At 39.1% G+C, this 281,450-nt stretch overlaps 2 protein-coding genes, 1 non-coding gene and 1 pseudogene across 5 annotated transcripts; 3 read left to right on the forward strand and 1 right to left on the reverse strand.

Moving 5' to 3' along the window:
• Positions 1–24,511: 24,511 nt before the first annotated feature.
• Positions 24,512–219,105, forward strand: PDS5B (PDS5 cohesin associated factor B). Of its 3 annotated transcripts, none has more exons than XM_049778744.1 (35): positions 24,512–24,606; positions 82,870–82,996; positions 86,167–86,370; positions 90,407–90,493; positions 90,598–90,695; positions 92,243–92,369; positions 95,553–95,633; positions 105,810–105,950; positions 108,834–108,949; positions 111,201–111,295; positions 124,142–124,287; positions 130,707–130,858; positions 132,925–133,038; positions 137,001–137,082; positions 143,417–143,465; positions 144,700–144,839; positions 147,236–147,351; positions 154,253–154,358; positions 157,512–157,672; positions 167,883–168,006; positions 169,952–170,110; positions 172,548–172,616; positions 178,440–178,576; positions 182,189–182,312; positions 189,619–189,823; positions 191,787–191,901; positions 194,236–194,368; positions 194,598–194,717; positions 195,399–195,461; positions 196,036–196,181; positions 200,759–200,867; positions 211,258–211,697; positions 211,789–211,896; positions 214,501–214,639; positions 216,170–219,105. In XM_049778744.1, exons 2-35 carry the CDS (start codon positions 82,889–82,891, stop codon positions 216,203–216,205), a joined length of 4,350 nt encoding a protein of 1,449 aa, XP_049634701.1. In that variant the 5' UTR covers positions 24,512–24,606; positions 82,870–82,888; the 3' UTR covers positions 216,206–219,105. The 3 variants fall into 3 exon arrangements, with proteins under 3 accessions (XP_049634701.1, XP_049634702.1, XP_049634703.1); XM_049778745.1 differs by having other exon boundaries at positions 200,759–200,861; XM_049778746.1 differs by lacking the exon at positions 211,789–211,896.
• On the forward strand, positions 42,095–42,510 carry LOC126016300 (60S ribosomal protein L35a-like). Its single transcript, XM_049778870.1, has one exon. The coding sequence runs from the start codon at positions 42,130–42,132 to the stop codon at positions 42,460–42,462; it is 333 nt and encodes a 110-aa protein (XP_049634827.1). The 5' UTR covers positions 42,095–42,129; the 3' UTR covers positions 42,463–42,510.
• LOC126016297 (60S ribosomal protein L34-like) lies at positions 47,476–47,831 on the reverse strand (annotated as a pseudogene).
• Positions 141,647–141,753, forward strand: LOC126016927 (U6 spliceosomal RNA). Its single transcript, XR_007498611.1, has one exon. It is a non-coding gene; the product is annotated as a U6 spliceosomal RNA (small nuclear RNA).
• Positions 219,106–281,450: the final 62,345 nt, after the last annotated feature.

Here is a 281,450-nt window from a genome sequence, read left to right on the forward strand (position 1 = left end):
ATCAAAGCAGAAGTAAGCATTTGTTACACCAAGACTCTCATTGGGACCCGGAAGTGTAGCTTCTGGATGAACTGTTGTCTTGCAAGTGTGGAAACTGGTTTTCTGGCAGCACAAGAAAAACTAAAATTAAAGCAAGATATCAGTAATTCTAGATTCATGTTCTATCAAAGTGGATAATCACTTCCAGAAAGATTTTTCTATTTCTGCCACCTACTCCTTTGTAGATCTACTCCTTTATTCACTACCAAGTTTTTCTCTTTCTGCCGCCTACTCCATTGTAGACCTACTCCTTTCCCTGTGTTCCTTCTTCTGTCTTCAAGGGAAACGGCTTATTGCTATTTAAATAAAATTTTGGTGCAATACTGTCATAAGTTGTAAACACAAAAAAATTTCATTTTGAATCTTTGTGTTTAATAACAGATTTAAGTCTAGAGAACTCATTGAAGCAATCTATTCACTCCCTACAAAGGAACCTGAACCATAGGGCTGAACCATAGGGCTCTTGCCTTGCACGTTATAGACCTGGACGACCAGGGACCCGTATTCAATTCCTGGCTTACCATATGGTCCCCCAAGCCTGCCAGAAGAGATTTCTAAGGACAGAGCCAGGTGTGAACCCCTGAACGAACCCTTGAACGCTGCCAGGTGTGGGACCCAAGCCCCCCTCACCCCCAATAGGAACATTTATCTTTCATCTCTATTTTTTGCACTATTTTCTCTCAACTTAAGTGTGTTAATTGTTTTTATTTCCATGTAGAAGTTTTTGGTTTGAGTCCATATCCATTGATGCTCAGGGCTTACTCCTAGAGGAGCTCCAAGGCCCATATATGGTGTTGGTTATTGAACCCAAGTTGGTTCTTTGCAAGGCAAGTGCCCTGCCTTCTTTACTATCTCTCTGGATCCTCCCTAAAAAAGGTTTTTTAACTTAAAAATTTTTATGGAATGCATCTTTTTTTGTTTGTTTGTTTGTTTGTTTTGGGGCCACACCCAGTGAAGCTCAGGGGTTACTGCTGGCTCTGCACTCAGAAATCACTCCTGGCAGGCACAGCACTCAGAAATCACTCCTGGCAGGACGGGGGTGTGGGTCACATAGGATGCCAAAATTCGAATCATTGTCTGTCCTGGGTCAGCTACATGCAAGGCAAACGTCCTACCATTGTGCTACCATTCCAGCCCCATCATTATTTTTTTATTGACCTGTTTTGTTTTGGGCCACACCTAACAGTCAGGTGCTGAGCTCTTGAACATAACTGGGCTCAAACTGGGTTCTTGACTTTCACTCCCAGAGTGCTCAGGGGCATGCAGTTCTGGGCTTTGAACCAGACCTCCAGCATGCAAAGATGCATCACAGACCTTCAAACATCACTCGAGCCCTGCATCTGGACATTTAAGCCATATCCAGAAAACCTTTATATACACACAGTTTAGAAAGAATTCATTTATGCTTTCTAGATTGTCAATATATTTTTATTTTATTTATTTTTTGGGGTCACACTCAGATTGCTCAGGTCTCTCTCCTGGTTACTTTTTTTTTTTTTTTTTTTGGTTTATTTTTGTTTTTTGGGTCACACCCAGCAGCGCTCAAAGGTTACTCCTGGCTCTGGGCTCAGAAATCGCCCCTGGCAGGCATGGGGAACCATATGGGATGCCAGATTCAAACCACCGTCCTTCTGAATATAAGGCAAATGCCCTACCTCCATGCTATCTCTCCGGCCCCCTCCTGGTTACTTCTGGGTCAGGAATATTTAATAGTTTCCTTCTCATATGTTTGAACATTTGTTATTAAGCTTTGTTACTATTATAAATGAGACTTTTCCAGAGGCTGGAGTGATAGAACAGCGGTAGGGTATTTGCCTTGCATGAGATCGACCCAGGAAGGACCTGGGTTCAATTCCCAGCATCCCATATAGTCTTCTGAGCCTGCCAGGGGTGATTTCTGAGTATAGAGCCAGGAGTGTAACCGCTGAGAATTGCCAGGCATGGTCCAAAACCCATAAACAAACAAATAAATAGGACTTCTCCCCCTTGATCTCTTCTAATTGGTGATTATTTCTATAAGTTAAACTTTTATTAAAATATTAGTTTCAGGGGCCAGAGAGATAGCATAGAGATGGGGTGTTTGCCTTGCATGCAGAAGGATGGTGGTTCGAATTTCGGCATCCCATATGGTCCCCCGAGCCTTCCAGGAGTGATTTCTGAGCATAGAGCCAGGAGTAACCCCTGAGCGCTGCCGGGTGTGACACCCCCCCCAAAATATTAGTTTTATATCCTGCTACCTTAGTGAATGAATATGGATTAATTGTAGCATTGACTCTCCAGGGATTAGCAAATGGATCATCCTTGTTTGGTTTCTGGCTTTAGTGGCAATGTCTTTACTGTCCTCCGTTAAATATGTTTCTGGAGTCAGAGACATAATACAAGAAATAAGGAGCTTGCCATGTATGCCAAATCCAAATCAAATTCCTGGCACCACGTTTAGTCCCCTGCGAACCATCAGGGGTTACTCCTGAGCACAGAGGTAGGAACAACCCCTGAGTACCTAAAAGTCCAAATCCCCACCATTCTGGTTTCAGAAAATATATAATTGTCAGGCTAGGGTGATAATACAGTGGGTAGGGCATTTGCTATGCATGTGGCCAACCCAAGTTTGATCCCCAGCCTCCCATATGGTCTCCCAAGACTGCCAAGAGTGACCCCTGAATTCAGAGCCAAAAGTAACTCTTAACCATCATCAGTGTGAACACACCCCCCCCCCAAAAAAAAAGCACCTGAATTTTTGCTACGTGTGAATTTTGAATTGTTTAAAAGTGTTGTTAGCGGGCCAGAGAGATAGCACAGAGGTAGGGTGTTTGCCTTGCACGCCGCCAATTCAGGATGGACGGTGGTGAATCCCAGTATCCCTTATGATCCCCTGAGCCAGCCAGGAGCAATTTCTGAGTGCAGAGCCAGGAGTAATCCCTGTGTACTGCTGAGTATGACCCAAAAACAATAAAGTGTTTTAAGCAAGTAGCCATATTAATCATATTAATATTAACCATATTAATATTAATGTTTCCAAATACCAGACCATCTGTTCATATTTAATATAAGCCATATTTAAACATAATACATTATTATTATTATTATTATTATTATTTTGTTTTGTTTTTTGGATCACACCCGGCAGCACTCAGGGGTTACTCCTGGCTCTATGCTCAGAAATCGTTCCTGACAGGCTCAGGGGACCAGTTGGGATGTCAGGATTTGAACCACTGTCCTCTGCATGCAAGGCAAATGCCTTATCTCCATGCTATCTCTCTGGCCCTGTAATAATACATTATTTTTCAATGCAGTGCTTTAAACTCTATTATAACATGTCTAGGACTTCTACATTAATTTTTGGGGTGTCACACCTCCCAAAAATTACACAGTGGTAAAGAAATTAGAAACAAAATAGTTGAGAAGTTTCATTATTTCAGTCTCCTTTGAGCTTTCTCTGAACATCCCTTAATAAGTGGTATTTTGTTGTTTTCACATTTATTTTTTGTCATGTAGGACTTTACTTTAAGTTTTCTATTTCATAATCTTCTTTGGAAGGAGCTTTGTTTCGTTTTGGAGCCATACCTGGTTCTGCTTATCCATGTTTCTGTGCTCAGAGATGACTCTTGGTGGGGTAAGGAAGACCATATGCGGTGTTGGGAAATAGAACCCAGGTCAGACATGTACAAGGCAATTGTGCTACCCACTATACTATCTCTCTAAATCCCTCATTTTATATATATATTGGTTTTTGGGTCACACAGCAGTGCTCAGGGGTTACTCCTGGCTCTATGCTCAGAAATCGCTCCTGGCAGGCTCAGGGGAACCATATGGGATGCAGGGATTCAAACCACCATCCATCCTAGGTCAGCTGTGTGCAAGGCAAACACCTTACCACTGTGCTATCCCTCCAGCCCCTAAACAATATATATATGTATATATATATATATATGTTTTTGGGTCACACCCGGCAGTTCTCAGGGGTCACTGCTGGCTCTACGCTCAGAAATTGCTCCTGGCACACTCAGGGGACCATATGGGGTGCCGTGATTTGAACCACCAACCTTCTGCATGCAAGGCAAATGACTTACCTCCATGCTATCTCTCCAGCCCTTAAACACAATATTTTAAAGAAAATATTATGTTCCTTCAAGGATACCTTATTAAGTTAAGAGTGAGTATTGTGTGTATATTATTATGTATCAACACACCTCCCTTTCTATATATCCATCTTGGACATCATTTATTTGATCAACAAAATCCATTTCAGAACCAGAGAAGTAGTGTAATGGATAAGGCACTTGCCTTGTACACAGCCAACCCAGGTTCAATCCCTAGCACTGTATATGCTTCCTTGAGTCTTATCAGAATTGGCCCTTGAATTTGGAGCCAGGAATAAGCTCTGAGTACATCCAAAGATGGCCCAAACTCCATTCTCTGCAATCTACTTATTTGCTCCCTCCCTCTCCCTCCTTTTCTCCCTCCTTCCCTCCCTCCCTCCCTCCCTCCCTCCTTTCCTTCCTTCCTTCCTTCCTTCCTTCCTTCCTTCCTTCCTTCCTTCCTTCCTTCCTTCCTTCCTTCCTTCCTTCCTTTCTCTTTATCTTTCTTACTGAAAGTTACTAAGGAAGGAGAGGGAGAAATGGAGCAACTGGAGATTCTGTGGTATATACAACCCAGCATGAAAGTAGGAAAGTACACATCTCAAGAAGGGAGATGCAGGTGACATGCACATAGGCACCGTGTGCTTGAGTCCAAGGCACACATATGCCACACAATTCATTTCTAGGATTAAGTATCAAGTAAAAAACTTGTTTGTATCAGATAAAGAGTTGATATTGATATCAAGGATATACAATATACTCAGAAGAGTAACATCCCCAAATCTTAAAACCCCATCAAAAATGGGAGAGGAGGGGCCAAAGAGATAGCACAGAGATTTGCCTTGCACGCACCAGATCCAGGACGGACGGTGGTTCAAATCCCGGCATCCCATATGGTCCCCTGAGCCTGCCAGGAGCTATTTCTGAGCATAGAGTCAGGAGTAACCCCTGAGCGCTGCCGGGTGTGACCCAAAAATCAAAACAAAACAAACAAAAAAAACAGCATGATATCCGTAATATGTGATATTTAGAATAACACATATAGAAGTGCAATGGTTTAGGTTTTATAAACACTTGGCCCCAGGGTATAGTAAGAAGGAAAGAAATTGGGTGGAGGAGAAAGACAAATGTAAAATGACTCGAACAAGAACCAAGGGGACTCAGCTGCATTCGTGGTGTTAAGGAAGGACAGAACTAAATATCCAAACCGCATAGTTAACAACATTGAAATTATAAACCAAAACTTTAGCAACCAAACTTAAAAATGTTATGATAGCAAGATAGGGCAGTGGGACGGTAGGTATGAGATGGATTCTGGAAACATTGGGAAGGAAGGTTGACACTGATTGGTGCTGAAACATTGTATGTCTAAAAATTAATTATGAACAACTTTGCAAATCACAATGTTTTAAATTAAAAATATTTAATAAAAATTTGTTAATGAGGGCCCGGATAGCACAGCGGCATTTGCCTTGCAAGCAGCCGATCCAGGACCAAAGGTGGTGGGTTCGAATCCCGGTGTCCCATATGGTCCCCCGTGCCTGCCAGGAGCTATTTCTTTCTTTCTTTTTTCTTTTTCTTTTTTTCTTTTTTTGTGGTTTTTGGGTCACACCTGGCAGTGCTCAGGGGTTTTTCCTGGCTCCGTGCTCAGAAATTGCTCCTGGCAGGCATGGGGGACCATATGGGATGCCGGGATTTGAATCGATGATCTTCTGCATGAAAGGTAAACGCCTTACCTCCATGCTATCTCTCTGGCCCCTATTTCTGAGCTATTTCTGAGCAGACAGCCAGGAGTACCCCCTGAGCACTGCCGGGTGTGGCCCAAAAAATTGTTAATGAGAGAAATAGACTAAAATTGATGTAGTAATCATCACTGGAATTAAGCCTTTATATGTATTAATCATCTTTGAAATATATATTAATGGGTCAGAGAGATAGTTGGATAGTAACGACATTGCCTTGCATGTGAGTCGTGCTGGTTGTAAAAAAAATGTTTTGTACTGTGAAAGAAATGAGTTAGGGCCAGAGAGATAGTGCAGACAGTAAAGCACTTGCCTTGCACATAGCCACCCAGGGTTGATCTCTGGTAGCCTGTACTAATCACCATAAGCACACAAAGTTTTATTTTATTTATTTTTTTAAACTTTATTTATTGATTGATTCGTTGATTCATTGATTGTTTTCTGGGCCACACCCAAATGAGCTCAGGGGTCACTCCTGACTGCACTCAGAAATGTCTCCTGGCAGGCTTGGGGACCATCTGGGATATCAGGAATCAAACTGTCTCCCTCCAGGGTAGGCTGAATGCAAGAAATGCCTCACCACAGCACTATCTCTCTGGCACCACACACTCTGTTTTAATATCCAGAACACCCTGCTTTTCCTAATCTGCTTACCTGGTCTTCTCTAAACAAAGAGTATACACCTGTTGTAATCCCCTTTCACATTATTTTCCCTTAATATTAATGTCCATTTTCCACCTACAATAAACTAAGTTACTGTATATACTCGAGTATAAGCTGATCAGAGTATAAGCCGACCCCCCCCCCCCAATTTTACCCTAACAACAGGGAAAACTTAGTGACTCGAGTATAAGCAGAGGTAGAAAATGCTGCAGCCGGGGTCGGAGTTGGTTCAAATCCTGACATTCCATATGGTCGTGTCCCCCCCTCCCCCCCTCTCCCCTCCCCCCCCCCCCCCCCCCCCCCGTGCCTACCAGAGCTATTTCTGAGCAGATAGCCAGGAGTAACACCTGAGCACCTCTGGGTGTGGCCCCCACCAAAAAAAAAAAAAAAAGATGCATCAGCCACTGGCAAATTTCAAAAATAAAAATATATACCCAAAGCAATTACAATAATCGAGGAATCAGTAGGTTAAATATTTTTAACATTTATTTCAAAAGAAAAACTGTAAACTAGCAACAATAACTTTAAAACTTTAAATAAAGTGCAGAAAACCGTAGCTTCACAGGTAATCAAGCTAAATCACAAAGGTTGGGGGCTAGAGAGATAGCCTGGAGGTAGGGTATTTGCCTTTCATGCAGAAGGTCATTGGTTCAAATCCCAGCATCCGATATGGTCACCTGTGCCTGCCAGGAGCGATTTCTGAGTATGGAGCCAGGAGTAACCCCTGAGCACTGCCAGGTGTGACCCAAAAACAAACAAACAAAAAAATCACAAAGGTTAAAATCCTTCAAAACTGAATTCCTCTTCCTCATCATATCTATATGTCCAAACAGAGCTTCAGCTGTATCTGATGTGAGGGTATCAGCATGTACTTGTCATCATCACTGAGTTTGCAGGTATCATCATCACTACTGTCAGTCTCATACAAAACCCAGAATATTGTGGGTTAAATAGTTCAGTGGCATACAGTTCAGTTCAGCCTTCTAACTCTTCAGCTCAGCCATGACTCGTGGACTGTGCTGAGGCACTAACCCCTCGAGTAGATAGCAGAAGACGAGTGGAGACTAAGTGCATTTGACCTGGTGTGCATGCATAACCTGTATGACCAGAGTATAAGGCAAGTTTGGGGTTTTCCAGCATAACTCGGGGCTTATACTTGAGTATATAGGTACTCTCCTGAAGAGGCTGGTGGATGCTTCTTTTTTGTTCTTTGTTTTGGGACCACACCTGGCAGTGCTCAGGGGTTCCTCCTGGCTCTGTGCTATAGAAGTCACTGGTGAGGTCGCATCTCCGGCGAGTAGAGCACTCACAAAAAAGCATCCATCAGGAGCCAGAGCCATAGCACAATGGCAGAGTATTTACCTTGCACTTGGCCAACCTGGGAAAGACCAGGTTCGGTTGCCAGCATCCCATATGGTTCCCCGAGTCTGCCAGGAGCAATGTCTGAGTGCAAGAGCCAGGAGTAATGCCTGAGCACCGCCAGATATGGCCCCAAAACAAAAACAAAAAATGAAGAGAGGGAGCCAGTAGGTATGGAGTTTACTTTGCAAGCGACTGACTGGAGGGTTCAGTCTGTAGCATCCCATAAGGTCTACTGAGCACAGCCAGGGGTAATTCTGAGTGCAGATCCAGGAGTTATCCCTGAGTACTGCCATATATGGCCCAAAACAAAACAAAACGAAAATGTTGAGAGGATAGGTCAGGCAAATGCTTTTATAGTTGAGTACATACTCTGTGCAGGATCTATGGTTTGATCCTTGACAGCACATGGTATCTTGAGTACCATCACCCAGAAGCAAACCTTAAGCACCCAGCTGGGAGTAGTAGCCACTAAAAACCACTGAGTATGATCTCAAATAAAAAACAGTTGGGTGAAGTGGACCTCAAAAGATACACTCGCAAGGAGACATATAAATGGAACCGGAGAGATAGCACAGCAGTAGGGCGTTTGCCTTGCACACAGCTGATTCGAACAGAGGTGGTTCAAATCCGGCCATCCCATATAGTCTCCCATGCCTGCCAGGAATGACTTCTGAGCACAAAGCCAGGAGTAACCCCTGAGCACTGTCAGTTGTAACCACCCCAAAAAGACATATAAATGACCAGCAGGTTTATGAAACGATAACGTATATAAAAGAATTATTTATTATCAGGGAAATGCTAATAGAAACAACAATGGGCCTGCCCAGTAGTTCCCAACTGTGAGAAACTGTGAGTGTTGCCTGTGCCTGTTTTTCTACTGTCCTGTCTCCTGAACCTCTCATGAGTGGGTCGAAAAGGGTCCAGCAAAATTGCTCCCCTAGAAATATTCAGGCTGGCCCAGAATGCCAAGAAAGACTGCGTTCAAATGTGAAAACCGGATTAGCAGTACCGTATTTTCCAGCGTATAAGACGACTTTTGAAACAAACAAACAAAAAAGTCAACCGAAAATCGGGGGTCGTCTTATACGCTGAGTATATCCCAAAAAATATTTCAATATGCCGCTAAACAAAAATTGTCTGAATATTGCCACAAAACGAATTTTCCATCGATCCTGCAACAATCACTGCAAGGCTGCTCGAACCGCCCCTCTAACTAAGCCAATCCAAGCAGGCTTTTTATGCATGCAAATTAGACAATGTTCTGGTCCCGAATCTACACTGTAAAAAGCCTGCTCAGATTGGCCAGAGTCAGAGAGGAAGTCTATTACAGTATAACCTTTGAACCTTTGCTTGTTGTGATTGGCTCACTGTGGTACAAACAGTTGCAGCACAGGAACATTCTGTCTGATACAGCGAATATAGGCCTAAACCTATGTTTTAACTGCAAAATTAGGGGGTCATCTTATATGCCCAGTTGTCTTATACGCCAGAAAATACGGTAAATTGCAGAAAAGCAGGTCCCCTGTCTGAAACGTCCGCTGGGAAAATCTGCGCCTGCCCAGTGGTTCCCAACTGTGAGAAACTGTGAGTGTTGCCTGTGTGTGTTTTTCTACTGTCCTGCTCCTGAACCTCAAATGAGTGGGCTGAAAAGGGCCCAGAAAAATCGCTCTCCTAGAAGCTCCAGAATGGCTGTGTGCTCTTTCTAATGAAAGAAAGCCACTGCAACACACAGAAAAAATCACACTAGGAACTGTGCTGGATCTCTGAAGCCCAGCATATCTCTCTGGACTGTATTCTCTGTGTGTGCTTGGGCCTAAGATTTGATCCTCTGTGTGGCTTCATCGACGAAGGGCTCCCCTTCCTTGGAGGCAAGTCGACTCACCCAGAAAGGGTAGAGCCAGAGGAGCATAGCCGCGCACATCATTTAGCCAATGAATACCACCACAACACGTAGAAAAACCCACAAAACAAGTGTGACTATGGGGAAACAACGCAGGCCAGCACCAGGCATAGAGAATGAAGATGGCAACTCTGATGACTGGAAACGGCCAACCAACTAGTTAATTTCTTAGATATGGAATTTAGACAAGAAATATGGAGGATTTTCACAGAACTCAAAGAAAGCATAGATTGAGTTGAACAGAACACTAATAAGAACCAAGAAAATATGAAGACAGAAATCAGAAAACTCCAAACTGAAATACAGGTCAAATAACAGGTCTGAAAAACTCAGTAAACGAATTGAATGACAAAATGAATAACCTCTCCATCAGGGTAACAGAAGCTGAGGATAGAATTAGTGCTCTGGAAGATGAGATACATAACAACCCCATACAGCAGAAGAGATTAGAAAAAAGCCTTAAAGCAAATGAATAGACAATGAAAAAATTAATCAAAGAATGTGAACAGATGAAAACAGAAGTCTATAATAAGCTCAACAGAAACAACTAAAGAATCATTGGATCCCAGAGACCTCGGAAGAAAATCTCCAGGAAGAATCAACAGTAAAAAACATCATTAAAAAGAAACTACCAGGGCCGGGAAGGTGGCGCTGGAGATAAGGTGTCTGCCCTGTAAGCGCTACCAAGGAACGGACCGCGGTTCGATCCCCCGGCGTCCCATATGGTCCCCCCAAGCCAGGGGCGATTTCTGAGCACATAGCCAGGAGTAACCCCTGAGCGTCAAATGGGTGTGGCCCAAAAACCAAAAAAAAAAAAAAAAAAAAAAAAAAAAGAAACTACCAGAGCTAAAGAATACATGCAATCAAATTCTGCATGCCCAAAGAGTACCAACTTAAAGAGACCCCAGAAAAAACACCCCAAGACACATCCTAGTCACAATGATGAATCCCACAGATAGAATTCTGAAAGCAGCAAGATCAAAAAGGGAAATTACATCCAAGGGAACATCCTTAAGATTTACTGCAGACCTATCACAAGAAACACTCAAGGCCATAAGGTAGTGGTGGGACCTGTCACCAGAAAAACTCAAGGCCAGAAAGCAGTGGTGGGGCATAGTGACAAAACTCAATGAAATAAATGCTTCGCCTAGAATACTGCACCCAGCCAAACTCACTTTCAGGTTTGATGGAAGAATACATGGTTTTACAGACAGACAACAGCTCAGAAACTTTACAGACTCAAAACCAGTCTTAAGAGAAAAACTGAAAGACCTACTTTAAAACAAGACTGACCAACAGATACACCAAACTTCGACACAAAGATGGTACTAAATCTCATGACAATTCTTTCTCTCAATGTCAATGGACTAAATGCACCAGTTAAGACACACAGAGTGGCTAAATGAATCAAAAAACCCAATCCAACCTTCTGTTGCCTACAAGAAACGCACATAGACAGAACAAACATAGACTCAAAATAAAAGGCTGGAGGAAAATCATCCAAGCAAACAACACCCATAAAAAAAAACTAGAGTGGCCATACTAATATCAGATGATGCAAACTTTATACTCAGGAAAGTTGTAAGGGACAAAGATGGACATTTTGTATTAAACAAGGAATATGTACAGCAGGAAGAAATCACTCTCCTAAACATATATGCACCGAATGAGGGGCCAGCAAAATATTTAATATAATTGTTGACAAATCAGAAAAATAATGTCAATAACAACACAATAATTGTTGGAGACCTCAACAGGGTATTATTAACACTTGATAGGTCAACCAGACTGAAAGCCAACAAGAATATACTAGACCCAGGGGCTGTAGAGATAGCATGGAGGTAAGGCCTTTGCCTTTCTGCAGAAGGTCATCGGTTCGTATCCCGGCATCCCATATGGTCCCCCATGCCTGCCAGGAGCAATTTCTGAGCATGGAGCCAGGAGTAACCCCTGAGCACTGCCAGGTGTGACCTAAAAACCACACACACACACACACACACACACACACACACACACACACACACACACACACACACACAGAATATACTAGACCTGAGAACAGAAATGGAAGAAAGAGGCCTAGTAGATATATATAGGGCGGGCACTCCACCCCCAGAAACCTGGATACACATTTTTCTCCAATGTACATGGGACATTCTCCAGGATAGACTACATGCTGGCACATAAAACATACCTCCATAATATCAAGAGGATAGAAGTTTTGCAGGCTACCTTTGCTGACCATAAGGCTCTGAAATTATATGTGAATTCCAAAGGGACACAGAAGAAAAACTTTAACACCTGGAAGTTAAACAGCCTCATACTGAATAAACAGTGGGTCAGAGATGAAATCAAAGAGGAAATAAAAACTTTCCTGAAAACAAATCATAATAAAGACACAAACTATCAGAACCTCGGGACACAGCAAAAGCAGTCCTGAGAGGAAAATTTATAGCTTTGCAAGCACACATCAGGAAAGAAGAAGGGGCCTACCTGAATAGCTTAATGACGCAGCTCATAGAATAAGAAAGTGATCAACAAAAGGAACCAAAAATAGGGAGAGAGAAGGAAATAACAAAACTGAGAGTAGAAATCAACGAAGTGGAAATCCAAAAAACAATCCGAAAGATCAACGAAAGCAGAAGTTGGTTCTTCGAAAAAATAAACAAGATTGATAGGCCATTAGCAAAACTAACAAAGAAAGAGAGAGATACTTGATAACTCATATTAGAAATGAAAAAGGGGAGATCACTACTGATATTGCAGAGATTCAAAGGGTAATCAGAAACTAACTACTTTGAGAAACTCTATGCCACTAAAAATGAGAACCTGAAAGAAATGGATAAATTCTTGGACTCTTATAATCTTCCACGGTTGAATAAAGAGAGTGTAGCATAATATCTAAACACCCCCATCACTATTGATGAAATTAAAATGGTAATCAAATGTCTGCCCAAAAACAAAAGCCCAGGCCAAAATGGATTCACTAATGAATTCTTTCAAACCTTTCAAGAGGAACTACTACCAATCCTCACAAGACTTTCATGAAATCAAAAAACAGGAACACTTCCAAATAGCTTTTATGAAGCCAACATTACCTTGATACCTACACCAGACAGAGATGCTACGAAAAAAGAAAATTACAGACCAATATCCCGGATGAACACAGATGCAAAGATCCTCAACAAAATCCTGGCAAATAGGATTCAATGCATCATCAAGATCATGAATTATGATCAAGTAAGTTTCATCCCAGGAATGCGAAGATGGTTTAAGTCCGTAAGTCTATCAACATAATATACAACATCAACAACAAGAAAAATAAAAATCACATGATCATATCAATAGATGCAGAGAAAGCATTTGATAAGGTCCAACACCCATTCTTGATCAAAACTCTCAGCAATATGGGAATGAAAGGAACCTTTCTCATTATAGTTACTGCCATCTACCACAAGCCAGTGGAGAAAAACCAAAAGCCTTCCCTCTTAATTCTGGCACAAGGCAAGACTGTCCTCTCTCACCACTCCTATTCAACATAGCACTGGAAGTACTTGCTATAGCGATTAGGCAAGAAAAATATATCAAGAGAATCCAGATAGGAAAGGAAGAAGCAAGCTTTCACTGTATGCAGATGACATTATACTCTACTTAGAAAACCCCAAAGGCTCTACCAAAAAGCTTCTAGAAACAATAGACTCATATAGCAAGGTGGCAGGCTACAAAATTAACACACAAAAATCAATGGCCTTTCTATACACCAATAATAATAGGGAAGAAATGGACATTAAGAGAACAACCCCATTCACAACAGTGCCACACAAACTCAAATATCTTGAAGTCAACTTGACTAAAGATGTGAAGGACCTATACAAAGAAAACTATAAAACTCTGCTCCAAGAAATAAGAGAGGACACACGGAAATGGAAACACATACCCTGCTTATGGATTGGCAGGATTAACATAATTAAAATGGCAATATTCCCCAAAGCATTGTACAGATTTAATGCGATCCCTCTAAAGATACCCATGACATTCTTCAAAGAAGTGGATCAGGCACTTTTGAAATTCATTTGGAACAATAAACACCCTCGAATAGCCAAAGCAATCATTGGGGAAAAGAATATGGGAGGCATTACTTTCCCCAACTTTAAACTGTATTACAAAGCAATATTTATCAAAACAGCATGGTATTGGAATAAACACAGACTCTCAGATCAGTGGACTAGGCTTGAGTACTCAGAGAATGTTCCCCAGACAACAATCACCTAATCTTTGATAAAGGAGCAAGAAATCCTAAATGGAGCAAAGAAAGCCTCTTCAACAAATGGTGTTGGCACAACTGGTTAGCCACTTGCAAAAAAGCGAACTTAGACCCCCCAGCTAACATCAAGTACAAAGGTAAAATCCAATTGGATTAAATGCTACGATATCAGACCTGAAACCATAAGATATATAGAACAACACGTAGGTAAAACAATCCATGACATTGAGACTAAAGGCATCTTCAAGGAAGAAACTGCACTCTCCAAGCAAGTGAAAGCAGAGATTAACAGATGTGAAAATATTAAGCTGAGAAGCTTCTGCACCTGGAAGGAAATAGTGCCCAGGATACAAGAGCCACCCACTTACTGGGAGAAACTATTCACCGAATACCCATCAGATAAGGGGCTAATCTCCCAAATATACAAGGCACTGACAATTTTACAAGAAAAAAACATCCAATCCTATCAAAAAATGGGGAGAAGAAATGGACACTTTGATAAAGAAGAAATACAAATGGCCAAAAGGCACATGAAAAAAATGCTCCACATCACTAATCATCAGGGAGATGCATATCAAAACAACTATGAGGTACCACCTCACACCACAGAGATTGGCACACATCACAAAGAATGAGAACAAGCAGTGTTGGTGGGGATGCGGAGTCAAAGAAACTCTTATCCACTGCTGGTGGGCATGCCGTCTAGTTCAACCTTTCTGGAAAGCTATATGGAGATTCCTCCAAAAACTGGAAATTGAGCTCTCATACAATCCATCTATACCACTCCTGGGAATAAACCCTAGGAACACAAAAATACAATACAAAAATCCCTTCCTTACACCTATATTTATTGCAGCACTATTTATCATAGCAAGACTCTGGAAACAACCAAGATGCCCTTCAACAGATGAATGGCTGCACGGCATCATAAACTTTTAGGGGAGCTCAGCCCACCAGATGTATCCTCAGATTTTCCTGGTGGGGAGAACTGAGATAACCCCCACGGGGTTCCTCAAAAGGCCCACTTGTGGAAGCCTTTTTCCCCTGCGTGGATGGTTGAGGAATTTCCGAAGAGATGTTTGGCATTACATTTCCGGCCATTATTTGGCTATTTCTCTTTTGTAAATTTCAGGCAAAATTGTGGCCTCTATCAAATAATTTGGCTCAGAAATTCTAGCAGGAAAGATTACTAAGAAAACCCCTTTTCTGGATATATATGCCCCTAAAAGCAAAGACAATGTTTTTCTCTTTTTCAAATATGTCCTTGCAGCTGAAGTTTCTGGTAAACAAGGGCAGACCCTAGGCTATTGACTCTGCTCAGAAAATAGGAGAACACATTTTAGGAGATTTGATTTCTTCCTGTGCTTGACCCCAAAAACAATGGAGCCTATCTCAGGAAGATCAAATTTCTAGATATTTCTTACCTCCTCCTAACTTTTGTTTTGCAATTGAGGTTGGTTGTTAAAAGCTGCCCTGAGTGTTACTTTTTCTTTTGCAATTAACCTTGCCTTGTTATTATAAATATCCTTCTCTGCACCTGTGACTGGCTTACCCCTATAAAAACCCGTTTGAAAAATAAACTTGACGCACTCCTGCCAGAAGACGTGTTGACCCCACATACTCTGTGTGGTTTCATTTATTTCATATTTCATATTTTTCCGTACGCCAGCCAGGGCAGCCAACTCTCTCTGAAGTGAATTCATCGAAATCCCACTGGCGCTGCAAGACAGAAGCAACTTGCAGCAAATAGCTAAAAAAATTGTGGTACATATACACAATGGAATATTATGCAGCCTTTAGGAGAGATGAAGTCATGAAATTTTCCTATACATGAATGCACATGGAATCTATTATGCTGAGTGAAATAAGTCAGAGAGAGAGAGAGAGAGAGAGAGAGAGGAGAGAGGAAGAGAGAGAGAGAGAGAGAGAGAGAGAGAGAGAGAGAGAGAGAGAGAGAGAGAGAGAGAGAGAGAGAGACACGCAGAATGGTCTCACTCATTTATGGGTTTTAAGAAAAATGAAAAACATTCTTGCAATAATTTTCAGAGACAAAAGAGCAGAGGGCTGGAAGTTACAGCCCATTTCATGAAGCTCACCACAAAGAGTAATGAGTTTAGTTAGAGAAATAACTACATTGCGAACTATCCTAACAATGAGAATGTATGAGGGAAATAGAAAGCCTGTCTAGAGTACAGGTGGGGGTGGGGTGGGCAGGAGGGATATTTGGGACATTGGTGGTGGGAATGTAGCATTGGTGATTGGGGGGGTGTCCTCTTAATATGACTGAAACCCAACCACAATCATGTTTGTAACCAAGGTGTTTAAATAAAAAATATTAAAAAAATATATGAAGCTCACCACAAAGAGTGGTGAGTGCAGTTAGAGAAATAACTATGCTGAGAATTATCATAACAATGTCAATGAGTGAGGGATGTATAAAGCCTGTCTCAAATACAGGCTGGGGGTAGGGAGGGAAGAGATGGGGGCAGAAAAAAAAAAAAGAAACAACAATGATCTATCATCTCACACACTCTCCACCACTAACCCTGTGGTCCACTCTTCTCTATCCTAGATCCCTTTCCGTTACCCCCTACTCTATCCTCTGGTTATTAATAAATTTTATGATATAAGGTCAACAGGTTATCATTGTTCAATAATGTCTGTTTCCTTATTTTGTCTCTATACTAGTTTTATTTTATAAGCTAAAAAACATTTTTTAATGTCAACATTCTTCAATAGCACCATCTGCTGGTTGCTGAATAAACTGCCTTTTAAATAATTACCTTTTTCTTCCTCCAGTCAGAAGAAACAAACCTTGAGTTAAAACTCTGGATGCTTCCGAATCGGGATATCACTCAATGCCAAAAACACCTACCTTGCAAAAGTGAGTTCAAATTCTAGTCCTGCTCACACATACCAGTAGGCTCTACTGTTTGGGACCCTCAGTGTCACTGAGTTTCAGAAGCAATACAGGCATATGAGCACAACCCTTAGTGAACACCAATTTGATGTGAATATGACAATCAGGCATGTCAATACAATAACAGAAAAAGGAAGTGTTTGTGTGTTTGTGTGCATGCATGTATGTGTAAGTAATAGCACAATGAGTTGGATTCTTGTCATGCATGAGACCAACCAGGGTTCAGTCCCCTATATGCCATATGGTTCTTCAAGTCCCTCCAGGAATGATGAACTCTGGGTGCAGAGCCCTGAACACCACTGGTGTGATTCCCCCCTCAAAGAAAAATTAAACAAAAAAATCTTCCTAGTAGTATTTTAGTTAATTGACACTGACTTTTCAATTTTATCAGTTTACTTACATATATGAATGCTTTAAAAATGGTTTAAAAATATGGTTTGAAGGCTGGAGAGATAGCATGGAGGTAAGGCGTTTGTTTTGCATGCAAGGAGAGACCTGGGATTCATTCCCAACATTTCACTGTCCCCTGAGCTCTGCTAGGAGTGACCTCCAAGCACAGAGCCAGATGTTGGGCAAAACTGCACATTGCTAAACTGGGTTCAAAACAAAGCACTTCATATAGTCCCCTGAATCCTACCAGGATTTATACCCAAGAACAAAGCCAGGAGTAAGTTCGAGCTCTGTGGGGTATACCCCCCACAACTAAAATCAATAATAAAACCAAATCATATTCCATCTCACAGGCATTCAATTTCAGGGTGTGGGAGAAGACAGCACAATACGATTTTGCTCAAAGACTAAGACATCATAAAGTTAATTTCAACTTCATGTAGTCTCTGCTAATAGATTCTGATGGATTCGTGGGCAATATCCTTCAAATAACACAACTATATTCCAACGTATTTTTTGAAACCAGTGCTTTAACTAGAAGAATTAGTCTGGTAGAATGGAAGGGTTTATCTTTTTCATCTTGACTGGCCTTTAGGAGATTTTTCTTTTGAGGTCACACCCAGTGATGCTGGCTTGGAGGACCATATGTGAGGCCCCGGGATCAAACTGCGTTCTGTCCTAAGTTAGTGTGTGCAAGGCAAATGCCCTACTGTTTATGCCCACTGCTCTCGCCGCTGGCCTTTAGGAATTTAAAGTAATGCCACTATCTCAGTAGAAGAGTCTCCTCATTCACTAACAAGATGCCTAGCATGCTTTAATATATATAAGTATTCTGCTTTTTGTAGCAATAAAAAAATAAGACAAAAGTGATATATATATATATATTTTAGTTTTGAGGCCACACCCAACAGTACTAAGAGATTACTTACTGTGGACATGTTGCATCTCAGCAATTCTCATGGGTCATAGTACTTTCACGAGAGGAAAACGTGTTCACGAGCGGACGAATATGAAACATGAAATAATTGAGACCACACAAAATGCATTGTATGGAGACCCATGTCTATGAGACGAGAGACAAACTTTACTTTTCAGCTGATGACATCTTAAACACAACTCTGGTATGCAAGGTATTTTCAGGGAAACAAAGGGCAGAGGATCATTAGGAGGGACAACACAATGGTACCAGACCCTAGAATCTACATATCATATAACTACTGGATGTAGGTGAGAAAGAGCCCTGCTAGAGGTAAGGCAAAACATGAGACGGAGGTGTTCTGGTTTGCAAAAAGTTCGCAGCCTCCGGAAAATAGAATTCAAGAAAGGCAGGAGCTATTGTATAGCACCATGAAGCATAGAGCAGGAAAAAAGCAAATTGCTGGGAACTGGCTTGACTCAACCTTTGAGCTGCAAATATACTAGCCAGCGGGAATTTAGCAGTCTTGGTGTTGAAAATTTCTATAAGATTGCAGGATAACTGAGGCCGAATATCTGTAGTTTAGCAAGGGAGGCAAAGCCAAATAAATAAAAGTAAAGAGATATATAATGTCACAGCCATGTCAGAAATATAGCCAGTTATCCACACAGGGGTTCTGATTGACTTCCACCGACGGGCCGTCTGACTGAAATATTTCTTGGAGAAAATTAGGCACTTCACCAGGAAAGACAGTAGACACATCTGGAATGTGCTATCCCTTTATAATGGAGATATCCATGTTACGTACAGTGACAGTCACTCCTGGCTCTGTACTCAAGAATCATTTCTGACCATATGGGATGCTGGGGATGGAACCCGAGTTGACTGAGTGCAAGACAAACACCCTCCCCACTGTGCTATCACTTCAGTCCCCCCCAAAACATATTCTTTTTTTTTTTTTTGGGTCACACCCAGCGGTGCTCAGGGGTTACTCCTGGCTGTCTGCTCAGAAGTAGCTCCTGGCAGGCACGGGGGACCATATGGGACAACGGGATTCGAACCAACCACCTTTGGTCCTGGATTGGCTGCTTGCAAGGCAAACACCACTGTGCTATCTCTCCGGGCCCAAAACATATTCTTATGGCTTTTCAGAAAACCCTTTGTTTTTAAATATAGTCATGTACCATTTGTTATAAACACATCCACTCATCTTACTTCCATAGACATTGGAAAGCAATTTTGATATTCACACATATGAATGCTGTATTTCTTGAGAAGCAATTAATATACACTTGATTTTATTTGACTATTTTGTGGGATGAGCTTGGGCCATGTTTTGCAGACACTCTTTTCTTGCTCTGGGCTCTAGGGTTACTTATAGTGATGCTTTTGAGCCTCTATTGCAGGGGTCTCAAACTCAATTTACCTGGGGACCGCAGGAGGCAAAGTCGAGGTGAGGCAGGGCCACATGAGGGATTTCACAAAAAAATGTCCTCAAACGTCATTATTAACAGTTTTAATTATTTCTTCTGAACATGAATAGAACATTGAGTGAAGATCATGAACAGCTGTTCTGAACATGTTATCTTTTGCCTATTCCTTGCTGCCAGAGACTTGACAGCGCTTCTTCTCACAAACCTGAACCACATTTGGCTTTAAAGAGGAAGCAGTTGAGACCCTCAGTATGGCTCGAAGATGATCGTCATTAAGTCTAGACCTGTACTTTGACTTATGGAAGTTCAATGTGGAGAATAACTTTTCACACAAATATGCGCTCCCAAAAAGGCACATGGAGCGCTTGAACATTCAGGAAAGCTCAGGGAAGCTGGGGGGCAATTCTCTCAAAAATTGCCCATGCATGTCTGCTTTTCCACTAATCTTCCTGAACTTGGCTTTGAGATCAGAGTTACATTGTAGGTCAATGAGCTCCATTTGAAGCACAGGAGGGGTATCTTGCACATCAAAGGAAAAGGGGCCCACAAAAATTTGGAAAGTGGCTCTGTGCTTTTTGAAGTCTGAAAATCTGTGATCAAATTCCTTCTCTAGCTTAAAAATAGCATCAATATATTTCTCACCACTGAATGATATGCCTGCATCCACAAGTTCCTTGCATGCTGGGAAATGGCAAAGGCTTGTCTGAGAGAGCTGGGATTTCCATAACACAAGTTTTGTGGAGAATGCTCTCATGTTGTTATAGGCAGCACTGATAAGCTGCCCCGAGCCTTGTAACATCTTGTTTAGTACATTCAGCTTATGTGTGATGTCAAGAAGAAAAGCTAAGTCCATGAGCCATTTGTGATCACTCAACTCAGCAACAGCATTTCCATCCTTCTCCATGAAGGCTTTCACTTCTTCTCTCAACTCAAAAAATCTTTTCAGGACATTTCCCCTGCTGAGCTAATGTACCACCATGAAATAAAGCCCATCTCCATATTCTGACTCCATTTCCTCTAAAAAAGCATGGAACCTCCTGTGCTTTAAGCCCCTGGATCTGATTTGGTTGATGCATTTCACAACAACAGACATCACATTCTCACACGGCAGGCATTTACTGCAAAGGGCCTGCTGATGGATAATGCAGTGAAGAGCAGTGGCCTTCTCTACAACCTCCTCTTCAGCTTTTTTTTTTTTTTTTGAACAAGTGCCACAGTCCATTTCTCCTCCCTGTCATCGATGGTGCTCCATTGGTTATTATTCCAACAAACCTCTTCCATGGCAAACCTGCATTCACAATGGCATCACAGAGATGCCAAAATATCTCATTAGCGGTGGTCTGGCCATGCATTGGAATTATTGTGAGCAGCTCCTCTGTCAATTCAAAATTGCAATCAATACCACAGACATAAATTGTGAGCTGCATGTGCAGTGTCTGTTATATCTGTGCCCTCGTCAAGAGCCACTGACTATGCATCAAAACATTTGGCTTTCTCACACAGTTGATGATAAATGTCACTTGACATGTCAGAAATGTGCTCTGCCACAGTGCTAGCAGAAAGCCTGATTTTGCTAAATTGACCTTTCTTTTTCGGACAGATAATACTTGCAGCCTGTAACATGCATTTTTTTTTTAACAAACTCTCCTTCTGTGAATGGTTTCCCTGCCTTAGCAATCATCTCACTAACCATGTAACTAGCTTTGACTGATGCAACATTCTCTTTGGTTGCTTTCTTGAAGAAATCTTGTTGCCTCATTAGACATGCTTTAAGACTGGCAACCTGCTTGGTTCTCTCATTTCCTTGATATTTTGCACATTCCTTAGCATGTTTAGTTGAATAATGGCGTTTCAAGTTGTATTCTTTGTGCACTGCAACTTTCTGTGAGCAAATAAGACATGTGAGGATGCCCCTGTGCTCAACAAAGAAATACTGCATCTCCCACTTTTCCTGACATTGTCTGTGCTTGTCATCAATCTTTCTCTTCACTGCAGGCTTTGATGAAGTCATGATGAAGGTATGACAAAATCTAATTCTGTAATAAACTTCTCTCTTCTCTCCCTTAGGCCTCTGATAATGCAAAGGACAGCGGGCAGGAGCAGCGGAAATGACGTCTGCGCTAGGCGCAAAGTATTCACAATTATTCACTTACCAAATATTTGCAATAAAAAATCGCATTAGTAAGAAAAATTTGCAAAAAATCGCATTAAACATTTGCATACCCCAATGGAACTTCTCGGGGTATGCGAATGTTTAATTTGATTTTTTTCTTACTAATGCGATTTTTTTTTTGTTTTTGGGCCACACCCGGCGGTGCTCAGGGGTTACTCCTGGCTGTCTGCTCAGAAATAGCTCCTGGCAGGCACGGAGGACCATATGGGACACCGGGATTCGAACCAACCACCTTTGGTCCTGGATCGGCTGCTTGCAAGGCAAACGCCGCTGTGCTATCTCTCTGGGCCCACTAATGCGATTTTTATTGCGATTATTTAGTAAGCGAATAATCGCAAATACTCTGATATTTGAAGGCCAGCCGCAGGCCACAAAATGTTATACGAAGGGCTGCAAACACGTGGGCCACGAGTTTGAGACCCCTGTTCTATGGGGTGTCCGGGAACAGATAGATGGGTTCATCTGCATGCAAGAAAAGCTCACGAATCCCTGTGCTAACTTCCTAACTTCCTTCCTTCCTTCCTTCCTTCCTTCCTTCCTTCCTTCCTTCCTTCCTTCCTTCCTTCCTTCCTTCCTTCCTTCCTTCCTTCCTTCCATTTTTTGGTCACACCTGGTAAGCACCGAGTGGTTACTCCTGGCTCTGCACTCAGAAGTCGCTCCAGGCAGACTCAGGGGACCATATAGCATGCTGGGGTCCATCCCAGGTTGTCTGCGTGCAAGACAAACATCCTCCAGCTGTGCTATAACTTTGGACCATCTGTGCTAACTTTCTGACTATTTTTTTTAAGTCCTAAACAAAAAAAAAAATTTTTTTTGCCCCACCCAGTTGTGCTCTGGTATTACTCCTATCCCTGCAGTCAGGAGTTATTACTGGCGGTGCTCAGGGGACCATATGGGTTGCTGGTGATCAAACCCGGTTGGTTGCGTGTAAGGCAAAAGCCCTACCCATTGTACTATCTATTGCTCCAGCCCCTACCCTTGGGTCATTTTCACCAGATCTTGTCTTTAAATGAATATTTAAAAAAAAATCACTATTATATTTTGGGTCACATTAGGCTGTGCTCAGGAATCACACCAAACAAAGCTTGGGGGGGACCACGTGGGATGTGAGGGATCGAAGCCATGCAAAGTAAGCAAAGGATGAAGGCATGCAAAGCCCTCACCCCTGTATATATAGCTTCCATCCCTTAAATAAAGGGATGTAATACTACTGTAAATCTATTTGCCTCTGTATAAAAGTTTTCGTTAGAAGTCTTCTTTATTTTGGCCTTAACCCTCCCCTTTCTCCACTGGGTAAATTGAATTTGAGATCTTAATGAACTTCACATTAAGGGGTTGGGTTGGGGGTAGGTGAGATACAGGGAGGGATACTCCCTGGAAGTGAACCCCAACCCTAGGGAGGGCATGAACCCTGTGATGTTCAGATTATTTATCCTTCCTGGAAGGATAACTGTGTGAATGAAATGAACGGAATGCTTTGTTGCAGGTTGAATCACTTGGCCATTTTATCTTTGGCCGCTTGAAAGATTCCTCCATTGAGGGAAAACCGTAGAATCAAGTACAGCGTAGAAAAAACTATCAGCTCATTTTAAGACCAGAGTGGTCACCAAATCTGGAAAGTAAAGCAATGAATGACACCCATCTTTGGTCTACGAGACATCAGGACTCGATGCTTTTTAAACCTGTCGTCATGCCAAGAAAAAAAAAAAGTCCATAATCATAGTCCATAATCACTTGTGGCTTTGACATAGGAGTCCAAGAAACCACACACAGGGGGCAAAAAAACAAAACAAAACAAAACAAAACAAAACAAAACAAAACAAAACAAACCATTGGAAGGGCCGGAGCGGTGGCGAATGGGGGAAGGCAGAGTCTAGACTAGAGTCTGCCTTGCCTGCGCTAGCGAAGGCCAGACGGACCGCGGTTCGATTCCCGGGGCGTCCCATAGGGTACCCCACAAGCCAGGAGCGATTTCTGAGCGCATAGCTAGGAGGAAACCCTGAGCATCAAATGAAACCCACCCCCTAAAATAACAAAAAACCAGAAACCAATCTATTGGGCCGGAGAGATAGCATGGAGGTAGGGCATTTTGCCTTGCATGTACAATATGGTCCCTCGAGCCTGCCAGGAGCCTGAGAGTAGGGCCAGGAGTAACTTTTGAGCGCCGCCGGGTGTGACCCCAAAACCAAACAAACCCCAAAGCATTGACAGCTCGGTAGCCAGCCGCGCCTTGGCCCGCCAGGGTAGGGTGGCGGTGAGCGCGTTCGCGCAGGCGCGCGGGGCGGGGCGGGGCGGGGCGGAGCGGAGCGGGGCGCGGGAGAGCAGCGCGCGCGCGCGTGCGTGCACGGCGCCGTCCGTCCGGCAGGGGGCGCTGCGCCCTCACGCACGCGGCGCTGTGCCCGGCCCCTCCGTCCTTCCCTCCCTCCGTCCGTCCGTCCGTCCCTCCCTCCCTCCCTCCCTCCGCCCGGCGGGGCGGGTGCGCCGGCGGCGGCGGCGGCGGTTCGATTGGAGCGGCGGCCGAGGAGGGCTTGGCGCCATTTTGAAGCGGCGAGGAGGCGGAGGCGGAGGCGGAGGCGGGGGGAGCGGGGGGCGGCGCGGCTTGGCGCGGGGCGGCCGGGCTGGCTGCGGAAGGGGAGGGGGAGGCGGCGATTGGATGCAGCGGCGGCGGCGGCGGCTCCGGGAGCGCGGCGGAGCGAGCGGCGCGGCGAGCCCGGCGGCGGACGAGGTAGGTGGGCAGGGGCCGCGCCCGGCTAACGGCGCCTCGGGCTCCGCCGCGCCCGCTGCCTTTTCTCCTCCCGGGGCGCCGCGCTCGCTGCATTTGCCGCGGGTGGCGGGTCGCGCTCGGCCCCGCGGAGGCGCCTCGCCCGCCCGGCCGGCCGGCCCTGCACGCCGGATCCCGGGCCGGGCCGCGCGGCGGTGGGGGCGGGGAGGCCGCCGCGGGAGCGAAATCAAACTTGCCGCCGGCCGCTCGGGCGGGCAGTGACCTTGTGCACCAGGGGCCGGACGGGGGCTCCGCTCGGCTGCCCCGCCGCCCGCCTGCCGCCCGGGAAACAGCCCTGCAGCCGCGCGCCGCCCTCCGCTCCCTCCGCGCCCTCCCCTCCCCCGCGCGCCGGCGGCGGCGCCGGGCTGTTTCCCGGGCGGCAGGCGGGCGGCGCGGTTGCTCCGGTCTAGCTGAGCCTCGCTCCTCCCGCGGGCGCCTTTCCGCGCGGGGCCCGCCCGGGCCTCTCGCGGCGCTCGGGGCGGCGGCGGCTGACGTTTGCTCCGGGTGCCGAGCCGGGGGGGGGGGAGTGGGGGGCCGGGCCCCGGAGGAGGCTTTGCGGCAGCGGCGCGCGGCTCGGGTTCGAGGGGCTCCTCCCACCCCCAATGGAAAGGGGAGCGAGCGCCTCTGCCTGTCTGCCGCCGATCCCCCCTGCTCGCTGGCACCGCCGCCGGGCCGAGTGACACTTGCAAAGTTTGGGAAGGCGGGAGCGGCCCCTCCGCCGCTTCCACGCGTGTCTCGCACGGGCGGCCGTCTCTCCTTCTCTCTCTTTCACCCGGACCCCGGGTCCGGCTGGGCGGCGACGCTGCTTCTTGCTGGGCCCCGCGCGGGGTTCGAACTCCCCGCCGCCGGGCCCCACGCGCGCGCGCGCGACCCTGATGTTCCTTCCCTCCCTCCTCTCGCTACTTGGCCCAAACTTTCACTCTCTGGCAAGTCTCCTTTTGGAAAGTTGCTCCCAAGTCGTCCTCGTAGAACTACTAGTACTTAGGGCCGTCTTGTCTTGGCGCTGTCTTCAGGCGTGCACCACCGTGATGAACAAACAGGTCGTGTGTGTCTTGAGCGAAACTCGTAGCGAGGAAATCGTGGTTCTGTCTTTGCAGCGGGGACAGCGGAGGACCATTGTTCTTCCCGCCCCGCACATCTACATGGAACTCGTAGCCTTTTCCATCTGGAGGGAGTCCTGAATAGCAGTTCAGAACAGAAGTGCTGTGAAGTAGAAGAAGGAAGGGCAGAGGAAGGACTGTTATTCTACAGATCATATATCGGAGGTGTTAGCATTTTTAGGACAGGAAGGCTCACATTCTTACTGAGTCTGGAGGGAGCAAGCAGCTGAGCTTTTAGCACCTGCGGTAGCAGGAAGGAACCCTAATTCGAATGTATTTGTATTGTGCCCAATAGTGCAGATGAAAGTCTCTTTAGGGACTAAGATACTTCCCCCTCCCCCTTTTTTTGGGTTTTGGGCCACATCCCATGGCGCTCAGGGATTGCTCCTAGTTCTGTGCCCAGAAATCACTCCTGGCAAGGTTGAGGGACCATATGGGTGCTGGGGATCAACCCGGGTGCAAGGCGAACACCCTACTGCTGTGCTATCATGGGGGTCCTTTAAGATTCATTTTTATTTAAAAAAAAACACAAAACAAAACAAAAACACAACACTTGGGCCGGTAGAGATAGCACAGCGGCGTTTGCCTTGCAAGCAGCCAATCCAGGACCAAAGGTGGTTGGTTCGAATCTCGGTGTCCCATATGATCCCCCGTGCCTGCCAGGAGCTATTTCTGAGCAGACAGCCAGGAGTAACCCCTGTTCACCGCCGGGTGTGGCCCAAAAACAAAACAAAAAAAACAAAACAAAACAAAAACACTTTAAAAGTCAAAGTGCTTTTGCTTAGAATATTCTTTTGTAGTACATTTACAAATGTACGTAGTCAAGGAGTGCATTGAATGTTTAATGTTTAAATTTCTTTAAATTAAAAAACATTTTTTTTAAAAGCTTTTGGGTCTCTGTTCTTTGGGTGCCCAGGGTTTATTTCTCGTACTGCTCTCAGGAATCACTTGGTGAGTCTTGGAGGATCTAAAGGAGTGCCTGGGATGGAACCCAGGTCCAGTGAGTGCAAGTAAACACCCTAATTGTTGTATTTTCACTCAGTTTTAATTTTAATTTTTTTATTTTTTGGCCACATCCAGCGGTGTTCAGGGGTTACTCCTGGCTCTGAGCTCAGAAATCACTCCTGACACCCTTGGAGGTGGGATCGTATGGATGCTGGGGATTGAACCCGGGTTGGCCTTTTGCAAGGCAAACACATTACCCGCTGTTCTGTCTTTAGGGCCCCTGTATTTTCACTCTTGCCCTTTGAATAAGTAGCTTAAATGTTAAACATTTATTTGGCAATTCTAACAGTCCCAGAGAAATATTTTGAGAACTAGATTTTGTTAGTAATTTATTTAACTTAAAAATACTGTTTTGGGGCCGGAGTGATAACACGGAGGCAAGGCGTTTGCCTTGCGTGCAGAAGGATGGTGGTTCAAATCCCGGCATCCCATATGGTCCCCCGAGTCTGCCAGGTGCGATTTCTGAGCATAGAGCCAGGAGTAACCCCTGAGCGTTGCTGGGTGTGACCCAACCCCCCCACCAAATATGTTGTTTTGTTTTTTGGGCACAATCAGTTCTTACTCCTGGGTTTGTATTCCAGGGTCATTCCTGGTGGGCTCTGGAGTCCATATGGGGTGCTGGGTATTGAACCTGCGTCTGGCATATGCCAAGAAAGCTTCTTACCTACTGTGCTACTACTGGACTAATGGCTCTGCTCCTTCCCCACTTTATCAGTAATTGAAGCCTAAAATGTAGCAATGCTCTGTTATCTAGGTAAGGGTTGCCTTGTTGAATGAAGAGTTGATAGGATATACCCAAAACTTCATTAGGAGAGGAATATTTTGGGCCATTATGTTCTCTCTAGTTCCCTTTTTTGTCCCTCTCTTTCTCAGTGCTCCTTTTTTTTTTGTTTGCTTTTTTTTGGTTTTTGGGTCACTCCTGTCTCTATGCTCAGAAATCATTCCTGGCAGGAGCTGGGGACCATATGGGATGCCGGGAATCAAACCACCTTTCTTACTCATGCAAGGCGAATGCTCTACCTCTGTGCTATCTCTCCGGCCCTCCTTTTTATTATTTTTTTTTTTATTTTTTATTTTTATTTTTTTTTGGTTTTTGGGCCACACCCGGTGACGCTCAGGGGTTACTCCTGGCTATGCGCTCAGAAGTCGCTCCTGGCTTGGGGGACCATATGGGACGCCGGGGGATCGAACCGCGGTCCGTCTCCTAGGCTAGCGCAGGTAAGGCAGGCACCTTACCTCGAGCGCCACCGCCCGGCCCCCCTCCTTTTTATTTTTAATCTAAACACCATCATTTCAGATTGTTCATAATACAGTTTTTTTCCCCCACAGATAAAGTTGTTCATGATTGAGTTGCAGTTACACAATGTACAACAACCTTCACCAGTGCGCATTTCCTGCCACCATTTTCACCAGTTTCCCTCTCATCTTCCCTGATGCCCTCTTCCCTCCCCCCACTCCTCCCCTCCACAGTATTCTGGGGCGCTCTCTCTCTCTCTCTCTCTCTCTCTCTCTCTCTCTCTCTCTCTCTCTCTCTCTCTCTCTCTCTCTCTCTCTCTCTCAGGCATTCTCTCTCCCTCCTCCCCTCTCCACCCCACTTTTTTTGACACTGATTTGCAATACTGTTGATGAAGGGGTGCCATTCATGTCACTTTCATAGTAGACCCTTCTCTACTCTAATTGTACTCTCTGCTCTTTGTGGCAATATTCCTATCATGGACTGGTCCTCCTGACCTTCATCTCTATTGTCTTTGGATATCATCCTTACACTTTTAATTTTCCTTATATCCCACAGATGAGTGAGATTATTCTATGTTTATCCCTCTCCCTCTGACTCACTTCACTGCATAATCTCCATGTCCATCCATGTATAAGCATATTTTATAACTTCATTTTTCCTAACAGCTGCATAGTATTCTATTGTGTAGATATACTCCAGAATTTTTAGCCACTCATCTGTTGTCATGCACCAGGGTTGCTTCGAGATTCTTGCTCTTGTAAATAGTGCTGCGATGAACATAGGAGTGCAAGGGCATTTTTGTATTGTGTTTTGTGTTCCTACGGTTTATTCCTAGGAGTATCATAAAGTTTATTTTTTTTCTTTCCCTTATGTGTGTTTCAGACTTAGAGTTTACTGCAGTTTGGTTTAAATGGCATATATATGTTAGAAAAGAATAACTGTTTTCTTTGTTAGTATTACCTAGGAGTATCATAAAGTTTATTTTTTTTCTTTCCCTTATGTGTGTTTCAGACTTAGAGTTTACTGCAGTTTGGTTTAAATGGCATATATATGTTAGAAAAGAATAACTGTTTTCTTTGTTAGTATTAGGGAGCTACAAGGAAACTTAAAAAGATTATTTCACTTTATATACATAAAAATTTTCGCATTATAATTTATCAGAGTCATAGTCATTTTATGTGGTAGAGCTGGGGCAACAGATCTAGAACCTGGGCATGGGAATTTCCCCATGGTATGAATTGTTTTTTTTGTTTTTTTAGATTTTAAGCATTATTTAAAATTATTGCCAGGTAACTGATATTCTCCAGTCCCTCCACTTTTTTTTTTCCCCCCACATTGGTTCTACCAAGAAATAAAGTTCCAGGGCCAACCATGTATTTTCAAAGTCTGGTTTTAATGATTTCTCTCCATGAATCAACCCACTTTAAGTTATCTCAGAAGATAACTTCTTGGTGTCTCCTTTCTTGGAAACACCACCTCCTCATTCTTTCATTGTATAAATATACTTGACAGTAATTTTGAAAAGTTAGTATTTAACTTTTTTTAGTTTGGTTTTTGGGTCACACCTGGCAATCAGGGGTTACTCCTGGCTCTACACTCAGAAATTGCTCCTGGCAGGCTCAGGGGACCATATGGGATGCCGGGATTTGAATCATAGTCTTTCTGCGTGCAAGGCAAATGTCCTACCTCCATGCTATCTCTCCAGCCCCAGTATTTAACTTTTTGTTGATGTGTGGTCTGTATTTAAAATTTTGTTTTGGATCACACTCTCTGGGCAATGCTAGGGGTTTACTTCTACCTCCGCAATGCTAGGGGTTTACTTCTACCTCCGTGCTCAGAAATTTCTCCTTATGGTGTTTGGGTATCAGAGCTAGGTCAGCTGAGTACAGGGTACTGCCTACCTGCTGTACTATTTATCAGTGTGTTTTTCAGTTTTATTATTTAAATTTTTTTGTTATTTTGGGTCACTTCCTGCTGTGCTTAGAGTTTACTTCTGCCTCTGAGCTTTTTATTTTTTTTTTAATTCTATAAAATATTTAAGCACCATGATTACAAGCATGATTGTTGTTGGGTTTCAGTCATAAACAACACCCCACTTGGCACTGAACCTAAGTATCACTCTTGGTGGACCTCTGGGAACTAAATGTGGTGCTGGGGATTGAACCCCAGCCAGCTGTGGGCAAGGCAAGTGCCTTACCTGCTTTAGTCTCATTCTGACTCTGTATTTTTTCATGCTTATTATTATTTTTTTTTTTTTTTGCGGTTTTTGGGTCACACCCAGCAGTGCTCAGGGGTTATTCCTGGCTCCATGCTCAGAAATTGCTCCTGGCAGGCACGGGGGACCATATGGGACGCTGGGATTCGAACCGATGACCTTCTGCATGAAAGGCAAGCGCCTTACCTCCATGCTATCTCTCCAGCCCCCCCCTTTTTTTTTTTTTTTGTGGTTTTTTTTTTTTTGGGTCACACCCGGCAGTGCTCAGGGGTTACTCCTGGCTCCATGCTCAGAAATTGCTCCTGGCAGGCACAGGGGACCATATGGGACGCTGGGATTCGAACCGATGACCTCTTGCATGAAAGGCAAATGCTTTACCTCCATGCTATCTCTCCAGCCGCTTATTATTATTTTTGACTTTAAATTTTATTTTTTTTGGTCTTTGGATTGCTCCAAGAGGTGTTCTGGTTACTCTTGACTCTGCACTCAGGAATTAACCCTGGCGGTTCTTGGGAGGATCATATAGGACCCTGGGGATTGGAACCCAGGTCAGTTGCATGCGAGGCAAGCACCTTACCTACTGTACTATCTCTCTGGCTCTCCCACTTTTTTTAAAATTTTGAATAGTATGGTAATAATACCCAAGGACAAGTAAGATGAGGACCAGGAGGACCATCTATGATAGGAAGCTTGCCACAAAGAGTAGGGATTAGTTAGTGTAGAGAAGGGACCATTATGACAATGATAGTTGGAAATGATCACTCTGGACTAGACCTGGGTGCTGAAAGAAAGTAAAATGTTATATTCATGATACCCCTTTCAGTAGCTATATTGCAAACCAGTGTGTAGAAGGGAAAAATGGGTAGAGAGATATAGGAGTAGCGGAAAGGGGAGTGGAAAGAGAGGGGGGAGAGAGAGGGACTGTGCAAGGAGGGGAGGGGGGAGAGAGAGACAGAGGGACAGAGAGAGAAGTGAGAGCAGGGGAGGGGGGAGGATTTAGAAGAGGGGAGATGAGTAAAGTGAAGTGTTTGCCTTAGCTTAGACTCAAAGGCTTAGAGGCATGCAGTGGGGAGGCCAGAGGGAGGGCCAGAAGCAATGTGGGGACATTCATGGAAGGAAATGCCTGCTGCTAAAGAGAAGGGTGTTGGGCATTGTATAACTGAAACTCAATCATGAACAACTTTGTAACTATTTCACTGTGATTCAAAATAAAATAAAACACAAAATTTATTTGCTCATGACTAATTTATAATTTTTTGTTTTGGGGCCACACTCAGCAGCGTTCAGGGGTTACTCCTGGCTCTGTGCTCAGAAATCACTCCTGGCAGGCTGGGAGACTAAATGGGATGCTGGAAATCAAACCCAGGTTCCTCCTGGGTCTGAGGCGTGTAAGGCAAATGCCCTACCGCTGTGCTGTCTCTCTGGCCCCCCACTAATTTAATATGGGAAAATTACAAGAGATTGGAGAAAATTTCACTTAGTTTGAATATTCTTGGTTAGGACTATAAAAAATTCCAAAAAATGGGGGTTAGAGTGATAGCATAGCAGGTGGGTTGTTTGCCTTGCATGTACTGGACAGAGCCAGGAGTAATCCTTGAGCACTGCAGGGTGTGACCTCAAAACAAAACAAACAACAACCAACCCTCCCCCCCCCCAATCCTCTCAAAAATACTTAGCTTAAAAATAATCTAGTGATTATTTTGAGTATATATTACTTTTTTGTTTGTTTGTTTTTGGGTCACACCTGACTGTGCTCAGAGGTTACTCCTGGGTCTGTGCTCAGAAATTGTTCCTAGCAGGCTCGGGGGACCATATGGGATGCTGGGAATCGATCCAGGGTTTGTCCTGTGTTGGCCATGTGCAAGGCAAACACCCTTCTAGTCATCTCTTTATTCTTTAATTAATCACCTGATAGTAACAGGTTCCCTTGTACTGGAAAGGATCTTATTACTAGTTTAATTAAAAATCAAGAATGCAGAAAAAAAAATGGGCCTGAGCGATGGCACAAGTGGTAAGGCGTCTGCTTTGCCCCCACTAGCCTAGGACGAACCGTGGTTTGATCCCCCGGCAACCCATATAGCCCCTCAAGCCAGGAGTGATTTCTGATTGACATCAGGTGTGGCTGAGAAACCAAAAATAAAAAAAAATAAATAAAAATCAAGAATGTTTGCTGTTTTGAAACCTGTTTTTTTTTTAATTTAACCAACTTTATTACATACATGATTGTGTTTGGGTTTCAGTCATGTAAAGAACACCACCCATCACCAGTGCAACATTCCCATCACCAATGTCCCAAATTTCCCTCCTCCCCACCCAACCCCCGCCTGTACTCCAAGACAGGCTTTCTATTTCCCTCGTACATTCTCATTATTAGGATAATTCAAAACGTAGTTATTTCTCTAACTAAACTCATCCCTGTTTGCGGTGAGCTTCATGAGGTGAGCTGTAACTTCCAGCTCTTTTCCTTTCGTGTCTGAAAGTTGTTATTGCAAGAATGTCTTTCATTTTTCTTAAAACCCATAGATGAGTGAGACCATTCTGCGTCTTTCTCTCTCTCCCTCTGACTTATTTCACTCAGCTTAATAGATTCCATGTACATCCAAGTATAGGAAAATTTCATGACTTCATCTCTCCTGACAGCTGCATAATATTCCATTGTGTATATGTACCACAGTTTCTTTAGCCATTCATCTGTTTCTTGTATCATCTGTTTCTGTATCTTGGCTGTTTCCAGAGTCTTGCTATGGTAAATAGTGCTGCAATGAATATAGGTGTAAAGAAGTGATTTTTGTATTATATTTTTGTGAGACCTGTTTTAGTTGAAAGCATGATCATGTGGTGAGAAAACCATCAAGCTAAAAGTCAGATGAATGAAATTTAATTGTTTAAATTTTATTTTATTTGGTTTTTGGTCCACAACCTGCAATTCTCAGGAGTTACTCCTGGCTCTGTGCTCAGAAATCACTTCTGGGATGGCTTAGGTGACCATAGGATGCCAGGGATCAAACCCAGGTTGGCCGTGTGCAAGGCAAATGTCCCTGACTCATTGCGCTATTGCTCCGGCCTTGTTTAAATCTTAAATTTTAAATCATTAATTTGAGTATTTAAAAATACTCATAGTAGTTTTTGGATTCTAATAATTAGGTGTTAAAAATAAGAACTAATTAGAAATACTTGGTTTAAGATGTGAAACTTTAAAGCAAACTTAGAAATGGAGGCAAGACTAAATAAGTAGGAAGACTAAATAAGTAGGTAGATACCTAAAAGGTATCTTTAAAGAGGCAAGACTTAGAAATACTTCTTTAAATTGCTTCTTTTTTTATTATTTGTTTTTGGGTCACACCTGGCAACCCTCAGGGGTTATTCTTGACTCTGCACTCAAAAATTGCTCCTGGCAGGCTTGGGGACCATATGGGATGCCGGGAATTGAACCCAGGTTCCTTCGGGGTTGGCCATGTGCAAGGCAAATGCCTTACCGCTGTGCTATTGCTCTAGCCCTGTATTGCCTTTCTTTTTGACAGACTATGTTTAATCAGATTTCATTAAAATGAACAAATATAAACTATTAAATACGTGAAATACTAAGGATGTTGTAGAAAACAGAATGAAGTTGAGTAGTGGCTATCTGACCAAGGTGTTGAGTGCTGAGAAAAACCAGAGTGTAGGATTCTTGAGCGGTTTATTCTCTATGGGCTAGAGATTTTCCTTCTTCATTGACACTTTTTTTGGGGAGGGTGGGGGACACACTTGGTGATGCTCCGGGGTTATTCCTGGCTCTGCATTTGGGAATTGCTCCTGGAGGGTTCTGGGGACCATATGGGATGCTGCAATTGAACCTGGTCAGTCTTGTGCAAACCAAGCTCTCACTGAAGCTGTTCTTCAGTTAATAATAATGCTTTCTACATATAAGAAAATAGCCTAGACTAGATATTAACTGGAGAGTATATTATAATCCTAACAATTGTCTCTGGTTGGAAATTGTCTCTAGGTGGGGGGGGGCCTGAAAGGAAAGAGTTTATGGTTTCCTGTGGCAGTATATATATCCCTTTTTTTTTATCCCATTTTATTCTTTTTATTCTTTTTTTTTTTTTAAGCCACACCCTGTGTCACCCAGGGATTACTCTTGGCTCTGCTCTCAGAAATCGCCCCTGGCAGACTTGGGACCATATGGGATGCTGGGAATCGAATCATGGTTCGTCCTGGGTTGGCCACATGCAAGGTGAACACCCTACTGCTTTACTCTCTCCGGCCCCTCTCTTCTTCCTTTTTACAGGTGGTTAGAGCAGTGAAAAGATTTAAAGCCAAAGCTCTAGATAGAAATTTAAAATGTAGAGTATAGAGGCCGGAGCCATAGCGCAGCAGTTAGGGTTGTTTGCCTTGTACAAGGCCAACCTGGGTTCGATTCGTGTCAACTCATATGGTTCCTTGTGCCTAACATGAGTAATTTCTGAGTACTGAGCTAGGTGTAAAGCCTGAGTACCATTGGGTATGACCCCAAAAGAAAAAAAAAAGAATAGTGTATAACCAAAATAAATTCTTCTTTTGGGGGGGGGCCACACCTGGTGTTGCTCTGGAGTTACTCCTGTCCCTGTGCTCAAAAATTGTTCGTGGCTGGCTTGTGGGACCATATGGGATGCCAGAAATCGAATTGGAGTCCGTCCTGTGTTGGCTGCGTGCAAGGCAAATGCTCTACCACTGCGCTATTGCTCAGGGCCCCCAAATATATATATATATATTTTTTTTTTTTTTTTGGTTTTTGGGCCACACCCGGTGAGCTCAGGGGTTACTCTTGGCTGTATGCTCAGAAATAGCTCCTGGCAGGCACGGGGGACCATATGGGACACCGGGATTCGAATCAACCACCTTTGGTCCTGGATCGGCTGCTTGCAAGGCAAAAGTGGGCGGTGGTGTTGAAGATCTGGTGATGAGAACTAAGGTTGGGGTGGGTAATGTGTATTGTATATGTATTTTTCTATTTTTTTTGACGGGGGGGGGGGGAGTGTTTACCTGGCTGTGTTCAGAGCTCACTCCTGGTGGGGTTTAGCAGGTACCAGGGATTGAACCTCTGTTGGTCATGTGCAAGGGAAGCACCCTACACACTGTACTTTCTTTGACTCCACTGTTGTACAGTAAGCTAAAAATTATTATAATGTAAACCATAGGCTAAAAATATACACATATATGGAAAATTCTGATGGAATGGAAAGTTAAAAATAAGAGCTGCCTTTTCTCTTTATCCCAGAAGGTTCCAGAAAGTTGATTTTTTATTTGTATAAATAGTACTTATTGTTTATTTTGAATATTTTTAAAACTTTATTTATTGATTGATTGATTTTGGGGCCACATCTGGTGGTGCTCAGGGGTCACTCCAGCCTCTGCACTGAGAAATCGCTCCAGCCGGCTGGGGGACCACATGGGATGCCGGGAATCCAACTGGGCCCCTTTTGGGCCAGCACATGCAACGCAAATGCCCCACCGCTGTGCCATCTCTCCGTTTGATGCTCAGGGGTTATTCCTGGCTTCACGCTCAGAAATTGCCCCTGGCTTGGGGGGGACCATATGGGATGCCGGAGGGAGGGATTGAACCGTGGTCCTTTCCTTGGCTAGTGCTTGCAAGGCAGACACCTTACCTCTAGTGCCACCTCGCCGGCCCCCACCTTTTCTTCTTAATTAGACTTTTTTTTTTGTTTGTTTTTGGGCCACACCTGGTGATGATCAGGGGTTACTCCTGGCTCTTCGCTCAGAAATTGCTCCTGGCTTGGGGGATCATGTAGGATGCCAGGGGATCAAACTGCATTCGTCCTAGGTTAGTGCTTGCTAGCACCATTGCTCTGGCCCTAAAATTAGACTTTTTTTTTTGTAGATTTGGGGTTGTGATTGGTTTAACATTTTTTTTTTTTTTTAGTTTTTGGGTCACACCCAGCAATGCTCAGGGGTTATTCCTGGCTCTATGCTCAGAAATCGCTCCTGGCAGGCTTGGGGGACCATCTGGGACGCCGGGATTCAAACCAATGACCTTCTGCATGAAAGGCAAAAGCCTTACCTTCATGCTATCTAGCTGGCCCCTGGTTTAAATTTTTTTTTTTTTTTTTGATTTTTGGGCCACACCCGGCGTTGCTCAGGGGTTACTCCTGGCAGGCATGGGGGACCATATGGGACACCTTTGGTCCTGGATCGGCTGCTTGCAAGGCAAACACCGCTGTGCTATCTCTCCGGGCCCCTGGTTTAAATTCTTACCTGTTTCACATTCCCATGGTAATTATGTGGAAGTGACATTAACTTATCTTTGTTTCCAAGCATGTGTATGTCAAAACATCAGTGTATGCCTTAAAATATATACTTTAGTGTCAAAGGGGTCTTAATAAACTATTTGAGAAAAGGTCTTGTCTATTTTCAGCTATGACATATACTAGCTAATATCACATTCTGGCACATTTTCTTTTCTTTTTTTTTCTTCACATTTTCTTATATACTTAATCCTAGTATAGACATGACTTCTCAAATGGGTATGATAATGGACATTCCCTTTTCCCCCTTTCATTTGGTAGTGTCTAGAGCAGGGGTCCTCAAACTTTTTAAACAGGGGGGGCCAGTTCACTGTCCTTCAGACTGTTGGAGGGCCATATTATAGTAAAAACAAAAATTATGAACAAATTTCTATGCACACTGCATATATCTTATTTAGAAGTGAAGAAACAAAATGGGAATAAATATAATATGTGGCCCGCGGGCCGTAGTTTGAAGACCCCTGGTCTAGAGAGATGTTTGGTGGTCATACTGGGAGGTGGGGGTTAAGGGAAGAACTAGTAAATAGAAGACAGGTATGTTTGTAAAATTTCCTTTGGTCTTCTATTTTAAGATGCGTTGTAGACATATAATTTCTAAACCATTGTAATCTGGCTAGATTCAAACTTTAGACTTAAATTTCCTCTGTGTTGGGCAGTAACTGAAATTATTGTTGAATTCTTTCAATTTACAGTTGTTTTATTAGACTCCTTGGATTCTATTTTATTTGTTTGATTTTGGGCCACTCCTGGTGGTGCTCAGGGGTTCCTCCTGGCTCTGTGCTCAGAAATCGCTCCTGGCAGGCTCAGGGGACCATATGGGATGCTGGGATTCGAACCGAAGACCTGCATATAAGGCAAACGCCTTACCTCCAGGCTATCTCTCCAGCCCCCTTGGATTCTTTTTTGGGGGAAGGGTCACAACAGCGATGTTCAGGGGTTACTTCTAATTGCCCTCAGGAATCACTCTTAGTGCTCTGGGGACTATCTGGGATACCAGGGATATTGAACCTGCCTTATCTACTGTACTATTCTTGGGCTGTGCAAGTCCTTGGACTCATTTTTTTTTTTTTTTTTTTGGTTCACACTCAATGACGCTCAGGGGTTACTCCTGGCTATGTGCTCAGAAATCGCTCCTGGCTTGGGGGACCATATGGGACGCTGGGGGATTGAACCACGGTCTGGCCTAGGCTAGTACCTAGACTAGTGCGTGCAAGGCAGGTGCCTTATGCCCTGCGCCACCACTTCGGCCCCTGGACTGGTTTTTTTTTGGGGGAGGGGGTCACACCTGTCACCTGTTGATGTTTAGGCTTTACTCCTGGCTCTGCACTCAGAAATTATTCCTGGCAGGCTCAGGGTACAGGACCATATAAGATGCCTAGGATGAAATCCAAGTTGGACTCATGGAAGACCAAGGCCCTGCCCTATCTGCTGTGCTATTGCTCTGGCCCCCAGACATTATTATGATCATAATGCAGGAAACAGTGAGGAATTTAAAGTTTACTTAGTTTTTCTGTCTTTGATGTATTATACTTCCTCCTAAGTCTCTTCTCCCACCTACATTTCCAACCACTTGACAAGGACTCCAACAAAATGGCAGCACATCTTTCTGCTTGAAGTCTGTTATTTCTGTCCTGTTGCAGATTATGTCACTTATTTCTAGTCTACTACTTTTTTTTTTTTCCTTGCCACTCAGACTGCATCCTCTTTCCCTACCCCCTTCCACAGGAAAGGAAGAATGATCATCAATGGCAAGGGGCAGTTAGTTTACTACTACTTTCCCCCTCTTCTCATTGGCAAAATTTAAGAGATTATTTTTTATTGAATACTGTCCATTCCCTTGATTTTCTTTTCTTTATATTCCACTCATGAGAGATCACCTGGTATTCTTCCCTTGTATGCAGTTGACCCATATTTTATCCCCAACATTACATATGGTCCCCCAGCCCAGAGAACAGAATTTGGAGAACTGTAATTGCAGTTTGGCTAAAATCACAATAAAAAACTATCACAATCCATGTCTTGTCACCAAGGCATTTATATATATGCAGCCCCCCTTTTTGGGACGTGTTTGAGCCACATCTGGTAGTGCTCGGGTTATTCCTGGCAGTTCTGCACTCAGAAATCGCTCCTGGCAGGCTCACGGGACCATATGGGATGCCAGGGATCAAATCCAGTTTGGTCCCAGATCGACTGCCTGCAAGGCAAATGCCCTACTGCTGTGATATTGCTCCTGCCCTATATATTCCTGTAAATCATAGTTACAAAGACAATTGTGAAGCCATATTTTTGCTGAACAGAATGCACATGTTTTTGTTCATCTGATAACATACAAACCCTTTTTTTTTGAGAAGGTGCAACATATCTTTATTTATAATTGGACTCATTCAGTAACTTGATTACTGAAATAAGTTATGAGATTATTACTACTATTTTTAGATAGTTATAAAAAGGGAGATATAAAAACAAATTAGCTAATTATATATTTAACATTTTTTAAATCAAGAATATTAATTAGAGGGGCTGGAGAGATAGCATGGAGGTAAGGCATTTGCCTTTCATGCAGGAGGTCATCGGTTCAAATCCTGGTGTCCCATATGGTCCCCCGTGCCTGCCAGGAGCAATTTCTGAGCCTGGAGCCAGGAATAACCCCCTGAGCACTGCCGGGTGTGACCCAAAAACCACACACACACACACACACACACACAAAAAAAAAAAAGAGAGAGAATATTAATTAGAGATTTCATTCTGTAACTAGTTAACATGGCCATAAGTGGTACTTATAATTGCTTTCTCTTGCTGTTATTATGCCTTTCCTTTGCTATTGGCAAGTGTCTCATCTGGTTGTGGTTTTTCTTTTTTTCCCAAGTGGAGTTACCCAAATGTTCATTCCTTTAGTGTCTGGGTTATAAGCAGCAGTGCCTGGATTGTTTCCATTGACTTAAAAGTGAGTGGTCTGCCAGAAGAATTTCTGTGTTCCAGTCATACTTTTTCCTAGACCCCTTTGTGTAATGGTAACCTACTTTACTTCTTTTTTTTTTTTTTTTTTTTTCGGTTTTTGGGCCACTCCCGGCGGTACTCAGGGGTTACTCCTGGCTGTCTGCTCAGCTATAGCTCCTGGCAGGCACCTGGGACCATATGGGACACTGGGATTCGAACCAACCACCTTTGGTCCTGGATCAGCTGCTTGCAAGGCAAACGCCGCTGTGCTATCTCTCCGCCACCCCCCCTCTTTTTTTGTTTTTAGTTTACTTCTATCAGTGGTCCTCAGACTTTTTTTTAATATATTTTTAATTTAAGTAACATGATTATAGTCGGTTTACAGTCAAAAACAGAATACCCCCCCTTCACCAGTAACATTCCCCTCTCCCAGTACCCCCCTCCCCTTCCCATCCCCTGCCTGTATTCAAGGCAGGCATTCTACTACAGTTATTTGTAAGTTCAGTAAATTTATATTTTTTCTTAAAGGATAAGGGTTTAAAAAAATAGTAAAGGTGTGACAGTGGCAATCACTGTTGTTTGCATAGGCCCAGAAAAATATGGGGAAAATGGAAAAAATCCTTGGCCTGATTACAAGAAGGCCTCACCCCCGAAGTTTATTGGCATAAGACCGACTCTGGGCTCCAGGCATTCCAGTCTGTCCAACCCGAGTCATTCTTCGTGGTCCCGGTGAAACTTTTTCGTACTTTAGCTGTTGTTGATATCAGGTTCCTATATTTAAAGATTCTGGATTCTATGCATTTCTTTCATTGAAGTCAGGCTGATGTGGAGCATCCTCTAGTTTCAGCACACCGTTAGATGCAGAGCAATCTGCCCTGCAAGCAGGCTGTTGCTGAGTCGCCTGGGTGTTGAGAGCACTCTTTGGAGTAAGTCAATGCCAGAGCAGTGGTAGGTCTTCCCTGGTAGAGGAGTGGATCCTGGTAATATTATAGACAATTGTAGTTGTTTCCATAGATGGTATTCATTGTTCAGGGGTGTATGGGCAATGCCCATTCTTCTGAGACCTAAGCCAAATCCTTATGCCAATATTCAGGGTATAAGGCCTACCTGCATTACCAAATTTGTGTTCCCATCTCTATTAGATAAGAACTTGTTTGCATATGTATTATTTTCCCATTTTAATGTGCCTATGCAAAAGAGAAACAATGCCACAACATTTTCTGTAACTTGGTTCAAACACGAATTCTATACAGAGATACTCTTCTACCAGTATTGCTTATAAAACAGGTCTCAGGGGGAAAAGCAAACAAACAAATCAAATAAATAAACCAGTGGGCAAAGTTGTCACTATATAAGAGGATATTTGAAAAGAGTTATAGATGTTAAGGGAATACATCTGAGATATACAAAGGAGATATATGTGTCCCTTTTATGTTTTAGAAATAGTCAAGAGGGAGGGTGTTGTTTCCAAGACACCACTTTGGTTTGTGATTTGGCCAAGCGAAGAGCGCATGGAGCCATGTCATCCCCGGGTTGCCTGCTGAAGTTCTGACTCCCCAGAGGCGTTTGCTTCCTAATTGCTGGAAGCCAGAAGTTCACCAGTCCCCTCCCTGCCCCCTGGGGACTCGGAGGAAGGAGAGAGAAGGCTGTGGGGGGCAGCTGAGACTGCATCTTCCCCTAAGCTTGGCCAAAAAGCAAGGAGCCATGTCGTCCCGTGTTGCCTGCTTGAAGCTTCGAGAGGCGTTTGCTTCCTAATTGCTGGAGGCTGGAAGTTCAACAGTCCCCTCCCCGCCCCCTGCAGGAATAGGGAAGATTGGGGTCTTCTTTAAACTGCTCCTCGTGGGAACCCACTTGCTGGGACCCTGAGCAGGCGGCCAGGGGTAACCCTGGGGACCAGGAGGAAGGAGAGAGAAGGCTGTGGGGGGGCAGCTGAGATTGCATCTTCCCTAAGCTTGGCCAAAAAGGCTACCGCATGGAGCCATGTCGTCCCTGTGTTGCCTGCAGAAGCTTCCGACTCCCAGAGAGAGGCATTTGCTTCCTAATTGCTGGAAGCCTAAGCTCACCAGTCCCCTACCCGCCCCCTGCAGGAGCAGGGAAGATTGGGGTCTCCTTTAAACTGCTCCTCGCAGGAACCCACTTGCTGGGACACTGGGATCCTCGGACTTTTTAAACGGGGCCAGTTCACTGTCCCTCAGATCGCTGGAGGGACAATAGTAAAAACAAAAACTGAACAAATTCCTGTGCACACTGCATCTATCTTATTTTGAAGTGAAGAAACAAAACAAATACAATTTGTGTCCCGCAGGCCATAGTTTGAGGACCACTGCTTTAGATAGAAGGATTAAATATCCCAGTCAGTTCTATAATCTCCTTTGGTTTGTTGATCCATTCACAGGAAAAGCTCAAAGCTCTTTGGCTACTCCCTAGTGTTCAGGTAACCATGTGGTACTGCGGGTCAAATCAGGGGCTCCTATGTCCAAAGATTGTGCTCCAGCCTTTTGAATCATATGACCCCTCTTCCAATGTCTTAGAATCACTGTTGAATCTCTTGGTGGGAACTGAGATCCATGAAGGGAATTATAGGATAGATGCATATATATGTTGATGATTTGTGTTATGCATAAAGTAAGTCAATTAAGAGTGAGAATGAGGCTCTTTCCGCCATCTTGGACTCCTGTGGAGGCCCGGACTAATTAGGAGACAGACATGGCTGGAAGGCTGTGGTCTAAAGCCATTTTTGCTGGCTATAAACGGGGTCTCCGAAACCAGAGGGAACACACAGCTCTTCTTAAAATTGAAGGTGTTTATGCTCGGGATGAAACTGAATTCTATCTGGGCAAGCGATGTGCTTATGTGTACAAAGCAAAGAACAACACTGTAACTCCTGGTGGCAAACCTAACAAAACCAGAGTGATCTGGGGAAAGGTAACTCGTGCCCATGGAAACAGTGGCATGGTTCGAGCCAAATTCCGAAGCAACCTTCCTGCTAAGGCAATTGGTCATAGAATCCATGTGATGCTGTACCCCTCAAGGATTTAAGCTTACTGAAAAGTAAATAAATAAAATGTAGATACTTTTCTTGGTTTTTCTTAATGTCTTCAAAAAAAAAAAAAGAGTGAGAATGAGGGGCCAGTATGATAGCACAGTGGGTAGGGTGGTCGACCTGGGTTCGATCCCTGGCATCTCATATGGTCCTTGAGCCTGCAGAAGTAATTCCAGAAGTAACCCGAGTGCCACCGGTGTGCCCCCCAAACAAACAAACATAAAACAAAAAGTAAGAATTAATTAAGACATTGATATAGCTATCTACATTAGGATTGCTTTACACATATACTTAGTAAAGTGGGCCAAAATGCATGCAGGTTTGTCTGTTGTGCAATAATTATGGGGCTAGAGACATAGTTCATTGGGTAAGGTATTTACCATGCATGTGGATGACCTAGGCTTGATTCCTTGCACCTCTGAACTCTACCAGAAATAAACTGAACACAGCTAAAAACAAATCAAAGTCAAAACAATACCTAATAATACACAATTGGTTAGTTAGTAATTGAGCTTCTATTCTAGGTTTGATATTTTTTTGTTTTTGTGCCACCTCAGGGGTTACTTTCTGGCTCTGCACCCAGGAATTACTCCTAGCCTGGGATGTTATGGGATGCTGGAGATCAAACCCAGGTTAACTTGTGCAAGGCAAACACCCTACCCTCTGTGCACAGCCTTGTCATATTCACCTTCCTAATTACTGTATCATATAACTTCAATTTTAGAGTAGATATGATAATACTACTGCAGTATTTAGTTTGTGAAAAAGAGCCTTTTAACATTTATAAAAAAGATGGGGCCTGAGAGATGGTATGGCAAGTAGTGCTTGCCATAGATACAGCTAATTTGGATTCAATGTCTGGTACCTCATACGGTACCCTGAGCCTGCCAGGGGTGATTTCTGAGCACAAGGGTATGCCCTGTGCACCAAGGTATGTCTCAATCTCCCTTTAGCCTCAATAAAAAAATATTTGTTCTTTTTATTTTATTTTATTTTGGAGTCACACTAAGCAGTGCTCAAGGCTTGTTTCTGACTCTACACTCTGGATCATTCCTGGTGGATTCAGGGTTACTTATTATTTGAGGTGCTGGAGATAAAACTCAAATTGGCTGTGAGCAAGCACTTAACTGCTGTATATCTCTTTGATCCCTCTGTTTGTATTGCTTTGATTTGCCCTCGGGGGATTAAACACTTCGAAGAAATTATTACTCTTTTAAAAAAGTATTTTTTTATTAAAGCCCTATGATTTACAAGGTTGTGTTTTAGACATACTGTATTCCAGCACTAGTCCCACCACCAGTGTCATCTTCCCTCTGGGTTCCCAGATTCTTTCCCTTCCCTGCAATTCCCCGCTTGCCACCTTTTAAGTTTGGTTGTTGAAATCTGAATCTCTTGTTTTCAGTGTTTTTGACTTTGTAGTTTGGATAGTTAATATCATTATACCATTGATGTACTTGACCCCCTTGACCCCTACTCCCCATTGGTTCTTGTCTGTCCCTTCTTGCTCCCTTGATTATTACCTTCTCTGCCTTTCTCCTCCCTGTACTCTGGGTCTTACTCCTGCATTTATTTTATATACTAATATATAAAATATATAAGTGAGATCATCCTGTGTTTGTACTTCTCAGTCACTGCTGGTGGGAATGCCTAGTTCAGCCTTCTGGAAAAAAAAGGTATGTACTTAATCTCAGTAAGCTAAGAAGTGAGCTGCCATATAACTCAGCAGGTTATATGGGGTATCTACCTTCAGGACACAAAAACATTCATTAAATAGACATATGTACACCATTATTCAGCACTTGTACAATAACTAAGATATGGAATTTACCCAGATGGTCAGTGATAGGCAATTGAATCATGAAACTGGAATACTACACAGCTATAAGGAAATACTACAAAGGAATACTATAATGGAATACTATACAGCTATAAGGAAAGAAAATTTGTGTTGGCTACATTATGGATGGAACTGAAATATATGATAAATGAAGTAGTACTACGCTTGAAAAAAGGTGAGAGTTTTATATGGTCTGAAAAGAAACCAGAATATATTACTACTATTGAATCTGGATTACATTGAGGTTTTGTTCATGAGGCTAGATTTGTCTCATTTAGCATCACTCAGATACACAGGTTTGCGTCTGGCTGTTGTTAGTTTCTCACATTTCTTATTCTTGTTTGTTCTTTTTATTGGTTTTCGGGCCACATCTGTTGATGCTCAAGTTACTTCTAGCTATGTGCTCAGAAATTTCTCCTGGCTTGGGGGACTATATGGGACGCCGGGTCCTTCCTGGGTCAATTGTGTGCAAGGCAAATGCTCTACTGCTGCGCTATTGCTCTGGCCCTGGTTTCTCACATTTTAGTTTGACTGGTTCTGTGTTATGTGATTGAGTCTGACCGAGCTATGTATGTGTCTTGTCATTCATAAATAGGCAAATATGTATGTTCACATGGTTGTGGCAGAATTTTGAGAGGTGGTGGAAATATCACTTGAGATCTAAGGTTGAAGCTTGGAGGTGTTACTACTACCAGGTTCAGTGTACCAAAGGATAATCCGAGACTAGACAGAATTCAAGATGTAAGGTCCTTAATCTGTTTCTTGATCAGAGGAACTGTGTTGTCAGATTACAGTGGGATCGGATAATAGAAGGTCAGACTATTGGGACTGATATACAATTATTCTATCATATAGAGCCATCTTGCCAAGTTTTCATCTTTCTGAGTCTGTTTCCTAATCTATAATAATGATTAGGAGAACTGATGACTTTGAAGATAAAATAATCTTTTATTTTTCAGGTTTTTTTTGGGGGGGGGGGTGGTCACACCCGGCGGTGCTCAGGAATTACTAATGGCTTTGCGCTCAGAAATCGCTCCTGGCTGGCACGGGGGACCATATGGGATGCTGGGATTCCTGGATTGGCTGCGTGCAAGGTTACCCCTCTGATATCTCTTCGGCCTCAAAATAATCTTTTTGTTGTTGTTGGTTTGGTTTTGGGCTATATCCTGAAGTGCTCAGGATTTACTCTTGGCTCTAAACTCAAGGATCACTCCTGGTGGTTGTTGGGAGAGCATATGAGGGACTGGGGATTGAACCTCTATCAGCTGCGAGCAAGGCAAACACCAAACATGCTGCTGTTGCTCCAGCCCTAAATAAATTAATCTTTGTAAATGTTTATGGTAGTACCTTCACACACACACAACACAAACAACACACATACACACAACCCGTATTTTTTGCTCTATAAGACGCACATGACCAAAAGACGCATGTACTTTATAGATGAAGAAAACAAGGAAAAAGCAGCAGCGATCAAATAATCTTAAACAAAAGCTCTATACATGATAGCGAAAGTGCGTTACCTGATTGCTTTTACTATGTGTTATGTGTGTACAATAAGGATGGGGCGTAATACTTTCCCCCAATTTTTTTGGGGGGGAAAGTGAAAGTGCGTCCTTATGAAAAATATGGTATGTGTGTATCTCTTTCTCGCTCTCTATATATAACATTGTTAGTATTACTTCATAATATTACTTGTGTATTTTTAATATAAGCTACTTTATTTAAAGATTATGTATCACATAATAGTTGACATAGTTGATCACAATACATTTGTTTCCAGGCAAATGGGAGTTAAAAAAATAGTACAGCAACATGAAAATTTGTGAAAACTGTTGTATCTCACAATGAGGTCATTAAGTAACTGTCAGAAGGTTTAGTATGCTTTTGTTGCTAGCTGATCATTCTCTTTTTTCTGAACATTAGGTGGCTTCAGATCCACATTGGTGTCTAAATTGGTGTGTTCCTGTGGGGATGTCAGTATTAAAAAATGTGAGCTATCTTGTGGTCCAGGATTTCCAAGCACTGTTGCTTATACTGTGGCTTTCATGGCATGTGTTTCAGCTACCAGGACTTCCTGAAGTACAAGGAGGGTGTGTGTGTGTGTGTGTGTGTGTGTGTGTGTGTGTGTGTGTGTGTGTGTGCGCGCGCGCGCGCGCGTGTGTGCGCTGCTTCTGCACGCTGTGTGTGTGTACACATACGTGGCTGGCTGCCTCTGCACACTCACTCCATAAAAGAGTCTTGGTGCTGTCAGCCCAAATACTGGCATACCTAGAATTTTGGTCAGATTGGTGTCTGCAGAGAGCTGTAGATGAGTGGTGAAATAGGACCATGTCAAAGAAGCAGTTGTGGGTGTTGGGCACAGCAGGTGTGGCTTCAACAGGGTGAGGACTTGGCCTCCCTTCTTTCCTCCTGAGATTGTCAGCTTTTAGCTGTGTGGCTAATGATGATGATGATGATGATGCCTGGAGAGATAGCACAGCGGCGTTTGCCTTGCAAGCAGCCAATCCAGGACCAAAGGTGGTTGGTTCGAATCCCGGAGTCCCATATGGTCCCCCGTGCCTGCCAGGAGCTATTTCTGAGCAGACAGCCAGGAGTCACCCCTGAGCACCGCCGGGTGTGGCCCAAAAACAAACAAACAAAAAAAAACAAAACAAAAATTTTCACAGCTTGTTTTTTATTCTTTCTTTATTTTATTTTTTTTGGGCCACACCCAGTGATGCTCAGTGGTTACTCTTGGCTATGAGCTCAGAAATTGCTCCTGGCTTGGGGGACCATGTGGGACACTGGGATTGGGGATCAAACCCAGGTCTGTCTGGGTCGGCTGCGTGCAAGGCAAATACTCTACCGCATACTCTACCGCGGTGCTATCACTCCAGCCCTTATTTTTTTATTTCTTTTGAGAACAGAATGAGTCTATGGAGTTGACTGAATGCAGACATGGCAACTGTACTATCTCTAGTTCAGGATTGTGTTTTTTAATTATAGCCGGCCAAAGTGAGGAAACTTTGATCTTATTTATCTTACTTATTCTAGCATCTTCCCCTAATTCTTCTTAATTGGAGCAATTACTGAGTTCAAGTATTTGTGTTGACTATCAGCACTGTTATCAATCTTGTGATTTCTTTTTAAACAGATCAAGCCTTTAATTTTATTATTCAGAAAGTTCCATTTTTTTATTTTGCTTTCTAACTCTGTGCTTATGCCTCAACACTTTCACAATGATTTTCTGTTCCTCAATATGGAAAGCACACTTACTCCTGTCTCGGACACACTTAGCACACATGGAACCGCCATAGGACTGGCTGACATGTTTCTTTGTTTTAGATAGTCTTTTTAGAACTGTAGATCTCATAGCACAGACTTCTCGAAGTTGGCCAGGGCACACACCACATGCAGACTTGGGCGCCTTCCCAACCTTTTTGGTATAAAGGTAAACAATTCTATTCCCAGGGGTCTGGACAGCCTAGTTTTGTTGGAGGCTCTATTGTAGGAGAGCCTACGATGATATGTCAAACACTGGACCATTCTGAAGGCCTCTAAAACACTGTCTTGGAAGAGGCCAATTTTGTGATTTCTAAAATTGCTTAGTTTACTTTATTTCTTTGGTCATTTTAATAAAAATTGGAGAAAGAGACAAATAATGCAATTGACCATTGTAAAATTAGGTATTCTATTTAAAAGCAAGACAGATTCTTTTATCTGCTTGAAAATTATTTTGGCGAGGTAAGATTTTGTTGATTTAAAAATTATTGTAGTGGAGCTGGAGAGATAGCATGGAGGTAAGGAAAAACCAAAAAAAAATTATTGTGGAATTTGGTGATTAAAAAAATTACTCTGAGGCCAGAGAGATAGCACAGCAGTAGGGCATTTACCTTGCAGCATTTACCTTGTAGCTGATCCAGGATGGATGGTGGTTCAAATCCTGGCATCCTATACGGTCCCCATGCCCGCCAAGAGGGATTCTGAGCACAGAGCCAGGAGTAACTAACCCCTGAGTGCCACCAGGTGTGACCCCAAAACAAAAATAAAACAAAATAAAAAATACTCTGGCGAAAAGGGCATGCTAGGGATTGAACTCAGGGCCTTGTACATAAAATACTTGTTGTGCTCTGCCACTTAGCCACTCTTCTGGTGCTTGTGGTTTTATTTCTGATACTTTCCTCTTCAAAAAATTTTAAACATTTTATTTGTTTTTAATAAAATTCTTTTTTTGAATCACCCTGAGAAGCACAAAGTTGTTCATGATTAGTTCTAATTTTCTTATATTTTCTGATTTATGAAGATTTCTTTATCTCTCCTTCCCTCTTAAAGAAGAAACACATTTTTAGGAACTGAGAGATAGTCTAGTACAGTGAAGGCTAACCTTTTTGAGCCCGAGTGCCCAAACTGCTGCACAAAACCAAAGAATTTCCACTAAGTGCCAGCATGTCAATTAAACCTTAATAGCAAGATTATAGTATCTAAAAACTCTTTATAAATTTTATATTTATTAGTTGCGGACCTTCCCACGTGCCACAGCTGGCACGTGTGCCATAGGTTCGCCATCTCGGGTTTAGTAGATATTGTGCTTCCCTCATGTGTGATGTACCTTAGGTTTGATAACCCAGTGCTACATATGTCTCCTGAGCCTTACCAGGAGTGATCCCTGCACACAACCAAGTATGGCCCAAATACCAAACCAACAATTTTAAAAATAATGGTTGTGGGGCCAGAGAGATAGTGAGTAGGTCTTCTTGCCTTGCATGTGACTGAACTGAGTTCTATCCCTGACATCCCATATGATCCCCTGAGACTGCCAGGAAAAATTTCTGAGCTCTGCCAGGTCTGCCCTAAAAAGCAAAAAAAAAACAAAAAACAAAAAACAAAAAAACCAAAAATTCCAAAAAAAAACTTTGAGGGGCTGGCGAGGGTTCTGTAGAATACATAGCCTTGCATAGAACTGACCTGGCTTCATTTTTAGCGTTTCTGTGGTTCCTGAGCTCAGTCAGGAATAATCTCTCAGTGCAAAACGAGGAGTAAGCCCTGAGCACAGACAATTCCTTCCCCCCTCAAAAAAAATCGAATAGATTTTATTTATTATACTGTGAAAATTAATTGGTTTTTCTATTTCAAAATAGGAAATTTATTACTACCTTTCTCTTCCACTTTTAAGAAATTATTATTTTGAGAGGTCACTGGTTACTTTTTTTGGTGGGGGGCTTTGGGTCACACCTGGCAGCTCTTCAGAGGTTACTCCTGGCTCTGCTCAGAAATCGCTCCTGGCAGGCTCAGGGGACCATATGGGATGCCAGGATTTGAACCACTGACCTTCTGCATGAAAGGCAAAAGCCCTTACCTCCATGCTATCTCTCCGCCCCCCCCCCTCCTTTTTGTGGGTTTTTGGGTCACACCTGGTAGCGTTCAGGGGTTACTCCTGGATCTATGCTCAGAAATTGCTCCTGGTAGGCTCAGGGGGGACCATATGGGATGCCAGGATTCGAACCACTGACCTGCATGAAAGGCAGACGACTTTACCTCCATGCTATCTCTCTGGCCCCACTAAGTGATTTCTTAAACTAGACTTCATAAATCATATTCAGTTAGAACAGAAAATTTCAGAATGACTTATGAGAAGAATAATATTATTGAGTTTTAAAATAAAATTAAACTACTAAATTGTATTGCATTTTAAACAAGGTTTTCAAGTGTCCTAGCTTTAGGCATTTGTGGTAGAGTCTCTGCAAAGAATCTTGTCCTCTGTCAAAATCTTTGATGCTGAAGACCATAATAGAATATCTGGGGCAATTTCCATGCATCACTGGTGTTTAAACATTTTGAAAATTTAAGTCTTATGGTCAAGTGAATACTATTAATAGGTGTAGAAGTGATAGACTGGATTGCAGTTCTTTGGTTTTCCCTCAACATACAAATGGTATTTTCTGCTAGTTAGATAATTTGTAATTTAACTTTAGACTTTGGTGGGACTTAGTTTTGAAAGGAAACAGCTGTTAATTTTTTGAAAACTGTTTGAAAACCGTAGTTTTCAATAACCAAAGCTTAATATAAACTTCTGTAATAATAGGAAAAACATTTTGTGTTGTGTTTTTGTTTTTGTGTCACACCCGGTGGCTCTGTGCTTAGAAGTTGCTACTGGCAGGCTCGGATGGGATGCTCGGATTTGAACCTGTGTTGGCCGCGTGCAATATAGGAAAATTTTAAGTAGTTATTCCATAACTTATTGTTTTCAGTCTTATATTTTGTCTCATTTTAGAATGTAAGTGTTGTGACTCTGTGATATGTTTTTGCTTTTCACAGTTTTTTAGTTTTCTGCCCTGTCACCAGTGAAGATGGGGTAAAGATACGCAGTTTAACAAGTGTCTGAGAATTCCTTTTAAGCACAATGAGAGGTTCCCCCTATGTTTCTTAGTTCGTGGTGTATTGGTTGTCATTATTTTTTTTTCATAGATCCAAAGGAATACATGTAGTCCCTATTTTTTTTGAGAACATATAGCTTATTAATAAGGATCTGTGGTCTAAGAATTTACATAGATTGAAGTAAATATATACTTTTCAAATGCTAAAATAATGACATTTGGTGATGAAATATTTGTAAACGTTTGGTTTTATATTTAGGAGTCAGATTGGACAACCCTTATTTTAATTCACATCAACTTTATTGAAATGCCTTTTTCATCACAACTACCCTTCAGATTCTATTTCAGAAAGAACATAGAAGGTATTTCTTATGTTAGAGTAAAATTACCTTGAAATTAAGATCTGATAGATCTTGGGAATTGACAGAAATATCTCACAATGCTTACAAAATTTCCACAGTGTTCAGGATGCTTTGAGATGTCTTCGTAGAGTTTGCTAACTGCAGTTTTAGGGCTTATAGTTTATACAGTGATCAGTAGATGATATTGTGTACATTTTATAGAAGAGAAAATGGAGCCTATGTGGGATTAAACTTAGAGGTGTAAAATTAGCAGAGTATGGGGCTTGAGAGAAAGCATGGAGATGGGGCGTTTGCCTTGCATGCAGAAGGACGGTGGTTTGAATCCTGGCATCCCATATGGTCCCCTAAGCCTACCAGGAGTGATTTCTGAGCGTAGAGCCAGGAGTAACCCCTGAGTGCAGCCGGGTGTGACCCAAAAGCCAAACCACCAATATATATATAACACAGTAAATATAATAAACTAAATTTAATAAAAAATAGGGATCTACTTCATGATCTTGGACTTGGTGGCAATTTCTTCAATATGCTATCAGCTTCCTAGGTAATAAAAGAAGAAATGGTTAAATTTATTATGAGAATTAAAAGTTACCTACTTTTTGATCTTAAAGCCCTGCTGGGTGTGACCCCCCTCCCCCAAATACGTACATTAAAACACATTTTCCGGGCTGGAGAGATAGCATGGAGGTAAGGCATTTGCCTTGCTTGCATGCAGAAGGTCGGTGGTTCAAATCCTGGCATCCCATATGGTCCCCTGAGCCTGCCAGGAGGGATTTCTGAGCATAGAGCCAGGAGTAACCCCTGAGCGCTGCTGGGTGTGATCCAAAAATCAAAAACAGAAAAAAACAAAACAAAAAAAACAAAACAAAAACAACAACAACAACAACAACAAAAAAGCCCCCCACATTTTCAGGAAGGCGAAAACACAGTCTGCAAAATAGGAGAAAATGAAAATGATACCTGATAAGAATTTAATATTCATCATGATAATAATTCAAGGATTACTGCAGAGAAAATGAAAATGATACCTGATAAGAATTTAATATTCATCATGATAATAATTCAAGGATTACTGCAGTTGAAATAATAAGTAACTTAAAAAATGGGTAGAGGTTCAGAATAAACATTTTTAGAAAGGATCAAATTATACCCCAAAGAATTTAAATCAGGGTCTAAAAGAGATATTTATAATTAATGTTTATTGCCACATTATTCACAATAGCTATTTGGAGAAAAAAAAACTAATTGTCCATTAGCAAATGAATGGAAAAAATGTTTATATGTCATATAGTAGAAAATTAACATAAAGAATGAAGTTCAGGGCCCGGAGAGATAGCACAGTGGCGTTTGCCTTGCAAGCAGCCAATCCAGGACCAAAGGTGGTTGGTTCGAATCCCGGTGTCCCATCTGGTCCCCCGTGCCTGCCAGGAGCTATTTCTGAGTAGACAGCCAGGAGTAACCCCTGAGCACCGCCCGGTGTGGCCCAAAAAGAAAAGAGAAAAAAAAAAAAAAAGAAAGAATGAAGTTCAGACATGAGCTGGTTCATGTTTGTATAACTGACAGGAATAGATTGGAAATGATGAGGATTAGGGAGATGATCGAATGGGTCAGAGTAGGGTTATTGCTTGATGATTGAAATTTCTCTTTGGGATCATAATTGCACGATTTTCGGACTGTAATTAATACTACTGGTATAGTTCATTTAAAATGGGTGGGGCTGATTTGGTACTGCCTTGTATGCAGCAGACCTGGGTTTGATCCCTGGCACCCTAAATAGCCCCCACCAGGAGTGATTCCTGAGAGCAGAGTCACAAGTAAGCCCCAAGCATTGTGGGGTGTGGCCTAAAAACTTGTTGGTGCTCAGAGCTTACTCCTGACTGCCCTCAGGGATCATTCCTGGTGGGTTTTGGAAATTATATGGGGTGCCAGGTTAGCCACATGCAAAGCAAGTGCTCTACCTGTTGTACTATATTGCTCCTGTCCCAAGGATTGCTTTTAGTGATTTTGGTTATGGTTATTTTTTTGGTGGGGGTGTGTGTGGCTGCACCTAAGGGTGCAGGGACTTTGTTGCCAGGAGTTGCCCCAGGCATCCTGCATAAAAAATAGACCTTCCAGCCCTTTGGGTTCTCTCCTTGGTGCAGTTTTTTTCAATTAATTTTTCAGCTTTTTAAATGCTGAAAAGAAAGTTTCCAGTGTTCTTGGGGGTTGCATGTATGATGAATATACAGAGAAGAGGGAAGGAAGAGGATCGATGTTGGGGGGAAGTTGCTTAGAACATCATCAACATGACTTTGAGAATACTGAAACAGAAATGAAACAGAATGTTAACAGAAATGTTAAATGGGCTGAAGTTCCAAAGAAACCACTCAGTGGGCTTATGTTTGCTGTTTGAATCTTTGAAGTAGCTTTATGATAGCCTAGCCAGTGGTCCTCAAACTATGGCCCGAGGGCCACATATTGTATCTTTTTTGTTTCTTCATTGCAAAATAAGATATATGCAGTGTGCATAAGAATTCGTTCATAAGTTTTGTTTTTACTATAGTCAGACCCTCCAATGGTCTGAGTACAGTGAACTGGCCCCCTGTTTAAAAAGTTTGAGGCCCCCTGGTAGGCAGAGCCTTGTGGAAAAAAAATGAATGGGTTAAAAGTGAGTAAAGTATCCAGAATTGAACTTTGGTGAACTACTGGTATTTTGAGGTTAAATAGAGGTAAAGGAAACAGGAATTAGGAGGAAAAGAGAAAATGAGAGAAATGTGGAAAAAATAATTTGGAAAACAGTGAAGGATTTTGGATAGGTTGTGGTCAATTGTGTTATATACAATTACTTTCTGTTTTTTTTTTTTTTTTGGGGGTGGTGGTGGCCCACACGCGGTGACGCTCAGGGGTTACTCCTGGCTATGTGCTCAGAAATCACTCCTGGCTTATGACACACTGGGGGATTGAACCTCGGTCTGTCCTAGGTCAGCAGCATGCAAGGCAAACGCCCTACCATTGCGCCACCACTCTGGGCCCCAATTGTTTTATACTATTAAGATAGATAAAATAAGGATTAGAGAAGGAAGGGTTCATGGATTTGATAAATGGTCAGTGATAACTTTATTAGCTTTTACTTTAACACAAGTGAATTCTTGTATGTTTGCAACTTGAATTTAGCTTAGCTAGTAGAATCTTAACTGATCTCACCTGGGCTTGCTCATGCACATATAAGTGTTTTTGTGGTCACCTGGTGGATTGACTGGGAACAGTTTCTAGTTTGATTATGATGGTTATATCTGGATTAATTGGGGCCTCTTCACATAACTTGTCATTTTTTAGTGGTCAAGTGTTAAGAGCAAGATTCTGAGAATAGGTCATTTAGTCAACCTAAAAGCACAAAGAGTTACTAAGTTTGCCAACCACCAATATTAGATTGGCTGCCGCTATAGCGTCATAGACCGTTTATGATGTAAGGTGAAAAAAACTGGTCAGAGAGATAGTATAGTGGGCCTGCCTGTCTTGCAATGACTGAACTGGACTCAATCCCCTGCACCCCATATGGTTCCCTAGTAGTGATTCTTGAGTGCAGAGCCAGTGAGCACCACTGAAGGTGGTGTGCACCCCACCTTCACCCCAATAAATAGAAAAAAACCACGATAAACCTTGATGGGAGGAGAAACAAACTGATATTGCAAGGCTATAGATAGGAGGAGGGGAAAAAATCACATTCTGTTACAGATGTAACTGCTGCAAACGGCAGATATTATTTCTGGTGATGGGTTGAGGGTTGGATACAAGATTGGATTAACATGAAAAAACGAATGGGGGGGCCGGAGAGATAGCATGGAGGTAGGGTGTTTGCCTTCCATGCAGAAGGACGGTGGTTTGAGTTTCTCGGCATCCCATATCTCCCCCCCCCCCCCCCCCGTGCCTGCCAGGGGTGATTTCTGAGCACTGCCGGGTGTGACCCCCCCAAAAAAAAAACCCAAAAAGAAAAGTGAATGGGAAAAGAAGATGTGATGGTAGAAAGTATAAATTATTTTTGTGAGAAAGTTAAAAGTAATTTGAGATAAGTTGGCAGCTGGGAGAGAGAGTTATCATTTAACTAAGCAAGTCTATTTTCTTCACCCTAGCTCTCCCCCCAAGAGAGACTCTTTCTTCTATTCAAAAGCGCTATGTAGAACATTGGAAGAATGATCTGGTAGCTAGAGAGGATGCTGGTGCAGAGGAAGGGGAGAGATAACTAATGAAGTGAAAATCTTTTAGAAACTTCTAGAAGATGACATTTTTGTGTACCTAGGAAGGGATTAGACTTTGAAATGGAGGACTACTTTTTGATGACTGGAAAGCAGGAGGGAATTGGATATAAATTAGTGATGAAAAGCTGAGAAAGTTCCTATTTGACATAGAACTTTTTCCCTCTAATGAAACTGTCTAGTGAGAATGGGAAATAGTGCAACACTGGGCTTGAGGTTTGATGTGAATAAAGAATTATTTGATTTTATTTTGCCACTGCATGGGGTGCTGTCCTTATTAAAATAAAAGGCATTATTTTAAAAGGCATTTTACTGAACACCTTTTCTGTTAAGAGCTGAGATATTCTATGGTCTGGATGGGAGTCCTTTCTGTTTGAACTCTAACTTTACTCTCTTCTGTTACATTGGTGGTTTTTTTTTTTAAAAAAATATAGACAAGGGATGGGGGCTGAAGAAATAGCACAGCAATAGGGCATTTGCCTTGCACACGGATGACCGGCTTGTCCCAGGTTTGATCCCCAGAGTCCCGCATGGTCCCCCGAGCTTGCTAGGAGCGATTTCTGAGCTCAGAGCCAAGAAGAAGTATCCCCCAAGTGCTGCTGGGTGTGGCCCCCCAAGATTATAGACAAGGGAGCATCAGATATGTTAACTTTATAAATAAGCATTATTTTTATTTCTCTCTCCCCCATAAATAAACATTATTAAGTATAGCAATTGGTACATTTTTGAAAAGTACTTCCCGGAACTTTTTTTTTGGTTGTTCGTTTTGTTTTGTTTTTGGTCTCACTGACTCTGTCCTTAGTAATCAGTCATTCCTGGTGGTGCTCAGAGAAGCATATGGAATGGTGGGAATCAACCAGGGTTGACTGCATGTAAGGCATGTGCTTTTCCCACTGTATGATTGCTCTGGCTCTTTCCAGAGTATTTAAAATTACTATTTTTTAGAAGATACACTTAATTTAGTAAAGACTAATTTGAGATGAATAATGAGTTGGCTAGTGGTAATACTGTGTATAGAAAAACAGCAAGACCATTTGTCTTGAGTAGTTGGAAATTTTGTAAATGTGGCCATAAGGTCATATACTTTGGGAAATGGCACATTTTCTCATTTTTCTCTTAGAAAAGTCTCCAGTTGTCCCTGGCCAAGTAGAGTTTACCTTGCCCTGTTAGGAAGGACTATTTACTGGAAGGGTTGTCTTTATGGAGGGCACCATCTGCTGGTTGTAAGAGGTACTGGAATGGGAAGCCAATTTTGTAGTTACAGATTCCTCACAAAATCCTGTTTTCCCTTAATTCCAAACCTGAAATAAGTCTCAGGAGGAAAACTAGCTTTTACTAAACATTGCCAGTAGAGATTCTGTATATGGTTTGATTTTATTTTACTTTTGTAAAATCATAATGAAATGGCAGGTGCCTTCTAAGATTAATTAAAAAAGCAAGTTAAAAATATGATTATTGCCATTGCTCTTTTGTTACTATTTGCTCTTCAGTCTAATTAGGGCTAATTTTTAGTCATTGAATGTATTTTAAATTTTACTGCAAATGCAGGAACAATTTTTACATATGATATAGAATGAATAGTTAAGTATGATTTTTTTAAAGATTAACAATACTAATGTTTTCCTTAATTAGTGACTATATTATTTGAATTTTAATAAAGTCTTTAGTGTTAGAATATTTCTCATTTGTTTGCCAAAGTGTGGGGGAAGGGGTGGTCCCCAAGGAAGCTCAGGGGACTGGACGGGCAACCCCACATGTTAATTTTCAACCTTTCTTTGGGTAGCTCAGTGGTAGGGTTTCCTTGTAATGCTTAGGGGCCTTCAGGCCCACATCCTGAGATGTTTTGAGGTTTTCGTGGCTATACTGAGCAGTTCATGGGAGGTCCATGTGGTACTGGGGATTGAAATCTTTACTCCTTGACACTAGAATATTTTCTATATTTCACTTAATGTTTACACTGGAAATAAGGTAAACAATGCAGTAATTTTTAAAATTTATTCTGAAAGTAATTCAGACTGATTTAGAAATCAGAGAAACTCTAGGTTAACATAGTTTTATTGTAAATTATCAAAAAGTTAAAAAGGTTTTATTTTTTGGTTTTTATTTATGGGTGCTCAGTTTTAGCTCCTAGCTCTGTGCTCAGTGATCAGAGTAGGTGGGGCTCTGGGTACTGACTATATCTAGTATAGGGCAGTGTTCGGCAACCTGCGGCTCGAAAGCCACATGTGGCTCTTGACACTTTTAATTTGGCTCTTCTGTGTGCCGGGTGGTTGCTCCAGGAGTCAGGACTCTGCTCCTAGCCTCTGTCAGTGCGTGCCCTGTGTGGCTCTCAAAATAAATTTCAATCGTGGTTTTGGCAAGATTTGGCTCAGTTGAAAAAAAAGGTTGCCGACCACTGGATAGGGGATTGAATCTGGTTTTGTTGTGTGTAATGCAAGCAACTTACCCACAGTATTTATCATTTGTAAGGCCCTGAAAATTTGTATTTTTTTTTTTTGGGCCACACCCGTTTGATGCTCAGGGGTTATTCCTGGCTACGCGCTCAGAAATCACCCCTGGCTTGGGGGGACCATATGGGACGGGGTGGGGGGGAATCGAACCTGGGTGGGGGGGAATCGAACCGCGGTTCGTTCTTTGGCTAGCGCTTGCAAGGCAGACACCTTGCCTCTAGCGCCACCTCGCTGGCCCCGAAAATTTGTATTTTTAAAATAGAAAACTTATTCTAATATGTGAACATATTAAATGAATCATCATACAATTCAATTTTATATAAATTACTTTTTGTGTAAGTCATTAGCTTTTTATTTCCAGTATATCTTTTTGCCCTGTCTTAAAGGTGTATAAAAGAAATGATGTCAAATGATTTGACACTGTTATAGAGTAGCTCCTTTAGAGGAGGTACTCCAGTAAATGTCCTTTTTATAGGTAAATGTCATCTTTTTTTCCCACTGATTTTTGTTTTGGGTTTTGGGTTTTTTGTTTGTTTTGTTTTTGTGTTTTTGGGTCACACCCGGTGGCGCTCAGAAGTCGCTCCTGGCAGGCTCAGGGGACCATATGGGATGCTGGAATTCGAACTGGGGTCCGTCTTGTGTTGACCATTGAAACCTTGTTTCAGGGGCTGGAATGATAGTGCAGCGGGTCAGGTGTGGGTCAGGCTTTTGCCTGTGAGCAGCCAATCCATGTTCGATCCTCATTATACCACATGGTCCCCCGAGCCTGCCAAGAGTAATTTCTGAGTGCAGAGCCAGCAGTAACACCTGAGTATCGCCAAGTGAGGCCCAAAAAGGGAAAAGAAAAGAAATCCTTGTTTTGTATATCCTTCTGAATTTCTCCCTTTTCCCTTCTCTTTCTATTTTTTTCTTGTTATTTTTGGGAGATCACCTTACCCGGGGGTGGTGAACAAGTTCAACACAAAATGCCAAAAATTTTTTTTTGGTTTTTGGATCACACCCGACAGTGCTCAGGGGTTACTCCTGGCTATCTGCTCAGAACTAGTTCCTGGCAGGCATGGGGGACCATATGGGACACCGGGATTCGAACCAACCACCTTAGGTCCTGGGTCGGCTGATTACAAGGCAATTGCCGCTGTACTATCTCTCCGGCCCCACAAAGAGCCAAAATTTTAAACTGAGAGTCAGAGAGCCACACCACGCAGTGACCTGCCAAAACAGACAGACACACAAAAGCATATCATTTTAACAATAATCTGTTAAACACACATTGCATTTTGCCATTTTGAGTGAGGGTCAAAATCCTGCAGTAATGGTGAGGGTGTGCTGCATCCTCCACATTAAGAACTCACGGCCAGATGTGACCCAACATGTGACACATGGGTCCCCCGCTCGCTGGCCCGTGCAGTTGTTTCCGAGGGATGGGAGATGGGAGGGACGCAGCCTGGGGCGGGACTAGCTCAGAGATCTCTCCTCAGAGGTCCCTCCTCAGAAGCAGCAGAACAAAATCCAAACTTGGCAAAGAGCCACAGTATACAAAATCATGATAAGAGGCAAAGAGCTGCTTGTTCGCCACCCCTGCCATACCCCATTAAAGGAGAGTTTTTGAGGTCATTTTCTATGTTTTAGTGTGTGCATTTTGGAAGGAATTGGCACTGTATTTTTCTTTTTTTTTTTTTTTTTTCATATTTTTTTATTTTAATTATGACAACAAAGATGTAAAGAGAGGACAGGGGGTAAAGTTACAGTGGAGCCCAATCACCCATAAAACAGCATTCTCGGTAGTCCCATCGATGATGTCCCAGCCTTGTAACTTTTCAGCCAAAGACGATTTAGAAAAACAAAACTGAACCCATGTACAGTACAATTACTTGTCCCTCAGATCCCCAGTTGTAGTACATACTATTCTTAGCAGCACACAATATAATCTAAAGACATTATACTTATGTAGCTCCTTAAACATTGAGGGCAAAGTACATTTTCTCTAGTTCCATGTACACTACTACCTAGTTTAAGTTAACCTCAAAAGTTTTAGTGGCTTGTTTTTCTTAAGGGTTGGAGTCAAGGGAACATAGTAAAAAATGGTATTCAAGTGGCATATTGTTTGCATAGGCCCACCAAAACATAAGGGACATGGAAAGACAAATTATGGTTTAAATATAAGGAGACCCTAACCCTGAAGTTTCCTGGCACAGGATTAGACTCTAGGCTCCCAGGCAAATTAGTTTGTTCAATTCAAGTCATCCTCTGTAGTGGCAATACACCTCCATTCCTCACATAGTCTCTGTTGTTGGTATCATGCTTCTGTATTAAAGATCCTGGGTCTGCAATGTCCCATATTGCAGTCAGGATGGTGCATAGCATCCTCTCGTTTCACCTCCCACTTAAGGGGCTACTAGAGAGAACCATGTCCTGTAGAGCAGGTCGTTGTTGCTATCAAGTCTTCCGGTGAAACAGAAGTCTCTTTATAAGAGGTCGATGTCAGACCCCTTGGTAGTGTCTTTCCTGGTAGAGGACTGCTTCCCGCTGGTTGTTCTAAAAGACCTTGGATGTTTCGTAGATAGCTTGCCTGGTTCGGCGTGTATGGAGGAAGCCCATTCTTCTGAGACCTGTGCCAGTTCATTATATCAATGTTCAGGTGTAAGGGTACATTGTACCTGAGATTTATAGATAAGAACTTATCTGTATGTATTTTTTTTCCCATTTTAATGTGTCTATGCAAACAAGGATCAATGCCATGGGGCATTATTGGTGCATCTAAAGGCAATAGGGACAAGGACAGAAATTTCCATGACATAGTTCAATCATAGGCACTCAAACTGAGGGACAGGTTCCATCAACAATCCTTACTTAACAGCTTACAAAGAAAAGATAAGATGAAAAGTGAATAGAAACATCATGTAGAAAGAATATATACCAGAGTTACATCAGTTAAAGAAAATACCACATAAAATATTCAAAAGATATGTGTTCAATTTGTGTCCTTCTAAATAGTTCTGGATTTGTTAGTATACTGTATGTCTTAGATTAGAGATAAGAACTATTGTTTATCTGAAGTTAAAGAAGGGGTAAATCGGGGGTACTGAAGGTTGGAAGGAGCAATTGTAGCGCCCCCCGCGCGGTTTGCAAAATGTAGACTGGTATGAGATTACCAGTGACAAACTGATATAGCTGAGCCCCTCTCTGCACCCACCAGATCCAGCTCCACCCCCTAAGCCCAACCCTAGGCCAGTGTCCCGGTCCGGCCTGGGGGTGGGGAAAAACCCAGAGTGCCCCGTCAGCTCCTCCCAGAAACCCACCTGGAGATCCGGAGGAATGGGGGAGAGGGAGGTCGTGTGACCCAATTGCGGACCCCCCTGACCCTGGGCTGGACTTAAAGGCCGCTGGCCCATGAGGGGTCTGCCAGCTGGCCATCCATGCCGGCTAAAATCTTGCTCCGGGAAGGGAGAGAGACCTCCCAAGCCCGAAGTTCAGGGACTGGAGCCCCCCCCCCCCGCCCCCCCCCGCCAGTGTCCCGGTCCGGCCTGGGGGTGGGGAAAAACCCAGAGGCACTGTATTTTTCAAGCATTAAAAAATATTTACTATTTTTGAGGCAGTGTGATAGTACATTGGGTAAGGCACTTACCTTGCATGTGGCTGACCCAGGATCTATCTCCAGCATCCCTTATGTTTCCCCCAGTACGGCCAGGAGTAATTGCTGAGTGCAGAGCCAGAAGTAACTTTCTGAGCATTGATGGGTGTGGTTCAAGATTACCACCAGCATTACTATACTATTCTCTCCCTTCTTCCTTTATTCCTCCCCTCCCTACCCCACCTGGCACTGATTCCTTGCTGTCTTGAGGGAGCATCTGGGATACTGGGGATTGAACCCCAGGTTGGTTGTGTGTAAGACAAGCACCCTACGTGTTACACTATCTTTCAGGCCTTCTTTGTTGTTTTTCATCCTGCCATCCCTAGTGTCTCTCAGTTTTAAAAAATTTTATTATTGTTTTTATTTTTTTGGCCACACCTGGTGGTGTTCAGGGTTATCCCTGTTTTGCATTCAGAAATTACTACCAGCAGGATGAGGGGGGGGGGGCTGCCTATTAACTTCATGTAATGCAAACGCCCTACCCTCTCTGCAATCTATCGCTCCTACCCATCAGTCTCTTAAAAACTTTTTTGTAAATTAAATCGCCACTAAATCATAATTGAAAAGTTGAGTTTTAGTTATACCAGCACCGATATATTCCAGTTATATTCCAGCACTGATCCCTTCACCTGAGTTCATTTCCCACCTCCAGTCAGTTTCCCCAGTTTTCTTCCTTTTTCTCCCCCCCCACCTCCTCCAGCCTGCGTCTATTGGCCGATACCTCCCTCCCCCCCCCCCCTTTTTTTACAGTGTTTTGCAATACTGGTACTGAAGGAGTATTGCACATTATCACTTTATTTCCCCATATTTCCCAGGTTGGTTTTTTTTGGTTTACATGTGGATTTAATAATGTTTTGTAATTTTGGCTTTTTTCTTGAACTTGAATTCTGCATCTCCAGTTTCTTTCAGAACAAACCTTTTCATCTCTTTTTTGTTTACTATTCATAATGATGAGGTTAGAGATAATAAATGTTTTACTTTTAATTTCATTCCTAACGCTTAGATAGTACACTTATATATTATTGACTTTTTGGAAACAGACTTCGGTTTTTGGGTGGTTCTTCTATGGATGCTCAGAGAGCCCTATTAGAGATTCTCAGCCAGATAGAAGTTTCAAACAGTGCAAGGGCCTGAGGATGCTTTGTCTTTTTTGATGCCAGGGATACCTGGGGTACTTCTGTGCTGGGGGCCTTCAGGGCCTCACCTTGCAGTGCTCAGGCCATTTAGTGCTTCAGTCAGGTGTATGCTGGTCCTTTTCCCTAACCACTGTACAGTGTCCTAACATCAAAAATAAATTTTTGTTTTTGAATCACCCACCTGATGATGCTCAGGGGTTACTCCTAGTTCTGTGCTCGGGAATTACTTACTATTGGCAGTGCTCAGGAGACAATAAGGAATGCCAGGGATTGGTTTCCAGACCATCAAGGCATTCTACCCACTATACTTATCTAGATCTCTGGCTCCCACATTACAAATCTTGGCAACATTTGTTACTTGTTTTTCAATCACGCATATGCCTTTGAATCACTTCTTACCACTTCTTGCCTAGACCCATTTCATCACTTCTTAGAGTTTTGTTGAAGTTTCTTCACTAGTTTTGCTCTTTGAATTTGTTCAAGTCTCTATTGTCCTTGGTAACCCCAAGGAGTCACTTAAAATAATAATTAAAAATAGTAATGATCATTAATCAGCAATAGTTTTTTGAGCATCTACATATTAGGCTTTATATTATATATAATAGATGCACAAAATGATGCACCTCGTTTTCCTTTAAGGCACTTATTCTCTGGTAGGAGATGTTGATACAGAAATAAAAATCTTGGTAAATGTGTGATAAATGCTAATTAGGATATGTTCAAAACCTCTGCTATAGAAGGAGGAGCATGGAGAGGACAGAAAATTTGAACATAACTTGAGAGTTTAAAGTATATAGATTTGTTTAGTACACATAAATCAGTGTGTCTGGGGAAGCAGCTGCACATAAAAATACAGTGGTATTTTAAGCATCTGCTTGCAAACTGAAGAGCAGGTGACTGGTCCCTTTGTTGATTCTCATCTTTTACCCTTGTTTCTTTAATTCCTCTATCTTTTACTTAGTCCACATTTAGAAGCCAGTAACAAAATCTGAACTTTCTTCTGTTGTCTGACTTTATTCAGATTATTCCCTCTGTCCTTTTCTTTGAGTTCCTGTCCTTTACTCCATTTAAAGAAGTGGGCTTTCTGTTTTATTATTGAACACTTGTTATTTCTATTAGGATACTTTTAGAATATGTTCTCATTTTATTATTTTGGGAGAACATCTGGTAGACATATTTTACACATTCTGTTAGTCACAACTTCTACAAGTAACAGACTTGTTATTGTTACGTTTTTGACTGTATGGGTAAATGTATCCTTGAGGCCCCATGCCTACTTTGTAATGTTCAGGAGTTACTCCAGGCTTTACACTCAGGAATTACTCCTGGCAGTGCTCAGGAAAGCATTATAGGATGCTGGAATTCGAATCCAGGTCAGCTGCCTGCAAGATAGGCGTCCTACATGTACTATGGCCCCCTCTAGGTCAGCATTATTTAGTTGCACTCTGAATCACATTGTACGTCTTGTGATAGATGGACAGTTTCTCTTCTATTGAAGCTCATAGCAACACTTTCTGCCACCCATCCTAGGATCTGTGGAAAACTACAATTCTTGGGAGTTGGTTTGATCTCTGGCACTTCCTGGTTCTTTTCTCTACCTCCATACCACAAGGAATGACCCCTAAGTACTGAACCAGGAGTAGCCCCTGAGCATCAATAGGTGTGACTCAAAAGCTTCAAAAAGAAGAAAAGTAGAATCCTGTCTTGTCATCTCCAAGAGTAGATACCTTCTCTTGGAGTAGTTTGTCCTAGGCATTTGCTGAAAGATCTTTGGTTGAAGTAATGCAGCCTTAGCTTGGTTTCTGCTAGCTTATGCTTGTTTATGACTTTTTTTGCTTGCTTATAATTGATTTTTGTTTGTTTTTTGGGCCACACCAAGCTTGCTCTGGGCTTACTCCTCGCTATACATGCGCTCAAATATTACTACTTCTGGCACTGCTAAAGTGCCCTACTTCTGAATCCTGCCCGTATAGTTCCTGTTTTTCCTAACTTGAAGTCATGATATGTGTGTGTATGTGTGTATTACTTAGTTTTTTTGGTTTAAATTTATTGCTGCTTAGGGGTGACTCCAGCTTTGGATTTTGGGGATTGCTCCTGTGGTGAATGGGGGATCAGACAGTACTGGGGATGGAATCTAAGCCTCCTATATATATAAAATGTGTACTCCAGACCACCATTGAGCTGTCTATGATTCATTCTCTTTCTTTCTTTTCTTTTTTTTTGGCCACACCCAGCAGTGCTCAGGACTTGGCTCTGCACTTGGATCATTCCTGGAGCTTCTGGGCGATTATATGGGGTACCATGGATCAGACCATGATTAGATATGTGCAAGGCAAGGGCCTTACCTGTTGTGTCATCTCTCTGGCACCTCTGATGCATATTTTTAAAATGTATATGTTTTGGGGGCAGGGAAGCAAAAATATGTATATTGCTTAACATTTTGGTCATTAAATACCTGAAGTTATTTGGCGTTTAGTGATAACCTCGTGGTGGTTTTGATTTGATTTGTATTTATCAGTGGTAATGGAAGCTTTTTCTTTAAGATCAGGAACAAGACTTGGATGCCTCCCGACAACCTAGGAAATTCTGGCCAGATCAGTTAGACAAAAAGAGAAAAAATAGATGGGTTAATTAGAAAGGAGGGTAGTATAATTAATTACCTTCTTGTAGGTTTCATGATTTTGTGTAGAAAACCCTAAAAACCCTACCAAAAAGCTTTTAGTATTAATAAATTGAAGTTGAATTAATCAGAATCAGTTAGAATTAATAAATTCAATAAAAGAGTCAAGTTTCAATATATAAATTAACATGCAAAATATCAGATTTTGGAATGTTAACTGAACTCTCTGAAAGGAAAATTTATAGTAAAATTAAAGACAAAGAATTACTTAGTTCTGGGGCAGGAGTGATAGCACAGCAGTAGGTTGTTTGCCTTGCACGTGTGGCCGACCTGGACGCACATGGGTTTGATCCCCGGCATTTCATATAGACCCCAGAGCCTGCCAGGAGTGATTTCTGAGTGCAGAGACAGTAATAACTAGAATGCTGCTGGGTGTGGCCCCCAAACAAAACAAAAAATAAAAGAGGAAAAAAATTACTTCAACTTTTCTAAGAATGTGATAAACTTGAAAAGTGCAATACAGTAATGAAAGAAATAAAAAATGAAAAAAATTTATGGGGAGACTGTTTTATTAGTCTGAAGGTACATTTGTGGAACAGTATTCAAAACAGTTTCTTTTTATCTTATTTTTCTTAATTGATATGTAACTACTTCTCATTTTTAAGTTTTTTTTGGGGGGGGAACGGGGCTTTTGGGCCACACCTGGAAATGCCTAGAGGTAATTCCTGGCTCTGCAACTGAGGAATTACTCCCAGTAGACTGGTGGACCAAAATGGGATACAGGAGATTGAATCTGGCTTAGTCACATGCAAGGCAAGCACCCCACTATTGCTCTAGGTACTGTTTCTATTTTTAGTTTATTTTATTTCATGTGTGGGTTTGTTTGTAGGCTGTCCAACACTTCCTATAAAGTGCTTTTTCTACATCAATACCACATCATTAATTTACTTCAATTTTATTGTGGAATTTTAACATCTGACTGAGCAGATTTATTCAGTATTTTTCATCTTTAGTTGTCTTGCTGTTCTCTTGCATTTCTTTTTTTTTTCTTTTTTTTTAATTTTTAATTATGAGAACAATGATGCAAAGAGGACAAGGTAAAGTTACAATAAAACGACAATCGGCCATAAACAGAGTTCTCAGAAGAAATCCCCTTGCTGACGCCTAAATATTGAACTTACAGTCAAAGAACATTAAGAAAAATAAGGCAGAACCCATGTACAATTACTTTGTCCACAAGTCCTCAGATTGTAGTACATTATAACATTTCTTAGCAGTACACAAAGCAACCTAAAGCCATGAGATTTATGTGACTCCTTAAACATTGAAGGTATAGTATTTTTTTTATATTTTCATGCACATATATTAGTTTAAGTTAACATCAAAAGTTTAAGAGTTTTTTTTAAGGGTTAATTAAAAGGGCACAGTAAAAACGGTGTTAGAGTGGCAAATATTATTTGCATGGGCCCACCAAAATATGGGGGACATGGAAAGGAAAAGCCTTGGTCTAAATACAAGGAGACCCCTACCCCTGAAGTTTCCTGGCATAAGACCAACTCTAGGCTCCAGGCAAACTAGTTTATTCAATCCAAGTCATTGTCTGTAGTGCCAATACAGTTTTATTTTTCACGCAGTCCTATTGTTGGCATCAGGTTTCTGTATTAAAGATCCTGGAATCTGCACATCCTACATTGAAGTCAGGCTGGTGTGGAGTATCCTCTAGTTTCACCTCACAATTAAGGGGCAATACAGAAAGCCCTGTCCAGTAAGCAGGTCATTATTGTTGTTAAGTCTTCTCAGTGTTAAGGGAAGTCTCTTTTGAGTAGGTCGAAGTCAGAGCAGCGGTAGGATCTTCCCTGGTAGAGGATTGCCTCCAATTGATGTTATAGAAAACCTTGGATGTTTCGTAGATGTCTTCTCTAGATCAGGGGTGAATGGAGAATGCCCATTCTTCTGAGGCCTGTGCCAGGTCTTTATGTCAATGTTCAGGGTGTAAGGTCCCATTGCACTACAAGATTTGTGTGTTCCCATCTCTATTAGATAAGAACTTATTTGTATGTATAGTATTTTCCCGTTTTAGTGTGCCTACGCAAACAAGAAATAAAGTCACGTGGCGTTATCAGAGTATATGGGGGCGTAAGAACACGTCCAACAATACCCATGACTTGGTTCAAACATAAGCATTAAACTGAGGGATTCTTTCACACCAAATTCCATATTGAACAGTTCACAAAGAGAAGATAAAAAAGGGGGGGGGAAATCGTCACTGTATAAGAAAATATTCAGCAAAAGTTATAGCCGTCAAAGAAAACACACATAAAATATTGAAAAGACATACGTGTCCTTTTTATGTCTTTTGGAATAGTTGGGTGGGTGATAACTCCAGGGCACCACTTTGGTCTGTGACTTAGGACTCTACAGTACTTAATTTAAAAAGGGTAAATGAGGAGTAATGATGATAGGGGTTAAGAGAGTTAAAGAGAAAAATGATCTTTTGCAGGGGTGTGCGAAAGGGCAGAGTACAAAATGGACATTCTGCATACATAAAAACATAATTCAATGATAGTGAGTAGCGCCCCTGCGCAATTTTGAAAATATAGACTGGAAAGAGATTACCAGTGACTGCCTGTCAAGAAGCAGGGAGGCCGAAAGTTCAGAGCCCCACCTAGACCCTCCCTAAGGAGCAAATGGGGAATGAGGGAAAGCCTAGGGTACCTTCAAGCTCCGCCAAGGGACCCAACTCGCAGGCCCAGGCATGTGGCGCAGGGAAGCCCTGGAGATCTGGAGCAAGGCGGTAGAGGGGTGCTGGGGTTACCCATGTCCCGCACCCTCCCCCCCCCCCCCCAGGCCTGGTTAAGAAGGCCTCTGGCATGGCGGAGGCCTGCGGAACCCCATGCTGCTAGACTTCGGCTCCCAGGAAGGAAAGAGATCCTTCAAGAAGCTGGGAGGCCGGAAGTTCAGAGCCCCACCTAGCTCTTTTGCATTTATACCTGCATATATATTAAGTTAAATTTCAATGATTTTAAGGAAAGACTTTTTGCATTGTATTTTAGGTAATGTGGTTAGAGTAGTGATAGCTTTTATGGTTTTGTTTTTGTAAGATTATTACACCTTCACCACCAACAAAGTACCAAGAATCTTGTGTCACTACCCGCCTTTTCTTTCTACTGAACCCACTGATTAGTAATTTTAGCTTTCTGCTTAAAAGCCAAGAAGTTTGTCAACATTAACTATTATCCATTCTCTTGCTGTGTTTCTATATATATATATATAGCACAGAGGAGAGACAGCATCTGGTATTTGCTTTTCACCCTGACTTTTTACACTGAACATGATGCCCTTCATCTCCATCCAAGTTGCTGTAGATTGCAACTTTTTTTTTTCAGTTTTTCTTACAGCTGCATAATATTCCACATTGTTGTATACCACTTTATTCATTCATCTGTTGTTTGAAAATGATTTAAATTATTTCTTAAGCACCATGGTTTCAAACATGTTCATAATTGGGTTTGAGCCATAAACTGCACAACCCCCTTTACCAGTGCAACTTTCCCACCAATATTGTTCCCCCACTTCCCTCTTTCTCCCATACTCTGCCTGCCTTAGAGACAGGCATTGGATTTCTCTGTCATTGTCGTGTAGGTAGTTATTTCTTTAACTGCACTTATTACTCTTTGTGATAAGCTGCTTTTCTTGACCTGGTCATTCCAGCTCTCATCTTTATTGTCTCTGGGTGTTGTTATTATACTGTCTTTTATTTTTCTTAAATCCCACATCTGAGAATCTGAGTATTCTGTGCTAATCTCTCTCCCTCTGACTTATTTCACTCAATGTAATAGTCTCCATATCCATCCATGTATAAGCAAAATTTTTTACTTCGTGTTTTCTAAGACCTGCAAAGTATTCCATTGTAAAGAGTATCACCATTTCTTTAGCCACTTCCCTGTTTTGGGGCATCTGGGTTGTTTCCAGATTCTGGTTATTATAAATTGCACTGCAATGAACATAGTGCAGAATGCATTATTGTATTGTACTTTTGTATTTCTAGGTTATATCCATAGGAGTGGAATTGCTGGATCACATGTGATCTCAGTATCTTGGTTTTTTGGGGGGTGGGGGAGTCCACACCTGGCAGCACTGAGGAATTACTCCTGGCTCTAAGCTCAGAAATTGCCCTTAGTAGGCTTGGGGATCATATGGGATGCTGGGGATTGAACCCAGGTCAGGCATATGCAGGGTAAACACCCTAAAGCTGTGCTATCACTCCAGCCCAATTTCCAGTTTTTGAGGAATCTCCACATAGTTTTCCAGAAAGGCTGGACTAGACGCCATTCCCACCAGCAGTGAATGAGAGTTCCTTTCTCTCCACATCCATGCCAGCAGTGGTGGTTCTTGTTCTTTGTGATGTGTGCCATTCTCTGTGGCATACGATAATTCATTGCTGTTTTGATTTGCATCTCTGTTGATTAGTGATGTAGAACATTTTTTTTTTCATGTGCCTTTAGGCCATCTGTATTGCTTCTTAAAAGAAATATTTTTTTCCATTTTTTGATGGGGTTTGATGTTTTTTTCTTGTTAAGGTTTTACAGTACCTTGTATATCATAGATACTAATATGCCCTTTATCTGATGGGTTTTGTGTAAATAGTTTGTCCCATTCCGTGGGTGACCTTTTTACCCTAGTTGCTGTTTTCATTGAAGTGCAGAAACCTCTCAGTCTCCCCCCTCCCCCTTTTTGAATCACACTCAGGCTCAGGGGGTTACTCCTGGCTATGTGCTCAGAAATAGGTCCGTCCTGGATTGGCCTCGTGCAAGACAAAAACACCCTACTGCTGTGCTATTGTTCTGGCCCTGGAAACCTCTCAGTTTAATGTAATCCCATTTGTTTATCTCTGCATTCACTTGTTTGGACAGTGGTGTTTTCTCCTTGAAGATGCTTTTAGTTTCAATGTCATGGAGTATTTTGCCTACATTTTCTTCTATATACTGTATAGTTTCAGATCTGATATCAAGGTCTTTTTTTTCTCACCCCACTGATACCAGGGTTTTTAATTCATTTTGATTTGACCATTGTGCATGGTGTTAGAGGTTTGAGTTTCTTTTTTTTTTTTTTTTTTTTTGCATATGGCTGACCAGTTGTTCCAGCACCACTTGTTTTTTTTTTGTTTTTTGTTTTTGGGTCACACTCAGCAGCACTCAGGGGTGTTACTCCTGGTTGTACACTCAGAAATGGCTCCTGGCAGGCTTGAGGGACCATATGGGATGCCAGGATTTGAACCACCATCCTTCTGCATGCAAGGCCTTGCCTCCATGCTGTTTCTCCGGCCCCTCCAGCAACAAGCCCCCCTGGTTAAAGAGGCTATTTTTTTTTCTCCTTTGTCAAAGATTAATTGTATATCTGAGGGTTGTTCTCTGAATATTCAAGTCTGTTCCATTGATCTTTATTCCAGTACCATGCTGTTTTAATGTGTATTGCTTTGTTTGTAGTACAATTTAAAATTTGGGAATTTTCCTCACTTTTGCTTTAGCTATTCTTGAGCATTTATTGGTCCAGATGAATTTCTGGAGTGTTTGATCCACTTTTTTTGTTTTGTTTTGTTTTGTTTGTTTTGTTTTATTTTGGGGCCACATCCGGCGATGCTCAGGGGTTACTCCTGGCTGTGCACTCAGAAATTGCTCCTGGCTTGGGGGACCATATGAGACGCCAGGGGATAGAACCATGGTTCATTCTAGTTAGCTGCTTGCAAGGCAAACACTCTACTGCTGCACCATCATTCTGACCCCATTGATCCACTTTGAAGAATGTCTTTGGTATCCTTAGAGGGATTGCATTGATCTATACACAATGCTTTGGGGAGTATTGCCATTTTAATGATGTTAATCCTCCCAAACCATTTTCTTGTGTTCTCTTTTATTTCTTGAAGCAATGCTTTATAGTTTTCTTTGTATATGTCCTTCACTTCTTTAAATAAGTTGATTTTAAGGTATTTTAATTTCTATGGTGCTATTGTGAATAGGATTGTTTTTTAAATGTCTGTTCTCTATCATTATTTGCATATAAAAAGGCTATTAAATTTTGTGCATTAATTTTTTAACCTGCCACTTTGATATATGAATCTATTGTTTCTAGGAACCTTTTGAAAGAATCTAAGTATCTTATCGTGTCATCTGCAAACAGTGAGAGCTGGACTTCTTCCTTTCCTATGTGGATGCCCTTGATACCTTTTTCTTGCCTAACAGCTATTGTAAATACTTCCAGTACTATATTGAATAGGAGTGGGGCGAGGGGGCCAGCCTTAGCTTGTGCCAGATCTTAGGGGAAAGGCTTCAAGTTTTCCCCCATTGAGTATAGTATTTGCCATAGGCTTGTGATAAATGGCCTTGACTGTATTGAGAAAAGTTCCCATCTTGGTTTTTTTCTTTCAATTTTTAATTTTTTTTCCTTTTGGTTTTTGGGTCACACCTGGCAGTGCTCAGGGGTTACTCCTGGCTATCTGCTCAGAAATCGCCCCTGGCAGGCACAGGGGACCATATGGGATGCTGGGATTCAAACCGATGACCTTCTGCATGAAAGGCAAATGCCTTTCCTCATTGCTATCTCTCCAGCCCTATTGTTTTTACCTTGTTTTATCATGAATGTGTGTTGGAACTTATCAAATGCTTTCTCTGCATCTATTGATATGATCATATGGTTTTTAATTTTCCTTTTGTTGATATAATACATTGATTGACTTGCGTATGTTGAACCATCCTTGCATCTCCCAGATGAATCCTACTTGGTTATGGTGTATGGCTGGGGTGGCGAACAAGTTCGACACAAAGAGCCAAAATTTTAAACTGTGATAGTCAAAGAGCCACACCATGCAACGCAGTGACCTGCCAAAACAGACGAACACTCCCACAAAAGCATATCATTTTAACAATAATCGATGAAACACATATTTCATTTTGCCATTTTGAGTGAGGGTCAAAATCCTGCAGTGATGGTGAGGGTGTTCTGCGTCCTTCACACCAAGAACTAACGGCAAGATGTGATCCAACATGTGACACACGGGTCCCCCGCTTGCTTGTCCCTGCAGCTGTTTCCAAGGGATGGGAGATGGGATGACGCAGCCTGGGGGCGGGACTATCTCAGAGATCTCTCCTCAGAGGTCCCTCCTCAGAAGCAGCAGAACAAAATTCAAACTTGGCAAAGAGCCGCAGTATACAAAATCATGATAAGAGGCAAAGAGCCGCATTCATTTTGGCCGGGAGCCTCGTGTTCACCACCCCTGGTGTATGGCTTTCTTGTTGAGGTATTGGATCCTATTTTCTACAATTTTTGGAGGGGGGGGGTTGCTTTTTGGGTCGTACCTGGTGGTCCTCAGGGGTTACTCTTGGCTCTGCTCAGAAATCTCTTCTGACAGGCTCGGGAGACCATATGAAATGCCAGGAATCGAAATGGGGTCTGGAGTCTGTTCGGTGTTGACCGCATACAAGGCAAATGCCCTACCGCTGTGCTATAGCTCACCCCAACGTTAGGATTTTGTTAAGGATCTTTGCATCTTGTGTTCATCAGGGATATTGGTCTGTTGCTATCTTTTTTTTTTTTTTTTTTTTGGGTCACACCCTGCGGCGCTCAGGGGTTACTCCTGGCTATCTGCTCAGAAATAACTCCTGGCAGGCACGGGGGACCATATGGGATGCCAGGATTCGAACCAACCACCTTAGATTCTGGATTGGCTGCTTGCAAGACAAACACCGCTGTGCTATCTCTCTGGCCCCAATACTGCTGTCTTTTTTGGTGGCTTCTCTGTCTGGTTTTAGTATCAGGGTGATGTTAGCTTCATAAAAACTAGTTGGGAGTGTTTCTGTTTTTTTTTTTTTTTTTCAGTTTCCTGGAAAAGCCTGAAAAGTATAGCCAGTAGATCATTTTGAAAGGTTTGAAAGAATTCGTTGGTGAATTGATGAATCCATCTGGGCCAGGTGTTTCTTTTAAGAAGACTTTGATTATCATTTTAATTTCTTCAGTAGTGATGGCTCTCTGTTGAGATATGCCAGATCATCCTGGTTCAACCTTGGAAGTTCTCATGTTTTATGGCCTAGAGTTTCTCAAAGGAGTCTTTGACTACCCTTTGAATTTCTGTAGTATATATAGTAATCTGCCAGTTTTCATTTCTGATTCTTTTTATTAAGTTTCTCTTTGTGAGTTTTGATAGTGGTTTATCTATCTTGTTTATCTTTTTAAAGAACTAACCCTTGCTTTTATTGATCTTTTGGATTGGTTTTTTTGGATTTCCCATCCATTGATTTCTGCTCAAAGCTTCATTATGTTTTTCTGTTTTCTTATTTTTGGTTCATTTTGTTGATCACTTTCCAGTTTTGTAAGCTGTGACACTAATTTATTTATGCAGACCCCTTCTTCCTTCCTGATGGATGCTTGCAAAGCTATAAATTTTTCTCTTAGTACAGATGTTGCTGTGCCCCACAGATTCTTATAATTTGTGTCTTGGTTCTCATTTGTTTCCAGGAAACTTTTGATCTCCTCTTTGCTTTCTTCTCTGACCCACTGGCTGTTCAGTAGTGAGCTGTTTAATTTCCAGGTGTTAAAATTTTCCTCTCTCTCTGCTTGTTATTTACTTATAATTTCAGTGCATCATGATATGAGAAGCTTGTTTGTACAATGTCTATTGTCTTTATTTTATGTAGGTATGTTTTATGGGAGAGCATGTGGTATATTTTGGAGAACGAACCATGTGTGTTGGAGAAGAATGTGTATCCAGTTTTCTGGGGATAGAGAGTCCTATATATATTTATAGTTTCTTCCATTACTCTTTCAGTGCTCTTATATTCTTGTTAGGTTTTGGCTTGGTTTACCTTCAAGTGCTGACAATGCAATGTTGACGTCTCCCACTATTACTATTACTGTTATCTTTCTTCAAGTCCTCAAGTTCATCAGCAATTGTTTTAAATATTTTTCTGGTCCCTCATATGTTTAGGGGTGTGATTTCTTTCTGTTGTACATATCCCTTAATAGGAAATGTTCATTCTTGTCCCTTATAACTTTTTTAAATCTAAAGTCTGTGTAATCTGAAATTAGTATGGTCACTCTAGCCTTGTTAAGGGAGTTGTTTGCTTGAAAGATTGTTCTCCAACCTTTGAGTTTGAGTCTGTGTTTATTCTGGATATTCCGAATTGTTTCTTGTAGGCAACAAAACGTTGGATTCAGTTTTTGATCCATGTTGTCACTCTGTGTATCTTATTAGGTGTATTTAAATTCATAGATGTTGAGAGAGATAATTGTGATGGGATTTAGTGTCATCTTTATGTCAGTGTTTCAGTGTGTCACTTGGTCTGTCTTATCGTTTTTTTTTTTTTTTTTTTTTGGTTTTTGGGACAAAACCCGTCATTGCTCAGGGATTACTCCTGGCTGTCTGCTCAGAAGTAGCTCCTGGCAGGCACGGGGGACCATATGGGACACCGGGATTTGAACCAACCACCTTAGGTCCTGGATCGGCTGCTTGCAAGGCAAACGGCCCGCTGTGCTATCTCTCCCAGCCTGGTCTGTCTTAAAGTTTTTTTTTTTAACCTGGTTTTGAGTCTGTAAAGTTTATGAGCTGTTGTTTATCTGTGAAGCTGTGTATCCTTCATTTAAACCTGAATGTAAACCAGGCTGGGTGGGTGAAATACTTTTGGCATGATGCATTAATTTAGTTGAGTTTTGTCACTATCCCACCACTGTCTTCAGGCCTTGAGGGTTTCTTATGACAAGTCTGCATCTTAGGGATGTTTCATATATGTTTCATATAGGATGTTTCATATAATTTCCCTTTTTAATCTTGCTGCTGTCATTATGTCATTCCTATCTTTGGGGTTTGTGATTGTGACTAGGTGCTTTCTGTGAATCTTTTAGCTGGTATTCTTTAGGCATACACTCTTTAGCTCTGGGAGTTACTCTGCAATGATGTCCTTGATTGTTGATACTTCATGTGGGTTTTCTTCTTGTGTCTTTGGGACTGCAATGATTTTTGGGGGGGGGGTTTGGACCACACCCATTTGATGCTCAGGGGTTACTCCTGGCTATGTGCTCAGAAATCGCCCCTGGCTTTGGGGGACCATTTGGGGCGCTGGGGGATCAAGGCAGACACCTTAACTCTAGCGCCGCCTTCCCGGCCCCAGGGACTGCAATGATTTTTATGTTTTTTTTTTTTTTTTCTTTTTTTTTATTCTATTAGGTTTATCAAATACTTCCATTTTTGTCTGTTCCCATTCTTAGAGGACTTTTCCCTTTCTCTGATCTTGTGTTTTGGGGCTCTTTTCCAGCTTCCTCTGTTGTATGGAGTTATATACCTCACTGATTCTGTCTTCCACTGTTGTTACTCTGTTGGAGAGGCTTTCATGAGGTTTCTTTTCGCCTAACAAGTTTTTCAGCCCTGTTATTTCAGTTTGAAATTTTCTACTCTCAGGTTCTCTTGATTCTTATTTTTGGCACATTCAGTTTGATCCATGCTTTCTTTGAGTTCTACGAACATCTTCCATATTTCTTTCTAAAGTCCTTATCTGAGAAGTTAAATAGGTGGTTGGTATTTTCAGGCATCAGATCTACCATCTTCATTCTCTTAAGCATGATGGGGCCCTGGGTTGTTTTCCTAGTCTTGATTGTATTGTGATATTTACAATGTCCCTAGTTGGTGTTCTTTGACTAGGAGTAGTGTGTAGCCAAGTGTTCCGTTGGCTCTTTGTCTTTGACTTGATTCTGTTTCTCACCTGGGTGCTGCCTAAGAGTCTTCTTGGTCCTAAAGCCTCTGGCTCTGCCTCTCATGGCCTGTTGTCTCTGATGCCTGTTCAGGTTCATCTGCTCTCTGTTGTTTTCCATTTGATTTTTTTTTTAACCATAGCCTAGATCTATTGCTTGGTGCTGCCATAAACATAAATATGCATATATATTTTCAGCTAATACTTTGTGTTCTTGGGGTAGATACTGAGAAATAGAATTGTTGGGTCATATGGAATTTGTGTTATATATATACATATATATATATATTATTTTTTCCCCCTTACCCTGCAATGCTTAGGGGTTACTTAGGGTTTGGTGCTCAGGGATCACTTCCGGTGTTGCTCTGGACCATATGAGTTATTGAGGATTGATTGAATCAGAGTTAGCCGTGTGCAAGGCAAGTGCCTTACTTATTCTTCTATGATTATAGCCCTGGAAGCTTTATTTTATTATTAGGTGGAACTCTGTACTGTTCAGGCTGAATCGGACAACATTTCCACCAAGAGAGAATGAAAGTTCCTTTTTCATCATATCCTTTTTCATCATATCCCTGTTACTGTGGTACTCCTAGCCTACTTCTGATAGGACATGGGGACCATAGCTAGTGCTGAGGATTGAATTTGGGTCAGCCACATTCAAGGCAAATGTTCTACCTTATTTACTATCATATCAGTCTGGCCCCTGGGGCTCTCTCTCTCTCTTTTTTAATTGATTATCCTTAGTTTTGTTTCCTTTTAAAATGCTTTTAAAAATGTATTTATTTGGGGCCGGAGAGATAGCATGGAGGTAAGGAATTTGCCTTTCATGCAGAAGGTTGTTGTTTCGAATCCCTGCATCCCATATGGTCCCCTGAGCCTGCCAGGAGAGATTTCTGAGCATTGAGCCAGAAGTAACCCCTGAGCGCTGCCGGGTGTGACCCCAAAACAAAACAAAATGTATTTATTTATTTATTTATTTATTTAAATTTTTATAGTTTTGGGGCCACACCTGGTGGTACTCGGTTTACTGCTGGCTCTGTGCTCAGAAATCGCTCCTGGCAGGTTGGGGCTCTGTATGGAATATCAGGGATCAAACCCAGGTCCTTCCCAAGCCAGCGCGTGCCAGACAAATGCCCTACTGCTGTGCTGTTGCTCCAGCTTCCTAAAACTTTTAATTTTTTGATTTTTGGGCCACATCTGCCAGTGCTTAGGATTTACTCTTGGCTATGCTAAAGGATCACTCCTGATGTTGTTTTGGAGACCTTATGGGGTGTTGGGGATTGAACCTGGTTGGCTTTATGCAAGGCAAGTGCCCTATTCTATGTACTGTTTCTTTGGCGCCAAAACGTTAAAACAAAATAAAGACAAATAAATAAAGATAAAACAAAATAAAGAAAAAAGTTACAAAATCAGTACATAGAATTCTCTGAAATCCTTTAACAGTCATTTGCCAGTGGGGGAATTATTGTACAATATTAAAATTAGGAAGTGGATCTTGGTATGACATAGCTAATTTACAGATGTAATCAATTTTCTTTGTCTTATTTGCATGACATTGTTAATGTGTGTATAAGTATGTATGCAGAATTCTTTGTAGTTTGATATCATATAGAGATTTGTGGTACCATAAACACAGTTCAGATACTGTACTGTACAAGAGATTTCTTACACCATCATGCCTCCTGGCAACAGTTAATCTGTTCTCCATTTTTATAGTTTTATCATTTTGCCAATGTTTAAATGCTTGGAGTCATGCAGCAGGAACCTCTTCCAATAATCATAACAGAGTATAAGTTATTACACATATCAATGATTCAATTATTTTTATTGCCCAGTAGTATTTCATTATATGGTTCTCTCTGAGTTCATTCACCCTTTGAAGGGCATTTGGATTGCTTCCAGTTTTGGGTTTTATGAATAAAGATGCTATAAACATTCCTATACAGATTTGTCTGAACATAGCCTTTAATTTCTCTGGCATAAATGCCCAAGAGTGCAGTTGCTGGTTTGTATGGTGAGTGACTATTTAGTTTATGAGAAATTGGCAAACTGTTTTCAAGTATGCTTACACTATTTTACATTTCTAGTAGCAATGCGTGATGTTTCTTTTCATTCTTGCCTACATTTGATGTTTCCATAAGGAAACAAGCCTTACCGCTTGTGCCACTCCTTCGGCCCCATTTTTCCACTTTTTTTTTTTTTTTGGTTTTGGGTCATACCCATTGATGCTCAGGGGTTGTTATTCCTGGCTGTGTGCTCAGAAATCGCTCCTGGCTTGGGGGAACCATATCGACCTCGGTCTGTCCTAAGCTAGTGCTTGCAAGGCAAACGTCTTACCTTTAGTGCCACCACTTTGGCCCCCATGTTTCCACTTTTTATTGTATTTATTTTAATATTATATAGTGATGTTATAGTTGTTTTTTTTTGGTTTTTGGGCCACACCCGGCAGTGCTCAGGGGTTACTCCTGGCTCTGCTCAGAAATAGCTCCTGGCAGGCACGGGGGACCATATGGGACACCAGGATTCGAACCAACCACCTTTGGTCCTGGATCGGCTGCTTGCAAGGCAAATGCTGCTGTGCTATCTCTCTGGGTGTGTTGTTATAGTTTTAATTTGCATTTCCTTAATGATTAATGTCATTGAACAGCTTTTCATATAATTATTTGTTATCTGAGTATTCTCTTCAAATGTCTGTCCATTTTATGTATTTTTGTTTATTTGTTTTGTTTTTAGATTACACATGGTGATGTTCAGGGGTTACTCCTGGCTATGTGCTCAGAAATTGATCCTGGCTCAGGGGGATCATATGGGACGCCAGGGATTGAACCCAGGTCCTTTCTGGGTCAGATGCGTGCAAGGCAAATGTCCTACTGCTGTGCTATCGCTCCGGCTCTGTTTGCTTATTTTATTTTTTTATTTGTGTGTGTGTGTGTGTGTGTGTGTGTGTGTGTGTGTGTTGTGGTGTTTTTGGGTCACACCCAGCAGTGCTCAGGGGTTATTCCTGGCTCAAGGCTCAGAAATTGCTCCTGGAAGTCACGGGGGACCATATGGGATGCCGGGATTTGAACCAATGACCTCCTCCTGCATGAAAGGCAAACGCCATACCTCCATGCTATCTCTCCGGCCCCCTCTGTTTGCTTATTTTAATACTGTTTTTTATATTGTTGAATTTATGAGGTGAGGGTAGACTTCTCTTGTTTCTGATCTACTGTTTAATATTGTGTTACTTATAGACATTATATATTTGATATTTGTATATTGATTTTTCTACTTTAAATTCATACTAACTCAGTCTTATTTTGTTCTATCTGTAAATCTTTTGGGAAATTTTGCATGCATAATTTTATCATTTGCAAATAATGACTTTTGTTCTTTGTTTTTATCATTATATTTTTTACTATTTAAAAGTCATAAGAATATCTGAGTGGGAAAGAAGGGTTTTATTGGCAGAAAGGTAACTTATAAGCTAGAAAGTACTAGCAAGCTTTAGCTAGTGATTTATTTTATGTCCAGTAGAGTTGGAGTTAAGGTAATAGTCTTTGCGTATTTAGTTTTTCTGAAAAATCTTGTATATTTATATGAGATGGAATAGTGAGCTCCTACAATTGAGAGAGGCATTGTAACAAATGTAATTATGATCACATGTACAGAAAGTGGAGAAAAGCTGGAGGTAGGAATGAGGGTTTTGTTTTCCTTTTTTTTTTTTTTTTTTGTGGTTTTTGGGTCACACCCGGCAGTGCTCAGGAGTTATTCCTGGCTCCAGGCTCAGAAATTGCTCCTGGCAGGCACGGGAGGACCATATATGGGACGCCGGGATTCGAACCGATGACCTCCTGCATGAGAGGCAAACGCCTTACCTCCATGCTATCTCTCCGGCCCCTTGTTTTCCATTTTTGAGGCACACATGGAAGTGCTCAGGGCTTACTCCTGGTGGTGCTCAGATAGATCAGATGTGATGTGGGGATCAGTCTTGCGTCAGCTTCATGAAAGGCAAGTAGTGTCCTTCCGATTGTATTGTCTCCAGCCTACGGATGTGTTTTTAAATATGATGCTCAGGTGACTTAGTCTGGAAAGATTCCTTTGAATGCTTACCACTGACCTATCCTACTAAAAATATAGAGACTTTATTAAGTCTAAGGTTTTCTTTTAAATTTTTTTATTTTTAGTACAGTCAACAGCAAAAGAAGCTTATAATGGCACAATTGAGTGTAGAACACTTGAGGCTTTTAGTTTGATTCCTGGTACCCCAAGATCCCAGGAACATCACCTCGTGTAGCCCTGGTGGTTCCCAGCATACTACTTGGTCTACTGAACCTTGGGACTTCGTACTACTGGGCTAATTGCACGAGGCAAATTGGGAATTGAACTAATTTCTTCATGCGTCTAAGACAAGTGCTTTATCACAGTGCCACATCCACAGACTTCTTTCTGTTTCTTCTCTGTTGTGCATAAATTCTTCTAAACATTAATTCTAGTACATGTTCTTATTAGATGATTAAAAGATATTTCGGGGCCCGCAGAGATAGCACAGCGGCGTTTGCCTTGCAAGCAGCCGATCCAGGACCAAATGTGGTTGGTTCGAATCCCCCGTGCCTGCCAGGAGCTATTTCTGAGCAGACAGCTAGGAGTAAACCCTGAGCACCGCCGGGTGTGACCCAAAAACCGAAAAAAAAAAAAACCAAAAAACAAAAAACAAAAGATATTTCAGTGACTAGATTCAGTCACTGAATTTTTTTTTATTGTGGGCAAAGTGAATTACAAATCTTTCACAGTAATATTTAAAGCACATAGTAGAAATGAATGAGGGGCATTCCCATCATCAGTGTTCCCTCCATCTCTATTCCCAGCATGCATCCCACTTTCTCCTCCTCTATCCCCCGTAATGCTAGTGCAACTGTTCTCCCTCATGTACAGCTTGATGTAGATTGGGTATCATTTCTGTTGTTGTTGACTTTGGATTTTGTATTCAAGTCTGATCATTTTTTATATCCACCAAATGGACATATGACTGTCTGGTCTTGGTACCATCCATTTTTCTCCCTCCGATTATGATGTTGATCAGGGTGATTCCAGTAATGTGGCTTTATTGGAGATATAAGAAGGGATATGGGAGGAGTCCGTCTAGGGATTCAGTTACGGAAAGTTTTTAAATTTCATTTTTTTTTGGGTCACACCCAGCAGCGTTCAGGGATTACTCCTGGCTCTACGCTCAGAAATTGCTCCTGGCAGGCTCTCCTGGCCGGAATTCGAACCACAGACCTTCTGCATGCAAGGCAAATGCTTTACCTCCATGCTATCTCTCCGGCCCCTAAATTTCATTTTTAATAATTTGTTTTTAATTTATTTTTGTTTTGGCGCTACATCTAGCAGAGCTGGTTATTCCTAGCTTTGCACTCAGAAATCAGTCCACTGGTGCTCAGTGGACCATAAAGGATGCCAGGAGTTGAACCCAGGTTGACTGTGTGCAAGGCAAGCTCCTTACCTTCTGTATTATCAGTCTACATGATTTTTAATAGTTTAAACTTTAAAAGTTTAACTTTTTTGTTTATGTCTTTTAGTTTATTCTATGATTTATTACTTTAGGGAGGTGATCTTGACTGGTTTTTATTCTTTTAGAAATATAAATAATTTTATAAGCAGTTTCATAATTTTGTGGGTCTGGAGTCCAGAGCTATAGTGCAGTGGTATAGCGTTTGCCTTGTAAACAGACCTCGGTTTGACCTGGGTTTGACCCCCGGCTTCCCATATGGTCCCCCGAGCTGGAGCGATTTCTGAGTGCATAGTCAGTAGTAACCCATGAGTGTCACTGGGTGTGGCCCCAAAACAAAAAAAAAATTTTGGGGGGTCTTTTTATGTATGGTATTTCTGATGATACTTACTCATACATAGTTCGTTCCCTTTATGGGGTCAGGTTTGCAAGGAGATAACTTATGTAAGTGGTGTTGAGGGGGCCCAGGGATTCTTGACAGTGATTCTTGGCTAATTTGGCCAAAGGTTCAGTGCTAGGGCTTGAGGATGCAGCACTGACCAGGCCAGGCCCAGTGGTACTGGGAATTAATAGGGCTACTCTGACAGTGCTTAGAGGGACTTAAGGACCACACTCAGAGAAGTTCAGGAAAACATGCTGTTACCAGGAACTGAACTTGGATTGATTAGTGATGCTCATTATCCTAGAAATTCAGTGAGGTGAGGTTTATTTGAAGTGTAGGTGCTCTCCCCCCAGATTAGACTTAACTTACTTAGGTTTGTTGCTTGGGAATCCTATTGTTTGGGGGTCACTGAGACTACATGTTAAGGTTATCTGGATCACTAAGGTAATATGAAACATTGCCTAAGCACTCAGCAAATCTGTAACTTAGTTTTTCCTTCTTGACTCTCAAGTATGGAGGCAGACTTTGCTATTTTCCGTGAGTGTTGATGGTGAAATAGTAACTGGACATTGTTTTCTTTTTTACTTACAGGTAATATATAATGTAGTTCAGTATAAAGTCAAGTTTTATTTAATGTTCTATTGTGACAGTCTCAGTACTTCCTTGCCTATTAAGACCACAAAAATGAAACCTAGATTTTCAGGGTTGGTAAGAGCTGCCAGGGCATAAATGGGTATAATGTTACAGTGTTCCATTTACTTATACTGTATTTTGACTTAAGTGATTTGTGATAATTTAAAAAAATACCTGATAAGAGTTCCCTATTATCATTTTTTTCTTTGTGTCACACCTGGCAGCGCTCAGGGGTTACTCCTGGCTCTGTGCTCAGAAATCGCCCCTGGCAGGCACAGGGGACCATATGGGATGCCAGGATTCGAACCACCTTCCTTCTGCATGAAAGGCCTTACCTCCATGCTATCTTCCCGGCCCCTTATTATCATTTTTTAATTGTAGTAGGAATAATGCTAGCGGAAAACGAATAAAAAGTGATTTTTATTATGTTAAGTGGATCTCTGTGATAAGAGAAATTTTGAATAATTGGGGGCAGGCTTTGTTTTATATTATAAATGCTGTTTATTCCTAATTTTGGTTTAATTCTAGTAAATTTTCTTGTTTTAGGGATAAAAATAACTCCATCATGGCACATTCAAAGACAAGGACCAATGATGGAAAAATTACTTATCCTCCTGGTGTAAAGGAAATCTCAGATAAAATATCAAAGGAGGAAATGGTGAGACGGCTAAAGGTGAGTAGATTTGGGTTATGTATTTTATTTGTTTATGGTGGGAGGTCATGATGGAACTGGTATAGATATTTTTTGGGGGGCAGGGTGCCACACTCGGTGGAGCTCACCAGTTGATTCTTGGCTCTGCACTCAAGGATTGCTATTGCAGAGCTCCTGAGACCTTTATGGGTGTAAGGATGAAACCTAGGTTTGCTGTATGCGAGGCAAGTATCCTGCCCATGGTACTATCAGTCCATATCCCTAGGTATGTATCTTATGAGGACAACTTTAGGATTTTCTACATTTGTGTTTGAGAAAAAAAATTCAATATGCTTTATTTTGTGGAGGACACAGTAATGCTTTGGCTTATTGATGGTCAAAGGCCACAATGGCTACTTTGGGTGTTGGTGCTGGGAATCAAACAAGCCCATGCATGGCTTGTGTTTGACCACCTGAACCACATCTGTGGACCTTTAATTCATTTTTATTTATAGTAGGTTTTGTCCTTTTTCTCCTCTTTTATTTTGCAAAGCAGCCATTTAATTTGAGGAAGGTAGTTTTGTATTCAGTTTTTTTTTTTTTTTTTTTGTGACACTGGGATTCGAACCAACCACCTTTGGTCCTGGATCAGCTGCTTGCAAGGCAAACGCTGCTGTGCTATCTCTCTGGGCCCTGTATTCAGGTTTTATTTTGAACACTTAGAGTTATTCTGAAGATAAGTTCAAGATTTATACTTTTAAAATTTCTCACCTTCTGAGAAATGCCACACTGGTATAGATTTGATGGTGAATTGCCTTTGGTTTGTTTGTTTTGGCCATACCCAATAGTGTTTAGATTTTATTCTTGGCTTTGTTCTCAGAGACCACTCTGGTTGGCTCACAGGAGCATATGGGATGCCAGGGATTGAACCTGGTTCTGCCATATTCAAGGCAAACACCCTACCTTCCTACCTGCTACCTCTGGCTCCAGAAGGCAAATTGTTTTAGATGAGGCTGTCTCATTGTATGACTGCATCTCTATTTGTATTTTTAATGTTACACCTTAAAAAAAAATGGAATCACTATAAACTACAAAGTTACCAAGATATTCATGGTTGAGTTTCAGGCATTCAGTGTTCCAGCACCAGTCCCTTCATCATTGGACATACTTTCCACTATAGCCCCCAGTTATTCTCCCACCTCCAGTGGACTCTATGGGGCAGGGGAGGGAGGCTATTGCTCCTGTCTGCACTTGATCACTTCTCAGGGGATTGAACCAGAGTCAGCTGTGTGCAGAGCAAGCTTTATCTGCTGTGCTATCTCTGGCTCCAGTTCTGTTCTCTCCCTCTCCCTCCTCTTCTTCCCCTCTCACACCTCCCTCTTCCCACCCTCTCCCATCCCTCTCCTTTCCCCCTCCTCTCTCCTCCCTTCTCTTTCTTCCTCCTCTCCTCCCCCTCATTCTCCCTCCTCTTTTCTTCTCTTTTATTTTCTCTCTTTCCTCATTTGAGAGCGTTCCTAGTCTAAGAAAGCAAGTTATCTAAAAAGTAAATAAAAATTTACTACTTGAAATAATGACTCGACAGGAAGAGGACATTCTTGTAATATATATTAAAAACCCAGGCAGAGACTCTGGTACTTGGTGACTATTCTAGATTACTAGTATTTGCAGCACCACCTAGTGGATGCCAGATGGTCCACCTTCTTATCACAGTTTTCTTTAGATCTTTAATCCTGTCATTTTGGGGATTGAAGTAGGAAAATACAAACAGAGGGTTCATTGTTAGTCTAATGCTGAAATTAGGGAAAGCTTTTCACAGAATTCAAGCTATACCATCTTTCACCTGCTTTCCTCTGCTTATCCTATAAATGCCATTGCGTTTTGTCAGTGAATTATCTCTATCGTTTTTATTATGGCTTAAAATATATTTTGAATTTGCATATTATAATATATGGAATAGTTTGATGTTTTGATGAAAAAGTAAATTGTAATTTGAGGTTTATATTTACGGCATACTTTTTCTCTTAATATCATTTTAGAAAGGGGTATTATTTTTGGCGGGGGGTTGGGTCATACGCAACAGTGCTCAGGGGTTACTCCTGGCTCTGCACTCAGAAATTACTCTTGACAGGATCGGGGTACCATATGGGATCCGGGAATTGAATTGGGGCCCTTCTGGGGTTGGCCGAGTGCAAGGCAAAGGGCCTACCGCTGTCTATCTGTCGGGGTACTATCTTTTCCAAGGGCAAACTAAGTTTGGTTGTAAAAGTGAAACCAGCAGCACTCTATGAAGCCAATCTTAATCTAAAAAAATATCTGGCTAGCTGGTTTGATGGATAAATGAAAAGTGTTTACTTAGTCTTCCTTTTTTTCTGTTACACTCAATGGGATAATGGGAGCTCAAGGGTGTTGGGGTTAAACCCTGTGGTTCCTGCATGCTAAGCATATGTATGTTCAGGCCTTGGCTGTGAACCATCTCTAAGTACATATTAGTTGCTTTATTGTTTGTTTGTTTTTGGGCCACACCTGGCGTTGCTCAGGGCTGGCTCTGCTTAGTGATCAAGCCTAGTGGGCTTGGTATATAAGATGCCAAGGATCGAACCTGGGTTGATTTTTTTTTTTTTTTTTAAAGCTATTTATCCTGTCATTTTTTGGGTTTTTTTTTTGTTTTGTTTTGTTTTGTTTTGTTTTGTTTTGTTTTGGGGCCATACCTAGCCAAGCTCAAGGCTCATTCTAGGCTCTGTGCTCAGGGATCACACAAGGCAGGTTTGGGTACCCTGTGGAATGCTAGGGATTAAATCTGGATAGGTCTATTTTTCTCTTCGCGCGCACGTGTGTGTGTGTGTGTGTGTGTGTGTGTGTGTCTGTCTGTCTCTCTCGTTTGTGTGTGTGTGTGTGTGTGTGTGTGTGTGTGTGTTGGGCCATACCTGGCAGTGCTCAGGGATCACTCTTTGTGGCTCTTGGATGGAAAGGTGGTGGTGATATTTTGGGGTTTTGGGAATTGAACGTGGGTAAAACTGTGTGCAAGGCAAGTGCTGTACCTGCTGTAATCTATCCCTATCATAATAGTTCAGATGGGTTTTATTTTTTCAGAGAAGCACTTTCAGGGGAATACAGTATATTTATTGCAAGTTAATCTTTATATGTTATATGATTTATATTTCCAATGACTGTACTTATGTAGGGAATTTATTTTTTGTTTTCTTTTTGAACAGATGGTTGTAAAAACTTTCATGGATATGGACCAGGACTCTGAAGAAGAAAAGGAACTTTATTTAAACCTAGCTTTACATCTGGCTTCTGATTTTTTTCTAAAACATCCTGATAAAGATGTTCGTTTACTGGTAGCTTGCTGCCTTGCTGATATTTTCAGGATTTATGCTCCTGAAGCTCCTTACACATCTCCAGATAAACTAAAAGTAAGCACTAATTTAAAAAATGTCATGATTTATACTAAAATTATCAATCTAACTAAAATGGGAGTTCAAGTATCTATGTCATTTCTAGGGATCCATTGACATTAGATGAAATAATCTTTTGGTAAATTTTTGTTTCCTTGAGCACTTTTGTAAGACAATTTTTGATCTTTAAGATGAAGTAGCTTGGGGGACAGAGAAAAATTATAGTTGGTAAGGAGCTTATGTCACTGACCTGCATACTGTCCTAGTCACCACTGGTCCCCCATTACTGCCAGAAGTGATCATTGAGCATGGATCAGCTCTGTGCACTGTTGGGTGTGGCTCAAAACAAAAACAAATACTAAAAAGCAAACCAGAAAATACAAGTAGCTTAGTTCAGTGTATTCTAGCCTTTTAATATCAGTCATTTAATGTTAATATTAATTTATATTCTATTTTATTGTCATTTGAAGTTTGTTTTTACTTTATGAAAATTCACATTGAAGAGTATGTTTAAAATAATGCTAATGGCAATTTAAATATATAGTGTAAATCTAGATTATAAAATGAAAACTATAATGTGAGTTTCTTTGAAGAAAAGTAATGAATAAAATTTTAATGAAAATGTAGATGTACTCCTAAGCACACTGTTACTATAGTGGTAGTAAAGCTGTGTGAATGTGTAGAGTCTTTAAATAATGAAATGAAGTAATTTATGTGGAAAATGCTAGTAGAAAGCAAAAAAATCTTTAGAGCTCTTTGAAAGAAAGCAATATGGCAGAATAAGAATAAAATTAGAAATATTGACATTACTCAAAGATAATTATTAAGCTACGTATTAGAAAATGAGTACATAGGAAGATTATTAATACTCAATATGGAATATGGCAGATGGTTTAGGTTGATTTCGCGTAATACATTGATGTTAAGTTCTATGAAGTGATTTACAGTGGTTTAAAAGCAAACTAAAACAAAACAAAACAAAAAGAACCAAGACTGCAACCAGCTCAGGCTTGGTTCTTATAGTGATGGTTCTTGTAGTGATGGAATTTCTTTTTGATAATTGAAGCCAGAAACCTGCTTATTGATCAAGTGTGCCAGAATTCCAGCCTGGAATATTTGTTTTAGGCCTGTTTGTTTTATGTTTTGACTTTGTTTAATAAGAGTCTGGAAATAGTTTATCTTTTAGGGCACATACCTACATGGAGTTTGACCCTGGTTTGCTTCCCCAGGCGCTCTTGTTTTTTTTTTTTTTTTTTTGGGTAGGGGGAGAAGGGCATACCCATTGCGCATGGGCGTTACTCCTGGCTCTGTGCTCAGAAATTGCTCCTGGCCAGGGAAGGTTTATATGAACATCCTGATGACGAAGAAATAGCAACAATCTTGATCTAAGGGCAGATTGCCCTTCCTCATCACCTAACAGTGAGATGAAATCAGAAGACCCTCCTTGGATCTGTGCAAAAACAAGATCACTAATTTCAGAAGACTGACTACAACAGCCGTCACTAAGCAGAACTTTTTCTTATGACGATAAAAAAGCGACTTCTGAGCACAGAGCCAGGAGTAACCCCCTGAGTGCCACCAGGTGTGACCCAAAAAGTAAAAAAACCAGAAAAACCCCCCACCAAATTGAGTGCTTGCTTTGGCAGCACATGTACTAAAAGTAGAAATTAATTTAAAATTTTGAGACAATTAAAGATGTTTATCAACTGTCCCCATGGGAATTGTGCTTATGTTTTTGTCTTTTTTTTTTTTCTTAAAAACAACAAAAATATTTGGGTCACTCCAACTAAGCAGTGAGGTAGAATCAGGGTTGTGTAAAATGCTGGGCAGGTGCTCCAGCTCTTTTCGCTGTCTCGTGGTTATGGACTTGTAAACTTTCCGCCTAGAGGTAGTTGATGGTTTTAAAAAGTGGTGGTTTTGGTTGACTTTAGGTTTTCCATCTTCCTTATGAGGTATGTACATGGTCAGCATTCTGAAGCAGATGAAAGTCAGTCTTTTGCTTTTCATGGATTCTCAGTTTGCATAATCAGTGCTTTCTCTCAGGGCATTAGGATAATGAAAAGTCCTTCCCCCAAAAGGTAAGGGGCAGTGGCTGGAGTGATTGTGTAGTGGGGTTGGATGCTTGCTTTCTCTGAGGCTGACCTAGGTTTGATCCTCTATGTCTCATCTGGTCCTCTGGGCACATCCAGGAATTCCTGAGTGCAAAGACAATAGTAATTCCTGAACATTGCCAGATTTGGGACCCTCTCTCAAACCAAACAAATGAAGACACCAAAAGAGTAGCTACAGATCTTTTTAAAATAGAACAAGATAATGAAAAGAAAGTCAAAGAGTTGAGATTAGTTTCTTTAGATTATTCAGTTAAAGATTTTTTGTTTTTGGGCCATACCCAGTGACGCTCAGGGGTTACTCCTGGCTCTGTGCTCAGAAATCGCTCCTGGCTCCGGGGGCCGTATGGGACGCCAGGAGAGAAAACCTTTTAAAAACCTTTTTAAAAACAACCTTATTTTTTTATTTTTAGGGGAACATTTTTTTCCTTGGGGAGGTGGGTTCCTCCAAGTGATTTGCTGGGCGCCTGGGCACCACTCCTGGTCACCACACTCCGCTGGTTCAATGGCAGGGCTGTTGATGAACTTTTGCTGTGCTGGAGCCACTAGGACAAACCCAGTGGTGCTTTGGGAGCTTAGATGTTGGAAGGCTGTTGGTGCTTAACTGCTGTACTATTTATCTCCTGCTACAATTTAAGATTTAAATGTTAATTCAGAATTAACATTTTATATTTTTGGATTTTGGGTGATGTTCTGGGGTTACTACTACTGGTTCTATACTTAGGAATTATGCCTGGCAGTGCTTGGGGGACAGGGACATATGGGGTGCTAGGATTGAAACTGGGTTGATCATATACAAACAAGTACTTTATCCACTGTATATCATGCTGGCCCAACATTTATAAATTAAAGATTTTCAGGGCTGGCGAGGTGGCGCTAGAGATAAGGTGTCTGCCTTGCAAGCGCTAGCCAATGAAGGACCAAGGTTCAATCCCCCCGCATCCCATATGGTCCCCCCAAGCCAGGGGCAATTTCTGAGCGCTTAGCTAGGAGTAACCCCTGAGCATCAAACGGGTGTGGCCTGAAAAACCAAAAAAAAAAAAAAAAAAAGATTTTCGAACTCTTCAAAAAATCTCTCGCTAAACATATAATTACTAATTGACTCTGGATTCAAGTCCAGGTATATGAGGAGAACAGTAAAAAAGTCAGAAGCAAGAGATGGCAGTAGACAGAGGAATAATAGGGAAAATCTTGTAAATAGATTTACTGAATAGGAAGCCTGACAATTTTTCTAAGTCTCTGCAACTTACTGTTCTTTTCCTTGATTTTTATGTTGTAATTCCAAGTTTCCTGAACTGAATGGTTGCTGCATAATTACCATTTATTTATAGTGCTCTTCTCGCAAACGTGATCTGCTCTCAGCTTTGTAACCTTTATAATTTTTTCTAATTATGGCATAAAGTTTAGTTTTATTTAGTTCTCAAGTCTTTATTTTTGTGATGATGAGGGATTGAATTCAGAACCTCTTGTATACAAGGCTGGTGCTCTGCAGTTGAAATACATCACTAAACCTGTCTATATCAACTTGCTTTAAGATGAAGTTTATATTTTTCTACTTTAAGATAATACAGATGATTTACTGTTACCTTGAAAGGGTGATTAAGATATTTAGTGCTTTGTGATGTGATGATGCACTTAAAATTTTTGACCCAATATAACTTTTTAAACTGGTCTTTTTACAATTTATCATACTAGATACACAGTAGTGCAGAACTTTGTTTGAGGGTTTTAGTAGTCTCCCTACACTCCTCCACTTCCCACCCTCCGGCTCTGCTAGGAATCATTCCTGGTGGTATTTGGGAAGCATGTGGGATGCTGGGATGGAATACAGGTCATCTGCATGGAAGCCAAGAGACCTACCTGCTGTACTTGCTCCAGCCCTTTTAGTGATTATTTTTATGTAGTATTCATAACCTACAAATACTTTTTGTCTTTTCTTTTTCAAGGATATATTTATGTTTATAACAAGGCAGTTGAAAGGACTGGAGGATACTAAAAGCCCACAATTCAATAGATATTTTTATTTACTTGAGGTAAGTAATATACCTAACATGAAATTTTAGATTTTTTTTTTGATGCTGGTATAGTCTTATTAATTAAAATGTTTTTTTTTTTTTTTTTTTTGTCCTATTTTTAGAACATTGCTTGGGTCAAGTCTTATAACATATGCTTTGAGTTGGAAGATAGCAATGAAATTTTTACTCAATTATACAGAACTTTATTCTCAGTTATAAAGTAAGTATTTTATTATTACTATAAATTTCTGAAATACAAAAAATTATTTTGTCACTTATATTTTATTTTAGTTCTGGACCACACTAGTGGTGCTCAGAGCTTACGCCTGGTTCTGTGCTCAGGTATCTTTTGTGGAGGTGCTTGTGGGACTGCATGGGGTGCCAGGGATCAAACCCAGGTCAGCCACATGCAAGGCAATCACCCTGTCTGCTGTACTATTGCTAGGGCCCCAAGAATCTTAGCAAACACACATGCACACAATAATTTAAAAGAATAATAAAAAAAAAATAATCCAAATATCTTTACAGTGACTACGGATTGTTTTTGGCTATTCTTTTTTTTTATTCATTTTTTTTTTTCCTTTTTTGGTTTTTGGGTCACACCCGGTGACGCTCAGGGGTTACTCCTGGCTATGTACTCAGAAATTGCTCCTGGCTTGGGGGGCCATCTGGGACACTGGGATAGAACCGTGCTCTGTCCTAGGCTAGTGAGGGCAAGTCAGAAGCCTTACCGATTGTACCACTGCTCTGGCCCCTGGTTGTTATTATTGTTTACAAGATGCAAGTTTTTAAGTTTTATGCTTTTGTTTTGGGACCATATCTGGCAATGCTCAGGGGTTACACCTAGCATTGCTCAGGGGTTACTCCTGCCTCTGCACCTAGGAAGCATTTTTTGGTCTCAGGGACCATCTGGGATGTGAAGGGCCTTATCTACTGTACTATTTCTCTGGCCCCAAATTTATGCATTTTTAAAGCCTCTATAATAATATTAAATGAATTCTTGAGTCTTTTTTTTCTATATCATAACAACACACATTACATACTTTTTCTTTTGGGTATTTAAAAAATAATCTCTCAAAGGGCCAGAGCCATAGTACACCAGATAAGGTGCTTGCCTTATGCACAGCATACTTCTGTTTGATTCCTAGGACCCTATATCATTCCCTGAGGACAGAGTAGGAGTGAATGCTGAGTACCACTGGGTGTGGCATAAAAACCAAAAAGCAAATGAGATAAAATATAAAATTTTCTTTAAAATAAATTTCACCAAAGCAATTAATTTGATTTTTCTGAATTTAAGGCAAAATTAAAGTAGCATTTGCTTACTATATTGTGAGAGTGGTTAAAATTAGGGAAAAGTAATCCAAGAAATGTAGTTAAAAAAATTTTTTTTTATTTTATTGTTACGACACAGGAGAGGGCCGTTAGTGATATTTGGAGAGATAATACAGTGGGGTGAGAAACTGGTCATGTGTCTTACCCAGGTTCAATTCCTGGCAGCACATGTATATATGTATATATGTATACATCTATATATTTCTTTGAGCCCTACTAGGAGTGACCCCTGAGTACAGTGCTAGGAGTAAGCCCTGACTGTTGCTGGGCGGTGGAAATGCAGACAAAGATAAAGGAAAGAAAACTTTGTGAATGTACAGAATTTGAATTTTTATTTTGTTATTTCAAAATAGTATAATGTTTTTTAGTACCGTGTTATGAGTATTATGCATTTAAGTTATATTTAAATAAATTACTAATTTTGAATTGCAGTAATGGCCACAATCAGAAGGTTCATATGCACATGGTAGATCTCATGAGTTCTATTATTTGTGAAGGTGATACAGTATCTCAAGAACTTTTGGATACAGTCTTGGTAAATCTTGTACCTGCCCATAAGGTAAGTAAATTACATAGAGAAATGTTTAAGATCTATCAATGCTGAAGTCTAGAGACTGCTTCTGATGTTCTTAATAAAAGTCTTTTGGGTTTCATTTTAGTTCCTTTAATATTTCATTGATTAAAATGAATATTGTGTTTAATGTCTGGTAAAATAGTATATTTTAATATAAATGAGAATAGGTTTGGTTCATGTAAAGTATATAATAATTTGGTTTCGCATATTTTAAGGAGTAGGTTAATTAGTAATAACTACTAAGTTGCTATATATTGGACAATATAAAAAGAAAGCAATAATGTAGATGTTCAGAGGGTGAAATTATTACTTTGTATGCAAAGGATATTGAGAGCTTTTCTCATTTGTGTATTGAGTGTGTTCTGTTCTGTTTGTTGAATTACTAATTCTTCATAAAGCAGTTAGAAGTATAATTATGTGATGCGCAGTATGTTAGAAGGCACAAAACTGATTCTATGATTTGCCCCATAAGAATCTGTATAAACCTAAATGTTTGAAGGGAGAGAGGAGGAAGGGAGGGAAGGGAGGAAGTTGACAATTAAGAAATATACTTGGGGCCGGGCGGTGGCGCTAAAGGTAAGGTGCCTGATTGCCTGCGCTAGCCTTGGACGGACCGGACCGCGGTTCGATCCCCCGGTGTCCCATATGGTCCCCCAAGCCAGGAGCAACTTCTGAGCACATAGCCAGGAGTAACCCCTGAGCGTTACCGGGTGTGGCCCAAAAACCAAAAAAAAAAAAAAAAAAAAAAAAGAAAAAAAAGAAAAAAAAAAGAAATATACTAAGAGGCCAGAGAAATAGTACAGTGGGTAGGGTGTTTGTCTTAATGTGGCTGACCTGGGTTCAGTCCTTGGCATCCCATATGGTCCCCTGGGCATCACCAGGAGTGATTCATGAGCACTGCCAAGTGTTCCTCAAGAAGCAAATGTATGAAATAGGCAAACCATGGAAAATTGAAATAGAAAAAGTAAGATGCTATCAATGTATAATTTAAATGTAAAATGAGCATAATAAATGACATCAGATTGCATTTCTAAAAACTTCATTTTATGCCAATATACTTGAGATTAGACAAAACAAGTTCCTCAAAAAGAAGCTTAAAATTTAGAAAAAAATTAAGAAAATATTCAAACTAGCTACAAAAAAGCCTAAAGTTCAACAAATTGCTATTTGTAAATAGTGTAATTTTCAAGTAGATCTTCTCAGGTTATAAAAATGAAAATGCAGTTTCTTTAGTGGAGAAGATATTTTCACAGGGAAGCTAGGCAAAATAAGCAATAAAGAGAATCTTAGGTTAATTTTTAAAACCATTGAATACAATATAAGATATAATAGACAGTAATCAGAAGGTTATAAAGTAGTGTTTACTTGATAACTGAACACACTGTTAGGAATATAAAGATGTTAGAAAGTATGAATTATAACAAAAAACTCCAATGGATAAGAAAAAGAGAAATCACAAGAACAGGACAAAAGGACCCATTGGAATTATAGTTATGTTTTGTAGCATAAGAAAGTATGTACACATTTAATGTTAATGATTGGGAGAATATTTACTCATTCTCATTCATGCTATAGCATATTACATGGTAAATCACTAAACAGCAATTAGAAACAATGGAAGTAATATAATGTAGATAAATCTGAAAGTACTCTGGAGGCCAGAGAGAGAATACAAAGCTTAAGGGTGCTTTTCTTGCATGCAGCTGAGTGCATTATGTATTGTTCCCTAGCAAAGAGCCTTGAGCGCAGTTGGTTGTAGTCTCAAAACAAGGAAACAAACAAAAATAAACATGAGAATTATGTTGAATTCATTTAAAAGTGTATAGTTCTTTGTAATATATATATTTAACAAGAATAGAGATTTTTCGTGAGGTTTTTTTTTTTTTTTTTTTTTAAGCCACATCTGGTTACACCTTGCTCTGGGGACCATATAGGATGCAAGAGAATTGAACCTGGGTCAGCTGTGTGCAAGGCAAACACCTGACCTCTGCTGTAGTATTGCACTGGCCGTGAGAATAGTGATCTCATTTTGTTTTAATGTTAGTCTTTCCATCGTCAGTCTTTAGAAGTACATTAAAATTTTTTTTCGTTTGTTTTTGGACCACACCTGGTGGTTCTCGGGTTACTTCTGGCTCCATGCTCAGGAACTACTCTTGGAGGGTTTGGGACCCTTTGGGATGTTAGAGATTGAATCATGGTCAGCTGTGTTTAAGAAAAGCTTGCACAAGCGCTGCACTACTGATCCAGCCACCCTTCATCTTGATTCCACATTTGTCCCTACCTGCACTCCCTACATCTTTAATTGCTGGGGATTGGAGGATGGGGTTGTATATGGTGCTGGAAATTAAATGGCTTTACATGTGCTAGGAGTGTGCTTGATCTCCTTGTTCTAAACATTATTTTATAAGTAATGATTTTTGTTTCCCGTTGTATCTATAGATATTTTTTTCTTTGTTGAGATGTGCTTGAATAATTCTGCTTTTCTTCAGCTGACCTAAACTCCCACGTCGACCCCACTCCCACATTCCAGTGTGTTTCATAACCTCAGTTCATCCTTTTAGGATGATTTTGTTTCTTCTGAACCTAAAGTAAAAGAGCTTGTATTTGTACTTACTTGAATTGATAAAGCTTTGGAGTTAGATTTAGAATTATTTTTTAACCTAATAAGCGTCTCTTAATTTTTTTCTCAGTATTTTACCGTATACTATGAATAAAACATAAAAAGGAGGGGACGGAGAGATAGCACAGTGGTAGGGTGTTTTGCCTGGCAAGCACTGATCCAGGATGGACGGTGATTCGAATTCTGGCATCCCATATGATCCCTTGAGCCTGCCAGGAATGATTTCTGAGCGCAGAGCCAGGAGTAACCCTGAGCACCGCCTGGTGTGACCCAAAAACAAAACAAAATATATATAAAGAATATTTTCTTGGGCCGAAATGATAGCACAGTGATCGGACGTTGGCCTTGCATGTGGCTGATCCTTGGTGTCCATATAGTCTCCCAAGCCAAGAGTGATTTCTGAGCACATAGCCTGGAGTAACCCCTGAGCATCACCAGGTGTGTCCCCCCCAATAAGATATATTCTTGAAAGGGATCTTACTGTTTAGTTAACTGTATTTTAATGGGATCTCATTAGAATTTATACTGCAAACATTTATGTTTTTCAGAATTTAAACAAGCAAGCATATGATTTGGCAAAGGCATTATTGAAGAGGACAGCTCAAGCTATTGAACCATATATTACCAATGTAAGTCTCAGTTAAAATTGGTTGTTTGAGGGATTAGCCAAAAACTTTAAATTGCCATAGAAAAAACATTTTGTATTGTGTAAATTATTAATGCGTTTTTTTCTCATTCTTAATATTTTCTCGGAGGTTAACTCATCTTGCATTCTTTTTTATTTTCTTTCACATTTTCTTGGAATTGTTCAGCTTAAATGTTAAAAAGTAAAATTTTTATTGAGCTTATACTATATTAACATTGGCTTCTACTATATTAGTATCAGTTGTTCAGCCTTGTAGGAAGATTGTCTATTATTATCACCACACTTGTCTTTACCTGTTTTCACCTATGCTGCAATCTTTTTTCCCTTTGGTAATAGGCAGCCTGCTATCTGTATCTGTTTGTTCTTATAAAAAAATAGTTACTATTCTGGCTAGCAAAATGCATTTTTAGATATTAGAAATAGCATTAAATTAGATAAAGCATAGGGAACTTTTCAGAAAATTATTTATAAATTTTGGATCCTAAGTTGATTTGTGTAAGCAGATAGGATTATCAGACCTTGAAATTGAAGGGATGTATGACTGACAACACTTTGGTTGAAGCTTTCTCCCTAACTTCCTATCCTGAAGTTGATTTCTATAAATCAGGAACAAAGGTGAAGAGTTTCAGAGAAAACTGGACCTTTCAGTATCATCCCAAATTTACTTTGTGAATTTGACTTTTCTGTATTGATTCTCAAAAGACATGTATTTTAGCTGTAGAAGCTTGTACTAATTTATTTCTAAAGTTGATTATTTTTGTATAACTCTAGTTGACCTCAATTAGAGCAGTAGTTGTCCATCTACTTTTAAGTTTTTTTTTTTTTTTACTAGAAGTTGTTTTTTAACCCATTTTGAAACCTGTAGACTAGGATATAAGTAAGATTATTGAAAAATGTAATAAAAAAAAGAAAAATGTATTGAAGACCTATACTATCTTATGTGTATTTATATTTGATTTATGTGGTTTATTGAAGAAAATTTTACTTGCATATAAAAATTAAAGTATATAAAATAGATCGTGAAAAGGTACTCTGACCTTTTACCTAATTATGTAATAACTTGGAGAATGTATTGTATAAGCATGTTTGTTGTTTTGGGGAGGGTGAACTTTCAGAAACTTGGAGAGTCAAATTATGTGACTTGTTTAATTAACTAAGATTGTTAGGGATCTCCTATTACTGATATGTATACATTTTATAAACCTTGGGTATTGTCTGAAGTCATTTTGTAAATAGTTTTTTCTAATGCTCACTATGGCACTTGAAGTAGCTATACAGATATAAGCATTCTTACAACCCTTCCCTTTTCCTTTGCTTCACAGTGCCTGAGAATAGCTCCTTGGCCCATTAAATACACTAGGTGAGCTCCTCCTGGTGGTCATTTACTTAAATTGATATTGCCAAGCCAGATGTGTTTTAGGGGGAACACAACTTTTTTTGTTAATGCTTTCTGTCATAAAAATAAGAACGTAACACTAGCCAACATCTTTTTTTAGAATTGGAGAAAATATTTCATTAAAAATCATAAAATAAAGTTTTCATGTAATGTTATTTGTGTTGGTTATTTGCTAGGTAAATAGGTTCAGTATTAAATTTGTGTGTGTTTGAAAACATATTAAAAGTTAAAAGACCAAAGATCTAAGGACATATTTTTGACAAACTTAGAAAAGTCAAGTAGGAACATTTATCACATATCTTTTTTTTTTTTTTAAGTCTTCATGTGATATTTAAAGGGGCTCTGGAGCCATTTCTGGCTATATTCAGCCTATCAGGCCAAGAGTTAAATGCTAGGGCTGGGAGTCTTAGGATGTCAGTGCCAGGACTTTTAAGGCCACTCTGTTATCGGTGTAGGCTTCTTTAGTCACATATGGTGATACTTGGGGACTTGCAGGACTGCATCTGGGAATGCTCAGGAGGCCACTTGGTGCCAGGGATCAAACCAGATCAGGCTCTTGTGTGCTAAAGTGTTGTGCTGTCTTCTTTTCACTTATGTTCATTTCCTACCCTTTGCCACAGAAATAAAACCCTTTCTTGCTTGTTATCTTTAATTGTCATTGTAAAAATTTTTATAGGGCCTTTCTGGGAGGTACTTGATTTGGCAGTACAGACCTGAAGGTTTGATGATCAGGCCTAGCAATGTTTGGGGTTTGGTAGAGAGGAGCTAGTAAGCTTCCGATCTAATTCATGCAGGCATCTCCTCCATTACTCTGGGTTATCTCCTGTCTGTTAAATTTTCATCTGAACTGGGGAGAACAAGAGGCATATGATCAGTAGTTTCAGTTAATATTTATTAATTTTAGTTTCAGTTAATATTTACTCTGGTACTTTTTTCATTTTCTCATTTTTTTGTTCCTGCTTTATTTGATGATAATTATAAAATATTATGGTTTATTTTCATTCTTTAATAAGTCTTATATTTCCTAGTATATTTCTGTATTAAAAGATTGCAAAATTTTTACTTTTATATTTATATTTACTTTTATATTTATTAGTTTTAGTTGCCTAAGCAGTACTCATTATTTGTCTTTGAGATACTGAATTAGTAAGTAAAAATAGAATAATAGAAATAATAATAGAAAAAGTAGAGTACTGTGAAATATACTTTTATCTCTTTTACTGACTTTTTTAAATCATGTATATAGCTATACTTAATTCATTTTAGAAAATAATTGTTATGTAGTACTTATGTAGTGATTCTTACCTGACAAATATCAGTTTATAGTAGATTATATATTAGATTGTGTAATAAAATTTGAATTTGATGTAATATGATAACTCAGTATCTTTTAAAATGTATGTATTTTTTGGGGGGGCTGGAGAGATAGCATGAAGGTAAGGTGTTTGTCTTGCATGCAGAAGGACGGTTGTTTGAATCCCGGCATCCCATATGGTCCCCTGAGCCTGCTTGGAGTGATTTCTGAGTGTAGAGCCAGGAGTAACCCCTGAGCTCTTCCAGGTGTGACCCCCCCCAAAAAAAAGTATATATATTTAAGTTAAAGATAATATCAAAGACAAAAATATACAGTGACTATTGAGAAAATTTACTGTGTGCATTATTTCTTAGTTATTTTATTTTTCACCACATATTTTATTGGTTGGCTTTTTTTTATTGGTTGGTTTTATTTATTTGTTTTTAATTGTTTTTGATTTCTGTACTATACTCTGTGGTGCTAAGGGTACTCCTACTCCTGGCAGGCCTCAAGGGGACCATATGTGGTGCCAGGGATTGAGCTTGATTCAGCTGTGAGCAATACATGTACCCTACCCCTCTAAACTGTTACTTTGGTTCCTAACTAGTATTTTATTCGTAAGTTTAATAAGATTGCACAAAATTGTGTTGGATCAAAAAACTATCTTGATATAAGTAAAATTCGGTCAAGTAGCTTAATCTTACTCAGTTTCCATATTTACATCTATGAATTGAAATCAATAATGCTGTAATGTACTAACAGAAATGTTGACGTTGGGGCCCGGAGAGATAGCACAGTGGTGTTTACCTTGCAAGCAGCCGATCCAGGACCTAAGTTGGTTCGAATCCCGGTGTCCCATATGGTCCCCTGTGTCTGCCAGGAGCTGTTTCTGAGCAGACAGCCAGGAGTAACCCCTGAGCACCACCAGGTGTGGCCCAAAAACCAAAAAAAAAAAAAAAAAAAGAAATGTTGACATTGGCGGCGGGAAATGTGTATTGTTGAAGGTTATTGTACATTGTATGCCTGTTAACTCAATCATGAACAACTTTATTTAAAAAGAACCTGTAGTGAACAACTTTGTAACCATGATGTTTAAATAAAAAATTAAAATAAAAGAACTAGAAATAAAAGTAGCAATTTAAGTATCAGGGATTGTGAGCATGTGGCCTGGAACAAGTTCACTACTTGTTCTTATTTACAACAGCCCGAACAGGAATCTGTCCCACATAGAAAAAGAATATGTCTGTTTGAATTTACTATCACAAAATATAAAAATTGTGCCACTGTCACTACAATTTTTCACTTTAATTGCAAAGTAATTTTTTTTTAGAAAAACTTCAGAACTATGATGTACAGCCTCTGTATGATAATCTTTCATAGCAATGCAGAAATCTATGGCAACAGAACGATAACTGAATTTGAGAAGTCCAAGGATATAAAGAAAATAGAAAATTGTATGCGTGTTTACTCTGTTCCCTCCTAATGCCATGTTCCACCTTGCTAATGAAACATTGCTGCTTCCCCATGCTCTCATCTTTACAACTGCAATGTTTTGGTGGTTTATGGTTCTCTCAGAGAGTGCCTTTCCATTTTCCTAATTCTCATTCTACTTGGTGATCCTCACTCACATCGTTCATACCTGTGCTCGGATGTATCTTATTCCCTTCACCAATGTTCTGGAATACTTCCTACTTCACTTGTTTAATCCTTTCCACTTTTTCCACTCAAAAATAATGGTGTCATTGTAAGTCCTACTTTTTTAATGGAACTTGGAAGGAGCACATCTTCTCTTACCTACCTTCACTAGACTGGAAGATTACATATGGAGGGCATGAATTGTCTTTCTTATATTTGTGTATAGTAACTGTTCCAAATTCACTCATTTAACTACTCTTTAAGGCACTGTGCTAATCTCTTGCGATTGATAATTATCTTTTTGGATATTATAAATGTTAATATTTTTGATAGCATTTCTTAGGACATTAGATCAAGGAATGATATTTTTGATTGGAATATGGGAAACTGATGTTGGGCTATACATTTAATCATATCAGTGATGCTCAGGGCTTAATTCCTGACTCTGCACTCAGGGATTACTCCTGGCAGACTGGAACCACCTAGGATGCTGAGGATCGAATCCTCAGGTTGGTTGGCTTAATTCAAGGCAAATGCTTCACCTGCTACTTTGACCTTGAGATTTACCTTCTTTTGCGGTGAGGGAACGGGCCCACTGAGCGATGTTCTGGGGCTATTCCTGGTTCTGTGCTCAGAAATTATTCCTTACAGGCTCTGGGTTGGGATGCCAGGGATCAAACCCATGCAAGGTGCTACCCTACCCAATGTGCTATTGTTCTGGCTCTGAGATTTACTTTTTTTGTTTGTTTGTTTGTTTGTTTATTTTTGGTTTTTCGGGCCACACCCGTTTGCTCAGGGGTCACTCCTGGCTAAGCGCTCAGAAATTGCCCCTGGCTTGGGGGGAACATATGGGACGCCGGGGGATCGAACCGTGGTCCTTCCTTGGCTAGCGCTTGCAAGGCAGACACCTTACCTCTAGCACCACCTCGCTCCGAGACTTACTTTTTTTTTTTTTTTTTTTGATTTTTGGGCCACACCCGGTAACACTCAGGGATTACTCCTGGCTATGCGCTCAGAAGTTGCTCCTGGCTTGGGGGACCATATGGGACACTGGGGGATAGAACCGTGGTTCGTCCAAGGCTAGTGTAGGCAAGGCAGGCATCTTACCTCTAGTGCCACTGCCCGGTCCCGAGATTTACTATTTTTAAACAGGAGAAAATTTGTTAATATAAAAATAAAGTCATTTCAGCTAGCCATAGCCCCCCTGGGCTGACCACTTAGTCCAGGGGACTGAGATCCCCCAACCAGATTGGTCTTCAGGGCCATGCCTGGTTACTCAAGCACTGGGGTGTGTGTGAGGGAGAGAAATTCCTCCCCTATGCATACACAAACTACAGAGGCAGGGGCTGGGTTCAGAAGACTCAACATGCCAGGAGTTCTGGGTGTCTTTGACTGGTATGTTGGGGGCTCTGGGCAAGACAGCTAGACATAGGCCCCCTGGACTGACTTACTTAGTCCAGGGGACTGAGATCCCTCCATGCCAGGCGGGTCTTCAGGGCCATGCCTGGTTAATAGGGCACTGAGGGGAGGGTGGGGGAGCGAAATTCCTCCCCTATGCATATTGGACCCCATTTAGGATTCTTTTCTTTCTAGTATTCATTTTCAAAAGCGCATTTGTGCCCGTGCGACATATATACTTTTTAACAACACCCCAAAATATTCTTAATTCTCGTCTGTTTTTAGGAAAAAAATGGAATTCCCTAGATTTGGAGGATAATATTCAATTAGGTCTCTAAAATCAGTGTATATGTAGACGTGACTTTCTATACAGTGGTCCTCTCTGACTACCAAGCCTAATCCATAAACAATTTATCTATACAATGTATATATCCCCTCTGATATATTTCCCCTCCTGCACACAAAGCCCCTTCTACTCCCTCATCTCCCAATTCAGATTCGTTATCTTCCCCATAATTATCCCTCTTTACCATCAGTTCTTTAATTTGTTAGTCACCAAGACGGACTTCCTGCCCCAACAGATTCTGCCCTTTCGCACACCCCTACAGAGCTTGTTATTATTCCCTAACTCTCCCACCCCCAACCATCAGTACCTCACATTTACCCTTTTTTTTTTTTTTTTTTTTTTTGGTTTTTCGGGCCACACCCATTAGATGCTCAGGGGTTACTCCTGGCTACGCACTCAGAAATTGCCCCTGGCTTGGGAGGACCATATGGGACGCCGGGGGATCGAACCGCGGTCCTTTCCTTGGCTAGCGCTTGCAAGGCAGACACCTTACCTGTAGCGCCACCTTGCCGGCCCCACATTTACCCTTTTTTAACTTCAGTACTACTCAGTTCTAATCACAGACCAAAGTCTTGCATTGGATTTACCAACCCCCAACTATTTCAAAAGACATAAAATGGACCCATATGTCTTTTGAATATTTTATGTGTATTTAACAGCTGTAACTCTTTATAAATATTCTTTTACCATGACAATTCTACCCACTGTTTATCTTGTCTTCTCTTTGTGAGCTGTTCAATAAGGAATTTTGGTGGAAGAGTCCCTCAGTTTAATGCTTATGATTGAACCATGTCATGGGGATTGTTGGACTTGTTCTTATGGCCCCCATATGCGCCGATAACGCCACGTGGCATTGTTCCTGGTTTGCATAGGCACATTAAAATGGGAAAATACTATACATACAAATAAGTTCTTATCTAATAGAGATTGGAACACACAAATCTTGTAGTGCAATGGGACCTTACACCCTGAACATTGATATAAAGACCTGACACAGGCCTCAGAAGAATGGGCATCCTCCATTCACCCCTGAACCAGGGAAGCTATCTATGAAACATCCAAGTTTTTTTTATAACAACACCTGGAAGCAATCCTCTACCAGAGAAGATGCTACCATGGCTCTGACATTGACCTGCTCAAAAGAGACTTCCCTTAACACTCAGAAGACTTGACAACAACAATGACCTGCTTACAGGATAGGGTTCTCTGCATTGCCCTTTAATTGTGAGGTGAAACGAGAGGACACTCTGCACCATCCTGTCTGCAATATAGGATATGCAGATTCCAGGATCTTTAATACAGAAACATGATACCAACAACAGAGACTGTGTGAAAAATAAAAGTGTATTGGCACTAGAGACAATGACCTGGATTGGACAAACTGGTTTGCCTGGAGCCTAGAGTTTGTCTTTTGCCAGGAAACTTCAGGGGTAGGGTCTCCTTGTATTTAGGTCAAGGCTTTTCCTTTCCATGTCCCCCATATTTTGGTGGGCCTATGCAAACAATAATTGCCACTCTAACACCGTTTTTACTGTGTACCTTTGACTCTAATCCTTAAGAAAAACAACCCACTTAAACTTGAGGTTAACTTAAAGTAATATGCATGTGCATGGAAATGTAAAAAAGTACTTTGCCTTCAATGTTTAAGGCATTACATAAGTTTTATGTCTTTAGATTGCTTTGTGTGCTGCTAACAAATATTATGTACTACAATCTGGGAACTTGAGGGACAAAGTAATTGTACATGGGTTCTGTTTTATTTTTCTTAATGTTCTTTGGCTGAAAGTTCAAAGTTAAGATATCAGCAATGGCTACTGAGAATTCTGTTTATGGGTGATCGTAACTTTACCTTGTCCTCTTTCTTTGTATTTTTGTTCTCATAATTAAAAATAAAAAATTAAAAAAAATAAAGTCATTTTACTTTTAGCCTGGAAAGAATTTGTACATGAAATTCTTTTCCAACGAAAAATTTATAGAGGATAGGAAGCTATTTTTAAAAGAGCAAAGAATTAGTAGCAAAATAGATTTTGTTTTCATCTTACTTACTCGTGTATAGATATTTGTATAGTTCTATAGAACTAAGCTTTAGTTTAATGTTATGATGCTGCCAATGGTGTTCATGTTGGGCACCACATGTTGCTGGTGGTGTTGGATCCTGGGTGAGTTTGGGAACACACTGGGTGGGGAGCAATGGCTCAGGGTGGGGTGGGAAAGCGGAGGACAAGTGTGAAGTGCAGAGTGCAAGAAGTTGAAAAACCACCAGCAACATGTGGTGCCCAACATGAACACCATTGGCAGCATCATAACATTAAACCATCTGGGAGCAACTTCAGGGAGAAGGTTCTTTTATTGTAGGTGAAGATAGGGTATTAAACAAAAGTCTGTTCAATAGGATGCATGGTTTTGCCAATGAACACCTTTAAACAAAGGGAGGTGAAGTCATTACTGGTCACAAGACCATCAAATGACATTTGTGAATGTGCAGTGTTAAGTGGCTTAGGGGAAATTAGGGTGTGGACTCTGCTTTCTGCAGGCCAACTGCCATTCCTATAAGCACTCATTTACCCCATCTGGGGGTGGCCTCTCCTACAGGGTTGAGGCTCCTTTCAGGGGCCTGGCAAGAATCAACTTCATGGGGGCCTTTTCTGGTCTCCTTAGGTAAGAGCCTTGTTCTACTTTGATAAGCCTAGCCACAGTATTAAGAAAAGCCCAAGAGATGGAGTGCTAGCACAGTGGGTAAGGCCTTTAAACAAGCCTTGCACATAGCTAACGTCATTTTTTGTGTCATTTTCAAAAAGAAGAGATTAGGGACCACAGCAGTGTAGGGCATTTGCCTTGTACGCGGCCAACCCTGGGTGGACCCCGGTTTGATTCCCGGCATCTCTTATGGTCCCCCAAATCTGCCAGGAGTGACTTCTGAGCACAGAGTCAGGAGTAACCAACCCTTGACCGCTGCCTGGTGTGCTCTCCCCCAAACAAAAAACAAAACAATAAAAGATATTAGGTAGTTAATGTGGTATATGTAATGAGTCGATAACTCCTTCAAGAAGACAGGATATTGTGAAAAATATGTAGCATTTGCTCTAAGTTAATTTTTTACATGTTTTGAAAGACTAAATAAAAAACTTAACCTCTACAAGTTTTGATAATAAGGTGAGGGATCTGAGTCTAGAAACTACTTAGAGCTGGCAGCTTGTTGAAAAAATAATTTCAATTTGCACTTTATTTTTGTGCGTACAGATTTTAATCAAGACATAACTATGTACACTTATCAGAAAGTAAAAGATAAAAGGGATTATAAAGGTAGTTTTGTATTAAAGATACAAAATTTTAAGATTTTGGGATTAGGGATATTAGCTGAAAGGCTGGAGTGCATGCTGTGCATGTAGGACGCCCAGTTTCTTTCCCCTGCATCACATGGTACTCTGAGAATTGATGGGAGTGAACCCTGACTACCACTGGTTGTGGCCCCAAAGTTCAAAGCACTCATCAGAACCTCCCTAAATTATGTATTAAAAGGTGTAACTGACCCCTTTTATGAAGGCGCAAAATTTTGCCTTAGTTGCTTTCCATACATGCTGAAGTGAACAAAATTTATTCAATCCCTTAGGGAAATTAAAACTTGTAAACAAATATGAGGCAAAATTTGGTAAGTACCATAAGGGGGAATCAGTGTATTTGTTAGGTTAAGTATTTATTGCTTTCTTCATTGTTGAGTCATTACAAACCACCTATTACTGTGCACAAGGTGGATCCCATTTTTATATCTCCAGTGGTCTATAATGTTTTCTCATCTATTCCTTTTTTTGTGTGGGGGAGCACAATTGGCAGCCCTCAGGGCTACTCCTGGTGTTGCATACAGTGATCACTCTGAGGGGTTAGGGGATTCTAGGGAGTCAGAGATTGAATCCTGGGTCAGTTAAATGCAAAGTAAATGCCCTACCCCTGCACTGTTGTTTCTGCCTCGGGTTCTCATCTACATTTTGAAAATGTTTTAAAGTGCCTTCCTATTTGATTTTAAAGTATTAATGATTACAGTTACAGAAAATTTATATAGTGTTTCTATTAATATATTTTCTTTTCCTTAAAGTTTTTTAATCAGGTGCTGATGCTTGGAAAAACATCTATTAGTGACTTGTCAGAGCATGTCTTTGACTTAATTTTGGAGCTCTACAATATTGATAGTCATTTGCTGCTCTCGGTTTTACCCCAGCTTGAATTTAAATTAAAGGTAACTAAAGTTAATATGATTATGTCAACAGACTAGTAAATAGCTTTAGTGTGGATTTAAAGTTCCTAACTGATTTTAAACTAATGTTACAGGTGTGTGTGTGTGTATGTGTTAATTAAAACACAGCTAAGTGTGAGCCACTGGTGACATGTATCAGTATGTTAAAGAGGTTTCTGAAACTCCTTGATTGGGTCATAAAAGAGCTGAGGATCAGAGCTCTTCAAACAGTGAAATATTTTTCCTTTTTTTCATCATTTTCACTTGTCTATGTTGAAAACCCATTGACTTGTCATAGGCCTCTTTTTTGTTTGTTTTTGTTTTTGGGCCACATCTAGCGACGCTCAGGGGTTGTTACTCCTAGTTATGCGCTCAGAAATCGCTACTGGCTTGGGGGACCATATGGGACATGGAATCTAACCAAGGTTCATATTGGGTCATGCACGTGCAAGGCAAATGCCCTACCACTATGCTACTGCTCCAGCCTGTCATAGACCTCTTGAATCTTTTGATAGTACTCCCCCTCTTGCCTTGACTTTAAATATGTGATAAAATTGAGCTTCAATTTCAGTTTTGGAATATGTGCTTTTTCAAATTATTTCAGGAAAATCAAAGCAGGTATAATTACTAATCTTCAGTTAAACCCAGAACAGTTCTTTAATTGTACTGTAATCTTTTTTTTTTTCTTTTTGGTTTTTGGGCCACACCTGGCGATGCTCAGAGGTTACTCCTGGCTGTCTGCTCAGAAATAGCTCCTGGCAGGCACGGGGGACCACATGGGACACCGGGATTCAAACCAACCACCTTTGGTCCTGGATCAGCTGCTTGCAAGGCAAATGCCACTGTGCTATCTCTCCGGGCCCGTACTGTAATTCTTGTTTCTGAAAATGTTTGATTTTTGTCCTTTAAAAACTACAAAATTAACAATACATATTACTAATGTAATTCCTCCCCCAAATCATTAGAAGTAATTATTCATACTTTGTTTGAAGTGTGTTTATGTTTTGTCAAGTAAGCCATTGGCTATTTAATGAAGCAGGAGGCCGTTATTTCTTGTTGATAAGATTTTCTCTAATAAAAACATTGAATAATACTTGCTATGTACATTTCCTCCCACACTATAAGAAATACATAAATAAGGAATTATCCCTGCTTTTAGTAAACTTAACATCTAGTTTGGGAGGAAAAGGAAAAAAATGCCCACCTATGAGTGGTCTCCATCTATGAGACCATATGAGACCATATTATGTCATAAAAGATACAGCATATGGGGCCGGAGAGATAGCATGGAGGTAAGGTGTTTGCCTTGCATGCAGAAGGTCAGTGGTTTAAATCCCAGCATCCCATATGGTCCCCTGAGCCTGCCAGGAGGGATTTCTGAGCATAGAGCCAAGAGTAACCCCTGAGGGCTGCCAGGTGTGACCCCATCAAAAACAAAAACAAAACAAAAAAAGATACAGCATATAATTGATGCAAATAAAATAGACAACGTATGCATGTAGAGGTAGGAAGGTGGTTTGTCAATTTGTGGAACCTAGCGAATGATGGTTGAACAGTAATATAAAATAAGTTGTAATCTTCCCTGACTTTGGATCAGTTGATCAGAATTTAGTCATTATCCTATAAAAGCAACATGATGTTTTACTCCTAGCAGAGTCAGGGCATTTAGGATACCAGAGATCAAACCCTGGCCACATCGAGGCAGATGCCCTAGCCCCTTGATTTACCGTATTTTCCGGCGTTTAAGTCGACTGGGCGTATAAGACGACCCCCTAATTTTGCAGTTAAAACATAGGTTTAGGCCTGTATTCGCTGTATCAGACAGAACGTTCCTGTGCTGCAACTGTATGTACCACAGTGAGCCAATCACAACAAGCAAAGGTTCAAAGGTTATACTGTAATAGACTGTCTCTCTGACTCTGGCCAAGCTGAGCAGGCTTTTGACAGTGTAGATTCGGGTCCAAAACATTGTCTAATTTGCATGCATAAAATGCCTGCTTGGATTGGCTGAGTTAGAAAGGCGGTCTGAGCAGCCTTGCAGTGATTGGTCCCTTATCATAGGCACCTTTCCTGGCAATTTCCTGGTGGCGTCAGTTAATCTCCCCCACTACATGAACCAAAAAAAACAACACCCCATCCCCTGACCCTAGTACTGAACCACCAACACGGTTAACTGGGTTTTGCCAGAAGTGGCCCCCAGATCTCCTGAGTACTGTTTGGGAGCCCCCAAGAAAGAGATTTGGAAACTCTGCGGCCCGATTTTTTTTTTTCGTTTAGCGTCATATTGAAACATTTTTCGGGATATACTCGGTGTATAAGAGGACCCCCCCCCCCCCATTTTCGGTTGACTTTTTTTGTTTCAAAAGTCATTTTATATGCCGGAAAATACGGTACTATTTTTAAACAGGGTCTTAATCAAGTGTAATGAATTCCTGTTTTCTGTAGACTGTTCTCAATTGATACCTATTTTTCAAAACCAAAAATAGGTTTTCAAGGATCAAGTCAATTTAAATAGTTAATTTTCTATTTTGAATAGAATTGAATTATATTTATTAAGATGGTCTCTAATGTTTAAGCAATTTTGGAATTCATTTTCCTTAAGAAACTGCTCTACTTTGAGATGGTTATAACATTTCAAGCACTGTTTAGTATTGTAAACTATTGAGCATTTAAAAATTGTCATAAAGGTCACAGAATAATCTGGTGTCATATAGTCATTAAACTGAGAGTCTCACACATGCAAATTATATGAACCATGTGCCTAATTCCTTGAACATCTTATCTATGGATCATGAAAAGCCTTCTGTGGAGTTGGGAGGATAAGGGAAATTGTGTGAAAGTTATATCCACCTTATGGTTTAAAGCTGTGATTGTGTTTTGTTTTAGAGCAATGATAATGAGGAACGACTGCAAGTTGTTAAGCTATTGGCTAAAATGTTTGGGGCAAAGGATTCAGAATTGGCTTCTCAAAACAAACCACTTTGGCAGTGCTACTTGGGCAGGTATATGATTTTGTTGTCCTGTTTGCGAGTAAAATCAGGTTATATTTTAAAAGACCATCTGTACTTCTAATCTGAAGTCATAAAAATACAACTTTGATTCTAGTGATTTGGCCATATTTATAGTTTCTTTTTCTTTTCATCTTATTTTATCTGTAATTAAAGCAAGTTGTCAGTATTATAATCATGAAATTGAAATTTATTATTGTATAGTGGTGATCAATTCTGAGAAAATAATTAGATATAACTCCTTTACAAAAAGTAATTCATTATTTTGAGATACTGTAACGGTAAGGGTATCTACAGAATGAGTATGTATGTTACTCCTTAATCTCCTTTCTACATTTTGCACTTAAAGGAAACTACAACCTGAGTTCTTCGTATGGGTCTAGTCACACATGTCCTGACTTGGTTACAAAATTTGGAGTTGTATCTTTCTTTCCTGTAAAGTGGGTTCATTTCATTATTTTTTCAAAGACTTTCCTCACTTTCCTCACTTCCCCTCCCCTCTCTCTCTCCTCTCCCTCCTTTCCCCCCCCCACACTGCCCATTCTCTCTCTCCCCTCTCAGTTGTTAATATATCCTTACCTTGACCATGACATAAGGAGGATCTTCCCTTCTCAAATGATCTTTATAACAAATAAGTAATCACTATTAATATTAAATAGAATTCTAAGATTCTAATGCTATTTTGTTTGTTGAAATACTTGTCTTATTATTTAAAACCACTGTTCTTTCCATTTCAGTACTATTTTAACCATTTCAATGATAATGATGTCTTTTTTTCTTATTTGTTATGTTATAAGTGTTAATAAGTACTTGTTAAGCCTTAAATTTTTATTGTTATGTAGCCCAATAATAATTAACCAGGTGTGTCGAACTATAAATACTAGTTCATTGTCGTTTTGAGTTTGTTTTTTATACCTTTATCCTTAAATAAAATCAGTCACTAAAATGCTTTATGAGTTTAATTGAGTTATCTAACTGAATTTTTAGTAATTTTATGTGTTAAAGGTTTATTTATTTATTTATTTATTTATTTATTTATTTATTTATTTATTTATTTATTGGTTTGTGGGCCACACCCGGTGGTGCTCAGGGGTTTCTCCTGGCTGTCTGCTCAGAAATAGCTCCTGGCAGGCACGGGGGACCATATGGGACACCGGATTCAAACCAACCACCTTTGGTCCTGGTTTGCAAGGCAAACGCCACTGTGCTATCTCTCCAGGCCCTAAAGGTTTATTTTTATATGTATACATTTAGTCTTTAAATCAGAAGGATTATCAAGGTACTTTTTGAAGAAAAATAAATCCTAATTTAAATTACTTAACCTTTTTTTTTTTTTTTAAGTACATTGTGATCGAGTTGGGCTTTGAAATTCAGTGATTTTGGGACATCTAGACATGTTTTCTGGTGAAGTAATACAGTGTTATCTATAAAATAGACTTGCTGAAAAAACGAAGTATGTTCAGGTTTATAGATCTCACAATCACTTTTCAGGAGTTACCAGAGAAGAGGGGAGAATATTAGTTGGAATGATATAATCAGCATAATCGAATGTAGAATAACACTACATACATACATACATACATACATACATACATACATACATACATACATACATACATAAGTAGAAAAGAATTGCATCACCAAACAAATTCTAAGGATTAAAAAGAAGAAAGGGGGACTGAGGATAGAACACAAGTCTTGTATGTGGGAGTCCTTGGTTAGATACCTGGCACCATCTGCCACCCACTAAAAATAGAGGGAAATTGTAAAGTTAAGAGACAGTAAGATATCAGCTAAAATATTTACTAAAACATTTTTGTATTAGAAAATTGGCTTTGGTATTAGAAGAACGTAGTAATGATGATTAGGAGTAATTTGGGCACTATTTTAGAGTTGTAAAATTATACAAGATTTAGCACAAAATCGGTGGAATGAATATTTAAGAAAGAATACTATGAGGAATTTCTTTGTGTTCAGATGCAGTATAGTGTCTCTGTAATGTGTCTGTGAACCTTGCACACATTTGTATGAACAGATATATTTGAAAGCATGATATTTTTTTGTATGATTCAATTTAAATTTGAGCCAAAAGTATATAGTTTATAAATGCTCCTCAGAAATAAATGATTTTTTATAGGAGACTGTCCTACTTAATATATACATAAACTGAAAACTTTGTTAAGACAAGTCTGGTTCTATATCCTTTTCTCTTATTTTAAAGATCACTCTGTCTTTATGTTTTCAGATTTAATGATATTCATGTACCAATCCGCTTGGAATGCGTGAAATTTGCTAGCCATTGTCTCATGAACCATCCTGATTTAGCAAAGGACTTAACAGGTACTATATAAACATAAATATTCTTACATAGTGACCAAAAATTCTCTTTTATACAAATGGGGAAAATAAAACCCTTTTAGTTACTGTAATGAAGGATATGTTGTTGTTGTTGGTATGAGTTCATTTCCACGGAAATTACTTTTAAAGTTGAAGATTTTACCTTTTGGTGCCTACTTAGAAACATACATTAGACATTTATGATGATCAGACAGTATTTCTTAGTTTAAGCTTAAGTTTTAAAAATATTTCAGATGCATGTATTTGAGTAGGTATTGACTGGACTATAAACTCATTCTATAAGCTTCTATAAGCTTTGGGTCAGAGTCAAGGAGAAATAGTACAGAAGGAAGGGAACTGGCCCTGCATGGTTCCCCTGGTGTACTTACTACATAAGGTTCCCTGAACCCTGCCAGGAGTGCCTGAGTATAGAGCCAAGAGTAAGACTCTGAGCATTGCTGATTGTGGCTCAGAAACAGATTTGTAAATTTTGTTTGTTTTTCAACCACACTTGGCGCAGTACTCAGAGGCTACTCCTGGTTCTGCACTCAAGAGTGGCCAGCTTGGGGGACCATATGTGATGCTGGGGATTGACCCCCAGTCCACAAGGGTGGCCTTGTGCAGGGTAAATGCCCTGTACCTGTGGTGCTGTTACTCACCCTAGATTTGTAGTTTTTTTTTTTTTTTTTTTTTTTTTTTTTGGGTTTTTGGGTCACACTTTTCAGCACTCAGGGGTTATTCCTAGCTCTATGCTCAGAAATCGCTCCTGGCAGGCTCAGGGGACCATATGGGATTCCGGGACTCGAACCACAGTCCTTCTGCATGCAAGGCAAACACCTTACCTCCATGTTATCTCTCCGGCCCCTTGTAATCTATTTTAAGAGTGCTTAATGGAGGCAACTTTGTTGTAACATGTATTAACTATAAAAATAGCTCAGAACTTTGTATTTTGGGGCATTCTTTGTGTGGGAATGACAAGCCATATCCAGCAGTGCTTGGGGGGATATTCCTGTCCTTTTGTTTAAATGTCACTCTGCATGGTGCCTTCATATGCAGTGTTAGGAACAGAACCAGGGATGTCATGTATGACAGTTGAAAAATATGAGTTAGCACACATGAGTTAGAAATGTTTTTTCCTATATTTGCCTAAGAGATTTAAATTAAAAAATAATTAAGCAGTGGCTGGAGAGAGAGCACAGGGGTTGCCTTGCATGCAACAGTCCCAGGACAGACCTGGGTTCAATTCCCAGCATCCCATATGGTCTTGTGAGCCAGGAGCGATTTCTGAGCAGAGTCAGGAATAACCCCTGAGCGATGCTGTGTGTGTGTGGCCCAAAAACTGGGGGTGGGGTGGGGGTGGGAATCAAGCAGCTGGAATAGCCCATATAAACTGTTCTTCCTCATAAATTATATATGATATTGTCAAATGTTTTAATAATTTAGTTAGATCGTTATTTGAATTTGATATATATGACTGTACTACTATATTATTTTTATTTATATTTTTATATATGCCTGTTTTTTTGGACCAGCAGCGCTTGGAGCTCAACTCCTAGCTCTGAGTTGAAGAGTCACTCCTGGTGGGCTCAGGAACCAGGTGGTAGTGAACCTGGGTTGGTCCTGAGCAAACTTCCTACTCATTGTATTAGGACTTTGGTTTTTATTTTTATTTTAAATTAAAAAAATATATTATTTAACCACTGGTTTACAAAGCTGTTTATAATATAGTTGTTTCTGGCACACAGTTTTCCAATATCTGTCCTGACCCCCATGTAACATTCCCTCCATCATTGTCCCCAGTTTCCCACCCACTCCCAAGCCTGCTCCTTAGACAGGTACAAAATTTGTGTTGCTTGTTACGACTAAATGGTTATAAGATATTGGGGGTTTGCTAAGCTATTTATTACTTGCTGAGCATTCTGTGTTGTTTTTGTTTTGTACCAAAGGTGGCTTTATGCTACTTTCCCATCTATTTTGGTGTTTTTTTTTTTTACTGGGGTTTCTTGAGAAATATGGAGAAACTCCAGGATCTGTAGAGCTGAGCCTATTAACTTAAAAGTCCTAAGCTGTGGGATCTGGGGTGGCTGCTGGAGCTTCTGGAAGTGAGGGGAGGTTGCCTGTCCAGAGTTTTCAGCCCTAAACCAGTATTCCTGGAACTTTGTCTGTTGGCCCTGTAGAGATTCATTGTGAAGCTGTGAAGTTGGGTCTTTGGCAAGTGGGGGTGTTGCTGGTGGTTCTGAGTTTGAAATGCAGCAGCTGGGTTTTCTGCTGGGCAGGAACTCAGCCTGATCCTCTCTTGAGGGCCTTCTCCCCAGGATTTTCAGTCAGAAGGCTGGTGTACCTGTGAATTTTAGTGGCTTGGCTTGTTTCTCTCCCGAGATGAATCAGTGGAATTGGACTTTTATGTTTATGGAGGTAGTTGTGGGATCTGTGTTTTTAATTGAAATTTTTTCCCCCTTTTTGGGTCACACCTGTGCTGCTTAGGGCTTACTCCTGACTTTCTGCAAGGAGTCACCATTATGGGGTGTTGGAGATCAAATCTATGTTGGTAGTAAGCCTTCCTTGATATATTATTCTCTCCCCCCACCTCTCAACTTTTAACTTAGATCAGTTTCCTTTTACTATTTACATTATTGTTGTTACTATTTAGGTTTCCTTTAATTTTATTATCTATAGTACATTTAATTCCTTTTTTTTTTCTCCCTCTTCTCCCTTCCCCTCCCCTCCCCTCCCTTCTCTACTCCCCTCCCCTCCCCCTCTTCCCGTGACACTCAGGGGTTACTCCTGGCTATGCACTCAGAAATCGCTCCTGGCTTGGGGGACCATATCTGTACTTCTTGCAATTAAAAAATGTATCCAGCTTGTTCCTCCCCCTCCCCCAGCTTACTTTTATTTATTGAATTACACTGAGAGGTTGGTGCTTCTTGTTCTTTTTTGTTTGTTTGCTTGCTTGTTTGTTTGGTTTTTGTTTTTTGGGCCACACGGGTGAAGCTCAGGGGTTACTCCTAGCTGTGTGCTCAGAAATCACTCCTGGCCTGTGGGAGCCTATGGGACATCAGGGGAATGAACTGCGGGTCAACAGCTTGCAATGCAAACACTCTACCGCTGCGCCACTACTACGGCCCCAATCTTTTTTTTTTTTGGTTTTTTTGTTTTGTTTTGTTTTGTTTTGTTTTAAACAATTTTGTCATAGTAATGTTTCCAGACCTTATTAAATTTCTTTTGGCTTGATTTAGGCATTTTATTGTTTTTGTCCCCCTTGGTTTTTGGGCCACATCTGGAAATGCTCATTACTCCTTCCTCTGTCCTCAGGGATCATTCTTGACTGGTCTTAGTGGACTACAGAGGGTGCTGGAAAATCGTTTAAGATCTGCATGCTAGATAAGCTTTCTATCTATTATACTATCTTCATTCCAGACCCCTTTTAATATTTTATTGGGGTTATTTTATTGGGGTTATCCTGCTATCATATTTTAACTACTTTAACTGCTTTATGTAATTAATCTTAATATGATCCATTCCTCTCCTTTGCTATCTCCTGCTCTTCTTATGGGTGTGCATGTGGTTGTTTGCTACTTCCTTTATTTTTCGTCATCTATGTTCTTTTTTCAGTAATACTGAACTCTTGTGTTATTGACACACCATTCTACAAGTATTTGTTTCTGCTACATTTTTTTTTTCCTCCTTTTATTTGCTTTGTTCAAATTGCCATGTTAGAAGCTTTCCTAATGCTTGGAAATCCAAGTAATTAAGAGTGTAACACTAAATACAAGCAGTTTGGAAAGCTATGGGTGAGATTGAATTTTTTCCCCCTCCCTTGGTTTTTGGACTACACCCAGGGCATATTCTTTGCTCTGCACCTCAATAATTATTTCTGAGTAATGGCTTGGGAAACATATGGGATGCCAGTGATGGAACCTGATCTGCCATGTGCCAAGCTAGCTATACCTGTTACACTGTTGCACTGGTCCCCTCACCTGTTGCCTTATTCCTCCAGTAATCATTGTACATTTTTATCAAGTGTACTAGTTTTGTTTCTTGCTATTTCTGTGTTTCGCTTATATTTACATAAGCAAAACTACCCAGTATTTCTCTTTTTTACTTTTTCTTACCATGATCATTTCAAGTGTCATTCATTTTGTACCTATAGGTTGAACTGAAACTTTAATAAATGGTAGGATATGGTGCTGGAGAGATAGCATGGAGGTAGGGTGTTTGCCTTGCATGCAGAAGGATGGTGGTTTGAATCCCGGCATCCCATATGGTCCCCCAAGCCTGCCAGGAGCGATTTCTGAGCGTAGAGCCAGGCAGTAACCCCTGAGCACTGCCAGGTGTGACCCAAAAACCAAAATAAAAATAATAAAATGGTAGGATATTATTTGAGTATATGTATGCTACTGCTGCTCTCTCCAGTCATCTGTTGATGGATATTTAGGTTGATTCCATGTGTAGGCTATTCTTTTATGGAAATGCTATGTTATTGAAAATAGGGATACATTGTTTTTTAAAGTACTATTTTTCTTTGGATAAATGCGTAGAAGTGATGTTGGTGTCCCATTAAATTTTCCATTTTTACTATTTTGTGGACCATGATACTGTTTTCAATAGAGTTTTTACCAATTTATATTCCTACCAACAGTATGTCAGTTTCTCTGGCCAACATTTGTTGTTTGCAGTCTTTTTGATAGAGATAATATCTTTATAGTTTTGATCTGCATTTCCTATATAGTAAGTGATGGTCATTTTCTTCCTCTCCTCTGTGAGCCACTGTCCATGTGTCTTTGGAGAAGTGACTGTTCATGTATTTTGCTGATGCTTTTTGTTGAAAAGTGTGTGAGTTCTTGATGGTGATCAACCTTTCATGAGATAGATCATTTGCAAGTGTCTTCTCCCAATTCCTGCATCCACCCCACCTTTTTTGTTGATATTTTTCACTGTAGCTTTTATATTTCATGTAATCTCATTTGCAGATTTTTCCTGCTTTTGTATTCCTTGCCAGTGGACTTAATTCTTTCAGATAAGTTTTCTTTACCTTCTGTGTATTTTATTATTTCTGGTCTGAGATTCAACTCATTCTGTGTGTGTGTGTGTGTGTGTGTGTGTGTGTGTGTGCGCGCGCGCGTGCGTGCGCGCGCGTATTACACATGGCAGTTAATGCTCAGAGATTAATTCTGGTTCTATACTCAGGATTTACTTATTTCTGTTCTGAGATTCAAGTCATGTTGTGTGTGCGCGCGCGCGTGCGTGTGCATGCTGCACATGGCAGTCATTGTTAATGTTCAGAGATTAATTCTGGTTCTATACTAAAGAATTACTCCTGCTGGTGCTCAGGGGACAATATGGGATGTCACAGATTGATCCCGGGTTGGCTTTGTGCAAGACAAAAAAAGTTGTACTTTTGCCTTTCACCTCAGCCCTTTAGTGCCTTTTTTGGGGAGAGGGGCTATACCTAGAATTATTCAGTGATTATTCCTGGCTCCGTGCTAGGGGGTCATTCTTGATAGTGCTTAGGGGACTATGTACTGCCAGCACCTTCTCAGGTCCTTAAGTATGCACTAAACTTGTTGAGCCATCTCTCTCTGGCCTTTAATAATTTTGGATTGCCTTTTTTTTGTTTTTGTTTTGTTTTTGGGCCACACCTGGAGGCACTCAGGGGTTACTCCTGGCTCTGTGCTCAGAAATCGCTCAGTGCTGAGAATCAACCCAGGTTTGTCCTGGGTCGGCTGCTGTGCTCTCTCTTTGGCCCCTCGATTGCCTTTTGTGTATGCTAATAGTGATCTAATTTCTTTTTCTTCCTCTTCTTCCTCCTTCTCCTCCTCCACTTCCTCCTCCCCATATTTTTAAATGATCAATATGTAACAATATGTAACAATATGTAAACAATGAAATTTTATCTTAATAGTCTTAAAAGAATAATAATTTCTTAATTTAACAGTGGTAAAAAAAATTGTGAAACTTTTTTAAGACTTACTGAAGATTGATAATTTTTTGTTTTTGGACCACACATGCTAAGCTCAGACCTTACCCCTGGCTCTGTACTCAGAGATCATTCCTACTGGTGCTGGGAGTGGGGAGAGGGAGTGCGGGGGGACTATATGAAGTGCTAGGAATTGAATATGGGTTGGCTACGTCAAACACCTTACCCTCTTTGGTCCCAAATGGTTAATAATTTCTTTCAGCTTCTTTAGTACTAGATCTCAGCTCACATATAGTTGATACTAAAATCCTCCCAACTGCTCTGAATTATTAAATGTTTCTTCTCTCCTTGTCTTCTCTTATTTAAGTGGATTGTCTTCATGGTCTTTCCTATAATCCTATTTTGTGGCAAGCATTACATCAGTTTTATTTTTTCACTAATTTCTTTTTATTTTTAAATGGCTTTAATTATCTTTTATTGGGACTTTTGCATTTTTAGATACCTAGGAAGAAAGCAGTACTTAGCACAAGATAATACATTCTTAAAGTACAATTTGACATTTGGTAGCATGGGGACATAAATGGAAGGGGTGGATAATATATATTCACATTGATAATCTTTTTATTTTAAAGTACTTGACTATTCAGACTTACATATTTTGATCCCAAGTTTGTTCTTTTGGTTGGCTGTAGAGCCAGGGTGAACAGCAAGAGAATATACTGTGTTATTTATAGAAATCCCAACAGGAGGTATTATCGTTAGCTCTACTTCGTTTAAATAAAATGAGGCTTAAGCATTAAGTCATGCACAAGCAATAAGTTTTCATAAAAATGTGAAGGTTCAGGATATCTGATGGGAAAGTTACATAGTAATCTACCAAGCACAGTGAGTCTAAACTAACACAGAAGGCTCAGTGAGCACCAACTACAGCCCAGTAAATTCTTAGACCTGACTTTAGTAACACATTGGAGATATATAGCAATCATTTCAAATTAACCCAAGTTGATCTGAGTTCTGATAATTCCACTTGTATTTCTGTTGTAATAAAATAGGAAGTAAATTTGTGTCTGCGTGGAGGCAGGCTATAAAGCGTGAGTGAGAAATTGGGAAGGGAGGTTCACACTGGTTGTAGAATTGGTGTTTGAAACATTTGGAGCCTTGAATGACTGTATTGTGAACTGCTTGGTAAATCAAGGTGTTATAATAAAAATTAGAAAAAAATGTGAAGGCTATTTAGGTTTGAAGTATTTATGTCAGTGTGCCTAATCAAAAAATGATTTGAAATCAGTATAGAATAAATCCAATTTTAAATTAATTTTAATTAGTGACATACAATATTAGCTATTAACTAAATAAATACTTTTCTTAGCTTTGTCTCATAAATGAGACTTATTTTATTTAAGTCTGAGAAATAATTTAATCAAGGCAGACTAGAGAAGTGACATAGGACAATGGTGGAGGTCTATAGTCTTTGGCAGTGGTAGAGTTTTTGTACAAAAAGCATAAAATTAATGCTGTTGCAACCTTATTGCCTGAGCTTTAGGTAAAATAATTAAAATAATAATAAAGTAAAAAATAATTTAGCTAGCAAAACACCTGGAGTTGCTTTGCACAGATTATGAACAATTGTGTTTTGCTTTGTTTTTGAGTTTGTTTTTTTCAAAATGGGTGATTGCTTTGTAAAATGCACCCATTGCCTCAGATTTCTGTGTAACTTAGTTAAAAGACTTCCCTTAGCTGTGATCAGAAAATTTTCCAAGATGGAAAGTGAATGTGCTGGAGGCTGTTCTCATCAGATGAACAGTTCTTGATAAATTGTCACTTCTTTTTTTTTTTCATTTTTATTTTTTTTCTGAGTTTTTTTAATATTTTTTTCTTTATTTAAACATCTTGATTACAAATATGATTGTGATTAGGTTTCAGTAATGTAAAGAACACCCCCCTTCACCAGTGCAACATTCCCACCACCAATATCCCAAATCTCCCTCCATTCAACCCCACCCCTACCTGTACTCTAGACAGGCTTTCCAGTTCCCTCATTCATTCACATGATTATGGTAGTTCTCAGTGTAGTAATTTCTATAACTGCACTCACCACTCTTTGTGGTGAGCTTCATGAAGTGAGCTGGAAGTTCCAGCCCTCCTCTCATTGTCTCTGAGGATTGTTGCAAAAAAGACTTTTATTTTTCTTAAAACCCATAGATGAGTGAGACTGTTCTGTCTGTCTGTCTGTCTGTCTGTCTGTCTGTCTGTCTGTCTGTCTGTCTGTCTGTCTGTCTGTCTGTCTGTCTCCCCCCCTCCCGATTTATGTCACTCAGCACGATAGATTCCATATATATTCATGTATAGGAAAATTTCATGACTTCATCTCTCCTGACGGTTGCATAATATTCCATTGTTACATGTACCACAGTTCTTTAGCCATTCGTCTATTGAAGGGCATCTTGGTTGTTTCCAGAGCCTGACTATTGTGAATAGTGCTGCAATAAACACAGGTGTGAGGAAGGGGTTTTTGTATTGTATTCTTGTGTTCCTAGGGTATATCCCTAGGAGTGGAATAGCTGGGTCGAATGGGAGCTCAATTTCCAGATTTTGGAGGAATCTCCATATCGTTTTCCATAAAGGTTGGACTAAATGGCATTCCCACCAGCAGTGGATAAGAGTTCCTTTCTCTCCACATCCCTGCCAGCACTGATTGTTCTCATTCTTTGTTTTTGTGTTTTTTTTTTCCTGGTCACACCCCTTTGATGCTCAGGGGTTACTCCTGGCTGAGCGCTCAGAAATTGCCCCTGGCTTGGGCGGACCATATGGGATGCCAGGGGATTGAACCTCAGTCCTTCCTTGGCTAGCGTTTGCAAGGCAGACACCTTACCTCTAGCGCCACCTTGCCGGCCCTGTTCTCATTCTTTGTGATGTGTGCCAGTCTCTGGTGTGAGATAGTATCTCATCATTGTTTTGATTTGCATCTCCCTGATGATCAGTGATGAGGAGCAATTTTCATGTGCCTTTTGGCCATTTGTATTTCATTTTTTATCGAAGTGTCTGTTCATTTCTTCTCCTCATTTTTTGATGGGATTAGATGTTTTTTCTTGTAAAGTTCTGTCAGTGCCCTGCATATTTTGGATATCAGCCCCTTATCTGATGGGTATTGGGTGAATAGTTTCTCCCACACGGTGGGTGGCTCTTGTATCCTGGCACTATTTCTTTTGAGGTGCAGAAGCTTCTCAGCTTAATATATTCCCATCTGTTGATCTCTGCTTCCACTTGTTTGGAGAGTGCAGTTTCCTCCATGAAGATGCCTTTAGTCTCAATGTCCTGGAGTGTTTTACCTATGTGTTGTTCTATATACCTTATGGTATCCGGTCTGATATCAAGGTCTTTAATCCATTTGAATTTTACCTTCGTACATGATGTTAACTGGGGGTCTATATTCGCTTTTTTGCAAGTGGCTAACCAGTTCTGCCAGCACCACATATTGAAGAAGTTTTCCCTGCTACACTTAGGATTTCTTGCTCCTTTGTCAAAAATTAGGTGATTGTATGTCTGGGGAACATTGTCTGAGAACTCAAGCCTATTCCACTGATCTGAGGGTCTGTCTTTATTCCAATACCATGCTGTTTTGATAACGATTCCTTTGTAGTACAGTTTAAAGTTGGGGAAAGTAATGCCTCCCATTTTCCTTTTTCCTAGGAGTGCTTTAGCTATTTGAGGGTGTTTCAGATGAACTTCATAAGTGTTTGATCCACTTCTTTGAAGAATGTCATGGATATCTTTAGAGGGATCGCATTAAATCTGTATAATGCTTTGGGGAGTATTGCCATTTTAATGATGTTAATCCTGCCAATCCATGAGCAGGGTATGTGTTTTTATTTCCATGTGTCTCCCGTATTTCTTGGAGCAGGGCTTTATAGTTTTCTTTGTATAGGTCCTTCATGTCTTATTTCAAGTTGACTCCAAGATATTTGAGTTTGTGTGGCACTAATGTGAATGGGATTGCCTTCTTGACGTCCATCTCTTCCCTATCATCATTGGTGTATAAAAAGGCCATTGATTTTTGTGTGTTAATTTTGTAGTGTGCCACTTTGCTATATGAGTCTATTGTTTCTAGAAGCTTTTTGGTAGAGTCTTTAGGGTTTTCTAAGTAGAATATCATGTCATCTGCAAACAGCAGGAGCTTGACTTCTTTCTTTCCTATCTGGATTCCCTTGATATCTTTTTCTTGCCTGATCGCTATAGCAAGAACTTCCAGTACTATGTTGAAGAGGAGCACTGAGAGCGGACAGCCTTGTCTTATACCAGAATTTAGAGGGAAGGCTCCTAGTTTTTCTCCATTGCGGATAATATTTGCCATTGGCTTGTGGTAGATGGCTTTATCTAGATTGAGAAAGGTTCCTTCCATTCCCATTTTTCTGAGAGTTTTGTTCAAGAATGGGTGTTGGACCTTATCAAATGCTTTCTCTGTGTCTATTGATATGATCATGTGATTTTTATTTTTCTTGTTGTTGATGTTGTGTATGATGTTGATAGATTGACGGATGTTAAACCATCCTTGCATTCCTGGGATGAAACCTACTTGGTCTTCTTGATGATGCATTGGATCCTATTTGCTAGGATTTTGTTGAAGATCATTGCATCTGCATTCATCAGAGATATTGGTCTGTAATTTTCTTTTTTGTCAGCATCTCTGTCTGGTTTTGATATCAAGCTGTTTGGGAATGTTCCCGTTTTTTCAATTTCATGGAAGAGCCTGGCTAGGATTGGTAGTAGCTCCTCTTGAAAGGTTTGAAAGAATTCTTTTGTAAATCCATCTGGGCCTGGGCTTTTCTTTTTGGGCAGATATTTGATTACAGTTTTAATTTCCTCAGTAGTGATGGGGATGTTTAGATAGGCTACATCCTCCCTACTTAACTGTGGAAGATTATAAGTGTCTAAGAATTTTTCCATTTCTTCTAGGTTCTCATCTTTAGTAGCTTAAAGTTTCTCAAAGTAGTCTCTGATTACCCTTTGGATCCCTGTGATATCTGTCGTGATCTCCCCTTTTTCATTTCTAATACAGGTTATCTGGTTTCTCTTTCTTTGTGAGTTTTGCCAATGGTGTATCAATCTTGTTTATTTTTTCAAAAAACCAACTTCTGCTTTCATTGATCTTTCGGATTGTTTTTTGGTTTTTCCACTTCATTGATTTCTGTTTTCAGCTTTGTTATTTCCTTCTGTCTCCCTATTTTTGGTTCCTTTTGTTGGTCATTTTCTAATTTTATGAGCTGCGTCATTAAGTTATTCAGGTATGTCCCTTCTTCCTTCCTGATGTGTGCTTGTAAAGCTATAAATTTTCCTCTCAGGTCCGCTTTTGCTGTGTCCCATAGATTCTGGCAGTTTGTGTCTTTATTATCATTTGTTTCCAGGAAAGTTTTGATATCCTTTTTGATTTCATGTCGGACAGTTTTTCAGTAGCAGGCTGTTTAATTTCCAATTGTTTAAGTTCTTCTGTGTGATTTTGTAGTTCACATCTGATTTCAGAGTCTTGTGGTCAGCAAAGGTTGCCTTCAAGATTTCTAGCCTCTTGATTTTATGAAGGTATGTTTTATGTGTCAGCATGTAGTCTATCCTGGAAAATGACCCATGTACATTGGAGAAGAATTTGTATCCAGGTTTTTTTGGGTGGTGTCCTATATATATCTACTAGTCCTCTTTCTTCCATTACTCTTTTTAGGGCTAGTAGGTTTTTGTTGGGTTTCAGTCTGGTTGACTTATCAAGTATTGACAGGGCCATCTTGAGGTCTCCCACAATTGTTGTGTTATTATTGTTGTCTTATTTCAGATTTGTCAGTAATTGCTCTTTGTGTTCTGTTCAGATCGATCTATGCTTTCTTTGAGTTCTACAAACATCTTCCATATTTCTATTCTAAATTCCTTATCCATGAGGTTAATCAGATAGTTTGAAATTTTTAGGTCATCTGAGTTGTAGTCTTCATTCTCTGTGCATGGTGTTTGCCTGGGAGTTTTCCCCATTGTCATGCTTGTAGTGTTAGTTTTTCTGCGTGTTGTTGTGGGGTTCATTGGTTAGAAACAGTGCGTGGCTGCGAAGTGAAGCGGGGCCGCTCTTCTGCTGACTCTAGGTGACAGTTTTTTTTGGGTTGTGCTCCCTAGGCCTCTGAGGAGAGCTTCAGGTATTCATGAAAGACAGACAGGCAGGGCAAAGGTTTCCCTTAAGGCCCTCAGAATCCTCAAAGGTACAGCAGGGCAGAGCCTCCACAGGCCAGAGGGCTCAGCTTTTGTCTGGCAGCCCTCAGCCAGACTTTACTCACTCAGTTGCTGTGCAGCTTCAGAATGTCGTTTTTTGGGGGTGCGCTCCCTAGGCCTCTGAGGAGAGCTTCAGGTATTCATGAAAGACAGACAGGCAGAGCAAAGGTTTCCCTTGAGGTCCTCAGAGTCCTCCAATAATTTCTTTAAGGATTTCCATAGATAAGGAATAGAAATTTGAATACACTAGTTGTTCCCTGTACAACCTGGCTAAATATTTAGAGAAAATAAAAGCGAACCTTTTCTAGATTAGAGGAAGTTCTGGTCATCAAATTTATGATTTTATATGTGAAACCTGTGCCCTACCAGTCTGGTATATCTCTAACCCTCAAAAGTGAGATTTTTAATGTAGGTATAGTTATTTTATGGATTGTTTAATAAAAGGGCTAAGAATTCCTGAAAAAACTACTTGTTCTCTATGTGGGTAGGGGATGTACATTGCATGTGTTTTAATTGAAGAACCTATTTTTTTTCTTGCTTCCACTTTTACCTCCCTTCTTTCTTGATTTAAATTTCTCAAAACATTAACTTTGTTTTTCAGTTTTTTATTGTTATTTTTAAAATTCTGATGCGGTCTTAAAACAGTTTAGTAATAAAATTCCATATTAATCAAGACATATTTTATCTTCCAGAATATCTTAAAGTGAGGTCCCATGACCCTGAGGAAGCTATTAGACATGATGTTATTGTGTCTATAGTTACAGCTGCTAAGAAGGATATTCTTTTGGTCAATGATCACTTACTTAATTTTGTAAGAGAGAGAACTTTAGACAAACGGGTAAGTAGATATAATAATTACTATTTCTCATTTTTGAAATTATTTATATTTAAATGTTATCAGCCCTTTAATCAGGACAAACTTTATAGTAATTAAAAGATTATGGGAATTTTATTACTTTATATCAGTGGTCCTCAAAGTATGGCCCATGGGCCACATATTGTATATGTATCTGTTTCGTTTCTTCATTGCAAAATAAGATATATGCAGTGTGCATAAGAATTCGTTCATAAGTTTTGTTTTTACTTAGTCAGACCCTCCAGTGGTCTGAGGGACAGTGAACTGGCCCCCTGTTTAAAAAGTTTGAGGACCCCTGCTTTATATAATACTAATTTTTCTTTCTTATTAACATTGTTTTCATATTAAAAATGAGACAGTTCTAATTGATGGTCAGATGGTCAGCCTATGCATTGGTTTTATAAGTATCTAATTGACAAGATCTCTAATACAACTTCTCTTAGGTTTTGGTTTTTATCTTTTTAAATTTATAAGGGTATATTGGTCCCCTTACTGGTTGGATTATAATTTATTTAGTTTGTTTTTGGGCACAACTAGTGGTACTCAGGTTACTCTTTGCTCTGCATTCAGAAATTGCTCTGGCAGGTTTGGGGACCATATTAAATGCTGGGGATCGAACTTGGGTCAGCTGCATTGCAGTGTTATTTCTCCAGCCCCAGGAATATAATTTCTTTGGCCTAGAAAATGAAAGATGTCTTTTCAATTTGGCGAAGCTAAACCCATTAGGGCTTCATACTTCTAACTTGTATTCTGTGACCCCAGTCCTTCCTTTTTGAGTGAATATTCACTAGTTCCACTTATTTATCATTTTCTGGAAAGAGAACTGTATCATGTTTGGTAGTTTATATTGCCTAGAATATATTTGGCAATTATTAAATGTTTTAGTCAATGTTTCCCCCCCCCCCCCATTCTCTCCATTGCCTGCTTCTTTGTCTCAGTTCTTCTGACATAGAGTAATTTTGGTGAGGAATAGAAAACTCTATTTGTATGTTTATTTGGTTTTGGGGTCATACCCTGTTGTGTTCAGGCCTACTCCTGATTCTGCTCTCAGGGATCTTTTTTTTTTTTTTTTTTTTATTATGAATTATGAGAACAAAAGATGCAAAGAAAGAGGATAAGGTAAAGTTACAGTGGAAGGACAATCACCCATAACATAATTCTCAGAAGAAGTCCCCTTGCTGATATCTTAACTTTGAACTTTCACCAAAGAAAGTTAAGATAAATAAAACAGAATCCATGTGCAATTACTTTTTCCCTCAAGTCCCCAGATTGTAGCACATTATAATATTTCTTAACAGCACACAAGGCAATCTAAAGCCATCAAACTTACGTAACTCCTTAAACATTAGAGGCATAGTATTTTTTACATTTCCATGTACATGCATATTAGCTTAAGTTAACCTCAAATTTTAAGTGGGTGTGTTTTAAGGATTAGAGTCAAAGGAGCACAGTAAAAACGGTGTTAGAGTGGCAATTGTTGTTTGCATAGGCCCACCAAAATATGAGAGGCATGGAAAGAAATAGCCTTGGCCTAAATACAGAGAGATCCTACCCCTGAAGTTTCCTGGCATAAGACCAGCTCTAGGCCTCAGGAAAGTTATCGTTCGCTCCAAGACATTGTCCGTAGCGCCAACACACTTATCACACAGTCTCTGTTGTTGGTCTCATGTTTCTGTATTAAAGATTCTGGAATCTGCATGTCCTGCATTGAAGTCATGATGTGGAGTGCCTTCTCATTTCACCTCACCATGAAAGGGGAATGCAGGAAGCCCTGTCCTGTAAGCAGGTTGTTGTTGTTAAGTCTTCTCAGTGTTAAGGGAAGTCTCTTTTGAGCAGGATGATGTCTGAGCAGTGGTAGGGTCTTCCGTGGTAGAGGATTGCTTCCAGGTGATGTTATAGACAAACCTCACCATAAAGGGGCAATACAGCAAGCCCTGTCCAGTAAGCAGGTCATTGTTCTTGTTGTCTTCTCAGTGTTAAGGGATGTCTCTTTTGAGTAGATCGATGTCAGAGCAGCTGTAGGATCGTCCCTAGTACAGGAATGCCTCCGGGTGATGTTATATACAACCTTGGATGTTTTGTAAATGTCTTCTGTAGATCAAGGGGTAGGGATCATTTTTTTTAAACTTTATTGATTGATTGATTGATTACTTTTTGGGCCACACCCAGCAGCGCACTCAGAGGTTACTCCTGGCTCTGCACTCAGAAATTGCCCTGACAGGCTGGTGAAATATATGGGATGCTGGGAATTGAACTGGGAATGGAATCCTGGGTCGGCTGCATGCAAGCAAATACCCTATCGCTGTGCTATCTCTCCGACCCCTCCGGGATAATTTTGGGTTTTTGGTTTAGTGGACCTTTTGTGGTACCTGGGAATGAACTTGGGTCAGACATGTGCAAGGGAAAAACACCTACTTTCTGTACTGTTATATTACTGCAGTACCAGAATAGAAAGTTGTTAGGTTAGCCTAATAAATTAGGTTTTTAACTTTTTCATCCATAAAAAGTTTATTGCGCTGTCTTGTTTTCTTTTTGATAATGTTGGTTTGGGATAGATGATAGGAATTCATCATATTTTTCCCCTTCCGATGTACAAAATCAGCAGAATAATTTGAATGGATAAATCTAGACTTGTTTTTAAATTTGTTTGCTTTGGGTCACACCCGGCCATGCTTAGGGTTTATTTCTGGCTCTGCACTCAGGAATTAACTTCCTTGTAGGCTTGGGGAACCTTATGGGATGCCAGGGATCGAACCTGAGTCAGCTGCATGCAAGACAAACACCCTACCCACTGTGCTGCTGCTCCAGCCCTAAATCTAGATTTTTAAAATATTTTATTGGGGTATAAAACATTGAAAAGGCCAAAAAAGGCAGAAAGAAGGAAAGGGCCATTTACAGTAGGATTGGATAACAGCCCTTGAAATGTCAAATAATCATTTTCCTAAGACATGGAATTTGCCTAGGTTTTTGTATGTTCTAGGGAATCATAATTCATATATACTGCATATATCATTGCATTCAGTTGTAAAGCCACTTGATTCAGTCTTTTTTTCTTTCTGTTTTTTTTTTTTTTTAATTTAAGTTTTTGGCTAACACCTGGTGGTGTTTAGGCCAGTGCCTTAACTAGGTACTAATCTTTCTAGCCCCCAGTCATTAAATACTGAATATCAAAGAATAATTAACTAGCTATAATAAATGGGATAGGCTATTTAATTTCTCTTTAAATGGAGTTTTTATTTTATGATGAAGGCTTTTGAATTTTTTTTTTTGGGCCACACCCTGCGGTGCTCAGGGGTTACTCCTGGCTGTCTACTCAGAAATAGCTCCTGGCAGGCAAGGGGGACCATATGGGACACCGGGATTCGAACCAACCACCTTTGGTCCTGGATCGGCTGCTTGCAAGGCAAACGCTGCTGTGCTATCTCTCCGGGCCCTTTTGAATTTTTTTTTAATTGGAGGGTGTGGGGGCTTCTCAAGCTTCAGATGCCAGGACTACTTCTGGTAACTCAACCTGTTGTGCACCTGGTGGTTCAGTGTTTGGAACCAATCAACTGCTCTCACCCAGAGATTATGTGGGCCACCAGATGTGTGAAGTCATGTGATGCTAGTGATGGAACTCAGGATTGTGTGTATACAATTTAAGAACTGATCTTTTTGTTTATTTTTGAGCTACACCCAACAATATGCAGGAATCACTCTAGACTCAGGAATTACTCCTGGTGATGCTCAGGGAGCTTTTTGGACAGTGGGGATTGAACCTGGGTTGGCCACATGCAAGGCAAACATCTTTTTTTTTTTTTTTTTTTTTTAATTTTTTATTTGTAATTATGAGAACAAGGATGCAAAGAAAGAGGACAAGGTAAAGTTACAGTGGAAGGACAATACATAACATAATTCTCAGAAGTCCCCTTGCTGATATCCCAACTTTGAAATTTCATCCAAAGAACATTAAGATTGTAACACACTATAATATTTCTTAACAGCACACAAGGCAATCTAAAGCCATAAAACTTACATAACTCCTTAAACATTACAGGCATAGCATTTTTTTTTACATTTCCATATTCATGCATATTAGCTTAAGTTGACCTCAAATCTTAACTGGGTTCTTTTTAAGGATTAGAGTCAAAGGAGCACAGCAAAAATGGTGTTAGAGTGGCAATTGTTGTTTGTATAGGCCCACCAAAATATGAGGGACATGGAAAGAAATAACCTTGGCCTAAATACAAAAAGACCCGACCCCTGAAGGTTCCTGGCACAAGACCATCTCTAGGCTCCAGGCAAGCTAGATCGTCCAATCCAAGACATTGTCTGTAGTGCCAACACACTTATATTTTTCACACAGTCTCTGTTGTTGGTATCAAGCTTCTGTATTTAAGATCCTGGAATCTGTATATCCAACATTGAAGTCAGGATGTGGAGCGTCCTCTGGTTTCACCTTACAATCAAAGGGCAATGCAGGGAGCCCTGTCCTGTAAGCAAATCGTTGTTGTTGTTAAGTCTTCTCAGTGTTAATGGAAGTCTCTTTTGAGCAGGACAATGTCTGAGCAGTGTAGAGTCTTCCTTGGTAGAGGATTGCTTCCAGGTGATGCTATAGACCAGCCTGGATGTTTTGTGGATGGCTTCCCTGGTTCAGGGGAATGCCCTTTCTTCTGAGGTCTGTGCCAGGTCGTTATGTCAATGTTCAGGGTGTAAGGTCCCTTTGCACTATAAGATTAGTCTGTACCAATCTCTATTAGATAGGATCTTATTTATATGTATAGTATTTTCCCATTTTAATGTGCCTATGCAAAAAAGGAGCAATGCCACGTGGTGTTCTTGGCCCATAGGGGGTGATAAGAACAATTATGGTTCAATCATAAGCATTAATCTGGGGGACTCTTTCTCTAAGATTCCTTGTTAAACAGCTCAAAAAGAGAAGAAGAAAAGCGGTTAGAATCGTCACTATATAAGACAACATTTAGTAAGAATTATAGCTGTCAGAGAAAAAAAACCAAAATATTCTAAAGAAATACGTGTCCATTTTATGTATCTTGAAACAGTTTGGGGTTGTTACACACAATGCACGGCTTTGGTCTGTGATAACGCTTGTACACTACTGATTAAAAAGAGTAATGTAGATTAGAGATGTTTGGGGGGGATAGAGAGTAAAGGAATAAAAAAGAGCTTTGTAGGGATGTGGGAAAGGGCACGATACATAATAAAGATTCTGGATACGTAAAAAGTAACATAACAGTAGGAATACACTTAATATATGAAGTGTAATATATGAATATATATGAATATATGAAGCGCCCCCGCGCGGTTCTGCAGTTTTGGGATGCAAAGGGCGGGATTTCTCCCCCGCCTCCCCCCAGGGCCCGATTAACCAGGCGTGGCCCTGAAGACCCACCAGGTTTGGGGGGATCTTGGCCCCCTGGACTAGGAGTTCAGCCCAGGGGACCTGTGGCTAGCTGTCCTGCCCAGAGCCCCCCACATACCAGTCAAACACCCAGAAATCCTGGCATGTGGAGTGGGCAAGGCAAACATCTTACCAACTATACTATTTCTTGATCCCTTAAGAACTGACCTTAATTTCATGAATGGAAAGAAAAGACAAGGGAAGAATATTGATATATATGACAAAGGAAAGTAATTTCTGGACATCTATGAAGTGCTAAATATTTCTTTTATAGGACTGTGTTAATGTAAAATATTGCAATAAATCCACTTAAAGGTTAAAAAAAAGTGTTAGATATTCTGAAGCAAAATGTATTTGAGAAAGTAGTGCATACATTGTTATTATATTTGAACTTAGTTCACAGCTACAAAAATAATTTATGTGCCTGCCTTAATGCAGCATTAATCAATATCACATATATCTGTACTGTCTAAATTAATTACTATTGGGGCTGCAGAGAGCGTACAGCAGGTAGGGCACTTGCCTTGTACAAGGCAGACCTATCCCCGGCATCCCAAATGATTCCCCAAGCACCATCAGGAAAACCTCTGAGCCTCTCCAGGCAAGCCACTCCCCCAAATGATTATAATCACCATTATTGATATAAGTATGATTAATATGGACATAATTTAGGAAAAAATTACATAGGTTGTATTATAGTTTATCCAGTTAATGAACTACCTTTGCTTTTAAAAATATGATAGCATTCTGTCACCAATTTTAAGTGATGATACGTAGATTACAGTTTTACTTTTAAAGGGTGATATATTTACTATATAAAAACACTTATACAGTAGATAAAATAATGATTATTGGTTTTTTTATGTAGTAATTTAAAAGTGATTTACTAACAGACTTCATGAAAAATACTTTGTATAAAATAAAAGACAAACTTAAACTTTCTTAAATTTAATAAATGGAAGTATTTTTAAACATGAAAGCATTTTTGTTTTTTCTTAAGTGGAGAGTACGCAAAGAAGCCATGATGGGACTTGCCCAGATCTATAAGAAATATGCTTTACAGTCAGCAGCTGGAAAAGATGCTGCAAAACAGATTTCATGGATCAAAGACAAATTGCTTCACATATATTATCAAAATAGTATCGATGATCGGTAAGTTAAGGATACTATATGTAACATTTTTGGTGCTAACAAAGCTGTTGATTTGTTGTCTTAAATGCTATTCTCTTTATAATTTTAAACTCCTTTCTTAAGTTTTTTAGTATCTAGTTTCCACAAAAGACATAAGTGGAGCAAAATGTGCAGTTTACACATTCATTTTAATATATTAAACTTGAACAATAATTTTTTTGTTTTAGTTTTTGGCCCAAAACCAGCAGCGCTCTGGGGTTACTCCTGGCTCGGTGTTTAGAAATCACTTGTGGCATGCTTGGAGGACCATATGGGATGACATGAGTCTTACCCGGGTCATGCACCCTGGGTCAGCAGTGTGCAAACGCCCTACCGCTGTGCTATTAAGTTTCAGCCCTTGAACTGTAGAAAATGTGTATAAGGATAAATTTTATTTTGTAGGTAGGTGTGCTGTAAGGATCCTCTTTTTTTTGAATTAAAATAAAAGTAAAAATAAACTTTTTGACAAGACAGTTTAAATAAAAATGTCAAAATGTTTAAAAGGGCATTTTGTGATTTACATAAAAACATTTTATCAGAATATAGTCTTAGTGTTCCTGCATAAGATTAGATGGTATATGAATTCTAATTCCTTGAGTAGTCAAACTTGAAATCCTGTTTGACCTTATTAACATAATTGATGAGATCCAGCTGATTCTGGCAGACTATAAACTAGTTGTCATATAAGAGGTAAAGAACTAAACTTGCTGTATATTGACTAAAAAAGTGCAGTTAAAGTATAGAATTAAAGTTTTTCTGACTCAAGTGTGTGTAACCTTGATGCACAGAAATTTGCATTATGATGATGATTTGCATGATGATATAGTGGAGGCATTTTCCCCCCTCTGATGACCACTATGAAAGCTTCAAAGAATCTTAGAAATTTCTTTCTTTTAACTTACAGATGTTTTGTATTTCTTGGAAGGGTTGTGGTATTTGTTTTCTGCTAGTGTTTTTTGCTTTGGAGAAGGTCCCTCTCAGTGAATTTTGGGCAGTCAGGTTAGTGGCTCAATGTGAAAACACAAGAATGCACTAATGTTTGAATTCTCTGGTGCTGGGGGATTACCCAGGCCACCCTGACAGTGCTTGAGGGACGTAAGGGATATATACTAGGGAACCTGGTATTATTGTTGGGTATTGAATTGGCGTCAGCCAAATGCATCTTTACTATCCTCTCTTGTTTCTTGATTTTGTGTATATACATATACATATATATATGTATATATACACACATATATGTATATATACATATACACACAAAATATATTTACAATATTATAAATACATATTGTATATATACACATATATAAGTATATATATACATACATATTTATATATGTGTATATATAATTTTTTTAACCATAATTTCTCACATAAGGAAATTGAGCCCTTGACATAATTTACCCGGGGCTTCTCAGGGTTGTTAGCTTAGCTGGTTGTTGAACTATTTCCAATGCATCCAGCTAAATCCTTTTAAACTTCTCTCTTATTATAGAAAAGTCTTTTTTGTTTGTTTGTTTTTGTTTTGGGGCCACACTCAGTGACACTCGGGTTACTCCTGGCTATGTGCTCAGAAATCACTCCTGGCTTGTAGGACCCTATGGGACACCAGGGATCGAACCAGAGGTCTGTCCTGGACCAGCCGTGTGCAAGGCAAATGCCCTACCACTGTGCTATTGCTCCGGTTCCAAAAGCCTTTTATTTATTTTTTTAATTTGATTTTTTAAGTTTATTAGTACATTTTTCAATGGAATCTCCACGAGATACATAGTTATAAAGTTGTTCATAATTGAGTTTGTCATACAATGTACATACCCATTCTTCACCAGTGTACATTTCCCTCCACTATTGCCCCCATTTTCCCTCTCTGCCCTCCCCGCCTCTGTAACATTTTTCTTCACTTTCTCTGTCTCTCTAGCTCTGAAAGATCTTTTTATTGGAATTTTTATCTCTACTCAAAAAAAGAAACTGTATTTTGGAATTTTATGTAAAAATTTAATACATGAATTAACAAATTAGCACTATATCTTTTCTATTTTCTTTTGTAGATTGCTTGTCGAGCGAATCTTTGCTCAGTACATGGTTCCCCATAATTTGGAAACTACAGAACGGATGAAGTGTTTATATTACTTGTATGCCACACTGGATTTAAATGCTGTGAAGTATGTTTCAAATGTCAAACTCAGAATCTTCTGTTTGCAATATATTAGATTTTGTAGGGAAAAATAAACAATAGTACTTGGTAAATGTAAACAATTTATATAATGTAAATATTTTAATTGTCAGACACAATAAACATTGAATTATTTTAAGAATGTACTGCTGTAAAATAAAAAATATTGCTATCAGCATGAGTTGACCAATGATTTTTGTTAGCAATTAAAAAGTAGAGATATTTTATTTTACTTAAACATTTTTTATTTAGACACTGAAATTACAATATTATTTATGATTGGGTTTCAGGTGTACAGTGTTCCGACATTGATCTCTTCACCAGTGTATACCAATAGCCCCTTCATCCTCTTTTTGTCTTTCACCTACCCAATATGCTTCTACCAGAGGCACTCTTTTTTCCCTTTAATTTTCATTTTTGCATGGTTGCTAATAGGGTTTCAAACACAACACTTTACCACTCTTTAGCACCACTTTCTTCTCCTGGTTGAAAATTTCCCTCCACCATAGATGTTGGCCCTCTCATTTCTAACCCCCAGTTGCTACAAATGGCATATTTTCTACTGAATGCCATGATTTCAGATCTTTTAGAAATAGATTTTTATTTCAACTTTAATATATTAGGAAATTATATTATTTTCTTGCTTAGTTTGTATTTTCTTTAAAGCATTAGAAAAATCTTTATTATAAAAACACTGCTGCCTACCTTATTCTCACCTAATACTGATTTGAGTGATGGTGGCAGTAGGAGCTGTGTTTTTGTGCTCTGTAGCATTAGCTTAGTTTGAAAGTATGGCGTAAGGGTAATGTACGAATACACTTTTATGATCCTGTTTCATTTTGAAAATACTTTTGGATGCCTACATCAACAGTTGGCATTGTAGATATGAAAGAAACATCGCTAACTAAATTGTGTTGAGCATTAGGAAATTGCAGTCTAAGATTGATTTGCTCTAGATTTTAGGCAGTGTTGGTCCTTAGTACTTGACTATAAGCAGTTGCAACCATTGAAATTTATTGTTTAAAAATTGGAAGTCTGAAATGTTGGGTATGGTTTTTATTCACATTGTGTGTAGCTTAATGGGACTTTTTAATTTTCCCTCTGAAACACTTTTCCTGTCCTATGGAAAGGTTGAGGAAGAGATTATAGAGGGGAGAAATGTGCATTTCATGGTACCTACTATATTTCAGGCACAGAAATAAATATTGGCAAAGAAGAGTGGTTTCAACAAAGACCATGTAGTCTACAAAGGTTAAAAATAATAACTGTGTCCTTCATAGAACATTGGTTGCTATCCTACAACAATGGTGACCATTTTCCAGATTTAAACATAATGTACCAAATCCCACAGAATCACACAAGTAATCAGAGATAAAACTAAGATTTGAACTCAGTTTTGCCTGTTTCTAGAGCTCAATTTTCCCCACTGTGTATATATATATAGTAATAAAGATTCCCACCACATTTGTGGTGTTTTTTCACCCACATTTGGTTTTATTAGTTTCCTAAGTAGTACTCAGGAGGCCTGAGGTTCTCTTCCCTGTGATTCTCTGCTAACTAGACTGGTGATTTAGTGCCAGTTTTTGAGGTTATGCTGTGAGGCCGTCATGTTGTTAGGGATTACCTTGGCTATGCTGGTAGTAGTGTTTGTAGGCATTCAGGGTCACAGCTGCACCTGATGCTGCATGGGGAGGTAGGTGTGGTATGGGGGAAGGACATGACTGGGATAGAATTGAGGTGACTACATACATGACTATGATTTAACTATAGTATTATTTTTGTAACCCCTTCCATATTTTTTACCATAAAAATTTCACATGCTGTTATCTGTGGAATTTGAATCCTTTTCTTTATAGTATAATTGGTGGCATCTTGGAATGGATGAGCTGTGAGATATATTTCAAACAACATATTTGATATCAGAGCCTATACTTTTGATTAGCCAAACTGAAGTCAGGAAAAAAATGACATACTTTTAAGCAAAAACTAAGTTTGACATTTATAGATCTTACTTGATACATTATTCGAGAAGAATGATTTTTTTGTTAAAAAGAAAAAATTTTAAGAATGAAATAAGTTGTTGCAAGAGGCAATAGAATTTTCCCATAACTAAGTTCGTAAAAGCAATGAAATTTTCACTTAACCAAGTTCTGTAAATCTAATAACATCGTGAATACTTTTTTTTTTTAAATGAGGTAGGATTGTGACTTAAAAATAGAAGTTAGGGGGCCGGAGAGATAGCACAGCGGTAAGGTGTTTGCCTTAGATGCAGAAGGACAGTGGTTCGAATCCCGGCATCCCATGTGATCCCCTGAGCCTGCCAGGAGCGATTTCTAAGCATGGAGCCAGGAGTGATTCCTGAGTGCTGCCGGGTGTGACCCCCCCCCCAAAAAAAAAAAAAAAAAAAAAAAGTCAGCGGGGAACCAGAGAGATTATACAGCAGGTCAGGCACTTGCCTTGCCTGTGGCTGACAGGGCCATGATCCTTTATGGATCCTTTATGGTTCCCAAGCCATGCCAGGAGTAATCACCAACTGCAAGCCAGAAATAAGTCCTGAGCACTGCCAAGTGTGGCACAAAACCAAAACGAAATGAAGGAAGTCAACATCTGATGTACTTAAGCCAGCACATCACCACAGCAGTAGGTGAACTTTGTCGAATACCACAAGAGATTGTTCCATCTATGCCTTTCCAAGTTGGACAAAGGGAAGAGGCTCTTTGACGTAGTTCTATACCAACTCTTCTAATTAGTTTACACTGTGCCTTTTTGAGAAAATTTGAAATCCTGCATGAACCTATTTAGATAGTAAGCAGTGCACGTTAAGATGTTGAAAGTTCTTTTTCTCAGGGAAGATAGTCTATGTAAGGACCAGTGCTCATGCTTTATACTCGGGTTCAGTGACAACATCACATTTCTTCAGGAAATGAGGAAGTGATCGTTGGATACCTTCCTCACAATTCCAGGAACAGTATCCTGGGCTTGACCCAAAAGCAGAAACAAAAATGTGAAGGTGCTTTTAAAATAGGTTGTTATGAAGCAGAAGGGAGAATACTAAATAATTGCCTATAAAAAGAAAAATATTTTCTATGCTTTAACATTGCAGGTTTCCATTAGTGATAATGGGGATTAATAGGAATAAAACAGGAACAAAATAAAAAGTATTGTTTGATTTCTTTGAAGATGTTTTTATGATTTTATATAAATGTCCTTTTATAAAAAATGTGCGTGCCACAACTAACCCTGTATGAACCCTGTGGTATTTGTGGGCCATCAAGGCCTCACTTTGAGATATTGATGACTGGGTGCTTGTAGTGAAGCCCAAGGCTGCTCTTCTCACATAGAAGGAAGGCATTTGTTCTTCCATCCCTGGCCCTGTCAGTCTATCTAATTTATTTTCACTTTTAAGTTTTTGTTTTAAATCAAATAAGCATATCCTAAAAACTCTAGACTGCTTAAATAAAATACATCAAAATACAATGTTATTGTTTTAGAAGGAGGGCTAACTTCTCTGTGTCTGATTTCTTTTTATTATTCTATCTACTAGACTAGAGTATCTACTCCGTTCCTCCCCGCCTTTATTACTGAAGTTTATAATTCAGTTTATAATTCTTTGATATTTTGATTCCATTTATCCTCTATATACCATCAGTTTCATAGTGTTAGGAGTTTTACTATATGTCACTTTTCTTTATTTGTGATTTAAACTTTACGGGTTTTTTTTGGGTATATGTGTGGTGGGGGAATGGTGGTTTGAACCATGCCTGACTGCTCCAGCCTTATTCCCAGTGAGGCTTGGAAACCATATGTAATGCCATGGATTGAATTTGGATCAGTTGCATGCATGCTGTCTTTTTCTGCACTATTACTCCATCCCCTATAATCTGAACTTAAAATAAGGAATATAGAATATTCTGGAAAGATTACATAAATTCATATATTTGTCTTTTTCAGAGCATTGAATGAAATGTGGAAATGTCAAAATCTGCTCAGACACCAAGTAAAGGATTTGCTTGACTTAATTAAACAACCTAAAGTAAGTTAAAATCATTAGAAAATTGTTTCTTTGATGTTAAATTCTATATTTTGGTTTCTTGTTAGCATTGTTGGTACATTTAAACAATGAATATAATATGAATTGTTGTAATTACAATTTATGATCACTAAGCGCTATATATTTTGGTTTTGTAGTCTCACTCAGTGTTACTCTGGGACTATTCCTGTCTTAGTGTTTGGGGGAACCATGGGATTGCTAGGGATTGAATTTGGGCCTCTCCTAAATGCAAATATATATTCAACCTGTTGAGCTCTCTAGCCTATAATTCTTAAGATTTTTAAGAACTTTATGAAGAAAAATCTAAATTTAGTCTAGTAGTAAAAAGTCTTACCCAGCAGGAAAACAAATGTGCCTGAAAATTCGGTGGCATTTTATTTTTAAGCTTTAAAATTAAGATAAGGACTTCATAATTGAAAGCACACAAAACAGAATAAAATTATACTTTTTCTGTGTTATAGTGAATGCTCTCATTTTTTTTTTTAGTTTTGTTTTGCAGAGTTTTCCAAATCAATTACAATTAAATATATTGGTATTTTTATTTATAGTTAATACTAGGAGAATTTTAACAGTGGCTCAATAATTATTTAATTTCAGAATTCATTCAGTTATACATTTTATTTTGGGTATATTTAGCATAATTTATTTTGTTTTGTTTTTGTTTTGGAGCCACATATGTCAACTTAGAAGGGGTATAATTGATCAAAACAGCATTTAAATGAGTATTAATATTGTTACTTTTTTTGTATTGTTTTGTTTGGGGGCCACATCTGGTGGCATTTAAGAGTTACTCCTGGCTCTGCACTCAGAAATTGCTCCTGGGAGGCTCAGGGGATCAACCATATGGGATGCTGGGGATCAAACCCTCATTGGTCTTGGGTCAGCAACATGCAAGGCAAATGCCCTGCCACTGTGCTATCGCTCCAGCCCCGTATCGTTACTTTTTAAAACATTTATCAGTTTGTAGTGGGATAAAAATTGTAACCTTTGCCAAAAATGCATCCTTGATGTTTATGCTTTTTTGGTACTGGAAATGTGCTTTTTTACTTATGGAATAAACTAAAAGTAAAGTATTTTAGGTTTTTCTAATTATAAGTTTGACTCTGTCCTAAAAATTGGTGTGCTAAATCTGGTTGGTTGAGTGATATATGACAGATCACACACTAACTTATGGAGAAAAATTGTAAAGCATTTCAGAGCACTTGTTTACCTGATTGACGCTTAGAAATAAATTATTTTATAAGCTAAATATAATGTTGTTATAATTCACTGACAATAATATCCTTATAGGGGGTTAATTATATACAGAGTACTGGGTGTAAGAGAATGGGTTTTCTATATATTTAGTAAATGAAAACTAGATTTAGGGGATTTTCTAAATTTTTTCAAAAGAGAGGAAGTTGGGGAACATCATTTAAATTAGTGTTTGACCAGTAAAACCTATGTTTCAAGATTACAGTAAAATACATGAGTTACTGTGTTATTGCTAGGAGGCTGGGATAAAATGCCCTTTGCTACCTAGTACTGTATTAATTTATTTCCTTTTGGCGAAAGATGGAGAAGTGTTATTAAAGATGAATAATTAAAACATGTTTTTAATGAACATTTAAAATTAGCCCATAAGTTTGAAGGCATTATTACACTTACGATAAATGCTAAGTGATTTATTACAAATGACAATATGTGAGATTGTAATCAAATATAAGTTTTTCATTTTTGCTGCCCCTTTAAAATTTAATGGGAGTTTATTCCCATTGTTGATAAAGATTTTGGGAAGGGTTTCATTTTTTTTTCTGTTTAGTTTTAGGTGAAATTATAAGTTCAGTTCTTAATTAGGTGAGAATATTTACTTTGTTATGTGGTATTTTCCTTTAAATTGCCTTATCCAAATTGAGTAATACACATGAAATAGAATTCTCATTCATTGTGGGGTTGAAGAATAAACAGGAAAAGGGAGAATAGTTTGGAATTTGTCAGAAAACTAAGAGTCTTTAATTGAAATTTAACATTATAGAGTTAAAATTAGAAATAAGTACAGATTTGTGTTTAATTTTTAAGTGGCTTATATTCTTATTTTGCAAGGAAGACTGTTAGATACTTCATAGTCATTTTAGGTGTGTGGTTTTTTTAATTGAATTACCATGAATCACAAAATTGAGTGGATATTCCTGGTTTTAGGTGTGCAATGTTCCAACACCAATCAATCCCTTCACCAGTATCTAAGCCCACTCCCCACTCCTCAGCCTGCCTCTGTGGCAGCCACTTTCCTCCTACACCATTATCCTATTAGTCCCTTCCACATCCTGACTCTTCTCCCCACATTCTAGTAATAGCTTGCTAGAATTACTAGAATTCTAGTAGTAGCAAGCTTCTACTGAAGAACAGTTCCCCTGATCTTCATTTTTTTTTTTTTGGGAGCTTTGTTACTCCCTTATGAAGTTAACAGAATAAATATCTATCTCATTCCCACTGACTAATTTACTCTAGATTTATCCATGTAGCAGCAAGTTGCACGACTTTATTTTTTCTAAGGCCAAGTTACAAAATACCCATTGTGTATATGCAACGTTTTTTTAACAACTCATCAGTTCTTGGGGGACTTGAGATTCCAGATTTAGCCTATATTGAATAGCACCTTTTTTTTTTTAATTTTTACCATTCTTTATTACTTAGTTCATTAAAAAATTGTTATTTAATTTATGGGTCATCCTCAGCTGTGGTCAATGGCTTCTTCCAGCTAAATAAGTGCTTAAGGGGGACCAAGAAGAAGCCACCATCAAACTGTTTTCTTTATTTGAAACATGAATTCCAGCCTGTTCAGCTCTCTTCTCTCTCTCTCTTTTTCATCCTCTCAGTTCTTAATTAGCTCCTTGTGTAACCCTTGTATTTCATTTTGATAAATAGATTTGCTATGTGTCACTCAACATGACTGTCATTTCCATTATTTTTGTTGATGCTATTTTCTTTTACTATAAGGCAATTTTCCTTCCTTCCTTCCTTCCTTCCTTCCTTCCTTCCTTCCTTCCTTCCTTCCTTCCTTCCTTCCTTCCTTCCTTCCTTCCTTCCTTCCTTCCTTCCTTCCTTCCTTCCTTCCTTCCTTCCTTCCTTCCTTCCTTCCTTCCTTCCTTTTCTCCCTTCCTTCCCCTCCTTGCCCTCAGTCTCTCTTTCCTTCCTTCCCTTTCTTCCCTCCCTCCCTCCCTCCCTCCCTCCCTCCCTCCCTCCCTCCCTCCCTCCCTCCCTCCCTCCCTCCCCTCCCTCCTTGAACTCCTTCCTTCCTTCCTTCCTTCCTTCCTTCCTTCCTTCCTTCCTTCCTTCCTTCCTTCCTTCCTTCCTTCCTTCCTTCCTTCCTTCCTTCCTTCCTTCCTTCCTTCCTTCCTTCCTTCCTTCATTTCTTTCTTTCTTTTTTTTTTGGTTTTTCAGGCCACACCTGTTTGATGCTCAGGGGTTATTCCTGGCTACGTGCTCAGAAATTGCCCCTGGCTTGGGGGGACCATATGGGACGCCAGGGGATCGAACCATGGTCCTTTCCTTGGCTAGCGCTTGCAAGGCAAACACCTTACCTCTAGCGCCACCTCGCCAGCCCCTCCTCCTTCCTTTCTCCGTCCCTCTTTCCTTCCCTCCCTTCTTCCCTCCCATCCTCCCCTTCCCCCCGAGTTACCCCCCTTAGCAGTGCTGAGGGGTTACTTTTGGCTCTGCACTCAAATCACTCCTGCAGTGCCCTATCCACTGTGCTATCACTCTGGTCCCGGGACAGTTTCTTAAAACTCCATCATCACATCTTTCTTCTTTTAAACAATTAAAAAATATTACATGTTTCTATAATATTTCAAATAATTAAACATTTTTGGGTGGGGGGGTCACACCGGCAGTGCTGCTGGCTCTGTGCTCAGAAGTCACTACTGGCAGGCTTGGGGGATCATATGGGATGAACCACCTTTTATCCTGGGCCATCTGCGGTGCAACACAAATGCCCTACCTCTGTGCTATCTCTCCAGCACTCTAAATACTTAAACTTCTAATAACTTTTGTCTTTCACCTTCCTACCAGCAAATTCTTTTTGGTAGAGGTAGTTTATCTGATTTGTTTTATTTTGGGTTTTTTTTTTTTTTTTTTTTTTGTGGTTTTTGGGTCACACCCGGCAGTGCTCAGGGGTTACTCCTGGCTCCATGCTCAGAAATTGCTCCTGGCAGGCACAGGGGACCATATGGGATGCCGGGATTCGAACCGATGACCTTCTGCATGAAAGGCAAACACCTTACCTCCATGCTATCTCTCCGGCCCCTTATTTTGGTTTTTATTTAGCACAGTGTCATACACCATAGTTATTCAGAAATTTTAAAAAATAAACAAAACTCGGGCCCAGAGAGATAGCACAGTGGCGTTTGTCTTGCAAGCAGCCGATTCAGGACCAAAGGTGGTTGGTTCGAATCCTGGTGTCCCATATGGTCCCCCGTGCCTGCCAGGAGCTATTTCTGAGCTAGGAGAAACCCCTGAGTACCGCCGGGTGTGGCCCAAAACCCAAAAAAAATACAAATAAACAAAACTCGTGCTTGCTTTGGTAGCACATATACTAAAATTGGAATGATACAGAGAAGATTAGCATGGCCCTTGCACAAGGATGACACACAAATTCGTGTAGCATTCCATATTTTTAAACAAACAAACAAACAAACAAAACTGGGCTGGAGTCATGGCGAAGCGGTAGGGCGTTTGCCTTACATGGGGCTGACCCAGAACGGCCACGGTTTCAACCCCCAGTGTCCCAGATGGTCCCCCAAGCCAGGAGCAATTTCTGAGTGCATAGCCAGGAGTAACCCTTGAGTGTCACTGGTGTCCCCCCCCCCCAAAAAAAAAAAAACCAAAACCAAAATACAAACCTGAAAGCAGCCAATAACATTTTAAAAATACCTTACATATGTATGAATTTATAGAGTCTGTTGCATGCAGCAGAGTGGTGAAGACATTATTATTGAAGTAGAAGTTACGTAAAATACCTAAAATCTAAAAATAGGCCTGGAGAGATAGCACAGCGGCGTTTGCCTTGCAAGCAGCTGATCCAGGACCAAAGGTGGTTGGTTCAAATCCCGGTGTCCCATATGGTCCCCCGTGCCTGCCAGGAGCTATTTCTAAGCAGACAGCCAGGAGTAACCCCTGAGCACCGCTGGGTGTGGCCCCCCCCCCCCAAAAAAAAAACCCAAAACTAAAAATACCCTAATTAATATTCTAATTCAGTTTTATACTTGTCATTAATAATATTTATGTGTCAGTGACATTTTAAATGTTTTTCTCTAAGTTTTATCATAATCCTTGAAAATTTTAGGCATGTCTAAATAAAAAGATTGTGTGTGTGTGTGTGTGTGTGTGTATATATATATATATATATATATATATATATATATATATATTGAATCGTCTTAGATGAAGTAAAATAATTAAAAAAAAATTCGAGTATTTTCTTTTCTTTCTTTTTTCTTTTTCTTTTTTTCTTTTTTTTTCTTTTTGGGCCATACCCGGTGGTGCTCAGGAGTTACTCCTGGTTCTCTGCTCAGAAATTGCTCCTGGCAGGCAGGGGGGGGGGGTATGACCATATGGGATGCCGGGATTTGAACCACCATTGGTCCTGGGTCAACTGCTTGCAAGGCAAATGCCCTACCACTATGTTATCTCTCCGGCCCCATCTATCTTTATTTTTCTTTTGTGACACCCCCAGTTGTGTTGGGGGTTACTCCTGACTCTGCACTTAGGAATCACTCCTGGTGGGCTTGGGGAACCATATGGGATGCCAGGATGTGGACCCAGGTTAGCCGTGTATAAGTCAGAAGCCCTACCACTGTGCTCAATATTTCCTTACCCCAAATATCCCCCTTTTGGAAAAGATCAGTATAGGGTCTGAGAGAGAATATAAGATTAAGTATCTTGCATTGCATATAGCTGACCCACTTTTGATTCCCAGCACCAGATTTGATCCCCCTTGAACTGACCTGAGTGATCCCTGAACACAGCCAAGCATTGCCCAATTTCCCCTCTTTTCTCACGAAGCAAAAATAGAAAAAAAAAAAAAAAAGATAAATGCAATTAACTTTGGTTTATGTTTGGAAGCAGACTACTTTGTAGTAAGGGAAGAAGTGATAATGTGGATCATAAGTTCATTTCCTTCTTTCCCATCATATTGAATTTAGAAACAGCGAAGGAAGAACATACAGTGGTGGTGTGACTCTAAGGGCCTGAGTAATAGTAACTAGGGTATGCTTATTTAATTTTCTGGGCATATATATTTTATCAGGAAGCTTTAATTTGATCAATTTTTGTCTTCTAGACAGATGCCAGTGTCAAGGCTATATTTTCAAAAGTGATGGTTATTACAAGTAAGTTTCTTTTTTTTAATTTTTTACATAATTAAAATTTATTTGAAACTAATTTTTGATACGTTTCATTTGGGGTTGTGGTAATATAGCAGAAGTGAAGGTGTTTTGATTTTTTCTTTAAGTGAATTTTCTTGGCTTTGTCATTTTTTAATTCATATTACATACTATACAAAAATTTTATGTGTTTAAGAACTGGAGAGAATGTAAATTTACTTTAGAATTGATCAAAGTATATGTTTATTGTTAAAATTGAATCTGATTTGGCACTGCTAGCTTTAGTATGAATTTGTTGGGATAGTTTCACTCTGAGCCAAAATTAAGAGTAAAAATTATAATTTTTCATATTTTTCATATTCATATGGCATATGAATAGGAGGAACAATTTGAGTACATGGAAGGGTTAGTTGAGCTTCATTTAATAGGAAAGGGGAGATCCTAGGTGGATTTCTGAGATGTTAAAGAATATTACTGGAGGTATTAGGAAGTAATGCTAAAGTACTATAACTGTAATGTAATTCATTGAGTTTTAGATTAAGTGATGGGACTTTTAATTTAAATAGGAATGTAAGACCAAATTATCTTTGATTCTAGATGGTTAAACATAGTTTTTAGTTTTTTTTAATAATCTAAAACAAGTAATTTTATGCTATTACTTATAACTATCTGCTTAATTGGTTGGGTTGTGACCAGCAGTCTTAGGGAGGCCATGTGGTGCCAGAGATGGAACTTCTTTTTTTTTTTTTTTTTTGGTTTTTGGGCCACACCCGGCGGTGCTCAGGGGTTACTCCTGGCTGTCTGCTCAGAAATAGCTCCTGGCAGGCACGGGGGACCATATGGGACACCGGGATTCGAACCAACCACCTTTGGTCCTGGATCGGCTGCTTGCAAGGCAAACGCCGCTGAGCTATCTCTCTGGGCCCCGTGAGATGGAACTTCTTGATAGAGATTTCAAGAGAAAACTGTCTAACAATATAGAGGAAGCAGTGATAAGATTTGTCTTAGTCACATTGACATTTAATTTTCGTGACATCAGTGATTTTTTTTTTGTATAATTAGGAGTCAGTTTTATTTGTAAAAATATTTTAAGGTTTGTTTTGTAAAAATATTTAAGACTCCACAAATTATCTCATTAAACTGAAATTGTGAATTAGGTTTATTATTTAGAGTGATCAAAAGAATGACAAAAAATAAATATTTTTTGAAATTTCTAAAATTTATTTTAATTGAATTTAAGGAAATTTGCCAGATCCTGGTAAGGCTCAGGATTTCATGAAGAAATTCACACAGGTGTTAGAAGATGATGAGAAAATAAGAAAACAGTTAGAAGTTCTTGTTAGTCCAACATGTTCCTGCAAGCAGGCTGAAGGTTGCGTGGTAAGGAGTAAAAATTTGAAGAGCTAATTGTTTAAGCAAATCTTTTTGTTCCTTTTATGAAAGTAAATTATATTCATTATGTAAAAAAATTCTTCTATGGAAATAATTGCTATATGGTATATGTTTATTCAAAGTAAGATGTTACAATACAGCTTTGTATATTTTTTGGATTATAAATCAGTCTAACATAGTTAATAACAACAAAGCATAGCAATAACTTCATTAATTTATTAAACAGTCTATACTACTACACATATATCCCTTCTACCCCCCTTTTTGGTTTTTGGGTCACACCTGGTGGTGCTTGGGTCACTCCTGGCTCTGCCCTCAGAAATCACCTCCTGGCTTTCTGGACTATGTGGGATGCTCGGAATTGAACTACCTTTCATCCTGAGTGGGCCACATGCAAGATAAACGCCCTACTGCTGTGCTATCTATCTCTCCGGCTATAATCCCCATTTTTGATTAACATAAGGAGTATCTTAAATCTTTATAGCTAAATAAATTTTCACAAGACATTATTATTTCTTTTTTTTTTTTTTTGGTTTTGGTTTTTGGGTCACACCTGGTGGCGCTCAGGTTACTCTGGTCTCTCTGCTCAGAAATTGCTCCTGGCAGGCATGGGGGACCATATGGGATCCTGGGATTCGAACCACCGTTGTTCCTGGGTCTGCTGCTTACAAGGCAAATGCCCTACTGCTGTGCTATCTCTCTGGCCCCACATTATTATTTCTTTAAGATAAAATTAGTTTTGACCAGTGCCATGATTAACATCAGAAAACTAAAGCAAAACATTTCTTGTTGTTAATTAGGACTTTTTCTCCTTGGATACATATGTTAGCTATTCATATTTCTTTTGTTAACTGTATGTTTATAATCTCTGCCTGTTTTTATGGAATTTTTGTTTTTATGTTAGTAACTTATAAATTTGTCATGGTTTTGTATGTTAAATTGCAAACATTCATCAGTTAGTTTGCCTTTTATTTTATGATGTCCTTTATATACATTGTATTTTACCTTATAGAGTCTATCAGTATTCTCAAGGTTCTTTTTTCTTTTCTTATTTTAAAAATGGGGTTCATTCCCAGCACTTTGGGGGAGGTTGACCCAGGGATCACTACTGGCCCATATGCATCCTAGTTTACTTGTTTGAGGACTCAGTGCTCAGGCTTCTGCAATACTCTGGAGCCAGTGGGGCTGGGGCCATCAGAAGCAAACCTTCTATGTTAGGGTTGGAGTAGTGAGAAGATGTGTGGTACTGGAGAGCAAGTTATAGGGCATTACATGTACCTGGTATATTCTTTACTCCTTTATTCCATATCCTGCATACCTCTTGTCAAGAATTTTACCATGGTAATATTTTGCTAATATAATTGGTCCTGAAACTTTCTCTTGCCTTTTACTTAATTTTGGATGTGGGATGAGTCCTCAGATTTACCCCTGTCTCTGCTGGGGGGAGAAGAGATTGTGTGGTTTTCTAGGGATTGACTCTGGGCTCTTGTTTGCAAAACTTGTACTCGAACCCCTTGCATTTTTTCTTCTGAAACTTCTTTTTGTGTTTGTTTGCTTTGTTTTTGGTTTTGGTTACATCCTACAGTGCTCAGGGGTTACTCTCAGAGAAATTACTCCTGGCTGGCAGGCTTAGGGGACCGTATAGGATACTGGGATTTGAACTTGGGTCAAATTTATCTTGCTGCATGCAAGGCAAATTTTTTTTAAAAATATTTTTTTTAAAAATAGATGATTATCAACTCCAGTCCAGATTGATTAAAGAATGTTCAGAATGAGATCCAGGAATCTTTAGTTTTAGACAGACTCTTCTGCCGTCTTTAACTGGAGTTTGCAAATTTAGTAACCCTTAGTTTTATTTTTTTGTTTTTGTTTTGGGACCATACTGATGGTGCTCAGGGTTACTCTTGGTTTTGTACTCAGAAAGCATTCTTGGCAGACTCAGGGACCATATGGGATGCTGGGGATCGAACCCCCAGTCAGCCAGGTGCAAGGCAATTTATTATTTTTTTAGAGTATTTTTGTTAAGTATGAGATAGGGATCTCAACTATTTTTTTATTGTAGATTACTTATTTATTTTGGTTTTTGGTTCACACCCAACAGCACTCAGGGGTTAAGTACTTCTAGCTCGATGCTCAGAAATCACTCTGGCAGGCTCAAGGGACCTATGGGATGCCGGATTTGAACCACCATGCTTCTGCATGCAAGGCAAATGCCTTACCTCCATGCCATCTCTCTGGCCCCTGTAGGTTAATTATTTAAATACTGTTAAGTTAATGATCATTTTTCTCTACAGCAAGATTATACAACATTATTATAGAATGTTAGCATTTTAATATAATTATGTAAAATACTTTTATAATATTCTAAAATACCTACTTTACAGCGTGAAATTACCAAGAAGTTGGGCAATCCCAAGCAGCCTACCAATCCTTTCTTAGAAATGATCAAGTTTCTCTTGGAGAGGATAGCACCTGTGCACATAGATACTGAATCTATCAGGTATTTTTATATAAAAACATTATATTTTAATTTTAATTTTAATTTAATTTGTGTGCTCTTATTTGTGTATATATGTGCATTGTGTTTATATACTAATTTTTATGGTAGTATATATTATGAATATATGTGTATATAAATATTCATACAAGTACTTGAATATATTGGTTTTCTTGTTACCTGCATATATTTCAGTGTGAATAAGAAATATATTAACAAGCAGAAAGAATTTTCTTTTAAAGTTAGCTTGCTTAGGTTTGGTAAATAAAACAGTATTTTTTATTTATTTAGGAAAAGAAGCTAGGTGAATGTATTTGAGAATTGAAAAATTATTTTTTCCTTTTCATTTGGGCCATCCCCAGAAGTGCTCAGAGTTTAGTTACTCTTGGCTGTGTACTCAGGAATTATAGCCGGTGGGCTCGGGGCCATATTGGTTGCTGGGGATTGGACCTTGGTTAACTGTGTGCAGGCAAGCACCCTACCTGCTGTATAATTGCTCCAGGAAAATGTAAAATGTTATTTTAAAACCAACTTTGATTTGAAGTTTTAGTTTTGATGTCACCTGATGATAATCTCTTAGAATTCTCTTATGATTACCTTGGCCACTCTGATAGTAAGTGGGAGCTCCAGTGGATGCCCGTTGATTGATGCCCATTGAAGCTGTGTGGTACTAGAAATAAGCTAAGTGCTGTATTGTTTCCCAATCCAGAAGAGTCTTCTTGTTGAGGGAGGGGGAGTGCATAGAAGTGAGAAGGGCTACACTTGGCAGTCCTCTTGCTTTACTTGTTTTGTGCTCTGGGATCACTCCTCATGGAGTTTAAGGTGCAAAGCAAATGTCCTACCTTTGCCTCAACTTTAAAAAATTTTAACTGCCTGTAATTTCTTTCATAAAATATGGGAAAGGTGTTTTGGTTTTACTTTATAACATTCTCCTAAAGTGTTTCAGCTGGCTTAAAAAAATAAACTATGAAAAAATACATAACTGGTGATGATGTAGTGTTGGAATGATATATCCACAAAAAAGGAATATTAACAATCTTGTTAATCCCAGTATCTCAATACATCTTTAAAAAAATATAGAGTGCAGGGGCCAGAATGGTGGCGCAAGTGGTAGGGCATCTCCCTTGCATGCGCTAATCTAGGACGGACCACAGTTTGATACCCCAGCATCCCATATAGGCCCCCAAGCTAGGAGTGATTTCTGAGCACATAGCCTGAGCATCACTGGGTGTGGCCCCATAAAACCAAACACACACACACACACTAAAAATATATATATAGACTGCATAGTAATTTACTAGTTCTGGATGGTATACTAGAAGAGCTTGTAGATCCAGATCCAAGATCCATCCTACAGATTCCACAGGAGATGAACAGCAATGCAAAAAAGGTATAGGAATTTATTACCTGGATGCTTACTTATTACAAAGGAGCCCTTACTGAGCTCTCAGCTCCTTTTAATAGGGTTACAAAGGCTTCAAACAATCATAGTTGACCTGTAAGTTGATTGGCTGTTGTTTAAGGTTTCCTTTTATGGCTAAATATCTGTAGGGCCTCGGGGGTCTATGTCAACTGTAGTAATAGAGGCCCACAAGTCCCTGGCTGTTGCTAGTTTCTCTAACTATTCTGGTATGTGCCCTCAAAGTTCCTTGAACTGGCTATTCTGGCCTAGTCCCTTCTGCCACATATCTGAAGCTTGTCATGGCAGTTTTTATGTCTAAAGAAAAGCCAGGGTTACAGAAACAAGAATAAACAGTTTTAAACTTAACATTTCCTTCTAGATTTTAACATCATCACTAGTATCTTATATTATAAGGTATATTAGAATCTAAAATAAGTAGTATTGGGGCCGGAATGGTGACGCAAGTGATAGGGTTTTTTGCCTTGCTCTCGCTAACCTAGGATGGACCTCAATTTGATCCCTCGATGTCCCATATGGTCCCCCCAAGCCAAGAGTAATTTCTGAGTGCATAGCCAGTAGTAACCCCTGAGCATCACCGAGTGTGGCCCCAAAACAAAAATAAAAAACAACAACCACAAGTAGTACTAATGGTACCTATTGAAGTGCCTGTGGAAGTTTATTTTGCTGGGATGGATATAGCTTTGAATGTTGACCCTCCAGAGTGGAAGATTTGAATTTGAATACCAGTTAATCACTTGGTCTTTTGTATCAGTTTGATTGGGGTTTGAAGAAGAAAAACAAAGCAAAGCAAAACAAAGCAAAACTAGACCTTCTTTAAGTATAAGGAAGAAACTGAATCAGACAAAATTTATTAAATAAATATTGCAATATTTTCTCTATTGAAGGCAATAGTAAGTATTGTCAAAGCATACTTTCTGCTTTTATGAGCCTTCTGCCTTGAATTAGTTTTAATCGTGCAGTTATTTCCATAAATAATACCATAAAATTAGTGTATATAGAGTTCAGAAGACTGAATTTCCTTAGAGGAATTTGAGCTAAGGTGGTCTGGAAAGGCATAAAGTAGTTGAAAGCAGATTGTGTAAAGCCTTTGGCATTTGTACTCCTTATCTTTATTCTTTGGTCTTTTGAAAAACCAAGGGTGGTCGAAGTGATGCACATATATGAGAGAAGTAAAAGAGGTAGGTATGAGATTGAGGTATTTCAATGGACTGGATGGTGTTAATAGGGTGGAATAAAATAATATATTTGAGAAAGTTTTTTTGGGGGGTGGGCACACCTGTTGATCCTTAAAGTTTACCTTTGTGCTTATACTTTTTTTGTGGTTCATGACCGTTTGTGCTCGAGATTGAATCTGGGTTGACTGCACATGCAACACAAGTGTTGCTAATCAGCCCTTGATGGGGCTGACTGATGGAGGGATGAAGGATGAGGTCTTTCTCCTCCAGCTCGGAGCACGCGTCTCTCACCCTGTTCAGCGGGCAGTTCTGAGGTGAATGTGGCTGGTATAAAGTTAACAGGCAGTCAGACTTCAGAACATATCAGCTTTATTCAGTGGACAAGGCTGAAGCCAAAAGCCCCAGAATCAGCCCTCGAAAGAACCCCCTGCCTTCCACAGACCCTTGCTTTTATACATCAGAATCAGAATCCCACCCTAGGGTGGGAGCAGAATCAGGTACCATCCTAGGGTGGGAGCAGAATGCCAGGTCATACCCTAGGGTAGGGCACAATCATGGTTCAGGGTAGGATCAGTAACATAATAATCCCATGGAAATGTTTACATACACAACACACAAGCATGTTATCAACTTTACCCTCATCCTATTTGAGATAGTTTAAAAGAACAGACAACAAAATAGACCATTTTAGTAAAAAGGGAAGGTAGAGTCTACTAAATTCAGAAGTATAAATATTCAAATCAAATGATAAAGAGTATAGTATCTATCTATTTTGTTTTTGTTTTTGGATTACAATTTGTGATGCTTTGGGATTACTCCTGGCTCTGTACTTAGGAATTACTACTGGTGGTAATTAAGGGACCAAATGAGATGTCAGGGATTGAATTTGGGTCAGCCTTGTACTATAACTCTGTCTCTTAAAAAATAAGGGAGTTTGTTTTGAGAGAAAGAGGAAAGAATGTTCTTCTTTTTGATAAATGATTTTTTTTCTTTCAAAATCAAGGCAAATTGAATTTAAAGGAAAACAGGATGGATTAGCTTATTATTTTTTTCCCCCCTTTTTGGGCCACAGCTAGAGGCGTTCTGGTATTACTCCTGGTTTGGCACTCAGAAATTACTTCTGGCAGGTTCAGGGGACAGACCATATGAAGTGCCAGGGACTGAATCTGGCTCTGCAGTGTGCAAGGCAAATACCCTATCCACTGTGCTATCACTCTGGCCCTTGGATTAGTTTCTTGAGCAAAGAATTTTGTTTTAAAACCATGTTGGGGAAGGGAGGATCAGAAATATCATCTTGGATTTTTAAATTAAAATAAAAAAAATTAAGACTTTTTTTTCTGGGTCTCCTAGGGCAGTGCTTAGTAAACCTAGGGGCCTCACTCACTCTGTGTATAATTCAGTGCTTCTCGATTATTTTCTGTCATGCCCCCTTAGGAAGAAGAAAACATTTTTTGCATTCCCCCCCTCCCCGCGTGACTGTAAATAGTATCTTTATTAAAAAAAATTTAGCCTGCAAAACAATATATATATAATTTGAGCTGATTTTTTTTTTTTTTTGGTCACACCCGGCAGTGCTCAGGGGTTACTCCTGGCTTTGTGCTCAGAAATTGCTCCTGGCAGGCTCAGGGGACCATATGGGATGCCGGGGTTTGAACCACGACCTTCTGCATGCAAGGCAAATGCTTTACCTCCATGCTATCTCTCCAGCCCCTTGAGCTTATTTTTTAATCAGAGGTGATGTCTGGATTAATGGCTACAATGAGCACGTTTTGTAATACATAGCTTTTCAAAGTGGGGTTTGAAGCAGGACACAACAGCTCTCAACTCCAGAGACATACAAAGACATAGACACGGGGCTTAGCTTGTTATGACAGTGTTTGAGGAGGTCAAATGCGCCCCCCTTTATGGAGCCTCGAGCCTCCCCTGGGGGGCGCGCCCCACTGTTTGAGAAGCACTGGTGTAATTGAACAGAGATCTGAGGATACAGGCTGCTGTGCTGGTATTATCTCCCCACTTCCACCCCTGAGAGTTCTGAGATCTCTAGAGCTACAATCATCATAATAATGCTCAGGTGACCTTCATACCAAAGAGTTAACTGAGATTGGCTGCCATAACCCTACCTTTGGTCCCTTGGGTTTATTTTTTAGGTAAAGACATTAATGTAAATTTAAATTTATTGAAGTTTTCTGTTAGGTTATGATGAAAGTTTTTAGAAATAATCTTGTGGACAATCAGAAACTGAAAAACCAAAATTTTTTTTTTTTGGTTTTTGGGCCACACCCGGCGATGCTCAGGGGTTACTCCTGGCTGTCTGCTCAGAAATAGCTTCTGGCAGGCACCGGGGACCATATGGGACACCGGGATTCGAACCAACCACCTTTGGTCCTGGATCGGCTGCTTGCAAGGCAAACGCCGCTGTGCTATCTCTCCGGGCCCTGAAAAACCAAATTGATGTGTGGCCTTAGCATACTAGTAGGTTGTTGTGTTATAGAAGTTATGTAAAAGATTAACAGTAATGTGTCTGGAATTATTTTCTCTGTTATGTGTTTTGCCCATTTATGGGACAAGGAATATTATTCCTGATTTTACAAGATAAGGAGCAATGTGTTATACAGATTTTTCCATAACTTTCAAATCACTGGGAAGTGGCAGTTTGCAGTGAAACACAGAAAGTCTGCTTCTAGAATCCTCTTCATTAGCCACCACACTACCTTCATCCAGAGAAGAGGTTTACTTTCAGTCCTCGAATAGTTAGCATCTGACTCTTCTCTGTAGTTGATATTGCCTTTCCAGTCTTTGGTGCTCTGTTAGTTTAATTCATTTATATTTTTGTTGGTTTTGGTTTTTGGATCACATATAGTTTTCCTTGGATACTACTACCAACTCAGTGGTCTGGGGTTATTCTTTGTGGTGCTTAGGGAATCCTGCAGTGCGAGATAGATCAAATCCTGAGCTACTCCATGCAAAGCATATGCCCTACCACTATACTATAGTTTTGGCTCCTAGCACAGATTTATGTTATTGTTCTTTATTAGGTTTCTTGTGTCTCTTTTTTTTTGCTCAGGGGTTACTCCTGGCTATGTGCTCAGAAATCACTCCTGGCTTGGGGGGGACCATATGGGATGCCAAGGGGTTGAACTGCAGTCTGTCTAGGTTAGCGCTTGCAAGGCAGACACCTTACCTCTAGTGCCATCGCTCTGCCCCTCCCCCATTTTTTGGGGGGTAGCTTTCTTGTGTCTCTTGAGGAATGCTGTTTCTAACTCTTGACTACAGACTTTACATCTTATCTTGATCTTAGTTCTTTCCTTGATTTTTCATTTCCTTTTTAGCTTTATGAATTTGTTTACTTATTTTTGTTTTCTCAATTAGTCTGAGAGCAGTGTCATGCTTTTATTAGAGATCTTGTTTAGGTACATAGGTTATTATAGAAACATACCTACAAAATAACGTAAGAAATACTGTATAGTTGAATTTTCTTGTATCTTGATAGGTGGTATGGTGTAAAATATATTTCTGTGAAGGATTTTTTAAAAGATAATTTTTAGTGCTTTCATATGCTAAGGTTAAAATAATATAGTCCTGTTTTTATGCAGAAAATTAAAACCTTTTTTTTTTCTAACTTTTTAGAATGAAGGGTCACTGAGATGCTACTAGATGTTATCTATGTATTTTTATACTTTTAAAGAGTAGGCTTCTATATTTCTGTCCCTTAAGATAATGCCTGACCATTTAGTAATATTTAATGCCTTCAATATGCTCAGTCATAATTTATTCCTTATTTTCAGTATCTGTTTACTTAATAATAAGTTGTTTACTTAATAATGGGTTTTAGATAAGTAGATGTTTTATCATTTTTATTTTTTTGAGTATGGCCTTCCATGGAAAATATAAAAATAAAAATGTAAGTAGTACTATAAATAAAAAATTATATGTCATTTGATTTTATGTAAGTGGACATAGGATAAAAAATGTTTTTGAGAAGTCTCAAAGGATCACATTTGGGGCTGGAATGATAATATAGCAGGTGGGATGCTTGCCTTTTATGTAGTAGACCTGGCTTGTTCCCCAGCACCTTATATGGTGCACTCCCAGGAGTGCAGTAGTAGGAGTAAACTCTGACATTGCCAGATGTGACCTAAAGCAATCATAGTTTTTCTGTTGTACAACAGTGCTTCAGAAAAGCTGTATCAGGTGTCTATGTGATTTGGAGATATTTGCATGTAAAATAGTTGCTATTATCCTTAGATATTGCTGATAAAGTTCTATCTTGCTGATAATCAGTTAATTTTATGTTTTTATACTTTAGTGCTCTTATTAAACAAGTGAATAAATCAATAGATGGAACAGCAGATGATGAAGATGAGGGTGTTCCAACTGATCAAGCCATCAGGGCAGGTCTTGAATTGCTTAAGGTAAATATACCTAAGATGAAATTAAGTCAGTTTGATCATTGCTAGAATATATAATTTATATTTTCTGAGGTTTGCATTTTAGATTTATAAAACTAAAAAGTAAAATTCTGTATCTTTTTAGATAATTTGGAAGTTATACAATTTTAACCTGAAAGCTGACTAAGGCTTAAATTTTCTAATCTAGCCTTTTATTAATTTATAGAGTGAATTATAATTTATGGATTTTATTGGTGAACAGAAAAAGTGTTAATCCCTATTGTAGATAAAACTTTCCTAAAGCTATTTTATTTTGTAGGTAAAAATATGACTGCTTTAAATATTAATAATTTAATTTAGAAAATAGAAAATTATAGAGAATATAACCTAGCATATATAAACAGAATCTTTTAGTTTCCTTTTTGGTTATTTTAATTTATTTTGTTTTTGAGCTACAGGAAGTGGCTAAGGGCTAAGAAGAACTTACTCCTGGCTTTGCACTGTCATTCTCTGGGACCAGTGGGGCCTCAAGGATTGAACTGAGTTGGTCACTTGCAAATCTTTATTCATTGGTATCTCTGGCCCCAGAAGATATTGCTTTTAATTAATTAATTTATTTAATTTTTAAAAGAAAATTTTGTGTCACTCCTGACTTTGTACTCAGGAATCACTTCCTGTAAGCTCAGGGGATTATATGGGATACCAGGGGTTGAATCTGGGTCAGCCTTATGCAAGGAAATCTCATGCTTTACCTGCTGTATAATATTGCTTTAGGTCTGACATTGTTTCTTAAAGAGTATAAAAAATATGATTATTAAGATGTTTAAGCTAGGATATTTTTAAGATGTTATTAGGCAACTTAATTTCTTCTGCTTTCTTATCTGTAATAGAATAGTCATGTTTATCTCATGGAAGACTAAATTAAATCATGTACCTAGATTTCTTAGTATAGATAGTATTTGGCTCAGATTAAAAATGCTCACATTTTTTGAAGTGGTAATACAATTTTGGTATGCCATAGTATTCCCAACTATTTTCCTGCTTATTTAAATCTAAAAAATTTGTTCTACTGGGTACTGTTTCAATAGATACTTAAATATATTTAAATTCCCTTGTTAATATCTTGTATCAGTGTGGCATTAGTAGGTCAAAGAGAAGGACTGTTTTCAAAACGTTTTATATATTCACGTCAAGTTCTTTTACTGATAAATCCTACTGATATATTATCAGTAGTGTATGATGGCACCCGAGATCTTTTCACAGATATCCAGTACTGTAGTCTATTTATTTTCAGCATGTACTCCTGGTACTCTGGCACTGCTTGGAAGACAATGTCATGCCATAGATTGAATCGAAGATAACTATATGCATAGCATGCAGTTCTAGCAACAGAAAAGCCTATTAAAAAGATATGCTAACTTGATGAGTAAAATATTTTATCTTGCATAACTATTACTATTTTTGATATGTTAATCATTTGTATTTCCTATGGTAAATTTGTTATTTTTGTAATTTCATTTCCTAACAGCTCAAATTTGCTTTTTAAAAAATGACTTAAAAGAAACTAAACCCTTCCCAAAGTCTTTGTTGAACTTTTAATTTTTTAATAGGGGCATATTTAACATAGAATATATAGTTTACTTATTAGTAAGATGATTAGTAGTGAAAAAAAGAGATTAACTCAGAACATTAACAGTGCTTTTTAAGTTCTCAGAAATTATTTTCCTCTCCCATATTGTAATTTTTCTCTTGACTTTATTATTCTCTTACTAATTCTTTCATTTCTTAATATGCTCATTTATGAATCTTATAAATTATTACATTAACATAACATTGTTACTGTTTTTTTGGGGGGTGCATACCTGATGATACTTAAGAGTTACTCCTCAGTAACTTAAGAGTTACTCAGGAATCACTTTTGGTGATGGTCTTGGGATCCTATGATATGGAACTTGGGTTGGCTGTGTGCAAAGCAAGCACCTTTCTCATAGAGATAGGGGTCTGTATAGTCTATGGCCCTATATATTCTTCTGTGTTCAGTTCCTGTTTTTTACATTTGATTCCACTTATTTACCTGAAGCTTTATAATCTTTGGGTTGGAGATAGCTCAGAGGGTACATGCTTGGCATGCTGGAGTCCTGAGTTGGTTTCCTGAGCACTCACCATGTTGGGAGTAGTCTCCCCAACCCCTAATTTAAAAAAAGAACCAAACTTGCTTAGAACCCTTTTTTGTTGATTTTTTTTTGGGGGTGGGGGGTCACACCTGGCAATGCTCAGGGGTTATTCCTGATTCTACACTCAGAAATCGCCCCCGGCAAGCTTGGGGGACCATATGGGATACCAGGATTTGAACCAGCAACCTTCCGCATGCAAGGCAAACGCCTTATCGCTTTAGAACCCTTTTTTTTTTGAAATCTGAAACACAAACCATATGACACTTTATTTTAAAACTGTATTGTGGAAGAGGATATAATTTGATTTTCAGTGGATGCTTAGTGGGAATTGTAGATAAACATCTTTTTCTCATATATTTTTATTTCCCTTATTTAAATAGATGATAGTCTATATAAATGCTTATGTTTGCTATGTATTGCTTGTTATTTTTATTATCACTCTTCAGCTGTTGATGTTATGTTTATTGATTTGTTGTGTTTTAGCCTCTTTTCCTAGATTTTTAAAAGTGTTCCATGTCAATTTTCTGATAACCTTTATTTGGAATAATAAAGTATTTTGTTAAATTCTCACCCCCCCCCCCTTATTTCTACTTAGTTCTTTCAGAAATAGCAAAAAATAAATCCCAAAGCAATCAAAATCCAAACAAATTTAAGTAGAATCATATTATCATGCAATTTAATTTTGAAAGAAAAGTTGTCCTTAGTATTTCCGGAAGTGGGCGATGCTGTCCCCTGTAGGGACAGTGGAATGATCTCTGGAAGTGATAATAGTTTCAGGTACATTTGAAACACTACTGATTTTTTTTAATAGACAGTAGGCCAAACACAATTTCAAACCTCAGCTTTAGATTATATGTTTAAACTAAGTATGTTTAAAATTTTATTTATAGAACTATGATTATTTTTTAGCATAATTATGTCTGTATTTGATTTGCAATATCTCATTTTGTTATACTATAAAGATGAAATAAGTTTATAACCATTTTTATGTTTAATTTTGTAGGTACTCTCATTTACACATCCCATTTCATTTCATTCTGCTGAAACATTTGAGTCTCTTCTGGCTTGTCTGAAAATGGATGATGAAAAAGTAGCAGAAGCTGCACTTCAAATTTTTAAAAACACAGGGAGCAAAATCGAAGAGGATTTTCCACATATCAGATCGTGAGTTGAATTTATTTAGATAAACGTTCTGCATAAATAAGTGAGGGGTAATAAAGTTTTTTGATTGATGTATCAGTTGAAATCTTAAATTTTGAAGAAATATCTAGTTTATCCTGTGCCTCATTGTTCAATTTATATTGTGTTGAGAAAATCTTAAGTTTGTATTTTAAAATACTCAAAAGACGGAGGTGAATATGGAATATGCATTTTTTTTGTTTTGTTTTTTTTGGGTCACACCCGGCGGTGCTCAGGGGTTACTCCTGGCTGTCTGCTCAGAAATAGCTCCTGGCAGGCACAGGGGACCATATGGGACACCGGGATTCGAACCAACCACCTTAGGTCCTGGATCGGCTGCTTGCAAGACAAACACCGCTGTGCTATCTCTCCGGACCCGGAATATGCATTTTTGAAATAATTCTGCCCATAGATTTTGATGAAGAAAAATCTAGAATAGTGCTTGGTATATTATGGTCCTTGGCATAAAGTCATCTGATGAATCATTGGGGTAGAACATTTTGGGGGTGAAACCTAGGTCTCCTGCATGTCCAAAGTATGTATTCCAGCCTTTTGACTCATTTCCCTGACATTGGGCTTATTACTATTTTATACATGTTTTTCTAGCTGTGGAACATCCTTTTTTCCTCCCCCTATGAACATGGCTTCAAATTTACTCCTATATTTACACCTGTGTAAATACCTCTGAATAGGAGCTATCTGAAATAAATTGTGTTCAAAGAAGTGACCAAAAAAAGAGGTGGGGGGAGGCTCAGATTAACCAAAAACTTTTTGGTAAAATATCAAAAAAAGCGGTTTGAATCCCGGTGTCCCATATGGTCCCCCGTGCCTGCCAGGAGCTATTTCTGAGCAGACAGCCAGGAGTAACCCCTGAGCACCACCGGGTGTGGCCCAGAAACCAAAAAAATAAAAAAATAATAAATAAAAAAAGGTTTCTTGATAGCATTTTGTCCATGGTTAACTTTAAAATAAGATTTTAAATACTTTTTCTCATTTTGGTGGTAATAACTTCCCCTCTTCCAGTATAGCTTTCTAGGGGAAATTAATACAGCCATCCCCCCAATGTACCAAAAAGAAGAAAGGAATATCAAAAATGGATCCAGGTATTCTGTGCTATGAAATGTCTCAGAATAGTTCATGCTCAGTTCAGCAGCACTGGCTTTGTCATCTCCCCTCTGTCAGTGATGAAACCATGTCATTTCCACCCAGTACTGTTACTGGCCAGAGACTTGGTACAATCTTCCCTACCCTGTCATGACTTAGTTTTCCTTTTCATTAACCGTTGTTTGATACTAGTTCATAGAGCTTCTAATGGCAAAATAAAATATCATAATTCTGATAAGAGGGAGAGGGAATGAGACGACCTAAGTATAATCCCCGGCACCCCTTATGGTACCTTGGATCACCACTAGGAGTAATTTCTGAGTGCAGAGCCAGGAGTAATCTCTGAGCATTCCTAAGTGTGGCCCCAAAGCAAAAACTAACCAAAGAGGGTAATTCTATATTACTTCTTTTTTTCTCTCACTGAAAGAAAAGTGAATAATAAGTATGTAGCAGAGTTACAATATACCAACATATCTTATAATGAATGATAAGTTCTGTTTTTACTCATGAGTGATTTTTCCATTTTAAAGACTAACCTTTTCTGGGTTTCATCACCAATATAACCAAAGCCCCGGTCCTTGTTGCCCCATTACTTCTCTTTCTCATCTTTTTTTTTTCCCCCGCAGTTGTTTTCTTCTCTGTTCTTCTCCCTAAATTCTAGGGTCATGTATAATCTGGCCACCCCTACCTTTACTACATTATATTTCTTCATACAGCTACTCTGTATATCATAGCTAAGTGAGATCATCTTTTGTTTTTCTTTTTTTCTTTTCTTTTCCCTCCCTCCCCTCCCTCTTTTTTTGGTTACACATTGTGTTCAGGAGTTACTCCTGGTTTTGCTCAAGGGACCATTTGGCAAGAAAAATTCCCTAGTCATTCTGCCCCCAAGAACATTTTCTTAAAATTCCAATTTATTCATAAGAGATTTCTCCAAGTTGAGTTCACTTGTCTATATTTTTGCCTGAATCTTCACTTAACTATTTTTCATGTTACTTACTTCATTCTGTACATTCTACCACTGCTGGCTACTTTTCATCTCTGTCCTATTGGATATTTCTTTCCACAATCAAATGGCTGAATGAATGCTTTTATTTCTGTATTGGTGGTTTTTAGTGCTTAGTCCTAACACTATACTCAGTGATTATACCTGGTCTGCTTAGAGGACCAGGTGAGGTGCTAGGGATCAAACGGATGTTGACCATGAACAAGGCAAACAACTTATCCTCTCAGGCCCAAGATGTTTTATAAGTTGTTTCCCATCCTTCAAAGACATCCCCTCTTCTCTCCTTTTTTTTTTTGGAAAATTATTATATTTATTTAAGCACCATGATTACAAAAATGTTTGTAGTTAGGTTTCAGTCATAAAAGTACACCCCTTTTACTGATGCAAACTTCTTGCTTTTGGGCATGTGGCTGACCAGTTGTTCCAATACCACTTTTGTTGAAGAGGCTTTTGTTGCTCTTTTTTGCCCCTGTATCAGCGATTAATTGATTGTATGTGTGGAATCAGTCTCTAAATACTAAAGACTATTCCATTTATCTGAGGGTCTGGTTTTATTCCAGTACCTTGCTGTTTAATGACTGTTGCTTTGTAGTACAATTTAAATTTGCAGACAGTGATGCCTCCCATCTTCTTTTATCCTAAGGGTTGTTTTAGCATTCTTGAGCATATTTATTTCAGATGAATTGCAGGAGTGTTTGATCCACTTCTTAGAATAATGTCATAGTATTCTTAGAAGAATCGCATTATCTGTACATTGTTTTGGGTAGTATTGTCATTTTAATGATGTTAATCCTGCCAATCCATGAGCAGGGTACTTGCCTTGCCTTCATTTCCTCGTGTCTTTTATTTCTTGAAGCAGTTTTTTTTTTTTTTTTTGTAGTTTTCTTTGTATAGGTCCTTCACCTCTTTATTTAACTTGACTCCAAAGTATTTGAGTTTCTGTAGAACTAATGTGAATGGGATTGTTTTTTTAATGTCCTTTTTTTCTCTATCATTATTTGTGTATAAGAAGGCCACTGATTTTGGCCATTGATTTTTTTTTTTTTTTTGCGTGTTAATTTTGTAGCCTGCCGCTTTGCTATATGAATCTATCACATCCAGAAGCTTTTTGTTAGAGCTTTAGGGTTTTCTAAATATAGTAGCATGTCATCTTCAAACAGTGAGAGCTGGATTTCTTTCTTTCCTATCTGGATGCCCTTGATATATTTTTCTTTCCTATTTACTAGGCATGTACTTTTAGTACTTTGTTAAATAGTAGTGGTGAGAGGGGGCAGTCTTGTCTTGTACCAGATTTTAGAGGAAAGGCTTTTAGTTTATCTTATTTAGTACAATATTTGCCATGGGCTTGTGGTAAATGGCCTTGACTATATTGAGAAAAGTTCCTTTCATTCCCATCTTGTTGAGAGTTTTTTTATTTTTTAATTTAATTTAATTTAATTTACTTTTTTATCATAAATGGTTGTTGGACCTTATCAAATGCTTTCTCTGCATCTATACCTTGATTGACTTGCTTGAGTATGTTGGAACTATCCTTGTGTCTCCAGAATGAATCCTTTGTCTCTGGGACTCCAATGATTCTGATATTTTTTTCTGTTGAGTTTATCAAAGACTTCTATTTTTATCTGTTCCCATTCTTTTCTCTTTGTCTGATCTTGCGTTTTGAGGCTCTTTTCCAGCCTCTTCTATTGTTTGAATTGTTATGCATCTCATCTTCCAGCTCAATGATTCTATCTTCCACTTTTCTTGCTCTGTTGGAGAGGCTTTTAGTGAGGTTTTCATTTCTCCTACCACAGTTTTCAGACCGGTAACTTCAGTTTGGAGTTTTCTCATATCTATTTTCATACCCACTTGATTCTTATTTGTGTTTCATTCAGCTCAATCCATGCTTTCTGAGTTCTTGGAACACCCTCCATATTTTTCTCTAAACTCCTTATCTGAGTGGCTAACTAGGTGGTTAGCACTTGTTGGGTCATCAGAGCTGCTGTCTTCCTTCTTTATGCATGGTATAGGTCTGTGTTATTTCCCAATTGTCATGCTTGTAGTGTGGTGCTGGGGTTCATTGACTCGGAGATGTGTGTGACTTTGGAAATGAGCTGAGTTACCTGGCTTCTCTGGATCCTTCTTTATTGGCGGGGTCAGCTCACCTAATTTGACTTGGCTTCTTGGCGGAGTTGGTCCTAGCACCAGCAAATACAGGTCTGGAAGGCAGCCATGAGGAAAGACTGCTGAGGGGATCTCTCTTTTCTATCCTTAGGTCTTGCTCTAGTGAATAGATTATAGTAGATTTAAATTTAGAATACCCTTCTTTCTCAGATTCTGGCGGGTTTTCAGTTTCATGTCTTTGGAGAGGTTTCTCTGAAGTGGATTCAGTTAACTCCCCTCTTAGATGAAATTTACAATCACATCAGGAAAGGTCACTTAATCACCATATTCAGTGGTCATTAGGTCAGAGAGAACAAGAATCAGGGCCTGAGAAACCTTGACAGGCAGAGTAGAAATTCTTTAGGAGAAACTTTACACAATTCCTTTGGAAACTTAAATACTGAACATAAATATCTCCGGTTCCTGGAATTCTAAGGAGGACCCTTACGGTTAGGAGAAAAAGAAAATGCCTTGTAATATATCTTCCTTCCATTCCATTCCTTCTTTACTTGTTCCTCATGCACAGGTTCAGTGGCAGACTGACACTATGACTTTAAATAATACTTTATTTTAAAATAAATCTTTTTATTTAAAAAAAATGCATCACATGGTTGACATAACTGATCATAATACATTTGTTTTAAGATAAGTGAAAGCAAAGCTATTGAAAAATAGAAAGGAAAACTAAAAATAAAATGGAAGAGTAGAAAAAGTTCACTAGCAAGTATATTTGTGAAAATTATTGTATCTCCAATAAAGTCATTAATACAATAGAAGATTTAGATTTAGTAAGCCTTTTTTTTGTAAAAAGATGAGATAAAAAATATATCATAAAAAAGGTTGTGTGTGTGTGGCACTTGTTGTTGTTTGCTTAGGCACAGCAAAAAATGGGGAAAATAGAAAGCAAATACCATTGGCCTAAATATCAGGGAAACCTTGTCCATGAAGTATCTTGGCATAAGACCAACTATAGGCCCCAGTCACAGTCAACCCCAAAGTCTTTCTCTGTGGTCCTAGTAAGAGCTCTTCCATCACAGTTGTTGCTGTCAGGTTTCTGTAATTAAAGATCCTGGTCTCTGCACAGATCCTATGTTGAAGTCAGGGTGATGCGAAGCATCTTCTGGTTTCATCTCACTATTAGGTGGCAGTGCAGAGACCCTGTCCTGAAAGTAGGTTGTTGCTGTTACCAAGTCGTCAGGGTGTCATATGAACCCACTGTAGAGTAAGTTGATGCCAGAGCAGCAGTAGGGCCTCCCCTGGAAGAGATTGCGTTTGCCTTGCATGCAGAAGGATGGTGGTTTGAATCCTGGCATCCCATATGTCCCCCGAGCCTGCCAGGAGTGATTTCTGAGTGTAGAGCCAGGAGTAACCCTTGAGTGCTGCCGGGTGTGACCCAATCCCCCCCCCCCCCAAAAAAAAAGTCTGGTTCCTGGTGCGGGTATAGAAGACAGTTCTGTTTCCATAGATGGGATCTAAGGTTCAGGGGTGAATGGTCAATGTCCGATCTTCTGAAGCCTAAGCCAAGACACTTTGACAAGTGTTCAGGGTATAAGGCCCCAAAGTAGTATAAAATTTATATGTTACTATCTCTATTAGATAAGAGCTTGTTTGCACATGTAATACTTCCCCACATTTATTTTTTGGTTTTTGGGCCACACTCGGTGACTATCAGGGGTTACTCTTGGCTATGCACTCAGAAATTGCTCCTGGCTTGGGGGACCATATGGGACGCCAGGGATTGAACTGAGGTCTATCCTGGATCAGCCATGTGCAAGACAAACACCCTACCTACCACTGTACTATCACTCCGGCCCCAAGATTTCCCCTTTTTAATGTTCCTATGCAAAAGGGGTCAATTCCACATGGTCCTGTGCATATGGAGGTAAAAATAACATGCTAAACAATCTTGATAAATTGGTTCGAATAAACTTATCTAACTAGAATATCTACTAGAATATCTACTAGAATTCCCTACTAAACAGTAACCCTAAAATGGGGGAAATCGCTGCTTTATAAAAAGATAGATTTTAGTAAGGGTTATACCTATTAAGGAAATATATCTAAAGAAAAATTCAAAGGAGATATTCATGTCCCTTTCAGTGGTCCTCAAACTATGGCCCGCAGGCCACATATTTTATTAGTATCTGTTTTGTTTCTTCATTGCAAAATAAGATATATGCAGTGTGCATAAGAATTCGTTCATAAGTTTTGTTTTTACTATAGTTAGACCCTCCAATGGTCTGAGGGACAGTGAACTGGCCCCCTGTTTAAAAAGTTTGAGGACCCCTGCTTTAAGTCTTTTGAAATAGTCTGGGTGGGATAAAATCCAGGCACAGCTACAGTTTGTTATTTGTTCTTGTGGAGTCTTAAAAATGGCTCCCAGCAGTCACATATCAGGAAATATCCTTGAGCTTTACGGACAGACATAGAGAGTGAAATAATTCATAGGGAGATGGACACACATAGAATGGTCACACTCATCTGCGGGATATTAAAAAAATTTAAAGTAGAATAATACCCATAGACAATAGGAATATCTTTGGGTGGGAAGTACAGTTAAGAGAGAGAGGGGACCACTATGACAATAGAAATGATCACTCTGGACAAAAACTGGAAATTGAAGGAAGTGCTATGCAAAAAAAAAAAAAAACCAAACAAACACTTCAGAAACAGTATTCCAAACCACAATGTCTAAAGGAGGAAAAGGAAAAATGGAGAAAGGGGGGAGAGAATGGGTAGGGGGTTGGGGGAGTGTTGGCCATAGGGGCAGGCTGGGGGTGGGAAAATGGAAAGGTAACTAGGAAAGTTGATGGTAGGAAATAAACACTGATAAAGAAATGGGTGTTGAAACATTGATGACTAAATCTCAACTATCAACAATTTTTTAACTCTGTATCTGAAATTTTCCTGTCTTCATTTTTCCTAACAGCTGCATAGTATTTTCAATATATACTATTTTATACGTTTCTAGTCTTTTCAGTATTATATATAAATATATATATCATATATTAGTGCAAGACAGTATCTTATTTTTCATTGGGTTATTGGTATTTTTGTTGCTGAGCTTTGCAAGTTCCTTTTATATCTATATATTTACTTATATATATATCTTGGATATAGCCCTTCACCTTATGTATGTTATGCAGATATTTAATTTAACAAATTTCTTTTGTCATGTAAAAAACTTTAATTTGATATAGTACCTCTTTTTTTTTTTTTTGCCATTTGAGTCAAATCATTGAAAATAACTTGAAGTTCATATCCTGGAAAGTTCTTCCTGTATATTTTCAGTGTATGGCTTCTGGTCTAGTGTTGAAATCTTGAATTGCCTTTGAATTTACTTTCATGTATGATATGAGGGACCAGTTTCATTATTTTGTGTGTGGCTAACAAGTTTCCCATCGACTCCTTTGTTTAAAAGTAACTGTATATTTGAGTGTTTATCTTTGAACTCTAGATTTTAATAGTAGTGTATTTTGTATGTTTCAGTATTTTCAGAAAATGGAAACCTTATTATTATCCAGATGTCCTCCAGTAATTGTTGATTATTGTTCAAGATTCTAAGAGTTTAAAAGGAGAATGAATCTTTATTATTATTTTTTTTTTGTTCATACTGAGCTGTGTTGAAGGTTAGCTCCTCTCTATGTACTCAGGAGTCACTATTGGAAAAGCTTTAGAAACTGTGATTTGTGTGACCCTGGTTTGTTCACATGCACAGAAAGCTCTTTACCTGCTGTATTTCTTTGGCCCAAGTCTTCATTCTTTATGGTTTCCTGCTTATTCTATATACCCTTTTTTTTTCTTCCTTATTCTGGAGAGAGTGTCAGATAGTTTTACCTCATTACTTCAGATTTAGCCACTTGCTTGTATAGTTAAGATTGGGGTAGCATACTTCTTTATTTGGAAGAATTGCAAATTCTCTTTTCCTGAAAAAGAGAATGTGACCAAACCAGGTCTTTGGATAGTAGGTAAATTTTGTTGCTTTCTGTTTCTTAGTATTATATACTTATATGGCAAGTGGGAAAAATAATACCTAAATGATGACTGGAACTTAACCAGAATTTTACGACTTTTTTTTCAGGAAGCAAAAGAAACTTTGTTAGAATTGACTTAGTTTTAGAGTCCAGTATAAATTTCATGTTGGAATGTTGCTTTGACTCTCCTGTCCAGGTGTTGTATATAGTATTGTCATTTACTGAATGCTCGTTTATTGTAAAATTTATTTCATCCTTGGAAAGTACATTACAATGCTGGAATAGCTCTGATTTTTCTGAAAATGGAATATAATTTTCACAGACATCAGTGGTCATTTAACTAGCAAGTAATTGAGTGATCATTTGATTTTAGGCCTACTTGGTCTCCAGTGCTTCTGGTGCCATAACCATTATAGATCATTATAGCATGATTTCTTTCTTAAATTCAAACCTTTGTGGGGTGTTTTTTGTTTGTTTTGTTTTTGTTTTTTGGAAGGGAGGATCCCCACCTGGTGTTTCTTTGCCAGCTAGGTCAATAAATTAGTGTTAGGTTACAAAGGTATGGTTCTACAAGGGCCCTGGTGTTGGGATTATCTGGTGCACACTGGTAGTAGTGGGGTCCTTGAAGGTGAGAACCTAGGCTACATGCATGTGATGAGGTTCAGGGGGCTATGCAGTGCTATAGATCAAACAGGGATGAGCCACATGCAAGGCAAGAGTCTTAACTCCTGTACTATCTCTCAGTGTGCCCCTCCTTTTTTCATCTGAACTCACTGTGCTCATGTTTGCCTTTTTCCAACATCTTGGGCATGTGGAACACATTTATAACAGATCAACTGTAGTATCTTTGCTTCACTTATGGCAGTTTCTGGGTCTTTTGGTTATTTTCCCTAATTATTACAAGATCTTTTACCATGGCTGGTAAAAACATAATTATTACTAACACCATTGAAGAATTTTTGGGGGCCTGTGCTCTTTGACTGGCCTCAGATCATTTTCTCCATGCATGGCACTGATTATTATTCAACCTAGGACTCCAGTTACATTTCTTTAGATTTTTTTAGAACTTGAGTTTTCTTTCTCTGTCGGTATCTTATATTTCTGGTATTTTGCCCTAGAAAGTATAATTGTCATGGCTTCTCAATAAATTCTCATTTTGTTTTCCCTCAACGTTTTATTTGGTTTACTCTTGCTTACGTTGGTGTTTGGAACTACCCCTAGTTAGTGGGGTAGATGTTGGAACCTTCTGATTTTTTTTTTTTTAATTTTAGGGATTAGAATACTGTACTGCAATTGTTAATTACCTGAAGCCTTGAAATATCTTACTTCTGCTTCACTAAGATCGAAGAGTAATTGTAGAGATGTAGTCAGGATCAGAAACAAATCCTTTTACTACAGTTTTAGTTTTTGTAAATTTTCATTTATCATAGACTAATTGTGTATCTTCGTTTAGAGAGCTATCTAGCCCTTTAGGGTCCAGTCATTTTTCTTCTTAGAATTGTTGGTTTATTAACTGTCAGACACGAACCTTTTCTTTGTAATAAGAAATGTATAAGTCATCCTCATTTTGCCATTTATATTTGCATTTGATTACTAATTTCTCTATTTAGATTGTTCTACCAATAGTGAAAGGTGACTTGAAGAGACTTGAAAATGAACAATTTTGATGTTATTACAGTGATGCATATATAATGTAAACACTTATTGGAAAATAAAGGAGAAAAGGCTAATGTGAATAATTTTAAATAAAGAAAATGGCTCATCATTTTTGTATGTTTATACTTTAACCAGAAAATGATTCTGTATTTGAATGTTTTACTGTATTGTATAAAGCCAAATTAATGGACCATTCGAAATGAATTTGACTAGATGTTTTGACGTTTTGTTCTCATGAAACATTACTTTAAAAGTATAAGAGAAAATCTACTAGATGTCATATGATTTTTTGATTTATTATTAAAATTTTTTTTAGTGCTTTGCTTCCTGTTTTACATCACAAGTCTAAAAAAGGACCTCCTCGTCAAGCCAAATATGCCATCCATTGCATTCATGCAATATTTTCTAGTAAAGAAACCCAGTTTGCACAGATATTTGAGGTAAAGAGAAAAATTTATTTAATATGTTACAGTGTAAAAGCAAATGTTTATGATTTTGCAATATATTCTCATTTGGAGATGAGTTATTTTATGGTATATGTTTTAGAATTTGAATCCGTAAAATCATTATTAATGAGTTCTGGTTAAAACAGAAAATGCCTGATTATTTAGAAACCAAACAATTGTTTAATTCTGACATTTGACACCTGATGGTTGTAAGCATTTTTATTAATAGATATAAAACTTACATCGATAATTATTGTTCAGAATATTTGTAGGCTTAAAAGTAAAGTATAAAAATATTTATGAGATACTAGATTATAAGGTTTTATAAATCCAATTAGTAATATGCTTAATGACTAACTGGAATTTATGTCAGATATAAAGTATCTTAAAATATGGAGGGCCTGGAACCTTGATGGTGAACCTATGGCCTGCGTGCCAGCGGTGGCACGCGAAGGCCTTGCAGCTGGCACGCGGAAAGGTCTGCAATTAATAAATTTATAAAATTTATAAAGTTTTTAGATACTGAAATCTTGTTATTAAGTTTTAATTGATGTGCTGGCATTTTGAGGAAATTCTTTGGTTTATGCAGCAGTTTGAGCACTCAGGCTCAAAAAGGTTAGCCATCACTGGTATAGAAGGTAGTAGGGCATTTACCTTGCATATGGTCTACCTGGATTTGACCCCAGGCACCTCATGTAGTTCCAGGAATAATTGAATAATTCTTCCTTCCCTCCTTCTCTCCCTCCCTTCCTCCCTCCCTCTTTCCCCTCTCCCTCCCTCTCTCCACTCTCCCTCCCTCGTTTTGGGGCCATACTCAGTGAGGCTCAGGGGTTACACCTGGCTATGTACTCAGAAAGTGCTCCTGGCTTGGGGACCACATGGGACGAACTGAGGTCCATCCTGGGTCAGCCGCACGCAAGGCAAATGCTCTACCTCTACGCTATCACTCTGTCCCTAGGAATAATTCTTGAGTACAGATCCAGTACTAATCCCTAAACATTACCAGATGTGGTCCTAAAACCAGAACTAAAAAAAGAGAACCTGAGTCCCAAACCAGAAATATATTTAGGACTAGAAAGAGAGAATACAGCAGGCAGGGCAATTGAACTGAGGGCCTTAAACAATTAAAGCAGGTGCTCCACTACTGGGTTTTATATATATATCCATCCATTCCAGAGTAATAAAAGAATAATTTTGTGTTATTTTTAAGCCTATATTATTCTATAGCAGTATATAATAATTCATTATTTTGTCATAGTCGAATATATTTTAATGGTTGGATGTCCTATCAAAATAATAAACATGATTTATTAATTTTAGTTATTTCATACTAACATGTATAAAAATGCATCTGACTACATAATAAATGTTTATTTTTAGTTCCTTAAAATTCATTTGGGTATTTTGCATTCTAGTTAGTGGATTAATTTTTCAAATTACTGACTTCTCTGGGACTCTTTGGTTCTTGACATTAAGTCAGACAATAAGTGAAGATAAAATATACTGCTTATACCTGCTGCAATAGAAATTCAGTAGGCTTGTGCTCACATTGATTCCTGTTTTACTAATTAGAATTTATTCATAAATCTTTACTTAACTATGAAAAAATAGTTATTTTCACAGAAAGTAGAACACAAGTGAATATTGGTGAATCCCAGTTTTCTCTAACATAGTTATATTTGGGGTCATAAAATATTTGCTACTTAATATGATTCTCTGTGCTGAAAAGTAGTTGTTACCTGTCTCTAAGATGTAATTTGAAAACTGAAAATATCTCAATGTTGTGTTTTCTAGACATAGTGAAGTTTACATGAAACTTGAGTTACTGTGTGTATACTATGTATTGAAACTCTTACAATATAAAAATTTGAAGACAAAACATGATTAATTTATTTCCATACTTATAACAGCATTGTATTTATTTTCTCCTAATTTTTAGCCTCTGCATAAAAGTCTAGACCCAAGCAATCTGGAACATCTCATAACACCTTTGGTTACTATTGGTCATATCGCTCTCCTTGCCCCTGATCAATTTGCTGCACCTTTGAAATCTTTGGTAGCTACTTTTATCGTGAAAGATCTTCTCATGAATGATCGGGTAATTTATATTCCTTATAATATCTTTTAAAATTTAATACGATAAAAAAGTGAAATGACATATAATCCTTTGCCTGATTTTAAGCTTTCTTGTGGTTTATTTTTTTAACATTAAAAACAAGATTGAATCATCAAATTTTTTTGAGAATACGTTTTATCATCTGATTCTTTGTGAACTTTAAAGGGTCAGTTCTTTTTTTTGATGCCTATTTAGTTCAGTGTGACTGTTAGGAGAGTAGTTGTCTTTTTTTCTCTGTAACAATAGAGAATTAAATAGAATAAAAAATATTGGAAAAGAAATAATGATTTTTAATCTGTCCAGTTTGTGAATATTTGATCAAGGAAGCATTTGAGTCTGAGAGAGTTGACTCAACCACATGGGTTTGTTGCATGTGTCTGTATAAATTACTTATAATGCCTATGTATTTTCTGTCACTGCACTACTGTACTATATTCTTTGAACAAGTAGAGATGTTTCACTTAATAATGTAGTTTAGGGCTGGAGAGATGATATAGTAGTTTCGGCACACGAAACCAACCTGGTCATACCCTGCTAACATACAATCCTCTGAGCATCTCAGATACAGTCCTGTGGGCACTTTAGCAATTTGGGAAGGCAATATTCCCATACATTAAAAGACCAGCTTGCTTTGTTGAAAAGCATCAGGAGGGCTGCTTCCCATAGTAGTTTGAAAAAATATTAAAATAGTTGTATTATCATTTTCATATCCATTCATAGTTTTTCTTCCTAGTAATATATATGTTATATATATACATATATATGTGTGTGTATATATATATGTATATGTATATGTGTGTGTATATATATATATATATTTGGTTTTTGGGTCACATGCGACAGCGCTCAGGGGTTACTCCTGGCTGTATACTCAGAAATCACTCCTGGCAGGCTTGGGGGACCACATGGGATGTCGGGATTCAAACCACTGTCATTCTGCATGCAAGGCAAATGCCTTACCTCCATGCGATCTCTCCGGCCCCCTAGTAATATATTTTAAGTATTAATGCTTTGAGCTTAATGGGTTATGGAAAAATTGTTTGTGGGGTAAGTAGTGAATTGATTGTCTATATTATATGTATAATTTTTGACTCCTTAACTTTTGTGATTAGAGCACTACTGTGATTCAGAGATGAAAGGCCTGTGTTAATTATTATTGTCTACTAGTACTTCTGAATGTGCTTGTTAGCTGCTTTTCTTAGCCTTCTTTGAGAAAGTTTTTGGAGGATATTTCCTTCTAACTTTGTTTTTGTTTTGTTTTGTTTTGTTTTGTTTTGTTTTGTTTTGAGCTACAATCAGCAGTGCTTAGGGCTTATTCCTTTCTCTGTGCTCAGGGATCATTCTTGGTGGTTTTTCAGGAACATATGGGTGCTAGGTATTGAACCTGGGTCAGATGCATGCAAGACAAGCACCTTACCTCTCAGGTCTTTATTCTTTGTTTCTTCATTTTTTTTAAAAGCCACCTCTGGCAGTATATGGGGTAACACCTTCTCCTGTGCTCAGGGGGCCATGTGATGCCTGGAACACAGTCTAGGCCTCACACATCTCCCTCCATTTCTCTCTTCCTCCCCAAGAATTAACTCCTGGTGGGCTTGGGGAACCATATGGCATGCCCTACCCAACTCTGGCCCCTCCCTTCCTTACTCATTCTCTCTCTCTCCCTCTTTCCTTCCCTTTCTCCCTCTTTTTTTTCTCTCTCTTATGTTGCATTTTAAATTTTTGATTTTTTTCTTTTTTCTTTTTTTTTAAATGGTAAATCTTGAATTTTCCACTGTTTCAGATTTTGTATATACCTTCTTATTTAAGAATAGTGCTTTGTCTTCATTGATTTTTGTTTGCTTTGTCTTGGTCATATCCAGAGCAATACTTGGGATTGTTTCCACATGCAAAGGTCTGTTTTAACCTTCTCATCTATTTCCCCATTTTCTCCATTGATGTTTACCTTAGTTTTTATTTTTATTTTTGGTTTTGGGGGGTTTGGAGGGCCACACCCACTGTGCTCAGGTGTTACTCCTGATTCTGTGCTCAGAAATTGATCTTGGCAGGCTGGGGGAACCGTATGGGATGCTGGGAATTGAACCTAGGTCTATCCCAGGTCAGTTGCATGCATGGCAAATGCCCGACCACTGTGCTATCATTCCGGCCCCTACCTTAATTTTTTTGCCAGCTGCATTGGAATGATACAAAGGGGCTAAGTAAAGAAATATAGGTAAATTAGTCATTTCTGCTTTATACCTAGAAAGAACCAATTGTATTGGATATGCAAATTTTAAATGTGTGTGTTAATGAAGAAGATACATCTTTAAATCAATAAATAATAATGTTGAAGAATTTAAAAAAAATTTACTGCATAAGGCATTTTGTTCACTCAGTAAATACTAATAAACATCTGTGTTTTTAAGTTCTTAAATTTGTTTAGCTTCCAGGAAAAAAGACAACTAAGCTTTGGGTTCCAGATGAAGAAGTTTCACCGGAGACAATGGTTAAAGTGAGTAATAATCAGACCTGTTACTTTTTTGGGAGAGGTGTTGGGAATCAAAGCAAGAGGTTAAAATACATGTCCCGCTGCTGAGCTATATTCCCAAGACCTATTAATTTTAGTATACTAATATGTAGTATTATTACTATAGGTGCTAGAATTTCTCTTCCTGAGGTTGGAAAATAGGTCAGCAGTACATGCATTCAAGCACCTGAAATTCAATCTTCTGCACTATGATGTTCTCTCCCCTGCTCCTGGCACTGCCTGGGTTTAATTCTGGAGGCTCTTTAATTATCACCAAAGGTGGTACTTTCAGTAACATTGGAACTATCAGCAATACTTGATTGTCACATCTCCTAGTATTGAGTTCTCCGTTGGTTGGCTGAGTTTTGCTGGGATTGATTCCTGTATTCTTAAAGTGCTATTGGAAACTTTCCTTTGCTGTTGCCTGATGATCTCCTTCACCTTTCTTCTTATCTGTATTCCTTTTACAAAAATATGGATGTTAATATCTCTCATGGAGATTTCTTGGTGGTGGTCCAAAGTTATTCATGCTTTTGTAGTTATTATTTGACAGTATACTATGTGCTGTGAGAGAGTACTGGGCAATCATCAGAAAACTCTAGGCTATTATGGACATTTGCACAGTATTTAATGAGAGAAGAAAGGATTTAGAAACTGCTTCCATTGGCTGCTTCTTAGACACTAGCCTTTCTTTTTCTTTTTAAATTTTTATTGAAACCAATGTGAATTACAAGTCTTTCACAGAATGACAGTGAGTTAGGGCCATTTGCACCATCAGTATTGATCTCCCTTCTCCATAGTTCCCAACATACCTCCCGTATCTCGACCTTTAGCCCCCTGGACTGTTAGTCTAACGGGCCCATTTTGTGTATAGCTTGTTATAGTTTGGATCTCTTGATTCTATTGTCATTAACTTTAACTTTTTTGTGGGTATTTAGATCTGACCATTATTTATTTCCACTCAATGCTCCTGAGACCACTTAGCCTCTGGGACCCATCCACTTCTTTTTTTCTTTTCTCAATTTGTAGGAGGATATAGAAATATGAGCTAGAACAAGATGATTCATATTCTGTGGTTCTCTGAAAAAGGCAGGGGCCTCTATCTAGAAGCTATAAATAAAAAGAAGGAAAAAAAGAAAAGGGAGGGTAGATGTGGCAAGGTTTTTCTTTTTTTTTTTTTTCCCATAGATGCAGTAAATGGGGAAATTAGAAAGGAACTTCCCTTGGCCTAAGAGATACAGAGTGTCTCTACCCTTGAAACATACTGTCATAAGACCAACTATAGGCTCTGGCATGTTAGTTGTTGAACCCCAAGGTCTTTATGGTTCTAGGAAAAGTTCTGCTGGGTTGCAGTTATCAAAATCAATTTTCTGTGATTAGAGATCTAGGTTTTTGCACAAACCCCAGGACAGAAGGTCTTCTGATTTCATCTCACTATTAGTTGATACGGTAGGGCAATCTTCCCTTAGATCAAGTTGTTGTTTCTTTGTCATTTTGGGTGTCAAATGAACTTACCCTGGTGTAAGTTGGTGCTAGAGTGGTATTAGGGCCTCCTGGCGGGGGTGGAGTGGGGGAGGTTTGATTCCTAGTGTAGGTGCAGGGAACTGTGCCAATTCTAAGGTTGGGATCTGGGGTTCAAGGTTGGACAGTTGATGTCCGATCAAGTGAGGTCTAAGTTAAGTCCCCATGACAAATGTTCAGGTGGAAGCCACCCCTGCATTATAAAATTTATGAATTCTTATCTTTATTAGATAAGCACTTGTTTCTATACGTAACATTTCCCCTTTTTAGTGTGCTTATGTAAACAGGAACTTGCCGGATTATATTATTGTTGCATTTGTGGGTAAAAATAACATGCTATACAGTCTCTCTATACCTTAGTTTTGACCTGAGGTATTTTTTTGTTGTTGTTAAAGTCTGTCAGTACCTTGTGTATGTTAGATATTATCCCCTTATCTGATGGGTATTGGGTGAATAGTTTCTCCCATTCTGTGGGTGGTCTTTATATCTTAGTCACTATTTCCTTTGAGGTCTGTAATCAAGGTCTTTAAAATCCATTTTGGATTTGACCTTTGTGCATGGTATTAGATGGAGGTCTGAGATTGCTTTTTTGTATGTGACTGACCACTTGTCCCAACATCACTTGTTGAAGAGGCTTTCCTTGCTCTATTTTGCATTTCTTGCCCCTTTATCAAAGATTAATTGGGGGCTGGAGTGGTGGCACAGTGGTAGGGCATCTGCTTTGCCAGCACTAGCCTAGGATGGACTGCTATTGGATCCCCTGGCATTCCTTATAGTCACCCGAGCCAGTAGCGATTTCTGAGCACATAGCCAGGGGTAACTCCTGAGTGCCATTGGGTGTGGTTTTCCCCAGAAAATAAGATTAATTGATTATATGTCTGGGGAGCATTCTTTTCATGATCATGAACATCATCTAGCCTATGAACCCTAGCACAACATGTAGAAAACAATACAAGTGTGATAATGGGGAAACAAAGCAAGTCATCACCATGCATAGAAAATGAAGATGGCAGCTCTAATGACCCGAAAAGTGACCTGAGGTCTTATCCCAAGCAAGACTTTTTTCTACTATAACTTCATACTAAGTAGAACCAGAACAAGAAAAAAACAACAAAAGGAAGGCGAGGGTACCACTACATATGGAAATAATCACTAAGAATTGTAACTATTAAGGAAATGCATCTACAAAAACATACAGAGAAAATATAGATATCCCATTAAGTCTTTTGATATAGTCCGAGAGGGGCTATCCACGGCACATTTTTCTCTCCTTCACCATCTTCTCGTGGAGTCTGAGAAATGGTTTGCAGCAGTTAGGGATCAGGTAGTGTCCTCCAGCTGTGGGGAGTCCCTCAGGAGCTGAATTCAGTAGCAAGTTACAGTTCACATTGAGGGGAGGTGGGAGGAAAAGGTTTGCATAAATTAAATCAGCAGGATTGATGACTGCATCTTCTTGGGACAAGAGAATGGGGCCTGGGAGGGTGCCCTTTCGCTTTGGGAGCCTGGTGACAGCTTGCTGATACCAGCCTTTCTTAATGGCTAGAAACGTTGATTTTATATATGTGTGTGTATATATTGTCTCCCGTAAAAATACACTGTCATTTAGATATTTTTTTCCTTCTTTATTTGAACATCTTGATTACATAAATGATTGTGATTAGGTTTTAGTCATGTAAAGAACACCCCCCTTCACCAGTGCAACATTCCCACCACCAATGTCCCAAATCTCCCTCCATCCCACCCCACCCCCACCTGTACTCCAGACAGGCTTTCCATTTCCCTCATTCATTGACTTGATTATGGTAGTTCTCTGTGTAGTTATTTCTATAGCTGTACTCACCACTCTGTGGTGAGCTTCATGGAGTGAGCTGGTGTTCCATCTCTCCTCTCATTGTCTCTGAGGATTGTTACAAAAATGACTTTTATTTTTCTTAAAACCCATAGATGAGTGAGACTATTCTGTGTCTCTCTCCCTCTGACTTATTTCACTCAGCATGATAGATTCCATGTACATCCATGTATAGGAAAATTTCATGACTTCATCTCTCCTGACAGCTGCATAATATTCCATTGTGTATATGTACCACAGTTTCTTTAACCATTCGTCTGTTGAAGGGCATCTTGGTTGTTTCCAGAGCCTTGCTATTGTGAACAGTGCTGCAATAAATATAGGTGTGAGGAAGGGGTTTTTGTATTGTATTCTTGTGTTCTTAGGGTATATCCTAGGAGTGGAATAGCTGGGTCGAATGGGAGCTCAATTTCCAGATTTTGAAGAAATCTCCATATCGCTTTCCATAGAGGTTGTACTAGGCGACATTCTCACTAGCAGTGGATAAGAGTTCCTTTCTCTCCACAGCCCCGCCAGCACTGATTGTTCTCAGTCTTTGTGATGTGGCCAGTCTCTGTGGTGTGAGGTGGTATCTCATCGTTGTTTTGATTTGCATCTCCCTGATGATTAGTGATGAGGAGCATTTTTTCATGTGCCTTTTGGACATTTGTATTTCTTTTTTATCAAAGTGTCTGTTCATTTCTTCTCCTCATTTTTTGATGGGATTAGATGTTTTTTTCTTGTAAAGTTCTGTCAGTGCCCTGTATATTTTGAATATTAGCCCCTTATCTGAAGGGTGTTGGGTGAATAGTTTCTCCCACTCAGTGGGTGACTCTTGTATCCTGGGCACTATTTCTTTTGAGGTGCAGAAGCTTCTCAGTTTAATGTATTCCCATCTGTTGATCTCTGCTTCCACTTGTTTGTAAAGTGCAGTTTCCTCCTTGAAGATGCCTTTAGTCTCAATGTCCTGGAGTGTTTTGCCTATGTGTTGTTCTATATATCTTATGGTTTTGGGTGTGATATCGAGGTCTTTCCTCCATTTGGATTTTACCTTCGTACATGAAGTTAACTGGGGGTCTATGTTCGCTTTTTTGCAAGTGGCTAACCAGTTCTGCCAGTACCACTTGTTGAAGAGATTTTCCCTGCTCCACTTAGGATTTCTTGCTCCTTTGTCAAAAATTAGGTAATTGTATGTCTGGGGAATGTTCTCTGAGAACTCAAGCCTATTCCACTGATCTGAGGGTCTGTCTTTATTCCAAAACCATGCTGTTTTGATAACTATTGCTTTGTAGTACAGTTTAAAGTTGGGGAAAGTAATGCCTTCCATTTTCCTTTTCCCTAGGAGTGCTTTAGATATTCGAGGGTGTTTATTGTTCCAGATGAACTTCATAAGTGTTTGATCCACTTCTTTGAAGAATGTCATGGGTATTTTTAAGGGGATCGCATTAAATCTGTATAATGTTTTGGGGAGTATTGCCATTTTAATGATGTGTATCCTGCCAATCCATGAGCAGGGTATGTGTTTCCATTTCCGTGTGTCCTCTCTTATTTCTTGGAATAGGGCTTTATAGTTTTCTTTGTATAGGTCCTTCAAGGAGTCAAGCTCTCATTGTTTGCAGAAGACATGATACTCTACTTAGAAAACCCTAAAGACTCTATCAAAAAGCTTCTAGAAACAATAGATTCATATAGCAAGGTGGCAAGCTACAAAATCAACCTACAGAAATCAATGGCCTTTTTATACACCAATAATGATAGGGAAGAGATGGAAGTCAGGAAGGCAATCCCATTCACAATAGTGCCACACAAACTCAAATATCTTGGAGTCATTTAGATCTTAAGACTATCTTTTCCATGTGATTTGATAGCAATTTTTGATTTTAAAATGTTGATATCTTGAATTAGGAATAAATCAGGAAAATGTAGCTATTGATATTTTTTTTTTGTGTGTGTGGTTTTTGGGTCACACCCAGCAGTGCTCAGGGGTTATTCCTGGCTCCAGGCTCAGAAATTGCTCCTGGCAGGCATGGGGGACCATATGGGATGCCGGGATTCGAACCGATGACCTCCTGCATGAAAGGCAAATGCCTTATATCCATGCTATCTCTCTGGCCCCTGTTTTTGTTTTTTTGAGTACATCAGTACTCAGGGTTAATCGTGGCTCTGCACTTATGAATAACTTTTGGCTCAGGGTACTATATGAGATGCCAGGGATTGAACCTAGGTCAGCTTCATGCAAGGCAAGCACTTTACCCACTGTATACTTTCTCTGGCCCCTAGAATATTGATTTTTTTAAAGTGATAGTTAATTGGTATTGTAGACTTTATTTTATTTCCAAGTTATATTCATACTCAGAAAATATTTTCTTTTTCCTAAATGTAATATATCTTATTTTTTTAAAGGTTTATAATTAATTTCTTTAAAATACAGCATTGTCTTGTCAATGTCTTTTACATAGATTCAAGCTATTAAAATGATGGTTCGGTGGCTACTTGGAATGAAAAATAATCACAGTAAATCAGGAACTTCTACATTAAGGTTATTAACAACAATATTGCATAGTGATGGAGACTTGACAGAACAAGGAAAGATTAGGTATGTAATTACTATTTCATTTTTAATATCTTCATTTCTCTTTGCTATTGTAGGGAATAGATGTAATGGGAGTGGGAGTCACTTGTTAATTTTGATTCTCCTGCACAGTCTGATTGGAGATTTCACCATGGGTCACATGTGTTATGCTCATACATAACACATATTTAATTGTAATATTTCCAGGAACTGTGTGAATGCACACACATTAACACACATGCACTCATGCACACACACACACACAGACATACACACACACACACTCTCTGTTGGAGCACTTGAGGTCTGAAACAATAAAGGCTCAACACTTATGGACAGCACTAACACTCATTCTCCCTCTCTCCCTTTCTCTCTTTCCCCCTCCCTCCCTCTCCCTCCCTCTTTTACCTTCCCTCTCCCTCCCTCCCTCTTTTACCTTCCCTCTCCCTCCCTCTCTCCCACCCTCCTTCCCTCCCTCTCCCTCCCTTCCTCCCACCCTCCCTCCCTCCCTCCCTGAGGTCTGAAACAACAAAGGCTCAACACTTATGGACAGCACTGAGATCAAATTCACTGGTCTCATCCTTGCAAGACAGGTGCTTGTATCACCAATTCGGATCTCTCTTTAACTACTATTATAAAAATTCTGTAGATCATATCATATTTGAGCATCTGGTATAATTGTTGAGTGGCACAATCTCTTTGTTGAGATGGGTCAGGGGCTAGTACTTCTGATCATACTCTTTGCTTACTCCTGTCTCTGTGCTCAGTGGAGCATATATGGTTAAGGAAATGAACCGGGATTGTCTGAACATCTCTTGGGTGTCTCCTACCCCATAAATATACCTAAAAATGTTTATATTGTGATTTTGTTTTAAGGTTGTAGCACACTCACTGGAGTCTACATTAAAAGTCCGATTTTTCAGATTAGGGTGCTGGATAAGTAAAAGAGCACATGTTTAAGCATGTTTAAGCACTAAGTTCAGTTCTGAATGCTGAGTGGCTCCTTGAGTACTCTTGGGAGTAGCTCTGTTGTGTTGACTTCCTACTATGATGAGTTACTATGGGCATGGCTTTTGTGGCCCTAGTGCACCTTTGGAGTAGCCCTGTAGCAGCACATGCAAAATCTTAGTAAAAGTTATTTAAATTAAAATTCTGGCTTTACCAGTAACTTAATTTAGTTGGTCTTTAGAAAAGTATCTTAACTTCTCTCTTCCTCATTTTCCTTATCTGTAGAAGAAACAATGATTACATCTCTCTTATCTATTGATTTTGATAATAAGTATGAGAATATTTGAAACACTGCCTAGCACATAGTGATTAGAAGTTGGTAATTGTCAAGTTAGCTAAGTTTTTGTGGTTTATGCTCTAAATAAACCCAGGTGCCATTTATTTTCTCTTAATATTAAAAATCGAATGATTTTCCCATGTATGTAGTATATGTTGAAAGATTTAAATGATAATACATATTTTTAATGATAAAATATCAAGAGTTTCTGCCATCTGTTTTTTACCTTTTTGCATTTTTCTTCTTCTTCAATCTTTCTTCCTTCATTGCCTAGAGATCACTCTTAGCTGTGCTGTGGGGCAACTGTGTATTCCAGGGATCTAACTGAGGTTAACTATATGCAAGACAAGAGTATTCTATCTCTCTACATTTCTATTCTTTTCTATGTTTTCCTTATACTATACTTTGAGTAGAATGCTGACAGTAGCACATCTTTCTTAGATAAAAAGAATACATGGTGAGATATTCTACAGATACACTCTGTCCAGGCTCCTGCAATCTAATTCACTTACCTCATTCTTACAATTTACATATATCATTGTCCAGAATTTATATAGTTACTAGAGAAAAAAAATTCAGTATTGATGCATTTTCTGCATTACAATTCTGAATTGTCCTTTGTGTATATTTAGATTGTATCTACTTTTTTTTAATTAAAAATTTTTGGGAAGAATGTCCCAAGTTATGCTCAGGATGTCTGGATCTATCTCCTTGTGTGATTTTTAGCTATTCCGACTGGTTGTCCATTGCAAGGACCTGGGGATGTTCTGCTCAGGCCTTGTAGATCCAAGAATACTTTGTAGGTTTTTGTTTGTTTGTTTGTTTGTTTGTTTTGTTTTTTGCTTTGGTGTTTGGGTCACATCGGGGACACTCGGGTTATTCCTGGCTCTATGCTCAGAAATCGCTCTTGGCTGGCACAGGGGACCATATGGAATGCCAGGATTTGAATCACCATCTGTCCTGGATTGGTGCGAGGCAAACACCCTACCACTGTGCTTTCTCTTTGGTCCCCCAATAATCATTTGGTGCTGGGATTCTCCACAGTTGTACTTGGCAATGCAGGGGCCAGGGACTGGGAATTAGCCTGGTCAGGTAGATACCTATCTGCTTAGCTCCTGTTGTGCAACTGTAGAATAGTAACTGCTTTCCATCTCCTGTTCAGTATGCATGGTATTCTTTAATCAAATGGTTACTGAATTCTGTAAATGTTTGAATTGATTCTGACTTTAAACTATGGTTTTATAGTATATTGCTCTTCAAAAATTTATTTGGAAAATATTTAGTTGTAATTATTTTATTTATATTGAATAAACGTGAACATAAAAAATGGATATTCCTTTAGCAGGAGTTGAGTAATTTATCAGGTAATTACTATTTGGAATATTTTTGTGGGTAAACTGAAAAGTGCCTCTGAGACATGTAACTTCAGAACCTTATTAATGTTGACATGCATTCAGCCATTATTTTTCCATGAAAGTTTTTTTTGTTTGTTTGTTTTTGTTTTTAGTTTTTGGTTCACACCTGGCAGTGCTCAGGGGTTACTTCTGGCTCTACGCTCAGAAATCGCTCCTGGCAGGCTCAGGGAACTATATGGGATGTCAGGATTCGAACCACCATCCTTCTGCATGCAAGGCAAATACCCTACCTCCATGCCCCAAAGTTTTTTTTATTAAATTCATTAGACCATTAGATTTTGAAGACTTAGATCTCTTTCATTGTTTATCTATACCTATATAACAGAACAATAGATAAAATGGAATAATATCTTTCACTTTTAAATTGGCCTATTAGGAAGTTAGTATATTTTTTCGTCTAATACTTAAGTAAGTATATTAAATAAAAGAAGATTTAGGCTCTAACAGACATTTAAAAGGTTTAACTAGACTTGACTAAAAACTTTTTATTAGTTTGTTAGAAATAAATGACAATGGGCCCGGAGAGATAGCACAGCGGTGTTTGCCTTGCAAGCAGCCGACCCAGGACCAAAGGTGGTTGGTTCGAATCCCGGTGTCCCATATGGTCCCCCGTGCCTGCCAGGAGCTATTTCTGAGCAGAGCCAGGAGTAACCCCTGAGCAACGCCGGGTGTGGCCCAAAAACCAAAAAAAAAAAAAAAAGAAGAAGAAGAAGAAGAAAGAAATGACATTAACACATTCATATTTAAGAGAAATTTCAAAGAACTCACAGTAGTAAAAGTAAGTAAAAATAATGTTATTGTGTATCACTAAATTATTTTTTATTTTTATTTTAAAGCTAGGTGAATTTTTAGTCCTCCACCAAAATTTGTTATACAAACAAGATGTTTTTGTGCAAACATTGTAGAAGTCTAATTTACTTTTTTTCTTATTTTTAGTAAACCAGATATGTCCCGTCTGAGGCTTGCTGCTGGGAGTGCTATTGTGAAGCTGGCACAGGAACCATGTTATCATGAAATCATCACATTAGAACAGTACCAGCTATGTGCATTAGCTATCAATGTAAGGAAAATGACTATACACAACAGAATTTTGATTTTGATCATAATAGTTTTTGGATTGGGGGTGCAGCCATACCTAGTGGTGCACAGGACTTACTGGTTCTGTCTCAGGGATCACACTGATGGGGTGATAAAAATCAAACCTGCCATGTGCAAGGCAAGCATCTTATTGGCTGTACTTTTCAGCCCCAGGTCTTTGACTTTAGAAAGAATAAGTCCAGCATGATGGGAGGAGGGTAAAATCTTGAATATTTATGGATTATCTTGAAAATTTAAGATATGTATGAGAAATATTTGGGAGCTCTAAAACCACATTTTGAATTTTTAGTTGCTAATTTTGTACACTGTTCTTTAAAGTCACTGCAAACACTGAGTTAGCAAATACTGAGCTATTACACCTAGGAGAAACTTAGCAGTGACTCCTGCAGGTCTCTGGTCATATATTTTTTTTTATTACTTGGACAATACATGATCTTGTGTTCTATATTTTTTAAAGACGATAGATAGATAGATAGATAGATAGATAGATAGATAGATAGATAGATAGATAGATAGATAGATAGATAGATAGGTATGTAGGTAGGTAGGTAGGTAGGTAGGTAGGTAGGTAGGTAGGTAGGTAGGTAGGTAGGGAGGTAGGTAGGTAGGTAGGTAGGGAGGTAGGGAGGTAGGTAGGTAGGTAGGTAGGTAGGTAGGTAAGGTAGGTAGGTAGGTGATAGGTAGATAGATAGACAGACTGATGATACATAGTTAGATAGCTGTGGTTGTTTCCTTAGCACTGAATTTCATAGTTAATAGCATTGTAATTCATGCCTGAATGAAACTTGGCTTGCTTGCAATTAATGAAACAACCTTTCTCCATAAGGTACATCACAGTCTCCTTCCTGTGCTTAGAAACACTAAACAGAACTTCTACACTTTACTAGGGAACTTAAAAAAACTGTAAAGTCATCAACAAAAAGTATAGGGATATGAAAATATGGTAATACTGTAAGTAGATCCAAGAAGGTAGTATATTACTTGGTTTAGTGATATACTAAAGATACTGGAGAGTTTCTCAGACAACTCACATGGTTTTACTCTGCTGCATATTTGCTTTAAGATGATGAATGCAAAGCAAGTACTGATTTTGAAATTATAAATTTAGCAAGTGAATTTACAAATTTGGTAACTGATGAAGTATTTTGTTCTTGGAGAGGAAAATTTATACATTGTGTTTTATGATAAATTAATTTTAGGTCAGATGCATTCCTTATTTAGAAATTTTGAGTACTTAGTTTATTAGCAGTGGCACTAATAAGATTAGATATTAGATATAGCTGACTTTTGCTTCTGGGACATACGGTTTTTGGGTCATACCTAATGGTGCTCCAGGGACTGTGGTGCCAGGGATCAAAATCAGGTGTCTGATCACAAACACTCCAGCCTTTGGGGCTATTTTTCTGGCCCCATATTCAGTCTTAACAGATTTTATATAAGAGTCACATAAAATTTAAATTATTTATCATTTTTTAAGATGATTTGTAGCATCATTGAGGAGGTTAAAGAAAAAAACTTCCAATAATAATATGGCACTCCAATGTGAGTTTTTTATTTATAACTGAATTATTTTATACTTTATTTCTATTCTAAGTAGTCTTTATATAAAAATTAGACATTTAGGGCAAGAGAGATAGCATGGAGGTAAGGCGTTTGCCTTGCATGCAAAAGGATGGTGGTGCGAATCTCGGCATCCGATATGGTCCCCGTGCCTGCCAGGAGCAATTTCTGAGCAGAGCCAGGAGTAACCCTGAGCACTGCTGGATGTGACCCAAAACAAAACAAAACGAAACAAAAATTATACATTTATTTCAGGATTTATTATATTTTGTCTCTACTTCTGCTTACTGAAAAAAATTTCTGTTCTTGCATAACCCCTAAAAAATCTTCTGTGTTGCAGTGTGATAATACAAAGGCAAAAGTATGCACATAACTAGTTTCTGGAAACTTAGTTTTTTGAAAGCATAATGTTTGTGTTCTAGTGCTTTCTTGGGGGTGGGGGTGGAGTCTAGGGTGTTCTTTCTAGCAATGCTCAGAGGTTCTGGTCCCTGAAGTACTTGGCCAGCTTTGAGGGCTGTATTGGCTAGGGACTACTAGGGTGTCACCTAGGAATACTCGGGATCATGCAGGATTGAGGATCAAAAGGGTATGTGCTTTAGCCCGTTGAGCTATTCTTTGTCTCCATATTGCTGTTTTAATCACCAAATGCACACAGTGAGTGTTCTGATTGCCTAAGGATTTGTGTGAGTTCCTTATTTTGGAGGATAGGTCCATACCTAGCTTAGGAACTTGCTCCCTGCATAGTCAGGTACCTGCCATCTCCTGCATGCAAGTATGTGCTTTAGCCCATGGAGTTCTCTATCTCTCAGACATCTAAGATTGTGTAAGTTTTAAGATTCCTTTCTAATCTTTTGACTGTGGAACCTGTGACTGGTTAAAATTTAATTATTAGCATATTCTCACAACTTAAACAAGAATACCTCATTTTCAATAAAACTTTCCTGTAGGTGTGCTAATTTTTAACATCACGTTTCTAACTCTTTGTTTTGGACTTCCAAACCTCAAGAAAATAATCTAAATCTCTCTCTATTGCCTCTTTATCCTTAGACTATTCATTATTTATATTTTGTTATTTGCCTTCATTGTTTTAGAAGTGCTACTAAGTTCGGGAAGTACAGTAATCATTTCATTGTATCCATTCATTCTTTTGTTAAGATTGACACATTGCTTCCTAAAACTGCCTTTGGTTTCTGCCTCTGATTTTTGCTATATTTCTCTAGTTATATTTTCTGGCTCTTTTCTTTTTTAATTTAAAAATGTTCATAATTGGGGCCGGAGAGATAGCATGGAGGTAGGGTGTTTGCCTTGCATGCAGAAGGATGGTGGTTTGAATCCCTGCATCCCATATGGTCCCCCGAGCCTGCCAGGAGCGATTCTGAGCATAGAGCCAGGAGTAACCCCATGAGCGCTGTCTGGTGTGGGAACCCCCCCCCAACCAAAGTTCATAATTAAAAAAATTGGGTCACACCCTGCAAGACTGGGGCCCACTGGCTCTCCGCTATGGGGTCTCTGGCAGTGCTCAAGGGACCACGTGGTACTGATTCTTTGGCCCTCTGTTTCTCTTGACATGTATGTGTTCTGAGACCTATCCCAGACCAGTGTTACTGTTTTTTAGTTTTTTACTGGTTTTTTTTTACAGGTTTAGCCACTTTTCTCTGTATATCCTTTTCTTTGCAGGAAGCATCATTATTATTAGCGGCATTAATGTTTATTTTCCCCCAAATCCCTGACCCCTCTTTCAGTGATAAAAAGAATTTTCTAACTTTACGTATTCTGAATATAAAACTTAGTACCATTTCTCCCATCTAATATTTGTTGACATATTGTACTTTTGAAAAGTCAGTAGTGGTTCATCTCCTTCTAGAGATGACCTTGGTCGGCCAGTTTTGGAGCTATTGGCAGATGGATTAAAGTATTCAGCTTTGAAAAAATAAAGAAAAGAAAAGTCAGTAGCATTTCTATGCACGTTACGTAGATTGAATTTTTTGCTTATCTTTGCTCTTCATTGCAAAAGTGCAGATATACTTTTCTCCTGTGAGTCTTTTATAGGTAAAATATTTTTCATTCACTCTTTTTCACTATCCTTATTGTTATAGTCCTCATCCACTTTCATTTAGACTGCCTAGGATGACTCTATTATTAAATAAATTTCTCTGTTACAGTTCTGATAGTTACTCCCTGGTCAAAAATATTGAGATCTTTTCTTTTTAAATCTTTGACCATACCCAGTATGGCTTAGGGATTACCCCTGGCACAGTATTCACGGGTTGCTTCTGGCTGTGCCAAAAGGCTCAAACCCATGTCTCTGGCATGCAAGGAACCTTTTTTGCCATCTCCCTGGCCTGTACTTTTCTTTTTAAGCTTTCTTTATTAAGTGATAAAGCTCTCCAAAAGTTAGGAATACACGAAAGCCTAGAGCTTCTGTAGATACTTCTTAAAATGAAAGAAATTACACATTTTACCACTTTTTTGTTGTTGTTATCTGGACCCAAATATACATTCTCCTTATCTGCCTTCATTTTAGAGAAGCTAGACAATTTCTTTTTTCTTTTATGTATCTATGCTTAGCTGCTTTCGATTTTCTTTTCACCTTTCCATTTCTTCACGTGCAAATTAGAGCCCAGATACAACCTTCCTGTGTTCTTGGTTCTTGTAATTTCTTGTGGTAGTTCTTCAGGTTTTCTGATAGAATCATGACTGTGCTTTGTTATTTATGCACCTATTGCTTACCATTCTTGTTGTTTTGAAGGCCATCTTGTTACTATTTTTTGTTTTGTTTTGTTTTGTTTGGTGTCTACTGGAAGTGGCTTTGGGTGAAGCATATGAACCATCTGAGAAAGGGTTTCCATAGTTGCTAGACACTTGCTGCCTTTCCCTAAGATCATTGAATTTTTGAGGTTTTTTTTTTCATGTATCAATATAGGAGGTATTCCTGGAGGCTTAGAACTTCATTAATATGAATCAACATTATGAACATTCTAGATAGCAATAGCATGTTCAAAGTTGAAATGCAAGCACATCACACGTTGTGTTGATTGTGTAAATATGATAAACTGAATACCTTTATATGTTGTATATGTAACTCAAATAATATCGAACTTTCCTCTATATTTTAAGAAAATTTGTGATAATTTGTTATCAGATGATATACTTAGAGGGGCAGATGAATAATGATGTAGTTTTAATCTTCAAGGAAATGAGCAGTAATGAGTGAGACTTAAAAACCAATTATTTTTAAATTTTAATTTTTTGATATTGTCCACTTCTGACCTTAGTTATGGCTCTGTTCAGGGATTGCTCCTGACGGTGCTCAGGGGACATATATGGTGCTGGGGTTTAAGCACTGGCTGGTTGTGTTTAAGCAAACACCTTTCCTCTTGTACTATCTTTTTGGCCTCAAAGCAGTTATTAAACGCCATATGCTAAAATGCTGTGCTGGAGACAAGCAAAGATCACTGAGGTCAGTGTAAGATAGAATATCCAGCACTTTTTGAAAGTTTGGAGAGCTGTTCCTAATAATAAAGAAGTAGTTAGATGTATAGAGGTGGATGGTTTAGGGAAGGAATTGTATGAGGACTGTCTAAACAAGATGGTAGTGAGCAGATATGGGATTTTTATCTTTTTTAATTTAGACACCATGATTTACAAAATTCACAATTTGGTGGTTTTGGCCACCATCAGTGTAATCATCCTTCCACCATTGTCCTCCTCTTATCACCCATCCCCCAAACTGCCCCTGTAGCAAGCACAAAATGATTTATTTTATATTGCTTGTTATAACTAAATGGCTTATTGAAAAATAGTTAAGTAAAAGAAGATTTTTGAAAATTGTTATATCTCAAAATGGGGTCATTAAGTCTTTGAGGGTTCACTAGCCGTGTTCACTAGCTGTTCACAAGTTGTTGCTCGTTGAGCCTTCTTTGTTATTATTTTTGTTAATTGAGCTTAGATTGGTTTCTACGCTCTGTCCCATCAAATTTGGTGACCTTGCTCCTACTGGGTTATCAGCAGTATGGAATTTGGAGGTGTCACATGGCTTTCTCCAGGAATTCCAGAATCTGCAGAATTGGGTCTATGAGTCTACATGGCAGCAACTGTGGGGTGTGCTATCACTTCCAATAATAGGAGTGTGTTGGAAGAAGCTGCCCAACCCACTCTGAGAAGACCCCAGAGTTTCGGCCTGAAAACTAGTATACTTGGGAATTTTCATTGTTTTGACAGCTTTGCAGAGATTAATCATGAAGCAGTGAAATTGGACCATTGGTAATGACAACAGCTGTGGGTTGTGGAAACTGTTGACAGGGATTTGGTAGTGTGGGGTCTCAGTCTATGTCACCCTTTTGAGGGCACCCAGAGTTTTCAATCAAAAGACCAGCCACCGTACCTGTAAATTTTTAGCAGTTTGACTTGCATTACTTCAGATTGGGATTTTATACAGCTAAAAGTAATTTGGTGTTTTTGAAATTTATTCATAAGTCTTAGATTTAGAGTTCAACATTTTACTCCGAATACTTTCCTTTTTAAAAAAAATACTATTTAAAATGTTGGTATATGAGACTATGTGTTTGGGTGCTGGAGTATTGCTTGGAGACCCAATACAGCCTGGGTAGTCCCCAGCACTTAGGCTGCAAGCAGCACTGTATTGCCAGACAAGCATTGAACTATGTGGCTCTCATAGACAGGATGACTATTGCTAGGAGGGACCCACAATCCCAGTACACACTGCACTTAAGGCCCCTTGTACCTCCCTTTCCTACTGGTTCCCTTCCAGAAAAGACTATGCTTTAGGAATTCAGTTTCACAGTCCTTCAAATTTATATTACCATAGTATATGTATCACACACATGGCTTTATCCCTTCTCCATGTTCATGGATGTCCTCCTTCTCCCTATATTCTCTCTCTCTCTCTCTCTCTCTCTCTCTCTCTCTCTCTCTCTCTCTCTCTCTCTCTCTCTCTCTCAGTTCTTCTAAATATTAGAACTAAAATACATTCATTGGACAGTTTTATCTTCCCTAAATGAAACAAATCTAGAGATAGTGCTTATTATGCTTTTAAAAGGTTTACAGTAGAATACATGCGCGCGCGTACACACCACACACACACACACACACACACACACAAGCTTTACCTATTTTAAAATACTTACTTTTAAAGTGTATTCAAGGACCAAAATGATAGTACAGCTGGTAGGGCTCTTGCCTTGCACACAGATGACCAGGGTTTGGTTCTGGCCATCCCATATGGTTCTCTGAGCACTGCCAGGGTGATTCCTGAGCACAAAACTAGGAATAAGCTCTGAGCACTACATGATATGGTCACAAATAGAAATGCTCCCTGTGGCTGGAGCATAGTACAGCTTATATTTTATCCCTGGTATCCCATGTATTCTAAGCCCTGTCTAGAGTGATTTCTGAGAGCAGAACCAAGAGTAACATCTGATCACTGCTGGATGCAATTCTAAAATAAAACAAAACAGCAAAGTGTACTCAGTATTTTAGTCACATGTAACTGGTAGAAATTAGGATCTGGGTGAACACACTTAGCCTTAAAATTAATCTATCTCAACATCTTAGTCCTGTGATAGATTTTTAGATAAGCTTGCTCCTGTTTACCACTCTGGTTATTTGATATAGCAGATTTTATGTGTGAAATTGTTAATTACTCTGTACTGCCATGAAGAGATTGTGGAATAATTATATCTTTGCAGGATGAATGCTATCAAGTACGACAAGTGTTTGCTCAAAAACTTCACAAAGGTCTTTCCCGATTACGACTTCCTCTTGAATATATGGCAATCTGTGCACTTTGTGCAAAGGATCCTGTAAAAGAGAGAAGAGCTCATGCCAGGCAGTGTCTTGTAAAAAATATAAATGTAAGGCGCGAGTATTTGAAGCAGCATGCAGCTGTTAGTGGTAAGCATATAGGAACATTAAAAGTATTCTTTTCTGGGGCCCGGAGAGATAGCACAGCGGCGTTTGCCTTGCAAGCAGCGGATCCAGGACCAAAGGTGGTCCTTGAATCCCGGTGTTCATATGGTCCCCCGTGCCTGCCAGGAGCTATTTCTGAGCAGACAGCCAGGAGTAACCCCTGAGCACCGCCGGGTGTGATCCAAAAACCAAAAAAAAAGTGTTCTTTTCTAATCTGCCAATTTAAGTTGTGTAGACTAAAAAGTATTATCCCTATTTATTATGTTCTGATTAGCATTCTTTAGTGAATGACTCCCTATTTATTATGTTCTGATTAGCATTCTTTAGTGAATGACTATTTTTTTAATAACATTGTTTCTTTAAAGAGGCTGGAGTGGTGGCACTAGCGGTAAGGCGTTTGCCTTGCAAGCGCTAACCTAGGACAGACCACAGTTCTATTATCACCTGGCGCCCCATATAGTCCCCCAAGCCAGAAGAAATTTCTGAGCGCATTGCCAGAAGTAACCCTTGAGTGTCACTAGGTGTGACCCAAACACACACACACACACACACACACACACACACACACACACACACGGCTATTTAAAGAGTATAAATGTGTAAGAATTTAAATATCACTGTATATTTTTAAGTGGGCAGGGAAGATAAGCAATGATTATAACAAATAAAACAATGGACAAATGGAGGTAATAACATTAAAGCAATAAAATTTGCAGATATATAATATATAGGTACTTGAAATACTATTTTTTGTTAAAAAGAAGTACAGGTCTTTGATCTTTGTTGTTCTTACCTTAGTTGACAGTGATATCAGGTGCTTGTGTGCTTGTATTTAATCTGCTCATTTTATCTAATCCATTTTAGTTTAGCTTTTGTGTCTCTGACATTTATGACTTATTTAAGAACAGCACTAAAATTTACCATTGCATTTAATATTATGTAAGTTTTAGAAGTGATTTATGCTATTTAAGTTCTAAATATCCAGTTCTGCTTTTTATGATATACTTGTTCCTTCAATTAAACCTAAAAAAAGAAACATCATTATGGAAAAGTACATTTTTCTGGTTATCAAATCAGAATCTGTCAGAATTTGATATCTTTATATCTTCTTTCTTTCCCTCTCTCACTCCTTTACATATTTTGAATGCCATTTCTCAAATTTTTGTTTTGTTTTTGGGCTGCACCTAGCGGTGCCCAGTGAGTTGCTCTTGGCTCTGCACATGTATCATTTCTGATGATGCTTGGGGGAGCATATGGGATGCTAGGGATTGAACCCAGTCGGCTGCATGTAAGGCAAATACCCTATCTGCTGTACTATCACTCCAGCCCCCAATTTCTATCTTGTATTATTTCAAGTGCTATATGTATATCTACCTCCCTGTGATAAATATTCCTTTGTCTCTGACCTACTCTCATCATTCCCACTTGACTATTAAAATTATCTCACAAAATAGATTGTGAGTTACAGTTCCTTACTTGTTATGATTTTCTGCTGTTTATAAATATTACCAGCCTTTACTTCCTATTTTTTCCTATGCTGACTCTCAAAGACTATTTCATTTCTTTTTTAATTTTGCTTAGAAGCCAATTCAAGAGAGTTAAATGTATGGTTGCTCATGATACCAAGAAAAATTGATCATATATATTTTCTGGTCTTGAAAATAGTTTTGGTCACTTCCCCATGTATATTTGAAAACTAGTATTCACTTTTGTAGCCTTAGTACGTCGTGTCTACATGCATACATAGGTATTTTAGTATTTTCCCCGGTATTTTAATATTGGGTATAATTAATATGTAAATAAGTATTTATTCAATTTAGTATATATTTTAATGCTGGATATTTATTTATTTAATTACTCTAGCCATACTATGTTCTGTTGAGATATAGGAAATAGAGGGAACAAGAGAATGTGTTTTTTTAACCTGTATTTTTGTTTTCTTTTTCAGAAAAATTATTGTCTCTTCTACCAGAGTATGTTGTTCCATATACAATTCATCTCTTGGCACATGACCCAGATTATGTCAAAGTACAGGATATTGAACAACTCAAAGATGTTAAAGAGTAAAGTCATTCTTTTTCCATTTTCATATTGAAAAATTTCACCTTACTTTTGGTAATGGAATCTTGGTTATAATTAGCTTTGAGGCTTGTTCCCCTTAGATTTTCTTTTTTTTTTTTTTTTCTCTTACCATTTCTCTATATTTTATTTCTGATAACTTCCCGTAACTCACTTTATTATAATTCTCTTATTGTTCTGTTTCTTTACCAGTCTGGCATTTCTTTTTTCTTGAATAAGTTCATTAACATCTTTTCATCCCAGTTCTTATTTCCTACTTTATTCTGAAACAGGATAGATTTTCTCATGAGGTGATTTAGTACTGTCCTTCACTTACTACTCATTTTCTATCTTTCTGTTTTGTTTTGTTTTGTTTTGGGGCCACACCCTGTGGTTCTCAGGGGTTACTCCTGGCTCTGCATTCAGAAATTTCTCCTGGCAGGCTCAGGGGACCATATGGGATGCCAGGGATCAAACCCAGGTCCTGACAGGACTTAGGAATAATGAAGATTGATAATGAAGTCTTTAAATTAGCTTAAGACCATGGCTATTATTCTGTTATAATAAAGGCTGGCTTTACAGTTTTGAACAAACCCTTAAGTTAATATTTTAAATATTAATATTTGAAAAGGAAAATAGATCTTGATTTTTTTTTTTTTTTTTTTTTGCCACTCCCAGTGGTGCGTAAGCATTAACTCTGGCTTTGAACTCAGGAATTACTCCTGGAGTGATTGGTGAACCATATAAGACGGCTAGGGATTGTACCCAGTCAGCTGTGTAAAGGGCAAGGGCTTGTATAGTACTATTTCTTTGGCACCATTCAGCTCTCATTTTTTTAATTCTTTGATATATTTTAGAAACATTTGAGATGTTTCAGAATAAAATTAAATTACAGATACCTTCTTAGGATTAGGAAAGAAGGTGAAAACTTTTTTTGCCATACTTTTCAGTTTTTTTGTTTAAATGAATTTTGAATAAGAATGGTTATAACTAATGAAAAATTTTAGTTAATTTTCTTAGAAAACATTGGTCTTGAAGACCAAAATATTATTTGGAATTTGCCATATAATTCTGAAAATTTCCAGTGCAATAGTAAGTAATCTCAATTTTGTCATCAATCCACTCCAGAATTTACCCTATACTGAGCTACTTAAAGAGTCTTATTTTCCCTTCGAATATGACACCTTCATACTGCTCTTTTTTTTAAGCTTAAACCAAACCTTTATTTCAAAAAACTAAAGTCAACTCATTCCAGCAGGAGTGGGACATTCAAGGAGCACACCATATTGCTCTTTTTTTTCTTCCATTGCTTTTCTTCTCTGCTATAACTCTGTTCCTTAAAGTCTTTGTCATATAAAGACAGGGTCCTCATGGGCATTTGTTGAATCAAGTTTCGTGTAACCAACTTTAAAATTGAGCTGTAGAAAATAACTTGATTTTTCTTTTTTTTTCTTTTTTTAGCAAATACAATATGTGCTGCACTTGTCAATCATGAGTTTTTCCTTTCTGATTTACTGATGAAAATTTTCTGACTTACTTAGAAAGATTTGTTATATCTTGAAGATTTTTGGTTATAGCTATAGTCACTCTTCACTTTATCTTTTGTCTAGTAATTCCTTTGGGTAGTCTTCAATATCTGTCATATCTAGGGATTAAGTATACACTTTCTACATCCCCTTCTCTTGAAGGCACACATTTGGTTGCAGTGCATCTGCACTGTGTTGTGGTGCTCTTGGGTTATGTATGCACTTAACTGCTGTCCTTGGCTACCTACTCACCAGGGGTCATTCCCATTTTTGTTGCTAAGTTTAGTCTTTGGCTGTAGTGCATGTACATTTTAGATGCATTGCTTGTACATATTTAATCGTCAAAGATCATGCTCTGTTACGCTGTAGGAGGTGCGAAACAAACATGCTGGATGGATCACATTGATCCAGCCCAGGGATTGAATTTGCAAGCACTTTTATTGCTGAGGTATTCCTAAGTTTCTTTGTGATAGTATTTGTATTATAAGTTATTTCTCTATGTATAGAGTGTGTGTGTGTGTGTGTGTGTGTGTGTGTGTGTGTGTGTGTGTGTGTGTGTGTGTGTGTGTGTGTGTGTGTGTGTGTGTGTGGCCATACCCTATGATGTACAGGGACTACTCCTGGCTTTATGCTCATATATCATTTCTGGTAGTGTTTAGTGAACTTTATGGGATGACATGGATTGAACAAGGGGTGACTCTATGCAAGGGCTTTACAGCTTCATAAATATTTTCCTTCCTAGATTTAATTATATTTCTATATTTTAAAGTATTTCATTTATAACTAGCTATTTCTTTTTCCTCTTGGTTTTAGATGCCTTTGGTTTGTTTTAGAAATATTAATGGCAAAAAATGAAAATAACAGCCATGCATTTATCAGAAAGATGGTGGAAAATATTAAGCAAACAAAGGATGCCCAAGGACCAGATGATGCAAAAATGAATGAAGTATGTAATTCTTTATAAATAATTGATTCCATTTCTATTTAAGCATTTTGAGTGTTGATTATGTTATTACTATAAAAAGCATAAGTCATTTCTTTTAGTACAGAATCATGAAAATTTTTTTATCCTTAAACAAAATGATAATTAGGCATTTAAACTTATAATACTATAAAAAGGACATACTGATGGATACCAGTTTAAGGAACTAATTATGTTTCTAATATTATTGCAGAAACTGTACACTGTGTGTGATGTAGCCATGAACATCATCATGTCAAAGAGCACCACTTACAGCTTAGAATCTCCTAAAGATCCAGTGCTACCAGCTCGTTTTTTCACTCAACCTGATAAGGTAATTATTTTAGAATTTGTGTACATCGACATAAAATATATTCTTAGTATTACATTATGCCATAATGATTATGGGAAGACATAGAAGGATCTTTGCCAAGAGTTGACCCATATGAATGTCATGAAAAGGTAGCCATTAGTTTTAAAAATGTGAAGAAGGGCCCGGAGAGATAGCACAGCGGCATTTGCCTTGCAGGCATTCGATCCAGGACCAAAGGTGGTTGGTTCGAATCCCGGTGTCCCATATGGTCCCCCGTGCCTGCCAGGAGCTATTTCTGAGCAGACAGCCAGGAGTAACCCCTGAGCACCACCAAGTGTGGCCCCCCCCCCCCAAAAAAAAGTGAAGAAAACAAAATGGCCAAACTGAAGTATGCAAGATTGAAAGATTAGTTATCTAGAATGGTGATTCTCTGCTGAAGGTATAAAAATTTTGTAAGACTCTGACCTAGAGTTGGTGTTCAGAATTTTATACTAGTCTAAGAACTCAGGGAAAAATATAATCAGACATATAGGTCTTTGAGTTAATGATCACTCTTCTGAAAGGAAAATACAGGTAAGTAAATTTGTGTGCATGTATAAGGTACACTAAAGCAAAAGCTATTATTATGTTCGATTGACTTCAAATCGCCTCTGAAATAGTATTTCAGTACTCACTGACTCCATCTTTTTCCTTTGTTTATAGAATTTCAGTAACACCAAAAATTATTTGCCTCCAGAAATGAAGTCATTTTTCACTCCTGGAAAAGTATGTTTTGAAAATTCTTGTAGTTTTATGTAGTTGTTTATTTAACTTTGATATATTTTTATTTGTTTAAAATTTTCTCAAAGAAAATAAAATTAATGGATATCTTTATACTAAGTCTGTAAGAAATCTTATTTAAGAAATCTTATTTTTTAGAATCAAACTGAGAAATGTTACTTGCTTTTTTAGCTTATAATAAAATCATAGTCCTTATAATAGAGACCTTGATTATTAAATATTTTGCCCTATTATAACATTGTGATTATGTGATTAAAATATCAAAAGTAAGACATGTCGTTTTTAAATAGCAAGTTCCTAATAACCTGTTTTTATTATTGCTTTTACATTCCACTTTATTACCATTTTTTATGTAAGCCCTTTCCTCTATTAATGAAGAGGTTTAACTGATATTGTTTAATTGTTTTGTGCCAGTGACAATTTATAATCATTTTATTTAAGGATAGGCACATTTTTCATGTTTTATACACATATGCCTTGACAAAGATGCTAGTTCTTTACATGTAAGCTTCTCTTTAGCTTTAATCAGATAGAAATAGAGATGCCTTTTTCTTTTCAGCCCAAAGCAACCAATGTCCTAGGAGCTGTTAATAAGCCACTTTCATCAGCAGGCAAACAGTCTCAAACAAAATCGTCACGAATGGAAACTGTAAGCAATGCAAGTAGCAGCTCAAACCCAAGCTCTCCTGGGAGAATAAAAGGGAGGTAAGTACCTAAGAAATACCATATTTTGAGCTAGAGAGATAAAACAGAGGACAAGATCCTTGTTAGTGCAGCTAGGCACTCCCTTTTATCCCTATTGGGCTAATCTGACTAGTTTCCATACTAAATGCCTAGTATTCATTTATAAAACTGTTAAATTATGATTCATCTTTGAAATGAAATACATAGTTTAAAATGTGAGGTATGATTTATTTTAAAATAAAAAATGTGGTACTAATAGAAGAGTTTTACAATACATTATTGAGCGAAATAACAAAGAACAGAATAGTGTTAAAGTATCTTTGAGTTTTAAAAAGATTTATATTCTCATTTGCTTATGTATAGAAAAATTTTGGAGGACTACACACCATCTTTACCAGTGTATTTGATAATCTAGTATGGAAATAATAAGATACTATTTGGTTTGGATTTCTGTTCATTGTGTACATATATAAATATTTGTTTAAAAAATGTGTCTTGAGGAGTTGGAGTAATATCACAGTTTGGTAGGGCATTTATTTTGCACGTGACCAACCTGCGTTCAATCCCCGGCATCCCATATGGTCCCCCAAGCCTGCCAGCATCATTTTCTGAGCATAGAGCCAGGCGTAACCCTTGAGAACCACCAGGTGTGCCCCCCCTAAACAAACAAACATATCTTGGGAGCTGGAGTGATTATACAGCAGGTAAGGGGCACTTGCTTGCACGCAGCGAACCCAGTTTTGATCTCAAGCATGGTTGGGTCCTGAATACAGAGCCATGAGTAACTCTTGAGCATCACCAGGTGTGATCCCCAAGTAACCCCTCCCAGTGTATTTCCAATGGTGCTCTAAAGGTGATTCTATTTTCATTTTAGGAAGGAAAAGAAGAAAAATAACTTGAAGAAGTTTCTCTGATCTTAGCATAGGACTTAGTGTATTATTTGTTAGAAAAATCTTAGCAGGTCTGAACAGTCACTGTGTATTAATTTTGCTGTTATTATATGAAAGACTATGCTGATTTTTGCATGGTTGATAACCAGTCAGTAGGAACATTCTAAAATATGTTAGTTAATTTTATTGTATTGAATAAATTGTTAAATGATTTATAGCAGTATAGAAATATAAGACAAGCCACACTGGTAGCTTTTATTTGTTCTAGCTGTCTGTATTAAGGCATATTAGTGACTGACACCTAAGTGTTTTTTATTTTAGTTATTTTTATTTTATAAGTGTTAATTTGTTTTTGGTTTTCTTTGCCACATGGGCTCTGTTCAGGGGTCATTCCCGGATCTGCATTAAAGGGCTGGGGATAGAAAGCTATTAGCAACTTAAAGGAAATATTTGGCAGTCAGTTGGATATGGGAATCTAGAGAATGCAGAGTAGCTTTGTGTAGCCAGAAATTAAAATCTAGATTCACTAATATATGTAAAGAATTTTTGAAATCATTTAGGATAAGCATATCTAGGACAGAAGGCTGTGTCTTTATATTCAGCACATGAAGTCTTGTGGTGCTATGAATTCATTTTTGAGTACCTACTCTATTTTAGGTGTGATCCAAACTTGGTCTACTGACAGTTTAATGTTGACAAAAGATTCATGCTTATATTCTTACAGGGAAGGTAGCAGATAATAAACATAATATCTTTAGTATTACAAGGTGTTAAATACCAGAGAGAAGAAAATGTGGTCTATAGGAGTTATGGGGGAGAAGCAGGAAATAGTGAGGATAGTGTGATAGATCATTTTACTTGCTAACAATGAAAATCTTAATTTGCCTTATTTTCCCATTGCAGAATTAAATTTGTTTTAAAACAGTATAAGGAAAACATTAAATTTGTAATTTGTTTATTTTGGTGTCATACCCTGCTAGGCCTGAGGGTTACTCCCGGTATGGTGCTTAAGAGCAACTATCCAGTCCAGTGCTGCTGGGAACATGCTGAAGATTGAACCAGGGGTATCCACAGGCAAAGTATATGGTCTAGACCAGGGGTCTCAAACTCGCGACCCGTGGCCGTTTGTGGCCCTCCGTACCACATTTTGTGGCCCGCAGCCGGCCTTCAGATATCTCAGTATTCGCAATTATTCACAATAAAATTGCATTAGTAAGAAAAAAATTGTATTAAACATTCGCATACCCCGAGTAGTTCGGGGAATGCAAATGTTTAATGCGAATTTTTGCGATTTTTTTTTTTTTTTACTAATGTGATTTTTTTATTGCGAATATTTGGTAAGCAAATAATTGCGAATACTTTGCACCTAGCGCAGATGTCATTTCCGCTGCTCCTGCCCACAGTTCCTTGCATTATCGGAGGCCTAAGGGAGAGAAGTGTATTACAGAATTAGATTTTGTCATACCTTCATCATGACTTCATCAAAACCTGCAGTGTAGAGAAAGATTAATGACGAGCACATACAATTTCAGGAAAAGTGGGAGACGCAATATTTCTTTGTTGAGCACAGGGGCATCCTCACATGTCTTATTTGCTCAGAGAAAGTTGCAGTGTACAAGGAATACAACTTGAAACACAATTATTCAACTAAACATGCTGAGGAATGTGCAAAATATCAAGGAAATGAGAGAGCCAAGCGGGTTGCCAGTCTTAAAGCATGTCTAATGAGGCAACAAGATTTCTTCAAGAAAGCAACCAAAGAGAATGTTGCATCAGTCAAAGCTAGTTACATGGTTAGTGAGATGATTGCTAAGGCAGGGAAACCATTCACAGAAGGAGAGTTTGTTAAAAAAAGAAAGAAAAATGCATGTTACAGGCTGCAAGTATTATATGTCCGGAAAAGAAAGGTCAATTTAGCAAAATAAGCCTTTATGCCAACACTGTGGCAGAGTGCATTTCTGACATGTCAAGTGACATTTATCATCAATTGTGTGAGAAAGCCAAATGTTTTGATGCATACTCAGTTGCTCTTAACGAGGGCACAGATATAACAGACACTGTGCAGCTCACAATTTATGTCCGTGGTGTTGATTGCAATTTTGAATTGACAGAGGAGCTACTCACAATAATTCCAATGCATAGCCAGACCACCGCTAATGAGATATTTTGGCATCTGTATGATGCCACTGAGAATGCAGGTTTGCCATGGAAGAGATTTGTTGGAATAAAAACCGATGGAGCGCCATTGATGACAGGGAGGAAAAATGAACTAGTGGCACTTGTTCAAAAAAAACTTGAAGAGGAGGATGTAGAGAAGGCCATTGCTCTTCACTGCATTATCCATCAGAGACCTTTTTCAGTAAATGCCTGCCGTGTGACAATGTGATGTCTGTTGTTGTGAAATGCATCAACCAAATCGAATCCAGGGGCTGAAAGCACAGGAGATTCTGTGCTTTTTTAGAGGAAATGGAGTCAGAATATGGAGATGTGCTCTATTTTACATATGAGATATGTTGGCTTAGCAGGGGAAATGTCCTGAAAAATTTTTTTGAGTTGAGAGAAGTAAAAGCCTTCATGGAGAAGGATGGGAATGCTGTTTCTGAGTTGAGTGATCACAAATGGCTCATGGACTTAGCTTTTCTTGTTGACATCACACATAAGCTGAATGTACTAAACAAGATGTTACAAGGCCTGGGGTAGCTTACCAGTGCTGCCTATGACAACGTGAGAGCATTCTCCACAAAACTTGTGTTCTGGAAATCCCAGCTCTCTCAAACCTTTGCCATTTTCCAGCATGCAAGGAATTTGTGGATGCAGGCATACCATTTAGTGGTGAGATATATGTTGATGCTATTTTTAAGCTAGAGAAGGAATTTGATCACAGATTTCAAAAAGCACAGAGCCACTTTCCAAATTTTTGTGGACCCCTTTTCCTTTGATATGCAAGATGCCCCTCCTGTGCTTCAAATGGAGCTCATTGACCTGCAATGCAACTCTGATCTCAAAGCCAAATTCAGGAAGATTAGTGAAAAAGCAGACATGCATGGGCAATTTTTGAGAGAATTGCCCCCCAGCTTCCCTGAGCTTTCCTGAATGTTCAAGCGCACCATGTGCCTTTTTGGGAGCACATATTTGTGTGAAAAGTTATTTTCCACATTGAACTTTAATAAGTCAAAGTACAGGTCTAGACTTAATGATGATCATCTATCTTCAAGCCATACTGAGGGTCTCAACTGCTTCCTCTCTAAAGCCAAATGTGGTTCACATTTGTGAGAAGTGCTGTCAAGTCTGTGGCAGCAACGAATAGGCAAAAGATGCCATGTTCAGAAGAACTGTTCATGATCTTCACTCAATGTTCTATTCATGTTCAGAAGAAATAATTAAAACTGTTAATAATGACGTTTGAGGACTTTTTTTGTGTGTGAAATTCCTTATGCGGCCGTGCCTCATTCTGACTTTGCCTCCTGCAGCCCCCAGGTAAATTGAGTTTGAGACCCTTGGTCTAGACATTTCTTTGCCCTGTCCCTTATTTTTAAGTTAAATGTGCTTTGTCATTACTTATTGAGTTGTTTCTAAATATAGTATAAGAAAACTGACTTTAAAAAGATGATTTGCAGTTCTAGCTCATAAGTTTGAAGAGTATAGTATGGAACCAAAAAAGCTTTTAAGATTATTTGTAGTGACAATTATAAATATCTGTATTAAAAGGCTTGATAGTTCTGAAATGGATCATAGTGAAAATGAAGATTACACAATGTCTTCACCTTTGCCTGGGAAGAAAAATGACAAGAGAGGAGACGACTCTGATCTTGTAAGGGTGAGATATTTGGTTTGATTTTATAATGATTTCAATAATTTTACTGTATAAATAATTCTTACTGAGACTTGCTCAAATATGACATTTTATTTTTTTTAATTTTTTATAGTTTTAATCACAAATTTGAATTTATACCTTGCACCATATAATTGAAGTATATTGAAATTTTATTTCTCTTCCAGGTCTAGGTTTTTTGTTTGTTTGCCAAACCCAGTATTTCTCTGATTCTGCCCTTAGGGATTACTTCTGCCAGGCTCATATGGGATGCTTGGAATCAAACCCGGGTTGGCTGAGTGCATGGCAAACACTATTGTGCTATCTCTCTGGCCTTAGTTCTAGATTTGCTTATGCTTCTCTTGTCTTTTCTCATTTTTCCTTTTCATTTAGTTTTTAATTTTATTTAATTAAGATTAAAAAAAATAAGGACCTCAATTTACAGCGTTACTGATAGTTGAGTTCTAGGTATATATTTCAAACACCAATCCCACCACCAGTGTCAACTCTAATCACTAGTGCTCGTATTGTGTTCTATCCCCCTCAACCAATCTGCTTATACAAGAGACACTTTATATACATATATATTTTTTATTTTTATAAATTTTTGCACTGCAGTTTACAGTATAATTGCAGGTAGGATTTCAAACATAATACTTTATTACCTTTCAGCATCACCTCCTCTTGGTTAAATGCCTTTTTCTTCTGTAGGTATCCCCCCTCCTCCCATCCTCTATTCTTACCCAAGGAACTTGTTTTCTACTGAATACTGGTTCACAGGGTCTTTGGTTTTTTTTTTTTTTTTTTTTTTAAACTTTTTTGTTTTTGTTTTTTGGGCCACACCCGTTTGATGCTCAGGGGTTACTCCTGGCTATGTGCTCAGAAATCACCCCTGGCTTGGGGGGACCAGATGGGACGCCGGGGGATCGAACCGCGGTCCGTTCCTTGTCTAGCGCTTGTAAGGCAGACACCTTACCTCTAGCGCCACCTTCCCGGCCCCAGGGTCTTTGTTTTCATTGTTTTCATTGGTTATTCATTAGTCCACTATTATGTTTCTTTATTCTTCATATTAGATTGATCATTCAAACTACTACAAAGCAGTATTAATTAAAACACCATGGTACTAGAATAAAGACAGACCCTTAGATCAATGGAATGGAGTAGAATATTCTGAAACAGACCATCAGGTATATGATTAGTTCATCTTCAATAAAAGATCAATAAACATTTGAAGTGGAGCATGGAAAACTGCTTCAACAGATGGTGTTGGTAAAAACTAATCAGCAAAATACAAAAGCTCAGACTTCTAACACCAGGCACCAAAGTCAAATAAAAATAAGTTAAAGACCTTGATATATCACCTATCAAGTCAAAATGGACTTATAAAAACCTTGATATCAGACCTAATCCATAAGGCACATAGAGAAAAAATAGGCAGAATTCCCATGACACTGAAGTTAAAGGCACCTTCAAGGTTGTTATTTAAGTTACATTTAGTTTAGTTCTTATTAAATTAATTTAAACTTGTTTTATTATAAACTATTATTTAAATTTTTCAGAATGCTTGGTTAATTTGGGAAGACACGTGAAAATATCAATAAAGTTTTTATTGTTTGTATATTTAACAAAAATAATCAGTTGGAACACTGAATCTAGCATGAAAGCTGAAAAAAGATTTTGCTTGTGAAAAAAAGTATAATTTGATCATAATAATCTATAAGAAATATAAGATAGTTAATTAGATTGGTCTGAATATATCTTTAAAAATGTAGGGAAACCTTTCGAGGAATAAGGAAAATTTAGAGAAAAGATGTCATACCTGCATGAAAGAAATGGCACTTTTTTCAATCATGTCTTTTTTTTTTTTTTGGTGGTGTCTGTGTCATACTCGGCAGTGCTCAGGGGTTACTCCTGGCTCTACACTCAGAAATTGCTCCTGGCAGGCTCGGGGGACCATATGGGATGCCGGGATTAAAACCAACGGTCTCCTGCATGCAAGGCAAATGCTCTACCTCTACTACTGTTTGCGCCACCACTGAGTATAAAATAAAAGAAACTTGAAATGTAAATATATGGGGTATGAGGAAGTAGGAAAATTTTTTTGAACTTCATCTTACAACCCATTTTTTAAACAAGATAAAACCAATTTGTCATCTTGATTTGGATTTCCCTAATGATAAGTGATGCTGAGCATTTTTTTCTTGTGCCTATTGGTCATCTGCTGGTCTCCTCATAGGGGTGTCTATTAATTTCCTCTCATTTTTTGATGAAGTTTTTCTTTTTGTTTGTTTTTGGTTTTTTTTGGGGGGGGGGTCACATGCGCCAGCGCTCGGGTTTCTCCTGGTTCTCTCTGCTCAGAAATCACTCCTAGCAAACTCAGGGGACCTTATGGAGTGTCAGGATTCGAACCACGGTCCTTCTGCATGCAAGGCAAATGCCTTACCTCCCGGCTATCTCTCTGGCCCCTGATGAGGTTTTTCAGATTTTTGGGGATGTTAATCTCCCCATGGCCACTTGGGGAGATTTATAAATACTGTCTCAATTTCCTTGCTTGTGATTGACCTATTTAGGCTATTTTCTTTTCATTAAGTTTTGGGAGATTATGTTTCTGGAAATCTGTCCATTTCTTTTAGGTTTTCTAGCTTAACAGAATAAAGTTATTCATAGTAAACTCTCATGGCATCTTGTATCTTTGGGGTTTCATTGTAATTTTCTCACTTTCATTTCTTACATGATTTGCTTATGGGTTTGGGCCACATTTGGTGGTGCTCAGGAGTTATCCAGGCTCTATGCTCAGAAATTACTCCTGGATGGCTTGGGGGGCATGTGGATTGCTGGAACTGAACCCCAGGTCAACTGCATGAAAAGCAAATTACCTATTCCCTCTGCTATTGCTCTGACCCCGATCTGATTTTTTTTTTTTTTTGCTCCTGCCCTGACAATATTATTTTCCTTTTTGAGTCTTCCTTGGTTATCTATCTTGTTTATTCTTTTGATACAACGAATCAATGAATTGTTGTATTGTTTTTTTGGTTTCTATATTGGGTTAGAGTGATAGCTCAGTAGCATGTTTGCCTTGCACGAGACAACCTGGTTCTTACTCAAGATATCCCATATTGCTGCAAGCGGCTTCTGTCTTGCAGCGCTAGTGGGATTTCGGTGAATCCGCTTCAGGGAGAGTGAGTTGCCTAGGACGGCATATGGAAAAATATTGAAAAATTGATGGCCACACACAGAGCATGTAGGGTCAACATATCTCTTGGCAAGAGTGCAACAAGTTTATTTTCCAAACGGGTTTTTATAAGGGTAAGCCAGTCACAGGTGCAGAGAAGAGTGTTTACAATAACAAGGCCAAGTTAAATGCAAAAGAAAAGGTAACACTCAGGGCAGCTTTTAACTACCATCCTCAAATGCAAAACAAGGGTTAGGAGGAAGTAAGAAATATCTAGAAACTTGATCTTCCTGAGCTGGGCTCTATTGTTTTTGGGGTCAAGTAAAGGAAGGAGCTGAATCCCCTAAAATGTGTTTTCCTATTTTCTGAGCAGAATCAATAGCCCAGGGTCTGCTTTCTGGCTTCGCCCTTGATAACCAGAAAGTTCAGATCCAAGGACATATTTGAAAAAGAAAAAACATTGTCTTTCTCTTATAGCTTCTAAATATTATCCAGAAAAAGGGGTTCTCTTCGTAATCTTTGCTGGAATTTCTGAGCCAAATTTTTTGATAGAAGGCCACAATTTTGCCTGAGATTTACAAAGGAGAGATAGCCAAATAATGATCGAAAATGTAATGTCAAGCATCTCTACGGAAATTCCTCAACCATCCACGCAGGGGAAAAAAGGCATCCACAGCAGGCCTTTTGAGGAACCCCGTGGGGGTTATTTCAGTTCTCCCCACCAGGAAAATCTGAGGATACATCTAGTGGGCTGAGCTCCCCTAAAAGTTAGTATGCCCTGGCACCATATGGTCCCCCAACCCTGCCAGGAACAATTTCTGAGTGTAGAACCAGGAGTAAACCCTGAGTACCACTGGCTATGGCTCAAAAACCTTCGTTTCTGTATTGTTGATTTCTATCTTGTTTTTTATTGTTTCTTTTTCTCTACTAGTGTTTCAGCTCCTTTGTTGTTGGTTTACTAGATATTTTAGATATGCCTTTAGATTCTTGATCTTTTTCTTCTTTCTTTATGTAGGCCATTATCTCTTGAGTTTCCCCCCAATTACCACTTTTGTTGTGTCTTTTAGATTTTGGTAACTTGCTTCTTCATTATCATTAGTTTCAGAGATTCTCTTTATTTCTTCCTTGATTTTCTCTTTGATCCAGCTGTTATTAAATACATCATGTTGTTCAGTCTCCTGGTGTTAGAGTTTCTCTACATCTTCTTTTATAATTAGCCTTCATCTCTGATGTTGTGGTCTGATAGGAAGCTTTGCATGATTTTTGCATTTGTTAATTTTTGTAACTAGACTTAGGTCTTAAAATGTGATCTGCTCCGGAGAATGTTCCATATGCACTAGAGAACAAGTATTCAGCTTTTTTGAGGATGTAAGGCCCGGTATAAATCCATTAGTTCCCACTCTTCTAGTTTGTCATTTAGGACTCTTAAGTTCTTACTGATAATCTTCTTAGTGGATCTGTCCAGTAGTGAGAATGACATGTTGAAATCTCCCATTACTCATGTTTCCATTCATGTACTTCTCTAGGTTTGTGAGCAAAAGCCTGATAAACTGTGCTCACCCAACTTTTGGTAAGAACTGAATTTTTCACTAAGATGCACTTAACCATTAGATGCACCTAGTTTATAGATGCTCTCCTCCCCTGCACTCAGGCTTCAAGTCCAGGCAGCATTCGCTCCATAAGATACATTGGGGAGGGGGGAGATAGAGCGAAAAATATGGTACATGATGATTAAAGTTAGTACTTCTTGGTCTATTATTTCCCTGATCAATAAATAGTGCCTGTCTACCTTCTTGAGGGTGATTCCTTGTCTCTAATTACTTGAGGTGGAATACAATTTTGTCTGATATAGGTATGGCTGTTCCAGCTCTTTTTTTCTTTTCCAGTGGCTTGAGTAATTGTTTTCCATTCTTTTACTCTGAGCCTGTCTATCCTGAAATTTTTTTTGTTTTGTTTTATTTTGTTTTTTGGCTCACACCCGACGGTGTTCAGGGGTTACTCCTAGCTATCTACTCAGAAATAGCTCCTGGCAGGCACTGGGGACCATATGGAACACCGGAATTCGAACCAACCACCTTAGTTTCTGGATCTGCTGCTTGCAAGGCAAACACCACTGTGCTATCTCTGGTCCCATATCCTTAGATTTTTTTTTTATATTTTATTTAAACACCTTGATTACATACATGATTGTATTTGGGTTTCAGTCATGTAAAGAACACCACCCATGACCAGTGCAACATTCCCCTCACCAGTGTCCCAAATCTTCCTCCTCCCCACCCAACCCCCACCTGTACTCTAGACAGGCTTTTAGACAGGCTTACTATTGCCCTCATATTAGAATAGTTCACAATGTAGTTATTTCTCTAACTAAACTCATCCTTGTTTGTGGTGAGCTTCATGAGGTGAGCTGTAACTTCCAGCCATTCTCTCTTTTGTGTCTGAAAATTATTATTGCAAGAATGAATGTCTTTCATTTTTCTGAAAACCCATAGATGAGTGAGACCATTCTGCGTTTTTTTTTTCCTCTCTCTGGCTTATTTCACTCAGCATAATAGATTCCATGTACATTCATGTATAGGAAAATTTCATGACTTCATCTTTCCTGACAGCTGCATAATATTCCATTGTGTATATGTACCACAGTTTCTTTAGCCATTGGTCTATTGAAGGACATCTTGCTTATTTCCAGAATCTTGCTATGGTAAATAGTGCTGCAATGAATATAGGTGTAAGGAAGAGATTTTTATATTGTATTTTTGTGACCCTAGGGTATATTCCTAGGAGTGGTATAGCTGGATCATATGGGAGCTCTATTTCCAGTTTTTGGAGGCATCTCCATATCACTTTCCATAGAGGTTGATCTAGACGGCATTCCCACCAGCAATGCATAAGAGTTCCTTTCTCTCCACATCCCTGCCAACACTGTTTGTTCTCATTCTTTGTGATGTGTGCCAATCTCTGGGGTGTGAGGTGGTACCTCATAGTTGTTTTGATTTGCATCTCCCTGATGATTAGTGATGTGGAGCATTTTTTCATGTGTCTTTTGGCCATTTGTATTTCTTTGTCAAAGTGTCTGTTCATTTCTTCTCCCCATTTTTTGATGGGATTAGATGTTTTCTTCTTGTAAATTTCTGTCAGTGCCTTGTATATTTTGGAGATTAGCTCCTTGTCATATGGGTATTGGGTGAATAGTTCCTGCCACTCAGTGGGGGGCTCTTGTATCCGGGGCGCTATTTTCCTTTGAGGTGCAGAAGCTTCTCAGCTTTATATATTCCCATCTGTTAATCTCTGCTTTCACTTGCTTGGAGAGTGCAATTTTCTCCTTGAAGATGCCTGTAGTCTCAATGTCCTGGAGTGTTTTGCCTACGTGTTGTTCTATATATCTTATGGTTTCGGGTGTGATATCGAGGTCTTTCATCCATTTGGATTTTACCTTCGTACATGATGTTAGCTGGGGGTCTAACTTCAATTTTTTGCAAGTGGCTAGCCAATTGTGCCAACACCACTTGCTGAAGAGGCTTTCTTTGCTCCATTTAGGATTTCTTGCTCCTTTATCAAAAATTAGGTGATTGTATGTCTGGGGAACATTCTCTGAGTATTCAAGTCTATTCCACTGATCTGAGGGCCTGTCTTTATTCCAATACCATGCTGTTTTGATAACTATGGCTTTGTAGTAAAGTTTAAAGTTGGGGAAAGTAATTCCTCCCATATTCTTTTTCCCAATGATTGCTTTAGCTATTCTAGGGTGTTTATTCCAAATGAATTCCAAAAGTGCCTGATCCACTTCTTTGAAGAATGTCGTGGGTATCTTTAGAGGGATCACATTAAATCTGTACAGTGCTTTGGGGAGTATTGCCATTTTGATGATGTTAATCGTGCCAATCCATTAGAGTATGTGTTTCCATTTCCACGTGTCCTCTCTTATTTCTTGGAGCAGAGTTTTATAGTTTTCTTTGTATAGGTCCTTCACATTTTTAGTCAAGTTGATTCCAAGATATTTGAGTTTGTGTGGCACTGTTATGAATGGGGTTGTTTTCTTAATGTCCATTTCTTCCTTATTACTATTGGTGTATAGAAAAGCCATTGATTTTTGTGTGTTAATTTTGTAGCCTGCCACATTGCTATATGAGTCTATTATTTCTAGAAGCTTTTTCGTAGAGACTTTAGGGTTTTCTAGGTAGAGTATCATGTCATCTGCAAACAGTGAGAGCTTGACTTCTTCTTTTTCTATCTGGATTCCCTTGATATCTTTTTCTTGCCTAATCGCTATAGCGAGTACTTCCAGTGCTGTGTTGAATAGGAGTGGTGAGAGAGGACAGCCTTGTCTTGTGCCAGAATTTAGAGGGAAGGCTCATAGTTTTTTTTTCCATTGAGGATAATATTTGACACTGGCTTGTGGTAGATGACCTTAACTAGATTGAGAAAGGTTTCTTTCATTCCCATCTTGCTGAGAATTTTGATTAAGAATGCGTGTTGGACCTTATCAAATGCTTTCTCTGCATCTATTGATATGATCATGTGATTTTTATTTTTCTTGTTGTTGATGTTGTGCATTATGTTGATAGATTTACGGATGTTAAACCATCCTTGCATTCCTGGGATGAAACCTACTTGATCTTAGTGGATGATCTTCTTAGTGAGGCATTGAATCTTATTTGCCAGGATTTTGTTGAGGATCTTTGCATCTGCATTCATCAGCGATATTAGTCTGTAATTTTCTTTTTTCGTCTGGTTTAGGTATCAAGGTGATGTTGGCTTCATAAAAGCTATTTGGAATGCAATCAATGAAATAAATGCTTCGCCTAGAATACTGTACCCAGCAAAGCTCACTTTCAGGTTTTGTCACTATCTTTCACCACTGCTTTCTGGCCTTGAATATTTCTGGTGACAGGCCTGCTGTACATCTCAAGGATGTTCCCTTGAATGTAATTTCCCTTTTTGATCTTGCTGCTTTCAGATATCTGTCTCTATCTGTGGGATTTGTCGTTGTGACTAGGATGTGTCTTGGGGTATTTTTTTTCTGGGATCTCTTTTTGTTGGTACTCTTCGGGCATGCAGAATTTGATTGCATATATTCTTTAGCTCTGGAAGTTTCTCTTTAGTGCTGTTCTTGACCATTGATTCTTCCTGGAAATTTTCTTCCTGGGTCTCTGGGACTTCAATGATTCTGAAGTTGTTTCTGTTGAGCTTATCATAGACTTCCATTTTCATCTGTTCCCATTATTTGATTAATTTTTCCATTGTCTGTTCATTTGCTTTAACTTTTTTTTCCATTCTCTCCCGCTGTATGGAGTTGTTATTTATCTCATCCTCCACAGCACCAATTCTATTCTCAGCTTCTGTTAGCCTGTTGGAGAGCGTATCCATTTTGCCATTCAATTCGTCTACTGAGTTTTTCAGGCCTGTTATTTGACCTGTTATTTCAGTTTGGAGTTTTGTGATTTCTGTCTTCATATTTTATTGCTTCTTATTAGTGTTTTGTTCAACTCAATCCATGGTTTGTTTGTTTTTTTTGAGTTCTTTGAGCATCTTTCATATTTCTTGTCTAAACTCCTTATCTGAGAGACTGATTAGTTGGTTGGCCATTTTCTGGTCATCAGAATTGTCATCTTCATTCTCTATATCTGATGCTGGCCTGTGTTGTTTCCCCATTGTCACACTTGTATTGTGTGTTTTTCTACATGTTGTGGTGTTATTCATTGGCTAAATGATGTGTGCGGCCAGGCTCCTCTGGCTCTGCCCTTTCTGGGTGGGTCGACTTACCTCCAAGGAAGGTGAGCCCTCCGTGGATGAAGCCTCACAGAGATCAAATCTTAGGTGTAAGCACGCAGCAGAGAAGAGTCTGGAGAGAGATGCTGGGTTTCAGTGATCCTCCTCAGTTCTTAGTGTGATTGTTTTTCTTTCTTCTTGTTGCACACAGCCACTTAGCGAAGCGGAGCTCTTCTGGAGCCTCTGGGAGAGTGAATTTTTTGGGCCCTTTTTGGCCCACTCCCAAGAGGTGTAGGAGACAGGACAGGAGACAAACACACACACAGGCAGCACTCACATTTTCTCACAGTCGGGCCCCACTGGGCTGGCGTATATCTTGAGATTTTTAATGTGCGTCTTATATGCAGCAAATTGATGGGTTTTGTTTCCTGATCTAGTAACTCTTTACTCTGTGCTTTTTAACATACTGTGTAGGGTTTTTGCTTCTACAATTGGTTATTTAGTTTATATAAGTGACCTTTTAGTAGTTAATTTAATCATTTTGGTTATTGTGAAAGTTAACAGTTCTTTTTTGTCTGAGAATATTTTTATCCCTCCATTCCATATAAATGAAAGAGATTCTGGGTGGTGAACTCTAGGTTGAAAACTGCTCTCATTGAATAATGCATTTCACTTTTATTTTTGCCATACATGGCAGTGTTCAGGGATTTTTCTTGACTCTGTACTCAGGAGATGCTAGGGGTGCTCTGGGGGACTATACGGAAAGGTAGGGTTAACCTGGGTCAGCTGTGTACCAGGCAGGATCCTTGCTCATTGTACTATTTGACTTCTGCACTCTTTTCTAGCCTCTACCATTTAATATGGCAGATTTGGTAAACTTCTCAAAGCTTTCATTAAAAAAAAAAAAAAATCCATATTGGTTCTCCATGCACTACCAGGAGTGCCCACTGAACTCAAAGCATTCTCTAAGCATGTCCAGAAACTAAAACCAAAAAAAAGAAAACAAACTAAAAACCCTGTTTAAAGCACTAGGACTTTTTAATAAATATAAATAGGATCAAGGATATAATGCCAAAAACATAATTAGCCAATATATAGACAGGAAATCCTAATGACCAAACATAAAAAATTGGAGCATCAAATGACCTAGTTTTCTTTTACTGATATTTTTAAGAGTATAAGTTGATAAGCAGTTTGGAAATAAACATGCATTAGGTTCATGTATATATTTGCGTGTATTAATAGCATGACTGAAATAGATAATTATTTGTTTATTCAAAATTTGTATAATAACGGGCCTGGAGAGATAGCACAGTGGCGTTTGCCTTGCAAGCAGCTGATCCAGGACCAAAGGTGGTTGGTTCGAATCGAATGTCCCATATGGTCCCCCGTGCCTGCCAGGAGCTATTTCTGAGCAGACAGCCAGTAGTAACCCCTGAGCACCGCCGGATGTGGCCCAAAAAAAAATTGTATAATAACAATTTTTTTGTTTTAAATTGTGATTCTCATTTCTAGTCTGAATTGGACAAGCCTAGAAGCCGTAAAAAAACAACTGTCACAGATTCAGAAGAAAAATTAGGTATGGATGATCTGTCTAAGCTGGTACAGGAACAGAAGCCTAAAGGTAGTCAGCGTGGACGGAAGAGAGGTCATACAACTTCGGAATCAGATGAACAGCAATGGCCTGAGGAAAAAAGACTCAAAGAAGACATATTAGAAAATGAGGATGAACAGAATAGTCCACCCAAAAAAGGTAAAAGAGGTCGACCACCAAAACCTCTTGGTGGTGGCACACCAAAAGAAGAATCAACAATAAAAACATCTAAGAAAGGAAACAGGAAAAAACCCAGTCCTTCAACAGCAGAAGAGGAGGAGGAGGAAGAAAGACCTAGTGGAAACACAGATCAGAAGTCAAAAAGTAAACAGCATCGAACTTCGAGGAGAGCTCAGCAGAGGTAAATGTTTATAACTCTAAACTGTGTGCTTAGTTACAACATTATAAGTCATAATTTGATGCTATCCACATTTGGGTCTTCCCCAAAGCAGAGCAGAATCTCCTGAAACTAGTGCAGTTGAATCCATACAATCCCCACTACAGAAAGGACGAGGAAGACCATCAAAAACGCCATCACCATCACAACCAAAAAAAAATGTGTAAGTTGTAAATAATATTAAATTTCAAGCCAATTTTAAATTACTTTGAAAAAGTTCATAAAATTTTAAATATACATAGGGCTATATTTTAGTTCATGTATTTAAGCTCCAATACACTAGGAGAGGTAAAATTTAATGAACTTTCCTATGTTTATTATATTTACTATATCCCTATGATTAATATACCAGTTAATGTTCTGGTAACATTAATTTAGGAAAATCTTATGTAAATAAGTACAAGACAGCTTTTTATTGATTATATGGACTTCATGGTTCCTAAAAAGATAATCACAGTATATTAGCTAAGTTTTTTATTTGTTACACACTACATTCTTCATCTTTCACCTCAGCTATTTTAACTTAAAAGCAAACTTACATTTTAACTTGTAATATTATGTAAGAATAACAGGTATAATTTTCTAAAATTAACCATCTATAGAAATTCACATTATTGATCATAGGTTTAGATCTTGGGTTTTACACATCTTTACATAGAATTTTGAGTGGTTATGCAAGCATATTTAAAGAACTAAAATAGCAAACCTGTGTTCAAAATTAGTAATGTGACAGGAGCATGGAAGTTGTAATTTGCAGACTTGGAATTATTTTTCTTCTCAGTTTCATTTATGTGCATATAGAATGATACATCTATTTGGGTTCTAAAAGCACATTTCCATTAGAAATTCTGCAAGTCTTCAGAGTACTCTTACTAAGTATATAATTACATCAGTGGCTTGACTTTTCAGAGTTGCTAGGACACCCTGGTTAAGTATTTATAGTCATTGGACTCGAGAGTTAGCTCAGTACGCTGAGTGCATGCAGGAAGTCAAGATTTGATTTCTTATCACTACATGGACACTAAACACTGCTGGTGTGACCCTAAGAACAACTGGGAGTGATCCCTAGCACCACTAGGCATAGCCTCTTAACAAAATAAAATAGTGATCTTAGAAGTTTTTCTGTTTCTATGTATTCCACAAGAAGAAAATTTGCCAATACTTCATGATGCCCTTACATTTAGTTTTTCTTTCTGGTAAAAAGTAAAGGTAAGTACATTTTTTAAACAGCTTCATAAATGTGTTTGTATTTCAAACAAGGAAAATCACTTTTAAAAAATAATTTCACTATATCTTAAGGAGATAATATGGGAGCTTTTGGATTCATCACTTTGTTTAGAATTAAATTATTATCATGTTACCTTCTGAAATGACCCTGGTTCTCACAACAGTGTTCTAAACCAAATAGTTCTTTAAAAAAGAAATCACTACAGAAAGATTATATGTCAGTAGTTTACCTTCCTCTTATTGGGAATCTCCTTTTTAAATTTTGCTTGTGTTCTGACCTCATTGAAATTGAAAAAGAAAAATGATATTTTTCCCCATATAATTTCTGTGTTTAGTTTGAAGAACTGAATAAAAGAATTATTTGATCACAGATTAGATATTGCATCATATTTTGGATAGCTTGTAGAATTGATAATCTTTATTCCTCATTAAATATCATTGGATATTGGATATACTTTGATTAAATACAGTATTATATATTTTGATTACTTTCATGTTTTCAAGGAGTATTGCATGCTAGAAAGTATAGGCTGTAAGGCATGTGGTCATTAAATATATATTAATGTGGAATTAGAAATCATGGCATGTTCTGTGTAAGGAAAAAAATCAGAGTTTTAAGAGAATGTAATGGGAGAGTTGGGAATCAGAGCAGCCTTTTCTTTGGAAAATAATGCATTAATTCCTTGAGGATTTTAGGAATTAGAAAAGGTTCTGAAATAGGAAAAATCATGGCAAATTCTGAGCTGAAATAGTCAGAATTTGCTGGACTGTTTTGGGGAATTAGGTAGGGTAAAGACATAAAAGTTGATAGATAAGGTCTGACTAAGACATATACTATGTTCAGGAGATTTAAAAATTATTCTAAATATAAGAAATAATATGATTTTATAATTACTTTTTAAAACAAAATACTACTCTGTAAAGAAATGAGGCAGATGGGACTGGGTTAGAAGAATGTAGTAGCAGTGCAGGTAGATTAAAGTTACTATCGGATTTGTGCTTTCCTTATAATTGGATCTGCAGGACCAGATGAAGAGGGATACGTTATTAAAAGACTCCAGATTTGCTTTGAGCAGTTCAATTAATGTACATGTCTTTTACTGATTTAAGAAAGATAGAAGCAAGAGCAGATTTGGTGTTATGTTTTTTAAATTATTTGGAGGCGGGGTTGGGTCACACCCAGCTGCGTTCAGGGGTTACTTCCGACTCTGTGTTCTGAAATCACCCCTGGCAGACTTGGGGGACCATGTGGGATGCTGGGAATCAAACCACCATTCGTTCTGGGTTGGCTGCATGACAACTGTTTTTCAAATTCTTTGTTAGTCATTTTAGTCACTTTTCCTTCTTACTTATTAGGTAAGTAACACTGTGTGTAAGAGTCTAAGATTAAACTCTGCTTTAGGGTTCAGAATATTAAAAAGTATTGTCATTAATTAATGATAATGATAATTTGTGAAATATCTAAAACTCTCCATCTAATGAGGTAATATGCTTTATAAAGATCAAAATATTCATTTATTTTATGTGTATTTTTTTCTAGCCGTGTTGGACGCTCCAAACAAGCAGCCACTAAAGAAAATGATTCAAGTGAAGAAGTAGATGTATTTCAAGGTGGCTCTCCTATCAATGATGATATTCCACAGGAAGAAACAGAAGAGGAGGAAGTTTCTGCAGTTAATGTATGTATTTATTAGTTTCTTGTATGATATAGTATAGAATATAGAAATAAAGTGGATGAATACTTGGTCAGATGTATTTAGCAATTACTGATATGTAACATTTTCTTAATATTTGTTTATTTTTTCATTAGTGAGGTTAAAGAAGAAAAAAATTTTTCATGAAAACCTGAAACGTGAAATTATGACTGTGTAATTTAATAGAGATGTGGTTAAAACTGAACATGAGGGACCATGTGATGTGTGGCTCAGTTGTAGAGCACTTGCCTAGCTCTTGAGTTCAAGCCCTAACCTGCAAATAATAGAACTGAACATAGTGAACAAATAGCAGTATATTGATAATTCAAACATTTAAGTTGTAACTTGACTTTAGAATACTAGTATAAATAGACTATTGAATAGACTATTACAACATTTTTGAGTTTCACAGTAGAAACTAGAAGTTAGTCAAAGATGCAGAATAAAAATAATATCTAAAACATTAGCTTTTGGATAAACTTTGTAAATGATAAACTTCTTTATAAAAAGTAGAAATGACACTATGTAAGATACTCTTTTTTTAAAAATAACGTGACAGCTCATTTTAGATATGTCTGAGATATTTTTCTTTGGAAGAAATATAATTTATAACATGTTTTAGTAAGATTTTGTATTAATGGTGTCATAGGATAAACAGCTATCTCTGTTTGATAAACTTAAATTCTTTAATCAATTTTTACAGTTGATCTTTTGCCCTCTGCTTTAGTCCAGTTCAATTACTTCTCTCCATACCAGGGCTTACTATGTTCATGATCATATAACTATGATCATTAAGATCATGGAAAACATAAAATGCAGATAAAAATTTTAGCTAAATTGCTAATAAAATGATATACTGTACATTGATTAAAACTCTTGTTACATTCCTCTTAATTATGATAAGTTTTGAAGTAGCAATTTTATTAGCGATTTCCAGAAAATGCTAATTCTAAATTGCTAATTATATATATATTTGATATTGTTAGTATATAACTCAAAATTTTCCCATGGACATATGTGATCCTTTGTAGTTTTTGAATAGCAGATGTATCCTTTTACTACAGAAACAAAGTAAAGATCTTTGCTATCTTAAATATAATTGTAATAATAGTAATAAATGATAATTGTTAATAATAGTTTTGGGACATCTGGTGGTGCTCTGGCTCTGCTCAAGGCTCATTACTGGCAGTGCCTGTGGACCATATGTAGGTTAGGAGATCTAACTGGGCTTGCTGCATGTATAGCAGATAAATGCCTTAATTCCTCTGCATTCTTTCTCTCGTGTTTTGTTTTGTTTTTAAACCCCCCCCCCCCGCTTTTGTTGTTGTTGTTGTTGTTGTTGTTGTTGCTATTCTGGGAAAGGTTCTTTGATGCCAAGACAGAAACTTAAAAAAAGGAAAACATTTTAAGGGAAAATAAAATCATGAACAACTAAAAACAGTTCCAAAATAATTATTAAGCTCTCTGATAACTGTGCCCCATTTTAATTAAATGTCTGGTGACTTTTCTTTCAAGGTACGGCGGAGAAGTTCTAAAAGAGAAAGGCGATGAACAAGTATAATTTATAGCTTTCCACATGAAAGCTTTGCAAAAAAAAATAATTTTTTTGTCGAGCTTGTGGCTGACTATACAGCTTTTGATGCACAGACTGGGACTCATGAAGGTGGACAGTTGGACTTTACCTTGATGGCCTCATTCATGTGTTGTGGTCACACGATTTAGCCACGCGCATTGGTGATAACATTGACTAGAGTCTTGTGAAGGTTGTAATGTGCTATGGCTATTTAGACATGAACTAAAGAAATGTGTAAATATATATTTTCTTTTTTCAAATGTTTTTGACTTCTAAAGTGCTTGTATAGCTTTTATCTGCGGCTTTAAACTGACAGTACCCAGCTGTTATTGGATCTATTGATTTGAAGAATTTGTTAGGATAGATCTTAAGCAGTGAACTGTCAGTGTTTGTATTTGTATTCTCTGCAATTTTACTGTGAAAAAAATTTCAACAAATGGTGTCATTTTCTTGATGTTGCTATTTGTTGGAGAGTTAAATGGTCTCTTTCCCTTGTGTATCTTACCTTAGTGTTTACTCCTGGGCACCCTTAATTTTCAGAGGTGCTAAATTGTCTGCCATTATACCGGAAGAAGGCCTCTGGTGAAGGACTCCATGCAAATTGTGAAATAGTCCTGAAGTTGTTTAATTTACAGCTCAGTATTGTTCCTGGAATTTTCTGGTCTTCCATGATACTGAAAATTTTAAGGAGAGAAATTTTAAATATTTTAATTTTAAAGAGTGTGTTATAAAATAATGTACTGAATTCTTTATCCCAACTTATCGTACCTTTTCAATTTTTATTAATCTACTGTATCAATAAAATTCTGTAATTTGAATTAGATTTTAATAGTCTAGAATGTTATTGTGTATAGATATTTCTGTTGAACATTATGTTCAGAAAATGCAAATTATTACACTATAATATAAAATCTGATATATACACATTAGAAAAGTTGCAGTTCTCCATAACAGTGTAAAATTAATCAGAAAGAAAAAAAATTTTATTGATGCAGTTTGTCTTTATAAAGCTGTTCTTGAAAGCAAGTGTTTTGTATTTTATAGTGAGTTGCATGTTTATGAAAAAAGAAGTGCTGAAATGGGATGTGCTCTTTTCTGTATATTCTTATTTAGCCATAGTATATGATAGATTGCCCCATAACATAGTTTTTCATCAAGAGTTTATTATTGTACTTTATTTTGGAGCCAAAAAATTGTTTGGGGGAGAGAAGCAGGGCGGGAGTGATATAATCAATTACATGAACTACTGTAGTTATTCCATTTTATGAATATTCCAAACTATGAATAGAATTTCACTTCGTTCAGATAAAGAAAAGTGGAAATTTATTTGGGTTTAGACCAAGCGCCCCCTCTGCTTTATTATAATCTTCAAAACCTAGCAACAAATTACTTATGGCAGTATTCTTTGTACCATTTCTTAAACTGTATTTTGAACGAAAACATAGAATACTACTTAATGTTCACTTAAATTTACTTTACTATTTCAGGTGCTCTTTTATTCCCCCCTCATTAAGTTTTAACATCAGATAAGAAAATCATTCTAACTTATTAAAATTATTGCTTTGAATAATGGAACATTTTCATATAATACATCCTATGTTTAAGGTATATTTCCAAGATTGGTTATAATAGATGGGGGGATATAATAAAGAAACTACTATTTTGGAAAAGGACATTTTACTATTTTCTAGTGTATATCACAGTTGATTATTTTTCGTTTAAAGATTCCTTCATGTTTACAAAACAGCCTTTTACTTTTTAAAAAATGTTTTGAGCTGTGTCTTAATCTCTCAGTGTTTATCTAGTCTCATTGACAACCTTATTGACATCAGTGGTTATGGGAGGCTGCTATATATCAAGACAGCTACGTTGGACCAGGATATTGGTTTTTAAACTTTTCATTAGCTCATTTCTCCCAAACACACTAATTCTATGTCAACAGTACAAAGGCATGTTTTTAAATCTATAAAATAAAGAATAAGGGAAAGCTTTGTATTTTTGTCATTGACTAAATTGCACCAGAAATGTTTATGAAAGTATATCTTTAAGGCCATTTTATAAAACAACAAAATGATTGTGGAGGGTTTTTATTTGCATGATCATAACCAAATTTTATTGCACATTAGCCCTGTACATTAGTTCACAAAAACTTGTTCATTGTAGTTTTGTTTGATGCCAGCAAGTCTGGGATTTTACAGCTTGTCTATTCACTTTGGAGATTATGGTGTAAAATTTTTTTCGTAGAAAAATAGGTATAGTAATAATCAACGTTTTGATGTCCTAAGTCTATCTTGGGGGATTTTCTTGTTATTATGTTTAAACTTAACATTTCATGTACTAACATTGAGAGAGCCACATACTTGACAATAAAATTAAGTATGTATACAACATTAATTGCTAGCAGTGATTAGCAAACTTCAGTGATAACGTTCATTTTGAAAATGTGTACTGTATAAAATTAAGAAAATATTGAACTCACTGTATCAAGCTCCATTATGAAAACCTTATGATTATTCAGTGAGGTTATCTTGTTGCACTATGTAGCAAATCTGTTTTATCTACATTATAATGAAATTTCTTGCTGCAGTGCAACGGGAAACTTTTTCAGTGATCTCCACTGTATATGTAAATTAAAAATGTGGCTGTAAAATTTGTTTCAGGTATTAAAGGTTAAATTACTTTCTGTATCTTCTTATTACAAGTTGGAAGTTTCATTTTTAAGATTTCCTTTTGCCCATTTAAAGAATGTCAGGAATTTAAGAATTTGTTTAACTTAGGCATATCTCCCTTACCAGTATTATGTCACCACAGTGAACAATTGGTACTTAAGTAGATAACCAATTTTCATACACATTTTTTGATTTTCTGTGAAATTAAACATAAAAGCTAATATAATGGTTTATATGATTCAGTATAAATGTAATATGTTTACTAAATGTTCTAAGATTTTTAGTTTTAGAATCTTTGTTTCATAGAAGAGAGATTTATTTTCTATACTTTTTGTTTACACTTAACATAGAATCTTATCTGACAGATTTATAAGTACTCTTTAGATAAAGAATTACATAGCTAGAGAAAATAAATGTATAACGTAAACCTCAAAAATAAGCACTAAAATAAGTGGTTATTAATAGCTTCATTAATTTGTTCAGCAAATACTGAGTTTTCAAATCTTGTTAAGGAGGATAAAACTGATCAAGATTAAGTCACTTCCATTGTGGGGTTTACATGAACTCTATGGGGTGAGAAGGATAAAGAAATAATTAAATATGTAATGTCAAATCTGAAACAGATAATGAAACATAGAGGAAACTTTTTTTTTTTTTTGGCTTGGGGGCCACATCTGGTGACACTCGGGTTACTCCTGGCTATGCACTCAGAAATCACTCCTGGCTTGGGGATTATATGGGACACCGGGAATTGAACCGAGGTCTGTCGTGGTTCAGTCGTGTGCCAGGCAAATGCCCCACAGCTGCCTATCACTCTGGACCCAGGATATAGGATATAGGATATAGGATATAGGAAATTGCATATGATTGGAGAAGCTCTTTTACATAATTTGGAACCTGTGTTAATACATAAAAAATTTTTTTTTGTTTTTGATTTTTGGGCCACACCCGGCGGTACTCAGGGGTTACTCCTGGTTGTCTGCTCAGAAATAGCTCCTGGCAGGCACTGGGGACCATATGGGACACTGGGATTTGAACCAACCACCTTAGACCTGGATCGGCTGTTTGCAAGGCAAACACTGCTGTGCTATCTCTCCGGGCCCAATACATAAGATTATTGTATCTTTGATATAACACTTAAAAACTTTTTTTTGTTTGTTTGTTTTTGGGTCACACCTGGCAGTGCTCAGGGGTTACGCCTGACTCTGTGCTCAAAATGGCTCCTGGCATTTTCCCATATGGGAAACCATACGGGATGCTGGCATTCAAACCACCGTCCATCCTGGGTGGGTTGCATGCAAGGCAAATGCCCTACTGCTGTGTTATCTCTCCGATTCCAACACTTAATAATTTTTACTATTTGAATTTTATAAGTTTTTATATTTCACATTTCTGACAGGTACTGCATAGTAGTATCAGATATCTAGGAGGGACTAGTATGATTTACAGTATAAATTAGAAGATACTTTCTGGTCATATGAAAGTTGAATAGAACAACTTCTCTTATCATTGTCATAGTGGTCTCTTCTGTACCCTAACTGCACTGCTTCACTATTTGTGGCAAGCTTCCTACTGAAGTCTGGTTTTCCTGACCCTTATCTCTATTGTTTCTGGATATTATTATTATCCTATCTTTTCTTTTTTCTTATATCCCACAAATGAATAACACCATTCTATATATATTCCTCTCCTTTTGACTCATTTCACTCAGTATAATACTTGCTATATCCATCCATGTGTAAGTGAATATCATGACTTCAGTTTTTTCTAATTGCTGTGTAGTATTTCATTGTGTAGGTGCATAACACCCAGTATCTTTATCCTCTCATCTGTTCTCAGGTACTTGGGTTGTTTCCAGATTCTGGCTTGATGAAGATTGGAATGTTAGGGCTTTTCTGCATTTTGTTATTGGGTTCCTAAGGTGTATCTCTAGAAATGGTATTGCTGGAGTATATGGGAGCTCAATTTCTAGTCTGTAGGTTTTGTTGTTCTTGTTGTTGCTATTGTTGTTGTTTTTGGATCACAGCTGGCAATGCTCGGGTTACTCCTGGCTCAGTGCTTAGAAATCACACCCCCTGGCAGGCACGTGGGGACCATATGGGATGTCGGGATTTGAACCGGCGTCTGTTCTGGGTCAGCTGCATGCAAGGCAAAGACCCTACCGCTGTGCTATCTCTCCAACCCCAATTTCTAATTTTTTGAGAAATATCCATATTGTTTTCCAAAAGGACTAGACTAGTGTGTATTTCCATCAGCAGTGGAGCAGGGTCCCTTTCTTCCAGCATCTTCACCAGTACAGGTTGTTCTTGTTCTCTGTGGTGTGAGATATCTCAATCTTGTTTTGATTTGCATTTCCCTGATCATTAGTGATGTGGATTTTTTCATGTGCTTTTTGACTTTTTTTATTTTTTCTTGAGGAAATGTCTGTTCATTTTTTTCTTCCCATTTTTGGATTAAATATTTTCTTTTTTCTATTTTATATATGTTTTATTTAAACACCTTGATTACATATATAATATATATATATTTATATATATATTATATAATATATATAATTGTGTTTGGGTTTCAGTCATGTAAAGTACACCACCCATGACCAGTGCAACATTCCCATCACCAATGTCCCAAATCTCCCTCTTCCCCACCCAACCCCCGCCTGTACTCTAGACAGGCTTTCTATTTTCCTTGTACATTTTCATTATTAGGATAGTTCACAGTGTAGTTATTTCCCTAACTAAACTCATCCCTGTTTGTGGTGAGCTTCATGAGGTGGGCTATAACTTCCAGCCCTTCTCTCTTTTGTGTCTGAAAATTATTATTGCAAGAATGTCTTTCATTTTTCTTAAAACCCATAGATGAGTGAGACCATTCTGTGTCTTTCTCTCTCTCTGATTTATTTCACTCAGCATAATAGATTCCATGTACATCCATGTATAGGAAAATTTCATGACTTCATCTCTCCTGACACCTGCATCATTGTGTATATGTACCACAGTTTCTTTAGCCATTCATCTGTTGAAGGGTATCTTGGTTGTTTCCAGAGTCTTGCTATGGTAAATAGTGCTGCAATGAATATAGGTGTGAGGAAGGGATTTTTGTATTGTATTTTTGTGTTCCTAGGGTATGTTCCTAGGAGTGGTATAGCTGGATCATATGGGAGCTCGATTTCCAGTTTTTGGAGGAATCTCCATTTCGCTTTCCATAAAGGTTGAACTAGACGGCATTCCCACCAGCAGTGCATAAGAGTTCCTTTATCTCCACATCCCCGCCAACACTGTTTGTTCTCATTCTTTGTGATGTGTGCCAATCTCTGGGGTGTGAAGGTGGTACCTCATAGTTGTTTTGATTTGCATCTCCCTGATGATTAGTGATGTGGAGCACTTTTTCATGTGTCTTTTGGCCATTTGTATTTCTTCTTTGTCAAAGTGTCTGTTCATTTCTTCTCCCCATTTTTTGATGGGATTAGATTTTTTTTCTTGTAAAGTTCTGTCAGTGCCTTGTATATTTTGGAGATTAGCCCCTTATCTGATGGGTATTGGGTGAATAGTTTCTCCCACTTAGTGGGTGACTCTTGTATCCTGGCACTATTTCCTTCGAGGTGCAGAAGCTTCTCAGCTTAATATATTCCCATCTACTAAGTTTTACCAATGCCTTCTATGTCTTAGATATTAACCCCTTATCAGATGGGCTTTGGGTGAATAGTTTCTCTAAATCATGGAAGTCTTTGTATCCTTGTCACTGTTTCCTTTGAGGTACAGAAGCTTCTCATTTTAATATAGTCCCATTTGTTTATCTTTGCCTCCACTTGCTTGGCTGTTGGAGTTTCCCCCTTGAAGATGCCTTTACGTTCAGTGTCATCGAGTGTTCTGAATAAGTATTCACTTTACTCAAGTCTGATATCAAGGTCTTTAATCACACTTTAATTTGACTTGTGCATGGCATTAAATAGAGGTCTGAGTTTGGATTTTTGCATGTAAGTTGACTAATTTCCTCAACACCACTTGTTTAACTGGATATTTTCTATTAACACATATTCTGATTACTGATTTTATCTTGCCATATCTAATTTTTAAACCTTCCGACTAGTTAATTTCAAGTTATGTAGTTATGTATTTCTCAGTTTTAGAATTTCCAGTTCTTGGGTTACTCCTGACCCGTATTTGGTTATCACTCCTGGCAGGCTCAAGGGACCATATGGGTGCCAGGAATCTGACCCAGGTATGTCCCAGGTTGGCTGCATGAAAGGCAGATAGATGTCCTAAAGCTGTGCTATCTCTCAGACCCTTTCCCTCTTTTTTTTTTTTTGGTTTTGGGGTCACACCCGGCAGTGCTCAGGAGTTACTCCTGGCTGTCTGCTCAGAAATGTCAGGCCCCCCCTGGCAGGCATGGGGGGACCATATGGGACACCAGGATTCGAACCAACCACCTTTGGTCCTGGATCGGCTGCTTGCAAGGCAAACGCCGCTGTGCTATCTCTCCGGGCCCCTTTCCCTCTTTTTTTAATGCAGTGTATAATTCAAGTCTTTGCTAACTAATTCCTACGTCTGTTCCATGATCTGATTGTTTTGCTCATTCTTTTCTTGATTACATTTTTTTTCTAGTCTTATTTTTCTCTATTGATTTTGTAAACATTTTAGAGTATTTATTAGATATATGAAGGTTGATTATGATATATTTTCCCCAATACTTGCTGTATTTTCTGTTAGGTATGTTTGAGATTGACCATTTTAAGCTGTGGAGTTTATGTTGGGTTGCAACTTTAGTTAAAACTCAATCTACTCATTTCAAAAGTTTTTAGAGTAAGATGTTAGTCATTTGACAGGTCTGTTCTTTTAGCACACTAAAACTACAGATACTTTGTTCGGTCTTCCCAGCTAGCTTTGAGCATCTTGCTTTTAAAAGTAGAGAGGATTCTTGGGCTTAGAGTGGTAATTCAGCAGGTAGTACACTTGAACAGGTATAGAGAAGAACTCCTAGAACTGTAAAGAAAGACTTTATCCTAGGTTTCATCCTATGACCTGTACAAATACCAAAATCTCTAGTTACATATGCCTGATTTTATTATCCACGACTGAGCAGAAAGTTTCCTGGCACCATAAAAAGACCTAGGGGAGTGAAAAAGAGTAATTACAGGGCTTGTAGTTATTCCCATGACAGTATGCTTGAAGAGCAGAGGTACCCTGTTTCTCTTATGCCAAAGGAATTTCCTTTCTAATCTCCCCAATATTTACTGTGCCTATGCAAAAAAAAGAAGTACACTTTTTATTTTGGGATTTTGTTATTGTTTGGTTGTTGTCTATTGCTGTAGTGCTTTTCGGGGTTTTTGTTTGATTTATTTTCTTCTGTCATTGTAGGTTTTTTTTTTCTTTTTGTCTTTTTGTTATGCTTTTCTTCCTTTCCCCTTTCTTCTCTTAAATTGATATTTATAACCTCTAGATGGACTCCCCCCAGGTTTTTGTTTGTTTGCTTTTTTTCTTTTGTTTTTGTTTTTTTGTTCAAACAGAACTGCATAACTTGAATCATCTTGTTCAGCCTCATAAAATTGATGGGAAAAAATGGATGTTACCAAGACCAAAGAGTCATATGAACATTGAGTAGAAATAAAAAAATGATCAGACTTAAACATCAAAGCCAATGACAACAAAATCGATACCCAATCTACAACAAGCTAGACACAGAAGGGACCACTTATACTAGCAAACCAGGGGCAGAGGAGTGGGATATGGGATGCATGCTGGGAACAGGAGTGGATGGAAGACAACACTGGTGGTGAGAATGCCCCTGGACCTAAAATATTACTGTGAAAGATTTGTAATTCACTTTGGTCACAATAAAAATTATTTAAAAACAGAAAACAACAACAAAAATCCTTTCCCAAGTGTGGGACTAAATTTAAAATTCTCCAGTATTTAAGCTTTCAAGCATTTTAATTGGACTTTTATAGGAATGAACTTGTCAGGAGTCTGAACTCAGGTCTCTCACCTTATGCATAGAACTAAAACCCCATGACCAGACAGGGCAATAACACAGAAAGAAAATACAAAGAGAAATGGGTGGCTTTTTCTTTCATTTGGAGGATATGGGACTCAAAGTTCCTTGTGATATAACAGAGATGACAACTTCCAGATTTTCAGTGTCATCTTGCTCCCAATTTTAATATTTTTTATAATGTATTTAAACACCGTGATTACAAATATAATTGTAGTTGGGTTTCAGTCATACAAAGAACAGCCCCTTCACCAGTGTCACATTCCCACCACCAATGCCCCCATCTCCCTCCTTCCCAACCCCCTTGCCTGTATTTGAGAAGGCATTCTACTACTCTCACTCATTAGCATTGTCATGATAGTTGTTAGAGTAGTTATTTTCCTAACTCTACTCACCACTCTGTGAGTAGAGCTCTGTGGTGAGCTTCATATTGTGAGCTGGTCCTTCAAGCCCTCATCTCTGTTGCCCCCAATTTTATATCTTTATTGGATGAATGTCTTCCCATGGAGCAATGTAAGAGCACCCTTAGAGTAGTGGGGCAGGAGTACCAGCCAGACTGGTCAGAATGGCTGGGATGTTGGGAAATATAATAAAGACTGGCTAGGAAAAGTTTGGATAAGAATTAAAGAAGATGGTGCTTCTTTAATTAAATAATTAAAGAACTGGGGAGTTGAAATTTTGGTCAAACCCAGCAATGCTTAGGGCTTCCTTCTGTCTAATCAGGGAGTCACTCATTGACAGAGCTTAGAGGACCCTGTACAGTGCTAGGGATTGAACCTGGGCTGGCCACATTCAGACCAAGCACCTTCCACTACTACTTCTTTGCTCCAAGTTGTTGTTCTGTATTACTTGGTGTATTAGTTTCTTAATATTGCTGGATCAAAAGGAGCTACTTAAATGACAGATACTTTCACTTTTCTAGAGGATCAACCTCTGAAACCCAGGTTCTGGCAGAATTGGTTTCTTCTGAGGACTTTGAGAGAAAGATTGATTCCAGGCTTTTTCTACAGCTTGGAGATGTCATGTCTTCAGGCATCTCTTTCCATGGTCTCTCCTCTGTGTGCATCTTTATCCAAATGTCCCTGTTCACAAGATCACGAGTTAGATTATGACCCAATCTCATGAAGTCACTTAATCACTGGAAAACTCACATTCTGAGATACTAGGTGTTAGGACTTCTTCAACATAAAAATTTTGAGGGGCAACAGTTCAACCCATTGCACTTGGATAATTGCAGAAGTTTCTTACCTCAATCTCTACTTCTAGGGTACTTTTGTCTCCTGTAGACCATTCTCTACACAGAAACCAGAATTGAATTTATTTTTACATTAAAGTTAGGTCATTTCTGCCTAAACTTCTCTGGTGCTGGGACTGGAGCGAGATTACAGCAGGTAGGGTGCTTGCCTTGCATGCAGAAACCTGGCTTCACTTCTCAGTACTCTGTATATGGTTCCCCAAGACCACCAGCAGTGACCCTGAACTCAGACTAAGCTGTGAGCCTAGCTGGAAGTGCTCCCCAATATAAATAAAATTCCCTAGTGCTTCACCCCTGAAGTAAAAATCTTAAGTCTTTACAGCACTTCTTTGGCCCTAAGATACAGTTCCCATCACTTCTCTGACTTCATTGTCTTGATTTTTTTCCATCCTTGTTCCACCCTAGGGGCTGCCTCACTTTTCTTTGACCAGGCCAAGCAAGTTTATAAACCATCCATAGTAGTTTACATTGTATTTATTCTGCCTAGAGTAGTTCAGATACTGGCTTGCCTTGTCCTCATCTCTTTCAAGTCTGCAAATGTTTTGTGAATCAAGAAAGCCCTTTCTGGGTCGGAGAGATAGTATGGAGGTACAGTGTTTGCCTTGCATGCAGAAGGATGGTGGTTCAAATCCCGGCATCCCATATGGTCCAATCACTCCATAGAGCTAGGAGCAACCCCTGAGTGCCGCCAGGTGTGACCCCCCCCCCAAAAAAAAAACAAACCAAAAAAAGGGAAAGAAAGCCCTTCCTAATGCCCTTCCATGAAATCTCATGCTCAACCAGCACTCTTCCCTTTATCTTTTTTTTTCTCTTGCTTTGATCACCACCTCACTTATTCTACAATAGGCTTTCTGTTGATTATTGTCTAACTTGCAGAAGAATGTGGCCCCATTAGAGTGAGGTTTGTCCTCTGCTGTATCCCCAGAGTCTAGAACAGTTCTTCTAGCAGGCAGCCAATAACATTTGCAGAGTAAAATTAAAGGAATTCAATATTTTGTAATATTACGCCAAAGAACAGAGCAGTTTTTTCTTTTTGGTGGTTATACATTGTTGATAGAATTTAGATTAGAGCCCAACTCAGTAGCCTCCTAGCTCAAAACTTGTTGTGTCATAACCGGGCTGTAAATAATTTTTTGTTATAATGACATCAATATGTATGCTAATTAAAGCTTGAAATACTGATTTGATTTTAATTTTAAAGCATATTTTCTGCAAGATAAGGCTATTTCTATCTTAATAGCTAGATGAAATCATTGCATTACCAATCTAATTAATTGAACCCTCATCTCAACTGCAAGTGCTACTAGCCTGATCTTCAGCACTTTCTCAGTAGACTCATGGTTGCATGTGGACCACTAATGATATCAGTGTTATTTTACATTAAGGTGATTTTTTATTTTTATAATGTGATACATAGACAATCCTGGGAAAAGTCAATATTATGTTAAGTCCTCAAATATACTTCAAGGATGGTACGATTCTTGAATCTTTTTGCCACTCCTCCACCCTGTGCTTTCCCTGGAGCTTTCTACCTTTCTGCAAACTTTTCATTCTGTGACTTTCCCTTTCCTGAGTAGAATGTATTTCTAAGAAGTCTCATGTCTTCCCCCTAGATGCCCTTATTTTGCTAAAATTATCTTTCAGTAAAACCTTAGAAAATGGTTTTGGGAAGTAAGCTAGAGTTTACTAGTAAGTACCAAGGTGTGCAAGATAGATTTATTCTTCAATCATCTCAGAAATATCAGTGGTATTGTAAGATTCCACAGGGAATGGGGTAATTTTTCTCCTTCGTTCTCCCTCCTTCCTCTCACCCTCCCACATTCCCTCTCGCCCACCAATCCTTCCCCTTCTTTTGCCTCTCCTTCCCCTCTACTTCCCTTCCAATCCTCTTCCTTTCCTTCCCCTTCCCTTCCCCTTCTCTTTTCCTCCCTTCTCCTCTCCTTCCCACTGCTACCTTTTGTTCATATGTCTGGGACACTTTAATATCTTAAGTATCTTATGAATGAGAACTACCATATTTTCTGGCATATAAGACGACTTTTTTTTTTTTTTTTTGGTTTTTGGGTCACACCCGGCGGTGCTCAGGGGTTACTCCTGGCTGTCTGCTCAGAAATAGCTCCTGGCAGGCACGGGGGACCATATGGGACACCGAGATTCGAACCAACCACCTTTGGTCCTGGATCGGCTGCTTGCAAGGCAAACACCGCTGTGTTATCTCTCCAAGCCCCCATAAGACGACTTTTGAAACGAAAAAAGGTCAGCCGAAAATCGGGGGTCGTCTTATACACCAAGTATATCCCGAGAAACGCTTTGATATGCCGCTAAACGAAAATCGTCTGGATATTGCCACGAAACTAATTTTCCAACTCGATCCTGCACCAATCACTGCAAGGCTGCTCGGACCGCCTCTCTAACTCAGCTAATCCAAGGAGGCTTTTTATGTATGCAAATTATACAATGTTCTGTACCCAAATCATTGCAGCGCTATTTATAATAGCCAGACTCGGGAAACAACCAAAATGCCCTTCAACAGAAGAATGGCTAAAGAAATTGTGGTACATATACACAATGGAATATTATGCAGCCGCAGGAGAAATGAAGTCATGAAATTTTTCTATATATGATGTATATGGAATCTATTATGCTGAGTGAAATAAGTCTAAAGGAGAGATAGACACAGAATAGTATCACTCATCTATGGGTTTTAAATAAAAGACATTTTTTTGTAATAATTCTTAGAGACAATAGAGATGAGGGCTGGAAGGTCCAGGTCACGATATGAAACTCACCACAAAGAGTGGTAAGTGTAGTTAGAGAAATAACTTCACTAACAACTAACATAACAATGTGAATGAATGAGGTAAGTTGAAAGCCTGTGTCAAATACAGGTAGGGGGGGTTGGGAGGAGATTAGGGACATTGGTGATGGGACTATTGCACTGGTGAGGGGGGGTGTTCTTTATACAACTGAAAGCCAACTACAATCAAGTTTGTAATCAAATTGTATAAATAAAGATATTAAAAAGAGCAGTAAACTTTCAATTTCTCCATATCTTCACCAAAACACAAAAATAACAACAACAACAACTGGAAATTGAGCTACCATAAGATTCAGCTATACCATTCCTAGGGATATACCATAGGAACTGAAAGACAATACAAATATGTCTTCTGCACATCTATATCATTGCAGCAGTATTTACAATAGCCAGAATCTGGAAACAACACAGATGCCTGAGAACAGATGAATGACTAAAGAAACTGTAGGACATGTACACAATGAAATACTATGCAGCTATCAGGATAGATGAAGTCATGAAATATTTTTATACAGTAAAGACATTCTAATAATACCTAGAGACAATAGAGATGAGTGCTGGAAGGACTGACCTACGTTATGAAGTTTACCACAAAATGTTGAGTGCAGTTAAAGAAATAATTACACTAACAACTATCATGACAATGGAAATGAGAGAGAAGTAGAATGCCTGTCTTGAATACAGGCATGGGGTGGAGGAGAGGGAGATAGGGGCACTGGTGGTGGAAATGTGAAGGGGATGTTCTTTTTATGACTGAAACCCAACTATAAACTTGTTCATAATCATGGTGCTTAAATAAAGATACTGTTTTAAAATAATACATAAAATATAAGTAAAAGTAAGTAACCCCTGAGGTACGGTCCAAAGCTTTGCCCCTCCAAAAAGTGAAGACCCTTCCCATCTTTGAAGTTCTCTGAGTACACAGTGAGAGAGTAGAGAAGGATGTGGATTCTGGGAGGCAGTCTTCACACGACCTACTTGGCACATTTTTTATGTGGGCAGAACTCACCTGGTGGAGGCTCAGGATGGAAATATATGGAGAATGTTTCTGGTTGCCTACAAGAGAAGTAAGAGACTCTAAAATAACTGAAATGCTTGCTTATTTTCAATTTTTAGCTTTAAAGAACCATGATTTACAAAGTTATTGATAGTTAAATAAATAAAAAACAGTTCTTGATAGTTAAGTTTTAGGCATCTAATACTTCAACACCAATCCCATCACCAATGTTAACTTCTTCCCATCAGTACTCCCATATTCCATCTTCCCATCTCACCTTGACAGGTACATTATGAAGTTTGGTGGTTTAAACATAGATTTCATGTTTTCTGTGTTTTTGAATCTGTGCTTTGAATATAGCTCTGCCACTTTTCTGCATCATCAGTATGACTTAAACCCCGACCTCTGTTACTCCAATTACTCCATTACTTCCCTTTATGTGATGTTTGATGACTGTTACTCTGACTAAATTTGTAATCTATGCCCAAATGTTACTTCTGTTAAGAGCCCACAGCTCATAAAATGCTAAATTGTTGCTGATTGGACCTTGTGTGTCTCTGTCTTGTTGCTTTTTCTCTCAATCTGTCTAGCTCTGCTTCCCTGTTCCCTTTGATTTCAAATCCAGCTACTAGAATGCGATGCTAGTTCCAAACACTGGTTCCTGCTTAATACTCTATTCATATATAGATTCCTATATATTTTTTCTAAGTGAAGCAAACAGTTGCATTAATGTGCAATTGTGTGTGGCTTTGGGTTCAACAGGACATCTGTTTGTGGCCCTCTAGCACTCCCTTGGTCTGACTGAATATGACTCACTCTTGTAAGGGTAGGCTGTTTTTTGTTTCCAGAACCTTGATGTGTCAAAGACAATGTTAGTGTTTTAAAGCTGTTCTTCCTCTGGCATTGTGCCTTTAAACTCAAAACATTCTAAACAAATCTCTTAAGAATCTCTACATAATTGTGGATGTTTTATGTGTAAATGTCAAGGTTGACAACTACTCTGAGAACTTTAATTAAAAACTGAGTAAGCTTATTTGGAAATTGAGAAGTGGGATTTTATTTGCTCCTAAATATATTTTCCTGTAAAGAGAACATAATGGGATATCAGAACCCAGGAGATACAGAACACATATTAATTGAATCTTATGGCAAGAGCTTAAGTGTATTATTCTACTCAAATTAGGCCAGTGCAATCCAGTCCAATAATGCAAATCTCCGTTTAGATTGGCTAAACTGTCACACTCTTAACAATAGTCTAAATATAAAACTTTTGAAACATTACTTAGTTGATGTCAGAATGTTCTCTAATGTTAGGATTCACTTTTTTTTTTATCACTGACAGCATAGTTTTGTAGTTACTTTTTCTGAGGCAAACATGAAGCAAAATTTACAGATTTATTTACAGATAAATACATTGAAATGGCAATTTTCTCTTTCAAGTCATTGCACCTCACAATGATTTGAAATGAGGTTTTTTTTAAAGCTTCATGTTTTATTGTGGGAAACCTCTAGACAGTTTTTATTTTTTTAGCAGAAAAGTCATGTTAAATAGGTTTCTTAATCAGAAGAAAGTTTCTGTCTACATGATATTAATTTTGAATGCTATCTAATCTCTGTGAATTTAGTAAATCAGTGTACTGTAATTAATCAATAATGTATATGTGAGAACAACTCTGATAATAATAATAAATTACTGAGTATTTTCACTACAAAAGTTTCAAAACTTTTTTTTATTTAACCACCTTGATTACATACATGATTGTGTTTGGGTTTCAGTCATGTAAAGAACACCACCCATCACCAGTGCAACATTCCCATCACCCAATGTCCCAAGTCTCCCTCCTCCCCACCCGACCCCCGCCTGTACTCTAAAAGGCTCTCCATTTCCCTCATACATTCTCATTTTTAGGACAGTTCAAAATGTAGTTATTTCTCTTACTAAACTCATCACTCTTTGTGGTGAGCTTCCTGAGGTGAGCTGGAACTTCCAGCTCTTTTCTCTTTTGTGTCTGAAAATTATTATTGCAAGAATGTCTTTCATTTTTCTTAAAACCCATAGATGAGTGAGACCATTCTGCGTTTTTCTCTCTCTCTCTGACTTATTTCACTCAGCATAATAGATTCCATGTATAGGAAAATTTCATGACTTCATCTCTCCTGACACCTGCATCATTGTGTATATGTACCACAGTTTCTTTAGCCATTCGTCTGTTGAAGGGCATGTTGGTTGTTTCCAGTCTTGCTATGGTAAATAGTGCTGCAATGAATATAGGTGTAAGGAAGGGGTTTTTGTATTGTATTTTTGTGTTCCTAGGGTATATTCCTAGGAGTGGTAAAGCTGGATCGTATGGGAGCTCGATTTCCAGTTTTTGGAGGAATCTCCATTTCGCTTTCCATAAAGGTTGAATTAAACGGCATTCCCACCAGCAGTGGATAAGAGTTTCTTTCTCTCCACATCCCCACCAACACTGTTCTCATTCTTTGTGATGTGTGCCATTCTCTGTGGTGTGAGGTGGTATCTCATCGTTGTTTTGATTTGCATCTCCCTGATGATTAGTGATGTGGAGCATTTTTTCATGTGTCTTCTGGCCATTTGTATTTCTTCTTTGTCAAAGTGTCTGTTCATTTCTTCTCCCCATTTTTTGATAAGATCAGATGTTTTTTTCTTGTAAATTTCTGTCAGTGCCTTGTATATTTTGGAGATTAGCCCCTTATCTGATGGGTATTGGGTGAATAGTTTCTCCCACTCAGTGGGTGGCTCTTGTATCCTGGGCACTATTTCCTTTGAGGTGCAAAAGCTTCTCAGTTTAATATATTCCCATCTGTTAATCTCTGCTTTCACTTGCTTGGAGTGCAGTTTCCTCCTTGAATATGCCTGTAATATCCTGGAGTGTTTTGCCTATGTGTTGTTCTATATACCTTATGGTTTTGGGTCTGATATCGAAGTCTTTAATCCATTTGGATTTTACCTTCGTACATGATGTTAGCTGAGGGTCTAAGTTCAATTTTTTGCAAGTGGCTATCCAGTTGTGCCAACACCACTTGTTGAAGAGGCTTTCTCTGCTCCATTTAGGATTTCCTGCTCCTTTATCAAAAATTAGGTGACTGTATGTCTGGGGAACATTTTATAAGTATTCAAGCCTATTCCACTGATCTGAGGGCCTGTCTTTATTCCAATACCATGCTGTTTTGATAACTATTGCTTTGTAGTACAGTTTAAAGTTAGGGAAAGTAATTCCTCCCATATTCTTTTCCCCAATGATTGCTTTAGCTATTCTAGGTTGTTTATTGTTCCAAATGAATTTCAAAAGTGCCTGATCCACTTCTTTGAAGAATGTCGTGGGTATCTTTACAGGGATCGCATTAAATCTGTATAATGCCTTGGGGACTATTGCCATTTTGATGATGTTAATCCTGCCAATCCATGAGCAGGGTATGCGTTTCCATTTTCTCGTGTCCTCTCTTATTTCTTGGAGCAGAGTTTTATAGTTTTCTTTGTATAGGTCCTTCACATTTTTAGTCAAGTTGATTCCAAGATATTTGAGTTTGTGTGGCACTATTGTGAATGGGGTTGTTTTCTTAATGTCCATTTCATCTTTATTACTATTGGTGTATAGAAAGGCCATTGATTTTTGTGTGTTAATTTTGTAGCCTTGCTATATGAGTCTATTGTTTCTAGAAGCTTTTTGGTAGAGTCTTTAGGGTTTTCTAAGTAGAGTATCATGTCATCTGCAAACAGTGAGAGCTTGACTTCTTCCTTTCCTATCTGGATTCTCTTGATATCTTTTTCTTGCCTAATCGCTATAGCAAGTACTTCCAGTGTTCTGTTGATAGGAGTGGTGAGAGAGGACAGCCTTGTCTTTTTTTTTTTTTTTTTTTTTTGGTTTTTGGGCCACACCCGGTGACGCTCAGGGGTTACTCCTGGCTATGCGCTCAGAAGTCGGTCCTGGCTTGGGGGACCATATGGGACGCCGGGGGATCGAACCGCGGTCCGGTCCGTCCTAGGCTAGCGCAGGCAAGGCAGGCACCTTACCCCTAGCACCACCGCCCGGCCCCGACAGCCTTGTCTTGTGCCAGAATTTAGAGGGAAGGCTTTTAGTTTTTCTCCATTGAGGATAATATTTGCCACTGGCTTGTGGTAGATAGCCTTAAGTATATTGAGAAAGGTTCCTTCCATTCCCATCTTGCTGAGGGTTTTGATCAAGAATGGGTGTTGGACCTTATCAAATGCTTTTTCTGCATCTATTAATATGATCGTGTGGTTTTTATTTTTCTTGTTGTTGATGTTGTGTATTATGTTGATAGATTTACGGATGTTAAACCATCCTTGCATTCCTGGGATGAAACCTACTTGATCGTAGTGGATGATCTTCTTAATGAGGCATTGAATCCTATTTGCCAGGATTTTGTTGAGGATCTTTGCATCTGCATTCATCAGCGATATTGGTCTGTAATTTTCTTTTTTTGTAGCATCTCTGTCTGGTTTAGGTATCAAGGTGATGTTGGCTTCATAAAAGCTATTTGGAAGTGTTTCCGTTTGTTCAATTTCATGAAAGAGTCTTGCCAGGATTGGTAGTAGTTCCTCTTGGAAAGTTTGAAAGAATTCATTAGTGAATCCATCTGGGCCTGGGCTTTTGTTTTTGGGCAGACATTTGATTACCGTTTTAATTTCATCGATGTAGATGGGGGTGTTTAGATATGCTACATCCTCTTCCTTCAACCGTGGAAGATTATAAGAGTCCAAGAATTTATCCATTTCTTCCAGGTTCTCATGTTTAGTGGCGTAGAGTTTCTCAAAGTAGTTTCTGATTACCCTTTGAACCTGTCATATCAGTAGTGATCTCTCCTTTTTCATTCCTAATACGAGTTATCAAGTTTCTCTCTCTCTCTTTCTTTGTTACGTTTGCCAGTGGTCTATCAATCTTGTTTATTTTTTCAAAGAACCAACTTCTGCTTTCGTTGATCTTTCGGATTGTTTTTTGAGTTTCCACTTCATTGATTTCTGCTCTCAGCTTTGTTATTTCCTTCTGTCTTCCTATTTTTGGTTCCTTTTGTTGAGCACTTTCTAGTTCTATTAGCTGTGTCATTAAGCTACTCAGGTAAGCTCCTTCTTCCTTCCTGATGTGTGCTTGCAAAGCTATAAATTTTCCTCTCAGTACTGCTTTTGCTGTGTCCCATAAGTTCTGATAGTTTGTGTCTTTATTGTCATTTGTTTCCAGGAACCTTTTGATTTCCTCCTTGATTTCATCTCGGACCCACTGGTTATTGAGTATGAGGCTGTTTAACTTCCAGGTGTTAAAGTTTTTCTTCTGAGTCCCTATGGAATACACGAATAATTTCAGAGCCTTGTGGTCAGCGAAGGTAGTCTGCAAAATTTCTATCCTCTTGATATTATGGAGGTATGTTTTATGTGCCAGCATGTAGTCTATCCTGGAGAATGTCCCATGTACATTGGAGAAGAATGTGTATCCAGGTTTCTGGGGATGGAGTGTCCTATATATATCCACTTGGCCTCTTTCTTCCATTTCTCTCCTCAGGTGTAGTATATCCTTTTTGGCTTTCAGTCTGTTTGACCTATCCAGTGTTGGCAAAGCCGTGTTGAGGTCCCCCACAATTATTGTGTTGTTATTGATATTATTTTTCAGATTTGTCAACAGTTGTATTAAATATTTTGCTGGCCCCTCATTCGGTGTCTTGGGGTGGTTTTTCTGGGGTCTCTTTTGGTTGGTACTCTTCGGGCATGCAGGATTTGATCACATATATTCTTTAGCTCTGGAAGTTTCTCTTTAATGATGTTCTTGACCATTGATTCTTCCTGGAAATTTTCTTCCTGGGTCTCTGGGACTCCAATGATTCTTAAGTTGTTTCTGTTGATCTTATCATAGACTTCTATTTTCATCTGTTCCCATTCTTGGACTAATTTTTCCATTGTCTGTTCATTTGCTTTAAGTTTTTTTTCCAATCTCTCCTGCTGTATGGAATTGTTATGTTTCTCATCTTCCACAGCACCAAGTCTATTCTCAGCTTCTGATACCCTGTCCCAGAGCTTATCCATTTTGTCATTCACTTTGTTTACTGACTTTTTCAGGCCTGTTAGTTGACATGTTATTTCAGTTTGGAGTTTTGTGATTTCTGTCTTCATATTTTCTTGGTTCTTATTAGTGTTCTGTTCAACTCGATCCATGGTTTCTATGAGTTCGTTGAGCGTCTTCCATATTGCTAGTCTAAAGTCCTTATCTGAGAGGTTGATTAGTTGGTTGGTCATTATCTGGTCATCAGAATTGTCATCTTCATTCTCTATGTCTGATGCTGGCCTGCATTGTTTCCCCATTGTCACCTTGTATTGTGGGTTTTTCTATGTGTTGTGGTGGTATTCATTGTCTATATGATGCAGGCAGCACACTCCTCTGGCTCCGACCTTTCTGGATGGGCTGACTTGCCTCTAAGGGAAGGGAGTCCTCCGTGGATGAAGCCTCACACTGGATCAAATCTTAGGCCCGAGCATGCAACAGAGAAGACAGTTCGGAGAGAAATGCTTGCTTCTGTGATCCAGCACAGTTCTTAGTATGATTTTTTCTTCTTGTTGCAATGGTGTTCTTTTCTTAGAAAGAGTGCTCTGCTGGAGCCTCTTTTCAGCCCACTCCCGAGAGGTTCATGCAAGAGGACAGTAGACAGACATACACGGGTAGCACTCACAGTTTTTCACAGTCGGGCCCCACTGGGCAGGTGTAGTTTCATGGATTTTCCCAGCCTGATGTCACAAACAGGGGACCCGGCTTCTGCAAAGTCTAGCCGGTTTTTATGTTCTGGAGTCCCGCCCTGAAAATGGCCTCTGGGAGAGCGAGTTTTCTGGAGCCTCTTTTCGGCCCACTCCTGAGATGTTCACGCAAGAGGACAGTAGACAACATACACAGGTAGCACTCACAGTTTTTCACAGTTGGGCCCCACTGGGCAGGCGTAGTTTCATGGATTTTCCCAGCCTGATGTCACAAACAGGAGACCCCAGTTTCAAAACTTTTTAAACTTCCAAAAATATGTCTTTAAGGAGAACCTGGAAGGGCAAGAAGATGACAGAATATATACATTTAATTTTATTGATACCTTTTGTTAGGTTAAGCTTTATTTTCTATTTTTTTATTTTTGAGATTATTTTTTCAGGGTATTTATTTTTTTGTTTTAGTACCAAAATAAAACAAAGATTATGAAAATCAAAGCCAAAGCGATAGTACAGTGGTAGGGCATTTGCCTTGCATGTGGCTTACTCAAAATGGATCTCAGTTAGATCCCTGATGTCCCATATGGTCCCCTGAGCCAGGAGTGATTTCTGAGCGCATTCCCAGGAGTACGTAATTCCTCAGCATCACTAAGTGTGGCCCCGAAACCAAAAACAACAAAAAAACAGAATATGAAAATCAAGTCAGTTCTGAGAACAAAAATCTGTTTCGGATGAGTGAAAATTCTTAGTTTCATTACATTTGTGTTACATGATTATTAGACCTTTAGCATCTCTTCAGTAGGACACATTACCCACTAAAAGAAAAATGAAAAGGGATTTGTTACCTACAAAAAGATAATTTTGGAGTTCTAGATGCTGCATAAAATGATCATGTCATGAGGCTAACCTGGATTCGACATCAGAAATCTCCCTACCCCTTATCTAGCAATCCAGCCAAGAGTTGTCCTTGATCACAGAGCCAGACGTAAGTCCTGAGCACCACCAACCAAGTGTTGTCTCCAAACCAAAACAAAAATCTCTACATGCCAAAATGATAGTTGCACATTAAAAAACATTCACAGGACTTATTGGTACTGCAGAACCCCCTCCCCCAGATCATTATTTTCCTTCAGTAGGCTTGGTGGGATTCTACTTATCTAACCCATAATGGTGTTAACCCATAGTGTTTCTGCTATGCTGTGAGGGAATCTCTGTAGTTGTGCTGCCTGTAACAGTCACTTGACCATTCAGAGATATGGAAATGGCTTCTTGGGATGTTGGGGAGCATGGAGTGTGAAGACAGCCAGACACAAATGGAAGGAGAGGAATCTGCTTCTGAATTGAAAAAAGTCCCATTATATCAATAGGAACATTAATCTCACCTGGGGTTGGAAGACCAAGCAGAAATGTGTAAGTAACTTGCTGAGATCACTGAGGGAATATGATTCTCGTTTTCTTATTTTTTTTATTTTTTATTGTGACCAATGTGACTTACAAATCTTCCAGATACATTTAAGGTACAAAGTGACAGTGAATTAGGGCCATGCCCAACACCAGTGTTGTCTTCCCTCCACCACTACTTCCAGCATGTATCCCATACCTCCCCACTTTGCTCTCTGGACTACTAGTGTAGCCAGTTCCTTTTGCATAATCTTTTTTTGTTTTGCTTTATTTTGTTTTTATGGGCCACGCCCTTTTGATGCTCAGGAATTACTCCTGACTATGCGCTCAGAAATTGCTCCTGTCTTAGGGGGGACCATATTGGACACTGGGGGATCAGACCACTGTCCGTCCTAGGCTAGCGCTTGCAAGGCAGACACCTTACCTCTAGTGCCACCTCTCTGACCCTCTTTTGTATCTATCTTGATATTGATTGGGTATCTTGATTCTGTTGTTGATGACTTTGGGTTTGGTGTTTGGGTCTGGCCATTTTTTATTTCCACCTAATGTTCATAGGACTGTTTGCTCTTGCTAACATCCACTTTTTTTCCTTCCCCCTCCATTTATGAGACAAAACAAGGTGATTCAAGCCCTGTGGTTTGGTTGGAAAAAAAGGGGAAAAAAAAGATGCTGAGAGGGGTCTGTCTAGGAGCTATCAATATAAATTTAAAAGTAGAAAAGGGAAAAATAAAGAGAACAAAAAAAAAAAGAAAAGAAAAGAAAACAACCAGGCACCGACAAGAAACACAACAGCAAAAATAAAACCAGCTAAAATGACTACAACGTGAGAGAGGAGAAAAAATGAAGAAAAAAGGCGGGGGAGGAAGGAGGGTGTGGCATGGTTTTGTGTCTTTTTTTTTTTTTTTTTTTTGCATAAGCACAGTAAGTGTTAGGGAAATTAAAAGGGAATTCCCTTGGCCTAAAAGATACTGGGTTTCCTCACTCTTTAAGTATATTGTCATGGAATGACTAGGCTCTGGATAGGCTTGTTGATGAACCCCATGATCCTTTTCTGATGCTAGGAAATGTTCTCCTCAGTTGTGGCTGATATAATCAGTTCTCTGTAATTGGAGATCTTGGTATTTGCACAGCTTATAGGATGAAATCTAGGATCCAGTCTTTATTTATGATTTTAGAAGTTCTGCTCCATCATGGTTGTTGTAGTCAGTCTTCTGTAGTAAGTAATCTTGTTTTTTGCACAAATCCTAGGATGAAGCCTAGGGTATAGTCTTTCCTTGTGGTTTTGTTGTTGTTTTTTTTTTTCGGGCCACACCCGTTTGATGCTCAGGGGTTACTCCTGGCTAAGCGCTCAGAAATTGCCCCTGGCTTGGGGGGACCATATGGGATGCCGGGGGATCAAACCACTGTCCTTCCTTGGCTAGCGCTTGCAAGGCAGACAGCTTACCTCTAGTGCTACCTCGCTGGCCTTTCCTTGTTTTTTAATATATATTTTATTTAAACACTTTGATTACATACATGATTGTGTTTGGATTTCAGTCATGTAAAGAACACCACCCATCACCAGTGCAACATTCCCATCACCAATGTCCCAAATCTCCCTCCTCCTGTTTTTTTTTTTTTTTTTAGGGATCTCCACACCGTTTTCCATGCAGTTTCACCAATTTCATTCCCCCAAGAATGCGTCATAGTTTCTTTTTTTCCCTCCATATCTTTGCTAACCATATTTTTTTCAGTAGTTTTTTGACATAAGCTATTCTTGTGAGCATACATTGATATCATTTAATTTACATAAACAATAGTGCTTTGAACTTTTTTTACATGAGCTCTTGGGTCTACAGTACATATTTCTTTTAAATTTATTTAGAGAAAATGCATCACATAATTGACATAACTGATCACAATAGATTTGTTTCAAGATGACAGAAAGCAAAATTATTTAAAAATAGAAAGAAATTAGTTGGGCCGGGCGATGGCACTAGAGGTAAGGTGCCTGCCTTTCCTGCGCTAGACTTGGATGGACTATGGTTCGATTCCCCAGCGTCCCATGTGGTCCCCCAATCCAGGAGCGACTTCTGAGCGCATAGCCAGGAGTAACCCCTGAGTGTCACTAGCCCAAAAACCAAAAAAAAAAAAAAAAAAAAAAAAGAAAAATGATAAAAAAAAATGAAAGAAAAAAAGAAGAAAATGTTCAGTATTAAGTATATTTGTGAAAATTACTGTATCTTCAATAAACTCAATAATATAAGAGCAGAATGTTTAGTAAGCTCTTTTTTAAAGATAAGAGATAAAAATACAGTTAAAAAGGTGTGTGTGTGTGTGTGTGTGTGTGTGTGTGTGTGTGTGTGTGTGGCAGTTGTTGTTTGCATAGGCACAGCAAACTATGGAAGAAATAGAAAGGAAAAACCTTTGGCCTACATACAGGGAGACCTTACTCAGGAAGTATTCTGGTATAAGACCAACTCTGGGTTCCAGGCATACTAGGTTGTCCAGCCCCAGTGTCATTCTCTGTGGTCCCATTAAAAGCTCTTCACAATCATGATTTTTGTTGTCAGGTTTTTATGTTAGAGCTCCTGGTTTCTGTACAGATTGTTATCGAAGTTAGGGTGGAGTGTCTTCTGGTTTCATCTCACCATTAGGTGGCAATGCAGAGAACCCTGCCTTGAAAGCAGGTTCAGTACATCCTTATTTTTTTTTTAATATTTTTATTGTGATCAACGTGAATTACAAGTATTTCACAGTAATATTTGTGGTACATAGTGGCATTGAATCAGGGATTGAATCAGTGGCATGGAGTTCCACCAACAGTGTTGTCCTCCCTCCACCCCAGTTCCCAGCATTCCCCTTTTTTGCCCTCCAGACTGCTAGGGTAACTGGTCCCCTCTTTGTATAGCTTATTAAAGATTGACTATCAATTCTGTTGTTGTTGACTTCGGGTTTGGTGTGTAAGTCTGATCCTTTTTTATTTCTACTCAGTTTTCATATGACTGGTTCTGGTACCATCCATTTCCACCCCCCCCCTTAATTTATGAGGCAGAACAAGATGATTCAAGTTATCTGGTTCTGTTTGAAAAAAAAAAAAACAACAAACAAACAAAAAAAAAACCCAGGGGAGTTGCTTTTGTTTTTGCATAGGCACAGTAAATATTGGGAAAATTAGAAAGGAAATTCCCTTGGCCTAAAAGATACAGGGTTTCTCTGCCCTTGAAATATACTTTCATGGGAATAACAACAGACTCTATACACTCTCCTTTTCACACCCCAAGGACCCTAAAGACCCCAAGATGCCAGTAAACATTCTGCTCAGTTGTGGATGATAGAATCAGGCCTCTAAATTGAGACCTTGATATTTTTACAAGTCTTCGGATAAAGCCTAGGATAGCGTCTTTCTTTAAGGTTCTAGCAGTTCTGTTCCATCACTTTTGTTATAATCAGTCTTCTGTAACTGGTGTTTTGATTTTTGCACAGATCCTAGGATGAAGCCTAGGGTAGTCTTTTATTATATTTCCAGAAGATCTGCTCAGTCACAGTTGTCTAAGTCAGACCTCTGAAATTAGAGATCTTGGTTATTGTACAAATCCTAGACCAAAGCCTAGGCTAGGGTCTTTCTTTTTGGTCCCAGGATAAGTTCTTCCCAGTCATGGTTGTCAAAGTCAGTCTTCTGGTTTTTGCACAGATCAAAGGATGCCGTGTCTTCTGATTTTATTTTACCATTAGGTGATTAGATAGGACAACCTGATTTTACATCAAGTTATTGCCATTTCCTCATTGTCAGAATGTCATTCAAAACTGGCACAAGTTGGTGCTAGAGTGGTATTAGTAATTTCCCAGGGGTAGTTCGGTTCCTGGTGCTGTTGCAAGAATCTGTGTCCATTCTATGTCTTGGCTCTAGGGTTCGAGATAGGATGGTTGCTGTCTGATCTCATGAAATCTAAGGTTCACATGACACATGTTCAGGGTGGGAGATATCCCTATATTAAAAAATGTATGGGTTCTTATCCCTAGTAGATAAGAACTTTTTTCTGCATACAAAATTTCTCCTTTTTTAGTATGCTTTTGCAAAAAGGAATGGTGCCAAGTTGTATTGCTGGTGAATTGGGGGTAAAAATGTCAGGCTACACAATCTCTGTGCCCTGGTTTTGAACTGAGCTTTTATCCCTGGCAGGGCTTTTTCTTGTAGGTTTTGTATCAAGCAGAACCCAAACAGGTACAGTTAAAGAGAAAGAGCAAAATAAATAAATAAATAAAGTACATATATAATAGTGGAAATATATACAAATAAATTTACAAAAAGTAATTGAAGAAAAATGAAGTGATGTAAGAGGCTACCTTACATTTGGGAGTTAACAGACTCAGATGTATTATTATAGAGGTATTAAACATATAAAGGAAATATAGAATTCCCCATTGTCTTCTGAGATATTCTTGTGGGGGGATGAAATCCAGGGCACATTTTCACCACACATGCTGGTCTTGTTGAGTTTGATACATGATTTTCAGCAGAAAGGGATCAGGTAGAGTCCTCGTACTGGGGGTCCTTCTGGGCTGAATCTGGTATCATACAACAGTCCACATTTTGGGAGGGGGAGAAAAAGGGCCACACAGCATGAGTCAGCAGGAATGTTGGTTTCTTGCTGGGACACAAGATGTGGAGCTAAGAGGGTGTCCTTTCTCTTTGGGAGCTGGGTGATGGCTTATTGGGGCAGGAGGTTGGTCTCGGTACCTAATGAGTTAAGAACTGAGGGTAAAGAGAGTAAAATAAGGAGGACATTGGATCATAATTGGGGTGTGTAGGGATAGATGGATTTCTGAAGGGGGGAGGAGGGAAAATATAGAGGAGAGGCTATATACACTTTAGGCATGGATTGTTTACAATCTGGGTTTGGCATTCAGAAGGGAGTCCACTATCTATAACCCATTCCCACATAAATACAGACATTAGTGATCTATTCTTGATAGGTCTGAGCTCTTAAGAAATAATGGAATTAAGGTTTCCCACACCAGTATCAGGACATAAATTCTACCAAGGAAGGCCTTACTACCACCATGGCACTGACTTATTCCAAAAACAGTTCTTATATCACGCTGACAATAAGGCAACAGCAATAGTCTACTTTTAGTGCAGGATTCTCTGCAATGTTAACTGGTGGAGAGACGGAACCAGAAGACACAACACACCACGTGGTCTTCGACACAGGACCTGTTCAGAAACCAGGCTCTATAACTACAGAAACCTGGCAGCAACAACTTTGAGACTGAATAGCTGACCACTGAGAATGACTAGGGGGTTGGATAACTGAGTATGCTTGGAGCCTTGAGTTGGTGTTATGCCAAGGTGCTTTGGGGGTAAGATCTCCCTGTTTTTAGGACAAAGGTGTTTATTTCCAATTTCTTCCATATTTTGCTGTGTCTATGCAAACGACAATTGTCACATACACACACATTTTTTAAAATGTATTTCCCATATCTGGAGAAAAAAATGGGAGCATACTAAATCTTTGGCTATTGCATTAATGACTATATAACTGATACAAGAAGTTTCACAAATATAACTGCTAATGAATTCTCTCCCCTTCTTCCATTTTTAAAATTTTCTGTTCTCTTTTTATTTCTTTTTTTATAATTATCGTTATTTAAACACCGTGATTACAAATATGATTATAGTTGTATGATTACAGTCATGTAAAGAACACCCCCCCTTCACCAGTGCAACATTCCCACCACCAATTTCCCAGATCTCTCTCTTCCCCACCCCCCCACACCTGTACTCAAGAGGCTTTCTACTTCCCTCATTCATTCACATTGTTATGATAGTTTTCAGTGTAGTCATCTTTCCTACTGCACTCATCACTCTATGTAATGAGCTTCATGTCATGAGCTGCACCTACCAGCCCTCATCTCTCTTGTCTCTGACATACTGTTTAAAATGTCTTTCATTTTTCTTAAAACCCATAGAAGAGTGAAACCATTCTGCGTCTTTCTCTCTCCCTCTGACTTACTTCACTCAGCATAATAGATTCCATGTACATCCATGTATAGGAAAATCTCATGACCTCATCTCTCCTGACGGCTGCATAGTATTCCATTGTGTATATGTACCACAGTTTCTTTAGCCACTCACCTGTTGAAGGGCATCTTGGTTGTTTCCAGAGTCTGGCTATTGTAAATAGCGCTGCAATGAATATAGGTGTAAGGAAGGGGTTTTTGTATTGTATTTTTATGTTCCTCGGGTATATTCCTAGGAGTGGTATAGCTGGATCCTATGGAAGCTCAATTTCCAGTTTGTGAAGGAATCTCCATATCACTTTCCATAAAGGTTGTACTAGATAGCATTCCCACCAGCAGTGAAAAAGAGTTCCTTTCTCTCCACATCTCTGCCAGCACTGCTTGTTTTCTTTTTTTGTGATGTGTGCCAATCTCAGTGGTGTGAGGTGGTACCTCATAGTAGTTTTGATTTGCATCTCCCTGACGATTAGTGATGTTGAGCATCTTTTCATGTGCCTTTTGGCCATTTGCCTTTCTTCTTTTTCAAAGTGTCTATTCATTTCTTCTCCCCATTTTTTGATGGGGTTAGTTGTTTTTTTCTTGTATAGTTCTGTCAGTACCTTGTAAATTTTGGATATTAACCCTTTATCTGATGAGTATTGAGTGAATAATTTCTCCCACTCAGTGGGTGGCCTTTGTATTCTGGGCACTATCTCCTTTGAAATGCAGAAACTTTTCAGCTTAATATAGTCCCATCTGTTTATCTCTGCTTCCACTTGCTTGGAGAGTGCTGTCTCCTCCTTAAAGATGCCTTAATCTCAATGTCCTGGAGTGTTTCACCTACATGTTGTTCTATATACCTTATAGTTTCAGATCTGATATCAAGGTCTTTAATCCATTTGGATTTTACCTTTATACATGGTGTTAGCTGGGAGTCTGAGTTTGCTTTTTTGCAAGTGGCTAACCAGTTGTGCAAACACCACTTGTTGAATAGGCTTTCCTTGCTCCATTTAGGATTTCTTGCTCCTTTATCAAAAACTAGGTGGTTATATGTCTGAGGAACACTGTCTGAGTACTCAAGCCTATTCCACTGATCTGAGGGTCTGTCTTTATTCCAATACCATGCTGTTTTTATAACTATTGCTTTGTAATACAGCTTAAAATTGGGGAAAGTAATGCCTCCCATATTCCTTTTCTCAAGGAGTGCTTGGTTGTTTATTGTTCCAAATGAATTTCAGAAGTGTTTGATCCACTATTTTGAAGAATGTCATGGGTATCTTTAGAGGAATCACATTAAATTTGTATAATGCTTTTGGAAGTATTGCCATATTAATGGCAATTAATAAAGATTGGCAGTAGTTCGTCTTGGAAAGTTTGATAGAATTCATTAGTGAATCCATCTGGACCTGGGCTTTTGTTTTTCGGCAGACATTTGACTACTGTTTTAATTTCATCAATGGTGATGGGGGTGTTTAGATATGCTACATCCTCTTCCTTCAACCGTGGAAGATTATAAGAGTCCAAGAATTTATCCATTTCTTCCAGGTTCTCATTTTTAGTGGCATAGAGTTTTTTAAACTAGTTTCTGATTACCCTTTGAATCTCTGTCATATCAGTAATGATCTCTTCTTTTTCATTCCTGATACGAGTTATCAAGTTTCTCTCTCTCTCTTTCTTTGTTAGGTTTGCCAGTGGTCTATCAATCTTGTTTATTTTTTCAAAGAACCAACTTCTGCTTTCGTTGATCTTTCGGATTGTTTTTTGAGTTTCCACTTCGTTGATTTCTGCTCTCAGCTTTGTTATTTCCTTCTGTCTTCCTATTCTTGGGTCCTTTTGTTGAGCATTTTCTAGTTCTATTAGCTGTGTCATTAAGCTACTCAGGTAAGCTCCTTCTTCCTTCCTGATGTGTGCTTGCAAAGCTATAAATTTTCCTCTCAGTACTGCTTTTGCTGTGTCCCATAAGTTCTGATAGTTTGTGTCTTTATTGTCATTTGTTTCCAGGAACCTTTTGATTTCCTCCTTGATTTCATCTCGGACCCACTGGTTATTGAGCATGAGGCTGTTTAACTTCCAGGTGTTAAAGTGTTTCTTCTGAGTCCCTTTGGAGTTCACAAATAATTTCAGAGCCTTGTGGTCAGCGAAGGTAGTTTGCAAAATTTCTATCCTCTTGATATTATGGAGGTATGTTTTATGTGCCAGCATATAGTCTATCCTGGAGAATGTCCCATGTACATTGGAGAAGAATGTATATCCAGGTTTCTGGGGATGGAGTGTCCTATATATATCCACTAGGCCTCTTTCTTCCATTTCTCTCCTCAGGTCTAGTATATTCTTGTTGGGTTTCAGTCTGGTTGACCTATCCAGTGTTGACAAAGCCGTGTTGAGGTCCCCCACAATTATTGTGTTGTTGTTGATATTATTTTTCAGATTTGTCAACAGTTGTATTAAATATTTTGCTGGCCCCTCATTCGGTGCATATATGTTTAGGAGAGTTATTTCTTCCTGCTCTACATACCCCTTAATTAATATAAAATGTCCATCTTTGTCCCTTACAACCTTCCTGAGCATAAAGTTTGCATTATCTGATATTAGTATGGCCACTCCAGCTTTTTTATGGGTGTTGTTTGCTTGGATAATTTTTCTCCAGCCTTTTATTTTGAGTCTATGTTTGTTCTGACTATTCAGGTGCGTTTCTTGTAGGCAGCAGAAGGTTGGATTGAGTTTTTTGATCCATTTAGCCACTCTGTGTCTCTTAACTGGTGCATTTAGTCCATTGACGTTGAGAGAAAGAATTGTCCTGGGATTTAACGCCATCTTTATTTCGAAATTTGGTGTGTCTTTTGGGTAGTCTTGTCTTAGATTAGGTCTTTCAGTTTTTCTCTTAAGACTGGTTTTGTGTCTGTGAAGTTTCTGAGCTGTTTTTTGTGTGTGAAACCATGTATTCTTCCGTCAAACCGGAAAGTGAGTTTTGCTGGGTATAGTATTCTGGGTGAAGCATTCATTTCATTCAGTCTTGTCACAATATCCCACCACTGCTTTCTGGCATTGAGTGTTTCTGGTGACAGGTCTGCTGTAAATCTCAGGGAAGCTTGCTTGAACATGATTTCCCCTTTTGATCTTGCTGGTTTCAGAATTCTGTCTCTATCTGTGGGATTTGTCATTGTGACTAGGATGTGTCTTGGGGTGGTTTTTCTGGGGTCTCTTTTGGTTGGTACTCTTCGGGCATGCAGGATTTGATCACATATATTCTTTAGCTCTGGAAGTTTCTCTTTAATGATATTCTTGACCATTGATTCTTCCTGGAAATTTTCTTCCTGGGTCTCTGGGACTCCAATGATTCTTAAGTTGTTTCTGTTGATCTTATCATAGACTTCTATTTTCATCTGTTCCCATTCTTGGACTAATTTTTCCATTGTCTGCTCATTTGCTTTAAGTTTTTTGTCCAATCTCTCCTGCTGTATGGAATTGTTATGTATCTCATCTTCCACAGCACCAAGTCTATTCTCAGCTTCTGATACCCTGTCCCAGAGCTTATCCATTTTGTCATTCACTTCGTTTACTGACTTTTTTATTCCTGTTAGTTGACATGTTATTTCAGTTTGGAGTTTTGTGATTTCTGTCTTTATATTTTCTTGGTTCTTATTAGTGTTCTGTTCAACTCGATCCATAGTTTCTTGGAGATCTTTGAGCATCTTCCATATTGCTAGTCTAAAGTCCTTATCTGAGAGGTTGATTAGTTGGTTGGTCATTATCTGGTCCTCAGATTTGTCATCTTCATTCTCTGTGTCTGATGCTGGCCTGCGTTGTTTCCCCATTGTCACCTTGTATTGTGGGTTTTTCTACGTGTTGTGGTGGTATTCATTGTCTATATGATGCAGGCAGCACACTCCTCTGGCTCCTCCCTTTCTGGATGGGCTGACTTGCCTCTAAGGGAGGGGAGTCCTCCGTGGATGAAGCCTCACACTGGGTCAAATCTTAGGCCCGAGCATGCAACAGAGAAGACAGTCCAGAGAGAAATGTTTGCTTCTGTGATATAGCGCCGTTCTTAGTGTGATTTTTCCTTCTTGTTGCAATGGTGTTCTTTCGTTAGAAAGAGTGCACGGCCGCTCTGCTTCGCTACGCGGCCCTGCTCCGCTGGAGCCTCTTTTTGCCCCACTCGCAAGAGTTTCACGCAAGAGGACAGTAGACAGACATATACAGGTCACACTCACAGTTTTTCACAGTTGGGCCCCACTGGGCCAGTGTACTTTCGTGGATTTTCCCTGCCTGTTGATCATTTTCTAATTCTATAAGCTGCTTCATTAAGCTATTCATGTATGCTCCTTCCTTCCTATTGTGTGCTTGCAAAGCTATAAATTTTCCTCTCAGTACCACTTTTGCTGTATCCTATTGGTTCTGATAGTTTGTGTTTTTATTGTCTTTTGTTTTCAGGAAATTTTTGATTTCTTCTTTGATTTCATCTCAGACCCACTGGTTGTTCAGTAGTAGACTATTTAATTTCCAGGTGTTAAATTTTTCTTCTGTGTCCCTTTGTAGTTCACATCTAACTTCAGAGACTTGTGGTCAGCAAGGGTAGCCTGCAAAATTTCTATCTTCTTGATTTTATGGAGGTATGTTTTATGTGCCAGCATGTGGTCTATCCTGGAGAATGACCCGTGTACGCTGGAAAAGAATGTGTATCCTGGTTTCTGAGGATGGAGTATCCTATATATATCTACTAGGCCTCTTTCTTCCATATCTCTTTTCAGGTCTACTATACTTTTGTTGGGTTTCAATTTGGTTGACCTATCCAGTGTTGACAAGCCTGTGTTGAGGTCTCCCACAATTATTGTGTTATTATTGATATCCTTTTTCAGATTTGTCAATAATTGTATTCAATACTTTGCTGGTCCCTCATTGGGTGCGTATATGTTTAGGAGAGTGATTTCTTTCTGCTGGACATATCCCTTGATTAGTACATAATATCCATCTTTATCCCTTACAACTTTTCTGAGTATAAAGTTTGTGTCTGATATTAGTATGGTCACCCCCGCTTTTTTAATGGTATTGTTTGCTTGAATGATTTTCCTCCAGCCTTTGATTTTGGATCTATGTTTATTCTGACTATTCAGGTGTGTTTCTTGTAGGCAGCAGAAGGTTGGCTTCAGTTTTTTGATCCATTTTGCCACTCTGTGCCTCTTAACAGGTGCATTTAGTCCATTGACATTGAGAGAAATAATTGTCATGGGATTTATTGCCATCTTTGTGTAGAATTTTGGTGTGTTTTTTGTTCTGTCCTGTCTTTAGAATAGATCTTTCAGTTTTTCTTTTAAGGCTAGTTTTGAGTTTGTAAAGTTTTTGAGCTGTTGTTTATCTGTGAAGCCATGTATACTTCCTTCAAACCTGAAAGTAAGTTTTGCTGGGTGCAGTATTCTTGGCGAAGCATTTATTTCATTGAGTTTTGTCACTATATCCCACCACTGCCTTCTGGCCTTGAGTGTTTCTGGTGACAGGACTGCTGTAAATTTCAAGGATGCTCCCTGGAATGTAATTTCCCTTTTTGATCTTGCTGCTTGCAGTATTCTATCTCTATCTGTGGGATTCGTCATTGTGACTAGGATGTGTCTTGGGGTGTTTCTCCTGGGGTCTTTTTTAGCTGGTACTCTTCGGGCATGCAGGGTTTGGTCACATGTTTTCTTTAGCTCTGGTAGTTTCTCTGTGATGATGTTCTTGACTATTGATTCTTCCTGGAGATTTTCTTCTTGGGTCTCTGGGACTCCAATGATTCTAAAGTTGTTTTTGTTGAGCTTATCAAAGACTTCTATTTTCATCTGCTCATATTTTTTGAGTAATTTTTCCATTGTCTGATCATTTGATTTAAGGCTTTTTTCCAATCTCTTCTGCTGTGTAAAGTTGTTATGCATCACCTCTTCCATCGCACTGATTCTATCCTCAGCTGCTTTTAACCTGTTGGAAAGCTCATCCATTATGTTCTTTAATTCATCTACTGAGTTTTGCAGACCTGTTATTTGACCTGATATTTTAGTTTGGAGTTTTCTGATTTCTATCTTCATATTCTCTTGATTTTTATTAGTGTGCTGATCTATACTTTCTTTGAGTTCTGTGAGCATCCTCCATATTTCTTCTCTAAACCCCATTTCTCAAAGACTGCTTAGGTGGTTGGCCATTGTTGGGTCATCAGAGTTTTCATCTTCATTCTTTATGGCTGATGTTGGTCTGCATATTTTCCTCATTGTCACACTTATGCTGTGGGTTTTTCTACATGTTGTGGTGGTATCATTGGCTAGGTAGAGTGCGCGGCTGCTCCACTTTGCTTCACGGCTGTGCTCTTCTGCTTTGACCCCTTATAGGTGAGCTTAAGGGGGCCAGCAGAGTTAGCTTTATCCACAACTCTGGCCCGAAAAGACTCACCTCAGCCGAGGCAAGCCATCAGGGGATGAATGCCAGAGAAGATCAAAGTTCCCAGGTTGAAGCAAGCCGGGGGAAGCCCCAAAATGTCTGCCGAGCTTAAGGGGCCCAGCAGAGTCTCCTCTTTCTATTTCTTAATAACTCTGCTGTCATCCTGAAACAAATGTATTATGATCAGTTATGTCAACAATGTGATATATTTTCTTTAAAGAAATAATTTAAATTAAAAAAAGAAAAAGAAATAATTGAATTGAATAAAGGTAAATAATTAGCTTAGATATAGATTAGGAGAGAGAAAGGGAGACCAAAAGAGAAGAGAGATGAGAAAAAAAACAAGTAAATACAGTAGAAATAAGTTTTAAAAATTTGGCTGTTGTGTTGGAGTTGGAAGGTTTTCCAATTTCTAGGCTTTTCATCACTGATGAGTATGGTCCTTGATAAATGAAGGTTTCAGGGTTAGATAGTGGCTGGAGCATTTTAGAACATGCATAGCTTTTGCATCTAGATAACTAAGCAATGTGGTATTGAGGACTATAAGAGGTGGCTACCCTATGTAATATTGTCCACTGCATCATAGGTATCGTGGTTCCTTTTCTAGAGAGAAACTGACATCGTGGGTTTTATTTAGCCTAGATTGAATTGATAAAGAAGAAGAAGAAGAAAGGGGGGGCCGGGCGGTGGCGCTAAAGGTAAGGTGCCTGCCTTGCCTGCGCTAGCCTTGGACGGACCGCGGTTCGATCCCCCGGTGTCCCATATGGTCCCCCAAGCCAGGAGCAACTTCTGAGCACATAGCCAGGAGTAACCCCTGAGCGTTACCAGGTGTGGCCCAAAAAACAAAAAAAAAAACAAACAAAAAAAAAAGAAGAAAAGGAAGAAGGAAAAAAGTAGGGAAAAGAGGAGAGATCAAGGAAATGGAAATTTGCAAAAACATATTCGATGAGTAGATCCTGTAACATAAGTCCGTGGTGCATTGTTGAATGTTTCAGTGGTCTGAATGATCATATGCTTTAGAACCTAATAGAAGACAAAAACAAAAGGAAGTGGGTAGATTATTTTATCAAGATATCATAATGGACACTGTATATGGTATCTAGTATGACTGAGCACTGAGGTGTAAAATTAGGGTGTACACCCTTTGTTTCCAAGAACCTCTATGGACAAAGAAGCTGAAGGGTTATTAATTATTAATTAATTATTAATTAAAATTAAATTACTATGAGCTACAACGTTACAAAATTAATAGTTAAGTTTCAGTCATACAATGTTTCAACACCCATCCTTTCGCCAGTGTTTATTTACTGCCACTGATTTATTCAGTTACCTTCCTGTCCCACCCCATCCCACCCCAAGCCTACCTCTATGGGACAGTTTTCTTCTCTCTTTTTTCATTTGAGGCACAGTGGTTTGAAACACTGTTATGAAGGGGTATCATGCATATCACTTGACTTTTTTTCAATTCCCAGTTCTTGTCCAGAGTGATCATTTCCAAGTAGGCCTGTCATTGTGGTCCTTTCTCTATTTTAACTGCATTCCCCTTCATCATCTCTTGTCTTTGGGTATTATTCTCATATCATGGATTTGTATTTAATATCCCACAGATGAATAAAACATTCTGTCTGTCCTTTCTCTGACTCATATCACTCAGCAATATATTCTCCATGTCTATCCATATATAAGCAAATTTAGTGATTTTTTTCTAATAACTTTCAAGTCTTAAATCTGGCTTTGAGTCTTATATTGCCCAAGAGAAACATCTTGACCAAGTTATTTCTTCTTTTTGGCCTCATTTGCCTCACGTGTAAATCAGAAGTGCAAAACACTACATCTAGGTTGATGAGGATATGTTACATAAAAGCACTAATAGCAGTGCCTGGCAAAGTTGTATAAACAATATTATCAAGTAATTATGTTCAAAAATTTTTCTATCAGTGGTCAAGGTGGTGGCTCAAGTGGTAAAGCACATGTCTTGCATGTGCAAAGCCCTGGGTTCAACATGAACATCCCCTTGACCCCAGCAAACACTAAGGGACATAGTTCTGATGCCCCCCAGCACCCCACAGACATATGTTTCCAACATCAATGACAAACAAATCTTTGAAATAGATATTTCAATTTTTCCAATCAGAACAGAATTCTTATGTACACATCTAATGCATATGCCTCTTTGTGAGGTCTCTTATAGGACCTGTAAAAGACATCTTTAGAAGGAAATCTTGCCAAGCAAATAAGAACCAAAAGATGGACTGTTAAAAAACTTTTAGGTTTGCCTTTTTGGCCTATATCTGCCAAATGTGACTTAGGATGTGTACTCTGTAGAGAAGCCTGTATTCTTTTGTACATAAGTATTTTAATCTTCCTCCTTCCTTCCCTTTATTTCCTGAATAAAGTTGTTTTATTTCACAGAAAAATAAAACAAAAATAATTTCTAGAGAGCTAGGGATTAGGATTAGAGCAGCAAGAATTAATATCTTGCTAAAGTTTATTTTTGGAACAGTACATTTTTTTTGAAGAAGTGTCAAAAAGTGTGAAAAGAGGGACTGGAAAGATAGCACAGTGGTAGGGCATTTGCTTTGCATGCAGCCGACCCCAGAGGGACCCTGCTCAATTCCTGGCATCCCATTTGTCCTCCAGTCTGCCAGGGGTGATTTCTAAGTGCAGAGCCAGGAGTAACTTCTGAGCACCGCAATGTGTGACCCAGTAACCAACCAACCAACCAACCAACCAATCAACCAGCCAACCAATCAATAAAGTTAAAAAAAAAAAGTGTCAACAGTTCTCATATCCATTCTTTAAAAATGGAGTTGCTTGCTGTTTGTTTGCTGTCGAGGCCAAACAGGACCCCAACCAGACAGATGTTCAGAAACCGAGTCTAATAGGGGGCTAGGCAATGCAGAGAGACCAAGGACCTTACTGTGAACCCCCTCGCCCCTAGGCCTAGAGAAGGAGAGAAAGAGATCTAAGGTTGGGATCAGGACTAGGAATCAGTCAGGGAGAGGACCAGAGAGAAGGGAAGAGCAGGAGAGGCAGCAAAAGCAACAGAAGAAGCAGTCTTCCAGCAGCCTGGCAGCAATCATCTAGCAGCCTGGCAGCAATCATCCAGCAGAACGTCTCCCCCCACCACCCCACTATGATCCTGGGGCTTATATACCTAACCTAAGGGCAACAGCCCCTAACCAACAGTTACAAGGGGCCCTCCTAACTGAATTTCTTAGTCCTTAAAGGGACAGGCTCCTCTTTTGTTTATTAATATATTTATTTAAGCATCGGGGCCGGCAAGGTGGCGCTAGAGGTAAGGTGTCTGCCTTGCAAGCGCTAGCCAAAGAAGGACGGTAGTTAGATCCCCCGGCGTCCCATATGGTCCCCCCAAGCCAGGGGCGATGTCTGAGCACATAGCCAGGAGTAACCCCTGAGCGTCAAACGGGTGTGGCCCAAAAACCAAAAAAAAAAAAAAAGTATACTCCTTTCACCAGTGCAACCATCCCACCTCCAAAGCCCCCATGTCCCTCCTCCCTCACTCCCTGCCTGTGATCCCTCTTATTTCTGACCAGGGCCCATAAAGAGTCTGTGTCCTCTAAGAATTTGCTGTTGTTGAATTGTAATAATTTTCAATGTTTTTTTTTTTTTGGTTATTAGTTGTATGATGTGCAAATATCTTCTGCCAGTTGTTTTTTTGTTTTTGTGGTAGTTCTTTTGTCTTTTAATTTGATTTAGTCCTATTTATTATATTTCCCCTGGCATTAGAGTTGAGTTGCCAAATGTATTTCAGATGCTGAAGGATTAAAGAAGTCACACAATTTTTTCCCAGTGTATATAAATCATGCTTATACTATACTCTATTGAGAGAACAATGTCATTACATCTAATTAAAACATAAATGCGACACAGAGACTTAAAATAAGCATGTACTATTGAAAAATTGTTGTCAATACAAATGCTATGCTTATGGTTGTCACATACCTTCATTTGTTTAACAAAGAAAAATAAGCATTATCTATGAAGTTTCATAAGGTAGACACCATAAAATGAGGCAAATCTGAGGGTATCCTGCAACATACTTCCTTTTACTTATTTAATTATTTATTTTTGTAAAATTTCAAAGAAATATAATGTCAAGGACAATTTACACTGTTGGCCTTATTTATCTAGCTCAATTACTCTGAGCAGCAGAATCTTACTGGCAATAAGAAAATGAACTGGAAGCTAAAAGGAAATCTGGTTTGCAGTAAAGGAGAGAGAAAGTCCTCAACTTGGACTAGAGAGAGGGTACAAGGATTAAGGAGCTTCTTCAGCATACAGCAACAGCATGACCCTGTTTTGAACCCTGACACCACATATGGTCCCCAAGCACTTATAGCAATGGTCCTTGAATGCAGAGCCAGGAATGGCCCCTGAACACTGTCAGGTGTGACCCATAAACAAAAAGAAACATTTTTAACTCAGTTGACAAAAGAAAATAAGAAAATGTATTATGCATAAAATTTTTTTGATTCTAGAAGCCACACGAGGGTAAAGGAAGGACTCTGGCCTGTCCTCAGGGCCATACTGTATGGCCACAGCAGTTTTAGGCATCACCAGTGACCTGGTCAGAAAAACAGGTATTTGTTGTGTTTCTCTTTTTGATAACCAAGATACATTTTTCATGCTATTTGTCTATGACCTGACAGATAATTGCAAATATGATACAGATAAGAATTTATCATGATCTGTGTATTATTAGCAATTACTTGGTTAGAGGAATAAAATGATCTTATAGTTCAAATATAGAACACTTGCCGTGTATGAGGCTCTATTTGGACCCCCAGCACTAAGTAAAAAAATTCATAACTCTTTTTGAAATCTTGTTGCTATAGAAATAATAAGGTGTTGAATAAACATAAATGACTTTCTCTTTATAACTAACAAAGCTAAATCCACAGGAACTTAAAACCCTAGAATTAATTGCTGCCTGAAGGCTTTGTAAAGTCTCTAGAGTTCTGAATTACTTCTGTGGTTAAAGGATTTTATTCTTGTTATCAGTGTTATTTTCTCAGAGTCCCATATTTGGTCGTATTTATGAGTTTCTAGAAAATATTTTTTCTCTCTCTGTGAGGCAGAAATATGTCATGGAGTAAAAAAGCTTTCTCATAAAAGTGGATGGTACCAGGACCAAACAGTCATATGAACATTGAGTGGAAATAAAAAATGATCAGACTTAAATACCAAACCCAAAGGCAACAACAGCCAATATACAAGCTGTACAAGAGAGGACCAGTTACACTAGCATTCCAGGGGGCAAAGGAGGGAAATATGGGGTGCATGCTGGAAACAGGGGTGAAGAGAGGACAACACTGGTGGTGGGAATGTCCCTGATTTATTGTCACTATGTACCTTAAATATTACTGTGAAAGATTTGTAATTCACTTTAGTCACAATAAAAATATTAAAAAAAAAGTTTTCCCATATGTAAAACATAATCTTTGATCCTTAACAAGTAGGCTTATTACATCGAATTACATGGAATTTTGAGGATAGATGACATTCAATTATATTTTTCAAAAAATGGGGGCATCTCTTTACCTAATTTAAAGTTTGTGTGGAACCATAAAAGAGCTAGGATAGCCAAATAAATAATGGAAAACATGAAACTGGGAGGCATCTCATTACCTAATTTGAGGCTCTATTACAAAGCCATAGTGATCAAAACAGCATGGTATTGGAACAAAGACAGATTTTCAGATCAATGGCTTACAATAGAATATCCAGTGACATACCCCAAAGCTTATGGTCAACTAATCTTTGACAAAGGAACCAAGAATACAAAATGGAATAAAGACAGTCTCTTCAATAAATGGTGTTGAAACAATTGAATAACCACATGTAAGAAATAAAGATTTATCCATATCTCATACCTTACACAAAAGTCAATTCAAAATGGGTTAAAGACCTTAAGATTAGACATGGCACCATAAAGTTCACTGAGGAAAAACATAGGCAGAACACTCCAACACTTACACCTCAAAAAAGTCTTTGATGATAGGATGCTAATGGCAAGCACTATAGCATCAAACCTAAATAAATGACACTATACCAAACTAAAAAGTTTTTATATGGCAAAAGAAACATGGGTTAAAACTAGAATACAGCTAACTGATTGGGAAAATATTTTTGTACTCAACACATCTGATAAAGGTTTGATATCTTGGATATAAAAGTACTCACAAAGGTTAGCACCACAAACCAAGAAAAAAAAAACCCATAAAAAATGGGGAACTCATCCAAAGCATTGTGCAGATCTAATGTGATCCTTCTAAAGATACCCATGACATTCTTCAAAGAAGTGGATCAAACACTTGCAATAATTTTCAGAGACAAAAGAGAGGAGGGCTGGAAGTTCCAGTTCACTTCATGAAGCTCACTACAAAGAGTGATGAATGTAGTTAGAAAAATAACTACATTGAGAACTATCCCAACAATGTGAATGAATGAGGGAAGTTGAAAGCCTGTCTAGAGTAGGCGGGGGAGGAGGAGGAGGAAGGGACATTGGTGATGGGAATGTTGCACTAGTGAAGGGGGGTATTCTTTACATGACTGAAACCCAACCACAATCATGTTTTTAATCAAGGTGTTTAAATAAAGATATTAATTTAAAAAAAAGTGATTTTGAGTCTATGAAGTTCCTGAGCTATTGTTAATATGTGAAGCCCTGTATCTTTTCTTCAAATCTGCATAAGAGTCTGGCTGGTTCTTGGTGAGTGTTCTTGTTGAGGTCTTCATTTCTTCCCCCTGCTCCCCCACACACACTATATTCCATTTGAGCCCAGATGATTTTCTTTGGTAAATCTTCAATACAACTTAAGGATGCTACTTTGTTCTTACCTTTTTTGATCTTGCTGCTTTTAGTATTCTGTCTCTATCTGTGGTTCTGATCATTGTGATTAGGATGCATTTTTGTTTGTTTGTTTGTTTTTTAGTTGGTATTATTTTGGCATCCAAGATGTTGTTGCATGCTTTAGGAACTTCTCAGAAATATCTTTTTAGTTTGTTTATTTTTTAGGCCACACTCAGTGGTGCTCAGGGTTTAGTCCTTGCTCTGTGCTCAAAAATCCCTCATGGCAGGCTCAGGTGACCATATGGGATGTCAGGAATTGAACCCAGGCCCATTCCAGGTCACTGCATGCAAGGCAAATGCCCTACTTCTGTTATATCAATCTGGCCCCAGAAATGATATCTTTGATTTGCTTCTTCATAAGGGTTTTCTTCCTGGCTCCTTGGAACACAAAGGTTCTCATTTTGTTTCTTTTGAATTTATCTCAAAGTTCTCTTATTGTCTGCTCATTTATTTTTAGGACTTTTCCCATCATTTATTGTTGTCTAGAGATCTTTTGAACTACATCTTCGAACTAATTTGATTCTGTTTTTCAGATGTGCTGGTGAGGCCTTCCAGTGAATTTTTCATTTTGCCTATCCAATTTTTTAATTCTGAGCTTTTTAAAATCTTTTTTGGCTTTTTTGTGGGCCACACCCATTTGACGCTCAGGGGTTACTCCTGGTTATACACTCAGAAATCGCCCATGGCTTGTTTCGGGGACCATATGGGACACAGGGGAATTGAACCGCAGTCCGTCCTAGGCTAGTGCTTACCTCTAGTGCCACCTCTCCGGCCCCTGACATTTTTTTAAATTTTATTTTATTAGTTCTGCTCTCATATTATCTTGTATTTTTTTTTGGCAGTATGTTCCATTGTTTCTTTGAGTTCATTGAACATTCTAAGCATTTCCACCCTGAACTCTATATAATAGAGGTGATATATGGAGTTTCTACTGATTGGTGTGCAGAATTGAAGTCTTCACTCACCAGATGTGTTTGGGTTTGTAGTCTCAATTTGATTCTGTACTGTCACTCGCATTATTCCCTACTGCAAGGGAGAACTTGGGGAACTTATTTTTGTGAGAGATTATATGGACAAAAGTTTCTTCCATTCCCATCTTGTTGAGAGTTTTAATCATAAATGGGTGTTGGATCTTATCAAATGCTTTCTCTGCATCTATTGATTAAATCATATGGTTTTTATTTTTCTTTTGTTGATATGTTGTATTATGTTGTATGACTTACATATGTTAAGCCAACCTTGCATATCTTGAATGAAACCTACTTGGTCATGGTGTATGACCTTTATGATGAAGCATTGGATTCTATTTGCTAGGATTTTGTTGAGGATTTTTGCATCTGTGTTCATCAGGCATATTGGTCTGTAGTTTGTCACAGCATCTCTGTCTGGTTTGGATATAAGGATGATGTTAGCATCATAACAATTTATTGGGGGTGTTTTTGTTTCTTTATTTTTTATTTAACCAAATTTATTACATACATAATTGTGTTTGGGTCTCAGTCATGTAAAGAACACCACCCATCACCAGTGCAACATTCCCATCACCAATGTCCCAAATCTCCCTCCTCCCCACCCAACCCCCGCCTGTACTCTAGACAGGCTTTCTATTTTCCTTGTACATTTTCATTATTAGGATAGTTCAAAATGTAGTTATTTCTCTAACTAAACTCATCCCTGTTTGTGGTGAGCTTCTTGAGGTGAGCTGTAACTTCCAGCTCTATTCTCTTTTGTGTCTGAAAATTATTATTGCAAGAATATCTTCAATTTTTCTTAAAACCTATAGATGCATGAGAGCATTCTTTCTCTGACTTATTTCACTCAGCATAATATATTCCATGTACATCCATGTATAGGAAATTTTCATGACTTCTTCTCTCCTGACAGCTGCATAATATTCCATTGTGTATATGTACAACAGTTTCTTTAGCCATTCAGCTGTTGAAGGGTATCTTGGCTTTTTCCAGAGTCTTGCTATAGTAAATAGTGCTGCAATAAATATAGGTGTAAGGAAGGGATTTTTGTTTTGTATTTTTGTGTTCCTAGAGTATATTTCTAGGAGTGGTATAGCTGGATCATATGGGAGCTTGATTTCCAGTTTTTGGAGGAATCTCCATATTGCTTTCTATAAAGGTTGAACTAGACAGCATTCCCACCAGCAGTACATAAGAGTTCCTTTCTCTCCACATCCCCGCCAACACTGCTTGTTCTCATTCTTTGTGATGTGTGCCAATCTCTGGGGTGTGAGGTGGTACCCCATGGTTGTATTGATTCGCATCTCCCTGATGATTAGTGATGTGGAGCATTTTCTCATGTGTCTTTTGGCCATTTGTATTTCTTTGTCAAAGTGTCTGTCCATTTCTTCTCCCCATTTTTTGATGGGATTAAATGTTTTTCCTTGTAAATTTCTGTCAGTGCCTTGTATATTTTGAAGATTAGCCCCTTATCTGATGGGTATTGGGTGAATAGTTTCTTCCACTCAGTAGGGGGCCTCTTGTATCCTGGACGCTATTTCTTTTGAGGTGCAGAAGCTTCTCAGTTTAATATATTCCCATCTGTTAATCTCTGCTTTCACTTGCTTGGAGAGTGCAGTTTCCTCCTTGAAGATGCCTTTAGTCTCAATGTCCTGGAGTGTTTTACCTACGTGTTGTACTATATATCTTATGGTTTCGAGTCTGATATTGAGGTCTTTCATCCATTTGGATTTAACCTTCGTACATGATGTTAGCTGGAGGTCATTTTTGCAACAATCCTTAGAAACAATGAGAGGAGGGCTGGAATTTCCAGCTCACTTATGAAGCTCACGACAAAGAGTGATGAGTGCAGTTATAGAAGTAACTACACTGAGAACTACCATAATCATGTGAATGAAAAACCTGGAAAGCCTGTCTGGAGTACAGGTGGGAGTGGGGTGGGATGCAGGGAGTTTTGGGACATTGGTGGTGGAAATGTTGCACTGGTGAAGGGGGGTGTTCTGAAACCTAATCACAATCATATTTCTAATCAATATGTTTAAATAAAGAAAAAAACCTTTCAAGAGGACCTGCTACCAATCATTTTTTGGGTCTTACAGGAAACTTAAGAAACAAAAACATGGAACTCTGCTGGAACTCAAATGCCAGCACCCCTATGAGCCATCTTCTGTGCTGTGCTGCATTTTTGGCCTGATTTCATCCTGTGTGTGGCTCAACTGCGTACCCTTGTCTGTTCTGGAGCCTTCCCTGGAGGTGAGTCTACAAGCCCAGAAAGGGAGGAGCCAGAGGAGCGCAGCAGCTCTGCTTCACTTCGCGGCCATGCACATTATTTAGCCAATGAATACAACCACAACACGTAGAAAAACCCACAATACAAGTGTGACAATGGGGAAACAATGCAGGCCAGTGCCAGACATAGAGAATGACAATGGCAACTCTGATGACTTGAACATGACCAACCAACTAGTCAGTCTCTCAAATAAGGAGTTTAGAGTTGCAATATGGAAGATGTTTAAAGAACTCAGAGTATAGAAGAGAACACTAATAAGAATCAAGAGAATATGAAGACAGAAATCAGAAAACTCCAAACTGAAATTTCAGGTCAAATAACAGGTCTGAAAAACTCAGTAGATGAATTGAAGAAAAACATGGTTGAGCTTCCCATGGGTTAACAGCAGCTGAGGATAGAATTAGTACACTGGAAGATGAGAGGAATAACATTCCGTCAGCAGAAGAAATTGGAAAAAGCCTTAAAGCAAATGATCAAACAATGGAAAAATTACTCAAAAAATGGGAACAAATGAAAATAGAAGTCTATGATAAGCTCAACAGAAACAACTACTTCCTTTCTGATGTGTGCTCGCAAAGCTATAAATTTTCCTCTCAGGACCGCTTTTGCTGTGTCCCATAGATTCTGGCAGTTTGTGTCTTCATTATCATTTGTTTCCAGGAAAGTTTTGATTTCATCCTAGACCCACTGGTTGTTCAGTAGCAGGCTGTTTAATTTCCAATTGTTTAAGTTTTTCTTCTGTGTGCCTTTGTATTTCACATTTAATTTTAGAGCCTTGTGGTCAGCAAAGTTAGCCTGCAAGATTTCTATCTTCTTGATTTTATAAAGGTATGTTTTATGTGTTAGCATGTAGTCTATCCTGGAGAATGACCCATGTGCATTGGAGAAGAATGTGTATACAGGTTTTTTTGGGTGGAGTGTTATATATATAACTATATATATATAAATACATATAAATAAATATATATATATATATACACATCTACTAGTCCTCTTTCTTCCATTAGTCTTTTCAGGGCTAGTATGTTTTTGTTGGGTTTCAGTCTGGTTGACCTATCAAGTGTTGACAGGGCCATGTTGAGGTCTCCCACAATTATTGTGTTATTGTTTATGTCTTCTTTCAGATTTTTCAGTAATTGTATTAGATAATTTACTGGTCTCTCATTGGGTCCATATATGTTTAATAGTCTGGTTTCTTCCTGTTGCACATATCCCTTGATTAATATATAGTGTCCATCTTTGTCCCTTATAACTTTTTTGAGTATAAAGTTGGTGTCATCAGATATTAATATGGCCACCCCAGCTTTTTTGTGTGTGTGATTTTTGGGTCACACCCGTCAGTGCTCAGGGGTTATTCCTGGCTCCAGGCTCAGAAATTGCTCCTGGCAGGCACGGGGGACCATATGGGATGCCGGGATTTGAACCAATGACCTTCTGCATGAAAGCAAACGCCTTACCTCCATGCTATCTCTCTGGCCCCCACCCTAGCTTTTTTAAGGGTGTTGTTTGCTTGGATGATTTTTCTCCAGCCTTTGATTTTGAGTATATGTTTGTTCTGACTATTCAGGTGTTTTTTTTGTTTGTTTGTTTTTTTTTTTTTTTTGGTTTTTGGGCCACACCTGTTTGATGCTCAGGGGCTACTCCTGGCTATGCGCTCAGAAGTCGCTCCTGGCTTGTGGGGACCATATGGGACACCGGGGGATCGAACCGTGGTCCGTCCTATGCTAGCGCTTGCAAAGCAGACACCTTACCTCTAGCACCACCTTCCCAGCCCTGGGTGTGTTTCTTGTAGGTAGCAGAAGGTTGGATTCATCTTTTTGACCCATTTTTCCACTCTGTGTCTTTTAATTGGTGAATTTAGTCCATTGACATTGAGGGAGATGTTTGTCATAGGATTTAATGTCATCTTTGTAGGTAAGTTTGCTGTGTTTGTTGGTCTCTCATGTCTTAAAGTAGACCTTTCTGTTTTTTCTTTAAGGCTGCTTTTTCATCTGTGAAGTTTCTGAACTGTCGTTTATTCATGAAACTATGTATCCTTTCTTCAAACCTGAATGTGAGTTGGGCTGGGTGCAGTATTCTTGGTGAGACACCCATTTTATTCAGTCTTGTCACAATATCCCAACCACTGTCTTCTGGACTTGAGAGTTTCTTGTGACATGTCTGCTGTAAGTCTTAGGGATGCTCCTTTGAATGTAATTTTCTTTTTTGATTCTGCTGCTTTCAGTATTCTATCTCTATCTGTTGGATTTGTCATCGTAATGAAGATGTGTCTTGGGGTGTTTTTCTTTGGGTCTCTTTTAGCTGGTACTCTTCGGGCATGCAGGATTTGATTGTATGTAGTTTTTGACTCTGGGAGTATCTCTTTGATGATGTCTTTGACAGTTGATTCTTCCTGGAGATCTCCTACCTGGACCTCTGGGACTCCAATGATTCTCATGTTGTTTCTGTTGAGTTTATCAAAGATTTCTATTTTCATCTGTTCACATTTCTTGAGTACTTTTTCCTTTGCCCGATCAGTTGTCTTAAGGTTCTTTTCCAATTTCTTTTGCTGTGTTGAGTTTTCCTGCATCTCATCTTCCAGTGTACCGATTCTGTCCTCAGCTTCTGTTCCCCTGCTGGCGAGGCCATCCATTGAGATTTTTCAGTTGAGCTACCGTGTTTTTCAGATCTGTTATTTCAGTTTGGAGTTTTCTGATTTCTGTCTTTGTGTTCTGTTCAGATTGATCCATGCTTATAAACATCTTCTTTATTTCAATTCTAAACTCCTTATTCAAGAGGTTAATCAGATGGTTGGAATTTTTTAGGTTATTCGCACTATCATCTTCATTCTCTGTGCATGGTGTTTGCCTGCGAGGTTTCCCCATTGTCATGCGTGATTTTTTCTGTGTGTTGTAGTGGAGTTCCTTGGTTAGAAAGAGTGTGTGGCTGCACACTGCTATACTGCGGATAGCCAGCTTTCATGGTCGGACACAGTTCCTTGGCGTTATGGCCCTTGGATTAGCCTCTGGGAGAGTATTTTTCTGGGCCCTTGTTGGCTCACTCTTAAGAGATTCAGGAGACAGGACAGTGGAAAAACATGCACAGGCAACACTTACAGTTTCTCACAGTTGGGAACCACTGGGCGGGTGTAGATATTCCCTCTCTTGAAAGGTTTGAAAAAACTAGTTATTGAATCCATCTGGGCCTGGGCTTTTGGTTTTTGGAAGACTTTTGATTACCATTTTAATTTATTCAGTAGTGATGGGTTTGTTTAGATATTCTAAATCATCCTGGTTCAACTGTGGAAGATTCTGAGTCAAAGAATTTATTCATTTCTTCCAGGTTCTCATATTTTGTGGCATAGAGCTTCTCAAAATAGTGTCTGATTACCCTTTCAATTTCTGTAGTATCTGTAGTGATCTAACCCTTTTTATTTCTAATCCTGTTTATTAATTTTTCTGTATGAGAGATTATCTGTGGCCTTGTAAGTGGCTGCCTGCTCAGAGGATACTCCCTATGGCATGGCCTCTGATCTCTGTGGATGGACTATGTGAACTGTGAGCTGCACACCTTCTTGTCTTGGGTCTCAGCCTTTTATATCTCGAATGCCCCTCTTGCAACTTAGGCAAGACTCCTTAATTGTGATATATTATGTAGTTTATTTTACACACAGCAAATGTGCATATATGCATACTTAAGAATATTTAAATGTAACAAACTATAAATAAACCAGTGAGATTATCATGAATTTTTTTTGTTCACATTTGGTAGTGCATGGTGTTTACTCCCAGTAGTGCTTAGATAACCATATAGTGGTTTAATCAGAGACTATTGCATGCAAAGCATGTGGCTATCACGTGTGAAGCACATGTTCCAACCTTCGGAGCTGTATCACAGCTCTCTGTTATGTTCCTCACTATGGAGCTAAAGGACATTTTTGTTTTGATCTCATCTACATTGCTCTTTTGAGTCCCACATGAATCTAAATTAGTGTTTTGTTCTCATTTTGAGTTCTTGTTACCTATAGAAAAGTCTCAACGGCCAATTCCTTTCAGTTTTCTTTAATTTTACTACCCAGTGCTGTTACTATGAAATGGAAATGAAAACAAAAGCATTTCCTAGCTGGGGGTAGTGAGCTTGGCAAATTAGAGTACGTGTGTGTGTGTGTGTGTGTGTGTGTGTGTGTGTGTGTGTGTGTGTGAAGCCCTACTGCAATACTTGGCATCAAGCAACAACAAAAAAAACAAAAGCATTTTTTAAATCAAGAATGTAGCTTGTCAGGAGAGCACATGCTTCTCATCCATAAGATGTAAGATGTCTTGGGCCTCCAGGTTTGCAGAAAATGATGACAACAGCATTTCTGTAGTCTTTTAGCTTGCCTAGAGTCTGTCTGATCCTCAGTTGGCTGCTTCTCTTTTATCCAGAAAGCTGAATTTATCACAAAAATAGTGTTTTTTAATCTGCTTCTTTTCCTCTTTAAGTAAATTTTACTTAAAAAAATCCGCTTAATTAAAATCCCTATTGCAGGGAATACTAAACTGTCACTTTCTGGGGCTGCTCTGGGGTGTCAACCTGTGGTCCCAGGGCACCCATTGTTTCTCCTCCTCCAATGCTCTCAGACCAGCTGGAGATAGAACCCCACAGCATAATTGTTCCCATAGAAAGACCTCTGGGAATGATGTTGGAATGAATACTAGAACCATCATCAAACCTTCCAAATGAGTCAATACTCTGCTCTCTGGAAGCAGGCCACAACCTAATAGCCCTTCCTTCCTTCCTTCCTTCCTTCCTTCCTTCCTTCCTTCCTTCCTTCCTTCCTTCCTTCCTTCCTTCTTCCTTCCTTCTTCCTTTTTTCTTTCCTTCTTCCTCCCTCCTCTCTTCTTTCTCTCCTGGCCTTCCTCCCTCCCTCCCTTTCTTCCTCCCTTTCTTCTTTCCTCCCACTCTTCTTCTCTTCCTCCCTCTCTCCCTCCTGCCCTCCCTTCCATCTTCCCTCCCTTCCATCCTCCCTTCTTTCTTTCCTCCCTCTCTCCCTCCTTTTCTTCCTCCCTCCCTCCCACCCTCCCTTCCATCCTTCCTTCTTAACTCCCCCTTCCTTCCTCACTCCCTCCCTCCCTTTCACCTTTCTTTTCTCTCATTCCCTTCCTCCCTCTCTCCCTTCTTTTCTTCTCCCCTCTCTCCCTTCTTTCCTTTTCCCTCCTTCTTTCCTTCCTTCTCTCCTTTTTTCTTTCCTTTCCTTCCTTCCTTCCTTCCTTCCTTCCTTCCTTCCTTCCTTCCTTCCTTCCTTCCTTCCTTCCTTCCTTCCTTCCTTCCTTCCTCCCACCTTCCTTCCTTTCCTTCCTTCCTTCCTTCCTTCCTCCCTCCCACCCTCCTTTCTTCTTTCTTTCTTTCTTTCTTTCTTTCTTTCTTTCTTTCTTTCTTTCTTTCTTTCTTTCTTTCTTTCTTTCTTTCTTTCTTTCTTTCTTTCTTTCTTTCTTTCTCTCTCTCTCTCTCTTTCTTCTCTTTCTCTTTCTTCTTTCTTTCTTTCTTTCTTTCTTTCTTTCTTTCTTTCTTTCTTTCTTTCTTTCTTTCTTTCTTTCTTTCTTTCTTTCTTTCTTTCTTTCTTTCTTTTCTTTTTTCCCAGAGACAAAACTCAGGGCCTTATTCCTGTAGTCCAAGTGCTCTTCAATATCCCAATATCTCAATAACCTTTTCTAAGTGAATGTTCATTACCCTTTTGAAAGACACTTAGCCACTTTTACTCTAACTCAGCTTTCAATTTATTGAAAATATCAATTTTTTGTCACATCCAATGACACTCAGGGGTTACTCCTGGCTATGTGCTCAGAAATTGCTCCTGGCAGACTCGGGAGACCATCTGGGATGCTGGAATATGAACTGCCATTAGTCCTGGATCATCTGCATGCAAAGCAAATGCCCTATTACTGTGTGTCTCTCCAGCCCTCCACAAATATTAATTTTTATTATTGCATTTATCATAATATATTATATTATATTTATTATAATGCATCAAATTATTTATTATTATTATAATGTTTAAAATATAATGTATTAAATATTGACAAAATTTGCAGAACTGTGTTTGTGCTGATGAAGGTGGTGGTATATTTAAGGGCAGAATTTCTATCCAAAGCAGAACACTACATTTTTTTCCTACTGGTATTAATTTTCTCTTATACTTGTAGATACATTCCCAGCAGGATCTTAATGTAGTTAAATTAGCTTATAATGGCTAAAGGGAGAAAATGACCTCCTAGATAGCACATTATAATGCCCCTTCTGAGAAAAGAATTACAACAAAAGTTGGACCTAATTGTAAAAACATTAAACTTATAAAAGCATGAAATTGCATCTTAGGGTATGCATGACTTAATGTCCTCTTTGTACTGGTGGGTTTTCCACATTTATCACTCAGACTCAATCAACACATGGTTATGCTTTTGCACCATGAAAGACTGCATGGAAAAGCTGTGTGTGTGTGTGTGAGAGAGAGAGAGAGAGAGAGAGAGAGAGAGAGAGAGAGAGAGAGAGAGAGAGAGAGAGAGAGAGAGAGAAAGGGGGTAGAGAAAGAAGGGTAGAGGGGAGAGAGAGAGAGAGAGAGAGAGAGAGAGAGAGAGAGAGAGAGAGAGAGAGAGAGAATATGTCTGGGAGAGTTGGACTGGCTCAAGATTGAAGGATGGTTTAAAAATTACCTTTCTTCTGGATTCCAATGTTTGTCTTCTGCTTTGTGAGCACACATTTTTTTCCCTTGAGGATCTGAACCCAAAGAATATGTGTGATTTGCCCATCACCCTAATCTTATGTATAATCCACATTTTGCCTATTTTGTTTGGGCTACAGTTGGCAGTGCTCATGGGCGGGGGGGGGGGGCGCGGCATTTCTGTCTCAGTGCTCAGGGGACTTCATGTGGTGCTGGGAATCAAATTGGGGTTAGGCATATGCAAGGCAAATAAATTACCCATTTTTTACTAGCTCTCTGCCTGAGAAACCCACATTCTTTTACTCCAAGGATCAGAGGTAGGCAAATAGCTCAATATCTTGTAGACAATGATGAAATTCAACTTTAAAATGAATCTGTTTGTGGGGCCGGGTAGGTGGCGCTGGAGGTAAGGTGTCTGCCTTGCAAGCGCTAGCCAAGGAAGGACCGCGGTTCGATCCCCCGGCGTCCCATATGGTCCCCCCAAGCCAGGGGCGATTTCTGAGCACATAGCCAGGAGTCACCCCTGAGCGTCAAACGGGTGTGGCCCAAAAACCAAAAAAAAAAAAAAAAAAAAATGAATCTGTTTGCAAAAGAATGACCAAGCACTGCAAATGCCAAGCCAGCTTGCTTGTAAGGCAGATGGCTTATACTCATTTATACTTGTCATTATACTCACTGGGAAGCACTTAGAAAGCTGCAGGCTTGTGCGAATGTCACATTGATGATGTCACAAGGTTGTAGGAAAAATGAGCCAATTCTTGCATATGTGTAGCAATTTTTATATTAAAATTTATTAAAAATAACTTAATTTTTTATGATGTCAGGGATCAAACTCATGCGAGTATTTGTTGTACTACTAAGCTACGTCTCTGACCCTTACTTGCTTTATTTTTAAGTAAGCATAGCCTTATTAATTTACATTTTTGACTAGCAATTTGGAGATAATTCTCTCTAGAAAATGATTTTCTAGAACATGTACAGATGATGGTAACTTTTTGACTGTGGAATGGGCTGCAAAGAACTTATCTCCCAAAGTAGATGAAAAGGACATTGGTGCTGGAATCAGAAAGAGCAGCTTTCTAATCTCCTGTGTAAGCAGGAACACTTGGCAATCATTTCTTAGTTGATGTAATGGTAGTTGGACTTGGGCATACCTCTTGGATATCCCCACTGTAATGACAGTTGAATCTGAATATGCCCCATGGATATGCCCCTTGGACATGCCCCCCTTATCAAGCCGGGTATAAAAGAAAAACTTAGATCTTTACTTGGGGGCCCAGAATAGTGATCAGAGCAGTGCCTGTTGGGTAGTGGGGGGCCAGAAATAAAGCACCAGAGAGATGCTGCCTGCTTTGTATCTATCTCTTTCTTTTTTGTTTGTACTAGAGCCTGCCCACCCCCCTCTCTCTCAAACCCCTGAGTGGTGGTGGCAGGCCTCAGACCCCAGGAAGAATAAAAAGTATATTTGGTTTCTACTTCTTTCTTCTCTTTTAGTCCTGGGTGGGCAGTCTTTACATGTTGGTGTCCCTACGTGAGCACAAGACCCCATCTGGTAGTTGATCTCCACAGGTTCCTGCAAACCTTGCAGCACTGGTCCCTGTCAGCCTTGGGCCTTTGCAATCAAGGTAACTGTGCTCTGTAAGGATATTGTGAACCATTAGTTTGCAAGCATGAACCTTTTCTTTTAGGGGAGAAACTAGAATTAGACTCCTGTAAATTTTTGATCCCATCTTAATCAAACAATTATTATATCCATTTGATAGGTGTTTCTGGTCACCTAATTACATCTATATTGTTGATTCAGTAACATTAAACTCAGAGCCTATAGCAGTGTAACTCATGCCTGAAGAAGCTCTTCTTTAGTCCTCATGTTTGTTTGTTTTTTATTAAGACCACACCTGGCAATGCTCAGGGGTTATTTCTGGCTTTACACTCAAAATCACTCCTGGAAGTGCTTAGGGAAATATGGAATGCTGAGATTAGAACTTGGTTTGGCCATGTGCAAAGCAAAGCTCCTTACATGCTATGCTATCTCTCTAGTCTCTTACATTATTTTTTTATTCGAAAATTTTTTTGGGTACCATCAATGCTCTGGTGTTACTTGTGGGTCTGCACTCAGAAATTACTCCTGGCAGTGCTCAAGAATGTATGAACACCCCTGGCAGTATGGGATGTAAAGAATCGAACCCAGATAGGCTGCATTCAAAACAAATGCCCTACCCACACTTTACTATCACTCTGACACCAAGGCCCCTGCCCCAATGTTCTCTCTGTGAAACATGTCATCCTTTTTGTTCTTGGGAGCCCTCTTCAGCACCTCACAGGACATATGGGAGCTGTTTTAACCAATGAAATCATGAACAAAAATAAAAATTGTATGATGGTATATAGACTGTGAAAAAGGACACTTGATGTTTGAAAAGTCAAAGCATTGCCTTGTTTGACCTTTATGGGAAAGTACACAAAGTTCATACATAAACATATCAGTTTAGTGTATTTAATTTAGAGAGTACAAATACATACAGGTGAATAGAAAAGTTCCTAAACATAGACTCCACAAGGAATGAGGATCAACCTCAATCCTACTTAGCCTCACACAATTTTGTTTACTTATCTGTGAATTGGAGAGGATGCGTATTCCCTGGAAGATTGCTGAATGATAAATGAGACTTCTTCACACTGGACACATGTTAAAGTGTCACATGGTTTCAGACCTTTTGCCTCTTCCTTAGGGTCTCTCCTGTCTTACTTTAGGACAACATCTCTTCTGCCTTGTCTCTCTGGCTTTTATCTCTCTCAAGGAATTACTTTTTGTATTTATTCATTTTTGTGTTTCTCTAAGTTTATTCTTTAATTTGAAAAATATTTCTTTTACTGATTCATTTCCTAAGTTCTGAAACCTCATTTATGAGTTTTTCTAATTTGGATTTATGTTTTCTTTCAGGCATTATACACATTTCTTTTCCTTTCTTTTTTTTTTGGGTGGGGGGGAGTCATTCCTGGCTCTGTGCTCAGAAATTGCTCCTGGCAGGCTCGGGAGACCATATGGGATGCTGGGATTTGAACTACCATTAGTCCTGGATCATCTGCATGCAAGGCAAATGCCCTACTGCTGTGCTATCTCCCTGGCCCCATTATACACATTTCTTAATGTACTCTGCCACTTTGAAATATAGTCCTGTACTGCCTAGTGGTGTTTTGGTTAATGGTAGTCTGTATTCAATGGTGGCTCCTGCATATTGCCTAGCTGTGCAGTAGAATATACTCACACAAGTTTGAGTGAGACACTCTATGACGCTGTACATTGTAAAGTCACCTAATGACTCACTTCTCAGTAAGTTATGATAGATGACAGTAGTTAAGTTACAATTTTACTCTATTTTATATTTAGAATATAATACTTCAACTGGAAGAATGTTAATCTGCTCATTATTAATTTTCCTCATTTTAAGTTTTTAGAATTTTACTGGAGCCATTCCTGTTGTTAGACTTTATGTGGAATGAATTTTCCTAAAATCATAGAATAAAATAATGTTCAAGAAAGTCTAGCTCAGTAGCTCTACTTACATTGCATTTATATAGCTGTAAAACATTTGGTGACCTGCTTGCTATTTCCTAGATCTTTTGCACCATTTTGAACTAGACTATTTCTTTGAAATTATAAAATAAAGCAAGAATTTGTATAGTTTTGGCTTAGGAGCAATAGCTAACTTTGATATTGTTAAAAATGTGTGCTTAATCACTGATAAAGGAATTGGTATTAGAATATTTTTGTCTCAAACTCAATCATTAATAATTTTGTAAATCACAACATCTTAATTAAGAAAAAATGCCGGGGGCTGGAGTGGTAGTACAGCAGGTAGAGTGTCTACCTTACACGTGGCTGACCGGGTTCGATCCATGGCACCCTATATGTCCACTGAGCACTGCTAGGAGTAATTCTTGAGTGAAGGGCCAGAGGTGACTCCTGAGCACTGCCAGATGTGTATCAACACCCAACAGCCCCTCCCAAAAGTGCTTATCTAACATGAAAGCTGAGGTGGAGGAGATGAAAGAAAGGAAACTGGAGACATTGGTAGAATTAAGAAATAGATTTTACTGAGGTAGCAATTCTTCTCACAGAAACTCATAATATTAAAATTACAAATCTGAGACACAGGCATCAGTCAGTGGTATAGCTTACTAGCATTAGGCTGAGCATTTACTTGCTGGTCCTACCTGCCATGCTGTGGTCATCCAGTGACAGTAATCTTTTTGAAAGCCATGTATGGGAGCACCCCAACTACAGTGAGAACTCTGGTCAATACATTACAACATGGTCGTTACAACAAAATGGGAAGGAGAACTTCAAAAAAATTCAACATAGTTCTTTTCTGCTGAGCTTGCCTAGACACTCCAAGGACTATAACCTCTCCAGGACCCACACCCGGTAAGATGTCCCCACCCAACGCACATGGGGCCAATTCCTGCCATGTGATTGGGTACCCAGAGACTTATAAAGCATAGAGGCCATGCTCTCTGCCTTTTTTCTGCTGAGCTTGCCTAGACACTCCAAGGACTATAACCTCTCCAGGACCCACACCCGAAACACAGCCGCTCTGCTTTGCTCCGCGGCCGTGCTTATCTTGTAACCCCTGAATTCCATTTCTGCACATTTTAAGAAGCAATCTATAGCCTTGCCAATGGAGTAATTTTTCAGTACACCCCCATATTTACAGAAATCAAGATGGCTCCTCTAATAATCTAAAAAGTAGGAAACAAATAGGTATCCTCTCAAGAAGTTTAGAGTAGAATTATGGAAAATGTTCAGGGAGCTCAAAGAAAAGCATTGATAGACTTGACTGGAGCAAAATTAAGCATCAAGAAGATTTGTCAACTGAAATTAGAAATTTTCACACTGAACTAACAGATCAGAAAAACTGAGCTTATGCAAGTGTTGCCGGGCATAGGGTTTGGGGAGACCCCATGCTGGAGCCTTTCTCCCTAGCCTGGGGAGTGCTGGGAGGTTTGGCAGGCCCCATAGCCTACCCTCTCTTTTTCCCTGGACTCCAGGCCCTACCTGGGTGCCAGCTCATGTGCCAGAAGTAGGTTCAGGTGGACTCTTAGGGGAGGTGCATGGGAAGGAGGGCGGGCAGACATCTGGCTTCTGGTTTCCTCCTTGATTCTGGAGATCAGCTTTTGCCAGGTATGGGGTTTAGGGAGGTCCCATACCAGAGCCCTTCTACCTGGCCTGGGGAGTGCTGGGAGGCTTGGCAGGCCCCAGCCATCCTTGTCTTTTTCCCCTGACTCCAGGCCTTCCCTGGGTGCCAGCTCAGATGGCCAGAAGTGGGTTCAGGTGGACTCCCAGTGGTCCTCAGGCTTCCCTCCTCCCTCTGTACTCTAGAGGGGAGGTGCATGGGGAGGGGGAGTGGGCAGACATCTGGCTTCCGGTTCCCTCTTTGATTCTGGAGACTAGCTCTTGCCAGGTATGGGGTTTGAGGAGGCCCCATACCGGAGCCCTTCTCCCTGGCCTGGGGAGTGCTGGGAGGCTTGGCAGGCCCCCAGCCATCCTTGTCTTTTTCCCCTGACTCCAGGCCTTCCCTGGGTGCCAGCTCAGATGGCCAGAAGTGGGTTCAGGTGGACTCTTAGTGGTCCTCAGGCTTCTCCCTTCCCTCCATACTCTAGGGGGGAGGTGCATGGGAAGGAGGGCGGGCAGACATCTGGCCTCCGATTTCTTCTTTGATTCTGGAGACCAGCTCTTGCCAGGTATGGGGTTCGGGGAGGCCCCATACCAGAGCCTTTCTCCCTAGCCTAGGGAGTGCTGGGAGGCTTGGCAGGCCCCAGCCATCCTTGTCTTTTTCCCCTGACTCCAGGCCTTCCCTGGGTGCCAGCTCAGATGGCCAGAAGTGGGTTCAGGTGGACTCCCAGTGGTCCTTAGGCTTCCCCCCTCCCTCTGTACTCTAGAGGGGAGGTGCATGGGGAGGGGGAGTGGGCAGACATCTGGCTTCCGGTTCCCTCTTTGATTCTGGAGACTAGCTCTTGCCAGGTATGGGGTTTGAGGAGGCCCCATACCGGAGCCCTTCTCCCTGGCCTGGGGAGTGCTGGGAGGCTTGGCAGGCCCCCAGCCATCCTTGTCTTTTTCCCCTGACTCCAGGCCTTCCCTGGGTGCCAGCTCAGATGGCCAGAAGTGGGTTCAGGTGGACTCTTAGTGGTCCTCAGGCTTCTCCCTTCCCTCCATACTCTAGGGGGGAGGTGCATGGGGAGGAGGGCGGGCAGACATCTGGCCTCTGATTTCTTCTTTGATTCTGGAGACCAGCTCTTACCAGGTATGGGGTTTGGGGAGGCCCCATACCGGAGCCCTTCTCCCTGGCCTGGGGCGTGCTGGGATTGGTAGGCCCCAGCCATCCTTGTCTTTTTTTCCCTGACACCAGGCCTTCCCTGAGTGCCAGCTCAGATGGCCAGAAGTGGGTTCAGGTGGACTCTTAATGGTCCTCAGACTTACCCCCTACCTCTCCCTACAGTAATGGAAATGCGCTTTGGGAGGAGGGCGGGCTGTTTTAGTAGTGGTTTATGTTGGGACAGTCACTGGAATTTTTTTCTCCTTGTTTTCCTATTTTTTTTTTTTGAGTGCATGAGCCCCAAACATTTATCTGGTCACCAACTCAAATAAAGGCTACAGAGGTAATGGAAGAGGTATTTAGACACATCTAGAAACCCAGATCTTTCATCTACACCTTTTTCCTGGGGCCCCAATTTTTGGATCTTGGGAAATAATTAGAAGCTTCCTGTGTGTGGCATTGGACAAGCTGCTGCAAATCATGTGCTGGGGAGAAAACAATTATTCTGAGAATTAGGCCTGAGCAGAATTAAACCTCATGAAAGGTGTTGATGGGGTCTGAGCTGGCCTAGTTCACTTCTTAACAGTCGGATTAATTTTCACACTAATGAAATCAAAAACTCCAGGTCAGAAGCCACCTTAGATCCTTTTCCTTTCACAGACAGCGGTGAAACTAGTATGAAATCAGCAGGGCCTTGCCGAAAGACACCCCACAATCTGCTTCCACCTTTGGGCTCCTTCCCAATCTGCTTTCTGTCAACTGCCTGCTCACAGTCTGTGCCCTTGACCATCAAGATTCCCAACAGCTGGGGCCGGCGAGGTGGCGCTAGAGGTAAGGTGTCTGCCTTGCAAGCGCTTGTCAAGGAAGGACCACGGTTCGATCCCCCAGCATCCCATATGGTCCCCCCAAGCCAGGGGCAATTTCTGAGCGCTTAGCCAGGAGTAACCCCTGAGCATCAAATAAATGGGTGTGGCCAGTCAACCAGTCAAGTTGCTTGCTATTACTGGACGCAATAGGTCAACAACATGGTTCTGAAGCTCAGGTGACAGATGAAAGAATCATTTCCTGGGCTCATGTCGGACCCAGAATGTACTTCTGGGTTACCAGTGTTCCATTATACAGGCCTGATGTCTGGGCCCATGGCAGGCCCGAAGAGATGCAGGGAGCAGATGCAGGGCTGCCCTTTCTTCCTTTCTTGTCAGACCCAAGTCCTGTCAGTCTTGGCTGTTCCTTCAGTTGACTAGGCCTCACCCTGATCTATTTTCTCTCTCGTATTTAACCGGATCCCCAACGATGCTGGTTGGGGCCTGTTGATTTTTCTCCCTTCTGTCCTCTGACATTTTCTCCACTGCATTGCTGACCCAGGAAGAGGCCCTAACCCACAGCTATGTGGTAATCTCGCTGTCTGTGGTGCCTTGTCCCAACATGGGGGGGAAGGCGGTCCTTGTTTTCCTATTGATAGTATTGTATGCATATATTTTATATATCCATAACATCCATCTTGTATTGTGACCTTGATACCGCCCTACAAATCTCATTTCTAATATTTTACTGCCTCAGTCCCAACCCTTATTTCCCCCATCTTCCCATGTAGGTGCAGCTCATGATATGAAGCTCACCACATAGAGTGATAAGTGCAGTTAGAGAAATAACTATACTGAAAACTATCATAACAATGTGAATGAATGAGGGAAAAAGAAAGCCTGTCTCGAGTACAGGTGTGGGTGGGGTGGGGAGTAGATAGATCTGGGAAATTGGTGGTGGGAATTCTGCACTGGTGAAGGGGGGTGTTCTTTACATGACTGTAATCATACAACTACAATTATATTTGTAACCACGGTGTTTAAATAAAGATAATTTATAAAAAAAATTAAACATAAATTAAATCTGGGAGGCTCAGATGTGGCTACGTTGCAAAGCACATGCCATGAATGTGTGAGGCCTTGGGTTTAATCCCGAGAATCACAGGAAAAATTGAGAGAGTGAATTTTAGGTCAAATTTACATTGATGAAGTCACTTTTTTATTTTTAATTATGAGAACAAAGATATAAAGAAAGAGGACAAGGTAAAGTTACAGTGGAAGGACAATCACCCATAAATAGAATTCTCAGTAGTCCCATTGCTGATATCTTAACTTTGAACTTTCAGCCAAAGAACATTAAGAAAAATAAAAACAAAACCCATGTACAATTACTTTGTCCCTCAAGTCCCCAGATTGTAGTACATAATATCTGTTAGCAGCACACAAAGCAATCTAAAGACAAAAAACTTATGTAACTCCTTAAACATTGAAGGCAAAGTACTTTTTTACATTTCCATACACATGCATATTAGCTTAAGTTAACCTCAAAAGTTTAAGTGGGTTGTTTTTCTTAAGGATTAGAGTCAAAGTAGCACAGTAAAAATGGTGTTAGAGTGGCGATTATTGTTTGCATAGGCTCACCAAAATATGAGGGACATGGAAAGGAAAAGCCTTGGCCTAAATACAAGGGACCCTACCCCTGAAGTTTCCTGGCAAAAGACCAACTCTAGACTCCAGGCAAACTACTTTGTTCAATCCAGGTTATTGTCTGTAGTGCCAATACACTTTTATTTTTCACACAGTCTCTGTTGTTGGTATCATGTTTATGTATTAAAGATCCTGAAATCTGCATATCCTGTATTGCATTCAGTATGGTGCAGAGTGTCCTCTCATTTCACCTCACAAATTAAAGGGCAATGCAGAGAACCCTATCCTGTAAGCAGGTCGTTGTTGTTGTTGTCAAGTCTTCTGAGTGTTAAGGGAAGTATCTTTTGAGCAGGTCGATGTCAGAGCCATGGTAGTGTCTTCCCTGGTAGAGGATTGCTTCCAGGTGTTGTTATAAAAAAAACTTGGATGTTTCATAGATAGCTTCCCTGGTTCAGGGGTGAATGGAGGATGCCCAATCTTCTGAGGCCTGTGCCCAGTCATGATATCAATGTTCAGGGTGTAAGGCCCCATTGCACTACGAGATTTGTGTGTTTCGATCTCTATTAGATAAGAATTTATTTGTATGTATAGTATTTTCCCATTTTAATGTGCCTATGCAAACCATGAGCAATGCCACGTGGTGTCATCGGCACATATGGGGGCCATAAGAACAAGTCCAACAATCCCCATGACATGGTTCAATCATAAGCATTAAACTGAGGGACTCTTCCACCAAAATTCCTTGTTGAACAGCTCACAAAGAGAAGACAAGATAAACAGTGGGTAGAATCGTCATGGTAAAAGAATATTTATAAAGAGTTATAGCTGTTAAAGATAATACATAAAGATAATACATAAAGATAATACATAAAGATAATACATAAAGATAATACATAAAGATAATACATAAAAATACATAAAGATAACACATAAAATATTCAAAAGACATATGGGTCCATTTTATGTCTTTTGACATAGTTGGGGGTTGGTAAATCAAATGCATGACTTTGGTCTGCGATTAGAACTATGTAGAACTGAAGTTTAAAAGGGTAAATGTGAGGTACTGATAGTTGGGGGGTGGGAGAGTTAAGGAGTAATAATGAGTTTTGTAGGGGTGAGCGAAAGGGCAGAATATGTTGGGACAGGAGGTCGGTCTTGGTGCCTAACAAATTAAAGAACTGAGGGTAAAGAGGGTTAATAAAGGGGAAGATAACGAATCCGGATTGGGAGATGAGGGAGTAGAAGGGGCTCTGTGTGGAGGAGGGGGAGATATATCAGAGAGGCTATATGCATTGTATAGATGAATTGTTTATGATTTAGGCTTGGTAGTCAGAGAGGACCACTGTATAGGAAGTCACGTCTACATATACACTGATTTTAGAAACCTATTTGAATATTATCCTCCAAAATTAGGGAATTCCATTTGTTTTTCTCTAAAAACAGTCGAGAAGTAAGAATATAATTGGGTGTTGTTAAAAGGTACGCCCGCAGGCTTTTGAAAATGGATAACAGAGAAGAGAACTCCTGAATGAGGTTCAGTCTGGGGTGGGGGTGGGGATCTCAGTCCCCTGGACTAAGTGGTCAGCCCAGGGGGCCTATGGCTAGCTGTCCTGCTCAGAGCACCAACATACCAGCTGAAGAGAAACAGAAGACCTGACATGTGGAGTCTGATGAAGTCACTTCTAACCCCACATGGATTCCTTGGTGGCTTGCCTATACACTCAGAATTAAATTCAAATGTTGTGCGTTAGGGGCCCGGAGAGATAGCACAGCGGTGTTTGCCTTGCAAGCAGCCAATTCAGGACCAAAGGTGGTTGGTTCGAATCCCGGTGTCCCATATGGTCCCCCGTGCCTGCCAGGAGCTATTTCTGAGCAGACAGCCAGGAGTAACCCCTGAGCACCACCAGGTGTGGCCCAAAAACCAAAACAAAACAAAACAAAAGAATGTTGTGTGTTAGCCTGAAGGCTCTGCATGACTAATTGTTGCTGAACTCTTGCATTTATTCACTTCTCTTCCCTTACCCTTTTACCCTTCTAGTTCTAGTCTTTTTTTTTTTTTTTTTTTTTTTTTTTTTGCTGGAACAGCCATTCTTGCTTTACTTAAGCCTTAAGTCTTAAGGCCTTTGCACTTCCCATTGAGTCTGCTCTCTATGCCTGGCTTTTGTATTCTTCACTGATCAGCTCAAAAGTAACCTTCTGAGTGCTGACCTCTCCTTTTAGAGAGGAGTCCCATGCCCTCTATAGTGGTCATTATTTTTCCATCACATCTTCATTTTATATCTAACTTGACTCTTATAAGAGTAAAAATTTCACAGAAGTTTTTGCTTGTGTGTTGTATACTCAGTGAGACAATGGATATTGCCTGCTTTGTTTTATTTATTTATTTTTTACCCTGTCTCCACTGCCTCAGACAATCCTGATGAATAGTTATGGCTCAATAACTAGTTATTGAAAGAATGACTATATTTCAACATCAGCATTCTTTATTCTAAAATTGTCACTGACTTACCAGCTCACATTTACACACAATTGGCCGCTCTCTGGCACATAAAATACTTTTCTTAGAACATTCGCTATTTATTCATTTAGTCTATTCTTTCATTTTGTTATTCATTTATCTATTCACCATTTAGTTTCCTCTGTGTGATCCTTGATGCAATTTATCTTTGTGTTCCAGCATGCAGTGGGGAATATAGTAAATTTTTGCTCAGAGTAAATATATGTTTTCCCTAGAAAGTAGGAGTGAGTGAGCAGCTACTAAACTCCATAGTGAATAATTGGTATGTGAAGAGAGAAATACGTTCTAAAATCTTAATGCAAATCTCTGTGGCATTTTATATGCCACATAGTATTCCTAACAATTTTCATTTACTCCTCACAAAATCCTGCAAACTGGGGAGGGTATTTCTATTGTCACTTAGAAATGTAGATACAGAAGCTTGTGAGTTTAAGTCTGAATTTACAGAGTTGGTATAAGTGAATCTAAAACAACTCAGGTCATTTGAGTCCAAATCTAGTGCTTTGCATCTAGTACAAGTAGGCAAGTGTTCTTTCATTAGTAAATATTTGAGGGTAAAGTCATAGAAGAGAACTGATGTGGCTTTAAAGGCAAATGCAGTATCATAGAAACAAGAGGATATTCTTTTTTAGGGAATAGGGGTCATCCAAATGGTATTTGGGGAGCCCAGGGACTACTTTTTTTTTATAACAATTTTAGGTTAATCAGTCAGTCCAGCAGTTCCATGCAAAGGCCCAGGGATGGGGTGCTGCTCTGACTTGGGGGTACTGTGGATATTCAGGCCCTTCAATGGTTTGAGAGAGTTTCCAGGGCCATACCTTCTGGGGCTGAGGGGATCCAGGTCTTTACCTGCAATGTCAGGGGGTCCACACAATGGTGCAAATTAAATCAAGGTTGACCCTGTGCAAAGCAAGTGCTTTAATGCTTATACCATCTGCCTAGCCCCGGTAGTATATTTGTGATTCCACTCTTTTCTTGCCTGGATTGTTTCAAATGGAAGATCCGGTTTGATTATTGTGTTTTTCCTTTATACTTAAGATTTTTTCTTCTCCCTTACTGCTTTAAAGAGTCCATCTCTCTCTTTGTTTTCTGTTTTTGTTTTTGCCATTTATATTACTAAATGTCTTGGTGTTGTTCTGATCTATTTTGTTTGGCACTCTTTTTTATTTTGATTTATTTACTTATTTTATATCTTTATTTAAACACTGTGATTACAAACATGACTGTAATTGGGGTTCAGTCACAAAAAGAACACTCCCTTTACCAGTGCAACATTCCCTCTTGGATTTGTAGAGAAACCTCTTTCCCAAGACTGGGAAAGTTCTCTGCAATTATTATCTCACTCACTACTTTGTTCTTCTCCTTTTCCTTTTTCTTTCCCTTCTGGTATTCCTATAATTCGGAGATTATTTTTTTTGTTCGTTAAGTACCTTACATTTTCTTACAATGTTTTGTCTCTTCTTTCTTTTTTGACTTCTTTATCACTGCTTGCTTGTAATTTGTCTTCAAGTTAGTCTATGTGATTCTCCACATGTGTAATTCTACAATTATGGCTTGCTAAAATGTTTTTTAGTTCCTTCAATTCCATTTATATGGATTCATCTTCTGAAAGAGTTCTTCTTTGAATTGTTCATCTATAGATTTCTTAATTTTGCAGGCTCGTAACTCCTTGATTTCCATTGTTAAAACATTAAGTGTTAAAAAGAAAAACAAACATTAAGTGTTGATTTTAGGTCCTCAATTATAAGGCTCAGACATTTTGGTGGACTTGGAAATTTGCCAAGATTTCTCTCCATATCTACAACTGTAGGTGTTTTCTTTAGCTTCCCCATTGATCTTTACATTTAGTGGTTTGGAATGCTGAAGTTTCAGGACGTTTAAGAATGTGATCTATTGAATTGTTTGTATAAAAGGTAGCTCGAGGTATATCTTTTTTAGAGGTTATTTTTTTCAAATAAGCAAGGTTATCTAAGTATGATAAAAAATAATGCAAATATTGGTTTGTTCAGCAGCATTTTGAGCTGCATATTTTCTAAGAGAAAGAAGTGCTAGATCCAATCTTCCAGAAACTATATGATATAAATTGAAATGTCTTTATTTAGATTTGGGAAAATGAGGGTTGATGGGAAGGACCAGAGGTTCCCTGCTCCCTCACAGACAAACTAGACTGGCTGCAGAAGACAGAGGATCAGGACTGGCACTGACCCCCACTCCCACCCCAATAGTATATTTGTGCAAAGAGCATGTTTAATGAACATGTAGAAAGTCTGGTGTAGTTTTTTTTCTAAAGAAGAATCTCCTTTGTTTTCTTGGCTACTGAAGGAGATGGAAACAAATCCAGAGTTATGAATGGGTCCAAGAATTAGACCTAATAAAAAGGATGAACAAGGTTGGGGATCTCAGTGGACCAGTGAAGGCAATGTCTGTGAATTTTCACTGAATTTTCTTAGGTAATGTTTCTCCTATCTTAAAGAATGATCTCTCCAAAAAGGTAGCAACAAAGGTCCAAATCAACACAAGAGAACTGATATACACAACTCAGTTGCTGGAAGTAGTTGTTGAAAGGAATATTAGGCCCTTAGGATTTTTTTCCCCAGAAAAATCAGTAAAGGCAATGCAACACTGGATGACATGGACTTGTGGGGGGGGTTGATTATTAAAATATGGGGTCTGGGGCAAGGTATAAATGGGCTCTTTGTTTTAGAGTGTCCACTAATGGAAAGTATGTTACTAATCTTTCTTACTAGCTATTGAAGAAGTGGCTCTCAAACTTGTTTAGAATAAGGTGAAATTTTGTTTACTTTATAAGACTAAATCCATATTTTTGCACAAAATCCAAAATTTTGCCACAATATCACATTAATATCTAGTGTAGATATTCTAGGTAGAAAAACATCAAA

Source organism: Suncus etruscus, chromosome 8 (genome assembly GCF_024139225.1).
Source record: "Suncus etruscus isolate mSunEtr1 chromosome 8, mSunEtr1.pri.cur, whole genome shotgun sequence".
NCBI lineage: Eukaryota > Metazoa > Chordata > Mammalia > Eulipotyphla > Soricidae > Suncus > Suncus etruscus.

What these genes read in the sequence shown, in the direction of transcription:
- PDS5B (XM_049778744.1), top strand. Translation starts at nt 82,889, where the DNA reads ATGGCACATTCAAAGACAAGGACCAATGATGGAAAAATTACTTATCCT. An exon ending in CATCTCCAGATAAACTAAAA is followed by an intron (nt 86,371 to 90,406) that starts GTAAGCACTAAT and finishes TTCTTTTTCAAG; the next exon opens with GATATATTTATGTTTATAAC. An exon ending in CTGGATTTAAATGCTGTGAA is followed by an intron (nt 133,039 to 137,000) that starts GTATGTTTCAAA and finishes TGTCTTTTTCAG; the next exon opens with AGCATTGAATGAAATGTGGA.
- LOC126016300 (XM_049778870.1), top strand. Translation starts at nt 42,130, where the DNA reads ATGGCTGGAAGGCTGTGGTCTAAAGCCATTTTTGCTGGCTATAAACGG.